At 41.0% G+C, this 286234-nt stretch overlaps 29 protein-coding genes across 29 annotated transcripts in view; 15 read left to right on the plus strand and 14 right to left on the minus strand.

Annotated features, from left to right (window-relative positions):
* Window positions 1-14440: 14440 nt before the first annotated feature.
* LOC128712570 (uncharacterized) lies at window positions 14441-15828 on the plus strand. Its single transcript, XM_053807461.1, has 3 exons — window positions 14441-14618; window positions 14716-14918; window positions 14965-15828. The coding sequence occupies exons 1-3, from the start codon at window positions 14441-14443 to the stop codon at window positions 15826-15828; spliced, it is 1245 nt and encodes a 414-aa protein (XP_053663436.1).
* Window positions 15829-20223: 4395 nt separating this feature from the next.
* On the plus strand, window positions 20224-21386 carry LOC128712571 (EP300-interacting inhibitor of differentiation 3). The gene is made up of 5 exons (XM_053807463.1): window positions 20224-20320; window positions 20381-20607; window positions 20670-20939; window positions 21005-21247; window positions 21318-21386. Exons 1-5 carry the CDS (start codon window positions 20224-20226, stop codon window positions 21384-21386), a joined length of 906 nt encoding a protein of 301 aa, XP_053663438.1.
* Window positions 21387-22309: 923 nt separating this feature from the next.
* LOC128713608 (guanine nucleotide exchange factor subunit Rich) lies at window positions 22310-28022 on the minus strand. The gene is made up of 13 exons (XM_053808468.1): window positions 27888-28022; window positions 27549-27821; window positions 27296-27476; window positions 27101-27234; window positions 26667-27032; window positions 26414-26593; window positions 26183-26339; window positions 25972-26120; window positions 25728-25896; window positions 25524-25657; window positions 24789-25448; window positions 23889-24718; window positions 22310-23810 (listed from the first exon to the last, which is right to left on the minus strand). Exons 1-13 carry the CDS (start codon window positions 28020-28022, stop codon window positions 22310-22312), a joined length of 4869 nt encoding a protein of 1622 aa, XP_053664443.1.
* A 7244-nt stretch (window positions 28023-35266) lies between these two features.
* Window positions 35267-43401, plus strand: LOC128711818 (uncharacterized). Its single transcript, XM_053806705.1, has 8 exons — window positions 35267-35523; window positions 35581-36330; window positions 36407-41930; window positions 42000-42205; window positions 42300-42584; window positions 42684-42961; window positions 43040-43142; window positions 43215-43401. Exons 1-8 carry the CDS (start codon window positions 35267-35269, stop codon window positions 43399-43401), a joined length of 7590 nt encoding a protein of 2529 aa, XP_053662680.1.
* Window positions 43402-48157: 4756 nt separating this feature from the next.
* LOC128712572 (modifier of mdg4-like) lies at window positions 48158-49585 on the minus strand. Its single transcript, XM_053807464.1, has one exon. It carries the CDS (start codon window positions 49583-49585, stop codon window positions 48158-48160), a length of 1428 nt encoding a protein of 475 aa, XP_053663439.1.
* A 362-nt stretch (window positions 49586-49947) lies between these two features.
* LOC128713654 (DNA-directed RNA polymerases I, II, and III subunit RPABC1) lies at window positions 49948-50671 on the plus strand. The gene is made up of 2 exons (XM_053808517.1): window positions 49948-50102; window positions 50185-50671. Exons 1-2 carry the CDS (start codon window positions 49957-49959, stop codon window positions 50669-50671), a joined length of 633 nt encoding a protein of 210 aa, XP_053664492.1. The 5' UTR covers window positions 49948-49956.
* A 177-nt stretch (window positions 50672-50848) lies between these two features.
* LOC128715326 (60S ribosomal protein L12) lies at window positions 50849-51871 on the minus strand. Its single transcript, XM_053810208.1, has 4 exons — window positions 51749-51871; window positions 51430-51503; window positions 51158-51338; window positions 50849-51054 (listed from the first exon to the last, which is right to left on the minus strand). The coding sequence occupies exons 1-4, from the start codon at window positions 51783-51785 to the stop codon at window positions 50849-50851; spliced, it is 498 nt and encodes a 165-aa protein (XP_053666183.1). The 5' UTR covers window positions 51786-51871.
* A 469-nt stretch (window positions 51872-52340) lies between these two features.
* LOC128711910 (mpv17-like protein) lies at window positions 52341-53142 on the minus strand. The gene is made up of 4 exons (XM_053806801.1): window positions 53025-53142; window positions 52821-52954; window positions 52575-52706; window positions 52341-52508 (listed from the first exon to the last, which is right to left on the minus strand). Exons 1-4 carry the CDS (start codon window positions 53140-53142, stop codon window positions 52341-52343), a joined length of 552 nt encoding a protein of 183 aa, XP_053662776.1.
* An 8931-nt stretch (window positions 53143-62073) lies between these two features.
* Window positions 62074-72369, minus strand: LOC128710861 (uncharacterized). The gene is made up of 13 exons (XM_053805716.1): window positions 72252-72369; window positions 71468-71539; window positions 71200-71300; window positions 70738-71130; window positions 69817-69992; window positions 65439-65509; window positions 65021-65254; window positions 64821-64917; window positions 64579-64706; window positions 64388-64467; window positions 64038-64304; window positions 63749-63934; window positions 62074-62175 (listed from the first exon to the last, which is right to left on the minus strand). Exons 1-13 carry the CDS (start codon window positions 72367-72369, stop codon window positions 62074-62076), a joined length of 2025 nt encoding a protein of 674 aa, XP_053661691.1.
* Window positions 72370-73533: 1164 nt separating this feature from the next.
* LOC128712169 (beta-alanine-activating enzyme) lies at window positions 73534-76735 on the plus strand. The gene is made up of 5 exons (XM_053807064.1): window positions 73534-73748; window positions 73808-74377; window positions 74441-75899; window positions 75967-76257; window positions 76331-76735. Exons 1-5 carry the CDS (start codon window positions 73534-73536, stop codon window positions 76733-76735), a joined length of 2940 nt encoding a protein of 979 aa, XP_053663039.1.
* Window positions 76736-77017: 282 nt separating this feature from the next.
* Window positions 77018-77510, plus strand: LOC128714539 (iron-sulfur cluster assembly 2 homolog, mitochondrial). The gene is made up of 2 exons (XM_053809414.1): window positions 77018-77040; window positions 77120-77510. The coding sequence occupies exons 1-2, from the start codon at window positions 77018-77020 to the stop codon at window positions 77508-77510; spliced, it is 414 nt and encodes a 137-aa protein (XP_053665389.1).
* Window positions 77511-77676: 166 nt separating this feature from the next.
* Window positions 77677-79099, minus strand: LOC128712056 (4'-phosphopantetheine phosphatase). Its single transcript, XM_053806951.1, has 5 exons — window positions 78834-79099; window positions 78550-78755; window positions 78326-78468; window positions 77935-78229; window positions 77677-77867 (listed from the first exon to the last, which is right to left on the minus strand). Exons 1-5 carry the CDS (start codon window positions 79097-79099, stop codon window positions 77677-77679), a joined length of 1101 nt encoding a protein of 366 aa, XP_053662926.1.
* Window positions 79100-79812: 713 nt separating this feature from the next.
* On the minus strand, window positions 79813-81026 carry LOC128712243 (peroxisomal membrane protein PEX13-like). The gene is made up of 4 exons (XM_053807138.1): window positions 80698-81026; window positions 80404-80634; window positions 80129-80337; window positions 79813-80063 (listed from the first exon to the last, which is right to left on the minus strand). The coding sequence occupies exons 1-4, from the start codon at window positions 81024-81026 to the stop codon at window positions 79813-79815; spliced, it is 1020 nt and encodes a 339-aa protein (XP_053663113.1).
* Window positions 81027-81829: 803 nt separating this feature from the next.
* LOC128713875 (U4/U6.U5 small nuclear ribonucleoprotein 27 kDa protein) lies at window positions 81830-82898 on the plus strand. The gene is made up of 3 exons (XM_053808746.1): window positions 81830-81924; window positions 82402-82503; window positions 82631-82898. Exons 1-3 carry the CDS (start codon window positions 81830-81832, stop codon window positions 82896-82898), a joined length of 465 nt encoding a protein of 154 aa, XP_053664721.1.
* A 4760-nt stretch (window positions 82899-87658) lies between these two features.
* Window positions 87659-91815, minus strand: LOC128716265 (homer protein homolog 2). The gene is made up of 8 exons (XM_053811186.1): window positions 91802-91815; window positions 89121-89277; window positions 88904-89035; window positions 88620-88811; window positions 88363-88544; window positions 88217-88295; window positions 87844-88137; window positions 87659-87769 (listed from the first exon to the last, which is right to left on the minus strand). Exons 1-8 carry the CDS (start codon window positions 91813-91815, stop codon window positions 87659-87661), a joined length of 1161 nt encoding a protein of 386 aa, XP_053667161.1.
* Window positions 91816-92312: 497 nt separating this feature from the next.
* On the plus strand, window positions 92313-95169 carry LOC128712573 (uncharacterized). Its single transcript, XM_053807465.1, has 6 exons — window positions 92313-92406; window positions 92870-92920; window positions 92988-93675; window positions 93765-94035; window positions 94929-95087; window positions 95161-95169. The coding sequence occupies exons 1-6, from the start codon at window positions 92313-92315 to the stop codon at window positions 95167-95169; spliced, it is 1272 nt and encodes a 423-aa protein (XP_053663440.1).
* A 3262-nt stretch (window positions 95170-98431) lies between these two features.
* Window positions 98432-100097, plus strand: LOC128714557 (probable cytochrome P450 303a1). The gene is made up of 3 exons (XM_053809431.1): window positions 98432-99495; window positions 99590-99707; window positions 99780-100097. Exons 1-3 carry the CDS (start codon window positions 98432-98434, stop codon window positions 100095-100097), a joined length of 1500 nt encoding a protein of 499 aa, XP_053665406.1.
* Window positions 100098-100971: 874 nt separating this feature from the next.
* Window positions 100972-102822, minus strand: LOC128712007 (polypeptide N-acetylgalactosaminyltransferase 2). Its single transcript, XM_053806901.1, has one exon. The coding sequence runs from the start codon at window positions 102820-102822 to the stop codon at window positions 100972-100974; it is 1851 nt and encodes a 616-aa protein (XP_053662876.1).
* A 7711-nt stretch (window positions 102823-110533) lies between these two features.
* Window positions 110534-112853, plus strand: LOC128714427 (ubiquitin carboxyl-terminal hydrolase 35). Its single transcript, XM_053809302.1, has 4 exons — window positions 110534-111082; window positions 111160-111300; window positions 111380-111537; window positions 111599-112853. Exons 1-4 carry the CDS (start codon window positions 110534-110536, stop codon window positions 112851-112853), a joined length of 2103 nt encoding a protein of 700 aa, XP_053665277.1.
* A 922-nt stretch (window positions 112854-113775) lies between these two features.
* Window positions 113776-115017, plus strand: LOC128714950 (sterile alpha motif domain-containing protein 1). Its single transcript, XM_053809832.1, has 3 exons — window positions 113776-113856; window positions 113959-114777; window positions 114862-115017. The coding sequence occupies exons 1-3, from the start codon at window positions 113776-113778 to the stop codon at window positions 115015-115017; spliced, it is 1056 nt and encodes a 351-aa protein (XP_053665807.1).
* Window positions 115018-116651: 1634 nt separating this feature from the next.
* On the plus strand, window positions 116652-116945 carry LOC128714656 (uncharacterized). Its single transcript, XM_053809531.1, has 2 exons — window positions 116652-116715; window positions 116797-116945. Exons 1-2 carry the CDS (start codon window positions 116652-116654, stop codon window positions 116943-116945), a joined length of 213 nt encoding a protein of 70 aa, XP_053665506.1.
* A 2282-nt stretch (window positions 116946-119227) lies between these two features.
* LOC128713513 (cytokine receptor) lies at window positions 119228-124708 on the minus strand. Its single transcript, XM_053808374.1, has 8 exons — window positions 124618-124708; window positions 124395-124543; window positions 123413-124329; window positions 121220-121968; window positions 119868-121030; window positions 119566-119793; window positions 119349-119487; window positions 119228-119277 (listed from the first exon to the last, which is right to left on the minus strand). The coding sequence occupies exons 1-8, from the start codon at window positions 124706-124708 to the stop codon at window positions 119228-119230; spliced, it is 3486 nt and encodes a 1161-aa protein (XP_053664349.1).
* Window positions 124709-127031: 2323 nt separating this feature from the next.
* Window positions 127032-127411, minus strand: LOC128714650 (uncharacterized). The gene is made up of 3 exons (XM_053809526.1): window positions 127399-127411; window positions 127245-127289; window positions 127032-127177 (listed from the first exon to the last, which is right to left on the minus strand). Exons 1-3 carry the CDS (start codon window positions 127409-127411, stop codon window positions 127032-127034), a joined length of 204 nt encoding a protein of 67 aa, XP_053665501.1.
* Window positions 127412-128152: 741 nt separating this feature from the next.
* LOC128714787 (probable arginine--tRNA ligase, cytoplasmic) lies at window positions 128153-130008 on the minus strand. Its single transcript, XM_053809667.1, has 3 exons — window positions 129973-130008; window positions 128393-129912; window positions 128153-128306 (listed from the first exon to the last, which is right to left on the minus strand). Exons 1-3 carry the CDS (start codon window positions 130006-130008, stop codon window positions 128153-128155), a joined length of 1710 nt encoding a protein of 569 aa, XP_053665642.1.
* Window positions 130009-131428: 1420 nt separating this feature from the next.
* On the plus strand, window positions 131429-137288 carry LOC128715475 (phosphatidylinositol-binding clathrin assembly protein LAP). Its single transcript, XM_053810378.1, has 14 exons — window positions 131429-131558; window positions 132438-132580; window positions 132671-132746; window positions 132949-132969; window positions 133548-133772; window positions 133900-134093; window positions 134180-134316; window positions 134412-134580; window positions 134666-134942; window positions 135021-135143; window positions 135217-135334; window positions 135415-135517; window positions 136395-136484; window positions 137061-137288. The coding sequence occupies exons 1-14, from the start codon at window positions 131429-131431 to the stop codon at window positions 137286-137288; spliced, it is 2034 nt and encodes a 677-aa protein (XP_053666353.1).
* Window positions 137289-140600: 3312 nt separating this feature from the next.
* Window positions 140601-142101, plus strand: LOC128714951 (uncharacterized). Its single transcript, XM_053809833.1, has 6 exons — window positions 140601-140627; window positions 140699-140943; window positions 141017-141089; window positions 141163-141510; window positions 141582-141665; window positions 141730-142101. Exons 1-6 carry the CDS (start codon window positions 140601-140603, stop codon window positions 142099-142101), a joined length of 1149 nt encoding a protein of 382 aa, XP_053665808.1.
* A 3487-nt stretch (window positions 142102-145588) lies between these two features.
* Window positions 145589-156316, plus strand: LOC128715623 (probable ubiquitin carboxyl-terminal hydrolase FAF). The gene is made up of 16 exons (XM_053810533.1): window positions 145589-145716; window positions 145811-145992; window positions 146087-151275; window positions 151737-152165; window positions 152258-152394; window positions 152549-152864; window positions 152953-153106; window positions 153169-153316; window positions 153376-153750; window positions 153834-153957; window positions 154053-154159; window positions 154255-154606; window positions 154684-154946; window positions 155025-155254; window positions 155329-155678; window positions 155744-156316. Exons 1-16 carry the CDS (start codon window positions 145589-145591, stop codon window positions 156314-156316), a joined length of 9057 nt encoding a protein of 3018 aa, XP_053666508.1.
* Window positions 156317-185157: 28841 nt separating this feature from the next.
* On the minus strand, window positions 185158-186462 carry LOC128710745 (opsin-3). The gene is made up of 3 exons (XM_053805600.1): window positions 186218-186462; window positions 185469-186149; window positions 185158-185392 (listed from the first exon to the last, which is right to left on the minus strand). Exons 1-3 carry the CDS (start codon window positions 186460-186462, stop codon window positions 185158-185160), a joined length of 1161 nt encoding a protein of 386 aa, XP_053661575.1.
* A 10213-nt stretch (window positions 186463-196675) lies between these two features.
* Window positions 196676-286234, minus strand: part of LOC128714697 (tyrosine-protein phosphatase Lar) — a 113092-nt gene continuing 23533 nt past the window's right edge. Inside the window, exons 2-19 of the mRNA XM_053809572.1 lie at window positions 258165-258203; window positions 257590-257721; window positions 257140-257298; window positions 245252-245434; window positions 238736-239122; window positions 238463-238596; window positions 238026-238176; window positions 234192-234215; window positions 231855-231955; window positions 230317-230506; window positions 228059-228209; window positions 225504-225640; window positions 220553-220849; window positions 200944-201083; window positions 197648-200853; window positions 197414-197546; window positions 196878-197294; window positions 196676-196744 (exon numbers count right to left, since the gene is read on the minus strand). Of these exons, the coding sequence (XP_053665547.1) occupies window positions 196676-196744; window positions 196878-197294; window positions 197414-197546; window positions 197648-200853; window positions 200944-201083; window positions 220553-220849; window positions 225504-225640; window positions 228059-228209; window positions 230317-230506; window positions 231855-231955; window positions 234192-234215; window positions 238026-238176; window positions 238463-238596; window positions 238736-239122; window positions 245252-245434; window positions 257140-257298; window positions 257590-257721; window positions 258165-258203 (6050 nt within the window). The remainder of the gene's footprint in view (window positions 196745-196877; window positions 197295-197413; window positions 197547-197647; window positions 200854-200943; window positions 201084-220552; window positions 220850-225503; window positions 225641-228058; window positions 228210-230316; window positions 230507-231854; window positions 231956-234191; window positions 234216-238025; window positions 238177-238462; window positions 238597-238735; window positions 239123-245251; window positions 245435-257139; window positions 257299-257589; window positions 257722-258164; window positions 258204-286234) is intronic.

Consider the following 286234-nt stretch of genomic DNA (forward strand, 5'->3'; position numbering starts at 1 on the left):
TGCAAAAACCCACACAACGCTTTTGATCTTAAATGCCCATACTATCAGAAAGAGACAGAACTAATTAAGATAAAAATCGACCGTAACTGTACTTTCCGTGAAGCCCGCAACATTCAGGAATCCCTCCAAAAATACAACCGGGAAACAGCAGCTAGTGTTGTACAACAAAGGCTGTCCACAGCTCAGATCCCTGACCCCAAAGACAAAATAATAGAACAACTCACCCAGACAGTAAACAAACTACAGGCACAAATAGAAAGCCTCACTCACACAATTGCACAACTAACCGCCAAAACTGATGCTTCGGTTTCTGAAGACAATTCTTCGGACATTGAATTTACTAATACAAACACAAACAAAACTACCACAGATAATACCAATACAATCACGGCTTCCAAACATCCACGCTCCCTTAGCGAAGAGTCACTCGAAGAGCCAACACTATCCAAGAAAACTAAGAAAAAAGCTAAAAAATAGTTGTGTGCACTCAATAGGTTTTATCGAATATTTCAATATGATGTTGACAATAATTATTCCTTTATTTTTCGCCGTGCCGTCCACAAGACAAAGAATCGCTAACGACAGTAATACACGTTCAAAAAGAAATTTTATCCTTAATTGGAATATTCGTAGCTTTACTAAAAATATCGACGAACTGAAACTTCTACTATATAAATACAATCCAGAAATCATAACATTACAAGAATCTCACATCTCCGACTATCTGTTGACACATTCTCCTCTCAACAACTATAATTGGATTGCAAAAAAATCTCCTATTACTCATCACAGCATTGCCATAGGAATTCAAAAAAATGTTCCATTTAAACAGGTACCCACAAACACCACTACTCCCTCACTCTGTATTCATATCAAAACTCCTGTCAATATCCACATAGTTTGCACCTACATCTCTCCCAATTCAAAAAGCGACATTAGTACCGAATTTCAAAAAATCTTTTACCAAATTCCATCGCCTATCTTAATAATAGGAGACTTTAATGCACAACATAAAGAATGGGGATGTCATACTACTACTTCACGTGGTACAGATATAGAAGATATTCTGACTATCAACCAAGCTTACGCACTTAGTCATGATTTTCCTACACGTATCGCTCCAGACTCTGGGCATAGTTCCTCAATAGACCACTGCGTTATTTCTTCTTCCATAGCTCCAAATTTCTCGCTCATTTCTACTGACGACTTACATGGTAGCGATCACTTTCCTTTAATAGTTCAAATAAATGCAGTGCCAAATATAAGTTCTCCAATTATTAATAGACCTCGATGGAAATATGAGGAAGCTAACTGGTCTGAGTTCAATAGATTTCTAGAAAATGTCCCTTGGAATGCCATGAATGTAAGTGAGGGAAGATTGATAGAAATAATACAAGAGGCAGCACAACACAGCATTCCTCAAACAAGTGGCATACCTCCAAAAAAATTTGCGCCATGGTGGAACAAGGAAGTTGCAGCAGCAGTAAAAAATAGAAGAAAATGTCTTCGTAAATTATGTAAACACCGGAAAAATGGAATTAATACAGTGTCTACAAACAATCTAGTGGAACATTTTAAGGAAGCTAACCGGATTGCAAAAAATACTATCAAACGAGCGAAGGAGCTAACATGGGAAAAATTCACCAAAGATATCAACCCTACAATCTCTTCAAAGGATCTATGGAGAAAAGTCAAACAATTAGGTGGAAAGACATCCAAACCAACCATTCCTATTTTAAATTCCCAAAATCCCGTAACTGATCCAGTTGAAATAGCCGAGGCCTTTGCCAAACATTTCAAGTCTATCTCTTCAAACAACAACTATCATCCTGATTTTTTGAAATATAAAACATCCGCTGAATCTAAAACACCGTCTTTCGATACATCCCGCACCTACGAATATAATAAACCTTTCTCCATTAGGGAACTCCAATTTGCTCTAAAAAAATGTCGGGGGAAATCCGCTGGCCCTGATGGCATCGGTTATCCATTACTACAACACTTACCAGTCTGTGCCCTAGAGTATCTCCTACAAATATATAACAAAATATGGGAGTCCGGAAAAATTCCAGAACACTGGAAAAGTTGCTTCACAATCCCAATACCAAAAACCAACAAAAATCCTCATGAAGTTGATAGTTATCGGCCTATCTCACTAATAAATTGTATAGCTAAAATCCTAGAGAGAATGGTCAACAGAAGAATTAGCCATGAATTAGAAAACAGACAACTTCTACATACTAACCAACATGCTTTTCGTAAAGGCTACGGTGCAGAAACATACTTCGCGAATCTCGAGGAAACGCTCACAAATGCCAATAAGAAGAATGCGGTTTCAGATATTGCAATTATGGACCTTGCAAAAGCGTATGACCTTACATGGCGCCATTCAATATTAAAACAACTTGACAACTGGCAATTTAGGGGTCAGTTACCGAAATTCATTGCCAACTTTTTATCCAACCGTACATTTTCCGTCATTGGGGTAGATCACGGGATAAGCCAGTTTTTTGTATGCGTTTTGACGTTTCCAGGCTTATAAGCTTACAGCTCCCCATACAAACTGCCAAGCCAGATAAGCCTGGGAATCGATGGTTAGATTGTTTTGCTTATGAAAGTGCTCGACAGCTGCTCGACAAATATCAAAACAAAGCATTTTTCTAGCAGGTTTAAAATAGGTTAGGCCATATTTCCCATAGGCTTAGGATGTTAAAAAAGGAACAAAAAATACATCAATACGCATAATTAATAAGTTTTTTTTTCATTTCTGGTGTTCTGGTGTTTAACAATAATTATTTTTATAAAAAAATCAGTTAAAAAAAATTATCAAAAAAGGTAAATTATTATTTCAATTTACTTGCAGTTTTCCAGTTCACAGTTTATAAAGTCTAAACATCACTTAAATATTGCCTTGAAAATAACACGAAACATAAATTATGCTTTAAAACTGAACTGATTTCTCTCGATTATAATAGCATACAGATGAACATACCGTTTGTTGTTGCGTTGTGATGCGCAAGCTCATTTAATTTAGCTCACCCTCGTAGCTTCTATCCTTTTAAAAAATATGGTGATGTATTACTTTCTACTTCATGGAACTGTTTCGTGCATTTATACATTTTTAGCGTTTGATGTCAAACTTCAACAACACGGAACCCAAACTAAGCGATCTAGAGTAACTAACATTTTGTAGGCCTTTACTTTAATTAAACCCGTTGCGGTTTACCGTTGTACATGGAATTTTATATAAAAGACCTTGGCATTCTGTTAGATTCGAGATTCACCGACTGCTTTAAAATTAAGCATGTGCTGTTAAGAATAAACAGAGATCTTAATTACCTGCACCATTTGAAATGTCAGTTTTGGAAAATGGGATGCTTGAGAGTGCTATGTATCAATGCTATGTTATGCTATGCTATGTAATGTATCAATTATCGAAAATTTCAAATCTATGCTTAACACGTTAGTTGCCGGGTATTTTCTTGAAAATCAGTCATTTGATTTACATATAACTTATATACTTTTGGCTATCAAACATAATAGCCATGGCTACCAACGTGTTTAACAATACATTAACAACCTAATTGCTTTTACTTACATGTTGTCGCTAGGATCACAAAAAGGATGTTTCTTTAATCACAGTATTTAAACGAATGAGAACGAAAGAGCGAATGAGATATAATCCTTTGATTTTTTTTAACATGTGGCGTGACGGGTGACGGGTTAGTTGTCAGCATCGGATTGAATTCTTGAGTTCTTCGCTCGACTCAACAATTGATAATTTTTTTAGTTGAATGTTTTTTTTAATGTTGAAATAAAGGAATTTCATCCTTTATAAATCACATAAAATTGTTTTTGACTCACGATACTTGAGGAAATTTCTTAGCTTGTATTTACGTATTCCCATAAGTATGAGTATAAAAAACGGTTTGAACATGCTTGAACCAATCTTTTGAAAGACATGTAAATACCGAGTAGGATTAATATGCTCATAAAGGTTTTTGAACCGGCTTTTCTTGTTGAGACGGCTCAATTGACTGAGATATAAATAAGGTTAATTATTATAAGTATCTATGTCTATGTACAATTTTAAACTAAAATAAAAAAATAAATATCCTGAAAATCTCGGTACAGAATACCTAATGTCATTCTTTATGTCAAAAATCTATGTCCATATGTGATTGATGCAACCCGTTACCGATTCGCCGCTCGAAATCTGCTCGATTATTTGACACATACCGGCTTAAGCTTAAGCTTTCTAACTTTTGGGATGATCTACCTCATTATTGGATCTTATTCATCACAACAATACACGTTAGAAAACGGAGTCCCGCAGGGTGCTATACTATCTCCCACCCTTTTTCTAATTTGCATCCAATCCTTATTCCTTTCAATTCCTCCTTTCATTACACCCCTGATTTATGCAGATGATATTGTTCTTATAACTTCCGCTTCCAAAGGTCTTGAATCCAGCAACCAACTACAGTTAGGGATTAATAAACTAAAACAGTGGTGTAGACGAACAGGTTTCCAGGTATCCACAGATAAATGCAAAATTCTACGCGTTAATAAAAATCATCATAAAAACAAATCGGATAAAACCAAACCTATCACTTACAACAATACAATAATACCAAAAACCAGACAAGCAAAAATCTTAGGTATCACATTTGATTCTAATCTTTCTTTTCATCCACATTTTAAAAATATCAAACGAACTGTTAAAACTAGTATAAATTTATTCAAAATACTAGGATGTGGACGATTCAGAGCTTCCAGATCTATACTCCTCCGCCTACTAAACTGTTGGCTTTTACCCAAAATCCTATATGGTACCGAAATTCTCTCACTAGAAGAAGAAAGGTTTACTAAATTTCTAGCTCCAGTATACCACACAGCCCTGAGATATTCCTCAGGAGCTTTCATTACTAGCCCCATCAACTCGCTATTATGCGAAAGTGGACAGCTTCCTTTCTCTTACCATATAACACAACACCTAGTTAACTCAGGACTTCGTTGCATCGAAAAAGATCTTCATTCAGTTCCCCTTATACAACGAGCCAATATAGCTTTTTTCAATCTAACCGGACTTCATCTCCCCAAAATTCTTAAACTTCCTAGAACAACCGACCGCCCGTGGAACCAAACTCAGCCTAAGATTGATTGGTTCATACATAAACACCCTCGGCACAATTCCCAACAAATTTTTCAAATTTTCTCAAACCATTTACACAACCAATACGCTAACCACAAAAAAATTTACACGGACGGCTCTATCCACAATCAATCTGCAGGATGCGGAATTTACTCCGAAATCTCCAACTGTGCCATAAAGCTTCCGGATAATACCTCTATTTTTTCCGCGGAAGCCATTGCCCTTGGTCTGGCCGTTGAAGAGGAAACTTACGAAAACACTCCTTATGTGATTTTTTCCGACAGCGCTAGTGTTCTAACAGCTTTAGAACATGGCTGCACGAAAGATCCCCACATACAAGCTATAGATTCATCTTCCAAACTTCACAAGATATCATTCTGCTGGATCCCAAGTCACGTTGGAATACCAGGCAATGAGATAGCTGACAAACTAGCAAACGAAGGCCGAAGATCTAACAATGGTAACCATCATCCGATATCAAAGAGAGATGCAACCAAATGGTACAAACTCCAGCTCTCAAATTCATGGCAAAAATGTTGGCAAAATGAGTTTGACAGATTTCTAAGGTCAATCAAGATGTCAACCCTTCCTTGGGAAGATCATCCTTGCCACAAAACTCAACAAATCCTTTCTAGATTGCGAATAGGTCACACAAGACTGACTCACAGTTATCGATTAGGCAAAGATCCTCCTCCGACATGTCAAACCTGTGGGGTTCAACTCACAGTGAGACATATTCTTACAGACTGCTTAGCATACAATGTTGAAAGATCGCAGTGCTTACTGGACAACAATATCGATACAATACTCTCTCCGGATCCAATTTCTCAAAAAAAACTAACTAAATTCTTACGCAAAATCAAATTAGATAAGCAATTATAAAAAAGAACTACACTGTTATTTTATATTTCAGAGAGGAAAGAAAGAAACTTGTGTTTGATTTGACTACCCCTACGATAGTCTGCCTTTCACAGGATAAGGGTTTAAGTTACCTTACAACTTAATAAGTAGACATATGCGTAGCAGTCTCCTGCTCCCCATATGTCTACTCTGTCACCCCAATATTACTTTTTTTTTTTTTTTTTAATATTATTAAATTTTTTATTTTTGTTTTTATTATATTTTTTATTTAATTTTTTTTTTTTTTTTTTTTTTTTTTCCAGAGACGAAAGAAACTCTCATGTTTCAAAGTCTCTATAATATTCTAAACAACAACAACATTCTAAACAGCAAAAAAATAAAAACAAACCTCAAGAGGAATGGACATAACTGTCCTCTCTTTCACACACTGGGAGTCAAACCTCTGAGTATGGGATGTCATATCACATAGGAGTGTTGGCTAAATCAAGTGGTGGTATCGATAGCGAGGAAGAAGGAAAACACTGAACCTACTTGGTTGACGGCCTCGCACAAACTAACTATGCTTTATTTCTATCTTGATTGTGTTAGTGACATCCGCGCTTCACCAATACTTCTAACACTCCTCCTTGCGAATTCAGCATGATGTTAATCCGATATTTAGGGCGATCGTCTTCATTTTTGTGGATGGTTTAGTCAGAATATCTGGTTTGTTAGTGGGTTAGTTAGAATATCTGCAAGCATTTCATCTGTTGGACAATATGTGATGTTGATCGCTCCAGAGAGACATATATCCTTTGCATAGTGATATCGAGTGTCAATGTGCTTTGATCTTTTCTTCTTGTAATCCAACGATATAAAGTCTATGCAACTGCTATTGTCTTCGTATATGGTGGTTGATTTATATTGTTTTTCTCCCATTTCCTCCAGGAGTGTTCTTAGCCATCTAGCTTCTTGTGCTGCCTCTGATAATACGATGTATTCCGCTACCATGGTTGACATTGCCACACAGCTTTGTTTCCATTTTGTCCAGCATATAGTAGCTCCTCCTAACCTGTATAGGTATCCACTGCAAGATTTACGGTCTGCCGTGTCTCCTGCCAAGTCGACGTCGCAGTATCCAACCAGGTCTAATTTGGTTCCGTTATTACCAAGCCTTAGTCGGTAGTCAATTGTTGAAATTAAGTATCGTACTATTCTCTTTGCTTCTTGCCAATCTGTTGCGTTCGGATCTTTAACATGTCTGCTTAGTACTCCGACAGCTGCTGATATATCGAGCCATGTGTGGGTTGCTAAGTATAGCAGGCATCCAATTAATTTATGGTATTCGACGTTGTCTTTCAGCTTTTCGCTATCATTTTGAATTTTGAAATAGTTTGTGTCCATTGGATATTTAGATCCTTTAGCTGCTTCCATTCCAAAACGTTTTATGATGTCTTTAATAAAATGACTTTGCGATAGTGTATAGAATCCGTCTTTATCTTTCCGGATTCGAATTCAAAAGAACCATTTAACATATCCCAGTGTATTGCTTATTGCGTAACGCTTCTTCGATCTCCGTTATTTCATTACGATGCTTTGATACTACGAGTCTGTCATCTACGTAGATCAGTAAAAACACTCTTTCTTGTTCTTCTGTGTCTTTTTGAAATAAACAAGTATCTGCACTCAATTGCTTGAATATTAATTCATTCAGAATGTTCTTCATAGTTTTGTGCCATACGTTTGCAGCCTGTTTAAGTCCATACATGCTCTTCCGTAATTTGCATACAAGCTCCTCCTGTCCGGATGATATAAAATCTCCGGGTTGCCGCATGTAGACTACCTCTTCTAATTTCCCGAGTAGAAACGCAGGCTTTATGTCGAAGTGCTTCACTAATAAGTTCTTATGTCCAGCTATGGCCAATAATGTGCGTAGGGTTGGTAACAACGCTACGGGTGCTGATATTTCTTCGTAGTCCCAACCGTATCTTTGATCAAAACCTTTAGCTACTAGTCTTGCTTTAAATCGATTCTTCAGCTTCAGGAGTCTTCTTTCGGCCCCTTCTCACGCCAACCGGTGTGTCGTTTTGCGATTTGGTTTGCTCCAAAAGCAAATTTTTATCAGTTTTTGTCTCTCCGACAGTAACTGCTACTAAATCGGATTGCTTTAAAATGTATTCTTTCCTTTTTTCGGATTCTGCGAGGAGTTTAGATTTAACCGATTCTAGAGTTAGTTCGTCGATCGGACCTTGTTCTATAACTGTAGCTAAGGTTTCATACGAATCCTACAAGGAACATAATAACATCGCTGTCTGCCACCTTTTTGGTATTGGTTAACCAGTACCGTTGATCCTCTGAATAAGATCTGTGTATGTGTGGAGGTGTTGTTCCATGCTTCCTCCTTCAGCTAGTTCGAGGTGTGTCAATCGTTTTAGCAAGTAGATGTTGGATGCTTTATCATGGTATTTGTGCAGTGCATCCCATGATTCTTTTGCACTTTTACAATCGCGTATGAGACCGATTTGGTCATCTTCGACGTATAGGCCAATTGTGGCACGCGCTTTTGAATCCGCCTTTGTCCATTCTTTCTTTGGGTCTGCTGGCTTGCGATCACTGATTACATTCCAAATTTCTTCCCGCTGTAGAAACATTTCCATCTTGAACTTCCATGTCTGGTAGTTTGAATTAGAAAGTTTTTGTAGTGGCAATTTAGTCGTCTCCATCGTATAGCTTCTTTCGTTCGTTCTGAACGAGTAGTCTATGTATTAAGAGATTATCTATTTGCTTTAACAAAAGATATTTCTATTTAAGCTACTGCCTGGGCCCATAACCTGTTGGCTAAATCGAGTGGAGGTATCGATAACGAGGAAGAAGGAAAACACTGAACCTACTTGGTTGACTTCGCACAAACTAACTATGCTTTATTTCTATCTTGATTGTGTTAGTGACATTCGCGCTTCACCAATACTTTTAACAAGGAGGTTGTTTACGCTTTGCACGTCACACACTGTTTATTTTGATGTGACGTTTTTTGTTGACTGTCCGCGCACCTGTTTGATGTATGAGTATTTTCACTAAGGCAGCGTTAGCTTAATTTTGGCTGCGCTAGTGCTACGGCTATTTGGGATGCGTGAATTACCACCATTGTACAACCAACCACCAAATAGAGCGACACGTACGCCGAACGGCCAACCCGGAATCGGAACAATCGTTTATACATTTCACTGGTTTTGAAAGAAACACTAAAAACACAACGTAGGGATCGATCGCTAACATTTGGTGCTGTGACCAGGAGCAAATGTTCGCGATCGATCCCTACGTTGTGTGTGAGAATTCGTTAAAGGAGCATTTGGTATCTCCAACAATTCTCAAGTACCCAGATTTCAGTTAAGAGTTTATAATAATAACAGACGTTTCAAATTTTGCATGCGGAGCAGTAATCTCCCAAATCACAAATGGTCAAGATTTAACAATAACCTTCGCCAGTAAAACTTTCACTAAAGGCGAAAAGAATCAAAGTATAATAGAAAAGGAGCACAGCAGCTATACACTGTTCAGTAAACAGTGTTCAGTTTATGGTCGAAAATTTATAATCAGAACGGACCATAGACCACTAGTTTGTCTGTTTGGAATGAAAAATCCAACGTCAAAGTTAATAAGAATAAGGTTAGATCTTTAAGAATTCAATTTTACGATACAATTTGTAGCAGGAAAAAGCAATGTTGCAGCAGATGCATTATCAAGAGTTATTTACAATTCAGATGAATTGAAGGACTTAATCCCTAAAGTTAAAGATGAGAATATTTCAGATGTAAAAAAAAATCAATTTTGGTAGTAAATATTAGATCAATGATAATGGCGCAAAACAAGTCGATCGATAAAGCCGAAAATAAAAGTAAAGAGAAGGAAAGTAAGCAAATATTGTGGAAAACGGATAGACCGTCAGAAGTTAATAAGATTTTGAAGATAAAATCAGAGGTTGGTAATCAAAGAATCGAAATCAAAGTATTGCAACTATAAAAAACAATTTGGTGACCTTTTTAAAACCTTGGTCGGCAAGCACAAAACAGATGTGTTTGTCGTCTCTGTGTCGTGGTGGTGGTGTGTTGATTGATGTCCGGAGAAATTTATCCTTTTTTGTGATACCCCTCCCCTCGCTACAAGTTATTGAATGTGTCGCAATACAGGCAAAGCTAGGCGATCTTGAAATATCTTTTGCATCTGTCTATATCCCTCCACAAGCCGGGATTGAAATAGAGAAGATCACAAAGGATCTAGAAAATATAGCAACGGCTGTAAAAACGCCCATTTTTATCCTGGGAGATTTTAACCCCCATGGACACGTCTGGGGATGCACCCAAGACGACTTATGTGCTCCAGCCATCAGGGACTTTTGCGACAAACATAGCATGATAATATTGAACTTCGGTGAAGCCATTAGGGTTTCAGGGCCTTTGGCGCATGAAAGTGCAATAGTCCTGGAATATATAAATGAAGCCCAAACAAGGGGATCCCACCAAGCAAGGTCCTTTTGCAAACCTTCTACTCCCTGGTGGGACAAAGACTGCCAAGCTGCATTTGTAGCGAAGAGGAAGGCATTTGACTAATATAGACGTCATGGTTCCAATGTCCTATAGGAACAGTATAAAGCATTGGAACGATCATGCAGAAATCTGCTTAAAGCAAAAAAAGGGCTTTTGGCGTAAATACGTCGAAAGCCTCTCACCTTCCACTTCTCTCCGTTCGTTGTGGAATATGGGTAAAAGGATGCGAAATAGCACATTCTCCAACGAGAGCGTCATTGCCGCTGCCAAAATTATCGGGGGACTGGCTCTATAAATTTGCTGAAAGAGTCTGTCCAGATTTCGTTCCTGCGCATAAATTTGAACATCATGCGCCTTGCAGTGAGACAAGCATGGACTCACTTTTCAGTATGATCGAGCTTTCACTAGCTTCACTTTCTTGCAAATGTGCTATTTCGCATCCTTTTACCCATATTCCACAACGAACGGAGAGAAGTGGAAGTCGAGAGGCAAAATTCTTCTCCAGGTCTGGACAATGTTACAAGCAAGTTGCTTCAAAACATGACTGCCATGGCGAAGAAACGATTATTGAGTATCTTCAACAAGATATTGGAACTCAATGTTGTCCCACAAGAATGTGGGACTCTCACAAGAGAAGTGAGAGTAGTCGCAATTGTGAAGCCTGACATACCGGCATCAGAGCATGGGTCATAAAGACCTATATCTTTGCTTTCGTGCTTGCGCAAACTATTCGAGAGGATGATTCTTTTTCGTTTGGACAACTGGTTGGAAGCTAACAGCCTATTGTCCCGTACTCAGTTTGGCTTTCGCAAAGGTATGGGTACAAACGATTGCTTAGCGCTTCTTGTCACAGAAATAGAGTTGACACATACTCGTAAAGACATGTAGGCCTCTGTATTTCTGGATATCAAGGGAGCTTTCGACTCAGTATCCGTAAATATACTGCGTCAAAAACTTCAAAACGCGGTGTTAAATCCAAAGTTGAACACTTACTTTTGCAACTGTCGCTGACGAAAATTATGTCCCTCAAAAGCCCGTTGTCACGCTCCAATAAGATGCTTAGGCGAGTAGTAGACGGATGAGAGATAAGTAATAAGTGCACGCGAGTAGGCCCGTTTCTAGAGAAAATGTAGGAGGTAAACGTCATCGCTCTCGCACCGCTTCTTAATGAAGCGGCAAGCGAGAGAAAGCGCCGTTGATCCTGTCCCGTCGGTTGCGTGAATACGAGCGGATGCGTGCTGCGTGAACGGAAGAATAGGAAGCATGCTTGGCGCCAACTTCCTCATAAACGAGTAAACTAAGCATAGCGCTCTCGCTCGCTTCAGAACAGGAAGCGAGAGGGACAGAAGTTAAGCGTCACTTCCTATCTCACTTGCTGCGCAAGCGAAGATAGGGATTAAGAAAGAATTTGGCGACAAGAAATAGCGAATAGGAAAATCAAAAATTAAATTAAATTAAGTAGTCGGATAAATAGGTTAGGAAATATATAGATTAATATATAAATATAAAGATTATAGATAAATATTAAAATAAATAAATTTAGGAGTAGGGTGCTAGGAAGATGTCAAACCAAATTTGTAATTCGCAGCATACTATGTATCGCTAGCGCAACACGGAACTAAAAGGGGGCTACGGGGAGATAGCCCGGAATAAAGCAAGCTTCTCACAACCGGAACGAAAAGCCTTTTTATTTCGGTTGGCTGCGGCGTGGCTAGTACCGTTGCTACCTACTCTCACCCTCGGTCGGAGTTTGATACTCCAGTCCGAGAGCTCAACACGGGTTTATCGCCGTGCTGTGCTGGGAACAGCAACCTCCTTTCCGAAAAGGAATTTTAATAATGGTCTGGTTCAAACAAGACGGATCCTGTCATCTAGGGTCCTGTTTCATTCAGCTTCATTTTGTACAATTTTTAAGTGCGCGACATAGATCCTTGCCTGGAGCCAAATTGCACCTTACGGCAATTGGCAGACGACGGTGTTGTCTCAGTCGCTAACAACAACATCGCAGGTCTCCAAAGTCCTTTGCAAACCCCACTTGACAATTTACAGGTGTGAGCAAATTACCTAGGTATCGAGTTTTCTCCAAAGAAGACTGAAATGCTTGTTTTTTCATACCAATACGACACACCGAAAAACAGACTTGCCAACGTGTACAAACCTAATTTGGACATATTTTTATATGGGAAAAAGATCACAATTACCCAAACTTTTAGATACCAAGGTGTTTGGTTTGATAGTAAAAATGTGTGGAGGTCACATGTAGAACAACTGGCAATCAAATGTGCCAAAAAAATCAACTTCCCCCGAACAGTCACAGGCTTCTGGCGGAGGACACATCCACACGGATTCTGTTCGACTTCGCCAAAGAGATCGGAATCACCCTATGATTTCTTCCCCATCTTTCCCTTTTGTATAGTGCTTGTTACAGATATTTGTCCAGAGATTTTATTTGCTTTTTTGTTATCATCTTGGTTATATGTTCTATTGCTGTTGTCGAGGTTTCACCTAGGGATGTTTCGGCGGTCGCCCCCATAGCGGTTGAGACAGATGCTGCCATGACGTAGTCTGGTATGCTCTTAGAGTCAGATATATTCTGTATCTATCGGGGATATCACCCAAAAAGAACAGTTGAACCTCGTTCCAACTCGAAAAGTTGCAACGAAATCGAAAGTTGCCCGTCCAAACGCTATTTCGCTCCTTCTTCAACTCCCGCCGAATAGAATCCCCCCTCGAAAGCTCACCCGAACGAGGAGAATATTTTCAAGCTGTTCGCTTCGTCACCCAGTCTAACTAAATAGTCGACAACGTTTTGTTCTCTTACTCGTGGCCGGATGTAATTCGACCTACATTTGGCGTACCGCTGGTCAGATAACTTCAACTTTCACGCATACATTCTCTGTAGTTGATTATGCAGTCTGCATCATCCGATAATTCACCAAATACACCGCATAGCGAATACAAAACATTATGCAAGCCGCCAACTCGAGTGATCGCTGTTTCAAAAGTTTCAAACAGTCTTGTACACCTGTAAACCACACCATCATGAGTGACTTGAACCGCGAACGTCGTACCGGTGGTTTTTACACACGGCCGGCTAAAATTCGAAAGGCGGACACGGTCGAACAAGCTGACCCCCAAGCGGGCCTTAGCCGGAATGGCAAGTTCTAGTGTTATGTGTAAAAGTGTCGTGTGAAATAACGGCTCCGATTTTTTAGTTCCCATCGAAGCGTTTGTTGAATCGCCGAGATCAGTGGATCCGGAGCAACCGCTGTCTGAGGAACCGGAAGATCTGGGCGATGCCCAAAGGATATCGTCAGCTATGAACGATACGCATAGGTTTTCGGACGACAGCGACGTGAAAGGGTTCTACGAGCGGACGGTTCACTCAATGTCGATCGACGATGACATTCGACGATGGTCGACTGGGTGCTATCTAATAACGTCACGCATCGTTCCTTCAACATGGTATGGTTTGCCCTTTTGAAGGACATTTTCTTCAGCCTAATACATCTTGCTTCATATGACAACAAGTGTTGCAGCTTTTCAAGAAGGTAGGCGTGAAAGTGCCCGGCACTGGCAAAACCTTGCTACGAACCAAACGCAACGCGTAGAGCGAAATAGCTTAACTTGGCGGTGGACAGTATTGGTATAACGTGATTCAAAAGACGTTATCCAGTTATTTTCGATAAGTACAATGATGATGAATCATGTGACGTGTGCAGGAGTCTAATCATCGGCACGTGGTTTTTTTTTTCTTATGTATTTTAGATTATAAACTCAACCACCAGTTCAGCAGTTTACCTTCACGTTATCCGTTGATGCATTGCCGCTCCACAGGAGCGGGGCGCTTCAGTTTTGGCCCGTGCTGTTTGCCATCGATGAGTTGCCGGCAGCTCAAGTAATGACTGCTGCACTTTATTGTGGGGTCACAAAGCCCACTATTGGCGAGCAATGCCTGCGCCCTGTGGTCGACGAACTGAACGGCCTGATACGGGATGGTAATCTTCTCCGCGGAAAGCATATCACCGTAAAGATTCGTGTCATTGCCGCCTACACTCCTGCCAGGGCGTTCCTCAAAGGTAAGGAAAATTGTGATGCAACATCTTACATCGGTGATGGTGGATTGCTGCATGGGTAATTAATATTAATTTCCTGTTTTTTTTTTATTTCCATCAGGCGTTTCTGGACACACCGGATACTGGAGCTGCCAAAAATGCACAGTCAAGGGCGAATATTACCAGCAAAGGAGAACGATGGTGTTTCCTTTTGGCCATGAACCGAAACGCACGGATGCCGGCTTCCGGATTAATGAGCCACCGGGACACCGCAAAAACGCAACGCCGCTAACCGAGCTCGCCGATTTCGACATCGTGGAAGACGTTCCTGTCGGAGACCGATGATATAATTTCTTCTGCCCTGCAACAGACGGCCCAGCCCTGCGAAGTGCATCGCAAGCCACGGCAAATAAAGTATGCGGGCTTCTGGAAGGGATCGGAATATGCCTTCTTCTTTCACTACAGTTCCTTCATAGTGTTGGAACGGCATATTTCCCCTGCAGAGTACCAACACTTTATGTTGCTGTTTTGTGCCACGACATTGCTCTCTGCCAAAGCGCACAGAGCAAAGTGGCCACTTGCGGAACAAATGATGGAGCAATTCGTGAAGGATTACGAAACGGTATATGGGGTTGGTTATATGACCAGTAATGTCCACAATTTGTTGCATGTGCACGATGAAGTGGTTCGTTTCGGGTCATTATCTGCCATTTCGACATACCGGTTCGAAAACGAACTCCAGCATTTGAAGCGTTTGCTTCGCAGCGGTTGGAAAAACCTGGAGCAGGCGGTCAATCGGATCTCGGAGTTTGAAAACTTCGGCATGCCAAAGCCACCGGAGCAAACCATCACCTATCCCTCGCAGGTGTCCAAGTTCAACACCAAAGTGTTTGTGCGTCCGCGACTCACTTTGCAGACAGGCTGGGGAAATGCATGGTTTCTGACTGCGGACGGCAGCATCGGCAAGCTGCAGTCTGCCGCGGACGGCACGGATGCTGATGTAGGGAAAGTGCTCGTGAGGGGACATAGACTATGCCGGAAAATGCCAGCATTTGACACGCCTATGGACTCGAATGATATGCTCATCTACAGAGGATGCATCCGTGACCTGTCGACCGGTGCTGACCTGCAGTGTTCGACGGACGAGCTCGTATGTAAGTTGGTGGTAACCGCGAGCAGGAGTAGGCAAGACTTGACGTTGGTACCACTGCTACACACGTTTCGGGACGACTGAAGGGACGTTTTCGGTCTGGCTTCCTGCACACCATTTATGTCAACCTTGCACACAAATATGTACACACTTACATTACCTCGAGACACAGAATCCAACACAGAAAATAGAGATCTAAGACGGGTAAGCCCGCTTTTGATAAAAAAATTATACAGTAGCGGGTGAAAAACTAGCCCAAATCACGAAAGTGAAAGGGGGACAGCTGTTAGTGAGAGTGAACCAGCCAAAAAAATGACAAAAATTTGATGAACTTGAAAAAAATCGGAAGTGGCCCAAATGAACACAAAGTCAAAGTGTATGAACACCAGACATTAAACACATGCAAAGGGATTACAAGGTGCTCCGACATCGAGTTAATGAGCGAAGAAGAGATAAAAGAGGGCCTAATGGTGGATAATGTTATTGAAGTTACAATATCAAAAAAACAATTGGAGGACAAAATAATAAACATGCGTACAACAGTGATAAGATTCTACTCAACAATTATGCCAAGGATGATCGATTTTGGTTTGTATCCGATTAAAGTGGAAGCATATATTCCGAAACCAATGCACTGCTGTAACTGCATTCGAATGGGACATACGTAAAAATGGTGTAGTGAGATAGCTAAGTGTAGTGAGATAGCACATGAGGAAGAGTGCAATATGTTAAAGTGTGTATTAGTGATGTGTGCACCAACGGCTCCGAAACCGGCTCCAAACCCACTGTAACATGTAGGTTTGACACTTTTGATAAATAACACATAACAATTTAAAGTAGCTAAGACACAAAGATTAGTGAAACGTCTTAGGCATTACAGCCACATGAATTTTACATCATCCTAGACACGAACGACTTGGGATCAAAGTAAATTAATGCAGTCAGGATTAGAACAAGATAGCTAATGAGATAGCATCCTCAATACATTCACACGAAGTTATTTTTCTGTTAATAAAAACTTAAATCAGAAGTTATCACAACATAAAATAGCACCAAAAGATGCGCAGGAATTTCAGACACAGCGAGGTAATATTTTTATAGCACACTCGATTATGCAAATGATGTAAAATTGAGAGAGTTCATCCAATTGCGCAGCAGGACAATAGGAATTGTTACCAACATTAAAATATGTAAAAACGCACCTGTGAAAAATCACGTACGCATAATACACTCGTTAGAAAGGGATAGTTAATTATGTTCTTGCAAAACAGAAGTAGAGGGTCGAATATGCCCATAAGGACAATGTAATTATTTCATATAAAAGGAGGCTCGCGCGGAGCCAAAAAGCAGTCGCAGTCGCCGTTGCAGTCACAGTCATAGTCACAATCCATCAGAACTAAAACGTACCGCCAAGTATGAAACAAGTGTACAGTTAATTTAGACTTTAACTGTAAAGTAATAAAGTTTAAAAGTGAAAAAGGAAGCTATCTATCCACATCCTATCGGTCTGAGATGACATCGGAAGGAAGTCCGCTACACCACGGCTCCGGAGCTGGCTCCAAACCAACTGCTCAAAAGCCTGTGGCAAACAAAAAGGGCCCCCCAATTTCCCCCGGTCAGCATTTTGGAAAATTATAACCATCACCTCCCTCCTCCTCTTCCACATCCCTCGTAAATCCATCCTTTCTCACCCTGCCCTTCACCATCACCTTCGTAGGTTCGAAGCCGTGGGCTTGGAGCCGTAGGTTCGGAGCCGTAGGTTCGGATTCGTAGGTTCGGATTCGTAGGTTCGGATTCGTTGGTTCGGAGCCGTAGGTTCGGAGCCGTAGGTTCGAAGCCGTAGGTTCGGAGCCGTAGGTTCGGAACCGTGGGTTCGGAGCCGATCGGAGCCGTCTCCGGTTCCGGAGCCGCGGATAAGAAAACAAATAACATCCACAATCAATTAGGCCATGATATTTGACACTTTAAGAATGCTAAACCATGACAGATATACAACAATCAAACAAATATCTAAACAAAAAGAAAAAATCAAGACTAAGAAAAGACAATCAAGTTAAGACTAACAAAACAAAACTCAAATATGAACCAAAATCATAGTGAAATGCAGAACTAAAAATGGCATTGAATGAGAGAAATAATGAAAGAAAAAAATACAACTCCTCCAAATGCTATAGATACCCGCTATCGAATATAAAAAAAGAGAATTTTTGTATTCCAACTGGCACAGCCAAATAGTGTTTAGTATTTAGCGAGGAATCATTATTCCGTTGAACCCGCTGTCCTATGAGTTTATCAACCAATAAGATTGTAAAAAAGATACCATTAAATATACAAACATATAAAAAAGAGCACGTAACTCGAATTTTCGCGTAACTCGGATTCCTTTCAGAATATCGTTTATAGTTAGTTTTCAGTTATCGACTCCTTCTATTCACGTTACGAAGTACATTACGAGCTAAAAAGCTCATAAAACGAAGCACGGAAGTGCGAATTCAACACTAACAAATGAGCAAACACGCACAAATTTCGTGTCCGTATAACCGTGCATCTACACCTAGCGGTCTTCTCAGCTACGCTGGCCAACGAATGTGTCATTTTGGTCTCCCACAAATCAGGGGAGCTCCCAACGAACCTGGTAGCGTACCCAGTCCCATGGAAAATGACGTTGGTACGTTGGCAATCGTACATGGGAAGACCGCTAGATGTAGATACACGGAAACAAAAATCGAAGTTAAAATTCGGGAAATGCCATTTGGGATAAACTCCCATAAATATCTGGGAACAATATTGGACAGAAAACTAAACTTCAAAAAACCACATGAAAAATTGAAAAATAAGACAAGAGACAAGAGACAGACTCAACATACATAAAATACTATGCGGAAAAAATCGAGGAATAAGCACAACAAAAGCAAGAATTTTATATAGAACCACAATCCGAAGTACAGGCAGTCCCCGGGATACGCTATTATAGCGCTATCCGCGTATCTCGAATTTCCGCGTAAGTCGAATCCGGGAGTAAAGTCGTTTATATTTCAAAGTTAGATAGTAGACTTTCTTCTCTGCACCTAATTTATTCAGCAAACTAGGCTACTTTTTGATATACTACATTCAAATAAACTAAAAATAAATGTTTTATACGACAAACCACAAATTTTATACCGTTTTGCTTAGACTTTGTGCTATAAACTAACTCAGCTGTCAAATTTTCAAAAACCGCGTATCTCCGAATCCGCGTTTCTCGGGGACTGCCTGTATATTAGAAACGGATCTTCCATCACCTGCAAAAAGACTTAAAGAAAAATGTACTATGGCCAACAATGCAGTACGGAAAATTTCCGGATGCACTAAGTCCACCCCGATCAACTAAATATATGCAATGAATGCGGAGGTTCCTTTACACATCAGATGCAAATAGCATGCAAGGAAAGGACAAAGGCTTACACTTTCTGTCCTATCATTAGAAAGCAGATAATAAATTCAACAAGAACAAACAGAAGAAAAAAACTCCGCACGCAGGACTGACTAACCAGCAACGGGTAAATAAAGTCACAGAAAGCCAGAAATGGCAGGCATAGACCTGTTGAGGTTGTTGTGCCGACAAAAAGCAGAATCACGACGGAATCAACATCGTCTTCGATCACATCGGTGTAACAAATTGATACATGCCGTTTATCTGCATGGGAGATTTTACTGCTTTCTATCTAATATTGACAACACTGTACTAACCTTCCTTCTCTTGCATCGTACAACAGAAGCGGCAACACGCGGTTTTCTTGCTACTATTTCTTACTTCATCACTTCACTTCCCTGCATGACTTTATTGCCGACCGTCTACTTTTGATTCTACTTACGGTTGAGGACGCCATATTCACTGCGGCCAATGATTTAATTTTAACATTCATCGGCTTGTGCGCAGTGGTCGCTATGATTGAAAGTCCTTTCGCTATCGTTTCGGTGTTCTGAGTACTGTTATGTCTTTATTTTGATGCCTAGTGGTTGAAATGCTCATGCTATGTGATGCGCTCCACAGGTTCATGAGGTGATGGGCATTTTACAGCGATCCTTTACACTAATTACTCTACAACTACAAGGACCTGATTAAATATATACATGGGAGCATGAATATTGAATATTCATCGTTTATTGTGGCAGTGTATACAACTTAGTTCATGGCATACACACATTAATTTATTTTGAAAGCACAGTGAAGCAGAAGTTTTTCGTGCATTCAAAAATAATACGCAGTGTAGACGCTGCTTAGCAGATTCGTTGTATTGACAGTTTTGACAAGCGAACAAGTGAGAAATCAAAAGCGCGGTATTTTCGATTGTGATTGCCAAAACAGCAACAAACTATTCATCCTCAGATTGTGTGCAGTGTTTCATTCTATGTCCAGCGTTCAATTTGCGTGTTCTTCCTTCGTATGCAAACGTATTTCCTCGCGCAGTAAAGAAAGTGTGTTTACTTCAAGTCGAAATGGAACAAACCACTGCAGACAATCTCAACAGCTCGAGCGTTGTGTTACAACGCAGAAGGCAATATAATGAGCTGCTGGATCAAGGACACGATCTCGGTACTTTTCGAAAACACCATAAAGCCAGGCATTGCCTTATCAACTAATCTATTTTTGCAGCACTCCGAACACAAACGGAAGATGCAATCAGTATATTTCAAGGCGTGTCATCGATCCTCAGACAAACTGACAGCCTGCATCAGGACTTAACTAATCAACGGTTGGAAAATGCGTCTGAAATGCGTATCAATGTACAAATTGTGAAAATGGGTCACGATTTAGTAGGAGCAGCATTGCAGAAAAGTGAAAACTCACAGTTCTGTGACGAAGAGCTAGCAGCGGCAATAGTATGGCGTAGATGGTCGCTGGGCTTAAATCATCAAACCTCTAACAGGGATTTTATTTCTAGAACTCTATTACTGGCGATTCCGGTGGACATTTGCATTGGGAAACTATAGGAAGTCATGGAATTAAGGCTTTCCGTATGTCGAAACATTCGCCCAGCATGCTAGGATATTTTGAATTTCAACCCGTGCCAGTAGAAAGGAATGTGAAGGAACGTCGTCGCCGCCAACGGCAGGAGTTGGGCAATGCGCGCAAACCGGAAACAGTTAAAACACTCCACCAAGAGGAGGCAGATGCCCGTAAGCTCCAAGGGATAATAGAGCAACTAAAACAGGTAGGTGTTTTCGTTACTAAATTGCTATTCATAGCTCATAACATTTCCTGAATTTTGATTCCCAGATATACGAGGAAAGAGGTTCACCCGTGCCTTACCTTCAACTCATTACGGATCCAAGTGATTACATGAATACCATCGATACTGCGTTTCAGTTATCCTTTCTTATTCGAGACGGAGCTGTGGCTTTGGCAAACGTTAACGATGTATTGACCGTACGTCCCACTACTGACAACGAAATGAAACAGAACAAGAGAAATGATGACAACGTGCAGGCAGTATTATCTTTGAACATTTCCAAATGGAAGGTAAGTGAATTAGAACCTGACTAAATAGTTCCATCGAATGACTATCGCATTGTATTTCGTACATCCATAGGGCGCTATACAACAATATCGTCTGAAAAAGCCGATTCTAACCATCGATCGAGAAATACCAGACGTTTAAATAGTGCAGGTATCATTTACCATTTAGTTTATAATCTGTTATACATTGTTTTTAAGTAGCTTTTTTCTTCTCAAAGGAACAATTGGAACACTTCCAACACCAATCAAGAAATGAGTATAATATTAAGAGCGCAATGATCAATATTGCAGTTGTGTGATGATGAATATTGTCAGTTGAATAATCAGAATTTGAATCAGAGAGAGAGAGAGAGAGAGAAAGCGAAAATAGTAATAAAAAAATCAACGCAAATAGATTGAAAGTGGCGAACATGACAACATTTGATGGTATTCGAGTGCAATACAATAATGCCAACCTGAAATCAATCGTTACGTACATAGTTTTGTAACCGGAAAGTATTTTATATTACTATTTCATACAATGATAGTAATAATTAAATGGTGTCTGTTTAAAAGCCGTAAAGCCATTTCAGCGCCAGGATTTCCACAAAAACCGCTTGGCGGTACCATATCTCATAGATTCTAGTCTGGAAGCAATAGTCATTAGTAAAAAAAATGAAATAACAAATTTCTTGTAATGCCAAATATTTTATTATAATTTTAAGGGAATGTAATGGCAATCAAATTTTCTTAAAAAATCAATGTCCATAATCCGTCCCAAGCCATGCTTGGGGTACGAAACCCATCACGAGAATTCGCCAAATACCTAGAGACATTTCCTTTCCGTTAGAGTTTTAATTTTATTTCCTATATTTAGTTATGAAAAAACAGTACGAGAATTGCAAATTGCACCGCCAATGGACGGAACTAGTAATGATTACCGTGGCGTTACTACGATTAGTTTAAATATGCGCATCATATATATTAAATATCTCGTTGCTTTCTTCCCTTACGCTCCTAAGGTAGATTATAATTTGCTATAGCACCTTTCCACGGTCTGCTCCTGCCATCCGACTTGCCTAAATTTTACATAACATTGCACGTTCGTTCCGGTTCTTCCGAAATTGCGGTCGATGTAACTGAGCGACTATCGGTGATTGACTTTCCTTGCGCTATTTTCCGTATGTTTGCCACTTCCAAGTCCGATACAGATCGTGCGAAAGTGTGCGGCGTGGTATACTTTGCCCCAAGCGTATCGCGTTGTACACTGCCACTGCGCAAACTTGCGGCTCCGTCGACGATGATACGACTGCTTGCAGTGACTGGACCACCGCTACCATTTGAATGAGGTACACTTCCTAACGTGCCTGTCGAGCCCATGCGTTGAGTGTTGCTATTTGCGCTAGAGTTGCCAGGTTGTCGGTTTTCGCCTTGCGTTTGATTGATGCCTTTATTGCTCCCAGAGTTGACCCCCGACACGGGTGCTTCGGAGTCACGGAAAGTATGCAGGCTGCCCATCACAAGCGGTGAAAACGCTGACACCCCAGTCACGGTGGTCGTATGCATCAGCGATGGTATGGATTCCTGTTGGATGACAAATTTATCCAACACCGCCAGCTGAGGCTGCAAGGCAATCATGAACGGCCGATATGCAAGACACTCATTAAAGCTCCAGCGAGTCATATCTTTCAGACCGTTGCGTAGTTGTCGGCAAACTACGAGCGACTTCGATCGAATTGCGGCATTTGTTATCCTTCCAACAGAGGCCACATCAAGTAGTAGCACCGAGAGGAGAAGCGCAAATTCGTAACAGTTCGCTTCGGAGAAAATCTGCAGCAGGTAACGCATGCGAATTTCAAGCTTATGCTGTTTGCGTCGGTTCGATTTGCTCTGCTTGGAAATATTTTTTTCCATGGCTTGGCTGAAGCTTTGTTCACCTAGTGTTAGGCTAACCATACCATTTGTCCCGCATAACGTCGATATTTCATCCGGCCAGTTAGGTTGAGCAGCTTCCGACAGCACACTTGCCGTATCGTTCAGTGGCATAAGGTTCGCTTCGGCCGTTGTACCCAGTAAAGGATCACCGACCGGAGACACAGGCACATTTTCCTGCCGTTGTTCCCTTTGTCCCTGAATCTGCTCAACCTGTCTTTCTTCCGCTGTTGTACCAGCAACAGTTACCGGACCATTGGTGACCATCGGACGAACAAATGACAAACTATTATAACCCGAATCGACGGTGCGTCCCGTAGTTAACTCGGAAAGAGGCGATTTGTTCGATAGGTTCGAAGAGGGCGACGGGGACGATTCACTGTGCATGTGTGGCTGAGCTTTTGGATTCGGTAGCAGTGTTAGATCCAAACATGGTTTTGGCCAATCGAGTTCATCGTGCAATGACTTTAGTGCAGTTACAAAATCCTCTATCCGTGCAGCACGATCCTTTTCGCGATTAAGCCAACCAACTAGATGGAAATCTAGTGTAGCGCTCATATATCCGAGATCTTCCAGCTTTCGCAACTGCAAAAATCTACGCGCGTGACGCTGCAGAACCACATCGATGAAGAATTCTTCGGCCGTTGATGAGTCGCTGAAATGGAAAGGAATATTAATCATGCTGCACTGTTGTTTCAAGCACTGTGTGTCATGAATCGAACAACATATTTACCATTCTTTTTGAGTATTTGGCACACTTTTCTTTCTGCGCAAGATTTGTCGCTCACCAGACGTATCATTGCCTGAGTTCAATAGTCCTCCGCCGGTCTGCTGCGCAGCGGCCGCTGCAGGGTTGTTGAACATTATATTTTTCTCTTTGTTTACCACTGTTGCGGCACCATCGTTCGACTTGGGGTATGGAATGGTGGTAGAGAAGCTGCGTCCTCTTGCCATGCTGCTTCCCAAGATAAGACTCAAGTCTTCGGCATTTGGAGCCGGCGGTCCGGCTGCAATAAGTCCACCGAACTTGTTACCGAACACGTATGATGAACGCGGAGATTCAACATCATTCGGATCGATCGCTCGCAAGAATCGCACCAAATCTTTTGCAAGCGGCCAATCCAACTGTTCCAGTGCCGTGTCCAGCAAAACCGTCGCATACTGTCGACTGACAGAGGATGGTTCGAGGTTTTGCAGTATTATTAAATAGCTTGCGGCGGTATGCAGCTGCCGTGCCGCCATACACTTCTGAAACAGTTCCTTTGGTTTGCCGGCGCTTGAGAACAGGTACGGCCACAGTGCAATTTCTGTTTTGCGAGCACACTGTACCACCGTTTGCAGATAAACGGGAAACTCCTGGATAAACTCGAGCACGCTCGGCAATAGTGCATCCGGTATGGGTTCCTTACTGGTTGCTTCCTCCTCCAAAACCTCATGTAGCAGCAGTTCGAGAGAGTGAGGAAAGTACGGAAGATTCGTGCAACATCGTGCAATTTCCCATGCATTGTAGCCCAGATTACGACGAATGAGCTGGCGCAATATTTGGTGCAAATATACTTGGCTCTAAAAAAGAAAATCCGAAATGTTAGTGTAAAGCTTAAAAAACATCTTAAGATTTGGAAAAATACAATACCGTTCGCTTCAACGCATTGTATGGTAGCGAAAAATAGACTGATGGATCGCTGGTATAGAGCAGTGTGTCATTTTCAGCCCCGAGTATGATTGCATCCTCGAACAGTATCACCAAAGGGTAAATTTTCAGCGTAAAAGACAGCATTATCCTTTTGCTCATAAACGTGTGCCGTAGACTGCGGGAGCCAGTTTCGCCCGTACGAGGGAATACCGGAAGCCACACGCGCATACCATACCCACCACAATACAACCAAAGAGATTCCTTAATGTGCGTCTTGTTCGATTCTGACACCCAGATGCACTCTACAGATGAAGCCAAACAGGTAGACGTGAGCTGGTTATTGGCACTGCCAGAGCCGTGATGATGTTGTTGGTGATCCGTCTGCACCATCAAGACCCTTCCGGACACATTCATAATCAACGTTTCCGAAAGAGAGTTTTCGTAGTTGCTTGGTTTCGTCATGCCTCCAGTGCTGGCACCTTCGTGTTTAAGACTCGTCATCAGCACCGATATAACGCACGCTGGATGAATGCACACATTTTTGATATCGTAAATGTGCATCTTTACCAGTTCCACCCGGTGATGGTCACTCCCATTATAATCTTCCTCGGTTTGTTTAAGAGCAAATACTGATACGTGACCGTCGGAAGTGAAGACAACCTAGAAAGTAATTGAATTCTCGAGATGCAGAAAATACATACAGATAACATTGTCGCATCCCATAATCCCACTTACCAGTTGGTCGCGGAAAAGATTGATCAACATTACCGGACTGGCACTTTTTGTAATCTCCGCAAATCGATTGTCCAGCTTGTTTTCCCTTGAGTAGATACGTAGCTCATCGTGGAAACCGATTAGCGAATAACAACCTGCAAAAATAACGTACATCTGGTATGAAAATGTCCTCTAGAGCACCTTGACAGAGTAATGCACAATTACCCATGATGATGAATTCCTTCCACCAGAGCAAACCACCGGTGATAACAAAATCTTTCTCCTGTGTTTCATTGCCAAACAGCTTCCATTTGCGTGTGTTAAAGGAATACAGTGCTACTCCGGTTCGGCCAGCTACTGCCACATTAATGCCCAAATGATCTATTGCACTGTACTGTAAACGATGGGAAGTGAACAATCAATGATATTAGTGTTTTTGATTTTGTTCACCTCCTAATGCTTCACTCACTCGAATCGGCCAGTTGGAAGAGATGTAAGCAGTAGGAAGATTCAATACAACCCAATGTTTGCTCTCCGATAGCACGCTGTTGAATTTAAGGTAGTTGTCACCTCCGACGTTCACTGGATCGGGTTCTCCTGATGGTATGTACGCCGAATCTGCCGAATACATGTTATGTATGAAAAGTACGTCGCTATTATTATCACTATGCATATTTAACCTCTGCCAAATTCATCCATTTTTCCGGAATAGGAAGTGTCCCCTTCATTGGTTGAATCATAGCCAGATTTATGGACAGGATAAATGTTTTGCAGTACGTCACCGTGGTTGATGTACAGCTTATCATCGCCTTGCAGTAACAGAAACGAATTATTGCTCTGTAACATTAAGAATATAGAAGATCAAGATTTATAAGTCATGCTGCCATACGTCGAACTCTGCCACTACATACCATGCAGGGATTGATCGTTAGAATGCTCTTCACAAAGTCTAATTGTACCAATACTGTGGCTGGAATGGATATTGGCCCGTTAGATGTTTCAGCAGCCTGGTTTGTTCCATTATTTAGTGTAGCAGAGTGGTCGTTTGTCTGTCGTACCATGAGCAGTTGATAACCTTCCGTCGACCAATCCTGTAACAAACCCACGTTTGGTTACCAACTTTCATCGCCACACTAACTACGCTCGGTTATTCAATATACCTACCATGCTAATTACGTTAAAGGGATCGTTCTTGGACAAATCCACGTGCAATCCATAGTCCCAGGCTAGTGAGCAGAGCAATAGTGAACCAAAGGTGCTCCACAATGATATTCCTCCGTTGCCCCAGGCCACTATGATAGCACACCCATCGGGAGTCCACTTCATGTCACGCACGTATCCTGGCGATCCCGGGAAGTCTTTAGCACTCAACGACAGTTTATGTGAGAGCTCCAGTCCACCGGTTAGATCATCGATCACGTACATGTTGGTTTGAGAGTTCTTTCGCCCGAACGCTATCAGACGATACTTGTGATTGATGACGGTACACGTCGCATCATCCACATTTTGGCACCAGATTCCTTGTACTTGCTGAATGTGAAGAAAGTAAAGAAAATTCTGCTAATTTGCACTACGAATATGCTACAGCAGTTACTTACGTTGGGATCAAACTTAGTGTTGTTTGCGGTGAGAAATGCTGCACGACCATCGTTTAACGTAATGCCGAATCCGCACAACAGAGGTGAATAATCAATCGAGGAAACATACACATTCTTCTCCAAGATTGGGACGGCTAAAAGAGAAACTTCATTGTTTAATATCATATCTCGAAACGAATGAAAGTGCTTGCTTACCATAACTAACTTGCTGATTAACGCTAAACGGGATTCGTTTAAGGTCAAGCGCATAATCACGTTCTTCAACGCCCTCCCAGTTAAGGCGGATGATCCGACCTTCTTGAGTGGCAATCACAATCTGATTTACATTAATGCACGACACGCAACAAATGGGAACGTAAAGACAAATGCGGTGTGTCTGCGAAATACAACAACAAATGGGTTAAGTTTTTAACAAATCGTTGCATAGGCAATTGCATTCTTTTCTTACCAAAGAAAGCTTCAAGCAAGGAATGGTTTCTTTCAAAAACAACTCGGCACTGTCCCTGCGCAAATTGGCGAACGGTGAATCATTTTGGTTGTAAACACCCTTTGGGGTATCGTTCACGATAAGCGTGTACATAAACAGGGTACCGCCTTGTGTCGTTCCGCCAGTAGTCACCAGCAGCATACTCGAATCTGGTTTCCATTCCACATTCGTGTTGATACCGTACTTTTCCAAACATTCCGAGCTTCTCAATTTGGACGTAATTAGAACACAGGGCTGTAACACACCAATCACAACGCGAATTAAGCTTGTGAACATCAGCTCATTGACAGAACTGCTTACCTTCGAGTACCAGATAGCGATGGCATCTTCTGCCAGGACAGCAAACAAAATTTTCACGCGATCACATACAACTTTGCAAATAGTGCGATGCGGTCCACTATTGAGCACCCGTGGCCAGCCTATTGAGAAGTACATCTTCGAAGGGCTGCTTAGTCAACAGAATAGTTCACTGAATCCACAAGTCCTTGGACAACAAACGATGGTAGCGGGTACGAAACGAAGCAAACTTTATCGATATTGGCGATACATTTTCCTGCTACGAACTACTGTTTTAGTTCGTAAAATTTGTGAATTTTTCGATCACAAAATGTACAAAAACAGGCAGAAAAGGAAGACGTCAGTAGAAAATGACAACAATGCACAACGTTAGGGCGTCTTGTTTTGGTGTGGTTCTTTCACCGACATTTCAAGCAACTAGAATTTCGTTTTCTATTTAAATAGGAAACTATAATAATTTATCTCGCTGAAAGAATGAATTTTATGTATCAATAATGGCACGTTTATACAGAAGAATTACATTTTCCTATCACATTTAATGAGAGCAAGAGCGGCACCTTTTGGTCTGCAATTTTTTTTTAATAAACATTTAATAAACATGTTAAAAATCAAGGCACATGATGACCAGCGCAATAACTTGCAAACGCAATACAAATGAATTGGCAAAATTAAAATTGTAATTTCACTTTTACATCGTAAATATTCTGAACGAAGAGCGAATCAAAATGGTCAAACACAGTATTCAACTTGGAAATGAAAACACACTGACAATAAAGGAAAATAAACATTCAAAACATCAAGGCAAACACACCCCCATACGCACGCAGTACGCACACAGCTTGCAGCAAAGTTCCAATTGGGAGAACGCAGTAGTAGTGATTCAATCGGAGAGCAAGAACGAAGAAGGACTTCTCTGCAGTCAAAATGCAGATTGGCCATAAATCAGTGGTTTGGTGAAGAAAAAATAAGCCCGTGAATCGAATCAATCAGCCTCGCTGTTATCTCATTGTGTCGTAAATATTCCGTTTCGTGTATTGTGGTGATATGTGTTTGGGAAAGAATGGTACGATGGGCCGAGAATAGTTTTCGGACCCAAGTCCATGGTACCCCGATGGTAAAGAATACGCGCACCGTACCACACGCGTATTGTGTGTATGCAAGGTGAATGCATGAGTGAGACCCCCGCGGTTGTGTGGCGTGAAATAGATAGTGCAAAAAAACGACAACAAATGGAGCTGTCGGTGCATTATTCATCTAGAAGAGATTAATCGCAGGCTATTTAAGTACCCCGACGATTAATGGGATTCGAAAGAAAATGTTATTGATTATGTCATGGTTCCGGGCCGCTCTTCGTAGTGCGGTGAACAGAATTCGTTAATTCTCTGGTGGATTTGCTGACAGAAAAAGTTACTAGAACTCGACCTCCAAGGAGCTTGTACATTTTGCAAACAATCAGGCCAAAATCACAGGTACGTACGACGTGCGAGATATATACGACTATAATTTATCCAAGTGGGCAAATGCTGCGCCTCTTTGCACACACCGATTGCTGCTGCTCCGGCAAAGGATACCAATTGCCGTAAAAACACTTGATAAATGGCCCTGTAGCCTCGTAAAACCGCCCCTCTCCGCAGCACACTCCCGCAGCCGATGGTCCTTTTCAGAATGAGGACGCAATCGTTTTTGGTACAGCCCGGAAAGTGAGGCCAAAGAAAAAAATAACAACCATCTCTCCCAAACACTAATGAATGCAGTGTGGATAAAATGGATGAAAACTTTTTCCCTTTTGGCTCTCTCTGGAGCTCAATTGATATTCTATTTCGCCGTCAACCGACGTACCAGCTCGATTGTTTCGACGGTGTTGGCGAACGTGAAGAATTTGTTAAACGCATTTTTTCTCCTCATTTTGCTTTTCTGGAAAGGAAACTCGCCTTTCCGTTCATTATTATGTTCTCCAGCTTGTGTCTTCTTCTGCTCCGTCTCTATGCATATATCCCGTTTCGAAAAATAGATCCTTTCCCGAATGTTCGGGCTACGTAGCAATGGGAAAAAATTTATGATTATTTGATCAGTGTTTTATTTTTTAATTTATGTAAATAATTCTTTATTGCTCGTTTCAAAGCACTTCGGATACGTGTGTGCGAGAGAGCGCGCCTGCCTGTGAAGTGAGGCACACGTCTCGTTCGTTCCTGCGCCAGGTAAACGTGTGCGGGTATAAAAAGGAAGGTTTTATTGGCGCACCGTACACACTGGCCTGCGTTGGGGACGGTTATAATCGTATAATACCGCTTGCACTGGTGTAGGTGACATAAACACAGGCTTCGTTTTCGGTTAGTGCGAAAAGGACGGGGACGAAAAACGTAACGTATGGTTGAGATGGCATGGTGTGTGGTATGCGTGACTTGCGATAGTAAAATAACACACCGGGCTCGGCTGTTTTCAGTCGGTTCGAACGAGAGGGCAGAAGAATGAAATTGACGTTGTTTTCTCTTTCATTCTTTCTTTTGGTTTGAAGCTTAACGAGCGGAACGAGATGGGTAGAGAGCATTAATTTTGTACCCATACCAACGCACACAGCACAATGAAATATGAGAGAATTTCCTCAGCTCAAAAACCCGATACTATTATATGCGTGTGTGGATGCATCGAATGTCACTTTTCTCAATTGTCTGTCAACCAGCGTGTTGTTTTCATTTGTTTGTTTGTCAATGATTAAGGCCAGAAACAGATGCAAACCCCCCAACCCCCCTCCCCCCCCGCCCACCTTATCAAACAGATGCAACTCCCCAAGGGGTGGTCGATCTGTAGTTGGTATGGCCACAGAAAAACCTGGATTCGTTACACCGGAGCACCGGAGCAACCTATTTTTCTATCCCAGTTTTGGCATTAACGAGCAAAAAAAAGGTCCAACCGCAGCAACCGTGTTATTATGTCCCAATAACGTACACCGGGCCGCACTGCGCATGTCCCAATAATATCCGACTTGACAGATATTAATTGCTTTGAAGTTGGCCAACAATAGAGAATAAATTGAATTCAAAATTTCAAATTCAATTATGTATGCTTTTTCCTAGGCGTGTCTGGGAGTGTTATACCCTCGTAAGCATGGCGTGTGGAGACTGATTCGTTTGCTGCTCAGGTCTGAACTCAGGTCTCAGTGAACGAACTAGAATACGAAAACGGAAAGCCTTCAATTCCTCGGACGGACTTTTGGAAAATGTTTTGTGAAACGGCCAAATGACTCTTTTTTCTTTCTGCCTGGAACACGATCCAAAGGCACATCTCTAGCAAAGACGAACGAAAGAACGAACGCACCCGAAAAAAGTGGCTGTAACCGATTTCATAAGGATTTATTTTTTAATAATACACGGTACGTTAATTTAACGATCTGAACCTTCCCCCCCCGTCAGACCAGATACACCGAAGTTTCGGTCGACCATTTTGGTTCCATTTCTCGACCAAACCCATTTCATGCAATGATTGAGATAAATTCAAGAATAACGATCGGCGCACACGGTCTGGAAAGCCACCTGCGTCCCAAAAACCGATGGGTCCACATCGCCAGTCGCAGGTGATAGCGAACGAATCTCTCGAGCGTTAGAATGAGACAGAGACAGAGAAACAGGGAGAGAGCAATGTTTGCTCTTATGCTTTTCACCAACACATCGACGCATTCGACAACTGTTTCACCGGCGGTGTACATTACCTCCAAAAGTCTGTTTGGTGCCAGCTGTGGACAGAGGAGGCTGGTTAAGAACACTTGAAGGCTGCGACGGGGAATCTATTGTCACGCAGTAGAACCCGGCTTGTATTGCATACTTTTTGGGCTATGTTATGCTATGCTATGTTGATGCTAGTGGATTGGCTTGTCCTTATCCAGTGGTCTAAGCACAGAGGTTAGCACATTCACTTATGCAGTAGTACGTATCTCTTTTATGCTGCCATTTGATGCTTCCAGAATTGCGTTTAGCTGGACGTAAAAGAAAGAAGAATTTTGGAGACGAACCACCCGAAAATTTGATCACGATTATCTATAGGATGTCGGTTGTGTCATTTAGGATTATTGAACTGTTCTCAACGCATAAATGAAACATTTTATTTGGAGTTACTTCTTTTCGAAAGGTGATGAATCGACTCAATTTCTACACTCCTCACACTATCGCAAACGGCGGAAGGTTTTGTGGTGCGATCAAATGATAGCTTTTAATCTTTGACATACACAAATGGTTTTTATTTCCCTTTCGCTATACACACACACCCTTGGTTACAGGGCGATGTTGGTTGTTTAGTTAGCAGCATGCTGCGATGAATTTTCTCGCTCGCAATATAATGCGCGGCTGTATACCTTAGCTCTCCTTCTTTCGCTCACCGACTGCTTTTTTTCAGAACAAAACTCTCGAAGGCTCTGCAACAGAGAGACGGCCTAGTGCAAACAGTCGGAAAAGTGGAACGGTACGGCAGAGGCGTTCTGGATGAGGAAGGGGATGAGAAGAACATGTGTTTACAATGCCCACGAACGAACGAACCTCCATCTCTCGGTGGCTAACAACAGCCGTTCGCATAAGGTTTGGGATCAGCAGGAAGAGCATAAAAAAGTAGTGCCCAGCATGATCCTGCGGACGATAGGGAAAAGCCCTCGTAGATGAAGATGACGATGATGATAGGTTCTTTCCTGCCATCACCTTTTTCATTCTTTCTTTCCTGGTTTCTCCAATCCGTCGGGGACCGGTCGGTATTTATGTCGATTAGCCGAATCATCGAAAACTGGCGTTCACCTTTTGCTACCTTTCTCGAGCGGAGCGATGTTGGTCGTAATATTAAAGTTAGGAACATTCTATCCTATATAGAATAACAAGCTGTGTCCTTACTTAATCAAACGATTGCGTTAAATTTTCCGTATGAAAGTAAAAAACGCTTGACAAAACCAAACATTTGGATATTATTTCTGGACAATTTGATGAAGAACTAGGGAACGCCACCGAGTCCTAAAGCAACATCCAATCGATTCTTCATCAAACAACATTTGTTGGCTTAAATGGGTTTTACGTTGCTCCGTAGTGTGCCAACTCTCTTCACACTCTGTAGCGTGGTACCGACCAAATACAAAAAAAAAGAAACAACGCGCTTGTTTTCACTAAGTTTCCCATGTAAACATCAACTGCGCCGTCGCAATGCAATTTGAACGCCGTCTATAAATGCTCTCGCGGATCCATCCGTACCGATTCTTTTCGATCCATCCTTTCCACCACACGGCGGGCTATTTCGCTTTCCTTATCCCACTTACCGTCCGTCTCGAACCATATGGCAAAAAAGGGAAAGAGAACGTGTGTGAATGCGTCTCGCAATGCTCGCGTCGCCGCCTACTCGATGTGCAAGCAGAGCCGCCTCAGGAGCCGGATTTCGGCTCAACTTCTTCTTCAACCTCATGAGAGCTCATAAAAAGTAATATGCCTCCTAGCCTACAGAGGTTCAGGGGTGTACGGCAAAACCCAAAGGCTGCTGTGGTGAGTGCCTAGAATGAATGACAGCGGAAGAAGTGTAGCTCGCACACATATATCGTCCAGGAGGGTATTCTTGCCGCGATGGTCCTGTGTGCGCCGCACACCATGCATGCCAGCATTCCAACTGGCGAAAGGATGATGATGATGATGATGATGATGACGGTTCGACGGTGTGCGCACAACTACATAGGCGCTACGGCGGTACAAGTGGAAATTGAATCGGCCGAAACGGGCATAAAAAAGAAGCCCCTTCCGAGCACGACGGCGTACAGACTCATCTGATGTGCTGGTCGGGAGGAGTAATCAAAGCACGAGTGAAAGAGAAGAGACCACCACTGGACTTGAACGATTACGATGACTACTTTAGCTGTGTGTTTCCGTAGGATGATGGGAAGAACCGAACCGACCGGGATTATTATTTTTGTGTGGAATGGCTGCTGCTCGATTATGGCTCACATGGGGGGTTTTTTCTCGAAACTGTGCATGCCTGCCTATAGTCAGTCGGTTTGACTGTCTCGTATGGAGAGAATACTTTGCTGGGGGGTACCTTCTGGTGGCAGCTTTACTAGCAGAGCAAACCCGTCCTACCTTTCGGTTCAGTTCGAACTCGTTACTACCGTGTTGCAACGCGTGTCACAGGGACACACAATCGGACAAACCGCTCAGTTTATTGCGTTATATATGTACGTGCTTTATTACAATTAAAAACCATAATAGTATTACATGTGCATGGCGACACCATTCGAATATAATGCCCATCTTCTTCGTGGCACGTGGAGAATGACATTTTTGGCTGCCCAGTTCACACGCAAACACACTTCCCAGGAGAGGAGATTGGAGTGGCACCAACAGATGGAAATTGCTTGTGCCGTACCCTGTGACCATCAATAAAATTTGAAAACTCTCTCCCACAACCAATTCCCGGCGGTTGAGTGTGGGGTAGAACCGGATGGAACGCCGCCCAAGTGCCGAAGTGTTGTTTTTCTTCATACCCGTTCTCTGCTCTGAAATGACACTCCAGATAGTGAGTGGACCTCGTCACGCGACACCACCAACACACGCCGGGGTTTGGGCGGCAGTAAAACGACGATAATCATATCTCACAGTGCTCAATTTCTTCCACTTACAGCTGGTCTCGGTTTTTAGTAGATCGATTTTAGCTTACCAATATATGTATATATATATACCCGCCCTATGGGATCAGGTCCGTATCGGTGTATTCAAGTGGATATACTTTGTATTTTTTGGGGGGCAAGACTACCCGGCAAAAAGGTATTAAACAAGTCTAACTTGTACGAACTAACTGAGAAATGATTAATCGAACGTTAAATACTGCCAAAATACTACAGCAGGAAGTTTTGTTAATTTATTCCTATTGGTCTTTTAGAAAAGTCTTGAAATGGTATCGTCTTCGCGAAGACGAAATAAGTGTTACATACAATCGGAGTACCCCAAATGGTGCTTCATCCGTATAGCCAACCCATTGAAGACTGTTTGGCTGATTATACGCATTTATTAATTATTGTATAGAAAATTTGTACTTATCAACCTTTTCTTTCTTTTATGTACAACGGACAGATCACATTACATAAGGGGGAGAGTGTGATCAATATTCCCTTGGAGTCGGTTAAACGAAGATACGTACCAACAGGATGAAGATCACCAGGTACCCGATAGACCGTCGGTCCTCGAGGTTGTATAGGTCTAGTACCTAGAAGTTGCTCTATCGCAGATATCGAAGATAGGCGTAATTTACTGTGGTTCTAGTAGCACGCATTCGGTACAGAAGCGGCATTGAAAAACCTGTGAAAATCCTGCCCGAAACCTCTGCTGTATTTCGTTCCGTGTCGTGGAGCCGCTATACAAAAAAGGAGCTAAATAATGTTTTACTGCAGCCGAGATCCTGCCAAAGCGTCCAACTGTAGTAAAAGTAGCAGCACATCGGCAAAATCTCATGGACCCTATCACCAACCCTACTCACTGCTGGACATTACTGCCCGAATCGTCGCCCAGAATGAACCATTCCAGAAGATCGAGGAACGGTACGACCGGATCCCGGAACCGGTTCAAAGGCGCATTGTGTTTTGGTCCTTTCCACGCAACGAAAAGGACATCTGCATGTACAGTTCCCTGTCAAGGTGAGTTTGTTGCAAATGAACATAGGGTGACGATCAACTAATTGCTTTCCTCTGTAGGGTTTCCTCCATTAACTCGGTGGAATCGCAAAGCCTTAGCTTCTGTACCGGATTGAAATTGGTTGAAACGGGCTGTGTGGAAAACGTCCTTCAGGTGGGCTTCCATCTAAGCGGGATCGTGTGGTCACACCCACCGAACCAAATCGAACGTCACAGCAGTGTCCACAACGTAGCCGGCTCATCTTCCGGAAGCCGCAATAATGAGCTAGGCTATCCACTGCCACCGGCAAACCAGAATCTTTACAATAATTACCATCATCATAATCATCATCAGCAGCAGCCGCACCATCATCATGCACATCAGCATCATCCTGCCCACCATCACCACCAGCAGCAACAGCACCATCCGCATCCAAACCATCATGCACCACCACTGTCACCACCACCGCCAGCACCGCCTATGGTGCATCAAGTGCAACCACAGGGTGGTGCTGCTGGGGGTGGTGGCCCGGGGCCGGGAGTCGGTATCCAGGTGGCTGCGGCGGCAGCTGTGGCTGCTGCGGCAGCCGCCGCCGCTGCTGCCGGTGTTCCGCCGCCCCCGGGTGGCGCACATATGGTGGTGGTAGCACAACAGCCAATCGGTATGGCTGCCGCTCAGCAAATGCCTCCGAATGGGCAGCAGCCTTTCAACGGTGCCAATATGGATCATCGCGATGCGTTTAATAACATCACGATCGGTGGACAGGGCGCTTCCAATGGGTCAGGAATGGAGGAAAATAAGAAATTCAAAGTATCCGTCAGTTTCGATCGGTAGGTATTATGTGCGATGTTAACGCACACAAACCATTCACCGAATTTAGGCTAATATTTGCATTATTTATTGCAGATGCAAAATAACATCTGTGACGTGCAGTTGCGACACAAAGGATATATTTTGGTGCCATCACGTGGTCGCTTTAGCCCTGTACCGAATACGGAATGCTGATTCGGTGAAACTACGAGTTCCTATATCCGAGACGCTGCTCCAGATGAACCGGCAACAGTTACAGAAATTCATCCAATACCTGATCGCCGAACATCACACGGAAGTATTGCCAACGGCACAGCGGTTGGCAGACGAGATACTGCAGCAGCGTTCGGAAATCAATTCCATCTGTGGTGCACCAGATCCAACCGCCGGTGCATCCAAGGATGATGACCATTCGTGGCATCTGGATGAAACGCAGGTTTGCGAGGCGGTCAAGACGTATCTTGGCCAGGGTAGCTACTACTACAGCAGCAAGCATTTGAATTCACTGTTCGGTAAGGTACGCGAAATGTTACGTGCGCAAGACTCGAATGGTGCCCGTATGCTGACACTGATTACGGAGCAGTTCCTAAGCGATCCGCGGCTGGTGCTGTGGAAAAACCATGGCACACCGATGACGGAAAAATGTCGCCAACTGTGGGATCAACTCGGTGCCTTGTGGGTATGCATAGTGTTGAACCCGAAATCATCGCACGGAGAACGAATGCACTGGAAATCGCTGCTAGAGAAGTGGTCCAAAAGCGAAGTGTGCCCACAGGAGGATCCGGACTTGCGGACGTCTCCCTCATCCAGCCGTGAGAGCGTACGTGATAGGTCGAATCGGGAAAGAGAGCGCGATCGAAATAGATTCTTTCGCGAGAATAATCTACGCAATATGATGTACTACAATCACCACCATCAGCCACACCAGCACCAACAGCAACACAATAATCAACCTATCGGTGGAGGTGGTCACGACAATCCGAATCGCAATCACTACAATCATCGCTACGGTGCCATGAAGCATCGCAATGGAGATAATGCGAATCGAGGTGGAAATAATCATCACAACGACCAGTACGATAGCTCCGAGACGGATTCCGATTCCGATGATGAGATGGATGATGCGAACGAGGACGAAGGTGTTGGTAACAATGGACAGGACGAAGAGGAAGACGGCAATGAGAATGGTGGGGCAATCAATGATCATGATGACGAAGATGACCACCATCATGAGGATGACGAAGCGGAAAGGCGCAGAGTAGACGACAACGGTATGGAGGAAGATGTGGTCGATCAAGTTCACAATATTTTACAGGATATTAACTTTGCCGATGGAGCGGAGCCCGGTCCGAGTAGAGAACATCGGGACGAAGATGGAGAGGTACGAGACTTCATGAACCTCAACCTGATGAACGTTCAAGAAGAAGAACATCGGTTACCAGAAATGATGCCAGAAAATGACGATAGCTCGCGAGAATCGATGGATGTTGATGGGGCTGGTATCGGTACTTCGTCGTCGAATGGCGTAGTGGGTAGAGTAAGTGGAACCGTCAGTAGTGGTGTTGCTGGTGGTAGCTCCAAATCTGGTACAGGAAATGTGGGCTTCTTCCAGAGTCCATGCATCTGTGGGGAGGATAAATGCGAGTGCAATCGACCAGTATTTTTGGACGATATAAAGCCGAAAAAGTTCTTCGATTGTGTTGCAGCAGCTGGGGGCAGTGTATCAATAGCGGCTAGTGTCAGTGCACGTAATTTCGATGTAAATGAAGATGCCAACCAAGATTGCATTGAGCTATCGAAGGATATTGATATGACGGTGACGAGTGGAACGGCTACGGTTGGTACATTGAAGATGCGGTCGAGCGATGAAGCAATTGAAACGATTGCCGGAGCTTCTTTCTCGTCCTCGTCCTCATCCTCTTCCTCCTCTAATTCTTCGATTTTAACCATGGTTGATGATCACCAGAAAGATGTAGAGCTGGACTTTGAGAAACCCGGACCGTCGGGATTAAATCATCGCCGTGTCGGTCCTATCGATGTAGAAACGAATCCCTCTTCTGGAATGTCTTCCAACTCAGCTTTAAATAATGATGCTCGCCGCATAGCACACGATGATTGCGATGAATGTGAAGAACAAGGCAAAGACAAACCCGTGTGCAAAAAGTCAACCGAAGACGATGATGAAGCGGGACCAAGCTCGATTTCTTCTTCCCATGTGGTCAAGAAAACAAAGGAATCAAAGGACGATGTCGATGAAATGGATCTGGACCCGGAAGCTGGACCTAGTTCGAGGCGCATTAGCACGGACGATGGATCAGCTGTGGCCGGTGGTTCGGGGCTGAACGGAAATGCATCCGTAGAAGCGCGCGTAAAACCGGTAAATGTTGGTGATGGAAACGGCGCTGGTAGCGGTCGTCCATGTAAGCGTCTCAAGCTGAATAATGGTTCATGGGTGAGCAGAAATGGTAACAAAACACCTCGTACCATTTTTCATAAAGCGCTCGATGCAGTGAACATGTCATGGGAAAATGAACACCTGAAACGCATCCTAGAGTCCGACAGTTATAAGCTTTCCAGTCGCAATTCAGTGCAAATTGCCGGTTCTAGTAAGGCCCCGGTAGCGAACCATCCGAGCGTAAAGTCTAACTTCAATGCAAATGGTCAGCCGTTATGGCATGAGAAGATTTCTATGACTGCGGCCAGAATCGATTCGTTGCGTTCGCATGGTCACATGGAAGCTGCACTCAGATTGTCGGTCAGCGTTGTACGAACGATGCGTGAAATTCAGCGCGAAGCACAAGCACTATGGCTTCGTCACAAACCAAAGTTACCTCCCACTCAAGCAAGCACTGCGGAACAGCCTGTTCCGGGGCCCTCTAATTCTGGTTCAGGTTCGTCAAACGCGGCAGGGCCTCGTTGTAATTGTGGGCCTCCGAAGGTTATACCGGCAGAGTCAGCATCGTGCAGGAAAGAGTCCAACGCGACTAAACATATGCACCATTCCCTGTTACCTCCGCTGCCACCACCGTTGCCATCATCATCTTCCGCTTCAATTCAGCAGCAGCAAATTATGCAGCAACAGCATCAACAGCAACATCCAAGTCAGCATCATCATCAGCATCAGCATTTGTTGCAACAGCAACACCAACCACAGGCATCTACATCCTCTGGAATAAAGGCTGGATGCCAGTGCCAGTCGCACCGTCATCAGTCACAAAGCTCAACACCCCACTTTCCGGTTCCACCGCCTGCGCCAATGATGCCGCCAGATCTGCATGCATCCCATGCGCCCCCAGTGCCGGCAATGAAGAAAGATTGTTCCAAGTGTATTCAAATTAAATGTTACTACGAATCGGTGGGTTCTGGTGGATCTTCACTAAAGCATAATGGTCCACCGATGGCTGGTCCCTCGCACGCCAGTGTCAACAATACCCATCACAGTCATCATCCACCGGCTCCTCCAGCACCGCCAATGTCTTCGGCATCGAGTGTCGTTTCCCAGCACCAACGAATTCATCGTAATTCAAGTGGGATGATATGTAGCTCGGCAAAATGTAATCATTTCATTGCCACCGGTCCTAATGGTCCTGGAATAATTCAGCCGGCTCCACATGACCTGTATCGTAAAATACCGCATTGCTCTACAAGCTCTTCGCAGCAGGCCCAACAACCTCACTGCAGTCGCGATTTTCGGTACATGAAGTTCCCAAATATTCCACCAAACCATCAACACCACCATCATAATCAGCATCATCATCATCATAATCATCACCAGCAACAACTTCAAAACCAGCACCACGCATCTTCGGGAGCAGGAATGATCGTTCCGGTAGGAATTCGTCATCCTCCTCCTCCTGCATGCCCAGTACCGGGCCCATCAACATCCCGAACGCACGGCACAGTCATGCCTTCAGAATCGTCGATGTCCGCCACCAGCACACAGTCATCGATAACAGTAACGACGGTCTCATCACACACCACCTCCGGTAGTTCCAATGCTGCTGGTTCAATTGTAACCTCTGCTTCAACCTCTGCTTCAACATCGAAGTCTTCCTCCGCTGCTTCGTCTTCATCGTTTCCAACAAAGTGTAATTGTCCAATCCATAAGGAGGAAACATTGCCACCACCACCACCGACCCAAAGCCACTCGACAGCACCACCACCATGTCATCCACCGCAGGATGCCAACGTTGGACTACCGTCTATGAGCACAACGGTGTCATGCTGCGTCAAGCCCATCTGTTGCTCTTTGGCAATGGCTCAGCATCACTCCCAACACAAAACGCAACCACCACTACCTGGACCATCCTACGTTCCGTCTACGGGGATGTCATCGACGTGTGGTGGATGTGTAATGCATGCCAGTGGACCCCAATCTGCAATGTACAACAATGGTGCAATGTACGGTATGCCCGGACCTTCCTCTTCGTCGTCTGTTTCATCGGGACACGGTCATCATGCACAACCGTTGGCTTCAAGTTCGATGTCCAAAACCTTTGATCGATCAATAATGGGATCGTTCAGTGGTACCGATTGCGATATAATGTCTGGACAGCATCATCAACATAAAGACGATTGTCCTATGGCGCTTGGAAAGCACAAAAATGCCATACCCACGGCAGGTGGAGCAGGTGGTACCGGTTCAGGAAGTCATAGTAGTTGTACCAACAGCTCTGTTAATGCTTCACCGGCTGGTCCGAGTCGATCAAGTGCTTCGAGTGGTTCCACGATAACATCATCCGCTTTACTGGAGCCGATAAAAGTCAACCGAAAGCCAAATTGCCTTTCGAAATGCATCGATTGCAGCGTGGGATGCGAGGTAGAGTTTCCACTTGACGCCATCGCTTGCATTTTCGATTGTCTGACGGAGGCATCTTTAATACCGGAGGCAGTTACTGTCCAAATGAACGAAATGAGCCGCATGGCGTATGATGCCGGCAACGGTGGTGCTGGCGGTGGTCCCGGCAATGGTGCTGGATCTGCAGCACCGGAAGATATTAACATTATCGCTCCGAAGTATCGGCACCTACCTATAGTGGATTCAACCGACAGGCATGAGACATATTTAACACTGGCATTTGAAGCGGCCATTCTGGCGTTAAGTAAGCAACGTATTATGCCACATGGGTTGTATGCGCAGCACGTAATCTGTAAGCAGCAGGATCAGTTAATACAGCGACTACGAAGCATCGATCTTGACTCGGTGCTAGTAGGCATACTGCGAAAACTTAGCGTCCAACTGCTAGATGGTGGCCCAACGAGTGGTTTAGGCGAGATGATACATCCTGAATCGGTGCCAATGCACACGTTGGCTCGCTTTCTGTTCGCCTCATTGCTGAATCAACATTCAGATTTGGCGTTCGAGATAGGACTGCGCGCAATGCGTTTCCCAATACTGGAGAATATCAACGAAGGTGCTTCGGTGAACGGTATTGAGCTACAGCACAACAACTTCATGCATTCACCCTATCCGCGTTGGTGGACCCTAGGACACTTGGAGACGCAACAGTGTTCGCTCAGTTCAACGATGCTGAGTGCGGCTAAGGGTGATACGAAACGTCTGTCTGCTGTGCTACAGAATGCCCGACGAAACATACACAGTTCGTCACATCTGTTTAAGGTAAGCAATCTTCATTTCAACATGAAAGGAGTGGCCTTTGTGAACTCTTTTTTTTTGTCTTTTATATAGCTCGCTCAAGATGCGTTCCGCTTTGCTACACCAGAAAATGGTCCACGCAGTCAAACTCTGCTCGGTGTAGCATTCGAATTGGGCCTACAGGTAATGCGCATGACACTCACGTGCTTAAATTGGCGCCGCCGTGAAATGGTTCGGTGGTTGGTAACCTGTGCGTCTCATGTCGGTATTGACGCCCTAATGTCCATTATGCAAAATTGGTAAGCAATCGCAAAAATTTGTCCCGTTTTATTTTATTTTGTATATGTTTTACAACTTCGTTTTTCCTCTTGCTCGCTTTGTTTTGCTAACTAGGTATCACCTATTTACGCCAACGGAAGCAACGGGGCCAGTTGCAACAACTATCATGTCACATTCGACGATCATGAGACTGAATCTTAACTTCCGCCAGCAGGACGAGTTGTCTAACTGTGCCCGTACGTTGGCACTACAGTGTGCCACAAAAGATCCACCAAACTGTGCCCTGAATGCGCTGACGTTATGCGAGAACGACGCAATGGCCTTCGAAACAGCATATCATATAGTAATAGATGCTGCGACTCACATCATGACATCTAGTCAACTGTTTACTATTGCACGGTATGTAACGATCAGCTACAGATCATTTTGATTTTGATCATTGTTTGTGATTATGTTTTTTATACAATTTTTTTTTCGCTTGCTCGTTTGTGGATACAGATATATGGAACATCGTGGCTATCCAGCACGTGCATACAATTTGGCTATGCTAGCGATGAAAAACGTCCAGCTGGCATACAATCAAGACACGCATCCCGCTATCAACGATATACACTGGGCGTGCGCATTATCTCATTCGCTTGGCAAGACAGAATTATCGAAGATGATACCGTTAGTGATAAAGAACGTGCAATGTGCAACAGTGCTATCGGATATACTAAGACGTTGTAGCGTTCCTACACCTGGGTTGCACAATTTTGGCGCACACGGAGCAAGAGGTAAGAACACATTCAAAGCGGGGTTTTCGGTTTGTTTAACAAGGGGAAGTTAAAATATTATCGATCTTAAATCTACAGGTAACAATTTGAGACAATGCATCAAGTTAAGCTATGATCGTGAACCGTTAAATCAGTTACTGGAAGCAGCCGTTTCGGCATATGTCAATACTACACATTCAAGGTACTTGTGGGAAACGAAATTACATAAGAGTGGTATCATTAATGCATATGTTTTTTTTTTTCTTTTCAACAGATTATCGCACATCTCTCCGCGCCATTATAGTGATTTCATTGACTTCCTCAGCAAAGCGCGTGACACATTTATGCTAGCGCGCGATGGACCGGCCCATTTTTCTCGTCTAATCGAAAACATTACAATAGCCTACAAGGGCAAGAAAAAGCTGGTTCGGCAAGTTCGACAACGTTTTCAGTTTGTCTAAAACAAAACAAACAATTGCTGAGCGTTCGTTGGCACCATGCAAACAAGTGCACCGTCAAAGTTTTGGTTCGTTTTCGGCAAACTTCAACAGTTATTACTATTGTATTAGCTAGGGTAATGAATTTCGATGCATATTTTGTTGCATCTTTCGCTTCGCTTTGCGTTAGCATTCTTTGGAAGTATCATAATTTCCATTTTGCAAAGTGAGCAATCCACCCTACCGTTGTGTTGGATATAAAGTAGATTTCGTGTGTAAACCAATCTTCCTGCCCCACATATTACCTAACTAGTTCTGATTCACGATGTTAGTAGGCGATAAGAATAGACAATGAGACAATGATTATAGCAGTATTATAATGTTAAATGATTATCTTTTTGTTTTGCTTTGCTCTTCTACAGCTCCTCGTTTATTCTTGATGTTTTGTGATCTTGTGCTTATTTTGCTTGTGTGTTGCATTAGTTTGTTATTTAAAGGTTAGTTTTTTTTCTTCTAAAATCGTTTTGTTCCATACTTTTACTTTGTCAGTTTTTCACATTATGTACGTTGTTTATTTGAATCGTAGCTTTGAGCTGTTGGCTCCATTCGCTGCGCCTATATATTTCCTGTTTGTCTCTCATTGTATGCTCTCTTTTAATTTCATCTGGGTTTCCGACTCTGTCTTCTTCTGGTGATGTCCTGCATTTTATTAGCTCACTATCCGGTTGCATAAGTCCATGCACGCCGAAACCGCAAGACGATCGTTATACATTCATGGTATAACCTATTATTTTGCCCCAGTATTTCACCACACAATGGTGAATTTTTTCACCAATTTTTACGCACAAATTGCATTCTACTCGTAACCGATCTCAATTTCTTCCCCATTGTCCGATCGTCGTCGGTAAAACCTATTCTTGATTGCCGGTTGGTTAAGATGTGTATACAAATTTTAATGCACGGGCTTTATGGCTTGTTTTATGAAGAAGCTACAATTTTCCCAAACTACTGATACAAAGAAATAGATAATTATTCTGCAACGATTCGCGAATCTTTGTGAATGAATCAATATGCCAATTCGATATGAAATAATAATAGAAAGAGCAAAACAGTTGAATAGCAACTAGTGAACCGAAACAGGATTGCCAAATACCAAATAAACAATAAGGCGCAAATATCGCCACAAGAAGCAGCCGGCGGGTTTGTGCTGTAACGGAAATACGCCGGTATAAAGACCTACATTAATCCACACTTTAAGCTAATCACATCTTTAAAAGTCCCAATAGAAAAATGTAACAAACAAGTGAAGACACACAGTTAGGCACAGACAAAAAAAATCATTAACTTACATACGTTAAGCGAACCGGTAAGAGGTACGCAAGTTGAATGATTAACCCTATATATACCGCATTTATGTTTACGTGCCACAAAGAAAACAATCCCAGTAAAAACGAAATTTTGTATAGGGCGGGTTTGAATGGCTTTGTATAAAAATAAGGAAAGAGCGAAATGATATTTGAGCACGGGAATGAATGGGAAGACAAGGAATCAGAGAGATTAAAGCAGTGAGATTTTGTTATAAAATTAGTAATGAACGTTAGTTGTATGCAGGGTGCTGTTTTTTATATTTTTCGTTGGCCCTTGTACTTGGTATTGGTTTCTAGTTTTCTATTGTTTTTTTTTTTAGTGTATGTGTTTCACTAAAGTGAAATTAATATCATGATTTTGTATCTACCTCCTAGTGATATAGAAGCATTTCTAACAAATCTTATTAAAAACTAATTCCGTTCCGTAGTCAAACAAAAAGAGAAAACAATTATAGCATATAAGCATAAGGCTCCCAGCAATGAATCACAATAACCAAAACCCTTTGCGCGAAAACATATGCAGTGCATTCGATTAGCTTAAAATTTTAATTCATTCAAAACAAGCATAGGAAAGGCTACAATATGAGGCATCGGTTTTTAAACCAGAGCTTTTGTAATGTCTATGATAAAGAAATAATTTAGACCACGACCTTTTATATTCTTTTTTCGTACAAAGTGTATTGTTTAAGCAACAACATTGTATACTAAACATGTTTTTATCAGTATTACGCAAAGACGCAACTAGTATAGATAGACAATAGAACAATTGGCTTATCAGTTAACACAAACCGCAGGCAAAGTTATTTAAACTTGTTAAAACGAAAGCAGAGAGCTGTTGTGGTTTAATAGATTACAAACATTTGCAAACTGCTGCAAACGAGAAAGACTAGAACAACATTCTACACACATACACACACACACACATCATAATACTTGCGAAAAGTTTTTCTTCAAACTCTAGTTTTAATGCATCGTATGCTACTGCTGCGTATTGCCAGAATTCGTTGTCGACCGAGTTCCGGAAAGGGTGGTGTGTGAATATCATTTCATGCTTTCCTCAACAACGTGGGCTAAACAAGTAACTAACCAACAAATAGCAATGATGGTAATAATCATGCAGAAAAATAATGATAATATGATAACGATAAATACATCCGTAAAAGCTTGAACATGGCTTAATTAAAGCTAAGAAATTTGATCCTAACATAGAACATAATGATAAGGCCGCCGTGTGTTTGTGTGGTACTGCAAAGCGCGAAAGTCAAGCCGCAACTATGTGGTCTCCTTCCCTGTTCTCAACCAGACAGACACCCAAACACACCGTCAAATACGCCAATATAGAGCAGCGATCAACAAAAAAAAAGCTAAACGATAGAAGCGGGAAGAAGTTTGTGGCTTAAATGTTGAGAGTGTAAGAAAATCTCAGGACTGGTAAAACATACTTGAATTAAAAAATTAGGAAACTGATGGAAAACTAGTAGAATATGTACCGTGGCTGCATAATAGAAAATATTCAAAAGCTTGTGTGTACTGGCGCGTGTTACGAAACACTGCACGGCGAACACCTAAACAGCCAAATAAGTCAAACAGACAGGAATAAATAAATGATTGAAATAAATGCATACAAAAATTTAACCAGTTTTTCAAGACGGCTTATTTATCACCAAATCTGTATCTGTATTTACAGATCTGAGATTTGTAAAACTTGGTAAACTGCAGTGTGGTTTATGTGTGGTTACTTACTTATTTATCAGTAGCAGGAGTCTTCCAAACCTCACACTCTCGAGCATCGTAGTCTGCCAATCCTTAATCCCGGCCTTTCTGGTGCACGCATCAACGCCATCACTTCATCTCAATTTGGACCTACCACACCTCCTCTGTCCATACGGACGACCTAACAGTACTTCACGGCCTGGTGTCATTCTCATGACGTGATGCTAATATACTGTACGACAGTGAATTCGTGATACAGTTCGTCATTGTAGCGGCTCCTCCGTTGTGGTTTATCTACTAATATGAAATCCAGCGTAAAGTTGTTCCACAGATTCCAGATATCTAAAGCAAAGAGTACTCTAATTGCTGTGCGCCTCAATAGTAACTAATTCGCTGTACGTATTTCTCTATCCAGTCACCGTCGGTTCGGAAGATTCAATAAATATGTGTTTACCGTTTCCAGCTGCGAAGGCAACTACACTCGCAAACAATATTCAAAGTTCTATAAGTTGATATTGCAGATAATCCTAGTCGGTTGGTGGAGTGTAACATCAATTGTTCCTCAGGGAATCGAAACTGAACACTACATACAGGTCGCGATACCGAACTAAATCCACAAAAACCTCAGATATTGTAAGCATCTTTAACAGGTGTCTCGAGTTTAAGGATATCTGACGAGTAATTACAATAATGCGGCGACTGGACCTCGGAAAGGAACCTACACAACCATGTAGCTATGAGATCGATCAGTCAACTTTCAGCTATTGAATACCGCTTTTGTGATGTTTCTTTGAAGGTTTAAAATCGAAGGTCAAAATCGTTCACGGCGATTTCCATAGAGCATCACCCAAATTTGGAAGCTGAACGTGTTAAAGATGTGGTGCATGTGGTTGCTGTGGACTTTGTTCAAAACTGGCTAAGCCCGCGCTAGCTGCGATCGAAAAGAAGATGTTCAGAGGGAATGTTGGTCTCGTAAGGAGTTGCTACAATGACAAGCTATATTACGAACTCAATGTTGTATAGCGGATTAGACTCGTCAGGCTCTGGTGGACTGTTCATGTCACTAGAATAGCTCTGGACAGCCTAGTCCGTAAAGTGGTTTTCGATCGTCCATATGGACAGAGGAGGTATGGTAGGTCTAAATTAAGATATATTGATGTTGATGTCGATGTGACCGCCAGAAAGGCCGGGATTATGGATTGGCTGACAATCGTCAGTGTTCGACCGTGAGCGGTTTAGAGGACTCCTGTAGCAGGCCAAACTCACGGTTGTAGTGCCTAATAAGAAAGTAAGTCTTTCTTGTAAAGTAAGAAAGTAGTAGTAAACAATCTCCAACATGAACGAAACAATTTAAATAAACAAAGTTATTAACATACATTCATCCATCACATCTAAATTCAGTTTATTATACCTCGCTCATGTAGAATATTAACGAATATTCAAACGATTTTTTGTACTTTTTTCGCATAAACAAAACTACGCCATGTAGTTAATTTCCTATGGGGCTTTCCCAATAGGATACAACATGGAGTTAGTAGTTTAAAACGAAAGTTTTATGTTTAAATGCAGATAGATTCAACTATGAGACAATCCAAGAATCTGAACTAATAACTATGGTGGCATACATGTTTCAGATAAATATCTATCAGAAAGATGACAACGTCTTATATTCTGGGGGTTTATGGATATTCGCCGTTGCTTCATGGTTCATGCTTCAGCTTCATATGCCGCTTCAGATTGGCAGTGCGCGACAGGACCGCGCCGCAGATATTACATTTAGTGCGGCCACTATGAATGTGACTGTGCATGGTGAGTGATTTCCAGGTGACGAAGCTTTTGTCACACGAGTTACATTTGTACTGTTTCTTTTGTGTGTTTTCAGTGTCGTCCGTGGCCGTATGTGTGACCGCAGCCTTCTCCTCTTCATCCAGAAAAGTGTTATCCACACCAATATCGACGATCTGCATTTCGAAACCGGTCGATTGTTCCATGGGTTCCTCAGATTCCGACCGGTGTGTAATGTTTTCACACACCATTTCGAATTCGTCTGGTTGCGTGTATGCGCTACCGTCGCCGCAGGTCGCCACTAAACTTTCGCCAACATTGATGAACTCGGATATGTCTTGACTTTGTGCCGTCGTCGCGTTGTATATTTCCGAACGGTTGGTTGGTGTCTCTGGAATAGTTGGTGATGTCGTTTTTGTCGTTTCCGTTTCCTTGCTAGTTGCAACGTTTTGCTTGAGAATGCGCGCTGTTCTTAGCTGTCGTGGCGAGGGTAATACGCTATTAACTAGCTCTTGAAGTGACTGCTTGCTTTCATCTGGCTGGGAAGTTGAACCTTGGGCAATGATTAGTTCATCCACAGGTAATATAACTGGCTTCGATTCATTTGTTTGCCGATAGTGTTGTTTCCCACGTTTCGTTGGTGTTTGCAATGCGGCTGTCGAAGGATGTAGTACATTTGCAGTCGAGTTGGTTTGTTGTTGTGGCTGCACCTGTGGGATAATCGAGTTACCAAGATCGTTCGGAACGGTGAGATCGTTGGTTGGTTTTAGCACCACTTTGCTGATAAACTGTTGCGAGATGGTAGGCTGTACTTCCGTCTTTATCTGTGGCGAGAAGGTCGACTCGGGTGTCGCTAGCGCATAATAAACTTCATCCGTTGTGATCGTGGCACTGTTCATGTTTTGCGATTGCGTTTGAAGTATTTTCTGTGCCAGCATAGACCTTGGTAGATCCTGCGCAGTTGTGGATAGGTTCTGCTCATCGAAAAATGGTTCAGAAAGACCACGAACCGACAATATATTTGCCGTTTGTAGAAAGGATGGTAACGATTCCTGCAGCACGTGCACCTCTCCCTTGTACATGAATTCTATCAATGATTGCAGATCCGAATACTTGACGTTCTTAAATATGATGATGGGATGTTGGCTTGGATTTTCTTTGAAGACGTTCTTAAAGTAGCTGCTGCAAGCCGATAGCAGCATCTTATGGGCGCGTATTTTGCGGCCCTCACAATAAAGCGTTACATCTACGAGATCCTCTTCGTACCGAAGTGATTCGAATGCACCTGCAATGTATGATGAATAATCGTTCCATCGCAGCGATAGGGACTGGGAGTTGGCCATTTTCAGAAGTATTTCCAATCCGGAAGTAGCTACACTTTTAAAGCTCACTATTCGGGAGGGGGAATATTGGGGACAACTTGCTAAACGCAAAACTTTTGTTGCTGCTTTGCGTAAACAAAATTCCACGGAAAACGAAACAATGACAGCCTGTCGTCCGAGGCGAAACAATTACCACAGTTGAAGTATTTCGTCACTCTGCTGTCAATTGGTTGGTTGCTTTTGTATAGCTGTCATTTTTCGTGAAATGGCACAGCCTCTTGTTTCCTCATGTTTCGACAAGGCATTTTGTTTAGGTGCAGGCTCAAGAGCGCGTGCATTGTTGATTAGTTGTGTTGTAGAGCAGGGAACAATTATCGAACTATCGAAAAACGATGGATGACGATGCTGAAACGTACAAGCTGTGGCGCATTCGTAAAACGGTAATGCAGCTAAGCCACGATCGAGGCTACTTGGTGACTCAGGATGAACTGGACCAAACGCTAGAGCAATTCAAGGAACAATTTGGAGACAAACCCAGGTTGGTAGCACAACGCTGCGTGGTTATATATGTTTACTTTCCCATATCATCACTTGATGACGACATCTTATGCTATTTGCAGCGAAAAACGACCTGCACGGTCCGATCTTATTGTACTGGTAGCGCATAACGATGATCCAACCGATCAAATGTTTGTGTTTTTCCCGGACGAACCCAAGATTGGCATTAAGACGATCAAAACGTATTGTACCCGCATGCAGGAGGAAAACATTCACCGTGCTATTGTCGTTGTGCAAGCTGGTATGACTCCGTCGGCAAAGCAATCGCTCGTTGATATGGCACCGAAATACATTCTCGAGCAGTTCCTCGAGTCCGAGCTGCTGATCAACATAACCGAGCACGAGCTAGTCCCGGAACACGTTGTAATGACACCAGAAGAGAAACAAGAGCTACTTGCACGTTATAAACTGAAGGAAAACATGCTGATGAGGATACAGGCGGGCGATCCGGTTGCACGATATTTCGGACTAAAGCGTGGCCAGGTTGTAAAAATTATTCGTCCGTCGGAAACGGCCGGTCGCTACATCTCCTATCGCTTGGTGTGTTGAAGCCGAGCAGTGATTGGTCTAATAAATCGGAATGGTATTTCGAGAATTTGCAACCCGCTTTGTTTGTTTGTTGTTACATATTAATGTTTTATTTAACACGTTCGCCGAAAGATAAAGCATCGTACGTCGCGACTGTAGACACGATGCGCATATTTAACGACGACGGACAGGGCAGGCTTATTCCGAAGGGACCTCGATAGCACCGCTCGTAATGTCATCGATCACGTCGTGCGGAGAACGTCCATCGATTGTGCAGCCCACGCTCTGTGCCGTTCCTAGCACTTCCTTGCACGTTCCAGACAGCTCCCGGGCCATCGATCGGGGTCGCATGACGCGAGCGATGCTGATCACTTCGTCGAAGGTGATGTTACCATTGTGTTTAACTGTTGCACAGAGGATAAATAAACAAAAAACCACATCAGCATTGATACCGATTTCTCAGTCTGTCAATGCGCCAGTGTTCGTACACTATCCCGGGATACATACTGTTCTTCACCTTCTTGCGGTCCCGTGGCGGTTCCTTCAGGGCTTTCACAATGAGAGATGCAGCCGATGGTACTACCGAAATGGCAGCCTGTCGATTTTGAATCGTCAGGCAAACGGTGATCTTCAGACCCTTCCAGTCGCCGGTTGCCTTGGCAATATCATCACCAATCTTCTTCGGAGACTGCAAGCATTTAAACACAGAGAATATCAATGTTAGTGTCATAGCAGCATGACTGCATGATATTCATACAAGAGCCTTCACATCTACTTACCAGACCCAGCGGACCAATCTTGGGGGCGAGGGACGAAGTAGCACCTACTTCTCCACCAACGCAACGGAGGTAGACTGTAAACAGATGTAGCAACAGAAAGAAACACAATTAACAGCGTGCTTGCGGACTGCAAATCGCTTCCCTTCACGAGCTCGCAACAGCTCACAACCGGGAATATACAACAATTTTCACATATAGAAGCTGCTGATACGTGGTATTGCACCGCACTAGGGTATACACACAGTGCCTCCTGAAGACTTCTTTACAATCCTGCCTTGCAGTCAATATTTCCCATTGAATAATATTTCACAACACGTACCGTGCTTAATCTCGTTCGGATCAAACTTCGGCGGCATTTTGGAAGGTGTAGAAACGCGACGAAATCAAAATTATTGAACACTCCAAAAAGTGTGTTCACGCACGGATCGTAAAGATGCCGGAAAGAGAGAGTGTAGGGGACAGAAACACTGACAGCTTGTGCATTGTCAAAACGAGCGCTGACAGCTACTGCTTCACTTCCGGTACGTTCACGTCATGATGTTAACCCTTGATAGTTCAACGGGTTGCGCTAGTTTTGCAATGTCACACATAGATGGCAGTAAATGCACACCCATCGTATGGATATGTTGTACCGGTGATTTGTAATCACTCAACAGCGCAATAATAATTAATCATAAATCTTATTTGTTCTTATCATTCTACTTGGGTTTTATTGCATCATACTATGCAAAATTGTGGTGGGAAATGTGAACGCTACGAACAAATACGAACTACGAATACTACGAACAAATTGAAAGACGCTAAAAATTAACAAATTTTTACAGGTCTTTTCGAAGATCTCTACATATAAGAAATATCTTTAGGGACGTTGCTATCGCTATGTATATCGCTATGTTTAACGTACTTAAAATTTATTTTACAAATATGCCAGCCTCTAGCTCTTTTTGTTCTTTTTGCTTCATGTAAGCTAAAAATATGGTCCACAGTAGACTGCACATGCTGACGAAGGGCACGCGATTTTTTTCCGGCACTACCGAAAAGTTGAATGTTTGTATGAATGGCCAGATACATAATGCAACCTACGAGAAAGGATAAGATATATCATTTTAAATAGTGTTTAATAGCACCTTATGCAGCTAACTAACCTTGTACGTTGGAAACAGCTTCACGCGTACTTCGTTCAGTGATTCTTCGACCGTTTTTGCCTCCAGTAGGCTCATGCTGAAGTAGAACGCCGTCATCGCCATCGGTGTGTAGCTTATTTGCTCAGTTAAAGCCTATAAGATAAGTGTGAATAGTCAGATAATAGAAATGGAATTGAATTCATGCAACGCAAGATCGCACGATGATGGTCAGTGTACGCGAGCACCACTGCGGGGAAAGCTACTGACCTTGGCAATGGCCGATTTTAGATTTTGCCTTGGCCACATGATGGAAGCCACCCGTATCCAACAGTACAGCGATGGTGCAACAATGAATCCACCGTAAAAGAAGAATCGCCAACACTTTTTCCAATCGATCTCACCTGCGGCATTTCAGGGACAAGTTCAAGAATTAGGGATCTATCGTTTTCACTATTCAATACGATCACTTACTTAACTTTTTACCAGACAGCTTTTGCTGAATAAAGCATCCCGTTGGCCATAGTAAACTGTACGTGATCATGCCCCGAGCGACAGGATAACGTTTAATCCACTGCGCAAATGCCGACATTTGAGTTCGGTTTGTTTTGTTGAAGAAATACGCGCGAAAGGGAGGGTAATATTTTCTCAAAATTATGGCGGCAGCTTATAACAAACCCGAATTCACTCTATTAAGCGTAGAGATGGGGGTATCAACTATAATTTCACCAACAAGCACTACGCACGGTTCATCGCATTCGCTCGTTTCCGCGCCAGAAAGTCGACACGACCGTTGTGTGCACTACGGTGACTGTCCAAACCGTACACCGTGAACTTAAACATTGCAAACGATCTTTTTGGCAATGGGACGATCATGCGAGATACTACCATTTCTCAATGGTGAAACCGTGCACACGACGACAACGCCAATTACCATCCCAACCGGAAAGACTCACTCGTTTTCTTTGCCAACGTTGTGCAAATTTGAAGGATACAATAGTATTCGGATATGATTGCTACGATAGCTACCAGCGTAGCAAAGGTAGTTGTGATTTGTTTTGAATGATTTTGATGACGTAGATGAATGCCCCGTGGAGATAAAAATAAACGTGATACCAGCGACGAACTCGTGTGACCGTACGCGTGGGGTTCTTTTCTATTTGCTCATGAATCGCATGCCGTCCACCAGCACTCGTCTCAGCTGTTTTTCATTTTGTAGTAAAACTGTTGCACAGAGGCGAACAAATTTAGTATCTGTGCGTGTGTTATTGACGTGACGTGTGAGATGATGTCATTCGAGTGGTGGGTTCGACAGAGTATCTGGCGGTAGACTAGACCATTGCCGATGGTTGGTTGATGATCACGTGTGCGCTCACAATGTAGCTGCGTGTGTGCTCACAAACACGTGCAATAAGATCAAAACCAATCCAAGCAGCAGGTAGCCGCTGTAAAATAAATAGTCAACAATACTTACAATATCAAAGATAGAGTTTTGTACATGCAGTCGGAACAGTACGGATTTCACGGAGCCCTGGGGCAAGTGGACGGATTCTCCTGTTTGTTATTCAACATAGCCCTGGTAGGTGTCATGCAAAGCGCGGCCCATGACATCCCAGGTATGATTTCGATCTATCCATAAAGATTGTGTAGTAGTAGCACTTCATTGGGTAATTCGTATCGTGTCCTGAGATTTCGTTCTTGTATTGAACCGGTTCAAACCAGTGGTGTTAAGATGGCAGGCAAAGCAGACATGACCTTTAAGTCTGTGAAGGTTGGGTAAGATGAGATGCGTTACTCGCATCTTCCTGAGCAGACATAATTGTGATTGTGAAGAGACTGATATGTCTCAGCTTACGATAAGTTGTATAGTTCGACGTGGTGACTAAACTTCGCGTTGAAGTTAAGCCTCATCCGGTTCGAGGGTATCTTTTGCTACAGGTGTTGGAGTATTGTATATATACGTGCTATATGATAACCACTACTAGGTTTAGTTTAGGTTCCCTCGTTTCAGTAGAATAGAATAAGAATATCTGTGGCGGAGTGTGCTATGAGGATTGGAATGAGGGTGAATGCGACAAATGTTGAGATACAATTCCCTTGACCCTTTCACTTAGGAAACCCTGTAGTTTCATATTGTCATTGTCAGTTTGGCATCCTTGTTTTTGGCGGCATAAGAAGCCATCTTATTAATAATGTAAGTCGTTATTGGCCGAAGGATGCCAATAAACATCAAGAGATACTCCTCGGAAGTCGTGTCAACTTTATTTCCTTAATTTCATTAACAGAGACAAAGTACCTGCTTACCGGAGGCTCTAGTATGGTCGTCATGTGGTTCGCGCAGAGTATTGATTAACCGCGACGATGTCGAGATAGTACAGGAGTTTTATTATCTTAGTACGATCGTAACCTCGGTTAACAACTTAAAGAACGAAATTCGGAGACACATTGTTATGAAGAATCATGCTTATTATACGCGTTGCAAACTCCTACGGCCTGAAGTCTATACCAAGTCACAAAATACACCATATACCGTACCCTGATACGCTCGATAGTCTTCTATGGCAACCAATCCTGAACAATGCTGGCTAAGAATTCCAATGTTTTCGCCATTTTCGGACTATTTCGGTAGGTATTTGTGAGCAGGACGTGTGGAAAGTGATAGTGAATCACGAGATGGCTAAGCTGTTAAGCGGAGATAACGAAGTTTAACAGGTACAATGGTTGAGGATGCCTGACTCATACCTCTCTCAAGAGGGTGCTCGTCAGCGAACAGTTCGGCACAAGGTGTTAAGGAGCATTGCGAACTCGTTGACTGGATTCAGTGAAGTCAAACTCGACGGTGAAGCCAGACTAGACAAAACAAAATCTCGTGGAAATTGGTGGAGAACCGCAGCTTTGGGCGAATTTCCTGGAGACCGGATTAGTGACTGAGAGTGGGCCAAGAAGAAGAACATTCAATATCAACACACACACACATAGTACAATCACTGATGTAAGCAGTTTTATCATTTAAGTGGGTTTTTATTATTTTCAACAAGTTTAAAGCAGTAATAGGATGTCATAATTGGTATTCTAAAACTTTTTCGTTCAACTTAGAAAACTCGGATTTAAGAAGAAACTTCCTATATCTGGAATTTATATATGCATAGGTATATATGCGATTGTATACATATACACTTTTTTGTTTTTTTTTTTGATAAATATCCTAGCTTGACTCTGGTTTACAATCGTCAGGATTCATTCGTTTCTTTATCGATACTATGGATACCGAACTTAGTCACTAGCGATCCATTTCCCTCATTCGTTCCGATCTACAGTTCGCACTACAATAGTTTAATGGCTGTGTTTTTTGTTTCATTTTTTTCTTGTTTTACTTGATCGAAGTCATGCATAAAAAGGAATATCTGTTGAAATTCAAGGGCTTAGAGAAGGCTATGGAGTGTACGTGTGTGTCACTGTGTGTGTGCGTGTGTGTTTGAGCGAATCAAGTAGTAGTTACATAACGATCCAGAGGAATGGATTACGTAACGCTCCGTAACGCTCAATTGCACGTGGTTGGTTGCCAATATTCAAACATTTGTATCGTTGGTCGGATGAAAATGTAGCATGGTTTGAAATTTCTATTTTTCCACGGCATTCTTATTTTGTACACAAACACACACGCGCGCATACACACATACATACACATAAGCACTTATTTGTCGTGCTAAGCCGCTTAGATGCAAAGGAGAAGGAAAAGCAAAAAGGAAACATATCAAAACTAGTGTGTGGAGAAGATAGGAGCAACTCCCCGGAAAAAGATGTTACAAATAGTCTGCTTTTATTCGTTGAAGTTTTGTTAGAAATCTACTAACGAGTTAGGTGTCTTTTTTTTGTTTGTTTCTTGGTTTGTATTGCTTCTCCCCGCATTTCCTTGGTTGTGTTTTGTTGTTTCTTGGTGTGCAATAATTAGTAAATGTTATATTACGATGTACAAGCAAGTTTTGTAGTGTTCTTTTTGTTTCTTTATCACAATTTTTAAGTGTTGTTTATTAGTACGCACTGTTGCGAAGATTTAAACCCTCTTATACATGAGAAGAAAAATTTGAAATGGTATGTAACTAGCGGTTCTTTGAGTGTTTTTTTTTTGCTTTGCTGGTTTTGCTTTTTATGTCGTCCAGCATTGTTCGTGTAATAAGTATGGATTTTTAAAAATTTGCATTGGCGTTAGCTAGTCAAAACATTATTCGTTATTCCACACCTGCTGGCTGCAGGATCTTGGTGGATGCAGCCTGGCCATCCTACTAATCCGTGAGACAAGCACGGGACCAATGAGAAGCTTCCCATAATTCTTTGTTGTGTTATTTTGCACATTATTTGTATAGATAATCTCGCTACCATCTATGTTAACAACCGGGTTTGGCTGTGTGAAAATATTTAATAATTTGTTTTATAAGATGTAATTTATAAGATGTAACGTGTTTTTGAAAAATCACTAATATCGACAGGCTCATAGTAGATGTGCTCAAAGCAAAACTGATAAAATATGCTATCTAAAGAAAGCTAGCTATTTAGCGACTCCGTCGTAACAATGTTGTTGTTTTTTTATTTGTTTTATGTTTAACAGAACTTTAGTAGCTAGTATATAGATGATTTCGTCGACTAACAGGCCCCTTTATGAACCCGCCCACTTTACATTATAGGAAGGCTTGCAAAATAGTAAACAATTGTCCGCCTTGTTAGCTGTCCTAGTATGCAGTAATGCTGTGGATCTGTCCCTTGTGTGCATGTTTGTTGTTGTTGTTGTTGTTGTTGTTGTTTACCTCTCTTGCTATATTGTTCCGTTTGCGTACTACACCGTGTTTTCATCTTAACCGTGTTCGAACACTTCGAATTGCTACGATTGGTGTCGTTAGTTTTGTTTTTACTTAGTTTTTGCTACTAATCGCTAATGTGTGTGTGTGTTTTTTTTAATTTGTGGTTTGGGCTTTGCTTTTGCGTTTGCTTTTGCTTGATCACGTGCCATAACTGCAAACCGCCTGGCCAAAACCCTTACAAACTACTACGCATGCGGCTGCGGATCGCGTAACGCCCCTTTTTGCTTTACAGGTGCCTGTACTTAGTTTAGGGTTTACTAAATCGGTTACTTTATCTACTTGCGTGTTGCGTTTGCCTATCGATGGTTTTACCCCCTCGTTCTATTGGTGAGTAAGTGTGCTGTGCTGCATGCTTTTGCATGTTCCATTTTCCAAATGAATTTACCAAAAGTAGTAGAATCATTTCCTAGTAGAGCAAGATTCATTTTTCTTATTGTTTGTCGTTCATATCGTGACCCCAAGCCGCCTTAGTAAGTGCCCTAAGGTGGTGCCGGGTGTGTATATGATGCAGTGTTCGTGTACTGTATTACGCCGCTTCCTGTCCTCGACGGTTTGGTGGAACTTTTGTACAGTCCCCACAAGGGAGACCCCCGTTCCGTTCACATCCATTATAGAATTCATCATGGTTCCGCTTTTGGGTTGTTGGTTTTGATTTATAATTATTCTAAAAGATGCACTTTTGGCAGAGCTGAAGATAGTAAAATTATTGTTTGTTTGCTTTAATGTATTTTTTTTCGTTTGCTTCTTCATTCTTTTGTTATAAGATGTATACACTATTTATTAAATATATTATTCTCGAGTTTTGTTCTGGCTGCCGAAATGCGTTTCGCAACGACTTTGCTGCTCCCGTCCCAGTTGTCACGGAAGTGGACAGCGGGAGTTATTAGGAGGGCGAATGTGGGGATGGTTATTCATTTAAACTTAGTTAAATCTACATTGCTATTAGAATGATATTGCAAAAAACTGTTACCCCACTCCGGTTCTCCGGGCTTCCATCAAATCCCTATAGCGCATTTCCCAGCGTATGAGATAGTACGTTTAGCTGCATTTATATGTAGTTTAATACGGTGCATCAATGCTGCGTTCATCGCTTACGAGGCGGCCAGCTTCAAATTTATGCGCATATTTCTCTACCTGTTCGATTTAGTTGTGGGTGCTTGCTTAGTACTATGTTGTTTTTTTTTGTTGGTTTTGTTTCGCTTTTGTTTAATTTATATTGTACTGAAATACTTTTCCTTCACTTCCTTTTCCGCTCCCTAAACGGTTAGGTAAACTGTTCTTGGTGCATACGCTATAAACAGTGAGGCCAACTCCTAGCTACATATTAGCGAGCATTAAGAGCTACGGCTTGATCAGGATGGAATATTCGTTCAACTTTCTGTTAGTTGCTATGCTGGCGACGGATGCATTTCCACTGTTTTGATTTCCCTTGGCGCAAGAATTGGCCGTGGTGTGTGTGTGTGTGTGTTTCACGTCATGTTTCATGTTTCACGTCACACCGAACTGCATAAAATACATTGTTTTGTAACGTTAATGTTCTTGATTTCGCCGATCGTTTCACTTATACGCTACGTGGCTCGTTTACAAAAAAAAAAAAAAAAAACGCACTTTTCACTGCAAATAGCGTTGCCGATATTGATCTGCGCTTAATGCTGCCTTTACCTGAAGCGTCGTACTCGTATGACTTTATAAGCAATAAAGCACCAATTGTTGGGCTACCGTTTGTCGTGCCGTAGAACAATCCCTCTTGTTGCCTTACAATCCCAATCATAGTTCAACAGGCTGTTGACTCGCACAGCACGATGACTCGCTGTTCCACCAGAAAGGAAGAAATAAGTAATTCTAACGCACTAGGCCTCTTCCCTCCGGCCCCCGTAACTCCATTAATCTGCCACCTCGGCCGCATCCTCTTAACACTACTTTGTATCTATCTAACTAATCGATATTACGGCTCATTTAGCTTGATGCTTGTAAAAATCACTTTAGGCTGCATTGCTCGGCTATTCTGAGATTGGCAAAAAACGGTTTCCGTTTCGTTCGCTCGCTACATTTGATTTTGCGTTTCTATCAGCTTGTATCACCACCGTCACTTAGCCGTATATAGGTATGCTTGCTTATCAGCTTATTTAACATTTCTTTGGGATTCCCTTGAATTCGGTTTCTGTAGGTATCGGTCGGATAGAAATATAAACGTTTAACTTTACATGAGCACGATTTTGTCCACCAATGCACGCTCGCACGCTTCGGTCATACCCGGGGTGAGCAATTGGTTTTTAATAGCATTTTGTTGTGTGTGTGTGTGTGTGTGGGTGTGTAAGTTTTCCCGGTCGCATTTTCCGATTTGCTCGTACATGAAGATGCTGATTGTGGTTAAACTAGTTTCTCGAAACTTATCGAAAGTGTTTGCAGAACAATCAGACCGATTAGAAACAACGAATAAACAAATCTGCCGATCCGCACCCGTGCTAACCTTAACAGAACCAACCGCAAACCATTAAAAGCCTTCACTTTACAAATTGTTTAAAACCTAACTAATGATGATATGCTGCACCTTTTTATAGATTGCTTTCGATAGTACGCTAGTGGCAAAAGACAGGGGCACAGAACAGCGGAGGCGACCTTTAAATTGTACATGGTGAGGTGTGTGTTTATGTTAACGTTCTGCTGGTATTTTTTTTGTGTGTTCACAGTGTGATTGTTGTTTTGTGTAACTATATATTTGCTTAAACTTTCGCTTTCTCCAAATTTAATTTGGTTAGCCCTTGGTAATAAAGGCTTTTACCGAGAGTTGTTGTTGAATGTTGGTAATGTTCGGTGCATGAAGTATTTTTGGGCTTTACCATCTTGTGTCCATTGTTTTTTGTATGTTGTTGTTGTTTTCCGCTTATATGTTTTGTTGTTTTTTTTATCAATCACGAGCCTTTCGTAGCAGATTGGGAAGCAACTTATTATAACGATACGAGTATAAGTATATAAGATAGTAAGTGATTTGTTGAAACATTGTTGTTTTCCCCCCTTCTACTGGTATAGGCTTTCTTAGAAATAGAATCGGTTTATATGCTATATACTCTCGCCTCATACTTTGAATTAAATAATCGCGTTTCATTTCCGTTGCTACTAGCTATTGTTATCTGCTTCGATACAAGTGTGTGCTTTCTGCGTATGTTGCCCGCACAGCAAGCTTATCATACGACTGCGATATTCTCCAAAACCTGGTGTAGTCCCGCTTGTCAGCCCCTGTAAGTCAACGCAACGAACAGCGTTCGTCCTGACGAGAGACAACGCTCGTGTGTCATTCTGTGTGAGTGAGATTATTACATTATAAGAATTTTAACATCATAAGTATAGACGTTAACAACTGTGTGTTTGTTTCAATTGCATATGTCGCCTTGTTCCCATAACTCGGACAATGTTTACCTTAGCAATAAACAAAGCGCCTCATAAACACTAGAGTTAGTCTGCAATTTCTCTGCATCGCGTTTTTGCTCCATTGCTACTACCAGTTGCCACTTTCGCGACGGAACCAAACAACTGTGCTGCTGTATACCTGTACCAGTATCTGGTTCCGCGAACTACAGTGCGAATTTCGATTGCTTTGAGTATTGAGCCAGTCATCATGCAGGAGCCCTTCAACGTAGGTTCTCTTGACGCAAATCGCAAAGCGTCCACACTTAACTGTCGGTCACATTAACGCAGGGCGCAAGGAGCACACTGTCTCTTCGTTCACTGAACAGCTTGCGGCTTAACAACATGCGAAACCCGTGCTGCTGTGGCTGATGGTGTGCCACCAGGGCATTGCAAGCGCGTGATGGTGTGGCCTCCTTACAATCTCCGGCCGACACCGTTGCCGGTTTGGCCGGTGCGATGCCGTTTGTGGTGCCCTTGCCGCGCAGAAAGTTAAACAACGATTTGCAGTTGTTGTCCAGAGATTTGAAGCTGCATGATATCTTATACCTAACCTTCTTCTCACCTAGTAACGTGTTGTCAATTGACTTTAAGCAATCTACCAATTGGTGCGGGTGCTGCTTTTCCTCCCCGTGCACGCTGGTACTGGTGCTAATGGTACTGCTTGTCGACTGCATTGTACCGGTAGCGGTGGAGGAATTGTTATTAAATTTGCTATCTACTCCAGCCTGATCATAAAACAAACTCTCCAAACTGACGCTCAGCGACTCCAGGCTGAGCAGACTTGGTTTCAACACGCTTCGGTCGTACCGTTGCTTCCAATGTTTTGGATGTCTTACAAGCTGCTTTTGCATTCGCTGCTGTTGATGATTACGCTGCTGACGCTGCTGATACTGTGGATGCTGCTGATGCTGTGACTGCTGCGACTGCAGTGCAGGATAGTGCAGTTGGTGCTGGTGACGCGTTTGCTGCTGCCATGGTGGCATGTTATGTTGATGCTGCTGTTGCTGCTGCTGCTGTGATGATGGTGTATGGCAGCAGTCTTGAAGCGTTAGTGCTGAGCTACGTTCCGTAACACTAGTGACGACGTTTACAAATTGGTTACTGGTTACTAAATTCTCGTTTTGTCACTGAATTTCGCAGAAGCTAATCTTTTGCGATTCTTTCTGCTCCTCACCCATGCTGATGTCTTCCTCTTTAGGCGATTCTGCCCCACACGGAACTCCGCTTTCGCTAGGAGGCCCCGGGGGGCAGGCTGATTGTCACCGAAGGGCAAGCGTAGATATCGGCGGTGGACGCACTGGTTTGTTTTCAAGGATGCGTTCTATTTCCAGCATCACACCGGTCGATAGCCGTGGCAGTAACTGCAAATATGACCAAAATTCTCTCGTTAGAAGTGGAATCTAGTGTTCATATTTTAATTTCTGTTAATCTGTTAATCTGTTATCTGTTAATCTGTTGTTTCTGTTAATTAATGTTAGGTTAAACTATTGAATGATTCTTTTACAGCAGGCTAACCTTTTTTTATAAACAGGCGAAACATAGAGATTTGTCATACGAGTTCCCTGTTATCTAGGAATAAACTCTGTGGTTGACATTCTGGTGATATGGTGGTGTGTACTCTATTGTGTACAAACAGGATTTTGGTATTACATAATTTATAAACCTTGAAATCAGTTAAATTGCCAACACCACACGCAAGTAAACATGTTTGATAACGTGAAGCACTTCATGTCCATTGAATCTAACGAATCTGACATTTATAATAACCACCTCAAATTAGACAAGACAAGAGCGTTTAAGCGAACTCGAATTTCAGACCCTCGATAGTAGGATGAGGATGCATAGCAAAATGCCCTCAACGTATTCATGGGAAATCGGAGCACCTGACCAAATAGTAAAGAAGAACCTTAAACTTAACTACCAGAACTAGATGGACAATGCTGTTCAAAAATGTTAGTTCACGCTGGTGCGATCCCGGCATTGTCTTACAGGTAAGAACTCAAGAGTAGTAGCGCAGGTTCTTGTAAAAATTGTATCTCCGATTAAGCGCGATGTCGTGGCCATGAGACTTACATGACACTGGAAGGCAACGTAATACAGAATGTCAGTCACCGAGAGACCATTGGAGAAAAAGGTCTGACTAAAGATTCTGTATCGAAAACTATATCTCCAAATGTACAATATCCAGGACGTCCCTTCCAATGCCTATCAGATGGCATTGATAGATCTGATGTGATGGTTACATCGATACAAATTTTTGGGCGGATCTCAATTTGCACACAGGCATTTCACGAAGAAAACACAGATGCGGGCGATCCTCAGTACATCGATACTTTAGAGTTGTAGGTTCAATGTCTTATACATCAACAATGAATCGGCTTAGATTAGTAAAAATATGTCCTCACCTTCCAAGCGCCACAGGCGTTTAGAGGGCTTCGTTAAAATGTTAAAATGCCAATTAATCAGGTGCGGAGTCATTATTACAAGTCGCATCTTCAGGGCGATTGTCTGCTGGCCGAGTGGTATGCGATTGGTATTGATAACAGTTACACAAAACAAGGGCCATCTAGTCCAGGTACTTCATAACTGTTTAGACAATTGCTTCAACATTCGGGGGACGGCGGGGATTACTTTGGCTCCAATCTTCAAATAATCTTTAGGTTCTGCTGCACTTTTATAGTGATGTATACTATCGCGACGTTCTCTGATGTGGTGGCCAGGCATTGAATGATAACGTTGTATAATTGTTGTCAACGCAACATAGTGCTGGGTTTGAGCTGGCCTCTAAATAGCAAGGTATGAAACTCGTATGAAAAATCGGTGAATTTTGTATGTTTTTTTGGAATGCATACGTTATCTGAATTACTGGTTAACTGTCTTATATGGCATCACATATTGTCCCTGAAATGTGCATCAGTCCTTACGGTAGCTTACCTGTAGCGCTTGCAGACTTTGATGAAGCTGTTCCGGAGAGGTAGCACCGAGCAGCAAACATTGGACCGGTTCATGCTTGAGCGACCACGCAATCGACAGCTGTACCGCATTGCAGCCCAACTTTTCCGCAAGATTGCTAATGTCACGCGCTTTGTCGTACAGCCGGCGCGCTTCGTCCTGCGGATCCTTACGCAAATGCAACATAACCGCCAGATGGACGGAAAAATAGAAAGAAAAGAACACAGATATGTACGCTACAGTGCGGTCTGGCCGTAGATCGAACACTTACTTCTTTGTTTACTTCATCCTCGATCCAGGAGTAGCTTTGGCTTTTGCTTTTCAGCGATCCCTTCGGTATCCAGAGCTTCTCGCCGTTCTGTGCATCGCCCAAGCACATGGACAGTGGTCCCCAGGCCATGAATCCGACACCGATTTTGTTGTACATCTCAGGCAGGTAAAGCTCCGCCTTCTCCCGGCAGAACATGTGGTATTCCGACTGTTCCACGATCGGTGTCACACAGTTGAACTGGCGACAGTTTGTGTAGGCTTCCATGATCTACGCAAACAAAATCGTAGGTATCAATGTGAGATGTTAGATGGGTTTTGTAACTTTGGCGGGAATCGATTATTAGACAATACCTCCACGGGCGACCAGCGCGCTGTTCCCCAGTACATCGACCATCCTTGCGATATGACGTAATTCATTGCTCGCACAATCTCTGGTGTGTGTGTGTGTGTGTTAGTAGATCATACGAGCAATTAGTTGTGGATACATTTTTCACCTTTACGATACCTTCCACCATCGTGATAAGCATACGTCAAATACTAACCTTCCATCGGACACATAGAGTCCGCCTTGTGCACCAGTATGACGTCGATGTATGGCAGCTGCAACCTTTGCAGGCTCGCTTGGACACTTTCGATGATGTGTTTTCTCGATAATCCTCGCTCTTCGGATCTGGGCGGAAGATTAAAACCGTGGTAAAAATATTAAAAATAGATCTCCATGCACGCACTCATCTGCGAAATGGTGCACCACCACACCACCACCCAGAACGGCTGCGGCTCTTACTTTGTGCTCCAATAAATTTTTGTTGTTATGACGAAGCTGGTCCGTTTCCATCCTGCCTTTTGAATAATCTTGCCCAGCTCTATTTCCGCACGTGTACCTGTAATATTGCGAAGGTTACGAACACGACAGGGCATATGGTTTTAGCGAGATCATTTCCTGGCACGGGGAATTTATCCACATTAAACGCACAAAACACCTACCTGAATGCGCTTCGGAAAGGTCGAACAAATTGATTCCACTATCAACGGCCAGGCGCAGGATGGCTTCCGCCTGTTCCTCGGATACGCCCGGCGAGAAAATGGGCCAGGTGCCGAGACCCACATTAGAGACGCGCAGGCCACTTTTGCCGAGATTTTTGTACCGCAAACCGGGCGTAGTGGTTGCATTGCTGCGTATCTGTATGGCCGGATTGGACCCCAAACTGGTGGAACGACCTGCGACGGTGTGTGAATAGTAGAGGATAAAATTTGCGTGAATTATGTTTATTTTTATCAATCAACCTGTTTGTATCAAATCTATTGATGGAATAACCATATGACAGGTTTTGGCTAACGGACGCAGTTATTACATGATCTTTGACGCTGGTAATAGTTCTATTTTGCATTTGCTAAAACTTACCGAAATCAAGCTGAGCAGTCGTGCCACTAAATTCCTCCATGCAATCGAGTGAAGCTATGGGAGCACGGCACCTGGTAATGAAGGCGTAATCAATTGAGGACGGATGGGGAGTTACGTAGCATCGGAACCACAGGAACAAAGGGATTTGGAGGGTCGATAAAGAGAGGTTTGAGGGTATGGGGGGGAGGGGGGACGGAAGGTAAAAGAAGTTAATTAATTACTGTTGCTCTAATAATTAAGTGCGGTACGTAACCGGCTAAGATCATATTAAGGGCGTGAAATGGATGGATATAGACCAGAGGTCAGTTTAATTACTTTCGATTTTTGTTTTCGTTTCTGGGGTAGTTTGTTCCGAACCCCGGTAGTGGCGAGAAAAACCTAACATAACGAGCAGAAATTGGTTTCGAGTATTGCAATTAAAAGTGTGAACGTGCCCTGCTAGTTTGCGCTAGTACTTTCGGAGGGGCTTCGGAAGCTGATTGCTTCCCAGCATCTTTGATTGACCCTTTTTTTTCATTGCTTGCGACCAGCGCGGTTAAGCAATAGAGCACTAAAAAAGCATACAATTTCGATCCGGCATATAGGTAAACGCGTGCTTCGGGAGAGCTACATTCGGTTCATCGCCAGCAAACCAAAATCAGCCGCTAGCAAGCAGCTAATATTAACCATACCCGATGCTACCCGTACTCTAACGGCCACGGCTTAGCATATCTAATTATAAACGGAAGGTAACGTAAATGATGAAAATTCCCTCACCCATGACCCAACATTTTTGTCAACTTTGATTTCTGTTGAGTACGAATATCACCCATTTTTTTTATTTCGCGGTTCCACCAAACCGATTGCTCAAGCAGAGGGAGCATAGGAAAATAATGTCCAATTCAACTCAAATGCAGTTAGGTATTTTCGGCTGCTCTATTAGTAGAAAATATATCCTTTTTTCCTGATACTCTGTCAACCGCTAATGCACGCACACATAGCATTAAACTGCACACGTTGTCCACAAACACGCTCCCACTGCAACCTTCACCCAACCACCTCCCCCCCCTTCCCAGGCCAAGCTATAATCACCACTGCCACCACTGGCATAACCCTTGTTTGTTGGAAGTTGTACCTGTAGATTGTGACCGGATTTGAATCCTCACTAATATTGTCATTGTTAACGTTATTGTCGTTATTAGTTTTTGAAGCAACATTACATAACACGATCGACATACCGGAAATGTCCTTTTTTTCCTACAATATTCCTTTTTTCCACCAAACTTCACTCTTATCGTCGAGGCTAGGCGATTCAAGGTACAGAGATGATTGGAACTGTGACCATCTGATGGATCGCCGACGACGGTGATGGTGGTGTTTGGTGCTGGCGGCGACAACGGCGCAGATGAAGGGCAGGTCGAGGGTAGCCGTCGGGGAAGATGATTTAGTGCGATTCTACTAGCAGCGGCAGCAATGACGACAGTTTTAACCAGTACCGTGTCTGCATCGAACACACGTCCGGACGCAAAATTCACCAAATTAACACAAACATTCACAAACGCACGCACCAGCACCTGTGCTTCGAGTATCCGCGGAGTTTTGCGGGTGGAAAAACGCGAACCCGGGCAACACGCACACACACACACACACTCCACCTGCAGATTTGTCTCGTCTCTGCGAGCTGGATCCGCATGCAAAAAGGCACACCACTGCAGGGACCAAGGAGTCACAGAAAGTGTCGCATACGAGTAAAACTGCACTACTTTTCGGAAGCGCGACGGAAGAACCTTTTCGCCCGAGAAAAGTTCCCAGATCGCATGCTTGCCGCGGCTGCTGGCGGCCTTTTGGGGCAAGAGTGACAAACTTAGTATGCTCTGCGTGTACTAAAGCACCCCGCGAAACAAGGCGACAAAAGGGTGGTGCGAGAAAGAGAGAAAGATAGAGAGATAGAGAGAAACAGAGAGAGAGAGAGAGAGAGAGAGAGAGAGAGGGCTAGAGGAAAGAGACGGCAATCAACGAGAGGATTATCAATGGACGTCTCCATTAATAATCCTCTCGTTGGTTGCCATCTCTAATGTGAAACTGAAAACATCGGTAATGTAGGACAAGGAAGAAAGTGAGAGAGAGATCGTATAGATCACGACAATCAAGAAAAGGAGACACGATTAGGAAAGGGACGGTAAATCCGATGCAAATATAGTAGCATTGCGACGAGAGCAAGATGGAACGATCGTTAACAGTACGGTAACTTTGAAAGTTACAAATGAAGAGACAACGAACGGTAATGAAACTGAGGCGAGCAAGTCAGATAGAATAAGTACGAATATATGAAAGAGGTTCACTGAGGAAGAGTGGTAGAGAGAGAGAGTACGCGAGGGAGAGAGATAAAGAAGAGAGAGAGAGATTGGGGAATGCAAAAAAACGGTTGAAATGGGAAAATCAAGGATAATGAGAGATAGCTTAAAACGTGTACTCTGGGCTTTGTAATTTTTATCTTGCGGTTCTTTTTGAGATGTGGTCATTTTGTTCGCTTTTGTTGCCCAAATGGCTTTTGTTTTTGAGCTAGCATCTGCACCTCAAAAGCACTGATCTACATCCTTTTTCCTCAGCAATGTGCTCCTGTTACTATGTTTTTCACTGTGTGTTCACGATTTCTTCCCACTCCCCAACTCCCCCTCCCCCCCCCCCCCCACACACACACACATGTTCGCATGCAGTTATTATTATTTTTCCTTTTTTGGCCAGTTCTCCCCAAACATTAGAAAAACCGCACAATCACCATCCGTTTTGAAGGACACTGTGAGTTTGAAATTGATTTTTCAACACCAACGTCACGGCTGTCCCCCAGAAACTGGCTATTTCAGGGCGCTCCTATATGGAACAGAGGCAAAACGCACGCCGTTAGTACACACCAGCACCGCATCGATTTCCGTTGCAGGTCCGCGGACGGCTATGAATAACTTAAGGATAATTATGCTTATGTAACAACAAAGGATATCCTGCCACGGTGTGCTGCGGTGCCTTTAACGCGAACGAATTGGAAATGGATCGAGCAAACAAAATCATTTGCTCCCCGCGTTGGCTACCCATTCGGCTACGTCGTCGTTGCCGTTGTCGTCGTTGTACGCCAGCACCACCACTCTACTTTTTCTATTCTGCCTCACGTTTTCTTCTATAGGAAACGTGTTACCACTTCCGACTGGTTTTTATCCTCACGTTATGCTAACGACGGATCAGTATCAATTAAGTAATTGAACATATATGCACAGTTACACGCACACATACACACACTTGTACACGGACACGTTCGAATAATTGACTCGCTAGACACCAAACCGGAACGAAATAAATAATAATTTACACTTTTACATAATACTCCATTAGTAGACGGAAGCTAAACACGACGTTGCGGCAATACGAACGGTTGCGAACGCATTGAATTTTCTTGTCCCATAATGTTTATTTCATTGCGTTCTCCACTGACACAGTGCGGTGTCTCACTGCTATAATCTCTGCATCGAGCTGGAACACGTACACCGTATCGCGAGAGAGAAAGAGAGAGAGAGAGAGAGAGAGAAAGAGGAAGAGAGAGAAAGCGAGCGAGAGTTTTCCTTTTTCCATTTCATTTCCAACGCTATCGCTGTCCTTTTCGATGCTTTTCTCTCCTGGGGTGGTAGGAAAAACAAGTCGGAGAGTAACTTCCTTTGTACACACGCACACTTCAATGAGCATTGCACAAAACTCTGGACGGAAATGCAGCTTAACTGTATGCGAGCTTTCAGCGAATTGTGGAAAACAAATCTGTCAAGTGATTTCCAAAAGTCCCCAAATTTTACCACATGCAGTCGAATTCGATTCGTTCTGTAGAAATCCAAAAACGTTGACATAAAGGAAACAGTTCCTGACATAGGAATAAACCTCCTCACAAAGCACAATCGCTCTAGTAGCAAATTTTCCGAAGCTAAAAGCCGGTAAGAATTGTATTCCAAAGCAACGTTGGAAGGGTATTGAACATTTTAAATCCAGTGTCGAGTGAAAAGAACTCAAATACCTAAAACAGCCAGACTCTATGAACCGGAGCCGTGGTTCTGAATTTATGTTGTGTAGATTCGTAAATCTTTGCCACTTCATTCATCTTTGAAGTTCCAACAAATTTATAAAGTTTCCGGAATCTTCCAATAGGTTGAAATGAAATTCAAGAATTTCTAAAGTTTCCGGAATCTCTCAAGATGATGGTAAGCACCATCTCTGAACCTCACCAATGGTTTGAGCGCAACCAATTGATCTCATTGGTTTTAACTTAAAATTAACTTCTGGATTATTCTACATTGAAACCCTTGGTTGGCCCATTGAACGTTAAACTAAATTAAACAATTGCTATAGTATAAAGGTAACATACATCATCTTATGGCAGGCATCCGATTGTGACTGAGAGTATATTGTCGAAATTTCGCTTTCCGTTGAATCCTGGCGACCTTTGGGAAAGTCTTGCAGTTGCGATGTCTCTGGAACTCCCTTTTCTGACGGTGGTTTATTCGTAGTTGCCCCGGCCAGGACCGAATTACGTTGCTCTTCCTGCAATACAGAAGCACAGAACCGAGTGGTAGAACATAATTCGTTAAATTTTTCTAACTTATGCTTATAATTGCTTGATGTAACATTCAAATTTAGTGCAACCATCAAAATGTTAAATCACGTCCATTACATGCATTACCACTATCGCACGTAGTCGTGCTCGTGTTGAGCATTTAAGGGTCGAAAAATAATTGATTTTTTTGCTTCGTTTCGCATTCCATTCGGATTGCTACTTCGGGCTGTACAGTTTCACTCGAACGCGGACAGATCAATATCGATTAGCCATACCGTGCTGACACGTATAATCGCTTTTAAAGGCCTCCCGTTCCGCTTCGACACTCGTCTCTAGAGAAAGCCAACCCGGTACAAATCGACCGTCTGCATAATTGAGAGATTTGGCATAACGCCAATAATTTTGCAAAACGATAACGGCTGGTACGAAAGGAAAGTTTTGCTTCAGAGCGAAACACAACACGAGGAGCCTCACGTGTTTGACTTTTTCAACGAAAGACAAAGAAGGCAAAAATAGTTGATTTTTCAAAGTTTTTTTGCACAACAGCGCTGGGACATTTGACATTCATCACAACGAGCTGGGAACTTTCCGTCGACGTGCCGTACAGAGCTGCACAAAGTCCCAAAATGGATGTGCATCTAGCTTGCCAACAGGTGTGTGTGTCAAACCTGTTGGTGCACTTGTACGAGCGCTGACCGGATATGCAAAAATGAGCATCGTATCATAATTTACCTCCTTCGGTGTCACTGGCGCCGTACTGTTTTGCAACGTTTCCATCAGCGTTAGGTTCGTGCTAGCGAATGGCGTGTCTTCGAGCAGCGGTGTTTTCACACCGGCTAGTATGGGGGATTTTTCCTCGGCTATAGTGGTCGGTGGCGTACGGCCCGGTGTCGTCGTAATGCTGCTCTCCGCGTAGAATGGTTCCGTTTGGCGGAAACCCCTGTCGCCCGAACTGTTCGACGATGGTGGTGGTGGCGATGTGGCACCGACGGGACCACCTGTAGTAGCAGCGGCCAATGCTGCCGCTTGTCGTTCCGAACCTAGCTGTGCCTGCCGTTCCCTTTCTTGGGCTCTACGTTGATTCAACAGTTCGTTGTCGAGCTGCCTTATTTCCCGTGCCTCTCGCTGTAGGTGAGAACGAATGGCAAATAGATGTTGAAAGCACTATGTGAGGCACCTGTTGGGTGTACGTACCTTGCAGTTGGCGGCGTCGAGCTTCTGTTGCTTGTGGTGCTGCTCCCGATCAGAGGACTCATTTTTCTGCCGTTCCTTTGCCTTTTCTTCATCGGCTTGCCCTATTTGCAGTAAAGGAAATGGAATGATACAGTCATGGTGTAGCCACACTAATTTGCCAATACTAAAGTCGTTAATTAGCCCTACCAGAATACCGGGCACAAATGTTTGTTTTAATTTAATTAAGTGTATGGATAATTTTTAAGAGCTTATTTGGGGTTAAACTTACTTGAAGAACTCCCACCAGACGCCCCTGGCGGCGGAAACGAGAACCAAAACTGATGAGCCAGTTTGATATTCACTACAACAAGAGAATACAATTGTTATGCTATCTGCCGTATTTTATGTAGAGCTAGTCGAGTCGGAATGAACATCGTTCGCATCGAATCTTCGTCACGTCACTACTTTAGAAACTACGCACTACACGAAAATTTTGGTAACAGTTCTACGCCAGTCAACCCAACTGGTATTGGCATATTTGTCTAAAGTTTTTTTTTTCTTGTTGCCACAGATGGAAGCAATGCAAAACTTTCCAAGAGTGGTTTTGTTTTTCACGCTGTATTAAAACTACTCTATTGAAAACACACGATTTGGTGACACTAGCAACTGGTGACATAGGCTAAGCAAAAAGTTTTCGTGGCAATGGATGCACTTTACTTTTGGGCAGAATTATTATCAAAGAAATTATGATGAAAGCAAAGAAATTAGGATGAAAGAAAAAGAGCGAGTAGAAAAGAGGAAGAGAGAGAGAGAGAGAGCAGGATAAAGAGAGAAGGAGAGGAGGAAATAACACATAGACCCCTATCTCAACCAACCCAAGTTAAAGATCGACGAGAAAACTTTACGACACTAAACCACGTACGGTGGGAACACTGATCAATCTGGGTTTGGCCTGTAACATGAATCGCAACAATCAGCTCAGTAACGAAACACAACCGATGTCAACTAATTTAGTTTTGATGCTCGCGCAAAGCAACAGTTTATCCTTGGGTGTGTTTTTTTTTGTTACTTACATAACTTTGTTTCTGGCCAAAATAAACGACTGAAATTTTCTAACAATCCCGAACCACCGACCGACCACCGGAATGTCTCTTGTGACCTGAGTTTACCGAGGAAATGGCTGGCGCGCATGCGCCACAAAACCGTTACTTTATAAATATAGCTATCATCAAGCTATCAATTGAATTTGGAAGTATGACCAATGTTGTGGTCATACCGGTGACATGTAATTATTGCAATTTGTGTAGACATTTTTTTATTAATGAAAAATATGAATCTGATGAAAATGGAAAACAATAAAAGTTTTGCTGCAATTATTGCAATGTAAAAAAAACAAAATTTAGGTTAGATTTCTAATATCATTGTTTTTTTCTTTAATCAAAACAGGAATGAGGTGTTATTAAAATTTGGGACATGTTAATTTATTTATTAAGTTTTTAATTTTGTTAAAATAGTTTATTTATGGTTGATGTTGCACAATGAATAACAATTTCCGGTCTTTGTGTGATCTGAAAAAAATCTTGTTAACCATTGTTCTCTGTCCTTATTTAGTGAAGTTCTTTTTTTTTCTTCCAATAGTTACTGGTCTACTGTTTAAAGAAGCGTTCGAACTCGCTAAAGCTATTACGAATGTGAAAACTGGCATTTTAATATCTTTCATAGCTCCATAGGTGCTAACAATTAAGAAATTTGATTGTTCATTTTCACGTTACGTACTAGGCGTCTCCATGGATGGAGACCGTTTTTGGAAAAAAAAACATAAAAAAAGGGAAATACAAAATATATGGAAGTTCAAACTTGACTTGTTATAATAAAAACAAAAAAACAATACAAATAGACTTGTTTACACTACAAATGTAATTTTAATGATATGCTTGTAAAACTTTCTTCAAAAGGTGATAATTTAAGAACAAGAACATGATCCTCATTCCACGGTTTGGTTACGCCACACCAACTCTGTGGTGTACACCACATCCGTACAGGTGTCAAGTGGTGGTGTAGCAAGATGAACGTTGCCAGTAGCACTATGAATGCTATTGCAAATGGAGTTTTTATTTTATTATATTTTTAGATAACGCAAAAACTTAATTCAGAAACGAAACTAACAAACAGTTAAGGAAATAAAACAAAATGGATTTTTGGAATAATCCAAATTTTCAACATTCAACCTATGATTTCAAATTTTGAACCCGGCTTGAACCGATAATGTGGTATCATAAACAGAGCCAGCTTGAAATTTACGCCATGACAGCAGTCCGATCAAAGCCGGGAAAAGTATAAACAAAGCCGGTGCGTATGGAACTTATTGATAAAGGAATTTTTAAAACGTTTAGCAAACAGATTGCGATAAGATATTACAATTCCAGTCTAACTATTTCTGAAATTAACTACGAGCAGCTATGGAGCGACATGAAAAAGGTAGCAAGAGTTTTGAAGGAGCAGAACATCGCAGGAAAAATAGTCGGTGTTCAATTGCATCACTGTCCCGCATTGATTGCCGTTATAGGAGGGTAAGGAATTGCACCAACGTAATTTGATTAATTAAATAATGTACTAACGTTTTTTGCAGTATTATCATATCCGGGAACTGTTTCTATTGCATAGATTCACAAGCGGTTGATCGAATTTTGCCCGAGTATGGGCTATGTGCTGCATTCTTTCTGGAAAACCTCGGGCCCAACCGGATGTACGATGGTCTGCAGATGTTATTGGGATTGCGCATTCTCACGCTACCGCTGATGCTGTTGCTTGATTTATCACGTGTCGAAAGTTATCCTGATTTTGCCTTTTGTGTAACAACATCCGGTTCGACTGGTCGTCCTAAAACTGTTCTCGTTCCAAAGGCGTGCATAATGCCCAATGTACTATCGCTCAGCGATCGGTTCGAGTTGTGTGAGCGTGATGTTATCTTTGTATGCTCACCTCCAACCTTTGATCCATTTGTTGTCGATATTCTTATGGGATTGCATGCCGGTGCCACACTACTACTGGTTGATAACTCAATACGTTTATCAGCAACACGTCTACTCTCCTTGCTCTTTCCGGGTGTAACAGTAATGCAAATGACACCATCCATATTTACTCGGTGGAAAGCGGATGAAATGGAGCACATCATTTTTGGTTCTCAAACAACACTCAGGTTAACGAGAGGAAGAAACTAGAACGGTTGACCGTATACTAATCGAATTTTCCCTCATTTCAGAATTCTTGTTTTGGGTGGAGAACAGTTTCCAATGCTGAAAAAACCGGCTGAATGCCTGGTGACTGTATACAACATCTACGGCATAACAGAAGTTTCATGTTGGAGCATGATTCAAAAGGTGTCGCCAGAAAATGGCGCTTTGGTTGCACTTGGCGAACCTTTAGATCGTTCGATAATGCTACAATTAAGAAGTTTGGAAGACGAAAGTTTGAAGGCAGAAACAAATATGAATGGTTCCACAATAGGCCATCTTTACATCGGAAGCTGTTCTAGGAAATGCTTTATACTTGGGAAGAATAACGAAAATGACGATACATTAGGCGACGAACGACCAATTTATCGTCCGACCGGTGATGTGGTGGAACTAACCAAAGAAGGCAATTACTATTATCGTGACCGCTGTAAAAGAACGATAAAAAGATTCGGTTGCCGGGTGAGTTTGTCAGAACTGGAAGCCGTGGTACATAGACATTCAGCAGTACAGCAGTGCGCAGCTTGTTTTATTAGTGAACATCATCGATTGCTGCTGTTCTACACAACGGATAACGATGATCGTTCAATACAGGATACAATTTGGAACGAATTGCGCGCGAAACTAAGGCCGGAAAAACTTCCAGATGAGTTACATCGGATCGAACAGATTCCTCTTTCTTCTCATGGCAAAGTTTGTGCAAAGGGGTTGGAACGTATTTACGAAAACTTAAAACTAACCCTTGCTGATGATCGAACCTCAGCAGTGGACTATTTCCGCGCAGAACTTAGCAGTATGGGTATTGCACATGAACATGCATGTGAACGACATAATGTAAAAGATAATGGAATTAAGAAATTGAAACCCAACTCATCGTTTATTGATCGTGGAGGAACATCTTTTGCCGCCCTTCGCTTGCACAACACTTTGGAAGAAAAATTTAAAGTACAATTGCCACAACTTATCACACTGCTGATAGACCCTTCAATTCCGTTGGAGATGGCATTGAAATATGTCGAATCGAAAGTTTCGGGGGCCAACACCGATCTGATGGGCGCGCATGAAAAGTCCAATATTCCCAACGACCACAAGTTAACGATCGTGAAACAATATAATTTAGAAAAATGTGTAGATTCCCGCCCGTCGATAACATTTTGTCCAAATGTTGGGTATATTTTAACCATAGGCAGTCATTCCGGGATGTTGCTAACGATTAACACCGATACGGATGCAGTCCTTTCTTGTATTGTGCTACCGGATCGAGTAGAATGCGGTGTTAGCTTTTTTACAACAGAGGAAAATGTCGTTTATGGTACTGTTGGATGTTATGATGGATTTTTATATTGCTTCAATCCGCTAGACGGGAGCATAGCATGGAAGTACGATGCCGGAGCAATGATCAAATGTACTCCTCTTGTGTTGCCACGTACGAATCTAATCATCTTTGGAAGCTACAGTAACAATTACAATTTGCATTGCATTGTAGGGGTGAGGCAGCAATCAATCCAATGCATTTTCAGAGAAGAGTAATTAATATTTTTGTTTGTTGTTGTAGGGACAATCTAGCCCGATATTGCGATGGAAGGTGCAAGTAGGAAACAAACCTATTTTTTCCCAACCGTTGTCGTTGGGTGATAATGTTGACGCAGGATTAATTTTAGCTGCCACTTTGGATGGTACGATGGCAGCTTTGAGCGTAGCTACAGGGCATTTGGCATGGAAGCAAATATCACCGGGAAACATTCCAATATTCAGCACTCCTGCTTTTTTACCCGCATACAAAAGGATTGCTTGCTGTACAGTGGATGGCTCCTTCGGAATATACGATGCCATTGAAGGAATTCAGGTAAGTTCTAGCTTATCGTATATGCTAAGTTTATGTGTAATGGATGTTAAATATAACTTTTTATCAATTACAGATAGCAAAACACAAGTTTCCTGGAAATATTTTTTCGTCATTCGAAATATTACAACAGTCTCATGATCATATACATTTCATTGTTGGATGTTACGATCGCAAAGTACACTGCATTGAATATGTTCCCTTGAACGGTGAAACTTTGCTGCCTAAATGGAATATAGAAATTCAATCTCAAATCTATGCAACTCCTTGTTTGGTTGGGCAATATCTGGTAGTGTGCAGCACGTCGGGATGGATTAACTTGATTGATTTGAATGAAGTTTGTGATGCAAACCTAGAACGCAATATTACGGCAGCTATGAAAATGAAGGGTGAGTTATTTTCCACACCCCTTTCATGTGGTACCGTTGTGTTTGTAGGATGTAGAGATAATTTTTTGTATAAAATATGCGTTAACGTGTAAGAGTAAAATAAAATTAGCGTTTGAAGTAACCTTCAATTATTTTACAAATGTGCCTACGTGAACTTTAAAAGAACGGAAAATAGTAAAGAGAATTCAGTATCGTTTTTGTCCACTTGAACGACTTTAGTGCGTAATCAGTGACAGCGATGACAGATTTTGCTTTGACCAAAACAATCGTACGTACGGGAAAAAAATATCCCCGGCAGACGCAATAAACAGTGACCTTATGCAATGTTGTGATAGAAATATGAAATTCGGCTAGTTCACAACAACTGCAAAGAAATGAACGCATTCGTGTACAGGCGGTAAGTTGTAAAATGGTTCTTCTCTTTCGTTCTATAGACATCAGTAATAAATTATCTCAACTTTTATTTGTGTGCATAGTGTGGGAATATCCATTGCGTCCTTAGTTCAACGTCGATTGTTGTCGAATGCCGCACCTGATGCAAGTTCCGTACAATTGAGCAATACCTGCATTAGTCGCTTGAAGGAGATTTGCAAAACCAACTCTTTTCTTCGAGTGACAGTCGAGGGAGGTGGATGTTCCGGATTTCAGTACAAATTTTCTGTCGAAAAACAACTCAGTGGCGATGATCTTATCGTGAGTCGCGATGGTGTGCAGGTGGCCATCGATAGTGCATCGATCGAGTATCTAAGTGGCGCCACCATTGACTATCACACGGAACTGATACGTTCCGGATTTCGTGTTATAAACAATCCAAAGGCAGATCAAGGCTGTTCCTGCGGTGCCTCATTTACTGTGAAACTGGACTAAAGGCAATGGGTGAAAATACTGCATGAAAAGAAGTACTGTGTTATAGCAATGTAAATTTAATAAACTCGCGTTCAATATTTATTTTAGTTCTCTCAGTATCGTATGGTTGAATGGCTCAGAGTGCGCCGATTCTTTCTTGAGTTGACTGCAAACCTTCCACAAATTATTACCTTTCATATTTACATACCACAGAAAATGTTTCTCCACCTAACCGGTTTGCCAGCCATTCATTCTTTACGACGGCGAGTTTAAATGTTTCGCATACGAATTTCGCGTACAGATTGGTGTGTAATGCACGTGCCATTCCAACAATTATTAATAGATCGACGCTATTTTGTTCGATGGCCACCGATAAATCTATATGGGAATATAAAAAGCATAGTTACAAAATGCCCGGCTGGTACAAACTGTATAGCAACGGTACCTTTTGATATCATTCTAAAGTCAAGACATGGTCCAATTTGATCGTTGCCGTACAGCAACAATCGATGTTCTACGCTGTAGGCGTTCTGCAGGATCTCACATTCCTTGCAGCAGTCGGCAATGGTCCCGGTTAGCTCTGAGTAAGTTATATCATTGATCGCTGGGTTAATTGTGGCGCACAGCAATACTTTCGTGTTGCGTTTCAACAATTCGCGCACTAAAGGTACAATACCCAACACAAAATCTATACCAGCATTATCCGTAAAAATCGTAGCACATCGGTGTGGTGGCTCTTGCTAAAACGTAGAATTTAAATTTCATAACATACATTACCAGCTCCCTTTACCATAGCGATGGTAGTAACAGTAATATGACGAAATAAAAACACTTACCTCCATCCTGTTGAGCCAGCTGTCCAAATCGTCTATTAACCAGGGTCTTTTTTGTATCCGATCCAGCGCCTGTTGGAGGCCGAAACCATTATTTGCTTCTAAGATTTTTGTCACAGCCTTAGCGCCCCAATCAAACATATTACCTGCAAAAGAACATTGAAAAAACGGTACATTGTAAATGTCGCACAATTTCCAAACAAATCATCATCTAGACAAGCATTTACCAGCTAATACACCACGGACAATTTCGGTCCACTTTTCCCTTTCGCTTGCTATGCTATCCAGTTGTTGTAGTCGATTCTTTAGAAGGCCAATGGATGCTTTATTTTCGAGTGTTTTCTGTTCCTTCCATGGATCATCGAAGCCAAACTTTCGCAGTCCGCTTTCAATCACCTCCAGCAGATTTCTGATGCCTAATGATTTCGTGTTACTGAAATTAAAACGAGCCACACGGTTATAGATGATAACGAAATGAAACGGTTATATGTGAATAGGTTCTTTGGCACACCGTTTATCCTTCTGCAGCTGGTTGAATACTTCCACGCAGTGTTCCCGGAAATATTGAGCACGGGGTTTCGCGCTGGGATCGCTCGATTGGCTTGCCATCGCCTGTCGCTCGAATTTGGACAACATATCGTTGAAGCAAGCGAACCAATATTGGCTCGCCTCCGGATCCTGATAAAGATCGAGCGTATCGGGCCTGTACGCATCGACGCTTGCCAACAGGGTACAGTGCGAGAAGCCTTCCGCTGTGGGGTTTCCCTCCGTGGTCATTTTCCACTTTTCGTCTTGCAACTGCTTTTCGATTGGTGAGCCTTTGCACAAGTATTTGCACTACGTACCGTTAATTGCAGAAATAGAATTAAAAGCTACCATTTAGGTTGTTAGTTTAGCAGCACAGGCAATTGTAGTTTTCGCAACAGTGTATATATAACAACAAATCGAAACCCAAATAAACTCATCTCGCTTTCACCTGTTGTTGAACTTTTTACTTGCGCTCTCTTTCCTTTCCGCACGTCAAAGCAGCAGTGCTGCCAAGCACATCAATTTGTAGAAACACTTTTTCAGTATTTTTTCACCCCAAAAAGTCTAGAAGATATGCGAAAAGCTGTTGTTATCTTGCATACACTTCACATTGGAGCACAGAATTGAACTCATTTCTTGCGCGTACAAAACAGCTTCACGTATAATGTTTAGAAAAGTAAACTAATCCGCTATGCATTAAATCATGATGTTTTGCTAAGATAACGAAACGCTGCGATAAAACCCCTTGTTGAGGCACAGCAGCTCTGCTTAGAAGTTTGTTTATCGCATCCGTTTTCATATCATTCCATCAGCACCGATTGATAAAGGCAAGGAACGCACAAATGATAGTGCAATATGTAAAAATTTAAAACAACCCCCGGGGTAGCGTATGTCCATGATGTGAATATTTAGTTTATTTGACCATCAAACAGTGGATGCTGGAAACCCAAAAATACTAATATCTATTGTCTTTCTACTGATTGTTTAAGCGCTTGCACATAGTTTAGTGGAATGATACCGCATGACTTTCGATCTGCCGAGGCCGCTAGTACCCATCCAGTGTTAAGCAAGTGTCGGTCGGTTTGAATTTCTTTCGGTGCTAGTAGCACTATCTGTCCCGTACGAATCGACATCTCTTGAGCGTTAGAAGCATCGAACTTGTGCAATACTTGTACCTCTACCGGATCGCTCCACTGGGCGGGATCGTTTAATGCTGCTGGAAAACAAAACGACACAATCAGAAATAGCTCAAGATATCCAATTCAACACCATTCTCACCAGTGTCAGCAGTCACTTTTGGTGCGAACAGTTTAATAAGCATATACGGTACGGATAGCATGAAACCCATGAATAGTGCAGCTAACAGGGAAGAAGAATGTTTCCTCGTACTATTACCGGTAACTTCGCTGTTGGCAGACCCATTGAAAGCTTCCCTGAATGCTTCAATTGTGGGATCTGTTTTCGTTATCCTAAGTTTGTACAACAGCCTGTAAATGAAGAAAACGTTGTTAATCATTTTCGACATAGTTTACCTTAAAAATTGAGGAACACACTTTTTGTACAACCACACTGCCGCACGAACTATCGCCAGGGATGACCAGAATTGTGCGAATGTTCCTTTCAAGTGTGCTAAGTTTGCGGCGACACTCAGAACTGCACGGAATGAGCTAGTAACGGCAAAGAAGGTCGAATCAAGCATCATGGCTACATTACCAACCGCACCAACGAGTGATTCAAGAATCTGAAAAGCGGGCCGCGAACTTTCTTCTGCTAGTTGAATAAACCTGATGTTCAAAGTAAAATCAAATTAACGCAATGATTTTGCTGTCCATACCATCCCTGCCAACCTGTGTTCGGGATTATTGAATCCACCGTATCCTCCGCTGCCATATCCCCCGTATCCTTGGCCCATATAGCCACCCCCATAGCTCCTGGCTCCGTAATAATCCATTGAAGAATATCCACCATACGGATTGTACCCGGGGTATCCAGGTTGGCCAGCAAATCCATAACGATTACCAAACATCATATCACCCCCACCACCCGAGAACTGGGGTCTGGGTGGTAAAGGAGGTGGATGACTGGTAGAAATCAATCCACCTGACGTGTTTAGTCCACTGGTATTGCCAAATATCCTTTCCTCGTTGAGTGTTGTGTTTCTAAAATTCGTCGCCATACCGAGAAGGGTTCAATTTCCTGGCTGAATTACGACTTCCACTAAACGGTGTTATCTATCCGTGCCTTCCGTGTTTTTCTGTTGCTGTTATTATTATGCTTCTTCTACTTAGTTTTGGACTTTGGTCTGTCCGATTTTGACAGCTTAATGGCAATCCAGGTAATCCATTTGTCTTTCCTAATATTTTTAATTTTAATTATTAACAGCAACTTTATGAAATTCTCAACCATCAAACTGGTATATTAGGTAAAGCAAGAGCATTTTGTTGCTAACTAATGGGTATTCACGTTATGGAAATATGAATGCATTCCTTCACATAGCCTACGAGCTGGTTAGCTCATAGTTTTAAATACGTTTTATTGCATTTTGGCTGAACATACGAGGAACGAGGCTTTGAACATCACTTCAATATATGTAAGTGAATAGCTAAATAATGGACTTGTTTGCCTCTAGTGATTTGGAAAAATAGATTTGAAATAAATAGGAATTAAAATGAAAATAGAATACCAAAAACATCTGCTGACACAGTGCTGAAACATCTTTCTACTGTCAAAATTGAGCAGATGGTGCAGCCTGGTTTGCTGCTGAATAGATGAAATCGTTCAAACGCTTGAAAGAAGAACAGAAGAGACGTGTGGAAGGAAGGCTTCGAGGCACGGAATACGATGCCGGCGAAGCTGCTAGGTTAAGCCAGTCCCGATGTTTTAGCGCGGTAAGTACGAACATTCAATAATTAGTACGCTAAATGTAAAATGTGAAACATTGTGTTCCAATACATCATTTGCAGCATCGTTTCCATCAAGATGCCTTCGTCGCCCAAGCGCAGGAAGGAACGCGAACGTCCCAGACGCCGAAAGCGTTCCAGGGATCGGAGCGACAGAGATCGATCCGGAGGGCGGTAAGTACCGAGTATTTGTTGTCCTGATTACATATTGGTTGTCTTGCGCTTGCGTATGTTCGTGTTCTATATGTTACAATTCCACATTTATCAGACTGGAAAAGGCGGTTATGTGCACCCTCCAAATGAGTGCACAACCCCTTTTCCATAGCGCATCGGGTAATGATAACCGTTTTCTTTGATCTCCGGAAAGAGGATTTGTTTCATCTTGCAAAGATATTTTTTGCAATTAACGGTAAAGTTAGTCTAGGGGGGAATTTACTCTACTGCAACCCCTTTTATTGGCCTTTCGCTAAGACATTCCTGTAGAAGAACATGAGCTTGGTCCTGATCATAGCGCTTGTGTCTTTCGAACGGATACGACGAAAGCTGGGTTTGTATTATGGCTACGAGTTAGTTAAAGTTATCTGTAGAAAAGTTGTAAGTACAATGTACTATTTTATACTAATTATGTTTTAATTCTTCTTATCGCTTTAGTGACCGCAAACGTTCATCTGAACGGGAAAGGGATCGAGACCGTGATCGGGACCGAGGCAGACGGAAGTCGCGATCCAGATCCAGATCGCGTTCGAGATCGAGGTGAACATTAGCAAAGTGTAGTGTATGAGTTATCCTAAAATACGTAGCGAATTATATTCGGAAGTTTAGCATTCCGTTATCTTGGCATATTATAACACATTACTAAAACGTTGTCCTTTCTCCGTAGGTCGTACGAACGCAATCTAGATAAACCGACGTCCTCGCGTCGTGCTGCCCAAATGAAGCCCATGGTACCGGAATCTGAACTTGAAGGCAAAACACCCGAAGAACAAGAAATGCTTAAAACGATGGGCTTCTGCGGGTTCGATTCTACAAAGGGCAAAAAGGTCGAAGGCAACGATGTCGGTGAAGTGCATGTCATATTGAAGCGCAAATATCGGCAGTATATGAATCGCAAAGGAGGATTTAATCGGCCGCTGGACTTCGTGGCATAACGACGTTCCAAGATTGGGGAACGATGGCGCGAACCATTTGGTGCCCTTGGGTATGGGCAGCTCGCGAATACCATCGGTATGAGCATGCTGTCAACCGTCAAACATGATGATGGTGACGCTTACCCTTCATCAGCCCTGCCAGTCCTCACAGTTGCCAAGCCAAGGACCATCCAGACAGATTCAGTTTTCGTCTTTGCAAATCCCTTTTTATTATTTCCCATTCTGCCATTCTGTTACAGGCAACCCCGTCGTGGGTGTTTTCCTTCGTACGGGTCAGACTAATCATTTCATCACTACAGTTAACGTTTTTTTTTTTCTTTGCATCATTTCTTACACATTCTATGTTTAACCATCATGATGGTATATTTAAATGATTCCCTCTCACCGCAAATAGCCTTGCGTGCCTGTGACCGTTCGCAATGGTTTTGGGCACGCGTACGCCTCCATAGCCGAACAATAGTCAACCAACTAATCACCTCACCACACTCACACACAAACAACTGCAACGGGTTCCATATTACAGCAATAGTTAATTTTCATATACACCATATACAAAATTTACCACTCAATGCAATAGCCAAAACGCTACATCGTATCACCGCGGGGAGTGAAATTCTCGATCAGTTCGCTCTCATGGGCTGGTTCCAGATATCAAAGATGTGCGACAGTAACTTGCGTCATATTGCACCTTTTGCGCTACCTTGCGGGCAGTAGTGTACGTTGCCTATTCGCGAAAAGATTCTGTTTTAAACGAACGACTTTCGATAAATCTGGAAAGAGCGCAAAGTTCTTGATAAAAAACCAAAAGAATTAATATTTTACACAGACTATAGGATAGAACATTTCTTTCCTTTCCTTTCCCGATCACGTTTGCCATGCCAAGTTTCCGTCGCACATCACAAGCACCACGACACTTCACTGTTACTGTTTTTGCTCTGCACCGGTGATCGAGAACAGATTCCCTGCGTGTGTAAACGCATGTAGCGTCCTTAATATACCTCACAAACAACAAGAAACCACACCTACACTCACATCAAACCATACAAAACAATAGATACAAATGTCAGCAAATTTAAATATACCTCATAAACGTACCATATAAGCATATTAGATAGAGTTACTGTGCTGTATTCACAATTCTCGGACGAGTTTATTCTCGTGCTGATTCTGTTTCTGTAACACTTTTGTAACATCATGTAAGAGACCATACCGTATGTAACTGGTTCAAATACAAAGAAGAAATAAAGTGAAAGTTTTGTTTTTATACATTAACGTCGTGTTGAATATTTGTCCACTAAAATTTCCTAAGTCGGTGAAAGTCAACAATCAGTTGATTAACAATAATTTTTCAAAATGTTGTTCATAAATCGATTTTGCGTAAATAGTTTTGTTATGTATATACAACACAGCTAGGCAATCATAAAAGAAAGCTAATAAAATACCTTTACTAGGTTTATGGTATAACTTACGTATTCGGCGCAACAATCGCTTCACGACACTAGTATGCTCGTGGTTCAGTGCAAACCAATATCCTGGCCATTCTGGCCAATACCCATTTCAAATTAGGTCAATCATGGCTCCTCTGTCCATGTGGACAACCTAAAAGAACTTTAAGAACTGGGTCGTACGGTGTCATTCTAATGACCAGCCTACCGGAGCCTGTGGAGATTAATATATTACTGGATATTATATTTACATATATATTAGATATATTACTGGATTGTAAAATAAAATGTGACTATGTGTTGTTCTATGGGAATGTGTTTGGCGCGCTGCAATACAATAAAAAGTGACACATTGATTTATGATGTATTCTGACGACGTACTTTTCAATGGTTTTCGGGTTAACAAATCATAAATGAGAGTCACTTAAATGCGCTTTTTCACATACTGTAGACAAACAGGTTTTCGATTTATTGTAAAAAGGAGTATTTTGCGCATTATCAATAACATATTTTTCATTTGTTTGTTTACCTTATACCAGAGTTCCCTAGTGTTTTTTTTGTTAATTTTTAATATGGGGTTTTCCTCTTCAAGCTGTGGTTCGTGTGTGTGTCGTCCCAAGGGAATATAGGTTGTGTATATATGTTTTTGTGTGTTTAGTATTTAAATATTTTTCTGGCTGTAACATGCTTTCGTAAGACCTCCTATCATTCCTCTTGAACACGCAAATTTCCATGTATGATTTTCTATCCCACCCATTTTCTTCCTATTCAACGCTAAGTAATAAGCATAAAATCAGTGTATGGGTTGAGCCGGTCACTAAGGATACTGATAACGTATCACATTGTGTAGCAGGATGTTTGAGGCTGATGTTTTATAACTAACTCGTTATATGGTTGTGCGTGTTGCAGTTTTTTTTTGTTGCTAATATGATCAAGAAATTCTTTCCATTCAGATACACATTCCACTAGGTAATACCGTATAAAGGGGGGACTCATTTGATCAACACTCAACCTTCCCGCCTGTCGAGACGGCTGTATGATCTAGACATTGCAAACATCTAATTAGCAGAATTACTTTTCCCCCACACGATCACGATCTTTCGCATGAGATTCTAAAGAGGCCGATACAGAATAGAATCCTGTGTGCAACTGCTATAGGAGAAATATCGTTAGAAAAGTAAGCATCGTAACTGAACAATAGGTTTCGGCCATAGTTGAGCTGCGCTATCGTGCGTATTTTCTCCAAGTGTCTGTATGCTGATAGCTACATAGGGATTCTTCATTCACTCATTGTGATATACAGATCCGATGCTATCATATATCCCATACGACAACCATGCTGGTTTGGTATGTGTTTCGTATCTGTGTGTGGGGACAGCAAGCATCTAAGCAATACCGGGGGCTTATCTGATCCGTGTATCATCATAAGATTAGTTAGTAATAAATGGATAAATTGTACCACAGTAATAGGCAGAATTTCTATTAGGGTTACGTACGCGAGAGTGGAGTGTATCATTTTAACAACTGCTATAGCTTTTTCCTACTCTTCTTGTACCTCTCTTCCATCGCGGGGTTCATCGTTCTTCTGTACTTATTAAATTCTATGTTCAAATACTGTTCCTTTGCTTAACGAATCTTTCATATAGCACTTTCTTCCTACGCGTCTCCATCGCTTCACGTTCATTTGCATCGTGTATCATTTACTATACTTTTTTTAGTATCACTATCATCTACATTTTGATCATCATTTCGCTATTATATACCTTTTCCCACGGGGTTTTAAAACGTACTGGCGGTTTAATGGGAGGATTTGTCTGTTTCGTCGCTGTTGCATACATGAAAGAAGTACAAAAAAAACTATCCACTAACTAAAAACCATGATTTATGTAGTTGGCAAACTTTGTCTGGATAAAAAAAAAAGACTTAACATAAACATCTTTGGCGTTTTTTTAACGGTACTATATGATTTGTTGCATTGATCTACGCAGTTTAATCCTTCTATCGTTGATTAAGGCAGCAACGGAAATTAAGCATATCATATGCGATTTTACGAGATACCGAGATTTACGTGTGAGAAGACTGGTGGTGTGTGCAGGATGCGTTGGAATGCTCAATAATAATAAATGTTAAATAATTGGCAACCACCATGGTGTTTGTGGAATGTAGTGATGGTAAGAATAATTTGTGGAAAGAAAACCTGTATTGCTATTCCATATTTCGCGTTGCGGTACGTACCGAATAGAAAAATAAAATGCTTTTCTTAATGTAAAACTTTTAAAATCATGCTTGTTAAAATTAAAATACTTTAAAATTTGCACTTGAGATGAGCGTTCTACCTTTCTTCCTAACACATATTATCGGTTACGGTTTCCAATACTTGAGGGACTATCAGTGGCATGTTTCTATAGCGAAAATTGCACCGTTTCAAACATCATCCGGACCATTTGTCTGATGATTAACAATACAAGTTATATTGCATGAATTCTGTGGATGGATGATGCTTTTGCGTTCATAATTTATATAAGTAGTAAAAAGTACTTTAAAAACATAGCTTGTCAATTAAAATCGCAAATTTGCTACAGCGCAACAATATCGAACTGATAACCGATATTCAAAATAAAAAGCACTTAAGCAATGTGAATGTTGTGAATGTTGCTTTGTGGCTAATCGTGTCCGCAGTTGAGAAACATTTTGTTACTTTTTTGATTTTTTCAAGAGTAAAGGTAGTCCGGTCTTGGTCTTGTGCTTCGAAACCAGTATGGTAGCGGTTTTACTTGTGGATTGGATTTCGGACTGTCCGTTAATCTCGTCACCAGTGATTTTGGCCGTTTCTTGACAAACCATTGACAGCTTCCGAGTATCGCTGTGATCGGAAGTCGCCGCGGTAGGGGAAGAAGAGGGAATGTTGTACAACGTTCCGGTTGTTTTTATCATTGCACCTAATGCGCCAGAACCCATCATCTTCGTCGTAGCAGACGGATTACTTATTTTTGTGCTGATTAAAACAATTGTGGACCCCGTCGTTCTTGCGCCACCAGTCAAAGCCGGGCCTCTGCTATGGGACTGCTTGTCCGGCGATTTTGCTGCCATATTTGCATCTTGCTGCTTGTCAGCGACGTTCTCTATCGCTCCTATTGGTGGTATCTTATTGTTGGTACTGTAGTTGAAAATACTATTAGTTGTAGCTACACTTTTTCCACGAAGAGATCCAACATTCATGCTAGAATTACAACCGCCGCTGACCGATGCCGAGGATTGAGATTCTACGGTTGAACTACTAATGGCCACCGATGCTGCTTTTGGCACATTCATATCTCAAGTAGATTTGTGCTGCACCTGAATCAACTTTTCCATCTCCTTGTGAATACCGCTTAGTTCTGTTATTTGTGCATTGAACTGATTGCACAGACTTGTCATCTGTTTAAGCTGTTTAATAAAAAGTAGACATTAACAACACATGCATTATGGGGCATAATTCTACTGCTACCTGCGATACGTACGGTAGGATCGTTTTGTTTATCTTTGAGCGTTTTGTTTGCTGCCTTCAGTTCCATTTCTTGATTCATAAGTTCTGCCTCCAGTCCCTCAATCCTGGATTTTAGAGACACAATCTCACGTCTTAGCTCTTCAGTTAGCTCATTTGAAGTTAAACCGGTCGCATTCGCACCACCTGCCGTGAGAATAGCTCCACCTTTACCCGCTTCCAGATCTTGGTAGCGCAATTTTAATCTTTGATTTTCTTCCTTGTACGAGTGCAATTGCCGTTTCCACTCATCGACATTTGCTGTGGATTCCTAGAACGCATATATTTGGAACATCCATAAGTTTATCAATACACAAGATGTAATATTGTAACACATAAACTATACAAACCTGCAAAGCGCTCGTTAATCGTAGATTATTACTTTTCAACGTTGCCAACTCAATCTCCCACTTTTTAGCATTAGCAGAACTGCGGAACGGAAAGGTGACATCTTTATCGAAATTCTGTTTTACAAAAACCACAAGATGTTTCTTACCTTTGCGCTAGAGCAAGCTTCAATCTTTCGTTCTCGTATTTTAGTTGTTGCTCCGACGTCGAGGTTACCGTACCATCGTTCGATGTTGAGTTGTTAATTGACAATTGCTTCAGTTCATTGTTCAGATTGTTAGCATTCGTCTCAGTGATATTGTTATGCGATGGACTGTCGGTTTTACAGCTCTGTTAAAAAAGGGACACATGGAAACACAATCTTAGCACAATGATACATCTAGGGCGGATCTAAGATGCCTTTACCGTCGAAATGCTGCTTGCCGGGGCCAGTGGTGGTTCCAAATTTCCGGATTCGAAGATATCGCCGCTATTGGCCGATGCACGGGCCGTTATAGGCGATGCGTTGGCCGATGCTGCAGCCGAGTTACCGTTTGCAGATGCTTTGTTGAGCGCATCCTTTGTGGCTTCCTTCACTTCCTGAAATTTCACTATGAACTAAAAAAAAAAAAAGAGAGTAATATAAATGAAGCTTCCATTGAATTACCCACCCAACCATTAGATTCCGATCTCCCACCTCCCACACTTACCTTACCAAGCTCGGCTTCTGATGCAAAACCAAGCCCGTAAACTGTATTGGCACGTACATCACTCCATTGGCCAAACTTTTGGGATGTTTGGGTAAATGTCATATTGGGCGTAATAGTGGAATTGATAACAGCCTGTTAACAATAATGAGGAAGCATAGTTAGTGCTGCTGTATCAAGTGGAACCAATTTTGACAGCTTCCCTGCCACGGCCCTTTACCTTACTCCCTTCAACACTGATAATTCTGTAGAGATTGCGAGAGGAATCATAGAAGAAGCTAACGGCGATGGCCTTCGAACTTGCGGTTATCCAAGTGCGTTTGGTTTTGGGATCTATGTGGAACACATGAGCGTTGCAAGTGAAAATTGGTTGCTCCCTGAAAAGTTTTTAGAAAGAAACATTGTAAACAAAGCACACTGTAGGAGGTCCAAATACTCTACATCTCGCTGCCACTTTTTTCTCTCACTACACTTTGCTCCACATTTGTGGGTGGTGTACAGAATCTTCTATCACCGGGACTATTCGCATCTATCTCCGGGACGAGAGTTCCAGACGCGCACTTTCGCGTCTTATGCGAAGGTTTTATCTGAATGGAAAACAGCACCCACTTACCCCATTGTACGCGACAACTTCCTATAGCAGTTTTAACATTAAGAGAGTTGATCTACAACACCACCCCGAAGGTAAATTTGTCGATATCGAATCGCAGCACGGGCCACCAACTATTTTTTTCTCGCTTCTACACTTCCAAATTGAGCGATGTCAAGGTATGTTTATAAAATAGTATGGCCGCCATATTAGATTTCCATTTGACAACTGCTGATGGAGCGATATACGAACGTACCGTTACCCACGTGGCTATTCGTTTAGAAATTCAAAAGCACATTGCATTTTAAAATTGATTTTAAATTATGCGTTACAGAAAGAATGCTACTGGAACCGCAAAATTGGGACCATTAGCAAAATAACGCAGCACTCGTTATTCCCGAACGGTACATGTTCAATGATGCTTCAGTCACGCAGAGCAAGACATAAATTAATAACATGTAACGATCTTACATTGTTTTTAGTGAGACCACCGAAGTTTTCTTCGAATTGATGCCATGTTCCGTGTTCATCGCTGAACTTGCCGCAATTTTTTACGCACTATTGTTAATAGAAGCGAATCCCCCGGACTCGTACTTCAGTACCTCTTATTTATAGATAGCCTTAGTGCTGTTGAAGCATTGAAAACTCCAAGGGCCGTAAGGCGCCAAGACTATTTTGTAGTTAAAATTGTTGAATTGCTCGGCTCAACGTTTAACAAGGCGTTCAGAATATCGCTAATCTGGATCCCTCCTCATTGCTGAATTCCCGGCAATGAGAAAGCAAATTCACTGGCCAAAACAGGCGTCAGAGAAGGCGTTTTTACGACCGATCCATCTCTTTCCATGAGTTCCTACGCACTCCAAAGAAAATTTTCCTATCTCGTTCCGTTTAGGAAACCGCCTTTTGGGACAGCACCAAAGCTGCAAAAGGAAGGCAGACTAGAGAGGGTGTTCTGTTTTGTCCAGTCTGTATCTATTTGTTGTCTGTTTTGATACAGTCCAAGCCTGACCAACGAGCACATCCCGATCAACGTTCGACAAAATCGCGGTCGGAATCACTTCCCCACCGGGAAGCAATAGGACTACCAAGGAAAACACAACACACAATCACAACCGACCATGTCCGTGATAAGGCAAAAGACAAGGAGGAAATCCCTTGAAACATTTGTACCTCAGCCAATATATGGTTGATAATACGGCAAAAAAGCCGTCAAAATATAATAATAATTAAATAAAAAAATAACGATCTTACTTCATGCAATTATATACTTAATTGCACGTGAATATCTCATGTCTGCATAATGCGAATAGAGTCACGATAGAAGACTTCGAGAGAGCTAAACGTGGGCTCGCTCTCGAAAAAATAGGCTGCGTACTTTGGCTGCATTCGTAAGTGTATTGTTGCACCCAAATTTTGATAGCGTTGAGTTCTGAATTAATTACAAATTTTATTCTCCAAAAGTCTATTGATGATATTTGGACATTTGGACATTAAAAATTAACCTCTCAACAATCATTGCCTAAAGTTAGATCTCTCACTACCTTTCATGTTTGACTTAATGCTTGATTAAACTATCTTGCATACATATGAGTTGGCTGGTTTAATGTGATTCAGTGCAGATATATGAGCTGCATGAATGATGCTGAATCTCTATTTCAAAGATTCATGAATCCTCTAAGATTAATGAATTAGACTAAATTTGTTAGTCAGTCATGTATCCCCAACCCATCTTCCATCATCCATAATTTTTGTCAAACCAGGCCACTACCATTCCCATGCCACTGCCCTTGGGGAATCATGAATCTTTGGAAAGTCGATTCCTGATTCGCTAAAGAGTCATATGAATGACTCTTCTCAGAAGATTGATTAAACACAACACTAATACATACTTCTCCTTAAGCTTAGCGATCTAGGGTCAATTGCAGGTCGTCGCCTCCGATATCCCTGCCTATTTGGCGGATGCGTCCGCCATCTTATTCTTATTATTTATTTATTATTATTCTTATTTCTTATTATTATTTATTATTATTAGGTGAAACGAGATAAATATTGAGTTTAATTTGAATAATCAATCCACTGCAGTTGAAGGATCTACACTGAAAACGAAATTCCGTGCATAGTTTTATTTGCAGCAGTGTACCTATTCGCAAACATGCTACTCCCAGCAGTACTTGATATGAATTAAGCAAAAAAAAAAGAAAAATTTAACAAAATCCACTGCTGGGCATGAATGAAATTAACGCACCGTATTTGACGTCGCTTGTCGACGGCCAGCGTCTGCGCAGAAATCCGAGTCACCGTGGATGGGAAACTTGTTTGAAGACATCTATCAATTGGATTCCAATGGTGTAAAGAACATACGGATCGGAAAGAACCACCTTGCTGGCAGAAACTTCCATTTTTGCAATCTTTTGTTAGCATACGGTGTGCTGCGAAATAAAAACATGCACCACTGGTCTTCCGACAGCTCCGAGTGCATCAGTTTGCTGATGTGTTTGTAAAAAGGGTGAGTTTGTGAAAAGAATGCCGTTCATGCATTGCAGTGTACCGGATTGAGCGGAACACTGATAACAAACCGTGTACCATTACCACAGCACATCGGTCGATAGGTAAGTTTTGTGGGAAAACAGGCAACAACCCAGCCCGCACAAATAGAACTTTTCGTTAACTAGACGTCGTCAGTTTTGATAAATGTGCGAGCAGTGCTGTTGTGTGGCGTATGTTTCGGCCATGTTGTGTGCGGTATAAAAAAGGGAGCCTTAAATTTCATTTCGCAGCTATTCCCATACTCATCCGGACGCACCGGAAGCAGTGGGTGCAAAAATGACCTTTCGCAGTATTCGTTTGTTCTACATCACAATATGGAACATTTTCCTGGTGCTACCGATCGTTACATCTGACAATGACTACATCTCAGGTAAGCTGGTGATAGTCGGGTAGTGTTTTCAGGTCAACTTTCATGGAGGAAGTAAAGCTTGGAAGAGAAAAAAAGTACTAAAGTGTATCATCGATCGATACAAAGCCAGCTAAACAAAGCAATATTGAGCGCACCTACAGTATGGTACATTTGTACATTCGAAATTTAAAGATTAAAACTTGTTGCTTCTCTTATCTGTATCATGTAGTTTCGTTATGCATTTATTTAAAGCATAACAAATGTGCTATGCTAGCGTTGTACGGAGCAACAACAGCAATATAACACATTTACAAAATAATAAATAATTAGTTCGACGCTTGATTCCTGCTACTTCCATTCTACGTTGCTATTTTTAGACATTATTTGCATCTAACGTTTTAATTGTTTTCTTCAGGCCGTTCTTTACGCAATAAAAAATAAGATTTACTTTTTTGTGCAAGTAATGATAATGATAATTTAACAGGTTACCATCGTCGATTACACCCGATAACCCCGGTATCGTGGACATCGAATCGTGAGTTTAAATCAAGTTTAGCACCACTGTACAATCAGGACATACAAAACCTTTTTTTTTCTCATAGACGGTCACGATAACAGGGACAATCTGGTCAAAACGATCAACATTTTCATCGAGGAACAGGCACGTCGTCGCCTTTTGGAACATCTTCAACGATTGTCGGCCGCAGGAAGCAATAGTATTCCGGCACCGTCGTACCTCGGTGCAGGAGAGATATTGGAGGAGTATCGTCCGACGTACACGTACCAGCTGCCGTTGAGTAATTTGATCGATTCGAGTGAACCGATCAAATTTGCAGTCGGACCCAGTGATCCTCGATTCTACGACCAAACCACAGGACTTGGGCGTGAATCAGAACTGGATGGGCTCGGCATTGGCGATGGTGGGGATGGATCCTTCCTTTACGATAGCTCCGAACCGATCGGCGGTGGATCAAACGATGAGCGGACCGTGTCGGCAACTAACGGTGGAACAACTTTAGAACAAAACCCTATCGAAGATTATCGCCATCCACCACCACCACCGCCGATTCGCCCAAAGATGTCAAAGGGCACACACGCAAAGAATCTATCCAATAATGGTGCGCTAGTGAACATTGCAACAGCGGCCTCCGATCGCAGCAGTTCGAACGGCGTCGTGCAGCAACCGATCGAAATCGGTACCGGGCTGGGCATGTATCTTATCGCACTGATCGCAGGTATTAGTGCCGCCATTACGGTAGCCCTGATTTCGATCGGATTCGGCTGGTACACGTAAGTGTTTATTGGTGTACATAGCATTTACTCGTGGCATTAACAGATCCTAATGGAAACATATAACTTCTATTCACGCTCTCGGTTAGGCTCCACAAAAGGACCAAAGCGGCAGCAGACGTCGAATACCCAGCATACGGTGTTACGGGACCAAACAGGGATTCGACGGCAGGCTCAGGTGCTTCCGCTGGTGATCGAAAGTTAGCGCAGAACGCGCAAATGTATCACTATCAGCATCAGAAGCAGCAAATCATCGCCATGGAAAATACGACCCGTAGTGCAACTCATTCGGAACAGCCGAGCGAGGATGAGAATGAGGAAGGTGACTACACCGTTTACGAATGTCCCGGGTTGGCACCGGTAAGTTACTGTTTGTTTTGTGGAAATCGACAGAGAACTATAGAAAACCGAGGCTGGTGAGCCTCGAAATATGAACAGATGAACCCAACATCCCAACCTCCTATATCAGGAGGATATAGCCCAATGATGCCTAAAGAATCGATCGGTTTGAAAAGATCGAACGAGCTTTATTCATAGAAAAAGAGTGGACTTTTAGGATTGGGCTGTTCTTTTTCAAACTATTTTTTATTCTATTTTTATACCCAGCTAGAAGTAGCTAGAAGTCCTGCGAACGGAAGATTGATCCGGATTGGTTTTTGGGCCGGTCCGTTCGTGTGAAAACCACACCAGTCACACCGGCAGAAGGGAATTTGTCGTTTTCCTCATCTTGCGAATGTTAAAAGATTTGATTACAAGAGTACATTAAAACACGTGATTGCTTTTTACCTTTACAGGTAACTGTAATCTAACGATTTAGGCAGTGAATGAGACGATTTTGTGACATGTGTTTAAAGTGGTGTATTGCTGGATAAAATTAATTTATTTTAATATAAAAATGAATGAAAGAATCATGGTTCTCGATTCATTCTTTTTACAAGAAACAAGAAGTTTGACCTAAAACACCACAGGAGTTAGATCGTGTGAGATGAGAAACACAAGACAACTAAAAGATAAATTATTTAGATAGCTAAAATTATTCTTAATGCCAGACATGTAACTTTTTCCATACCTGTACAACATCCGTCAACCTGTGGAGAATGATGTTTAAACCGAATACTAAGCTAGACATAGTTTTACCAAGTTAGCCATCCTCGGTTAACTTTAATGTCTTTTAACACTTGAATACATTCCGATGTTATTTTGCAATGCACATAATTAAAGAGATTTTCTTACACTCTGCTTACTACTTACAGACCGGTGAAATGGAAGTAAAGAACCCTTTGTTCTTGGAGGACGGGCCTATTAGTGGTGTTACCTTGCAGACATCGATCAGTGGCGAAGGTCCAGCTGTCGGAGTGGTTTATTTGGAAAAGGCAGTTCAACCGCAAGCTCACAACAATAACAAGAAATCGGTAAGATAGCTATATGGCACAAGCGACAGCAGAATGTGTTCTCACGGTTGCCCTCAAATTGTTTTCTTTCCAGGGAGAATAAGCCTAACACAACTTGACTAATGTGAAAATGTAACTTACTTCGAACCCTTGTTCCTTGCCATATCCGTTACCTAACTTTTCGATCGATGTTTTAACGCCTAGTTCTTTGTCGAAGCATTAGTAGCTTTGCCATGATCCCTGTCCATTTAAGGCCTAAGCTTGATGCAATCTATGATTAATCTATGCATTAATTTTCCTTATAGTATGGAACTATTACTCCCATTTAGTAAAGTGCCATAGATTTTTAACACTTACTTACCATCTACCGTACAATGATTCGTGTGAAACAAACTCACTTCCACTTCCACTCACTTTTTGATTTACTACCTATGGCATCTTACCGAACACTCCTTTTGTATGTACAATTGATACTACTACTCCTTCCGATCCTGCTGTGATCGAGCTACCGAGTTCGATTATGGTCGAACAGTACGAACAAATTGATAACTTGAGAAAGTTTGCTACAGCATACACTGCATGCAAAGGTGCAAGATGATTAATATATACATTTGGAATGATCAAATAAACTTCTATATTTATACACATACAGACAAAAACACATACACATATATTATATACATATATATATCAATGTTAATAAATTGTATCGAACCAGAGATTTTATTCTTGCCTAAGCACTGTGCAATTTTAAAACCAAGCCAACATGCAAAGATGAAAACATGCACAATCGAAGAGGATATAGTCAAATAACGAGTCGGGCGTTCATTGCATCGGACGCTGTTGCAAGTTGTCGCTAGATAAAGGATGAATAGGAGAGCAGAAACATGATGCATAGCAAATGTATGATAGCATGAAAACGAATGATGGTGTAGCACAGTATAGTAAACTTTTATTACTTTTATTACTGACACGAGCACTACGAACACATGGCAGCGATGGAATGGCAAATTTACATAAGGGATGAGAGTACGGGGTTTTTAGGATGATGATTACCCCCGGGGGGAAATGGTCTAATAATTTATCTATATTTGTAATAAACGTCTAATAACCGATCATATAATGAACGGAGCCGCTGTGCTAAAACACCTTGATCCTTCGTATAAACTGTGAACAGCTACACATTTACACACACTACATAGACACGCACACCCAATAGCAAGGACAATGAAACATACAATCAGTGTGCAGCAAAGAACATTATTCGAATATGGGGTCTTTTGGTGGTACAAACGGACCGATCAGCAAATACAGGTGCAACCCGTAGTTGAGTAAAATCGTGTACTTCACGTGAAATGTGTGGATGAAATAAATAACTAGCGTCAGATGTGCATACTAACACTACCTTGTCTTGAGTGATATTTTGTGATATAAGTGGTTTATTTTAATCTTAAACTTTTTGTTTAAATTATTTGTTTTTTTTTCGAACAAAATTTTGTTGATTATGTTCCTCTTCGATGAAAACATTTGTTGCCGATGCTTGTATGCACCATTCCGCTCATATAAAAAGAGGTTTTCTTTCAATTGCACTTTGCACCCTTCAGTCGGGGAAACACCACACGGCAAGAGCTCTGGATGTACCAAAACGTGTTGAAAGTACTATACCGAGCACCCGGGTACGGTGTGATCGTATTGGAAGCGGTTGCTACTTACAGACGACACGTTCCCGCGCTGCATTTGAAAAGGCGTTTGAAAAGTGGGGAAAATGCTATATTACCGACCAGCGTGGTCTGCCACAGAATGAGTCCAATTTTGCCTCTTCATAGGCGCGTACAGTACAGCCAAGGCGCAGCATAGCACACGTGTTTCGAGTCGATGTTGCGTATCGCGTAGAACGTTTTCCTGTTCAACAACAGGACCGCATTAGTTTGGTGTGATGTGCGCTTTTGAGTGGCTTGTGCATGCTGCACTTACCATTTGAATCAAGTGACTAGTGTGAAGGAACGGTTAAAACCATCACAAAATATCCTGTTCAGCGAAAGTTTTACATCAAGTACACTGCAATAATTTAGTTTGGCGGACACATCGTATCCATCACAAGTGTATCTTGTAAGTGTGAAGTGCCGCGATCAATCGTTTTTGGGATATATTTCTAGTGGCTTTACTAAGCCGGGAGCGTGTTTGCAAAAGTGCCATTTGGTAAAGTACAATTTGAAGGACTTTTTAAATGCCTTTAAATTAATAACAATTGATCATCTATTATGTTAACATACATCTGGAAATATATTATCGCAAAACCAATTTCGTTCAAACATTTGCAAAATAATCGAACGTTTAGAGTAACTCATCAATATTGTCTTATCCGATAAATTTTTAAGGAGCGTTTGCCTAGTTAGAAACCATTCGGGAATTAAATTAAAATAAATAACTAAATCTATTTGTCCACCGAGCGTTTCATGCTTCGATTACTTTAAAATTACACTGTTGATAGTTAGTCTCCGCGTCCAGGCACGGGTTTGCCAGCCGAGAACCCGTTTCTGCAATATCTCCGCATTACATAAAAGGTTTGCAACAGTGACGCAACAACAGGCTAAGCATTTGCTGGCTTTATGTTTGCCGCCTATTCCTTCCCAGTGTCACTTCACTGGTCGGACAGCGCTAAGATCTCTTCCCAGATCATGTCTTTAACGTTGCTTTTGTTTCATATCACCACTAATATAAGACAAAGTACTAAGATATATGTATTCTATTGAGGTGTTTTAAAGACTTTGCTTTTCACCTTTCGTCAAACTGTCTCGAGCCGGGTTCCATCGCGAACTTCCACCTTCTGCTTTGCTCAAGTCCATCAACTTGCATAATATCCAACATCAGGGTAAAAGTACTATACGTCCAAATGTGTGCAAGTGCATGATTATGTAAGGCTGCATTCGGTTTCCAACGATGCGTCCTACCATGCGTGGTGAAGCCGGCATGCCGTTGACTGCCAGCCGGCTTTAATGCACCTTTTTGCGATTCTATGAAACGCGATGAGGTGTTTTGTTGCTGCAGTTTTCATTTCATTTGCGATTGCTGAGCGGATTTTTTTATGTGCGCTATTACTTTAGTCGATCGCTTGGATCGTCCACATGGTTGCCTCATGTGTTTAATGCAGAATGCACACTGTGCACTGTTCGTCGGCCGCATTACGCCATGCCTATTTAAGTTCTAGCACTTTCTGGTTCTTGAGAAAATTGGGCGCTTGCTTTTGCGAAAATATCACTGCTAGTTTATGCATACGAAGAGTAGTACATTAGTATTTATACCCTGCTTTTTACCCCGATATCAGTATCATCACTGGACGGTGACCCCAAAACCACACCCCAGCAATGTGGTACTTCGTAGCGTGTTGCGTGGTGCTGCTGCTGTTATGGCTTCACCTAGATAATTTAAAGCCAGCCAATTTTCCTCCCGGTCCAAAATGGTACCCGATCGTGGGCAGTGCTCTCTCCATCACGAGTGCACGCAACAAAACTGGTATGCTGTGCAAGGCGGTCGAGCATATTGCCAGCGAGTATCCCGATCATCGCGGCGTAATTGGCTTCAAGATAGGCAAAGATAAAGCCGTAATGGCAATCAATGCAGAGTCACTCAAGGAAATGATGAACAACGAAGACTTTGATGGGCGACCGACCGGTTTATTCTACGAAACGCGCACGTGGGGGCTTCGGCGCGGGGTTCTACTAACGGACGAACAGTTCTGGCAGGAGCAACGTCGTTTCATCGTGCGCCACCTCAAAGAGTTTGGGTTCGCTCGCAAAGGCATGACGGAGATCATTCAGAACGAAGCGGCACAGATACGGAAGGACTTTGAACAACTGATTGCACAAGGCAACGGGAAGGCTACGGTGCAGATGCAGGGTGCCTTTTCCGTGTACGTCCTGAATACACTCTGGCTGATGATGGCTGGTATTCGGTACAGCAAGGATAACAAAGATTTAAGATACTTGCAATCGCTGCTACACGAACTGTTCACCAACATCGACATGATGGGTGCTCTGTTCAGCCACTTCCCGTACCTAAGGTTTGTCGCACCAAGACTTTCAGGCTACCGACAGTTTGTGGAAATACATGAATGCATGCACAAGTTCATCGGTGCCGAGGTGGAACGCCACCAGAAAAACTTCAATCCAGACGACGAACCTCGCGACCTAATGGACGTCTACTTGCGCACGCTCCAAAACAATAACGCACCGTCCGATAGTTTCTCCCGCGAGCAGCTGTTGGCCGTTTGTTTGGACATGTTTATTGCCGGCTCGGAAACGACCACCAAAACGTTGGACTTTTCCTTTCTGTACATTGTGCGCAATCCACACGTTATGCGTCGGATGCAGGAAGAAATAGACGACATCGTTGGCCGCAATCGGTTGCCAACATTGGAAGATCGTGCCAGGTAAGTGTCGTACTATGTAGTTGATTTTAATCACACACGGATGATATGTTAAAAACGCATTCCTGTATCCGTGTACATTTTCCTATCCTTACAGCATGCCCTATTGCGAAGCTACGACTCTTGAAGGGCTTAGGATGTTCATGTCGAATACGTTCGGTATTCCACATCGAGCACTGAAAGACACCCAACTTTGTGGGTACAACATACCCAAGGTAAGTGTCCGTACACGACTCACTACAGTCTATTATAATGCATCAAACGTTTTCTGTGCCATTTTCACTCAGGACACCATGCTCGTTGGCATGTTCCGCGGAATGATGCTGGATGAGAACTTGTGGGAAAATCCGACCGAATTCAATCCAGAACGTTTCCTGAAGGATGGAAAAATTCACATACCCGTCCAATACCATCCGTTCGGGGTCGGCAAACATCGCTGCATGGGTGAGCTAATGGCGAAAAGTAACCTCTTTCTATTTTTGACAACAACGCTGCAGTCGTTCGATCTCTTGGTGCCGGAGGGAGCACCCATTCCGTCGGATGTTCCAGTCGATGGGGCCACACCTAGTGTGCGGAAGTATCACGTGGCTATTCGTCCTCGTTAGAATTAGCGCAACGTGAATACGAAATATCGTGTCGATATTTTGGAACAGTACCACTTAGATACACTAAATGGTTCATTCCTTCTTTCCTTCATTCTTATATTTGCCCATGACATACAAGGACAAAAAGCTCCACTAAGGAAAGGCCGTATAGATTTCTTATCCAAATAATAACTTTTTTTAAAGATTCTTGTATATTCGAAAGTAGCACACAATGTTTACTTTCCTTAAACTTTGGTAAATAAAAAATGGTCTAACGTATTGGCATTACTGGTTCATGCTAAACAGAAAATTACTACTTAAAATTTACCAACTAATTAGCAGTACTTATCATTTACATCGTGTCACATTTCGCCTTCCTTTTTTCTTTCCATACCATACCATACATTGATTTACAATAAATTAACAACCAAAACGCTTCATTTAACGTGTTTCATACAGGACAAAACTATTCCTGAATGTTTTACTGATCGTTTTTTAGCTTTTATCTCTGTTTTATAACAAAAAAAAAAATTTGGAAATACAATAAAAATGTTGCATTTGCGTCGTTACAGCGAGAATTCGAAGTCGGTTTTCTTAAATTACGTTTGCCTTGGTGTACGCGTGGTTGTGTAAGGGTAGGTGTACCTTTGCAGTTGTGTGAATCTACGTTGATGCAAAATTTTAATCGATTCACGCCTTACCTTCACACTTCTTAAACTCTATAGTGTCACAATGCTACGCTTTCGTACTATCTAATATCTGCATATCAGGAATTTCTGAATAGAATGTATGTATATAACAACAAAGAACACGAGAACACATCTGCACTGACTGTCTGGTGTCGGCGGAACAATGACGAGCTATGTAAGAAATTTTGCCTCTGCACTACGATAATTTACTGCGCCTCCGTTACAACCTTCCAGTGTTGGGATTCTAGTGCAGAGTTGCATCGTTCGGCCGTGATGCCTCGTTCCTTCATGTGCCGCGAATCGAGACAAACATTGATCTTACGGTGCTGTATTAGTCCGCCGTCCTTCAGGTGCCACTGCTGATTTTCCGAATCGTCACAATATTTCATCAGCACGCTATTAAAACGTGCGCTGATTGTGAATTTAACCAGCGTCAGGCAGAGATCATGATGCTTTAGCTCTCCTTTTCTGTTGAGTATCCAGTTCTGATTACCACCATTCGCGTGGCATGTGTATAATCCGACGACCGCACCAGCCACATTGCCTAGACTATCAAGGCAGTAAACGCCCTGCCTTATGCTTCCATTGTTGCGCCGTTCCGGTATGCCCAACTGAGGATAGACATGCTCTAGATACCATCGGAATGGCTTACACTGCAGATCCCGTCTCAGCTGCAATCGATCGTCAATATCACCGAACGGAATGTTAGTAGCGAGCGGAACGGCGGTATAATAGTACTTCTTGTACTCGTCCATCCACACCTCTGCTGCGCGACGGGTATTTTTGGCGAAAATGTTTCCACTCCCTCCACCGGGGAACGTGTATGGGTGGCGCTTGCGGAATACGTGCCCTACTCGGCTACATGGGATGATCTCCAGCGATCCTCCACACTGCCACACTCGGAAGCTAATTTCTAGATTTTCTCCGCCCCAGATGTCCATTTGCGTGTCGTAGGTGCCGAGCCGCTCGAAGTACGCTTTATCAATCACGAATAGCCCCCCCGCGATCATTGGTGTTCGAATTGGCGCTGTGGGATCGCGTTGTCGCGCCTTTCGCTCGGCATTACTCAGATATTCCCACTTGAACACCAGGTTCCAATCGAACCCTCCGCGTAGATCGGCAGATGCACCTATATACTGGAACGTGTCCATGCTGATCACGTCGATCACCGGGCAAACGACGCGTGTTGGATCCTCGGCTACCCGAGCCAGCAACGGTTCGAGCCAGTTCACATTACACTCGCAGTGACTGTCAAGGAATGTAAGCACCTTAGCTGTGGCGGCTGCTGCACCTGTTACTCGCGATCGTACCAAACCCTCGCGTTTACTATTTCTTATCAAGCGTACTTTCTGGATTTTGGCCAGTTCTTGTCCATCCTCGGGAAAATCGGAATAGTCATCGACCAAAATAATCTCGTGAATCAATCGCTCGGGCGATCGGTTTAGCACGCTAACCACCGTCCGCAGCAGCGTGCTGCGGGCTTCGTTGTGAAACGTGATGATTACACTGGTCGCTGGCAAATGGGCGATTGTTGTGAGATCCGACCAGCTCGTACGACGGCACATCGCATTGCGAGTGTCCGGCAGTTCCCGATTGCTCTTTAAACCATCACTCGCTTGCTGATTGAAGCGATTTCTTAGGTACGGATCCTCTCCCCGCTGTAGACCACCCTTCTGAATGTAGCTGGCCTCATCAAAATAGTCCCATGTCATGGGTGGCGAATTATAACTAAAAATACTATTACTATTGCTATTGCTACTGTGGAGGCTATGACCGTTACTGCTACTGGTACTACTGCTACTGCTGCCGACGAACACGGCATTGCTTCCTTCTGCATGTTTCAACAGACTCTGGTGTTCATTGTCGTGATGCGTCAGAGCTTCGCGTGCTGCACCTCCCGCATTGTAGTGGTCTGAGATGGAGTGCTTCACTTTGCTGCTACGCAACCTTAGCGCACGATTTCCATCATTGTGGTAGTAGTCACCCTGGAAGTAGTAGATGACCACCACTATCCAGGTGATGGATATAATTCCAAACACTTTCACATTACGTCTCATAGCGTTAGCGTGGTTGGATTCAGCTGCTACGAATGCAGGACAATCGAATTCATCGATCGGCACAAGGATTTCATCCAACGTTGTTTCGATCCAGCTGTTTAGTGTTGTTGGTTTTTGGGTGTGGGACGAATCTCAATTACGAGAAATACCAGTCTCAATGGCATCTTTCGGTGATAATACTTATACGTTTCATTTTCTCATCATTGGCTTAGCCAGAGTTGGGAGATAACGGTGGACATTTGATGTTCCTTTGAGGAGTAAATTTCTGTTTCAATGATCACTGAAAATAGAAAATAAAATAAAGCATATTAATACAATGTTGGATAACAATCAATCTTTTCAATTGCTTATATAATAAGTTATGCTAAATTAACGTTACTATCCATTACTTCCAAGTAAGTTTCCAGAGATATAAGCTAAGAAAAACATACTAAAGCTGGATCATCTCATCACTGCTTGATATAGAAAATACTCTTCTATCCCCAATAATGGTCGCATGTTACGAAAGCAATTATTATACACGGTCCAATAAGCAATGCATCCGTCAGAAATCCGTGGTGAACGTTAGGCTGATAGCACTGCTCTACCATAAACGGGGTCGTACACTTCTGCAGCACGATTACATTAAAAAGTGGCCATCGTTTAAGTAATGCAAGAGGTTTGAGAAAAATCGATTCTACATCAATATCAAATTCGATTATTAAATGCTGCCCGGAACATCCGGTGTATCTTCTGTTCTGAACGATGTTTTTATCTTCCATTATAGTTTTAAATCCTTTTCAGAATAATACGATCAACCATCTTATAACGAAACCTTGTTTAATCCGTGTACGAAAAAACTCCCATTCGTTATTTGAAAACGTGGCTACGTGGGTGGTTCATTTCATATATTTTTTTCTTCGTTAGAACGGCAAACCCATATTATATTCCAAACAATTTATAATATAAGTGAAGCAATCCATTCCACATCGAAATTATACTTGGTCAAATCAATTTGTTTCTAAACAAATGTTTGAAAAAAACTTTGAACCTATACTGTTTATATTGTTTTTATAATTTTAACAAATTTGCTTTCATGATATACAAAATATTGCAGTACTTCTTGAGGTTTCAATAGTGACCGAAAACCGTTGACTTAAACAAGCTCTGCATCGTGAAAATCGTGTTTACCTACATACGATAGAACAACATCCCATGCTTCCAATGCCTTCAGAATGTCCATGGTTAATTGAAGGTTTGTTTCATCCTTTCATGAAACATTTTTCGTGGCATTAGCAACTCCTTAAGTTCTTTGGGGTTCTTCCATACCCTTCGATATTATTGTTTTCAGTTCCCAATCCTAAACAATTGACCTACAAGTACGCCTTTCTTTAAAAATTGGTTCTTTCATGCAATTCGCAATATTCTTCTTACAAGCTTCTGAGTATTCCATATCAGACCCAAATATCTTCCATGTTCGGACTTCGACGCCGGACAGAAAAAGAATTCCAGAATTTCTAAATACATAATGCACCGTTTTAATGCATAATGGGTCTTGTTAAGCAACGTTTTTGCTCTTTATAAGAAGGATTTTCAGAGCCTCCAAATTTATTCGTTATGTGACATGGCTGCTCCTCATTAGGGGTTGGACTGTGAACAATTCTTCATCGAATATGACCAACCATCGTGAAAATCTTCTTCAAATGCTATCATCCAGTAGGTGGCGCCACTAGTTTTATCGATAGACCCATCGGTCGATGATCAGCAGTGGTTGCGTTAGCCTAATGTTGTTCGTAAAGATAGAGGACCGTGAGGAAAGTATAACATCAAAAGATGATATTATATGACGAATCTTGCAAAATTGGATTTGGACACTCAGTGAACGGATTGATCAAAAGCATATTATCAAAAGTACACTGTTTATCATATTTTACAAAAATATTACGTATCCAAAACACTGATAACTTATTCAAAATTAAAACCACTAGTGACTTTCACCACTAGTGAAAAAACTCTTTGTAAACACAAAGCGAAAGTAAAGTAAGAAATATCTACGAACATCACACAATAACACCAGAAGACGTGAAAAGAAGAACGAACACAAGTATTATAAGAAACACACCAAAAGCCAGAAATGGCAAGCAAAAAACCTGCAAGGTTATAGAAGCACAAAGAAAAGTAAGTGGAATCGATTAAACAATTGGAACAGATTTGCAATGATTGAAGATATCATCGCAATCACGGGTGTCAAACCGAATGAATGCTTTATAACAAAAAATAAAATGGCAAAATACAGACCCGTTTGGGATTTAAAAATAAAATACATTTTCAATATTACAGGTACTCCAACAACAACTAGAATACAACCATAACCAAGAATACAACTATAACAATTATCGTTTTGTTGCCATTATTGACCGATTGTGTTCAGTATCAGCGAAAGCTCCAAGGGTGGTCTCCAGAACTTCTGAAGATTCCTGCACTGCCGCAGCTGCCATTACACTTAGGACTTTCGAGGACCTCCATACGCAACTTAATTTTAAATTTAAAAATAAAATTAAATGAAACTCTTGACGCATCGTTAGACAATTCGCCCAGAAACTGCATGTCATATATTTGTTATGCATCTAAGACGTAATTCGAAAGCTGCAGGCTTTTTTTTGTACAGTTTGATATAGGTACTTGAACACAAATATAGAGAAAACCATGCTAGGATGAGAAACATTGCACACATCTCTATTTCAGTCGCATGACCTCCACAATCACTATATTTGAAACTGATGATTTCTCTCTATGATAGATTTTTCAAGTAAAGGTTAATCGTTGAAAGTACCACAACGCGAATGCGCTTAAAGACAAATTTCTTTAAGGAGTAGCGCAAGATTCTAATGCAAATGCTTCTTTGTTTCATTAAATCTTGAGTTCGACCGTTTAAGTCGTTTTAAGCCATTCTGTACATCAGTCATATGAAACTCAAATTGTTTGACCCTTCAAATCAAACTTTCTTCCAGGTCGAATCGTATTCTATTCAGATGGTAAATAATGTGTAAAATTTTATGTGAAGTTCAGCGTTATCACCTGCATCATTGGATTAATCTATTGGCTGAGCTCAATAGCTGAACGAGTTTGAGCTATTGTTTGTTTTTCTAAATTGTTTTAGAAAAGGAAACAAATAGAAATAGAACAGTGGTTAAGCGTTACTCATTACTCGGTTTAATTTAAGTCACAGTTAGCAAGGTATTAGGCGATGCAGTAAGAATACGAATACGAATTGAATACAGTGTCTGATGACTATAGTTGTATGGCCATTTAAATACAAAAATAAGATTGCGATAAATAACGAATCCAACATTAGTAGTAAAAAATCGTGAAAGAACATCAATTCTTCTCTATCGGAACATCAACCTCAATAGATCTGGGCCAGTCATTGCTGACCTTCTTTGACTTTATTTACCCATAGCCATTCCCAAACATCGCACAAATTAATCTTCATACATTGCCTGTAGGTGAAAATTATTAATCATGTAATTTTCACCAACAGGCAATATATTAACTAGCCACATGGTACTTGAATTAACAAAAAAAAAACTAAAGATAGTTGTTCACAAAAGCATAAACTTCACAATAACGGCAAAGCCGAAGAACTGCTGAAGCATTACCATTTCAGCATGGTTGAGAAACAGATCGTTACATGCCCTTGCTGCTCAATCGGTGCACTCAACATGGTGAAGGTAAATCCACCATCATTTGTCCGGAAAGAGAGGTACAAGGTGACTTCTTAATGGAAAAAATAGTTTCAAATAGCAATTCAACCATATCTCATGCCCATTATGATGAGACATGAACAGCAAAGTGTATCTTAATCTTAATCAATCTTATGTAACCAATGTAAAATTTAACTATTATACGATAGATACGATAGTAAAATCAGTACTTCCAAAATCACTTGTTGTACATACAGGCCACACGTTTAATGGATTTCTATGATAGAAGTAAACCATCACGATACGTCACATATTCGTTAAGCTCTGTTTAATTCCAATCGTATGCATGTAAAGACATGCAGCTTGCTTCTAATGCATTCAAGTTACTAGATAAGCGAATAAAACCACTTGCAATACTACTTTCACTTCCATTCGGAACATATTTAATATACGTTCAGGTTCATGCACCGCACAAAGATTAATGTGTCTATCCCTTTCATTTTCGCCAAATGGTATGCACTTGAGGATGAAGCCAAAAAAACCGCCATCTTCTGTATTCAATTGAATTTCCAACAAAACGGCATACGAGCGCCACTAGTTGCCAAGCATCCAATTCCTCAACCTTTCACTGGGCACTGTGGAGCATCATCTTAGTACATTGTCGAAACGGTAATATAGTTACCCAACGCTGCGAGCGAACGTAGATCGTTGGATAATCGTGAGAATCCGGATACCTAACCATGGTGCTAGTTCGGCTTAATTTTCCTCAGTTTGTGTAACCAGCCATATCTGGTGGGTTCAAATGTTGTACCGTGCTGGAAATGCTACTTTTAGGGTTGTTTTTTGATGATCTACAAAATTTGCATATAATTCACTGCAGCACTGATTGAGAGAAAACACATGTTGCATAATAATTATCTGTATGCGGATGTAAGTAACTATTTGCTTAACGGCAATAGCCTTTTGTATGTTAAAAGTTACCAGCAGATCAACAATATTATTAATCGAGCACTAACCACGATCTACGTTGTTCAATAACTTGCTATTGCTCAAGATCATTAAAGCGCAATTCGATTTCTATGTTCAAAATTCCATAACAATGATCAATGACAATGAACATGAGATGCACATTATACCTTTCCAGAATACGGGAACCGCTTTGCTAATGGGATGTCAGAGAAGTAGAAAACACAGTTTTTCCACATTTAAAATCTGTTTTTCTCCTGTCTCAGTATCTGACTTTCACTAGCGCACGGAGTGAGTATTTCTTCCGTAGCGCGGTTCAACTGTACCAACGATCACGTTTACGGCAACAATTCGCACATACTTCGACGTGACACGATCAACACAAGATCAGCTGACAGCCACACCGCTGGCACAAATTGAGTGGCGCGAAAAACTAGTTTGACGAACTGTAATACGCACATCGCCTAACACGATACGGTAATGTAATTGAATCTGGCCGAAATAATCATTGCTACTACAGACCGTATTTAGTACTAGCGCCACACTATTGACGGTGCAGTAGGGATGCTGTTGTTCCTGGCCGTAACACTGTTGTCTACTGTGTACGATACTGCAACCGCTTCTTCTGGATGCGGAATTGATTCTCTCGCGTAATCCCATTCACACTTTTTCTCTTTTCATCTTTTTGTAACTCTCTCTCTCTCTTTCTCTCTCTATCTCTCTCTCTCTCTCTCCCTCTCTCTTGCTTTCGTGTACTTTCCTACTCCGTTTGTTCGGCTGTTCTCTGTTTCTCGTGCACAGGCACGGTCACAATCATTGGTTTGTGGCATGTGCCGTGTGGTAAGTATCTATTGCATTCGCGGGGGGCTACTAGCAACATCATCGATGGCTATTGTTTTACGTTCCACTTCGTAATCTTGTACGATGGGGAAGAGGAGGAGCGGATGGGAAGGTAAAGAAGAGGAAGCGAACAGACACCGCAAAATATAATGGGGAAAAATGAAACCAAAGTGAGTCACTTTTTTCTCACAGCCTGCTTCGCAGACATGGGGAAAAAACTAAATAAATATATATATATATATATATTTTCCCGTTCAAGATTCTTCGCGAATGCATCCACCAGTTAGCCACCCACCCTCTCCCCAACAGGCTTATTACCGCTCTACGTACGCAAACATCCCTTCTCTGCCTATTTGCGCCAGGGTTTGCTTACCTGTTTCTTCGCCGTTTGCCGTCTCGTCGTTACACGGGCAATACTGTGTGTAAATCTATGCACAATGATTCGCATCTCTTGGCACGAAGTCGTCCTCTGTGCATAGGTGCGGAATTGATGCACTACCACCAAACGCGCGCACTACATACGAAAGCGAAACGCGAACGTGAGTAAACCCCAAGAAAGGAGGCACATGAAGTAAGATCGGGTAAGAAAAGGAATAAACAGCAGCCGCAGGTTGGTTGGTTTTGCGAACTCGCGTGGAAAAACCAACGGAGGGTGCAATAATAATAAGTAGGTCCCTTTTTCCTTGCCCTCCGAAAGCGCACGAAACCGTAGCACTGATGCTTAATCGTTCGGGCAAGCAAATTTCGTTATTCCAACGGCGATGAATGGATAGTGCCCAGCCTATAAACGCTGCAAAACGTCGATGGGTTCCACTCCCGTTTACCTCAATGGTACACGCACATTTTCCACTCCAAATACCAGCCTGCTTACTGTTCGACTGCTCAGGAGCAACCTGTCTGTCGCGTAGCTCTTGGAAACGGGGCACTAGTTCGACATTGCGATGTGTTTGCACTAGTATACCGTCCAGCTCCGTACCCGGTTACGTTTAGAATTTTCTACAACTGAGATGCGACCATCTTGGTGCTAAATATTCCCTTCCTGATGCTTTTACAACTGGCCCACCGGTCATCCGAATTTTCGTCCTACTACGCTTGCGTCCGGAAGAATCGATATCATGAATTTCACTCTTTCTACCTCCGGCACACACTCTCTCTCACTCTCCTTATAACGCTATGATGCCATTCCCGTATGTAAAGCTGCTCCGTTGTTTGGTTCTAGCTGTTAAATGCATTTCGAATTAAAATATGTCACATTCACCCACCAAACGTGTATTTCAACGTGTATTTCCTTTCAAACCGCGCCAAACTGATGATTCAAAAACGGGGCAGTGTGCACGATAATATCAGATTCACCATTGTTGTGCGGCGCCGAACCGGACGGCCAACATCCGGGGCGGCAGCATTTACCCAGCACAGTCATGTGGTAATGAATCCGAGCCCCTTGCGGTTCCGAGCGCACTGTTTTGCGGCAGAAAATTACTTTCACTTTTTCTGGCGCTTGGGTGAGATTTTGCTCGGCGCATTGTATACAAACTTTTGTAAAAAGCAAAAACGTTTTCAACGACACCGGGTTGGTTCATATCGGTTACTGTCAAAACAGCGTCAAAATCCAAATCGTGAATGTGACAGCAATCCGATAGTTTTCCGATGCAGCGGTCGAGTTTTAGCAGGTAATATGTTTTTTTTGATGGAATATTTTAAGAATCGGGCAAATATAGAATAAATAGACCATAAATATCTGTAAGTTTGGAAAAAACACATCGAAACGATCATAACATTGGCTGACCCAAAAATGTTTCTTAACAAAGGATACAATTAGTTTTCTATGAAACTACACCAGTCGTGTATTTTCGTTTCGCAAAAAAAGGGAAACAACGGGTTCTGTTGATTGCATCAACTTTTTACATGGCCGCGGGTAATATTTTATGGACCAACCGTTTTTATACACGCATTCAAGTACCAAAGAGTTCATGTGACATTTCGGATGCATATTTCCCATTGACAAAGTAGGAAGAGTAGAAAAAACAATAAAAGTTCCTTTTCTTGCGAGTACACAACAGTGATTTTAATACCCGTACAAAGAGGAAAGTCTAGGCCAGCAAGAGCAAAATTGATTAGTTTTGTTCGGTGGCACACTGTGGCGTATTGCGTTTGCAGTTATAACACCCGCGATACGTTGAGCGTTCATTTCGTGTCCAGTCGGAAAGTAAAGCGTATTCCGGATGGCTATCAACCAAAACACAACCGAGTCGTCGTTCCGTAGCTCCGGGAATGGTGGCAGTGATTCAGCGTCGGCCTTGCGTATGCTACTCGAGCAGTTGCTGCTGCAGAGTGTCAACAATGGTGATGCAAACTGTTTTACCGATGCGGAATATCAGAAAATATGCGAATGCATCGTCGTACTGCTGGTGGCGGATCAGATCGATGCCACTACCAAACACGAAATACGGAGCCTGCGATCGCTGGCCGACATCATTACGAAACAGTTCCAACAGCTGGTTGAACGGAAAGCTTTCCGCGAGCTGGTGAAGGATTGTCTTGAAAAGATGTACACCGTCGATGCGCTGTCCGTAAAGAAACTTCCCTCGCCGTTCGCTACAATCATGCTGGCACTCATGGACCCTAAGCAAGGTGTTGCGTGGATTCTGTCGAAAAACATGATCGACGAACATATCAGAAAAATTCTCAACGTTTTCATCGACTGGCTGTGTAAGATAAATTTTGCGCCAAACTTAAACGTTTGGATCATACAAATGGTCGAAGGTTTAATGGTAAGTGATGATGATGTATTTACAAACAACGGGCTCATAGCCAACTAATCATTGCTATGGTTTTCAACCTATTGTAGGCAAAGGGCAGAACAAATTGCATTTTGAACGTTCGGAAGGATAAATTGAAACAATGCAAGGAAGTAATGCTGCTCCCGCACTACCAACAGCAAGTTGGCCCAGTGATTAGTTGTTTGGAGTCGTGTGGAGATTTGCAATCGGTAATTTTCTAATATGGTCAAAACAAAAACAAAAGACACCATTTGCCTACAAGTTATCATTTTTCATTTACTTTCGCAGGACAACGTTCGTTTAAACTATGCATGTAACGAACGGTACGAGAATACTTCTGACGTGGACAATAGTTTGATTCGTTCCAATGCCCGCGTCGGTTTGGTCAATCTGGGCAATACATGCTACATGAACAGCGTGGTACAAGCGTTGGCAATGACTAAACAGTAAGTTCCATTCCTGCGCCCTAGCAGCTCACAAATGAATCGTCCTTCTTTTCTTGCTTAGGTTTTGTACGGAAGTTTTACTGAAGCAGATCGATGCGCCGCCATTCTCAGAAATTCAACAGCTCCTCGCACTGTTGATCCATTCACGGCGACCCGAACTAACGCCACGTGCCGTACTGGCATCAACAAGACCGCCTGGTTTCGCACCCGGTTACCAGCAGGATTCATCCGAGTTTCTTAGCTATCTACTCGATCGTTTGCACGAGCAGGAGAAAAAGCTGCTGCATGGAAATCAGCCACATAACGCACCTTCACTACCACCTGCTCCAAACAGTGGTGGCGGCGGTGGGGGCAGCACTGGCAGCGAAGGTGGCAAAACACTAGTGCAGAAAACGTTCGAGGGTCTACTTTCGGTTGGGTGTTTGTGTGCAGTTTGTAACAGTGCAAACCACACGACCGAGACGTTCCGGTCGCTCGATCTTTCCTTCCCGGACGATAGTGATCTTTCGGCATCAGGCGATGGTACACATTCGGTCCAGAAGCTGCTCGATTATTTTTGCTCGTCCGAGAAACTGGTCGGCGAGAATCAATACTTCTGTGATCGGTGTCAGCAGTTGCGCGATTGTGAGCGTTCCGTGACGGTTACGGTACCACCCCAGAACCTCATCCTGACCATCAAACACTTCCGGTATGACCAGATCCGAAACTTGCGCGCGAAGCTAATGAACAAGATATTACACAACGAGGACATTTCGCTTACCGTGACGGATGCGGATGGCCACTGCCGTCAGTTGCACTATCGCAACTATGCGGTAGTAGTACATTACGGTACAAGCATGGACTCGGGACACTACTACACCTACGCACAAGATGGTACGGGATCGTGGTTTAAGTTTAACGACAACTACGTTACGGAATGCTCAACCAGTGAACTGCAGAACATACCGAGCCCTAACACACCGTACATACTTTTCTACCAACTGGTCACAAATAATGCTTCGGAAGCAACGGAAGCAGCCGCAAGCAGCCAGGGTCAAACGATCGGTTCCTCGTACGGTGACATCGGTGGTGGCATGCACGAAAACTTTCCCGCCTTGAACGAACTGCCTACCCGGCTGCAAGAGTTTGTACGTGACGACAATCTTCTGTATCACCGGGAGGTTCAGGAACAGCGAGACAAGAAAGCCTCCAAATTACCACTGCTTTCGCTCGGTGGAAGTGGAGGCAATCGGCGCCAGTCGGACGATTACGACGATCCACCGCCAAGCTCGTGCGGTAGTAAATGGTTGCAGTCGTCAAATAATTTTATCTTTTAAACTGTTCCGTTGTTGCGTTTAGGACATAAGGGGGGATGGATTCCACTATGATCCGGTTCTCTTAAAACCTTCCATTATTTCCTATTTTTGACATGATCATGGCTGGCATGAGACATGGGATGGCTCATCATCAGTTGTTAATACTATAAAGGAACTTAAAAGGTTTTAAAGTGTGTTTTTTATTCACTTTCCTTCCGAACCATTTCGAAATAGTTGGAATGCGTCTGCAGATTTGCTCTTCATTCTAATTTTCTTGGAAACAGGATCGAAACAGAATGTTTGCAATTGCACACGCCTTGCACATTTTCTTTCTTTCACCTTTGAATTCGCTATGCATTGTAAAATTAATTATTGATTTTATCTACCTGTGGTATGAAATAAGTGAGTAAGGTGTATTGTAAAAGAAAAGTATTTAAAATAAAAAGAATATACGAGCTTTATTATCCTAAAAAGCATCTAAACGCATTTGTAAATTTCGAATTCTGAATTACATACCAGGTATACGACAACGTTCACGCATCGTAGCTGTCAGTTCGCTGTGGCTCTGCAAGAAAACAGAAACAACATATTTTTACCCTTGGCGAAGCTGTCAAATTGGACTCATTTTGAAATTGGGATATTCTTGAGGGAAACATTGGCAAATAATTCTTGAGGCTTACAGGCATTTACCGAGGAGAAGTTTATGTTAGTATTCTGCACTCCGATAGACATTCGCGATAACAGGATGCAATTGATAGTTCCGTTGCAGTTGTAGTTGCAAGTGTTTCACTCTTCTTTTGTTGCTTCTGTTTCTGCCCTACATACCTGCAGCAGTCCTTTTGGTAAACGTGACGTGGGTTGCACGTTGAACGACGGTATCCAAGGAGTTGGTTTGGGTAAGCTGGAAGCGTGAAGTGAACAAAACTATCAGCAAGCAACCAGCATGGGCAAATCATCACAGGTTGCCATGGATCCTGATAGCAGCAGTGATCGCATAACAGCTCGCGTTGGATCGCGAACGAAGGTAATAATCACAACAAAAACTTTTTATCACATTTTTACCTGCAACCAGCATGTTCCATACCCATTTTTATCGTTTTATTTAATTTTATTTTGCAATGAACAGAAAGCTAAAATTGTATTTGACCCCTCCGATCATCATGTGCCGCGAAAACGCAACCGCCGCGGTGAAAACGATACAGCGGTAACAACAACGGGGCCATCGAAATCAGAAACAAGCCGGACCACAACGCCGTTATCGTCGTCGCCTACCGAAGGTGGTTCAAGCTACGATAGTCATACATCGGCGGCAACTTCAACGCTACCGATAATAACAGCTAGCCATCGCAGTGGTACTACGACGCCGGGGACATCGTGTCGCCTTTGTCAGAAATGCGGCCAGAAAGGCCCAGGACGAATACCCCGTAAACCACCCACAACACCATGGACGTGTTCAGCTTGTCTGTTACCTAAAACGGATAGCAAGACATCCGGTAACAAACAGGTAAAGTCGAAAAATCAAACGAAATCGGTCAGGCATCGAACCTCTGAAGAATCCGATAATATCAATGACGGAGAGGAGGAGAATGAGGAGCAGGGAGAAGAAGAAGAAGAAGAAGAGAAAGAAGAAGATAACAAGCAGCAGCATGATTTTGCCGGATTCAGCGAGACGGAACTCGGTGGCCATGGGAATGCAAACGATGTAACGGCAGAAGAACGGCTATATCCTCCGGTCAAACAAGACCCAAGTGCGGATAGTGACGGTGGAGACCTAGCCGATACCACCGCACCTAGTAAATCCACTAAATCGACATTTAAAGTCGATCATAACAATGATGAAGGAAGAGATGAATCGGTCAAAGACATACGGTATTGGACGTGCGATGATGTGTGTCGCTTTTTTGGTAGACATTGCCAAGCGTGGGGTGATTTATTCCACGAACAGGTAAGCCCACCTTTTAACAGTCAATTCTGACCATTAAACTGTACAGTGTGGTGTGCGTTATTAAAAAGTCACGATAATTTGCAGGAAATTGATGGCGCATCGTTGCTCTTAATGCGGAAAGGTGATGTACTGACGAGATTTGGCCTTAAGCTTGGCCCGGCAATGGAACTGTATCAGCGTATAGTTGCTCTACAGAACGGTGACAGAGATATAGTCGATGTACGATTGACTTGGATATAAACGAATGCGATAAGGTGGCGGCACCTCCTTTCAAGTATAAGCCGAATGTGAGCGTGCGCTTTACATGTAGCATGCAATGAAATTGTTGTAAGACCGCGTAAATGGTGAGTGAGATGTTTAGTATAAGCTATAGGTATAGACATTTAATATTACAACAATACAATAAACAGAAACTAACACCGGGGCGACCCGTAGGTATATTGGTAGCAGCACCCGTCTCCACACGACAGGACCGGTACAAAATCCCATCCGGACCAATTACCCGTAGTACCCAGGACTGACTATCTGGCTACGTGGTTAAATAAATCTAGTAAGCCAGAAACGGCAGGTACATAACCTAATAGGTCGTTACGCCAAGAAGAAGAGAATAAACAGAAACAGTATCGAGCCCAAAATCATTGTGTTTGTTGGATGTTATGCAGCCATTTGGATTAAAATTCAAACCTGGCTTTTTGTGGTATAGTAATTAGTTGTAATGTTTTGTTCTATGAGATATTTGTTTCTGTTAACAGTCGGGGCGAGAGATTATTTAACGCTTCCGGTGGTAAGTATATTTGAAACCAAAAACACTTTTCCGCGCATTCCATTTGCCAAACCGGTGTAATGGCTAACTTCGAAACGATATTTACGATCCCGGCAAATGAGATCATAAGTAGATTGGTTATTACTTACAAATGGTTTTCTGTTTGTAATGCTACTATTCAAATACTTAGATTTACCCGGTTGCGAAACCCTCAGTTGTCTGTAATAATCTACGCAAATAGTTATGTTCCGGCTCCCAGACAATATTGCACACTGAACTTCCCATTATGTTTTATTTTAGTTTTCTAATGTTATTTATTTTTACAAAAACCATATAAAAACAAAAGGCCGTACGTTCAAGATCAATTGCTAATTTTTAAGCAGTATCAAAAGCATTATCAAAACCACAAGATACCATACGACTGGAATGCATGATGCTCTCTGGGAACATTCTCATCTCTCCAGATCATGTTTCTCTTCCATGTTGGGGTTAATCATATCTTTACAATATACCCATAATCTCCAGGCGTAAGATTCTGCGCAGGTACCTCTCGATGTTTGCTATGTGTGGTTATGGTAAACTATTGTGATAGAAAAAAATGGACACCCAAATACATCTTGTGCGTAGCGGGTTGTAGAGAAAGATTTTCCACCATACATCTGTTTGGACAACATATTACGGGCATGTGGCTGTAATATTTTACCACAAGCAATTGTTTTTATATAGTTTCGACAAACTGCCGCAGCTGAATTTGCTAAAACAAATAAACAAAAAATGGCAAAATGTGTTCTTGTATTAAACCAACGCAATAAAAGTGCAATGAAAGCACTCAAAAACTAAGGCGTTACTACTTTGATGGTATAGTGCAGTTTGTTCGTCCTTTCGTAATTACGCGGTGTGCATGCAGTGTGAGTTTTCTTTCGCGTCATTTATTTCCTGCCCCACTTGTCACGTTTTTGTTGTTGCAGACTCGTCGGGAATTTATTTGGGCAAGCAGTTAACCATCATCTGTACTAACCAGTGCATCCAGGCATAAACGATCCTGTTACACGCTTTACAGCAGCAGAAAGCGCCAGCTTTTGAAGTCTTGCCCGAAAAGTAAACAATCAAAATGGCAGTCGGGAGAGTGGCAGGCACGGGAAATATCGGGTACTCATCGAACTACCGGACTGGGGGTGAGATCGCTTTTCAAAATGTAGAAACTGATATAGCATACATCCCGCTAACCAATGCTTACTGCCCTTTCGGTATTGCAGGACGATCCTACCATGGTGGAATAAATGAAGAAATCATATGGATTAGTATCGGGATGGCGGTCACCATCGCGATACTAATCACCTTAGCATTAATCTATCTGGCCTACGAAAAATGCCAAAAACGTCGTCAGCGCTACATACAAGCGTGAAACATCTGTGAACCCATTCAAATCCTCGACATGAACCGCATGATGTAACGAACAGGACAAACCATCAGTAAACGCAAAAAGACCACCAGCTTAGAAAGGGGGATGATGCAGGAAAACCACACAAACAAACGGAGATGAACACACACACATAGCAATTCTCTACCACCACTAATGGACCAAACTAATTAAAAGATTGCCTCTTTAGGGAAGCACATAAATAAAGACATAAGTATAAGGTGACAAATTTAAAAGCCAAAAAACAACAATGTAGCTGTAAACCCCCGGGTGGGAATGATTAAATCAAACGAAATCTAATACCAACCACTTTTTAAATGCTATATACATCATACATTTATATACTCAACAAATAGGATTTATTCGGTGAACTCATCCCCACGATGTAGTAGCAGAATACCTATATTGGTACGTGTGTGTGTGTGTGTGACAGTGGAAGCTACTGCATGACAGGGTCAATGGACATTTTTGGTTTGGCTCGGGATATGTACTCCCTGCTTATTGTTACGGACATATACATTTATACGCGTTGTAACGAAAAACCAAAGCCTAACGACACACATTCGGTATGCGAAGGGCGTATTAGCGCTACTATTTGCAGCATTATTAATGCCAAATTTACACAACTTTTACCGGTGGAATAAAATCAAAAGTTTTATTTATACCTATTTTCATCATTTCTCGGTAGCGCACGGACGTTTTGAGCCTGTAGGAAAATTAATCTACTACCCACTAACTGTTATTGCATGTTTGATCCCCGTTTTAAGAGAGTAAACAACAACCACAAAAAACGTAGTTCAAAATACACTCTATCTGTCCAGTGTACTTCACTTCACAAAAATGTTGTTAATGTGCACTCACGTTGCGATATTGCGTAAATAAAATTGATTACCAAAGTACAGTACAGATACAAAGAAAACCTGCCCCTTACCCGTTCAACAATAATTACGTTAGTCGTACACTAAAACTTAACCAAAAACTAGAAAAACTGATACTGAATTGAATAGACACAGAAAAATAGTATTTCTCTCACGAGACGATGTCCTCTGAGCCCTTAAATACTGTTCCAAGCTGTTCACTTTCCAAGAGGAACAATTTTAGATGAAATGTGCTTTCTTTTATAACAATATTAAAGAACCTGAGCAAAGGTGGCAGCCCAATGTTTCAACAATACAGGAAGGAAGGAAAAATAAAGCGATTGTAGACCATTACACACATCGGCGTGCTCTTGCAAAGTTAATTCTTTTTAGTTGTGTGGTTGTAGATAACGGCGTTGCTTGATGCGATCTTGAAGTATTGCCGTCTATGCTGCATCATGTTAATTCATGCTAATCATGTTCATCAATCAATCTTGTCCAAACCACCACTCGTTACCATGAATAAGACAAGAAATGTCGCATACAGGGTGCAGCTTGGTCGTAAGTATATTGTGTGTCCTTCGCTGTGTATTTTATTTCTCTTACACTTCAGCAGTTGTATACATTTAAAGGTTGAATAGCTAACTAAAAAGATCTGTTCATCAGCACAGCAAGGGGATGGTTGAAGAAAGATGTGGTAAAAGACGAAGGATCAGGTCATGAAACGTGTATCATGGATTAACACCGTATCTCATTTAACATGTACACATACACAAATACGTCTATACCTGACTACGATAAAATAGGCTTCCTAACACCTTGAACTGTGCAGATTGATGTTTAGTTGCGTTCTAAACTAAGCTCGACTATATCGCTGTTGTGTCGTCCAGTCCAGTAGATCATGCACACACATATACAGGTACGAATAGGATACCTTTCTTAGTTTACATACCGGTTTACATCGGTCCAAATTGAGCAAAATGCGAGTATCACCTATTCTCTGATCGATTCTTTCACACGTTTTCGCTGAGAACAATACTTGAGTCAAGAAAGAATATTACACATCGACTGTGGAGAAATAGCATATTAAGGGATACTACCAATTACAAAGGCGTGTTTACTATCTTTTTTTTGTCACGGTACAGTACTGGATTGTTCCATATATGTGCTATTTTTTCGCAGTAGTAAAGTCTCATAATGTGTTTATGTGTGTAAGACAAGATTTGTGTTTTTAGTATTACATGTATACGGGGGTGTAAAATCGTCGGGGTAACATTCTCTGTCTAGTCCAGAAATAGTAAAAACAACATTTTTTGCCGCAAAAAGTTGATCTTTCATGTCTGCGCTGTGGCATTATAACTATCCATTATCCTAAGGACCATTATTTCAGTCAATTCCTTGCAACATGATTTATTTTAAATGTTGTCCATAATCTGATAGCTGCTTATGCGTTACGTAGCCTGTGTGGGTGAAAGCAACAGAACAATATAGTTTGAACAATTTGCATACAACTATTTGAACTCCGTCGTACCTGATATAGGAGCTGTTGATATTTTAACATTCAGCGATTTCTGCATCATCGTCGTGTCCAATGGCGCCAGCATGCTACCACCATTAGTCAGTGCTCCTATTTGCAAATAACCATTTGAACTGATTGGCTGCTTGATGGCCTGGAAACGTTTTAAAATAACATTAAATTGATTTGATCTAAACCACATGCAATATAATGTCTGTCTGCTAGTACATACGCTTACTACTGGCGCTGGTACATATCCAGATGTGACGGTAATCGGTATTGCGGATGATCTGTTTTGACTGCCATTATTGCCATCCATCAAGTGCATTGGTGAGCTTGTTTTTCTTTGGCTCATTTGTCCGAATGATGAGTCTATCTCGTTCGATCTACGGCTAGTGCTGCCCAAGTGTCTATCGTGTTCCTGACTATTTCCAATTGATTCCGTTGTTTCGTCGCTATACTATAGTTTGACCAAAAAGTAATTTTAATACGTTACGTCAAGATGAACAATTATCCTAATAAAATTCCACCTACCCCATGTAGATCTTGACGTTCTGCTTCCTGATCATAAAAGCTAGTACTATCGTCCTCGCAGCATCCACTGTTACTGCAGTAATCAGCTGAGGACCGTTGATCATGGCCGCTCAAGTCCGCGATGCTACCTCCGGAGGACGAAGATGACGGTAGGAGACATTGGTTTTGTTCTTTGCTATAACTGGCCTCTTTGTTGGAACCTCCCGTTATAATGTGATCGACGCGATGGTGCTCCGTGAAAATGATGGCAGTTGGTCCAAGCACAGAGTTAAATCCTGGTTTACCTGATCCAGTAATGTCATTCAGACCGTCCGGTATTATCACCTTAACCTGCAGTACGTGCTTTACTCGGATGTACGAATAACCAAGCACGATGACAGAACACATCATGATAAATCCTATCAACATGAATGGATGTAAAGCATTTTTGTTCTCCATCGAGCACCAGTGCGCCAACGGCTCAGACCAAGGACCATAATGCAGCCTTATGTTAGGCGGTGGTGAATGAAGCCAAGTAGATTCAGCATCGTATGTTCCACAATCTGCATACGCTACATGCCGCCTCAAATCAGACCACATTTTATTCAACTCAGCCCAGCGATCGTTGCATGAAAGCCGCTCAAACGCTTCCTCATTTGGTCCGGCAATGTCTATGTTTACTGCACGCACTAGAAATTCATACTTCGAACTATCGCGATTTTGACATATTGCTTCACGCAGTTGACACTCGGTTTTGCGTTGTTGATAGGTAACTGTCTGCTTCGCTTTCACCCTCAACTCATAAAATTCCACACAACCAGAAGGTTTCATGGGCGGATTCCAACTAATAGTTAGCTTTGAACCGTTCGAACTATTGGTGCTCGGTTGTCCGATCGTTTGCGGATTCCCTACCAGCGTTCGAACACGCACAGGTTCGCTGGCATTTGAAAATCCGATGGTCAGAGCTCGCACACTAATATTGTACTCGGTAAATGCATCCAGATGTTCGAGCGTTTGGTTCTCTTCTGTTTCTAGTTCTTCAACGTTGTACTTCAACGGATGGCCATTGTAGCTGATTTCGTAGCTCATTTTGCCTCCATTGATATGTTCCGGTGGTTCCCAGTGCAGAGTTATGCTGCTATTCGTTATTTTACGAACCATCAAATTTCGTGGTGGCGATGGAGCTGAGTTAACGATAAAATAAAAATCATACAGACTTGTAAAACGATGCACAATTTACATTATCAACTGGCACAGCAAATTGTTTAAGATGTAACTTCATTTCGGTTCCATGCAATAACAAATACTATGAAATGACACTAAATGATTTCAATAATCTAGTGAATATATAAAAAAGAAAACCTTCTTCCTACCTGCCTCCCTTGTCGTATTCACCAACGGTTCGCTGCGAGGTCCCATTTGCGTTTCGGAGTACATAGCAATTTCAATCTTATAAGTGACGTACGGTTTCAGGTTTTCCAACTGGCATTCCTGCTGATTCTTGTTCGTCACGTTAACTGAAAGTTCCGGTTCCTTGCAACTGAGTGTGCGAGGATTCGAGATCGGGCAGTAGTAGATGATATATCCTGTGTGTGCCACATCACCGCACTCGGTATTCCACTTTAGGTAAATGTATGACGACATCATCTCGGTGATCCAGATAATTTTCAACTTGCCAATGTCAGTTTTGTGCGTGGCTGTGCAAGCCGCCCATACCATGCCTGATGAAAGATTTCCGGCGTTTGCTGCTACAGCAAAATTAAGTGTTGATCCGGCATCGCTAAGTATAAAGGTAGTCTGATCCGGGGCGACGCTTGTAAAATTAATTGATCCATTACAATCATTCGGAGAGTTGCTAGTTGTATTGCACCAGAATACCGTGTAGCTAGTGATCGTAGCATGAGCATGAGAAGGGGGCTTCCAAGATAGCGTAAACTTGCCCGAATCGGAGAGCAACTTGTCGATCAAGGGTTTGCCAAGACGATGCCGACGACTCGGAACAAACACTTCACTGCTACGTTTCGAAATACCCTCTGTATTAACGCTGCGTATTTTGAAAGTATAATCCATGTCAGCAACATGATGTCGGTCGATCACACCTTTTGTCGTGTTTAGGTGAGTACTGCAGGGATGTAGAAAAATCATTAGATAAATTATAATGCGGGGATAAGTTTTCAGATTTGTATAAATTTTTTACTATTAAGCTCCGTAAAATTTCATAGTCCAATTATATCACATATCTCGGAGTCTAACGTGTGCATACAAATATGGACTGATTTCGAATGGCGATGAATATAAACTAATAATGATAATTGCGTGAAATTGTAATCCTAATCAACCCACTAGAACCTTCTTTCTTCTTCCTTATCGCCACAACAACCTGAAGAGGTTTAGGTCCGCCGTTTTGGGCTTTCTGTGACTTTTTGTACCCGTGGCTGGATAGTCAGTTCTGCGTACGGAGGTTTGGTCCAGTTGGGATTTTGGTCCGGTCCTGTTATGTGAAGGTCGGCTTCGCTACCAACACACCACCGCGCAGGCCCAAACCCAATAGAATATTGGATCTAATTTCGGGTGGCCAGAAACTCTTGCTGAGACAATTCACTCCCACTGTCAAATTCACTATCACCAAAAAGGTTATCACCGTTTGGAAACGTTAGAACGCAATGAGGAGAACAACCATCGCTTGAATGCCGGTTAGTACTGTCAGAAATCATCTATTCCAAGAACTCACAAATTAAACGCTAAGCTGTGTTTCTAGGACTGTGGTCACGGTGTGGTGCTATGAATGGTGCTACTGTCAGTACTATCCATGCAGTTACTGTGGAACGCTAACAATCAGTCGGCTATAAGAGCAATGTTCACATTTTGTACTGCCGGTGCGATGGGAGAAAAGCTGCCCGATATGTGCGAACGGCAAAGTGTTAATACCGAATAAGACACATATTTTTTCCGGAATACTTGATGAGGAAACTGAGGACACTAATCGTACTGGTAAAAACGATATTCTAGATAACAACAATTCACTCATTTATATCGATATAAAATACAAGAGGTCACTTATTTCTTATTATTACTTATTTCCGGACACAGGTGTCGGAGAAATTAGTGACTGCTACTGTAGATAGATCGAATAACAATATTAGTCATTATTTTCATGCATACGTTTTCGGTATATGCATTCGATTCTTTAACATCAATTGCATCAATCGATTCTTTGACATGCATACTGAGCATATCGAGATACGCGTCATTGCCGGAGTAATGCATGCCAGAGAAATTAGCGTAATTCGATTTTTATTATTTTGTTTTACTACATAACATTTTTTTTATGAAAATTTAATTTTTTTTGCAATATTCCAATGAACTGTAAAAAATTTAATTTCGACTCTGTGAAGAAGCTGTATGACTAAAAAATATAACATGAACATTGTACGAAAGTATGTGAACGTTTGTCAAATTGTACAGCAAAGTGTGTACTGTATATAATAAGGACAGATTGAGAAAATAGTAAAGGTATAAGAAGTGAGGTACAATGAAGTAAAACAGCCGTCTTGAAGGATACTTACATAATTGTTCCATTCGGTCCAATCATGGTAATATTGTAGTAGAATCCATTGCCATTATGCTGCCAGTCGTCTAATTTCCGCCAATACACGAATAGATGATGTTCGGTAGAGTCCTCGAAGCCACCAATGGCCACATCCGGTGGTATGTCAGGTTTACGGGGCAACGTATTGAACAGGCAGGCAGTATAATTTGACCACATATCTTCACCTTCCTCAGACGAATTCGTGCGCATTCTGATACGAACATCGTAGGATGTCGCAGCATATCGAAGATTCCGCAGGGGTAGTGTATACTCCTCACCTTTAAGTAGTACGATGTCGTTGATAGCTGTGTGCCATACGTTGTTGTCAAATTTAGACAGCAGCTTGACTTCGAACTTAAACTTGCGATAAGTAAATTCTTTATACTTGTACCAATGTTTCCACTTTAGTACCGCGCTGTCGGACGTAATATTTTGAAATGCACATTCCTTGGGTTCTTGTGGAACGACCACATCGAACTGATTGATGGTGAAATCTTGATTCAACGTGCCTAACTCATTTTCTGCGGTCAGATAAAAACGGAAAAGTTCTCTGAAATTCTGGTACCCCATCCTGCCATCAATGATGCACTTTGTTTGTTTTGTCTGGTCGTCAGTTTCGAGATTACAGTCGTAATCTTGAAAGGCGGACGGATAACTTAACTTCAATTTGTACGTCGTGGGTATCGTATTTGGATCCGGCGTGAAGGTGCACACCATCTTATTAGACCAGTGCGGGTCACGGCACTTGAAGTCCTTCACCTCGCGCGGTTTGTGACCAACGTAGACGCTGCGCATCTCAACACCATTCTTATCGTTCACGGTACATGTGTACCCATAGTTCGGCTGTGGCACTGCTCGCTTTACCGTTAGCTCAATAGTAGAAGCATTGAGTATCTAGCAAAATAGTACAGATTCCGTCAAAAATTATCACAATGAACAGTGTAATGAAAAGAGCCTACCTTCACCTGTTCTCGTGGAACAGGTTTATCGCCTAGGTAGAACATAAGATTGCTGCTGTTTAATCCACGTCCGGCATGCATATTGAGCGTACATTGCAATGAGAACGAGTCATTCACCTGTATGTATAAAGGTTCACGGGGGGTGATCCCTAATTTAAAGAAAGTAACATGTTACGAACGGTCCGGTAGATGCAAATTTGTTAGAGAAAATAACTAAACTTACATCCTAGTGACAAACTTTGACTTTTAATTTTTGACGAATGGGACACACAGCACATCCAGCAGATTAATATTACAATCCCTGCACGATACATGACGGCTGAATTCTGAAACAATAGAAAGTTTGCAATGTATTAACTGTACCTTAGACCAACAGTATTAAGCTATATAGTTCACACTCGATCAATCATCAGTATCGTGTACATGCAGTAGTTTTGCTTAATTAAAATAATTATTTGCTTTTTGGCTGTAAAATGCAAGTACAGTACAGTACTTGTGCCATAAATAGAATAATTTACAACACTCAAGCAGGCTAAGTTATTATCTTTCAAACAAATAAAGTAAAGCAAAAATTTATCGCCGCATATATGGAGCAAAGACAAACTATTCTACGCATATGGTAGATAATTTGTCTCTAGGCTAGAACCAAAAACATCATCTGCTTAACATCTGTGGGCAAAATTGTGCCGTAAGGGCTCTTTTGGAAATAGGACACAGCATGAAATCAACCATCCAGATCAAAAAGAGACAGCGATGGGTGCAGTAAGAATATGAAGCAAAAGTAGCATCGCATGTTTGTTCTGCCGAGATGTGTTCCACGAAATCAAAACAAATCGTCCCGGCCAGGCCAGCGTCAGAGACTACACGCACACACACACACACTACCTTAGCATGCACTGCCCACACATTATCGAAAACTCCCTCCGCATTCTATTTTAAGGTGTATGCGTGTGCTGCTGCATTGTTGAACGTCAAGCTGTTCTCATCTACTCACCTGTAGTAGTGTTCCAACTTTTAATATTATGTTTTGTTACACGCTTCGTATTGCGTCTGTTTGCCTAAATCCAACACATCTAAAACATAGCCGACGACCTAAAGCCGAATCCGTGTGTGCGTGAGCGCCCGTGTGGTTGCTGTCAATTTCCAAGAAACAGTTTTACGTCGCTTCCAGGAACAATAGTTCAAAGTTGGAGGATTTCTTTTCCCATGAAAATAGGTACACCATTCGGATTGCTATCCACGTTACACATGTTAAATACACACTACACTGCCCAACGCAAAAGTGGCATTATGGAATTATAGCTGCATCTAGCTATGCAGCCGTTCTCCGACTCGCAATGCACACATTTTAGTACGCAACAAGTGTATGAAGAAGGGCTATCACGAATTGTATTTGCACCACAATGGACACAATATTATGCACTAAAACCAACGTCAACAAGAAGACGCACTGTCCACTTTCTGCTTGATCTAGTCGAACGGACAAACACTTTCGTTCTGGAAACGCCTTTCTGCAGTAGTCTGCCCGTTCCCAGAAATCCGAAGAGTACCCCGAAAACGCCACTGTGCTGATCTGCTTCTTTCCTCGATGAACGACACGAACCGACTGCAACGACGCTCTTTACTCTTCTGTCAAATGTACGTCACACAACCCTCGTCACGATACTCCTACCCACCTACACACTCAACCGTCTTCATCGGTTTGGTGTGGGTCATCTGTTGTGACAGTTTAGCGATTTGAACTTGAAAATACCCACAAAGCGTGGTACATTTTGCTGTAATTTTAAGCAAACAACAATACCGGTATAATTTTCTGCACCGGCGCTTTCAAAGTGGCAGAGAGTCGTTGCTCCAACATATGTATAAGTTTATTATTGTATAAGTTTACTTTAATATGTGCATCTCGGAAAATCGTCTACGAAATGCATACACGCGAAACAACATAGAACGAAGAGGTCCTGCTAGGAACCAACGCACTTGACCCGGTGTATGGAGTGTATGGAATAAGAAACTGTTGAAAGGATCGGCTGCAAAACAACCCGAAGGAGTTTGTATATAATTTGTGAACAATGAGACCCTTGGACTCATCTGCGTGTACGTCTTTCAACCAGGTAAAACACAGGCAAAATGAAGCAAAACGCAAAACTTACTTATTAAACATGATAGTTTATTAATATAGTAGTTTACTAACGTCGTACATTTATTAACCTTTTTGCAGATTTGTTTTTCGAACACAGCAACATTGCGTTTTCCAAATCCTAGCGTTTTGTTTTATTTCGTTTAGCTTGTTAGCTGTTTGTATACATTAATATCATTATAGTTTTCAAAATAGACTGCTACATTTCACGAACTGTGTATATATATAAAACGAACATATACATATTATGTACTTATTGTTTTGCAATAAACAGACTTTTCCGTTAACACGAGTTTACTTCAGACAGGAACAGGGTTCCGGACCTTGTCTTTACTTATTTGATTTGTTGTGAGCTCACCCGCAACGCTACCTGGACCTGGTGTTTACCGTGTATCGAGCATAAAAATAGCATAAATAATACCAAAATAACTAAAGAATAGTTAACTATGAACAATACATTATCCGGTCAGCTCCGCCCGGGACCCACACTCACTCACATTTTAGGCCGTAATATAATATTCTCGCTTGTTTTTACAGTTTTCCCGAGCGATATAGCATAGTGCGATGCAAATCAGTATGGCAATGATAATTCCCATTCCTATGCTTACGTACATGATTTCCTCGTTGATTCCGGCATAGGAACGTCCTAAAACATAAATTAGAACACATTATACGATGTGGTTTTGTATGTTTTTGTAGCCCAAAATAGATACCGTCAGAATATCCATTCCCGTAACCAAGACGACCCGTAACACGCCCTAAAATGTAATTGAAAGAGAGATGGAAGAGTTACTTATGCATCCCATCTTCCCATCCAAGTTCCTTATGTGTGTTTTTTTCAAAACCAACAGATAATTAAGTTCACACCTCCAACCGCCATGGTTTGGTGACTGGCTTTGATTAAATATTTGCTAGAAAGTAGGTGCTTCGGCTAATGCCAAAGAGATAACAAGTGTAGAAATGGGGACGAATGCAAACGCACTAACAAATTGCACTACATAACAAATGCACTACAGCTGCTTACGGTAATGTTGGTAAAAGAATGCTCATGTGCCCAGCCTCTTGGTCGAGAAGGATCTCCTTATCCCATAGATAGGTATTCGCGATTCTGCGCTCAAACGGTCCGGAATGGGTACAGTGATGAACGATAATACTTGTCTAGCTTATGGAGTAAACAGATAGCAGTTAAGTTCGCTGCCTGTCATCTACAGCAAGGATATACTCATTTTGTGGTACATTATATTGTAAAGTATTATATGGCATGTTTTTTTAGAAACATATATTGCTTAATGTTGGCGTAGCGATGCAAGCAGCGATGTTTGACCATGTTCGACCACGTAAAAGCATTTCTGAAAACCGAACCTTTTGTGGCGATCCATGGGGCGGCCGGTGGCATGATGGTAGCGGCGCCGGTCTTCACGCGAACGGACCGGACCAAAATCCCATCCGGGCCAATCCCACGTACGCAGAAATGCCTATCCAGCTACGGGTAAATAAAGTCACAGAAAGCCAGAAATGGTAGACCTTAGACCTCTTAAGGTTGTTGTTGACGATAAAGAAGAAGAATGTTGGTGTAATTTAAATTCTATATTGATTAATGACTTTGTTAACATTATTCATATCACATTTCTGTCAATGGCCTTAATCCTAACAACTCCATTCCGGTGTGCAGAATAAACTTTGCCTTACTGAATAGCACTATTCGTTGCTGCCGTTTCTTTTTGTCAGGTTCTTGTTTTACTGGCAATCTTTTGAGGGCCAAGTTTATAGCTTTGCTGTAATGAAATGCCAACAAAGAAGAGAATAGTATTATTTAAGCATCTACCTATTTAATAGCAATAGCCAAAGGCAATATACGAACCACAGACGGAACAAATAGGCGACGAGTATGCAAGCTTCCGCTGCTTCTTGAGCCTGGTAACAAATTGGTTTAAAATTGGCCAGCTGACATATTAGCTCTAGTGCTTCTGGTTCCTTCAAAGATGATCCATCACATTCGACATATAATAATTCCTCTGCTGATGATTGTCTCTCTAGAAGGCTCACCAAACGACAGTGAGTGTACTGCAACTTAATTCCCGAATCACCTTCCATGCGGAGAATTTTTGACCAATCAAAATCATAGTCCTTCATGCGGCGTTGTTTTAAATCATTGATAATGACGGCACTAGTGCCCAGGATATCACAAATTTCGGGATTATCGATTGTATTGGTCTTGGTGTTTGGAGACTCGTGTTGTTTCTCCTGCACCAAGAGTTGCGCCTCGTGTAGAATATCTTTCAAAAATACAACCTTTCCACGCCTAGTGCTCATTCCGTGTATTCGGCCAAATTTGATGTGTTCGATGCCGCCAGCATAAGGCAATTGCAGAAGGTGTGCTACCTCACGTAGCGATGCAAAATGATCCGTTTGACCATTTTCGACCACGTAAAAACATTTCTGGAAACCGAACCTTTTGTGGCGATCCATCAAGGCAGCAATGTCGCGCAAAAGATACATGCCGGAACCATCGCTTTTCACTACGGGAATAGTTCGATGCTGAAGTTGCACTACCTTTCGTCCATCCGTTTGATCTTTCAGTATGTCGCAATGCTTCAGTGTTTCTAGCACATTTGCTATTTTGTTTACTCCGTATTGTGATTCCCACTCGTACCCGGTGAATCGCACGCCTAGCCTTCGATAAATATCTTCCAATTCCTGCACTGTGTAAGCGCGGTAGTCCTCCCATTGATGTAGATCATCGGCGGTGCCTTGTTCCATGCGTGAAAAAATATTTATGGCCAATTCGTGCATGTTTGGATCGTTACGCACTGCTTCGTGCGCGTAGACGTATGCGTCATAGAGACACTTTAACGGGTTTTCATTTATATCCGACCGTGAAAGTTGTTTTAGTTGCACTCCCAGTGCTAAATATCCAAACTGCGTACCCCAGTCACCAAGGTAGTTAAGCCTGAGAACACGATTACCAAGGAATTCATTTACGTTGGACAGAAAATTACCTACAATAGTTGACCTTAGATGTCCAGCATGAAACGGTTTTGCAATGTTGGGTGAACTAAATTCTACTATCATGGTTTCACTCTTGGTAGTATTATATTCCTCATGCACTGATTTTCGGTCAAGTACCGTTTGTATTAGCTTCAATTTGTCAAGCGATAGTTTCAACCACTTTTTCCCAGATCGTAATTCTGTCGATATGTTGATAATATGCTCTGATTTCCCAATGCCACATATCTCACTAGAGCAGGAGAATATTCGGTCCGCAATGTTTCCTAAGCAGTGCACTGAGAGGTTTAACTCCGGCGTTTGAGACATTTTTTGGTAAGTAAAGTTTAGCGCCGTCATAGGTATTTGAACGTTCGTTCCGCATATTCGCGACACCTGAAAGAAATACGTACGGTAAACGATGAAAATAAATTTTCCATTTCTATTGAGACTCACCTTTTCAGCGAAAAGCTTACGATAAACATGAGCCATTCGTTTGTGGTTTTTCGTTGAAAAGTTGGTTAATTTTGTTCCAGATTTCGGAAACACAGTGCTTGCGGCAACCGAATTGAGTAAATGTAAACATTCCGGTGCAAAACTGTTCTACCTTCGATCTGTCATCGACAGCCCAAAACAGCTGATGGTGTAGAACGAAACAAATTGTTCCAAAGTGTACGAAACACACATAACTTGTATAACACAACAGCCTAACGTGCAAAATACCGATTTTTCCACAGTGCAAGGAACACTGGAAAGCCTACATTTAGATGTGCTTATCTTCAGGTTTGTTTAAAAAAAATGGACAAAAGAACAATGTCAATCGCAGAGTGAAATACTGATAAACCGTTAATCGTTTTATTTTTCTGCGCAAGAAGTAGTTTTATGGTTATAAACGGAATGCTTCCTGTTCTGGAATTCACGGTGGTCGTTTTTGCATAAAAATGATTATTTTTTTTTATTATAGGTTCAGATCTTAAAAGGGGTAACTTTCTCAATGGAAGATGTATTTCCATGAGATGCATCGAAAAAAGCGTAGGCAAACAAAACAAAAATGCTGAAGTAGAAATCTCTAGAACACTGTACTTTATCATCATAAAACGTTCTCACTTCGTAAACAGTATTTTTGAATATGGCTGTCACGTCGGGTGACCGCGACGCGCGCCTTTGGTGAAATTTTCATTCTGTGCTCATGAAGAATGAAGAGAACAAATTAGATTGAAAGTGTGTACACGGGGCGGTGCGCTAGAGTGAGTGCGTATGCGTGGACAAAATCTCGAATTAATTAAATTCCAGCCGCAAATCTTCGTCCATCGGGTGAAAAGTGTGATACACAGCGCCTCGATTCGTATTCTTTTGAAGCTGTAACGACGAAGCACTACTTTACAGAAAGGGTAGAAAATATATTGCACATTCATTATATCGCGCTAGCATTACGACACGAAGACAGAGTGTCGTGTGGAACCATACGGCGATACACGACCGTGGCTGCGGTGGACGAATTGGAAGAAGATTAATTACAACATTTTTCGTACTCGCTGTTTTGATAGGTGATCCGGAGCGTGGGAAGTTTCTGGCAGTAGAAATTGTCCTGCACCATTGTGCGCTTGTTCGACTGTATTCGGCTGTGTGTGTGTGTTTGTGTGCTTGACGCGTGTGTCATTTTTCGGCCCTTGTGCGTGAAAAGCAAAGCAAAGAACAGTGTACTGTGTAAGCGTAGTGCAACTTGCCTATTGCTAGTGGCGCAGATAAAGGGCAGCAAAGTGATTTTTGGTCAGTAGCTTAAGAAAGCAGCGACAGAAAACAAGGAACAAACACGAATTAAGTGTTCGCTTTGGCAGGTGGATCGCGAGAATCGTACTGTAACTAGAACGGTGACGTCAGAAAGGATCTGAAAGGATAACGCGTAGCGAACATGGCTGGCCAAACGATCAATGACAGGTTGCTGGCTGCACGACACAGCCTTGCTGGACAAGGGCTTGCCAAATCCGTGTGCAAGGCTACGACGGAAGAAATGATTGGCCCGAAGAAAAAGCATCTTGACTGTAAGTATCGATATTGTGTGGTCTCTCGATGACGTATATGCTCTCCGAACGATGGTCCGTCAAATTGTTTCGGTGTAAGATTATAAAACAGCAGGTGCAAGCGACGGTAGAAGGACGAAAGGAGAGACGAAAACGAAAGGAAGCAAGAAAAGAAATGATGAGAAGAGGCAGGGGGAGCCGTACCCTTGGCCCCGATGATTTTGGTTGTCTCTTATTGACATTTGGTGCCCTCGAACCTCGCAACACACACATCTCTTGTTTCGCACTGGTGCTGTTGAGAGCCAGCGTACAACGAACCCCCCTCCCTACTTTCGTCGCTTGCTCTAGCACACGTCCTTGTTTTGCATCGAGGACCATCCTAACACGCGGGCGCACTATCAACAGTGTGGAGATGTTAAATAATCGGTTTGAATGCATTTCTTTATATTTCATTTTTCGTTCTCAAATTATGTTCTGGCGGATGCTATGTGAAAAATTTTCTATTATGCTAAACGACTCTTCGTTCATTTACCCGAACAGCCCTCTTTGTGATATGCTCGCCATGCCAAATTACAGCAACGGGCCTGTAGTTACTGATAGGAGTTCAAAAGAAAATAGTCAGATAGCAAAACTTGTACCGCCTGCTAGAAACAAGAATGACCAGCATATGTAGCACCATCGGTTCTGGTATCCTCCCTACGAATGATAACGATAAATATGGTTCTGTTGCGAAAGTCAACGGCCCACTCCGTAACCAATGTTTTGTGATTCATTGGAGGTTATTTATCCCGGGGTCGTAAATGAGCTGTGAGAAGAATGTTATTGCTTAATAACTATGATACAAACTTTACTGTTCCTTTTGACAATGGATTACATTTACATGTTTATTCTATTCCTCAGATTTGGTACATTGCACCAACGAACCGAACGTATCGATTCCCCATTTAGCTACACTGTTGATTGAACGATCTCAGAATGCAAATTGGGTCGTAGTGTACAAGGCACTGATCACAACTCATCACATGTTGGCCTACGGAAACGAGGTAGAGTGGATCGCAGATTGATTGGATTGAAGATTGGATCGATGCAAGATTCGCAATTAATCTATTTGTTTTGTTTCATTATAATTGCAGCGATTTATCCAATATTTGGCTTCAAGCAATTCATCCTTCCAATTGAACAACTTTCTTGATAAGGGTGGAGTACAAGGTAGATATCAATTGTCAAACAAAGAAACAACATATTGCTCTACACTAAAACTACTCACCATCCAGTTCTAATTGGCATCGAATGTAGAACATCGAACACAACAACAATCTTTTTACTAATGTACTGTTACGTCTCTTTCTCCTAAAACTAACCTCGTCTACCCTTCATTATTGTTTTAATTCGTTGCTAAAAACAATCTTAGGCGCTGTTGGTGCTCGTATGGGTAAGTAGTAGCCTCTTTTTCTTTCCTTAATGTTACGTGCAACTAATTAACTGATTTCCTCATAACAAAAACAAAAATATCTATTAACCATCACCCTAGCCAGAGTGATTATAGAGCATAACGTATTTTCACTTTGATCAGCTATAAACTGAGAAAAGCTTATGCTAAATCGGTTGTGTATCGTACAGAGCCACCAGTTTTATAAATTAAGCTACACTATCAGTGGTTGACGTTACAAATCCTATTTAATTTGAGCTTTAGCATATTGACAAAGTATTTTGTTTTTAAATCAAAGAACACCAGAAATGTCAGAAATGTTCAACCTTCTTGAGGATGAATGAAGAAAAATTTAACGACTCATATTGAACCGTATTGTCATTATCTCTACTGTTATTAACGTTAGGAAAGCGTTCGTTCTACTTTCACCATAATCAGAAAGATGAGGCAGAATCATTAATTTATAAAAAAATCATTTAATAATACGTTATGGTCTACTTTGAAAATCATTAATTTTATAATTGATAGGTTATGAAGAAATAAAGAATTTTATTCGAATGTCATTACTACTTCATATTTAGGTTATGACATGTCTCCGTTTATACGGCGTTACGCAAAATATCTCAACGAGAAGGCTTTGTCGTATCGTACAGTGGCCTTCGACTTTTGCAAAATGAAACGTGGAAAGGAGGAAGGCTCTTTGCGCGTGATGCACGCCGACAAACTTCTGAAGACATTGCCAATTCTGCAGGCTCAACTTGATTCGTTACTGGAGTTTGATTGTACGGCGAACGATCTTACCAACGGTAAGCAAATAAAATGCATATTGTGTAGAATGTGCGCCTTTTGCAGAACGGTACGATAGTGGTACTAATTATAAATGTTTTTTTTTTTTCAAATAACCAATACTTTCTTTTTGAACCTGGATGATAGGAGTTATCAACATGTGCTTCATGTTGTTATTCCGTGATTTGATACGGCTGTTCGCTTGTTATAACGATGGCATCATTAATCTGCTGGAGAAGTATTTCGACATGAATAAGAAACAATGCCGCGATGCGCTTGATTTATACAAAAAGTTTCTTACTCGAATGGATCGCGTCGGCGAGTTTCTCAAAGTCGCAGAGGTAAGCCGCGCTGGTTTCCATTTTATGGTAACTGTATTGCAACCGGTCTCCATTACAGTAACTAAACTTAAGCGAAACAATTACAGAACGTTGGCATTGATAAGGGTGACCTGCCAGATCTGACCAAAGCACCGAGTTCTCTGTTAGATGCGCTAGAACAGCACTTGCTGGCCCTAGAAGGCAAGAAGGGATCGGCAGCAAACACTCCAACACAAACAGCGAGGTAAAGAATGGCGGCAAAAATTGTGATATATTTCAGTCGGAAACTAAAACCAAATTCATTCCATACCTCCATTTGCACATTTTCCGTCCATATAGCAATCAAAAGAATGTTAAAAGCGGAGTGAACGCACTTACATCGACTAGTTCATCCTTTGGGATTGTGGCGGAATCCAGCAAATTTGATAGTCCCACAAATGGCATGATCGATGAGAGTTTGAAGGCTCAAGTTCTGGCTGAAGAAGAGGCTGCAATGAATCAGTACAAGGTACAGAACAGTAGCTAATAAGCAAAAGCATGATTAAGACAATGATGTTGTGTTGCGATGACAAATTTCTTTCCTATTTTGACAGTCGAAGGTATCATCACCAACAACGGCTTCGGCTATAACAAACCCGTTCCTGTCGTCGCCCACCACTAGTCAAAACAACATTGTCGATCTGTTTGAGGCTCCGAAACCCGTACAAGATCAGCAAGCATCTGCTGCTTCGTCCAAAGCGTCGGATGATCTACTGCAACTTGGAAATCCTTTTGCAGATGTTTTCGCCACACCAGCACCAGTCGCTAGTACTGTGCCAGTAGGAAATACAAATGCGTTTGCAGCCCCGAATACATGGATGGGAAATGGAGGTATGAATGTGTATAAAAATTTTTGCAATGATTGCATGTAATTTTGTGTTATATTTTAATATTTGATCAAACTGATAGGTTTTAACGGTAGTATGACAACGGCAGCAGTCCCAGGAATGGCTGGACAAGCAGTCCAGGGCAGCGACACTTTCGTGTCCGATAACAACTTCACTTCCGTTTTCGGTGGATTGGAACAAAATGGTTAGTGGTTTGGAATAAGCAGAATGTTTGTATATTAATTTTTACTTAACATAACTTCTTCTATTGCGTGCAGGATCCAGCGCACCTCCGGCCGCTGCCTCTCAGCCAGGCAAAGTATTGACCGGTGATTTGGATAGTTCGTTGGCGTCGTTAGCCGAAAGTCTTACTATCAATAAGTCCAGTTGTGGGAAGTAAGTTTGTTGACATTCGTCTATGCCCTTTTGAGTGTAAAGTCGATTTTTGTGACTTTCTTGTCTCTTTTTTGTGAAAGGAATATGCAATGGAGTTCACCGAAGACATCAGCAAAAACTGGTTCGGCTGGATGGTCACCCCAACCACAACCGGCCACTAATCAGACAGGCTACAAACCAATGGTAAACATCAATTGCAATGAAATAACGAACAAACATAGCTCTAATCTAACATCTTGTATCATGATCTTCCACTATCATTAACTCAGACTGACAATTGAAAGTTGGTTAGTAACGTTGCTAGTCATTATTAATATACCACTATAACCTAATTCGAATACCCTTGTTCATTATTTTCTCGTTCTTGAGAGAAAATAATCGATCCCCAGTTCATATGATCTTTTACTAACACCCTTGATAGCACATGAATATCAAGTTGAAAGGGTTTTAAATGAACCTGTTTTGGATTTGATTTTATTTCAAACTAAATCATTTTCTAATGATCGTGTTTTAGATAATAAAAAAGTAAAATTATAGCTTAGTATAATTTGTCCCCGTGTAGTATAGTTAAATATAATAATGTAATTCTTAATGTTATAGAAAAAAAACGTTAATTAGATAGAAACTATCCCCCCATTTGCATTCTTGTGCAGATATCCTGCTTTTAAAACTATCGCTTGTGTAATATATTTGTATTCGGATTGTTCGGATTTGGTTTACATATGTTGAATGCAGTAGTATTTGTGCACTTAGTTTTTTTTAGTGTTAGTCTATTTTTTTCGCCTTACAAATTGTTAATTTAATTTTTATTTCTTATCTTTTTCTTCTTTTTTTCGGTGAAATTTAATGTTCTTTCTTTTGCATATTGTTCTACCTTGATTAACGTGTGCCATATGTTTCACTTCTGATGTCCGCTTGAATGTATTTTTAATGAACGGTAATGTCGATTATTGCTATGTATGTATGTTTGTTGGTTTTGTTTTTATGTGTAATGGGGATTTATGTGTTTCGTGCGATTTACCCATTCGGGGTGTATACTACGGTTTCGCTGTGACACAAGGCACAAGGTATGGCTGTTTTTCCAGTTCCTAGCACAATACATCCCAGCACACACACTCCCCTTCCCGTAGTGCCAGGATATTACCTTCAGGTAAGCTACTTTTAGTTTTATGTTTTGTTCATCTGATATTTTATCACGAAATGAAGAGTTTACTTCATTCGCATATGTTTTATCACCTGCTTTTCGTTGTCTTCTGTTAGGTGCTACATTACAGTGTGTAGCTTTTTGATGGTATTATTGTATAAGCCTAAGAAAGATACAGATGTTAGTTAATGACCTAGATGTCAAGCGTGAAATATTTGGCGAAAAAAAATCTAGTACTATAACGTTAGATATATGTTTTGATTGCGCGCAAATACGCGTGTTGCTGGTGCAAATTTGAGGTCTAGTTAAAAAAATGTCATTAAACAATGTTGTCGATAATTTCTAAAACAGAATAGCCCTTTCAGGAATGTGCATTGTGTTTTGTAATAACCTGTTTTGTTTGTTGTAATTCGTTTATATTTTACGATGAATTGTAAGATAATATTACGAATGTAGGATATTAAATTGCGGTGAATTTGTAAGGTGTTGATCCATTTACAACTAGTTTAATACCATAGATTGTAGAATATCGGTAGTACGTAATTACATGTGAAATCTCTCATTCTGTATAAATATTTGCAGCAAGGTATGACCCAAATAAGGCCAATGATGGGTGCTACCATGTCCGGAACAACACCAGCGATGGCCCCAGGAATGGCCACTACTGGCATGGCATCCCAGCAACCGGTGCTTCCTAGTCAACAACCGATGCACATGCAAACAGCTATGATGCAACAACCAGCGACAGCAATGCCTTCCGCCGCTGCTGCGACTGGCAATATACAGTTGGATCCATTCGGAGCACTCTAAAGCCACTGTAGGCGTTATCAGGCACCGGTGCAGACCGATACCATATATACATATACACTCTTATTATGTGCTGCAGAACATTAATAACGAATGATTTAAATAGCAACGCACTCAGCTAACGTCCGTACCCTGATTAATATGTTTAACTGAAATCTTGCATACCACTGGAGAATGGCGAACGAAAGCAAAAAAGGGGTATATTAAGCAGTACAGTAAAAAGGTAGAGAATTGTGGAAACAATCGTTTGCGTAATGCAGTCAAAATCCCTGGAGGAAAGGTAGGATTGTGTAGAAGGTTAGCACCTGGTGGTATATAATTACTTGAATGCAATATTTGATCTAGCTTTTTGTCATTGGCGGACACTTTGACACTTATAGTATCAAAGAATCCATTTCAATGTAAAAATCACATAGAGTAATGATGAAGATTAACGAATAAGTTAGGTTGTAAAATACGCCTAATACCAATACGAGTACTCGACTGTATTGTGAGTATGATATGGGTTATGTTGAACTATGGATGTCGTAGTTTAATGCAGATTGAAGGTAAATCAACTGGCAAGAAAGATTCATTAACGACTGGTAGGATCGATACATCATAAAACAGGCGTGTATAATTTCGATCCGGAACACATGTACTGAACCTATGCGTACACCAACTAACTTTTCCGTGTCGTTTGGACGATTCGAAATCGCAATTATGTGTTAACATCAAGCGTTAAGATACAATGAAACCATTCCAAATATCGTCAACCATCCTACATGATGCATGAGTAAGGCATGAGTATGCTACACTGTTATCGAGTTACTGATGGAATATTGTTTCACACGCAGGCGTGAATTATAAGTGTCATTGAATAGAAAAGCCTGTAGTTTCTAATCATTCCAAATCGTGATTTCGGTGTTTGCAGAGTTCAGCATGAATTCGATATTTAGCAGAACACCTGTTATATGCAGGTGTATTGTATTGTTTTGAGTTCAATTACCGACACCTATTTCAACCGGTCGGTCGGTGGATGTAAAGAATTTATTTGTTGATAGGATCTGTAATTTGTACGCCCGCTGCAGTATCATATAAGAATATCAGTAACAATAATAATAACGAATGAATTGTAAATGATGTTAAAAAAATAATTGTAAGAACCACGCGCATAAGGCTGCGCATATTTCCCCGCAGTAGACAGTGGCTTCTTCGGCAGTATATTGTTAGCTGTTGCTTCTGTTGCAGTATTATCGCTGCTTCGACATTCATATATGTATCTAACAAAAATCTAAAACTGAAATGTTGTTGTTCTCTATTGAATATAGTTGTGTTTACAAAACGGCTAGCAAAACAAGGTAAACTAGATGGTCAGATTCTAATGGCATTCTCTTCACCCCTGTTCAAACGGATTAACTATGAATGAATGCCATCGATTCTTCCCTGTGTTTCCGCAAAGAAGTGCAAATACTACGAAAGTAGACAGTAATAATAACGACATAAGTAATCTTACAATACCGACGGAACACTGCAAGTACTATCGTGAACGAAGGAATCCGTATGCATGTATTTATGAATATAAATATGTAGTAATATAATATCTCTATTGTACACATTGCTGTATTTCCTAGGCTGCACGATGTGCGCCTGCGGATTGCATGAAAATACAATAAGTAAATATATTTTATTGTACCAGAAAGATACATATATATATACAAAACACATACTTCTTGCTGTGAAGGAAGCTTAACATATAATACTTAGAACGTAATTTGTTGTGTTTATCCCCTTGAAAGCAGATAGTGCAATAGGGCCAGCTGTTTACTGTGGTGACGATGAAACTGTGACGGATAAGACAAAATGAGTGTACTTATCGCGAACGACAGTGTAGTGAAAATGCAAATGAAGGATCCAGGATCAACAGAATGATGTTCGTATTGGTTTATTCTTTTTGGAAGCTTTTCGCAAATTGAGATGAGATCCATTAGCGACTTTTGAGATTGCATGAACGCATTGGTGCATTGATTTGTTACTTGCCTACTTTTAAAGAGACGCTTCTTATTTTGTCTTATAGCCGCGCCAATACGTTTGCATGCCATAGAGCGAGCAGTAGAGAAGATGTTGCAAAACTGAGACTTGAAAGGTATAGCAACAATTTAAGTTACAATTTTATGTAAACCCTACCGTTGAGTTAATGCTGTACTCGGTTCAGCAGCGTCTGGTGCGAACTTAGAAACAGACGATTTCGACCAAGCTTTGGTTAATTTGAAATACTACATATAAACTTCCGCAATTACAAACTGAGATGGTTACACGCGTATATATATATTAATAGGACCCAATGAATAAAAGTGAAAAAAATATAGTAGGAATATATCAGAAGTGTGTTTTTTTTACCCTTAAATAGTAGCCACAATAGTTGTCAATTAATTGGGCAGATGTTATGAGTTAAATGAGCGTAGACACAAATATTCTTAACGTTAAGACACATTTACAATTTTATAATCAACAATTCATCGCATTCATAATTTTACAATCTTGCCCACGTTCTTCTGCTTTGCATCATTGAGAATTTTACATATCGTTCATCACGATATATGTTTTTTCATCGTTTAGCGGGACACCTAAAGAATACTGCAACAAAAAGTTTTGTATATATACTCAACAATTTTTTCTTGTCTGGTGTTTGTTATGCAGAGTGTCGCAGCTAACAAATATGCCGGTTGGATTGAGTGTAACAGATCTTGTCGGACATCAAATGCAGTCGTCGAATGAAATACTGCACGGCGGATTCTATAGTGTTCAAAGAAAAAAGGAAAAATGGATTGATTTTTAAACACGTTTATTTATGGCAATGTGTTAAAATGAAGCTTTGTCATAACTACAACGAATAAAAACTAGATGGAAGATTTACTATTCGTCGATTTATTTGAGTAAACATATTTGAAATTTGTTAAATATTTTTGATTACCTTGAATAGTTAATTTAAAAAGTGTGACGATATAATTTTTTCCCGCCAAAAAAATCATCGATCTTGCAGGGGTTTTCCACTACTTTTGAACATTGTTGACCAACAGTGTTGAACACGACAGTGTAAACAAATCTCTTTAGAAAATGAAACTGACATTGGAGTGAAGTCTTTAATCAAAACAAACACCACACAGGACCAGCTGAACACGAATTGTAGAATAAAAGCACAAAGATTCAGAAGTCACGATATTAATTATGTGAAACGACCCGTTGGGCCGATGCAGTGTACGACCTTGCACACTTTTGTACTTTTATAACCTTTGCACCTTTCCTGCAGTTTTTATCATTACGTGTCGGAGAAAAATGCAGTCATTGCAAATACAGAGAAACGTGAGCATCAAATGGGTTACGGTATTATGAAGCGATTAGTGAAGCAATGCTTTTGCTCTTTTTACTTGAAGCCAATACGGGATCAAAAAACAGTTCTGCTTTTTATAAACCAAATAAAGCAACATCCCTGTCTGTGGAAGCAATCAGATGATTATTACAGGAATATAAATGCAAGAAAAGTAGCTTGGTGCACAATAGCTCGAAAAATGGGGCACAGTGTTTCGGTCCTGAGGAGTAAATGGCGAAGCTTAACGGTCCATTACTTCAAGCTTAGAGACGACATAGAACTGAGAAGGAATGCTCAGAATCAAGGTGGGTGAAGGGTTCGGGAATCTAATTTTATTGTATTAAACTTGTACGAGTTTTGTTTCAGGTCAGCCTTGCCTAAGGCCAAATTGGTTTGCCTACTGCTCAATGGAGTTTTTGGGAAATTCCAAAAATGTTCGCCAAAGAAGAGGACAGGTATGCAGCGTTGCTTTCATGCACAAGCAATTGTAGCAATAATTCAAAACTATTTATGGACTTTCCCAAACAGCATAAAGAATATCTAATTTTGGGCGAAGAACAAAACATAGTTCCGGAGGAATGTGAACTGAATGAGATAGTCCACGTTGAAGAAGAATCCGAGAATTACGAAGCGACAATGGAGGATAATTTAGCGGAATCAACGACCGTATGTACCGTGTCTTATGATGTGACGAATGGCAATCTGCCCCAAGGCACTTTGCTGGAGGAAGAACAAAATAATGCTGATGATGGCATGGCAGATTCTGAAATCTCTCTCGAACAACGTTATGTGAATGAAAAACGGAAATCAATGTTGTTATATCAGTTAAACGAAAGACTCGAGAAACAGCTACAACAGCAAAGAGCGGAAGTACAGGTAGTGAACATTTTAAAAATCTAGTAGATATAAGGGAAAATAAGTAATCACCATATATTTCTTTTTTCTAGCTACAACAACAAAAAATGTTATCCTTGGAGCAAAAATTGAAATTCTCTGAAAGAAAATTAGCCAAATTGACAAAAATTCATCAGGTTGAATTATAATCCAAGAGAAGTTTCAAAAAGGGTTTGTACTATCAACTTTTTCTATTTGTAGGAGAATTTTGATACAATTGTATCAGATGACGACACAACAGAAACGTTAGTGGATGGCACAACTTTTACGATCAACGTTGCAACTGATGCAAACGGTCAATGTGATCCGTTGTATAACCCGACAGAGACAATCAATCGAGGCAGTAGCTCAGACCCTATTCAGTTAATGAGTAGTTCCATCAAAAAGATGCAAACTGTAATTGAGAGTTTTACAAATCAATCGAAGCGTCGTTATAGCGGTTTCGGAGAGTTTATGGTGCGCGAGCTTAATGATATGGATGAGACAACTAGCTTAAGATTGATTAAAGACATGATATCGATATTGCAAAGGGAAGGAAATGTTCATCGCAACACTAGAACCCATGTGGAATGATTATCTATCGAACATGTAGAATCGATTTGTATAAAATGAAAGAATTAGAAAAAGCCTAAACGAACCAGGATCAAACTTGAGCTATAATCATTACGGATTTCGATATACATCTTTCTATAGGGATTAGACGGTCAAATTATAGGTCAATTTTGAGCGGTAAAAAAAATGAAAGATTGGAAACGGGCAATTATTTTGTGTTACAAACAACGCCACCTTGCGTACACTAGCAATATTGATTATGAAATCATTATTTGAATCATTTGCTTCACAAACCAACAATCATCCACTCGAGTATTTTAACTAGTGTTGTGCTTAATGAATCTTTTGCGAAGAGTCATTCATATGAATCTTTAACGAGGAGTCATTCAAATCAGGAATCGACTCTCTAAGGATTCATGAATCCTATGAGATTAATAAATCTTCAGAGATTCATGAATCTCGCCGGAAACATAATTTTGTACTTTTTTTTATAATTTTTTCGTCCGAAATAAGAAATTTTATACAGATGAAGTTGTTATTAGCACTGCATTATTATTAGCAGCATTCTTAAAGCTAGATTGCTTAAACTAACCGAGCTGAATTTCATTGAGTGTCCGTAACTTTGCGATGCCCTAAAAACTGGCCTTGGTCTGAAATTTCAATTAGGAGTCTGGAAGTTTATACTTTCAAGAATGTATGGGGCGTCAATAAATCCACAAATAAGCTAATTTACAAAAACTCACTGCACCGTCATTCATCTATTTTGAATTCCGATAGAACAAATAACAGAAAATTAGTATGGTATGTGAGTAGAGTAGTGCCACGAGATCAAGACAGCAGATAAAAGAGCGCAAGTGTCAATTTTCTTTGCACTTGAACAAAGTTATTTTTAATTATGTTTATTCTTTAAACTATTGAAATATTAGTTTCCAAAAAAATCAAAATTATGTTTCCAGGCGGGATTCATGAATCTCTGAGGATTCATGAATCTTTCGAATAGAGATTCAGATTCATTCATTCAGTTCAAAGATTCTTTGAGATTCATGAATCTGAATCTGAATTACCCAACACTAATTTAAACGTAAAGATTAATTTACATTTCCAATCATTTTATAGATATTTTATAGATGGTTGTTTGTTGGACTTGATGCAGGGCAACGCGACTAAACTACGTATTTTGCGCAAAAATAGCACACGTGCCACACAATAGTGCCTGAGGCACTTACAAGAGCACTGATAAGAAGGAACATGGCTTTCTGAATGTGGTGAGTATTTTTCCAAGGTTCCGATGGTTCATATTAATGAATAATATGAATTTCTGGTTCCCGTACACCTCTACTCTATTCATCTGTCCTAGATCAGCTTCAGGTCAACCGCATTTCGTGGATCAAGGACTAATTACAAATCCGGATGTCGTCTGCTCGGTATTATATTTCTCGAGAACGACCGCCTCCAGTTCCAAACTCTATATGTTGCTTCTTCATTCCTAATCTTCCTCTCCGTATCTGTCCTCCTTTAATAACCCGCAGACGTCACACCATCTCTCCCATCCTACTTCGCTCTTTAACAGCTGAAGCTTGGACTGCAAGCATCTTAAACAGCTTCCAATGGGTGGTTCAGCTGTGATAACTGCAAAGCACTGAAGATACGAACAACACAAACTTTTTTGTGAAAAATAGTTATTTGTAATTGGTCTTGTTGCTACACCAGTCGAATGTTTTTGTTTTTGAGTAATATAATATTGTTTATGTTTTGTTACCAAAATAAAAGAGGATTTAATCGCAGTGTGAACAACCTAATGCCGCCAGTGCCGCTAATATCATGCCACCGGGTCGTCCCATAAAGTATGTTATTATGGTTTATTATTTTTTTCTGACTTGTACCCCTTACATTAACAACCGCCTACCTGGATAGGCCATACATTTTGTATAGGAATTTGCATTTTTCTGTATTACAAAGGATGTAACATTTTTTCCATGATTCATTTGAAATTTTTACTTAAGTTCTAAGTTACAATTATCCAACTAAATGTGGCGCTCCACTGCACTCCAACTAATCGGTGCTCCACTGTAGTAATATAACAATTTAACGCAGCTATATTTGAAATACCAAATCATTTTCATGACAAGAATTAAATATGTAAGCTTTACAACATGCAACAATACAAACTCTCATACACAATGTATGGCCTACTCAGGTAGATTGTTGAACAATCTGTATTTTGTTGGTTGTTGACACTATGGTTACACATTTCATTTGATTGACCATTGTCTACGAGACCGGGAGCCGAAATGAGATTGTTTGCTAGTTGGGTCTCTCTATTGTCATTGGCGAGTGACAGTTGGACTACAGCCCTGGAAGACAGTTGTTGTCATTTTTCTTGTGTAGTTTTCGTGAATTGGCGAAGGAAAAATCTACTTTTTGGAAGCTCCGTGGAAGAAGAGTAAGGAAGATTTTTCCAGATGAGTTTGCTCCGTGCGTTAGCTAGCTGGTTGCTGATATTAATAAACCAAAAAACTTGTCGTCATCCGTTTGCACGTTCGCGTTGATGTTGTGTTTTCCGTTCCCGTTCCAGAGACAACGAAAAAAGAGCAAAATATTAATTTTCTGTCGGCCATTTTGGCCGGTATTGGTTTTTGGTGTTGCAAATAGAGTAAAGAGCACGGCAGACAGAAAGAGAGAAATTGCGTGCGAACAAAAGTTACAAGGAGAAGAACGAATTGCGAATTTGGTTCGATCAAAAAACGCATCGCCACCACCGAGGGGAGAATGAATGAGGATATATTGTGTATCGGTTAGCATAATTGCAGCTTCCTATGGTAGATAAAAGCAGTTGATCCAATCGATGCCTTCGATTCCGGGTGTGTGTGGCGATTAAGGCGTGTTGAAGGTGGTGTCATATTTTTTGTTGTCGAATATAGCTTATGAGGTCTTATCGATTTTCCAAGCGTATTACTTATTACCTACCAATACGTGCACGGGCAGCATTTTGGAGCAATACTTTTTGTTCCGTCGCTCTGTATTTGGGAGGAATAGTGTGCAAACTGCAATATGCACTGGTTGTCCTGGCAAGTGACAAATCGCAACAGTGCAGTTTGATGAATGCTCGTTTGAGATAGCATTCGTTCGCGGTGATGAGGTTTAGTTATTGCGCAAAGTTTCAACACTATAGGGCAATAATATAAGGTGTCAACATGTTCGATAATTTCAATCGCTACATGATTATTTTTCTTGCAAGCTAAAATTCTTTGCTTAAATCAACAGTTCCGGGCATCGTTTGCTAGATTGTTGCGTTGTTATTGCCATTGGTTAATTGTTGTTCATTTTGATTTGACGAAGAAGTAATGTGAAAATGTGAGCAAAATTGCAAGTGTGTAGTAATTTTGATGGTGGTGATCTTCTTTTCGTAGAATAACATTTAAAGCTGCAACACACAGGTGAATCGTTCCGATAATAAAAACGTTAGATTTACTACAAGCAGACGACGGGGACGTGTCTCGTTGTTGCTATGACATACGATACCGTCAGCCAGTCCATGGAACGTACCAATGGGAAAGCGATGGAACAGCGGGATAATGGGATGGCGGCAACGACGGTGAATGAACATCAGATCGGCCATAACACAGTGGAAAATGCGTGAGTGTCAGCGAGAAGGTGCCTGTTGCGATTGACAGCGCAGTCTAATCGGTACTTTTTTTTCTTTGTTCTTTGAAAATCATTTTAATTGCAGTCACAACAGCACCACCGCCCCCAGCGCTGGTAACAACACATCGGCTATGCTGGGTAGTTTCCCCGTGGATAAGCTTGCCTCCTTAAATGCGAAAATTTCCAACTCGAGATGGGTGGTCCCGGTGCTACCGTCGCAGGAATTGGATTGTTTGCTGGACGCAGCGATTCAGCTCTCCACCCTGGGTAAGTGGATCGTCCGGAAAGAAAGGATGTAGCTACATGAAAGAGTCGTCCCCGTTGATTGCATCACTGTTTTGTGCGTTATACGTTTTTAAAGGTATCGATGGCGATTGCGAGCCGTGCGTGCGTTTCTATCAGAACGAATTAGCCATATCGTTCATCAACATTCTGACCGATGAGGCCGTCATGTCGTGGAAGAACAACATTCACGTGTGCATTTTCAAGTCGTGCTGCAAGTTTTTGCTGCTGGCCTCGTTACACATGGAGCGTGATAATCAACCGTTGCTGGAACTACTGGCGATTGTGTTCGATCCGGAGAACAAGTTCCATATGCACAATATCGCAAGGCAGCCGGAAAACATGAACACACCGCCCCCACCGCCTCCACCACCGGTACCGACAGCAACGTCGCTGGCCAATCCGGTTACGTCGTCCACTTCATCCTCCTCCTCATCGTCCTCGTCGTCCTTGCCCGATAGCAGCGAAAGCAGCACCACTACCAGCAGCGCTAATGCACCGACCGTATCGACAAAGCAGGCACAGGATGAGGTTGCAATAGTGTGCTATGCGAAACAACCAGTTGAAACGAAAAATCCCCGCGGATGGTTATTCAACTTTATCAACCAATTCGGCGTTTACAATGGGTTTGAAAATTTCCTGAAACGCATGACGGTCGCAATTGAGCAACATCAGCAAGTGAGTGCGAGTGATGAAAAAATGGATAAGGGACGTGACGCTAGTGGTGGTGGTGGGGAAAAGTGCAAAGGAAAAATTTCATTGCAGCTGCTGCATGCGTTGCTGCGTCCGTTTGGGCTGTGCGCCGAGTATCTTACCGTCGATACGATCGAGCGGTACCTCCTGCCCGGCTGCCGGTTTGTGTTAACTGTGCTTGAGAGTCTCTCCGATGCAGAGCTGAAGCGCGAGGTAGTGTTCGAGGGCAAGAATGATTTTATCACCGGTATTGTGAAGTTTGCTCGTGCCTTGTTAACGCGTGTGCCCGGGCAGGAGAGTCTGTTGAACGAGCTGGAGATGGCCCGGCTAAAGATCATACTACGTGTGCTGCAGATATCGAGCTTCAATGGGAAAATGAATGCACTGAACGAAATCAATCGTGTGCTGAGCTACGTTTCAATATATCCTCACCGAGGTTTGATTGCGGAAGAGGAAGGCGATTTTCTCAGTGCGAACAGGATGGCAATGTGGATTCGAACCAACCGAGTATTGGCGATAGTGTTAAGAGACTCCTTGCATCAATCGCAATACGTTGAGAAGCTGGAAAAGATACTACGCTTCCTGATCAAGGAAAAGGCGCTCACGTTTGACGATCTTGATGCAGTGTGGAATGCGCAGGAGGGCAAACATGAGGCGATTGCGAAGAACGTGCACGATTTGCTGGCCAAACTCGCCTGGGATTTCAGTGCAGATCAATTGGATTATCTTTTTCGGTGCTTTCAGACAAGCATGCAGAAATCGGCCAGCCGCAAACAACGCGAACGCTTGTTGGAACTGAACCGTCGCCTGGCAGAAGACGACAAGAACGGGATGATGGCGCAAAAGGTGTTAAACATGTTCTGGAATCTAGCCCATAGTACCGACACGCCACTGGAAGTGCTTGAGCAGGCATTGCAATCACATGTGAAGATCCTTGATTACAGCTGCTCACAGGAACGGGATGCACAGAAGGGCATTTGGCTGGTGAAGTGCGTGGAGGAGTTGAAGGGACGGGACGAGTGGGTGTTACCGGCTTTGCGATTGATCCGGGATATTTGTTCGCTGTACGACACCACCCCAAACCATACACCCCGAATACAGCACACAATGAATCGGCAGAAAATTATCGATCAATTGCAAAATGATCATAAGCTAGTAATTCTGGTAACAAACAGCTTGACTTGCTATATGAACCGTGTGCGTATACTGGTGGCGGCTGATCCAACATTAAAACCGACTAAGCTGCGTCTCGATAATCGATATCCCCATCCGCAACAGATTCAGGAGCGGTTAGATTTTTTAAAGTTTCTCCTCAAAGATGGACACCTATGGCTGTGTGCGGATCAGGCGAAGCAAATTTGGAACTCACTGGCGGTGAATGCAGCGTTCGACAGCGATCGTGAGGAATGCTTTCGCTGGTTTAGCAAATTGATGGGTGAAAATCCAGACCTCGACCCGGGCATCAATCGTGATTTCTTCGAAAACAATCTGCTGAAGTTGGATCCGGTACTACTTACAGATAACGGAATTCGATGCTTTGAGCGTTTCTTTCGGGCAGTCAACACAAAAGAAGAGCGAATTATTTCGGCAAAACATCACCATCATCGCAGTGCGTATGTGCTCTACAACAATGGTGAGGATCTGATCGGGAAGGATTATTTGTGGCGTGTGATCACGGCCGGGCAGGAACCGATTGCTAATCGAGCGATAAGCATTCTGAATGAGATGATGACGGTGGGCCCCAGACAGTTGGCCGACATGAAACCCTACCACGAAGCGTTCATTGAAGAATGTTGCGAAAAGTTAAGGGCCATGTTCCAGAGTATGGAAATGCTGTTACGCGAGTTTCCTTCTCCAAAGTCGGCGTCGAAGAAAGGGCAGGAAAAAGAGGTGAATCTCTCCGCACCGTCCGCTGGTGGAGAGCTGAGCACAGATCGGATGATTGGCGAAGATGATAGTAATGGTGGAATTAATGGAGATGTAGAGCGTAAAAAAATGCTGCTTGTCGATCAAATGTGCCGTATGATTCGAACGCTCCAAGAATACATCCGTGAGTGTGATCGGAAGTTTCCTGGAGATAGGTTTGCGCTTCCCCTGTGTCACGCCGTACGTGGGAGACACATTGAGTTGATAATCAAATTTCAAACCCCCGGCCGGCAGCTTGACGACATAGAGATGATGAGCCACAGCAACGAGACGATGCATTCGTTCAAGCGTAATCTGTTGAGGCGTATCAAGGTGCTAAAGGCAAACGAAATCCGCGTCGATCTGTACGATAATGGCACGAACGAACTTGTGATGGTACCGGATGAGCAACAAACGTTAGCCTTTTATGGGATACGGGACAAGATGTCACTCATTGCGAAACTTACCCCTGTGTCGTCCGGTTTAATGGCAGCCGGTTCACCGGACAGTTCGAGTGAGAGTAGCTCCGGATCACCGCCACGGAACTATGTAGATTCCATCAAGCAGACTTACCATCAGCAACAACACGGCCATAATTACCCCCATCAGCAACAAACGATGATGCAGCAGCATCCAAGTTATTTGCACGGCCAGCATCAAAATACAATTTCAACGCAGCCCTACCAGCAACACCATTCTCGGCATTTCCTGCAATCTGGGTCAGAATCGGAAGACACATTACCCGGGGTGTTGATTTCGCAGAAGCCTCAGTACGCAAACTTCTTCCTGCAGGTTTATCAACTGGCCAATGCACTGGAACACGATCGCTTGCGTGATAGTGTACGATCGCTGCTTCATCTGCTTCCGCTGGATCGTCTAACAGTGGGTAACTTGTATGATGTGTTCAACACTTCCCAAGCTGCAATAGAAGACGTTCGAAAGGCTGCGATGGATGCATATATGACCACTCTGGGTACTGGTACTGGTGTAGAGCAAGACACGGTCGGTTCTGGTGGTGTGGCAAGAGAGAACGAAGCGGAGATAAGGGCTGTGATGGACGCGGCAGAATCAGAGTCATTGGAAACCTTTAAATCGTTGTTTCTGACTCCACCGCCAATTCAAATCCTGTACAATCTGGAAATCCTGGAGGCAATGCTGCTTCCCGCCAGTATTAATCCTTTGCCAGTGCCAGCACACCCAAACACGGTCGCCGCAACAACCAACAGCAGTGTGAAGGATTTCGGTGGATTGGGAAACGACGTAACAATTGGAGACAATGCAACTGCATTAGGATCTGTGTTGGAGTTTCAGTATGCATGGTTTAATTGTGGAGCAGCTGATTTTATCTTAGGATTGTTGTCGGAGGAAAACTTTCTCGCCGGTGCGGATAGACATACGAAACGGGCGTGTTATCGATGTATTATGCGGCTCGTGAAGTTTTACTTTTTAACCGTAGGCTATATCGTACCGCCACCCACCCTTTACGATCAAATGTGTCAGTTTGATCTGTTTCATGCCCAGTTGAGACGGTACACGCCACTGCACAATATGCTTCGCGGTGGATTGCGTTGTGAAAACACGCTTAATGGCTTTGCGAAGCGACTTGCCTCGCACGTTTTGCAGCTGGACATGCGTCCGAGTATGGTTGATAGCCAGGATCTGGTTGCTTCATTGTACCGCGGCGAATGGACGTTTCCGGCTGTACGTACGATAAAAGCAATCATGGAGGTGGCGTTGAGAGTTTCCAAGGATTGGGAGCCGGTGTCGTGGGATTCTTTAAAGGAACGCGCTTTTACCTCACGTTATGGCTCAGTTGATGGTGGAAATACCGATCAGACAGCAAATGATATTGTTGCCGATGGTGAAAGCAAGGATGCTTCCTGTGAAAATACAGCGGAAGAAGTTAGCGTCACAAGTAAGCGTAGATATAGTACGAGCAGCATAGGCAGCAACTGCAGTAGTGGAAGCGATAGTAGCTCGAGCAGTTGCTGCAACAGTAGCAGCAGTAATTCAGTTGGTCTCGGAGTTTCAATGCAGCAACAGCAACACCCTCATCACCAACAGCAACAGCAGCATTCACATCAACAACAACGCCACCATAACCACCGAGATCATGACCTTCAGCTGGTAGGCATCGTAGACCGCAGTCATGATTACGAGGTGCTTCATGTTGCTCTGGAAGTGATGGGACTATCCCTGACGCTACATTCAGATGCAGTTAAAGCGCTTAACAAAGAGGACGGTCTGTGGGATAGCTTCCTTGGGTCATTGCTATTGTTAAATCCGTCCTCCAAAATGCGAACGTTGGCGCGGGAACAGTTGCTAGCAATGCTATCGGGCGAAGTGTCGGATGAGCTGCTACAATCCATTGTGTGTGTGCTGTACAGTATCTGGCGCAAAGTGAATCATCGGACAGAAACGTGTGCGGATTATCTACAATTGTTTGCACAGCTGTTACAGTCCAAGGAACGCAACGAAGCAACCCCTATCGATGTCGAGGAGCTGCTGCAGACGGAGATCAAATGGCTCTATTGGGTGCGGGACAATGTAGTTGAACATGGTAAAACGCTTGTGCACGAGGACATTTTGGAAGGACATTTGTGTCTAACCAGATCGCTTGTGTTTCACATGAAACCAGCGGAAAAGCGTCGTTTGAATGCATTGTTGGTGGTAAGTAACAAATTGTATTATTATTCGTTTCTCATTATCTGTTAATATGCTACATGGTAGATTTATTAACAACCTGGATTCTAAAAAAAGTCGATTTTATTTTTTTTAATTAAAAGAAAAAGTGTAAAAAAATATTCAATCAATATTACTAGGTATATTTTACCATAATTAATCATTTATTATCATTTGAATCATTTGTATATGACTCACATATAAAACAAATGAAATTTGGACTTACACATTTCAATGTAAATAATTAAATTAGACCAAAAATTAAAATGAAACGTTTTTTACATAACTTCAGTCAAGTACTGAATCTTTAAACAATCTATTGTTCTAACAAAACAATTTGCTATATAAAACCGCTTCTCTTTGTTTGCATGTCATGTTTTTAAGATAGATAAAATTAAATTTGTGAAATGTATGTTTGCTGACACGAATGATTTTTCCCATTTTTACAGGATCTAGTGAAAGAGTTTGTCTTCAATGCATCATTCCAGTATATTTATTATCGTCACCGTAAGGAGATACATTTTCAGTTACCTCCGCCGGTGTGTCGTACTCCAAGAACTATTTCCGCTGCAATGGACCTGATCGTGGCGCTTAGTCACAATTCAGTTGAGCTGACGACCACCATTTCTATGATGTTGAATGATATGTTTTTTGAAGACATAGAACCGATCCGCGAATGGGAATATTTGCCACCGGATGCGCCCCGTGCGCTTCATGGATTTTGTGGGTTAAAGAATGCAGGTGCTACGTGCTATATGAATTCAGTTTTGCAGCAACTTTATATGGTTCCGGCACTGAGAAACGGTATCGTACGGATTCATCGAGCAGCCATTGATCATAGGGAAGATTTCAACGAAGATCCAGATGGGCAATCTTTGGTACGTGTGGTACATAGACTCATAGACATGGTGTTGCGATTCGCTATTAAAAACTTGTCCTAACTATTTTTCCTCGTTCATTCACCTTTCAGCTCGGTATCCAAAAGGAAGATGATGGAGGAAAAAACTATCACATAGGGATACTGAAGTATGTGATGGTCATATTCAGCTATCTTGGTCATAGCGCTTTACAGTATTATGTACCTCGGGGATTGTGGAGACATTTCAAGTAAATAGTCCTAATTTCTTTCCTAGTCACTTAGTTAATGTTAGATTATGTAAATTTTTAGAAATATTCAATTTAATGTAGTATATACATACTCTATGGATTAGTATTTACATGCTTTTATAAAATGTGCTGTATATTTATCCTTTTCTTTTAGACTGCAAGGAGAACCAGTAAATCTGCGTGAACAGCAGGATGCCGTTGAATTTTTTATGTCCCTTTTTGAAAGCATTGACGAAGGTCTAAAAGCCCTGAACTGCGAACAATTAATGTCTGCCACCCTGGGTGGATGTTTTAGCGATCAGAAAATATGTCAAGACTGTCCGCACCGGTACAGCAAGGACGAACCATTTAGTGTACTTAGTGTTGATATTAGAAATCATAGCTCCCTAACGGATTCGCTGGAGCAGTATGTTCGTGGTGAAATACTAGAAGGTGCCGATGCGTACCACTGTGATAAATGTGATGAAAAGGTATGTATTTAAAGGAACAAAATATTATGATTTATTATTCTAATAATATTTCCTATTGCTTATCTACTTATCTGTCCATTTGTTGTAGGTCGTTACAGTGAAACGGCTGTGCGTTAGCAAACTGCCGCCCGTACTAGCAATACAGCTAAAACGTTTCGAATATGATTATGAACGCGTATGCGCCATCAAATATAACGATTATTTCGAATTTCCTCGCGTGTTGGACATGGAACCTTACACGGGTTAGTGTGATATTAGATAGTTTGCGTTTTTGTGATTTTATTTACCTTTCATGCAATTTTAGTATCTGGCTTGGCGAAACTGGAAGGCGAGGTTATTAATGTAGAGCCAAAGCAAGAGGAGCAAGGATCTACGCGTTACCAGCTGACCGGAATCGTGGTACACAGCGGTCAGGCTTCCGGTGGTCATTATTATAGCTACATTCTGCACAAGTTAGTTTCAATATTAGCCTTTAGTTGGAAATGAAAATAATGTATGGCTTACTTGACAGGAATTACGCCACTGGCCAAAAGAAGTGGTACAAATTTGATGACGGCGAGGTAACGGAATGCAAGATGGATGATGATGAAGAGATGAAAACGCAATGCTTCGGTGGTGACTATATGGGTGAGGTATATGACAACAATCTAAAACGCATGCAGTACCGCAGACAGAAACGATGGTGGAACGCATACATGCTGTTCTACACCCGCAACGATGTTTACTATGCGAAACCACCTAAGAATGCTTTCTGGTGGCGGCTGAGCTCTGTTCCGCAAACATCACATATCAGAGCCCAAAGCAAGTCTATAGTCGAGAGTCTATCGTTGGCGCAGAGCGAACACTATTATTTCCACATGGAGCCGAACGTCGAACGTTGCATACGGTTTGTACAAGTTTTTCAACGGTTTAGACCTTAACATTGATCGAACAAGCCATTTATTATGAGTATTTGTTTTATAATTTTAGGATCCAAAACATTCGATATTTGCACTCTAGAATGCTGTTTTCGACAGAGTTTTTCACATTTATGAAAAAACTGACAGAATTCCCAATTAAACCAAAGAATAAAGTACCAGTGTGGTTACTTCTGGTGAGTTGATATGTGAAGTTGAATGGAATCTAGTATGGAACGAATTCTAGTATTAGAGTACAATTGACTGGTTTTATTTCATTGTCATCTTGCAGAAAGGATTAGAGGATGTTTGTTTGCTGAAAGTCCGGTTGGCATCCAAGTTTCTGTTCCACACGGGTTTTAAAACGAAAAAAACCATTCGTGGGCAAGTAATGGATTGGTAAGTAATGTAATATTAAACCTTAAGTGATATTTACATTGATTCTAATAATTAGATTTCATTGATTAATGAGTTTTACTTGATTTTACGTAAAGGTACGAAATATTCCGCGTGCAGCTAGAAGGAGCCGTTTTCATCCGGAAATGGTTCGCCGAAAACGTACTGCTGGACTCACCTGGTCGGTTATGTGAATATTTGCTGGCAGCTCCTTTGCCAGAGATTCGTTCCTGCTTTGCGAAGCTTATTGTTTCCTTTTGCCATTATTCGGCCGAGGACGAGCCGGTGGCATGCTTTGAGGGCAGTAATCTGTGCGAGCAAGTGTTGATTGCGGTGCTTGGCCTGTTAAAAGCTGACGTTCCGGAGCACGGTAAACATTTGCCTCACTATTTCAGTCTCTTCTCTATGTACGCTGGTCTGGGATATAGGGAAGAATGTCAGCTAATTAAGGTAAGTGCTTAAACAATGTAATGGTATAGCAGTTAGGGATTGAAAAAAGTGTAATTTCTATTATTTTTTATGCTTAGCTAAACGTGCCAGTGCTGTTCATGAGAGTGGCAATGGACGATGGAACGGGACCGACGATAAAATATCAGTATCCAGATTTGAGTAAACTACACCACGTCGTATCGCACTTGGTTCGTTCGATGGATGTGTCGGCACGATGCCGAAGCGCTATTAGCGGAACAGCCGTGCTGCCAAACAAATACATAAACGACCATATAACGAGAAAAAACGCTTTGATTCCCATGTCTGAAGAGTGTATAGACTATCTTTACACTAGAAATGGGTATGTAGGACGAAGTTATGTTGTACACTTCTTTTTCGTATGAATATGATATTTATTTTATTTAATAACTGTTTGCAGATACATTAAACGTTTGCTAGAGGATGTGCATGTTGGTGAGGAGGGTTTTAAACTGCTACAGTACTGCTGCTGGGAGAATCCCCATTTTTCCGGTATAATTCTAATGGAGCTCCTGTTCCAGTGTGATTATGTGTACTGGCATGACATGAAGCACTATACGGATTTGCTTCTACACATCTTGCTGATTGAAGACTCGTGGCAGGGCCATCGTATAATGAACGCATTGTTGGGTATGTTTTGTAACTTTTTTCACCAGTGTTGTGAAATTGGGTATCATATGTTTCTTTTTTCCCTTTGTTAATAGGTGTCGGACACGATCGGGATGGTTTGCTGGAGATTATAAGACGCAGCAAATTAAACTACCAGAAACGTGCCTACCAATGCATCAAGTGTATGGTGCATCTGTTCTCAAAGAGTCCAGTGGCACTTAATAAACTGCACACGGATGCGTCACTCGCAAAACAGTGGACACTAGCTATCGAATGGTTGCAGGAGGAATTGGAAAAGCATCGTACCACTGGTAACAGCCAATACAATTACAATTCGTGGTCACCGCCTGCGCAAAGTAACGATAATACGAACGGATTTTTGTTGGAAAAGTCGCAATCCGTTCGAGATATTTTACAAATGGCTTTTGATTTGTGCCCAGAAGAGGTGAGTGCTTTGATCCATGCGTTAGTATTGTTGGTGTCATGCTATGCACTTTTTTCATTTCGCAGATTCAAGACACTGAAACAATGGAACATCAAGTAATCTGTCAAGAGGACGGTGTAATCCAACATGGAGACGATGCTGAAACAGGATCGATACAGGGAGTTGTGAAGGAAGTCGAAAAGACTCAACAAGTTTCGCCTGCAGTGTCCGTAATGGGTTTATCTACTGGCACTACTAGTGTCATGCATGCCCACCCAGTATCATCAACCTCCGGGACCGAGGTAATGGGATGCGGTGATGGTCACAATGGACCAAGCGTTGAAACAGTTGGTGATGCGGGTGATCAGAGCAGAGCGAAAATATCCCCAAGTGTGAAACAACTAGTGGGGGTGCTATCTAACATTGATATTAATTCCGATAACTTTTCGGAACAGCAAACGAAATCAGTGAAACTGGTAACGTCGGCAAACAATGAAAATCAGCCACAGTCGACGCTTACGACGACCTCGGTGTCAACGGGATCTCCTTTGACGCAATCAGCTCCACCAGCCGCGACAACGCAGCCAACCTCGCAGAGCACTGTGAACAAAAAGGATCGTCCTGGTCGTTCTGGTGACGGGCAATCCTGCAGCAGTTAGCAAAGAGAGAAATGACACATCTGAAGCATATAACCCGTAATGCGAAGAGAACCGGTGGTGTGGTTCTGCGATGTGAAATATGATAGAAGTGCAGCATACGATTGTGGAAGTGATGGCCTCAAGGGTGGAATATAAGCAAAACTATGATACGCTAAAAGAAATCGAATTATGTAGCTAGTAGTTCTCGTCATTTTGTGCTTGAACTAGTTTAAAAACGATGAAAATGGTGTTGGAGCACCAGGTGTGAAGAGATCATTTGTATCTGTTATTAATAATAGTGAAGAACCCGCTGCTGCGGCAAAAAAAAAACACGAAAAAAGAGTAAAATCGGCAAACCACAGAACTAAGTATGAAGAAGAACACCGCATGCGAAAACGAAACGCCTCACTCACACAAATAACAAATAAACACTTTAGCCTATACAATTGATGAAAACACATTTCCTTTAATGCCATTGAAGTAGACAAGCGATTGAAATGAAGGGAGAAAAACACTGAAATCATGATAACCCGACGAGTGTGGTACTAGGTGGAACTGGGGGTAGTGTTTGCTTACTGCCGTTACTAGTCATAATGAATGGAAAAAGGGGGAGGATATAAGATGCAGAGCACACACACACACACACACATTAGAAAAAGAAAAAAAAAACTATGGAAAGGTCTGCGAAAAGCAAAGTAATGTTCTATTACATACACAACAGAATCGCCCCGACATGAAAACACACATAATGCATGCTACAATAAATTGTGAACAAATATAAATATGTTTAAATTATTGGACTATACAAAGATAAATATAGCGATTTTGTTTACTTTTTTCGTTGAGAAACTGATGTATTAAGTTGTTTCGTAATAAAACATTGCAAATACAATGTTTTCAAAGAGTCGCGTTATGCCCTGTAAATTTCCCCTGAGTTTTTCGGGTTGCCCATCTTTTTTATCATTGTATCCTATAGTTGCATGTAAAAGTTATAATTATAGTATCTCGTAGCACAGTGTTATGTGCAGAACTGAACTGTAAACTGGACGGAGGTCAGATGGCTTTTCCATTTTTTAAATGTATCTTTATATTTTTTCGTATTATGAGCAGGTCGTTCAAATGGTAACATGCCGTTACCCCGAATGTTGTCAGTGCGTAAAAAACGACAAAAGGGACATGATACAAGAGTTTGAATCTCTTTGTCAGCATGGGCAACATGCTTGCCAACTTAGAGAGTAAACTATTAAGCTTTACTTGCATCCCTGCACCGATTTTATAACATTTTCGTGCGCCAGTAGAGACTCAGTGTCGACATGAGAATGATGAGGTGCCGCCACCATCCTAAGATGAAATTAACAGGGCCATCAAACAGTCATACCTCCAAAATACAAAAAGGGTGACAGACTGGACTGTGCCAACTTTAGGGCCAACACAGTTCTAAATGATCCTCTGGATTCTAGATCCTATCTAGAATTCTCTACTGTAGAATGGCGCACCTGGCCACAGATTTTGTCGGAAGCTACCAAATTGGGTTTGTTAGAGGAAAATCTACCATCGACCAAATTCACGCTGCGGTAGACCCTTCAGAAACGCCGGGAGCACCAGATTCCCAGGCATCAGCAATTCAATGACTTCAATGATGATCTACGATACCATAGACCAGACAGAGTTATGGAACACCATGCAGCTGTATGGATTTCATGAGAACCCAGTGCGTCCACAGTGGATGGAGTGCAATGTAGTTTGAGCGTCTCGAACATGTTGCCGGAACCGTTCAAATCACACCGATGACTGTGGCAGGGGACGGACTCCACCTTGTGGACGCACGGACTCCACCTCCACCTGTGGCAGGGGACGGAACCGGGGGATTTAATATAGCTCTGGAAAGTGTCATGCGAAGCGCGGGCTTCGGCATTCGGGGCACGATTTTCATCCCATCTTCCCAATTCCTAGGCTTTGCGGATGACAGCTGCATCTTGGGACGGACATCTGCGGTGGGGTGCGAGGCGTACACCCGACTAAAACGTGAGGTCGGTAGGATTGAATTGAGGATTAATGAAGACAAAGTACCTGGTTGGCAGGGGCACTTGTACTGTTAAGGTTGCAGGATGCACGGGCTGCAGGCACTCAATTGCGAGAGCTATGATGAAGGTTCCTGGTGGAATGGTAGACTGAAACGTCTGGTCAAACGCCCATCTTTGGCCATTTTCGAACGACTTGCGCTACGAATGATCTTTAGCGGTATTTGTGAGCCGGGTGTTTGGAGAAGGAGGATGAATCACGAGCTAGTGGAGCTGTTTAGCGGAGCAGTCGTCCTGACGGTGGTCAAGGACGATGGTTAGGACACGTCATGAGAATGCCGGATGCATGATCTACCAGGAAGGTGTTCGTCAGCCATCCGTTTGTTTAAACCATTGGCCAGTTTTGGTTGAACCAGTGACCAGTTGAAACAAGACCAGTGACTGATGATAACTGGGATCGTTCCTCAATCTTGGTATTTGCGCTAAAAAGCTGTAAAGTTCATTTATCTGATAGAACTCATTGCTCTTGCTCCCAGACAGCTCATGACTGTTGTTGCCCAGGTGTAGCTCGTAAACTGTACGTTTGGGATATTTTGGTTCGTATACGGTTGGAACGTCTGGCCCTCACCAAAGCAAGCCTGATGGTTATGGTTATGATTTTGGTAGCCGTATAAGTTTCATTCTGTCCTTCGATCTGTCATGTTTGTCAGAAATGTTTGTCTAGACGCGGACCGAAGTACTTTAGTGTGCTTGGTAAAGCGCTGTTGAAAGCTAATATGTTTAATAAAACGTATTGTAATATGCTTGGTATCACTTCAAATCCATTAAGTTTTGGCAAAAGCAGACACATTGACGGTACTTTGGCAGTGTGCATAGTTCGAAGTAATTGAATACTAATCCAACCTAACAGCTTGCGCGGAAACTCGATCCCCAACAAAACTGCTCGGCTTTAAGAGATGAAAGCACATACAAGCGACACACATTTATTAATCGAAACATTTCCCATCTGTTTCCTTCCAATAACTGCAAACGGCACTGAAAAGTACAGTACCTTACTGTTGTAAATTTGTTTGCGGTGTGCCGGCAGATGTGTCGTTGAACAACGATTTTCCGTTTCAAGTGTCCCCAAATGTATGGTTGATCACTAACGAATCAATAGTTGCGATAGGCGACGGCGTGGAAGGTTGCCCTTTTTCCTAGGAAAACATTCGCACAGTACCAAGGCGTCGAGCGGTGGTTGAACGACATTAGCTAAATGGTGCAGCCGGTATCGAACTGTACCTTTAACCACTTAATTTGTACCGAAGACCCGGGGTATAAAGTTGGGCACCAATTTAAATACACACTCTATAACGATTCGGTACGATTCAATCTCGTGCATGTATGTGGTCAATGTGGGGGTTTGGATGGGAGCTTCGGCCTAGCCTTGATGATAAACAAACATACCTGCTGATGCTTGGTGGCGACTCATTCGAAAGAGGAGTTTTTGTGTACTGCCGTTTTGTGTTGATTGGACGGAGTATACTCGTGTCAGTGAACCGTGTTCCGGGACACTTGGAAATGAAGCAATTCGAAAGCGCGACTGTGCATATAATTTACCGCCCTGCAAATCATGTCTCGAAACCTTCCCTCCGGGACACATGAGCTGAAAGGTGGACAGCCGATCATGGTGATAATTAAATCGAACAAGCACAAACATCCGGGGCGTTCTAGTGCGATGTGTAATACGTGATCTATAGCCACAAATGATCGCTGTTTTGCATAAACACCGACCCAACATCACCCGACCCGACAGTTTAGCGCCCCATTGTTTAGGGAACGCCCCGCGCCGGAATAATCGACAAGAATATTCCAACTATTGATTGATTGTTTGACGCTTTCCGGGAGTGGCGGGGGGGGGGGGGGGGGGGGGGGGGGGAAGGATTACAAAACTTTGGGAGTTGTTGGGCATGGTCCCACAAATATCGGGGAACGGGAACGAAACGCCCGATCGGACTGTAACTGTTTGTTGAGCATTAGAGCATGCCGTATTTAGTTGGCTGAAGATGGGACACCGAAAGATTGCTGACGTACGAAAGTAATCGCAAGTGTTTAATTGAACACTAATCCGGCAAAACCAACCAGAACCAGCTCCATTGGACAAACAGTTGCTACATCGAATGGTGCTCGATACATTTATTAACGGTCACGTTCTCGGTGGCGGTTTGTGTACCGTGGAGGAAAAGGAATGGGCGGGCAAGGACCGAGCAAAAGTTTTAAGCAAGGACTTTTAGAACTGGATTAGCAGGATTTGGCCATCGGGTTCGGCACCGTTATGTGTTCGAGGTGGATTAGTTGAAGGGGAAGGAGGGATTTTGATGTTTCTTTTCCATCCCTGTACATGCACACACTAGGCTAGCTAGGCTGCTTATGGAGCACCATGTTTTGCTGCTGTCGGATGAATATTAATACACTTATGAGGTTTATTTTTGCCCCGAAAAGGGCGTCTGCCTTCTCGGTGGTATCTTCGTATCTGGTGGGAGAACAGGGCAGGTGGGGAAGGGAAAATCCTCGAAATGGTTGTTTATTCACGTAGGCGGTAACATCAGTGCTTTATGCGCTTTATCGAACAGTTTTCGCACGCCTGATGAAACCGGAAAAGAAATTAAGACACTGCACAGCCCGAGCACGTGTGTGATGTTTATAGAAATGACTGTATTACGGTACATTAGCGTTGATAGCGTTGAAATGTTGCAACGAGATGCACATTTTTCTCACCACTCATTTTAATGAAGATTAATTGCTAGTTCCGGCGCTCCCGGCACAACAACCGTGATGTGAGGCAACGTGTGCAATTTGGCGTCGCGGGAATTAAGTTCCAATGTTCTAATCGCGCTCGGAAGTTGCCGGAAAGCATGTTTCTATGTGCAGGTTAAGGGGAACGCCAAATCTCGACTGCTTCCATTGCCTTCGCCTCCATAGCCAGGTTCTTCCCGTTCCCGCACTGTGGTGTGGTGCGGAGATTCCGTAGCAACGTTATCGGAAAATCAACACAATGAAGGCAAGGAAGGAAACGGCTTCGCAAGCGGAAGAGAATGAGACGGCAAAGCCAATATGCATACGAGTAGGATTTGCAGTACGGCGGATTCAATTTAGCCCGCAGGTTGGAGGACTAGGAAGCAGGAGGAAAAGCGATGGCCAAACAGGATGCGGATTCCATTGTGCCGCATGTGATGTAAATTAATGGTAAGGATTTGTGTTACGTCTGGCATTGGTTTTGAGGTAATGGCACGGAGTGGAGGGTTGCAATGTTGAACACTGAGGATGTGAGGTGTTGTGAGGCATTCATGAGCGGCACAGTTGATAGGGTTGATTGTTTTCACCTAAGATAATATTAACAGATCATGTTTTTTTTAGAATTAATCATTGCGAATGCAATGTCTTTCTTACTGGACTGAAAATACATGATTACCGTGAGAGATGGTTAAAGTGTACGCCATGATTCATCGATTAATAGTTAAAAATGCTCAAAAATCTACCAGAAATCAATCAATCTTTCTTCACAAAACACGTGGGAGCGTCTGTCTTTATCTTACTATCTACGCTGTAGCAATTATCTTGGGTATTGCGTCTATCCTTGTTGATATTTTAAAAATATTAGGCGTCTTATCTCCAATCTATTATGGAGGCTGGGCATCATCCACCCAGTCTACAAAAAGGGCGACAGGCTGGACTGTGAGAACTTCCGTGCCATTACAGTCCTGAATGCTGCCTACAAGATCCTGTCCCGAATTCTCTTCTGCAGACTTGCCCCACTTGCCTCAGATTTCGTCGGGAGCTATCGAGCCGGTTTTGTTGGAGGAAAATCGACGACCGACCAAATCTTTACTCTCAGGCAGATCCTCCAAAAATGCCGAGAGCACCAAATCCCCACGCACCACCTGTTCATCGACTTTAAGGCGCCCTACGACACCATAGATCGGATGCAGCTATGGAACACCATGCAGCGGTACGGCTTTCCGGGAAAGCTGGTGCGGCTGTTGAGGGCCACCATGGACAGGGTGCAGTGCAAGGTGAGAGTATCGAGCATGCTGTCGGATGCGTTCGAGTCTCACCGGGGATTGAGGCAAGGTGACGGACTCTCCTGTCTGCTCTTCAACATCGCTCTGGAAGGTGTCATGAGAAGCGCGGGCTTCGATATACGGGGCACCCATTTTCACCCGTTCCATCCAATCTCTTTACTTCGCGGATGACATCGACATCATTGGAAGGACATCTGCGGCGGTGTGCGAGGCGTACACCCGACTGAAGCGCGAAGCCTCAAGGATTCGATTGCTGATCAATGCGACGAAGACAAAGTACCTGCTTGCCGGAGGCTCTGACCGTAATAGGGCCATGCTGGGAAGCAGCGTATCGGTCGACGGGAATGATCTCGAGGTAGTAGAGGAGTTCTCCTACCTCGGAACGATCATAATTTCGGACAACAACGTAAGCAGCGAAATCCGAAGGCGCATTGTTCAGGGGAATCGTGCCTACTACGGGCTCCACAAACTCCTACGATCCAGAAACCTTCTCCTGCGCACGAAATGCACGTTATACCGTACATTGATTCGGCCGGCTGTCCTCTATGGTCATGAGTCTTGGACCATGCTCACACAGGATACCAATGCACTCGGTGTTTTCGAACGTCGTGTGCTAAGGACGATCTTTGGCGGTATCTTGGAGCACGACGGGTGGAGGAGGAGAATGAACCACGAGCTTGCTGAGCTGTTTGGGGGACCTGACATCCTCACGGTGGTGAAGGCCGGAAGGATACGCTGGTTGGGGCACGTCATGAGGATGCCGGACTCGTGCCCCACCAAAAAGGTCCTCGTCGGCGAGCCGTTCGGCACGAGACGCAGAGGAGCGCAGCGAGCCCGTTGGCTGGATCAGATGGAGCAGAACCTGTCGGAGATCGGGTGGAGCAGAGGATGGAGAGCGGCATCCTTGGATCGAGTTTCCTGGAGACGTATTGGGGACCAGGCCATGTCAGCACGACGTGCTCAACACTAAGAGCGGGCCAAAGAAGAAGAAGAAGAATCTCCAATCTATTCAGGTCACTCCACACGATTACTTATAAGCTTTACAGATCAACATTCGATGCATGGAATGCGCTCACTTCACTCCTATTCCTCGTATGCTGAGTAGATCGTTGTTCAGCACTTTTCTTTTGGTGCATGGTCCGTCAATCAGCTGCATTAGTCCTGCTCACACACACACAATCAAACACAGTTTGTAACATTCATCATAAAAAATGAAAGTAGCGTCTGCAAATTTTATTCAGCCTCTTTCAACATTTTTCCAATAAATAGATTCGTCCAATATAGTCCTGCATAGCACCAGCACATCTATGTTTCAAAGGAGGAGGCCAAATTTTGGTGGTCCGGTTTTGTATTTAGCAGGTGTCGATAAAAAACGACACACTATTCTTCCGTAGCATGCTCTAACTATCTAGATATGTGGTGGAAAAAAGTTTATTGGGTACTGGCCGTCCCGAAATAAAAAAAATAAAATAAATTAATACTTAATCTAAATTGTATGTTTTATAGATATTTCGGATGGAAATTGTGAGAAATGAGAACATTTTGTCGATTTCATTCATACAAAAAATCACAAAAGGCATCGACTTGCTGGAGAAATCCTGTACAAACTCCCAGACGACTACTTCAATTACCAAAATTGCCGAGGCCACTCTTTGGACAATGAGAGATTATTGGATTATTAGAGATTATTTGAAAGCTTTTGAAGCAATGAGCCTCATAAAACAAATAAATTTATTTTTTTTTCCGAACGAACGATCCAACAAGTTTGGTAGCCATTATTGGCTACATTTTACAATCATCAAGAATTGTTTCGCGTGGTGAAGTCGAACAACTACATGGTTTTAAGGTGCTGAATGATCATTATCATTACCTCGGACTCCAGCAATAATTTGTAACGTATGGCTTTACTTTGTGGATTTCAAATCATGAATCATTTTATCTATTCAATTATACGTTTCACCGAGTGCCCACTTGCAAATTCTCAATGTCGTCCGTGTTCTGTTTACTTATTGGTCAAAGTCAATTATTTGCTCGAGTGTCCAGAATAGCAGCGTGTGTGTGGGGTGACGTAATAGTTTTACCTTTTACTACCAAGGAGATATTTTATGGCCATTTCTGATCACCTTGAAGTTATTTACGATGAACTGAATAATACGTACCTAAAAGTTCATAAACCCGCTTTAAGGGATTGACCTCTTTAGACATTGGAATGTTGCATAGTTTAAGCTGTTAAAGAAATTGAACATTTAATTTATGTTCATTGAGCAAAATGTGTGTTCAACGCGTAGAAATGGTTGTCATTAGTCACAATGACGCAACACAACAAGAAAAACTAATAAATGCAATATCTATAGATTTGTTTTTCGGATTCCATGACACGTGTCACGTGTGTGTGTGGTCGATAGCTTCCGAAAATCTCTGTACACACCAGCGACACACAAACTGCAAGAGTTGTACTCCGGCGACAATGCTGTCCATTAAATTGTGAAAACATTAATCTTGACATGGATTCCGTGCGCCGGCATCTGCACCGTGTGCTGGGAGGTGGATGCATCGATACCGCGATAAGATAGGATATGGTAGCAGGAAAAACGCCATCGATCGTCTAATCCCAAGTGCAAACTATCCGTGCAACCCGATTCGAACCAACCCGGTGGCAAACCGGACGCGGGGAAAAGGGGGGAAGAGGTAATGTGGGCAGGCATAGCGTACATCCGGTATGCAATTCCGGTAATTGCTAGGGTTCGGTCCAAGCGGTCGTCAATGAAAGGACAATTCATCTGATCAAAATTGCACCCGTGCAATTGCAAATTGCAACCGGACCGGCCCAGGTCGGACCGGGCTGCGATGTGTCACCCGATGGAGCATATTGCCGTTGCTTGAGCAATTAACACCGGGTGCCGTTTTGCCGGATGGGCCCCAGTCTTTCGCTCTGCGTGCGAATGTGGCTGGGCGTACGAGCGTGAGGCGGTGGAGGCGCGGCACATAAGCGATGCACGGACTGTTGTTGTTAATTGGTGTTGCGGAATCAAAATTTGGCACACTTCCTCCGCTCTTGATGGACTCACACGGTGCGAGTTACCATGTGTTGACGGAATGGGGCGTGTTGGGAAGGGATGGAAAACAGAATAAATAATCAAATTGTGTTATCTCTTTCATTATTGCGCACCTGCCCTGCAAGCGACACCACGTGGCGGTGACCTTCGCATAGCATAAATCATGCCAACCCATCGCGGGGCACACGGAAACGGACGGCGAAAGCAAAAGGGAATTGTTCGGAAGTCCCGCAGGGACCGTCCCTGTGCGCGCAGTATCCGTTGTAGGTACACGCGGCACGGAAATGTAGCAATATACTATTGATTTTGTCTTTGGGGCGGATTTTTGATTTGCAATTGATGCTGATACGGTTGGCCCAAAACGCGATGGATTACCGAAGGGTTGTTTAATTGGTGGGGAAGGCTTTTGACGGTTGGCATGAAGGTGGGGCGCGAAACGGTGTAATCTACGGGTAGGGCTGAACCTGCAAAGCCGTGTAATGAATTAATAACATCGAAATGAACACACCATCACGGTACACATTTTGCGGTTAGTTTGAGATGCTGCAACTGTACGACCAACTTTCGTATTGTAAAATTTGTGTGTTTTTGATGTGTGCATCGATGTCGTAATGCTATGAAGAAACATAATTAAATGTCTTTATTTGCACTTCAATTAATTTATCTGTTATGATGGAGAGAAAAGTCTTATGAAATTAGAACCTCAATTACCCTATTAAGTAATGTCCATGAAGTAGTGCCGCTTTCAAGGAATTCTATCATTGTTTCAATTAGTTTACTTTGAATGCGTTTTTGCGATAGGTTCCTGTGCCGATGGAGAGCTAGTCCATACAAAATATGAAGTGCAGGTAATCTGTGTAAATAGCCTTTCGGTTAAATAAAATATTTTCACATCAGCCATACATTGCATCAAAGGATTTTTGTTGTTGAATTTATCCAGATCAGGTGTTGTTGTCCTTACTTTAGAAATATAAATAAACTTTTGATAAACCCTAATTTCTAAAATAATGCATTCTTCATTAATAAAAGAATAGTTTAAATTAGAGTGACTTATTTGTGGAAGCAAACGAGGGATATTTTCATTAAAAATGTACAATAAATTACATCAAATTACTTCGCTTAACATAGTTGAAGATCACAAGATTTCAACTTAACTATTGTTGGATAATGAGTGGTATCAATGTGAGTGATTACGCTTTTCTCTCTTTGATGGACGACATACCTGTCTCAAGCATTGTATTAACGTTTGACGAGAATAGTGAAAAACAAGTAATTTAATTTCAATTTACCTCGAGGATTGGTGATAGACTTTCCGTTCACACTGCTTGTAGCCACTTCACTTGGTTACAGTCGGTCACTTGTAATCTGCACAGACGATTGGTTGCTATGTGAGCGAGCGGGCCGCATAGCTAGTGATTGCTTGCTGTGATGTGAACAAAATCATAAATTTAGCTAGGACCTAATACAGAGATTAATACTCAAAATAAGGGAACTCCTGAGATGCTTAAAAATAAGGAAACCACAATAGAGACCCATCTAAAAGATGCAGCTCATGAAACGGTTCTTTTAAAGCTTTCTAATTACAGTTTTTATGTTGGAGGCGCTTAATGGAGGCGCCTGGTACTGGATGATTGGATCAAATGTGCATTTTTGCAAAACATCTAAATATGACGCAATGACCTAAGAGTCCTTTCAATGACCTGTTTCGGCGTGAATTGTCGTGACTAGTCTACCGTAGATACTTATGTTTATCTTATCTCCTAACTAAATTTTCAATTGTAGCTCCAATGCATAACCCTAGCTATAACATAATGTACGACCTTCGACCTTCGATGTTTAAAATGTAAAGTGACAATGTGAAAATGAATTTTGAAATATTTACATAAATTCTTTTGTTTGAACTGATATTAAAATATTTCATCATTGTTATGCTTGCCACTTATAGGTAATGTTAGTTTATTCACAGTTAATTGCGGAAACATTTAAATACCCTCGCGAGAACGTTCGTGGCCATCACTTGAGGTGCCAAACAGATTGTTTATGGTTTGCCTCGCGGCATATCGATCAAGGCGCGATTATAGAGTTTAAAGCTACCGGCTTTATTGTGGCTAGTAAACACAATCTCGCCGCGTGTATTAAAGTGTTGCAATGGTTTCCTTCTTTTCCAAAACAATTTTTATTGTTACTCGTTAGAGGAACGGCAGACACTTCTTCATCGGCAAAGTTAAAGTTTTATCCACAGAACCACAGCCCGTTGCCGATACACGTTGTGATACGCACCATTTAGCACGTTGATGATGGTGAAGCTAAATGAATGTTAAATCATTTAAGGTGCTCCTTCCGGTTGAAGTTGATCGAAGGGTAACCAATTTCAATTCCAATATTTTTAGTATCATCACGATACGGAGGCTTCCGCAAATTGGATCACTGTCAATGAAGTGTACGGAATTAGGACAAGTGCTAAGATGGTCCGAAGAGCGAACGCCAAACCTTGTGGTCGTATTTTGAATGGGTGAATTAGGAAGGCCAAAGGTTCAAGCAAATGTCCGTTTAGAAAAAAGTGTGCCAACAGTGGATAAAAAATCGACTTTCGAACAGATGGGAAAAGCGCCAGAGCCGCCCCATCGGGAAGGCAATACGGGAGATGTGTATTTCACTACCGTGCGCTAGTAAATCAATTCCAATTTCATCTTCTACGATTACATTCCAATCAACAGCACATCTCAACCATCCTGGATACGCTCTCAGCAGCTTGTCCCTTCCATCATTTGTGCTGGCGTGTTGGTAGTGTAAAATGCAAAGAATGGATCCAAAATCTTACCATCAGCATCGCATCTGCAGGTTATTTGCAGCCCGGACTGAGCCGGATTTGGTTTCAGAAGCTGCTTCCATACTCGGTATCGTGTCAATTTGGCGCATTACGATCGACGATGGGTCGGCTGGAGCAGAATAGCAGGAAGGTGGCAACGGGTGGAAGGGCAACACCGACTCTTAGCAAAGCCGCTCACAGTGGGAAGCAGTATTTGTAAATTGCATTAGCCTTTCCCTAGGTTGTAATTTGTATCGGCTGCAACTGTGGCAGTGCATTGCCGGGCTGCATTTGGTCGAGTTGCTATTTCACATGCCGCAAGAAGCGCCATTCGTTGATTCGTACTGATTGAATGCATGGAACGGTAATCAGTACATAACAAAAGCTATCGAAGTGAAGCACTCCTCAGGTAGTCGATTGCATCTTCACGTGAATTGTAGATATCCTGAAGTAGTACTGCGGGAAATAAGTCATTTGATTGGATAAGGAATTGCTTAGGTCACCGTCCGGGATAAAAAAGGACTGCATTTAAATGTAGTATTTTGTGTAATATTAAACAATTAGAGATGTACTAGGTAATAGGTGAATTAACGTTTCTATAATGAACATTTCTTTTTTATATTTTCTTTATAATGTCATTGCAGTAGTAGTAGTAGTAGTAGCTTTATTAGGATATTTCGTATCTTGCGCACAACGCGTGTTTCGATCGTGATAATCCGCTTTGGTCCGTCCGCTTTGACTTTCATCATTGTTCAATTTAGTTAGAATTACATTGTTGATGTTTGTATGGTGATGATATTGATGATGATACTTAGTAAATGGGAAAAGTTGCATAAAACCCACTGATCAGTTTTATGTGTTCTAACCTAATCTAACCTAACCTGTATTAAACCTATATCTGTACAAGCTAAAGAACATATCTATATCAACTAACGAATTCTAAATCATTATTATTGCCTAGCAATTTTAATTTCATGTAACTAGCTGTTGTATCAACGGGTTTGTACTGTTTCGACACGCGTTTGTGTGATTGGTGCATAGCGTGTCTATGTGGTCACTTATGTATTTTGTCTTTGTCCTGTTGTGAAGCGTGGATGTACGGTACCAAGGGTATCTTATATTATCTTAAGTATCTTATTTTGCATTACTTGCAGTCTCTTTTTGTGGAAATTAGCGCAATGTTGCCAAATTGGGGAGGCGTAGGTTATTGAAAAACGAAAGTAGCTGTAGTACATAAGTTTTTCCGATTTAGTTTTGATTTGCGATGAAAGAATGTGTACAAAGTATTTATCAATTTTTCGGTTTTTAGTCTTGTTTCCTCTATGTGTTCTTTGAATGTCAGTCATTTGTCAAGTATTATTCCTAGATAGTTGACCTGGTTTTTCCAGGGGACAATTGTATTATTTACTTTGAGTCTCTCTTTGGGGAGTTTTCGTATGCTTGTGTTGCAGGAGAAGTAATTAGCTTCAGTTTTAGAGTCATTAATCTTTAGTTTCTAGTATCGGCAGTATTTGGAATAACTGATTAAGGCATATAATGTCATTTACTATGGTGCATTGGGTGGGTTTTTGGTTCGGTCCGTTCGTGTGAAGCCTGGCGCCGCTACCATCACCGAACCGCCCAACGCATCCTTTAGAACCCAGGAAAGATGCAGTGTTATAATTGGATTATAATTATGTAGCTTTGTAATGAAAACAACTTTGAACAAATAAATTCTATAGTCATTATGATTCTTCGTAACAAAATCAAGTTGGAGGCATGCCTTAAACAGAACTCTATCTTCCAATGCTGGCATTACAATCGTCGCCCGCACGGCACTATAAGGTTTTCATCCGCCTTGGGAAAGTTGCCAGACTCGATCCCTCAGGGCCGGAAAAGTGTAAAACGGATGTAAAGGAAAAATCGTACTTTGCAGCCCATATTAAACTGAGAAATGTGACAGGGTCGTTGGGTTGCCCGGAAGTCGCGATCCATAGATATGTATGTGCGATGAGCGGAAAACAGTAGGCAATTATCCAATTAAATTAATAGTTGGCCCTTCTTGCCACTTTAAAGTTCCATACAAAACGGCAGTAATGGGGTTTTATTGCTCTATTTCAGACGGCAGGCGTCGTGGAAGTGGGTTCGATTGAGAATACGGACGTGCTTAATTAGATTTAGAAGTATTTGAATGATTTTATCACTGGCCCGAAGGTAAGTATCGCACAATCGCTTAATTCAAGAACAAAGAGCATATTGTATTTCTACACTAAGTATGTAAAAGTTATTACATTCAATGTTATAAAATCATTCGTCTATTATTCGCTACATGCACTAATATTGAACAGGATACATTCCTCTTTCATTTGCAATGCTTCAACGGTTCTGGGTTTGATCGTTGATGTGCTGAAATTGGATTCGTGATAGATAATGCTATTTTACAGATGGCGGATAATGTAGCACTGCTCGTCTAGTTAAGCGTCTTGTTAGGTCTTGATTGAGTTAACAAGATATGAATCGAACGGATTAATTTGAGTTTTCTGGTAATTTAGAAACGATGAATAGCCAGCGAGTAAAAGAGCTCTCTTTGGACCATGACGCGGATACATTATAGCAGTAGTCCTCAAATAAAGTGTTTAATTTAGTACAATAAAGCAAAATCGTAAACGTAATCGGAAGCTATTCTATTAAACCTGCGTTGGGTTGACTCCAGTAACATGGTCTGTTCTTAAAGTTAGTGAAGGCATAACACTGAGTAAAACAAGATGGCTAACTTTCAAATACAGTACTACCTTGAGACACGAATACCTTGAGATATAAATGATTTAAATTACGAACTCCGCTGCAACCCCTCTGCAGAACTTTAGATTTAAACGTTTTTTTTTTCCTTTTTTCGATTTATAGGTGGAGCATATGTATTCATAAATTTTAGCAAATATGGGGCGTCACTCCTTGCGCATTACCAGCAATCAATAGGATCAGCAAGAATACACGTAATAACAGTAACAATAACAGTAGTTCAAATTCACAAAGAAGAATAACCGAATTGGTCGAATCACATGAAACAATAGGACATATAGAACATCAACATAATATGGGGACAAGTCAAGTGACGTTTGAAAGTTTACTATAATCCTAACAGTGCAAAGCGAAGAGAGACACATTGTGGGATTGTTGGAGAATGTTGTTAAGTTCCATAATACATATAATCTCGAAAATACTGGTAACACAATAGAGTTGTCCAACGAAACTTGCCTAACTCATTGTCGCATTATCTTTAACGGGAGGGAACTTTAAAATCTCAATTGACATCTTATCGTAACAATCAATTCGTGAAAATGCTACGGCTCAGTGTGCATGATGAATATTAACATTTCATTGGTCATGACAATACTTACTTACTTATCCGGTGCTACAACCGCTTGGTGGTCTTGGCCTGCTGCATAAATCATCTAAACCGCTCATGGCCTTCGTCTGTCAATCCATTATCCCGGCCTTTCTGGCGTACTCATCCATCTCCAACTCCATTCACTCCATCTAAATTTGGGCCTACCACGCCTCCTCTTTCTATGCGGACGATCTAAAAGGACTTTACTGGGCTGGGTCTGGGTTGTCCGGTGTCATTTTCATGACGTGACCAGCCCACCGAAGCCTGGCGAGTCTAATCCGCAGTACGACAGTAAGTTCGCCGTATAGTTCATAAAGCTCGTCATTTTAACGGCTCCGCCATTGTCCTTCCACACATACGGGGCAGACAATCCTTCTGAGCATGTTCCTCTCGAACGCGGCTAAGAGGGTTTCGTCAGTTTTGGACAAAGTCCATGTCTCAGAGGCGTATGTGAAGACTGGTCATACCAATACCTGCTAAATATTTATTTAATTTTCAGCATGAAGGCTTTTGCTGTATTTTCAACAAATGTATGTGGTTAATAATGTGTGTAAATGTGTAATACAAATGGTACAAGAAATTTCCTCCTTACTTTTCTCGGGTATGCTTCGATTACCTGGCAAATAATGATAATTGAAATTTTTCGAGGGTATTAAAAAGTATTCAACTTAAAGAGCATAAACACGATTGATAATATTGCGTTCTAGCTGGGGTTTGTTAGAACTATATTAAAACTGCACGGGATTGTTATTCCATGGTAGCTTATAGTAAAATTTTACATCTACATTAATTTTTCAATGTATTTGTACTTACCCATAATGCCTCGAGTAAAACGACTACCAACCAAACATCGATGTTCACAGTGTCTGTGAAACAACTAACGTATAACGTATAAAGCTGCAATTTAAGCACTTCAAAGGCAACAGATTTGAAACCTGAGCGGGTTGATGCATTTAACATAATGGCTTAGATGATCATGTCTGCCATATATTGTCATATATATTTCAATCATCTTGTCTCAGCTCAGCAGAATGTATTCTTATAGCAGTTTTGCTTAAAATTAATGCATTTTTTGGTATTCCTCATTAAAAATTAATCCGACAAAATTGTTTTCGATAGCCTGCTCAAACGCAGTGATTGACATATCAGTTATTACAGGCAACATCACTTCCATCGCCGTACGAGATTCGACTAGCAGCCAGAAGTCAAACTTACCCCGTACCCATCACGCAGAAGGATGCACGTTAATTTGCATTCTTACCGGTGGAGGTTCAAAGTTTCCGGCGCGAAGATTGGCATCTCGCCGGTGACCGATCGATGTTGCCGCAACTATTGCAACGGCGCTGCAGCTGTTTCAAGATGTTGCGTTTAACCGAACCCATGTACGGACAACAAGTCTTCGGCACGGTGGATGCTGCGATGCGGAGCTGAAGAACGGTACTGAGCGGTCGGATTGCTTACGACTAACTTAATGTTGGGGAAAGGTGTACCCGTGTGCCCGAAAGCCAAATAGTTTTCCAATTAGTGAAGTTTTCGGTGTGCCTTGGTTGTTGGCTTAGAGGAACCTACCAAACTCAAACGAAGTCACACAGGTACAAGCAAGTGTATGCCTAAGCGTCGATGCACAAATGAGTATGGTGGCGGTATTGGGTAGTCAACTTGTGTGGAAGGTTCTTATTACCTACTCTCATATCAGTTGGTTCCGTACTACCAGCTACGGAGAGCGACCGTTTCCTTGGTACTGTAAACATGCGGAAGTTGATATGTAAATAGGTTACGGGATTTGTTGCAGTGAAATGGAGCACCGGAGCTACCGGAGCACGGCCTGTCCTGCTTTGGAATTCTAAAACAAGGTGAGCATGGCAGCAATGTCTGAAACTGCACTGCAACAGTTCACTAATGATTCCTGCGAGAAGTCAAAGGTTGGTGAACAGAAAAAGTGTGCAATACGAATAGTTTGTCTTTAGCTACAGTGTTTACCAACATCTAATGAGCGATCGGAAGTATTTGGTTGCAAAGAATACCCGTTCATTATATAATTAAAGTGGAAACTTAAAAAATATCTGCTCCCTTCAATGCGTCGATTACTCTGTCGGTTCAATTAATTTGTTGGTTATCAGAGCACTCAGAGCAGCAAAAGTTTCATTCTTTAATCCATCGCAAAAACATCGTTGACAACGTCCGGCCCAGTGGCAGTCAGATATCGATTCATGGTTATTCAAGCTTTTACTTTTAGCGCTTAGATTGGTGACAGTTGAAATCTTCGGACTGTGGATTGCTATCGGTTAAATCCGTCGCTTGACAGAACCCATTCACGCGGGCATAGTTGAGAACGAATCGGTCGACGAAGCATTTCGGTATAGCGATAATGTCGAAGGATTTTCCCACACTCCGAACATCAATTGTTGAACGTAGGGACGAACTGTTGAAGATCAAATCCCGATCCTTTCAATGTGTGGATGGCTGTGTATGGAACGGGTGATTCGACGAGTGTGAGCCGTCTGAAATGGACGGTTCTGACGTAGAGAGATATGTCAAATGGTTACGTATGTGGATTTCAAAGGTTTCTGTAGAACTTTCCACGGAACTACTCCGATATCGAAGTGAAAGGAATAACATGGATGTCGTGTTGAAGATAGGGGCATGGTAGTAGTCAAATAGTTTAACGAAGATATGGTTCGTTTTAAAAAGCATTTAATTACGATTCAGAGGAATGTTGTAAAAGGATAAATGATTCAAATGACTTGACCGCATTTTGAATTGGAGAATAGTTGAATAGTAGTAGTCACCTTTGTTAAACAAATATTTGGCTTTGGGTTATTGGGGGTATATAATATTTGGGTTTGAAAAGATAACAAAAAGGTATGAAAAGATGTAGGTATTATTGAATATTTGATAAATAATTTATTAGTTTCACATCTTGACGAGCTCTACATTTAGTCACCTTTTGCTGCTAACTTTCACTTCATCAGACAGATTGCTATATTGCTTTGAGTATGTATATTAAGGCTGCTTTATATCATTGTACAGCATCATGAAAATATGCTTTCACACAAATTGCTAACAAATTCAGTGAAATGATGTGCGGCAAAGGCGTACTTTATTTCGTTGGAAAGCCTTTCCAAAAGGCAACACATTTTTGAACGCCGTAGGTCGCACTTTGGTAGAACAACAAGCGATATGATTCGTTGGAAGAAGCCTCCCAGCTGTTCCATATTTCATTACAGAGCAAAAATTTTGCGGGAACACTGGGGCATTCTTGTTACCGACAGGAAATTAAATTTATTTACCATCGCTGACCAGAAGCTGATAACATAATGGTTTTGTGAAACTAGAGATAAAAACATGTACATGCACTGCCGGTACCGATGGGTGCGCGTTATGGGAGCTATTTTTTTGGCACGGTATAATATTCTAGGTTGGAGATGATTGTAGCTCACGAAAGGTATTATTTTAAGCATTCTAGCAGAACCATCGATGTAGGTATTATGTAGATGTTTTTTTTTTTAAATAACATTATCTTATGTTTTGTCACTGTCAGCACCAATATATTTACATGCACAAGAAAAAATGACTTTGTTCAATCAACTCACTGTGGATCGGTCCAGAACAGAGTACGGTGAAAATTGTTGTTGCTCGCTATATGTATGTGTGAAAATATGTGTTATGTACATTATTTATATTAAGCAGTTATAATTATGTTTTGAACATGGCGTCACCGTTTATTATGTTGTATTATTAAAATATTTTCTTATGCTGTCGCCGACATGTTGACCTCTTAACAAAAATAAATAAATAATTCAATGAAATAATAACTTTGTCCGGTAAGACAGCCGGTAGAAGAGCTATTATTTATATCTATATAAGCCACGTTTGACAAACAAAGAAATCTATCAAGCATATGAAGTATGAGTTACAATGAAAAATTTAAATCTAATTAGATATTGTAATTTGTTATGTCTTCACATTTTGAGCTAGCACAAACAAAAATTCATTTTTTTAAATTTAATACATTTCAACCACATTCCATCCATTGGTAGTCTCCGGGATTCGCGGTTCCTCTTATACACGGATTATGAGATACATGGTTTTCTAAATTTGACAGCAGAGTGAATTTATACCACAAAATCTAAGCAAAAAGATGAAAAATAGGTCGAGAATATCTTCCCTTGTAATATAAAACATTTGTTTCAAATTTATGTTAATGTATTCTTTCAAAAAGTCACCTGATTTGCTGAATGCAGAGAAAGAAATCAACTATATATCTTTGAAGCATAAACGGTTTTGTTTCAGTTTTCGACATAAACGGAAATTTGAGATACGCGAATTGTTCATAGCGGTCCGCTATAATAGTGTATCTCTACTGCTCGAGGGAACTGGCTCTATATTGTTCTATGTCGTTCTGCAATGTTGTTATAGCGAGAATGATAAATAAGACGATCCTTCTTGCTATTGCTATATTAAAGATCTATAATAAACAGCTAGAAATGTTACACACAAAAACGAAACTAAACGAAATAGGATTTTGTGATGAGTCAGTGAATGGACTGAGTCTATGAAAATGTAGTGGTAACACTTGCTCAAAGGCTTGAGGCCTGACATGGTTTTTAAATATGGTAAATGGAACATGGCACACGGAACATTGCAATGCCAACAGCATATCTCAGATGAAACCGTTAAGTGCCGAGGTCTTCACATGTGTCGTGGCAACTTTTGGATATAAACCGAATCTGAATCCGGAAATTCATCCGTTTGATATAAAAAAATGTTCAAAAATGTTAATAGATCCGGACTCAAGACTTAACATTTATACATATTGTAATATTTTAACTCAGTCTGTTGCTTGCTTTACCCTAATGGAGTACTGGGCGTCTCCATTAGTATTCACATCTGTAAAATGCTTATTTTACACTTTACAACTAATGCGACTGGAAATCAAAGGGTGATTAATTGTTAAATAGGAAAACTGTGCCTGAGATTTAAAAATACTTGAGTCATGGGTAGGTACGTAACATTATTCACCTTTGGTGGTTCACAGGGTTTTAAAGTCGCATTTTTCATACTTTATTACACCTTAAATATTTTAATCCATAGTTATTTAAAAATTTCAATCAATAGACGAAATGAAAAATGCTGATGACTTTTAAGAATCGGTTGTAAACCCTATATATAGACAAAATTGAATGAACCTAGCAAGTATTTTTTTTTACTAGTTATGTATCTGGTTTAAAAATAGCTCAAACTTTCGTAGAATTCGGTTGAGTCTATTTTTAAAAACTTTTTATCACTAGCACAGTTTGCGTCAACATGTGATAAACCTGTTGATGACGTTTGGCAGCAAAGTAAAATAAAAAGGAAAAATATTTAGAAGTAGGATAGTAAAACAAAAAACAAACAATATTAATCGATGTTATTGAAAATGCTGCCCTAAATGGCAATCGGCTGTAAATGATTCATTTTGATTGTTTTGTGGTGCCGATTGCGGCGAAAAAGCTTGATCGAGAAAAACGGGTCATAGTCTGCCATACAACAACACAAAACTCAGGAATGGATAGGAATAAATAAATGCCAACCACAGTGAAAAACGACCAAAGAAGATTATGAAAACCTATTGTAAAGCGGAATGAAACGTTGAATGGAACGGGTTTCTTTGAATTGCAGATACCGAGGGCAATTAATTACATCACCAACCATGTACCATGCAAATCGTTCCATAGAACCGTCCAAACACCGTGCACTGTAGCAGCATTCGGGGCGATAATTAACAGCTTCACAGGACCGATTTGAGTACATTCACAACGCGTCCAGTGGACCGGGTCTGGTCTTCAAAACAAAGATTATGTTTGTTTCAAGCTATGCTGTGAACGAAAAAAAAAACATTTGTAAATATGACCAACGTCGTTGGGACATGGTCCAGCTAACATAGCTAACCGGTTAAAGGAATATTTCCGGTGTTAATTAATCTGGCTCCGTTTTGTAAACGTAACCATGGGATAGGAACAATCAAATCCTCTCTCTCTCACTCTGCAGGACGACAATGCTAAGGTTATTTGGAGAGTTTTGGGTACAAACACAACGGAAAAATATGTGTTGTTTGGCAATATTCAAACTTTCATCCTATTTTGTCCCATCCTTTTCCTCTGACTGTTCTTCGACTTTCGTAGTGAATGCGAAAATTGCTGCATTTTCCGAACTGACCAGGTTCAAGGATTAAAGGATTAATTTCGAACGATGTTGAACGTTTACAGGGATCGATATAAGCCGGTTTACTTGTTATTGTTTTCGATTGTGTTGTTCTGCTTCCGGTAAGTAAAATGAAACTGTTTTCAGTCTATGGTATTGTGAAACGTTATGACCTAATGCAACATTCCTGATGTAACAATATTTAAGTATTATGTAAGTAATTTAAGTAAAATTAAATAACGTTGCTGTGTTTATATGATTGAAGGAGGTAGCTAATTTTAGGACATATTTCGCTTGATGTAAAAGCTTCGCAACAAATTTATCTATATAAGTGGAATAAAATTATTTAATTAATGCTGGGAATCCTTTAAAAATCGGGATTTAAATTAGGTCGTAGAAGAAGAAATTTATTTATTATTTTTTCGGCATATGATTGTTGTGAGCGATATCATGTAAAAATTACAAATTTTAAATTTTCTGTTCGCTGACAAGGTAACATTTCATAGTTAAAAAACGTACTTTTAGCTATTTGGTTAAATGGACCAAATGGTAATGGACCAATTGTTGTAAGTTACAGGACATTAAAAATAGAAGTCAACAAAGCGAACATTCGGTAAATTTTACAGCTTTTTTTGGCAAATTTTTAGCTATTTCAGCGATGTCCAAAGCAATACTAACAGTCAGGAAGGTTCTACTGTGTATTTGATGGGACTGCAAGAAAATAATTTGTAATGAGTTGCTTCCGTATGACCAAACTCAAAAACCAGATCTCCAGCGATTGCGATTGACCAAAAAAAAAATGCATTTTTGAACCAAAAACGGACCAGCCAAAATATGTTATATAATGTTGTATAATTCACTATAAAATAAAGCATTTATTTTTTACCCTAATTCATTTATGCAATGGTTCTGATCTTATTTGCGATGAAAATTGAACATGAAACGTTAATTATATAGCACTACATTTCAAACTCTTAAAATATAAGCGATTGAATAAGACATTGCTGATGTAAAGACAACAAGAGATAAAAGGAACAAATGAATCTAATTTGGGATGCACGTAGGAAGGAGCAATTTTTCGCAGCAATTTGGATCGATTTTATGCTTCTGCTCGAACATCGAAAAATCAACCTTGAACATATGCGGTGTATTATTTTTACAACCTTTGGCGATCGTGCGGTAAATGGGTTGAAATGTAATGGATGCAATTTCAATTCGATGGTCCAATGGAAGCATTTGTTGCAAAAGTGGTACTCCAAACAAGAAGACGGACCCAAGGGAAGCTTCCACTAAAAAGACAATCTAATTTCATCGCCAGCTGGCACTCGCGCTTCAAATTGAATGTTTAACGGATAATTGCCTCCAAGCGAACGTTTGTATCGTACGCACCGTGTTTGCGGACCTAGTTCTTAACGGCAAAGAAATGGTCAATCATGGCCGTGGCCATTATTACGATACCGGTTTAGAAACGATTTCTCCCCTCAGCTTGGTTTCGGCTTGGACCGGGAGCTGAATGGGAAGGAATAGAATGCGTGGTGGACATTAAAATGGCCATTGATTGCGAGAATCCACTTGGCCGACGGAAAACGGTGTCGACAAAGATGGCGCATGACGACGATGGTCACGGCAAGGATGGTGATGATGATGATGATCCCACCCGGTTTTACGATCATGTCGTTGAAATCAATGAAGTTTGTCTATAAAATCTCGTCCAGCCCGGACTCGGGTCCGTGTGACCGGCGCTATGATTATTCTTGCAAGATTTGCCACCGACCGCTACCGGTCGATTTGCGTGTAGCGGAAATTGGTCGATTTTGATTGGCCAAACGGTGGCTTGACGGTGGGACCACTATTTCCGCCCGCTGCGGGTAAGTTTGATTTCATTAGGTAGGAAATTTAATTTGCGAAACAACTCGTATTTGAATGCGACGAACGGCCGAAAGACGCAGCCGTGAAGACGATGAAATATGAAATTCGTGATTGAACAACAAATCGAACAAAACGGAAACCGCAATGCTACGGACATTTATTGTTGGCCGGTGGTCCCGTCGAGTGTTCTGCGCAATCGATGCAGCTTTTTGAATAGATTTAATTAAAAATTCTCATAAAGCCAATTGGGTGGGCCCAGAAGGTGAAAGTAGCCGCGTTAGGGACGTTTATGATTTTGTAGGAGAAAAAAAAATGGCGCATTGCTAGCACACTCTAGTTCGCTAGATGTACATTCTATTTCAATTGTTAGCGGTATTCTGAGATCGATGAGACGCAGTAGTTAACTGGTTTTGTTGAAATGGAATTGTTGAAGTTGTTCAAGTGGGGGGTGTGGTGTTTGACTTTGTTGTTTGAATGAAGGACGAAGGTTCTTTGAATGTCTTAAAATCGGGTGAGTTTCTAATAAAACTATGATATTTGATCGTGTCACCGACAGCATTCATTTGACACTTCGATGAGCCGAAACATGGTTGTGATTTAAAATTTTGTACAAACTCTAAAAAGACTATAAGGTAAATTGCCGACTTTACCTGATCTTTTTCTATATATTCTAAAGTACGAGCTCCTTTGACATTTTTTTACAATGAAATTCGCTTAAACATTCGCTTAAACGATCCATCCATCTAGTGTTTTCTCACTGAACTGTTATCTTCCTCATTACGCGTACTCCTTCAACGAGATTTTCACACAACGTGTGTATAAAAAAGTATCGAAAATGCGACGTTGACTTACGCTAAAGTATTAGGAATTGAAAATAATAGCTTCGTAGAGTTTCCAACAACCCGAATAAACCTAATTCAGGGGTTTTCCATAAGTAAGACCTTACTGAGTTAAGAATGTCAAGTAAATTGTTTCCGCAGCAGAAGATAAAACATTTTCTTCTTGGCCAGCTCACAGTTGCGCACGTGACGCTGTAATGACCAGGTCACCAACTCCTTTCCAAGATCCTCGGTCCAAAGCTGCTGGTAGGAGAATATGCATGGTATAGAATATAGAAGGTTAAAACAGGTTAAAAAATACCCGTATAATGGTAATCTGGTGCGATCTGCTATGTGATGTTTATTAGGAACTCTTGCTTTCCACGGAGTTCATCCTAAGAGCTATAAAATCACACGTAAATGCATTTGAACGGTTTGGTACAAAGGGTGGTTCTAGTATGAGTAAAGTTGTGCTAGTATGAGATCAAAAGTAATTCACAAAAATGTTCACTCTAGCAAGCACTGAATTGTAGTTTTTCCGTAGTTTGCAATTATTATACTATTATTATTCTAGTATTTTTCGTAAATTTTAGAATTTGCAGAATAAACGTTCTATTTCATTTCAACTTCAATGACATTCAATGTTCTCGATAACGAAATGGTTATGCAGAGGTTTGATAATGGCTTTTACTGTGGAATTGTTTATTAAAATTAAATTATTCGTGACGGAACTACCGAATCTTTGTGCAATTCCAATTTCTGAAGCAATTTTTTCCTAACACTAATTTTTGTGTACCTCTTGCGTAAATAGAAAGCTATTCCTGTTTTTAAGTTGAAATGTACTTATTTGCCAAAGCCACTCTCATCTTTGCTGTGATCACAGTAGGCCTAATGCTATTGTTCCACAAAGCTTTAGCCCCATTTTAACACGACAATAAAATGGTAACATTAAGCGAAGTGTCTCGGAAATACGCTTTACTCAAAACGCGCAATGCAGCCGTGTCGATCGTAAAGTGACACCGGACAAATCCACTAATAGCTTGGTGTTCAGGCTGTTTGAAAAACGGGGACTATTAAACTCGATTCACCGAACTACAGGGATGAGGTGGGTGATTCTGTAGAATTCGAATGGAGCGATGAGGGTGTTTAAATCTTTTACCTCCAATGTTATTGTGACACATGTAGGCTTAAACTAATTATGCAACTTAAAAGGATAACTCAGAGCCGATTATTGATTTCACGGTTTCGCTCGATGTGGTGTGTAGTAACTGGTGCTTTTTGCTGCTTACGTGTGAAAACAGTGTGAACATATCAGCAAAAATCCTAAAACTCATATAAAAAAAAAAAGGATGATAATTAACAGCATAATAAACCAGCTTGCATGCAATTATGCTAGCCTTACAGTGCATTGAAACCCTTTCGTGATTGACGTGTATTGATAAACGCCTAAAGTGGCGGAATGGCGAAAGTTAAACAATGTATGAAATATTCACATGCTGCTTACAACAAGACAATAAAATACAGCCTCATTGTTTTTCGCCAACATAAAGTATTTAACCAACAGTCACAAAAGTATTGTTACTGTCTGGTCAAAATTGTCACATTATAATATGTAAAATAAAAGCACTGTAGCAAAACAGCGTTGAAATCGAAAGAAAATGCAAGTACCCTTACGGGGAACGGAATTTTTACGGGCGCTCAGTAAATAGCTAATGAATGAATAAATAATGAGTTTTAATCAATCTAAATAAATAGAACCCAATCTAACAATCGAGCAGTAGCGCTACTTTCTTTCGCGATACGCCTAAAGAAACTTGAGCTTAAAATATGGCTACAATCTGCTGGTAGCACAAGACCTGCTACATCAGCCGTTCATTAGCGTTTGTTCATTTGCAGATTCAACACTCGGCACTCAGCAGTGCAGGCGGACGGAGGATCAAGGTGGCCAAGTGGCCGGGGGAGGTACAAGCTGAGCAACCTGGCTGGTGTTGAGCAGGGCTTTGAATCGACACTAATTAATACGCACTCAACGTTTCAATTGCCTGCCGGAGGCTGTGTATGAGGAATGTTAACATACAACAGGACCGGGCTAGTCAATCGTTTGAGGCTTTCTCTTTGTGCTACGCGGGCGTATTGATGGTTTGCCTTTTTGAAGATGAATCGGTTCGGTTGATGCAAAGCTGCCGGTGAGGCATGTTGTGAAGAAATTAGCACGACGAAGAAAATAGTAGAAATAAGAAGAAAAACAACAGTACGTACGCTGCGAGTTTAGGAGCGCATTTAAAAAGTAATTCTTGGCTCTTTTAATTGATCTTGAGCTTAATTACAGAGAAAGAGATGGATTTCATTACAATATTTTAAAATTGACAAGTGCAAATTGGTTTCTAGAATCCTTTGTATTATTATCTGAAGATATACCAATTGAAGACATCATTCTTGTACGGTTTCCTGTAAGGAGTTTTTTTTTATGATTGTGCGATCAAATTTTCCAATATCCACAGCCGGCAGATGGAAGCATTATGATTTTTTGTTGGTTTGCAAAGCTGGGATCTAGTTCTTTTACACATTTTCTCTGCCAATGCCATACACAAACAAATAAAGAAACAAAACAAAACAAGATCGGTCTGTACAAATCAGAAGATTCGATCGTATGCCACTCAAATTGGAACCCAAAAAGCTAAACCAACATGTTTTCTCGCTCTGTCTAACCGTGGAAATAGACCTTATGCGATTTACCTCCATGAAATTTTACGCAATGGTATTCGATGAAAAGTCTATGTATAAAAAACGGCTTTTCGTTGCTATCGCCACGTTTTTTTATAAATGGACGTTTCATCGAATACACATTTAGAAAAATCTCACTGAGATAAATCGCACCAGGTCTAATTGCACGGTACAAAACAAACAAATCTGTCATAGCGCTAGAGCAATTTGGTTGGGTCTATTCCCAACAGAATCCCTATAGAATCCCAATCGGATCAAGTCCCTTTAGAATCCCAATCGGATCCAAGTCTTATAGAATCCCAATCGGATCCACTCCCTATGCCAATGCCAATCGGATCGAACCCTTTTGGAATCCCAATTGTATCGATTCCTTTTGGAATCCACCAAATGAGAGAATGAGAAATGAGGATTCTTCAAGGGTTCGGATCTTCGAATCTTGCGAATCTCAATCTTCCCAACACTAATTGCTAGTCCTAGTAACGGGTAGTGGATAATAGATATCTGGTAGCGCTGTTCGGTGTGTTAAATATCTAGGCTGATATTTAAGGACCTTTCGCAAATTCGCTTCTCGAATTCTCAGTTAAATCAGTGTTGAGCGCAATCTTACATAGTACATGAACCTTGAATCAAAAACTCGTAACCTTCATACCAGAGATTCAGAGCCATTCATTTGGTTTACAGATTCTTTCAGGTTCATAAGCCAGAATCAGATTCATCCAACACTAGTTGTGGTGGTACGCTTTAACGGTGCAGAAAACTGGATTATCTGCGAAGTCGTGGGAATATCGTTATAGCGTCTATAATATTGAACGGCCACAGTGAGCGACCTTGGGCGATCCAACAGTTTTATACAGTTGTGACGACTTAAACTCAAGCTAGTATCACGAGAAATGAAACATAGTTGAGAAACGATCGAAGGGGTAATTACACATAAAGGGGGTCATTAACACATAAACACATAAAGGGGGTCATTAAGTCTTATATTTATTGTCAATTAACCAAATACCAGACAGACATTGACGATCGTCTCACTCAGTAGTTACGCTCATTAGTAAAAAAACACGCAAACTCCTGTTAACCGTCTGATTTTAAACTCTTATTTGTTTCCAGTAACAGGTTCTCTGCTTTCTAATGTTCTGTATTGTAATAATGCCTCTGTGATCTCTGGCTTGTTGTAGCTGATCTTATGACTGGGACTATCAGGGATCTCCCATTCTCGCTCTCAAAGTGTTCTTCGTTAGAACCAGGGGAGTTCTAATACAGGAATTCGCCCTTGAGAAAAAATGCTTCACGATCCACTGCATATTGAAAAGCACTAAAGATATTAAGTTATGCATAAGAGGGAGATTATCGCATTTAGCAATCTACAGGGAGCCTCAGGAAGAGCATGCCAAAAGTAGTATCACATGAGGTATGCAAATACAGACTACAACAAAGGTTTTCTGAGATGTTCTCTTTTCGGAGATGTGTTCGTTGCAAAATCATAACTCCAGTACTGATCCACGTAAAGAACATTTTGTGGCACGGTAAAAAGGCCACGATGTGACTTTTGCTAATTCCAATGGGTATGTAAAGATTATCTTTTAAGCCGTGGTGATTGATACCGGACTATTCAGTATGGTGTGCGGGACACATCATCGTTGGAAAATTAAACTGAACTTATAAAGAATATATTTTTTGTCATTTGAAAGACGTAGTAATTCACAAACGGTACCGATATTCACTTTTAAATTAAATGCATTTTATTTTTTTTTCGTCATCCATCCGTCATTCAGTGTATTGCACGAACTCCAAGAGAGTGACATTTTTCAGTTTGCCTTGCTTAAGACGTGCTCTGATAGTTGTAGGTTTTAGGTAATTGGGAAATTACATATCTATCGTATACCATTATGCAGAAGCCTTTCGAACGAGCGGTCGATCATCAAATAGTCGTATTTCCGCCTTGCGAAACAGTTTAGTTGGCCCCGTTTTCTCCACCGTTACCTGAGGCCTGTTCAACGACGACAGTTGCTTTGCTTTCGGTCGTGCTGACATTGTCATCCGCCTCCTTGATGCCCATCCATGGCAGACGGCGCTCCAGTTCCTGGCGGTACTTGGGATGGCTGATCGCATACACCCACGGATCGAGACAAGATACGATCTTGCAGCAAACCGCTGGTACCATCGTGACGAGCGGTGTTAGCATCGTCCTGAGGGCAGTGCGTTCACAACATGATCAATTCACTCTCGTTGTGTATGTATGTCACCATGAGATTATTTCCTTACCTGTCTCCAAACGCACCGATCATCGTAACGATGGCGTACGGTGTCCAGGCGCACACGAACAGGAAGAAGATGGTAAAGGCGGCCTTGGCAATGCGCATCTCAACAGCCTGTGCCTTCTCGTTGCGGTTTGCCGTGAGCGACTCGACGTTCATCTTGCGGGCCTGGTTCTTCAGCATCAGCTCGTGTTGACGTACGTGGCCAAAGAGCCGGGCGTAGAAGTAGCAAATGAACACCATCGGTATCGCGTACGCCCAGGTAAAGATGCAGCCAACGAAAACGCGCGTGTCCTGGTCATCGGTGAGATAGTCGAACGAGCAGGTTGTGAGATAGCCCTCCGGGATGTACCGACCCCAGATCTCGAACAGTGGCAACAGCGTGAAGGGCATCGTCCACAGCCAGGTGAGACAGATCAATAGGGCTGCTTGTACACGGCTGAGTCGTCCGTCAAGTGGATTGGAAATTGTACGATAGCGATCGAATGCGATCACGGCATTCGAAATGGCACCACCGATACCGGACATACTACCGAGGGCGGCATATATCGAGCAGCCTAACCCATACCCGATCAATCGCTCCGAGAACGAGTTCACCAGGAACATGGGCATTTCGCACATCATCAGCAGATCGAAGATGGCCAGATTGATGATGAACATGTTCGAGCCATTGCGAAGGGTTTTCGAGCTGTATGGTGTATTGGGAAAGAGTTACTTAATGATCTCGAACACTTTGCACTCCACTACGTCACTTACGTGCCGAAGATCCACAACACGATACCATTACCAATGAGTGAAGTATTCATCAGTACGAAGTAGATCATGGCCAGCATCAGATGCATGTAGTAGGGTGGTGCCGGAAAACCCTTCCAGTGATCGTGCACTAGATACTGCTCCTCGGGTGGCAGGTTCCATCCCAACAGCTTCGGCATTTCGCCAGCTGTCCGAGCCATGGGCAACAGCATGGCGCCCTCCGATATGGTTTCGTTTACCAGAAACATGGCGTACAGACAAACTGTAGATCACGGTGTATCGCTGCAACAGGACGCAGTAATCGGACACTTGCTGAGCCGCAATTTGGATAATTACCCCACGACTGTTGGTAGAAAGTGATGCTCGGTAGTAGACGATCCAGCAGCATATAATGGCACAACTGACACAATGACAGTACAGGCTTCGGCTCTAGCACATACAGGTTCACGTTCTGGGCGGGGAACAATTTGGACCGGTTCCGAACAGAAACGCTTCACAAATGTTCAGCTTCTTCCGGTGTGTGAATTGTTTTTATACCAAACGCGGCAAATGAGGCGAACTAGAATAGCTGATTGGTTCAATTGGATTACGAATGCGGGTGCATTCAGGTAACTACTGAATCAAAGGATTGCATGATTTGGAAGAGCATCAAATGCATGTGACTACCTTCTAATTTGATTATCAGCTGGTTAGCTCATTTATTGATAGAATGGTTTCCAGCCCCGTTTCGGTAACGCCAAGGCGCGGTAAAAGGCGTTGGATTTGGACATGGATTTAGTTCATTCACTTCAATGATATTTCTCAACACGCTTATGCTTACGACTTTATCGGTAGCTTTAAGATTTGATCAAGGTCACTTCAGCAGATGATGCAGTTTAGATTTTTGAAATCCCGTAAGATTATTATAATTTTAACAAAAATGAAACGATTTATTTAGAAAATTTTGTTCGATTACTTTTATTAATCATTTATTTGGTTAAAACTGTTATACTACTACCCTAACCTAATATTAAACTATACGATAACAAGACAAAAATAAAGGTGGATTGAGTTTGCTACATCAACTAATATAGTTTACACAGTTAAACTAAAATTTAGCTAATTAACGTGGATTAATAAGCTAAAACTAATTAAGTGAAAGTCAAAAACGCTACTCAGAGACTTAAGATTTAAGACTTTCAAATTACATTATAATGTAAAATAATTAGATTTTATAAATGAACAAAACCGGAATCTTAATTTTTGTCAATTACAAACAAATGATGAATTCACAGTGTAAATCTCATCCAGCAATATTTAGCCGAGAAGCAGTTGTAGTCATTTTGCAATTAACACATGAGATAGTTTTCCGATGGTGTTGCAATTGTGTCCCGTAGTGAAGATAATAATTTATCATAATTTCAGTTTTGGAAAGATCACAAAATTGTAACACAAATTAGTGTATGTAACAGATTTTCGAAAGAAAATTTTTCTCAGGTTTTGTATTTCCCCTGCACTTTGGAGAGAACAAAAAAAGGTATCCCCACACACACACCACAAATATTTTCTGCAAGAGCGAAGGTAGAGTAGAGAAAGATAGCTCTACTCTACTCTACCTTCCCCCTATGTATCACCTACACTGCTCTACCTTTTGGTGATATGGTTAATCTGCGTGCTATTTACGAAACCTCTTTCGTACTGTACTGTTGTCTGGTAGGAGAAGATCGTGTGCTTTACTCTATTCTATATGTTAATAATGTGATGGATTGCTGGTGCACAGAAGTGGAGCAGAGTGAAGAGGAGTGTGACAGATATTTTTGCATTCGCATGATTGCAGCTGTAGAAAAGAACGAGAACAGAACTTTTACATTATACCATTTTTACCTCGACGACGAATCGATGTTGTCACGGAGTCCCAGTCTAAGGGTAAGCAAACGCATCAGGTTTTGTTCTATGGTCAACGAGTCGATCGATGCATCGATATGCAACATTGGTTTGAATGCATTTGAATGAAACGTTCTGTACCATCAGTATTGTGGTTAACAAGCTAAGGAATTGGAATGGTTTTATCCATTCATGTTGCAGTTCACATAAACGCACAGCTGCTGAAGCATGCACAAAATCGAAGTTTGGGAAGGCAATATCAAAAGTAGTAAAGCACTTAACTTCCATCGGTTGAAGCTCTTTAGAAATAGACTTGCCCGATTGTGACACGGTGTTGAGCGTGTTTATTTACAATTGATTAAGTGCTTGAAATGTGTCATTTACTTTGTTTTGGTATTGTTCAAGTATTGTATCAACGAAAAACAATACAGTTTTTTATTCTTTATTCTTTATACAGGGTTTTTTTTAGATGGCAGAATAACGCAAGCGCCTATCGGAATAAGCCCAGCGCATGACATTTCAACGGCCTTGCTAGACACCACAACCACAGCAGGCATAGTTCAATGCAAACACATGATAACACAATGGCAGCAGACCTTGCCACAACATCAGTAGGACGGTAGATCCGAAGGTAGATCCGGGGAATATAAACGTGTCCTAGGATAGATTTTCACAGCCAGTCGATGATTGTTGGTAACCTTTTATTGTATTTTTCATAAAATAAAGCATATTTAATTTGATAAATTCAGTAAATATTTCTTCACATCAAAACAAACATCGTTTGTTTGTTAAAATCCTTCTCAGAGCGCGTTTATACTGGGTGAATCGTACTTTGTTGATACCGTCGTTTGAGTTTTGTGCGCTGCGATTATGATATCATGTGCTTGCAATGGCGCAGTTTGTGGTGTCTAGCAATGCCGTTGAAATTTCATGTGCTGCGCTTGTGGTGATTGGGGCTTGCGTTGTCCTGTGATCTCAAAAACCCTATGAAATATCGACAAAGGATCATTTATGGCCTTATTACACGATGGCTTTTCGGCTGGTTATTTTCTGTCAAATCGGTCCGTACGATGGAACTTTGCATCAAAGTGCGGATTGTGACAAAATTTTTTTTTTCCAGCCAGGCCAAAAAGACCTCGTGTAATACGGGTTTTATGGTAGCAGAATTAGATGGTCGGCATGCAGTTAGTTATGCATTATGTAGCTTTTATGTAGAGACTTGTGTAGCTTTTGCTCGTTCTTGCAATTTTGCTCCAAATGATACTCGACCACCGAACAGGTTAGCTATAATAGCTATAATATAGCTGAACTTCTTTCCTTTCGGTTTTGGAAAAATCTGATCTGTTTTGTAATTTGATCTGTTTTGTACAAAACAAGATTCAAAACTGAATAGTGCTCCTTTCAATCAGCCAATTGATATTAACTTAACGGTTGGTGGAGTAGGCAACCACCTACGGCCTCGAAGAAAGTTGCTATGCTGGAGAGAGTTTGTGAATTGTCATAGCAAAGGGTTCTCAAAGTAATGCATAGAGGGCCCAAATTTTGAACAGAGGAACCTCCAAAAGAACCCCTACTCCCATGTTGCAACTAACATCAACGCACAACTTCGAAGGAATCCCCCTCCCCGCTAATCCCACAACACGGGTTTCAAAGTCACTGTTCCCAATTGACCAAGAACGTAGGCAAATTGTGAATATGAACAATGTGATAGCATCAAAGGATAAAACAATGCTGAATCAAAAATACGTGGTCAACCTGTATGCAAAATTGCAATAATCGACTCTACTCAACTTCAACTTACACGTAGCGCACATCGATCTTGTTTAATGATCCGGCGCGCAGAGGACGGAAATTCGCTCGAAAACAGGAGAGGAAGATGGCCCTAACTCCATACAAGAAATTGGTCCGACGGAAGCGAAAAGCACATAGTTAGGGCCATCGCTCGTGTTGTAGCACAGGGCAAAATTGAGTTAGGACTATCAGTACCGCCTATTCCCCGCAGTGCGTTCGGCACTTTCCTTTCATTGTGTGGAGTGAAACAGGCAAAGTAAAATCGTACTGCCGGTATTTTTCTATATCGGCAACAACAACGTGAAGAGGTCTCGGCTTGTCATTTATCGCTTTCTGTGACTTTATTTCCCCGTAACTGGATAGTCAGTCCTGCATAAGTGGGATAAATAAAGGCAAATAACGAGGATAAAAAACTTCGCGAAATAGGCACCACGGTTCACGCCAATGCTAACCCGCTTACGGCAAGTGCACTGCGCAGCAAAGGACGCACGTTAATCTTTTCACTATTTAGCACGAAAAGCATTACACGCACCGATATTCTGCATATAAAAAGAATGGTGGCTGTTCCGCTCAAGATGTACCGTATGAGTTTTTTTACAAACTCCAAAACAATGCGCTTGTCGAGGCTAACAACGAGTGTAGGAAAAACGCACAACACAACACCACAAGGCAGCCGCATCAACTGATACACTACATGAAAACACTGGTATTAGTATTCGTAAAGTATTCGTAAAACGCCATAGAGCATAAAACACAACGTCAAACAACATGCCCATTATTTTGTATGCTCATCGATCACGCTCCAACAGATAGACAAATTTCTAATCCCGCGACACGTACGCTCAGGTTGATGCGTCCAGCCAAATGAGCCGGTCTAGACGCTAACGAAAACGCTAGATCACGCATACATTCGAAGTCGATCGATTTTGTACACGCATTCATTCTCAAGTTGATTCAGTTTTGGAGAGGAACGCCGTCGCAATCATGTTTCTCGGTGTTTCTACTGCCCCCTCGTCTAAAAGGAGGGTGAGCTTTCGTTATCTTTGCGCACCAGTTGGCCACTAGTCTTGGGCGATCTTTTAGACCTTTAACGCTAGGATGCCAAGATCTGGGAGAATGTTGGAAGCTAGTCTATGATGCATAATTAACATTTCGCAAGTGTTTTAGATGTAATAAAGTTATTAACTAAAACCGATGCAATAATTTTGGCAATAATGAAAGTTTGGTGAATGCCAGGTTCAATGGTTACTTAATTAAATATCATCTCTTGAATCTCTATAGTTAGTAACAAAATTATTGTTCTGACCATCAAATTTCTCATCGGGGAGTTTTAAACGAAGATGCGGTGAAAATTTTTGTATATCTTATACATGGACTATTAAAGACTATTAAAGTCTTCAAGTCTACATACAATATCGACGGTGCAGTGAAAGTACATCTTAAGAAACCCTATAGGAAATACAGAAGTAAAGCGGATTTCTGCTCCAGCAGATTCTCGGTACGATTCATCACTGATTTTAATTTTAAGAGAACAATGAAGACACAATGGGATTTATGTTGTTCCAGATTTACTGACAAGACCGGCAGGACACGAGAACAATAATCGTACCGAACGAAGGAGTTGGTAACGTGTCTTAAGGTTCTTAGAAAAACATAAATGGGAAAATGTGTCTTTCTCGAAATTTACATAATAAACGTGGAGAAATAAAATCCGGATCGAAAATGATCTTTGAAGTACTTAAATTTTATATCATCGGAAATGTACGAAACCCTATAAATTTGATAAGGGGATTATATAGAATATAAGTATAGAATTAGCAACGAAGCGTTATATGAAACAATTTCGTGTCATCATGTTACTTCCAATAGAACGGTAAGCTTTTAGTCCTTTTTCATAATTTTATTACATAACCTATATAATTTCGGACATTATCTATCTTTTTTAGTTTATTTCATATAGCTTTTCTTTTCTTCCTTTGCTTCTACTTCTGCATTGTTTCTGTTTCTGCTTAACGTTTCTTTGCCCGTTTTGTCCACCATCTTTCTAACATGTTATATGCGATTTGCACGGTACATTGCAATAGTGTTTTGTTTTCCATCTTAAACATATTGTTTTGCTTCCACTTGCCTTAACATTTCTTCCGACCGCCATTAATACATAACTCCCCCAGTTATATCCTTGCAAAGCCCTATCCCTGCGAGTTATCAATAGTGAATCTAAACATAACCGGCCCTTTCTCCTTCAATGTGCCTGCCCTGTTTTACCAGTTCTGCGTGGAAAGGAAGTGCAGAAACTGTTTCAACAAGGGGCGCGTAAGCCGTTTCGTCTGCCTGTCATGCCAGAAGGTTTAATATTTTGTTTGTATGTCAACACTTGCCCACTTTTGCTTACAATGAATTCCGTAGCTCGGAATGCTTGATTACAATTGTAACACAAACTACACAACGCAGAAACAAAACACGTGTTTAAACGTTTTGCCTACAGTGAAAACTATGATACACGCCAATAGGACTGTAATAAGCGTTGGCAAATGCTTGCGTGGTGGTGAGTGTTGTTGATCAAGTATCATTTCGGTGCGGTGGTTTTTGTATGACGTGGAGTATGATATGCTCAAAAAATAAAAATAAATGAAGTTGAAAAATGAAACGATACTGTGTTTGGTTCTGTTGGAGTATGGGGTTGCTTATGAAAAACTGTACATTATTACATTTGCATCAAACTGCTGCTGCTGCTACTGCTGTTCGTGCATCCGAAATTGATGTGTTGATGGTGGTTGATGTCAACGTAACATACATAACAATTAATCGAAATATGTGTTGCCTGTTTTGTCTATCTGTTGCTTAAAGTTTTGTTCCATCTGCAATTTTCCTCCTATCCTTTGTACAAAATTCTACATCCGTTCTATTATTTGAAATATGGTTGTGTGTTTGTTTGCTATTGTTAGTGTTGCAGTCTAGTTCACTTGGTTTGCTGGTATCCACTGATTTTAAAGAATCTTACTTGCGAGATAAATTTGCTTGCTCTCAAGGCATCGGAAAACGGATATTATAACTAAAACACTAGCTCGAGCTCTTTCGCAAGTCTATTCCAAGCCAGCTCATGCCCTTCCATCTAGCCTCACACGACAGTTGTAAATGGAATGCACGTATGTACGTAAAAATATACTGACGGGTATATGTGTGTGGAATCAAACGTTGTTACTAAATACTATCCGCTCCGTTTGCTATTGATTGGCTCATTCTTGACGGTTGTGCTTTCGGTGCCATTTTGTTTTAATGGTAGCGCAGATATAACACGCATTTTTAAGTAGCAATATTATAGGGTAATGTGCAACAATGCAATGAAGATGATTTTTTTTGTTAAAACAAATATTCGAGAACCGTTCAATGTTCAAACCGTTGAACTATTTTGGTTTTGGTTGGCAATAGGCATTAGGAAACAATTAAATTCATAAATGACGATCACATCCTAACATATATGCTGCTGATTTATTGTATGTGTGTGTTTGTTGTGTAAGGACTTTATGACAACAGATAGTAATTTTTGACTTACTACTTATAATATCTTAGTTACTCAGACAGGGCAGTGTGGAATTACGTTTTGAGAAGAATAAAAATGGATTTATATCAATACACTTATAACTTAGTTCAAATGCATAATCTGGATGATGAGTTTTGATGGATAAAAAAGGAACAGTATTTTGTTCGTTAATCTAGATCGTTGTGATCGAATGTTGGCAAGATAAAAAAAAAGAAATAGAAGGGCACCAATCGCCTTCGCAGTAGTATTAAACTGCATAAGTTAGATCTTGAGTGACTGGAAGGAAACGTAGTCCCAAGTTCAGACCAAGGTTCTCTGCAATTCATGTGAAATGGAAATACGAACGTGTATGACGAGGCACACGATGTGCTGTACGAACAGGCAATGAATGTTTTGTTTCAGTCGCTAATCATTCCGATATGATATGGTACAATACAAACTAATGCTCGTATAATAGCTACTAAATATATGTACTTGTATGTATGTAAAATAAACGCCCAATATTCAGGTGCAGTAGTTCTAATGGACCATACGTGCACGTATTTATCCCTTCTCTTTTTCGCTGGTGAAGTTTGTTAAATGTATGTGGATATTAATTCTACGCAAAAATGTGCCATATTACACCCAACAACACCGCTAAAGTACGCACATATCACATCAAAATACTACCTTAAATTAACACAACATAACCCGTGCGTTGAAGAACGCTACACAAAATTAAGATGAACCACGCACAATGTCCAGTACATATCGAGTATCGAGTGCAGAGAGAGAAACGGAACGTATTTTTCTAAACGACCCCGTGTATGCGATCGTACAAAAATCAAATCGTCAAACTATTCGATCTAAATGTAAGTAGAAGAGTGCAATTGTACACGCGCGGCTGTACCGTATAAACGATCGGCAAATCCATTATGCGAAGCAGTCGGAAGCTACTGCAGTATGCCGTACATAACTACGCTGGCTAGCTTGTTTAGGTAAAGTAACACTCCTATAGGTATCTATTTATATAGGACCTCAACAAGGGTAGCGTGTGGTTCTACCTGGCGAATGTATGCCATTTTTTACGATTTCGCCGATTTTACGTTTTACAGTTTTTGTTGATATTTTTATTTTTTTGCGCGATGCTTTCCTCTAATGCTACATCTAGCAGATAGTGGTATATTTGCAAGGTATCTTTCGCAAACTCATCATTCAATCATCATCTCACATACGTTCGCTGATAAAAAAAAATCACCCATTCATGCTGCTTCCATTCGACGAATCGATCTTACGCGTGTTTTGTTTTTGCACAATCGATAGCTATTTTACACCTTCTGTTATCGTCGCTACTGTATTTGCTAGGGTCGTTTCGCGCTATTTTTAAACATTTAATTTTGTTGTATCATTCTACTGTGTGTTATCTAATGAGTATGCGTGTATGTTTAAAAGTCAAATCAATTAGCCAAGTCTCTTTGCATTAACGTTCATGATATATCAACACTCTGGCCATCCAGAGATGAGCCGTTTTGGTGACAGTATATGAATAAAGTCCTTGTTCTTATATTCGATTATGTTTTTTCTCCGTTTCGCTCACTTTTTCTTGTTCCGTTTAATTTCATTCTTCAGCCGAAGCCTGTTTCATCCGCCAAGTTCAGCAATGAGTAACACCTGACTGACTGTTTCCCGGGGGTGTCGGGACAACCAATCACTCTCGGCTTTCTTGCATCGTGTGTAATATATATGTCTTTGTATGTGTGAGTGTGTGTGTTTTTTTAGAATGTTATGTTATAGAATAGTTTCGAGTAGCTATACTCCACGCGTTTCCACCACCTGAACTTGTGTGTTCGCGACTTTCCTTGCCTACGATACTTCCATGCCCTCTAGTGATACGCTAATAATATCAGTCTGACCGTTTGATGTTTTATTTTGATCGCTAGCAAAGTAGCAGCTTACACTAATAGCATCCTTTTTTTAGCCGAGTCTCAGTATAGCCTATTTGCTTTAGAAAATTCTTGCCAACATACCGAACATTTCGGCTCAGTTGGGCGGCCTAGTGGTGTAGGTGGTAGCGATGCCAGTCGCAGACATGAGAGAACCGGTACCAAATCCCATTTGGACCGCTTTTCCCACATGCAGGATAGACTATTCGGCTACGTAGTGAAATTAGATAAGCAAAAAAGGCAACACCTAGAAGGTCGTTTCGCCAAGTAGAAGCAGATACCAAACATCATGCGCCAATCTCTTAGGTCTGTGGTTGTGGTTGATAAAGAAACTACCCTCAATTAATAAACATAATTTCAATAATATTGGCTGTAGTGCAATGTAACAGTAACAGTACACAATGCAACTGTAACAGTACACAATAAGTCAGTGACATTTTTAGTAAATTGTAATACGTCGAGTATGTTAGATATGAAGGGAAATGTGTCGTTCTGTCAAATTGTTCGCATCAGTTTCAACTGGAACAAAGGAACATGAAAACTGCATGTGAAATCCTGACGGATTTGATGACATTTGGTTTACTAGTCGTCTTCTAAAACTTTCTTCACACCTTCTCAGCAGTACACAAAATGGCAGTAATGATTGTGATGTTAGTGTATGAGTGTGTAGTACTTTTACCGAAAAGGGTGCTTCGGTTCGCTAGTTAAAAGTTAGCTTTATATAGGTTAATTTTAGTGTGAAATTTTGTTTGTTGTTGAAAAATGTTCTATTTTTAATTGCACACTTGCGAAAGTGATATTTCGTCTCGCTGCTAATCGCGTCTCGATTAATCGACACATTATTAATGTGAGTCCATTTCGAACAATTTCTTAGATAATAATGTTTGGTTTTTGAAAAATTTGCCTAGGTAGCTTTCAAACTGCTTATTTCAGGAACTCGATGTATCCTTGTCCGTGTTTACTATGGATTTACCTAGAGTAGTTGAGTATAATCAAATTTTGAAAATCTTTCTAAATCTTACTGAGTTACAATTTCTCCGAAAGGATATACACATTCTATGCGTTTATGCTGGGTCATTATCGATTGAAAAATGGCGATTTGTGGCGGGGGCTAAATAAAATCAGTAAAACGGCTAGATAAAAGGATGTTGATGCTTGTACTGCCGCCCTATTGTTCGTAAACCGTGGTTGGTTGATTGCTAGTTACGCGTCAATGTATGATAAAATATGGCGATGGAACAATAAAACACCAACCTCGCTCGTTATCGGGGCCTGGTGTGTGATCGGCGCCAAAAGGTGCTGACAATGTCAGACGCAGTGATAAGGAGATGGCTTTTTAGGTCTTTAGGTCGCATAATGATCAAACGAACCTAGATACTCCAGCGCAGCACGATAGCAAAACTGATATTGATCCTGTGGGAGAAGACGGATGGGAAAGTAACAGTTGTCATTACCTTATTTAATAGCGCACACAAAGCAAATGGTTTCAGAAATGGGCTAACGATGGGACATTAGATAACTTCAAATGATTTTCCAGTTAACTTACCTCAGTCTGAACCATGGCTGGCCGCTGGGAGCGAAGTATTCGCACCGTTTGAAATACGTCCAGCACACCTTCGTACTGCATCCGCTCGAGTACGATGCTGAGTGTGATAAAGACGCCGGTACGGCCAACGCCCGCACTGCAATGCACCGTAATTGGTCCGTCCTGGCCGAACTGTTCTTTTGTTTTGTGCACCTGGCCGATGAAGTCGATAAAGCCTTCACCCGACTTTGGCACACCCTGTTCCGGCCAGTCTATGAACTGGAACTGACGTACCGTACGTGAGGAACCGTCCCGAGCATCCGTGACCTTGAATTCCCTCAGTTTGTACTGCGGCATGTTGTATTCGGCGATCGGATCCACCACGTAGCACTGGTAGCGCACCGAACGCTCGTGAGGCCAGTATTGGAAGCATTTTTCCTAAAGGAAACACACAGACGGGATCATCGATTATCGTATGGCCATTGCAGATTTTGAACATGTAATGGATGAAGCTTTGCAACAGTACGAAATAAAATTTAGCTATTTTTCTAACTTACTCGTCCCATTTCCTTTAATTTTGTTAGCATGACCACAATGGTTGAGTTGTGTTCCCAGAGCATTCGCCAAAAGTCTTCTGCCGTCTCTTGAAGAGGTCCTTGGGCGGCAATGTAGGCGTTTCTATATCGGTAGCTGTGTACGATGAAATAAATAGCAGACGCAAATATATTAATGTAACTATCCGCCCATGAAGAAGATTTGTTCCATCAGATTTACAGCGATCTTGTACTTACCCATCGACCAAACTTGCGTTAATGTAGTCGCTTCCTTCGACTCCACGTATCGGTGTCAAACAGACGCGTGAAGATTCGTACGGTAGAATGTGAACTAGACGGTTTTTGTGCTTATTGCAAGGAAGGTTAGCCGTGACAAACCGTGTCGAATCAGCTTTAACGTTGGACAATTTCTTGAATTCCATTTCCATTCCGGTAATGTTCTCGCCTAATTCCGTTTGCATCAGCTTTTGAATGTGATTGTGTAAGCTACGCGCCGGTACCTCCGTATTACCACAGATGACAGCTTCCAGCAACGCATCGTGAATGAAAATGTACTGATCTTCGGTCTGCACCATATAGTTGCGTTGCGCTCTGAGACACGTCACGTGCCCATAGATGTCGATCGTTTTCTCGTACTTCATGCGCTCTAGCATGGAATCGATCACGATGTAGCAACCGGTGCGGCCAACACCCGCGGAACAGTGCACAATAATCGGTCCCGATTCGGAAGGTGTGAGCGACTTAGTGCGGCGCAAGAACTGTAAGAATGGTGCCGGATGGTCAGGTACGCCGTGATCCGGCCAGGCCGTAAACTGCAGTTGCTTGATCTCGCGCCGTTCGTTGCTACCGTTGCGGTAGATCTGGAACGTTCGGATGGAGTATGTGGCTAGTTCCTGAGTTTCTGTGATTGTCACCGTCATGGCACCGTACACCTCGGTGCCCCTAGCAGGCCAGTACATATCGCATTTGATGCGCGATCGTTCTTCCAACCGCGTCATCATGACGATCGTCGAAGATTTGAGCTCCCAACACATGCGCCAGAAATCACTGAACGTTTCCTGCAAAGGCCCTTGCGTGGCAACGTATGCGTTATGCTTTCGATACCCATCACAGTAGTTCGCATTGATGTAATCCGATCCAGGCACTCCCTCGATCGGGGGCAAAATCACTCGCGAATGATCGTACGAAGTGACGTTTGCGTAGCGGTTTTTCGGTTTGTTAACTTCCATGTTCGAGTGATCCCAGGTGAACTGTTGGCCTGGTTCAATACTTTCATATTCCTGCGAGAATTTCAGATTATCGTTAGCTTTCAGTCGCTCGACATGATTGGTTAGCTCGGAGATGGGTATCGGTGGGTGGCTTATCATGCCAGGTGTTTGGAAGTTTATACGACGCATATCCACAGGGTCGGTTGGTGCGGGTCCAGCACCCAAATCGGCCGCCATTAGAGGTCGTGTAACAGCCGCCTGATCGGGTGCCTTGCAGGGTTGTCGACGACGGCGCACGAAATATACCACAAGGAAACATACAGAAAGTACCAAAGCGGCAATTATCGGTCCAACGACCCAGAGCATGCCGGGTTCCTCATTTTTACCACGTATTAAAATTTCTGGATCTTGAGGAACGTTCGGATTGGGTCGATGTGGCGGTTCACCGGTCGGTGCTTCTTTCATGTCCAGTGCCAGGAATTCCGAAAAGGGACTCGATGTGTATAAATGCTTCTGCGGTGTATCAACTACGGCACGCACGAAAATTCGATAACGCTTTCCCCGTTCGAGCTTTTTGTTTGTGAAGTTATGATTTGTTTCTCCCGAGCCCAAATGGAACGTGTATGGAATGTTCCGTTGCAAAAACATGGCCGCGATGTAAGGTGCGTTAAGTCGATCGAGCTTGGGGCGAGATGGAAGCAGCTCTTCAGTGAGAAACTGATCTGGTATTTTGTGCAGATTGGCCTTATCCTCCGGCACCACAATCAGGTAGTAGTGAGAAATAGGTCCATATTCTTCCGAAGCTTGTGGTAATATAACCTGAATTTCTTCACCATTGACCACACCGTAAAAATCTGGCTGTACCATCGGTTGCGGAGCTGCCATTTGAGTCGTTACAGTTATCTTTGCTGGTGGTTTGTAGGTATAGTCGGTAGGAATGGCACTGACGTTCACAAAGTAGGTTGTGAAGGGTGACAGTTCGCTAATAGTGTGGGACTTTACGTGGCTTTTAAGCACTATTTCCTTCCTCGGTAAGATTTGCTTCTGAGAAATGCCTTGCGAATCGACGAATTCTTTCACAGCATCGAACGATATCTTGTAATTGATGGGATTCAGTCGGATCGGTGGAGCCCAGCTCAACGTCATCGAATGAGTGCTAACATCATGCGCGCGTAGATTCAACGGAACATCTTCAGGTTTCACCTTCACAGTCGCTTTCTCACTCAATTTTCCGAGCCCATTTTTGTACATCGCTGCTATAGCTACCGCGTACTGGGCAAACTTTTCCAGATTGATTAGATCAGCTGATTCGGTAACACCGACCACCTTCGTTTGCCATTCGTCTAAATCTTCCACGGCGGTCATGGTATAGAAAATTTTGTATCCAACCAATTTCCCCCTCGATGGAACGGGTTCCCACCAAACTTCTACCGTCTGTTCGGATGTAGCAACCGCTTGTACCGAGAGCGGAGCACGGCCCATGTCACGTTCAGTGGCAATGACGAGCTTTTCGCTGAACGGTCCGGCACCTTGCTTGGTGTACGCTCGTACTCGTACTATATATTCGGTGCTTTCGTCCAGATTTGTGAATACTGCCTTGCGCACGGTGGTGTTTCGTTCGGTGCCAAGACCGTGGTCAATTTTCTTGTGGAACTGAACGTCATAACGTGTGATTTGTCCATTTCGATGTTCTCTGGTCGGAGGTTCCCAGGTAATACACACCACGTCTGGTGTCTGGAATCGGACGGCAATGTTTGTTGGTGGACCAGTCGGAGAACCTTCGGGGGTTTGCAGATGTTTTACCGCTTCCTGACCGATACCGATGTGATTCATTCCAGCAACACGGAACTCATACTCCACTCCTCGCTCCAGATCGTTGATTCGTTTCACATTCAGTTGCGTTCCCTGCAGAATCTCTTCGTTGAGGGCCTGCTCACGAACGCCCCAGCGAACACGATATCCTCGCAATTCTCCATAGGTCTGTCGCGGGCGCTCCCACTCAAGCTCGATCGAAACAGTCGGATCGCGCTCAAGAATCTTCAGCGTAACAGTCGGCCTGATTGGGACACCACCCGGTGTTTTAACCGATATTGGGGCACTGCGATCACCGTCACCCTTGCGTGTAAGAGCAGCAACTTGAACCGAGTATTTGGTGTCCGGTTGGAGTCCCGTCACATTATACTCTAATCCATCTACAACGTCAAACTTCATAGGTTCATTCAAAAGTCCCTTACCCTAATAGCACGGAGATAAACGGAGTTTTTTTTTAATGTTTGACATTAAAGTGATTAATTATTTATAACCCAATTTTGGGCACGTGCTTACCTCATCTTTCATTTCTTGTACATGTATGTGATAGCCACGGATGATGCCGTTTCGGTTTTTCTCTTTCGGAGGTTTCCACGTCACGTAGATAGTGGTTGAATTGACCGGACTTGCTTTGACGTCTTGGGGATCTCCAGGCACTATATGTTTAGAAGCATACAGTATTGTTCGTCATCAACAAGAGCGACGAAGAATGGAAAGATGTAGGAAGTCATATTTTAGAAAAAGGAATACAGAAACTTTTCTTCAAGCAAATACAATGAAACGGAAGTTTTAAATTAAGACATCTACAATATATATTTGAGCAATAATTGGATAGTTAAGAAAGCAACAGGATGGAATAAATTGGGTAAAACAAATTCATGTTTAATTAACAGGAAAATCAGAGACGTTTACCCATGTAAACGATTACCCAGCAAAATGTTGTACAGGTGACGGTTGTAATTTGTAGTAACACATTGTTTAGAAATCACATTGCTTGAAATAATAAAGCCATTAAAAGTATGAGAGAGCCGTACCCAAACCGTACGGTGAAAGACTGCGGGATAAGGTTTCGATTTCTTCAAAACTTTACTATAGATAAGCAGATTCTCTTTCCATTGTACCATTCCTTGGGAAAAAGGATCGCTGGATGATGGTATCCCTTTAATTAAAGTGCTTTCCAGCTAAAAGGTAAATATTCAAAAGGGTTTCGGGTTTAATACCACAGCAAAGAACAAAAGCTCTTAGTCGAACTTACAATCCCATTACTTGAATTGTGTCGCTTGTAAATAATACTGCTTTTCGTTAGTAGAAAAATTTGGCTAAAGAAATATTCGCGTAATTTTATCGTTCAATACCCAGGCAGTAAGTTCTAACCTGTTTTAGCTCATAGCCGACCGGCAAACATTAAAAATTTCACATGAACGCAAAAGCATCATACCGATATGGTAGAACTGAATCAGCAAAACCCTTTTTTTGAGTTGTGAACTGAGCTTTTCAATATGGACACGGGTTTTGTGAAAAACGGGTTCAATGTGGATGATAGTTTTGCATGCACCACAATGGGACAGAAACTTCCGCATAAGCCATATAACGGACTGCAACTACGATGAAGCATGTCGTTTTTATACAGATGATGATAGTGTTGGAAAAGTACTGTGTCTGGTTTGATGCAACTTGGGGTTTTTCAAAATAAAGAGTGAAAAGAAGTCCACAAAGTTTGTATCTCTTTGGCAAACAAAACTGACTGAGCAGCGTCCCAGCTTTGGGTAAAATCTTAATTCAATCCCGCAGAGACTAGACCCAGCACCAGTTGAGCTGAATGCAAGAGAAATCGGACTGGACTGGGTAAGTTTTCACCTTCGGTAAGTGAGCGAATGATGAAAGTTTGAACGGAAAAGCAACGTCAAACTGCTGGCAATCGACCAGTGGTGAAGGTTAGTTTGCAACTAGTTTACGGGTGGAAAGCGAAAAGAAAGCACAGTGCGATCGAGAGAAGACGTCCTGGGAATGGAGAGTTTTGTACAGAAAGCATGTTGATCGAGTCGGTACACAATGAGTACAGGAAATTGTGGCGGTTGAACCCACTGTTAGGGTACCGGGACCGAGCCACGGCCAACCCCAATTGACCATGCCCCGCACTGGCGAGTGGAAGAACAGTGGAAATGGGAAACGAGAAAATTGACTCGACTGAAGCATCGTAACGAGTTTAGAATGAACTGAATAATGATGTTGCTTTGGGGACCGACCATCTTTCAAGCGCTCCGGGAACGCTTCACCGAACAGGACCGGGACAGTGTGACAGCAGCTCGTAGGAAGAAAGTATATACATACAGTACAGGCCAGTGTCAGCCAGCCAGTTTCCGATAAAAGGCAAAAGGACAGTTTCCCTGACAATGGCAAAGAAAAAGCACTATTGTACCCTGTCGTTACTGAATGGGAGATGACACAGCATTCGAGCAACCAACATGCACGCGCCAGTGCAACTAGTGGGCAACTAGTGCAAGTGCGGCAAAGTTGCGAAAGCGAGTTTTGATGTGAGTTTAAATGTGGATATAATGTAACTTTTTCAAACACGTCCACGATTCTTAATGTGTCAAATCAAATGGGATGGAATGGATCGTCGAAACGAAGGGCAATCATAGACACATAGCACCGGAAGTTCAGAAAAACTTATCGTTGGCGCTTATTATAATTGACACGATGTTCAACATGTGGATTATTTCCTAATTAGCGCAGTGTTTGGTTACAGAAACATAATTAGAAAACAATATTTTTGTCTTTTACTTATTTTTAATTAGACTGCTGGATTAAACTTTGTGCCTTTTGATTGTCTACAATATCATGCGAAAATTTTACTTAAAGTTTTGCTATTATTCCCTTCATGAGATAAGCATCCATTATCGATTGGTGGGCATCATTTTCCTTACTATAGTACCATTAATACACTGATCTAGCAAAAGGTGTCGTTTTTAAGCCAAAAGGCGTCGTTGTAAAATGATCATGATATACAACACCGACACAGAAAAACGAAAACATTACAGATTAAATACCAACGCAAATGCCCCTTTTTGGTACTAAATGGACACTAAAAGTTACTAGAACAGAATATAAATAGTTAGCTTTATCGCGTACGTCGGATACAAATTAGGCATTATTGAGCTATCGAGTAGCGGCAAGCACGATTTCTACGAAATCCTCAATAAAACCTGTGACCATTAAAATCTCCATCGTCTTTACTTTCATCCCACCGTACCGTAGCACCTTCGTGGTCAAGCGAATGTTAAGACGTGGTAAGTTAGACAATTCTAGCAGAGGCAAAAAAATCTTGCATGGGCTGTCCTTCTCGCGATAAGACGATAATGGTACCTCATGAGCCAGCAGTCAATGCTGCTGCTGCTGGTGGTGGTTGTGGCAATGTTTTGTTAGTGTAAATGGTTTCTCCATTGCATCGGTAGAGCAGCACTATTCTCGGGCCTTAACTACGACACAAAACTACGAAATCGAAAGAAGATTCCGATAAGATTCTATTCGCAGTTATGTAAGGCGAATACCTATTCTTTCTGCTCGTTCGAGCAAACATCGATCGAACGGCACATTTAACTTCAAACTAAGCTGTTCCACCACATCCACATCAGCTAAAGCCAAAACCGTACGTGGACGGGTGTGTTCGCTAGGAGACGGACCGTAGAAGAGCGAGATATTTTCTGTCGTTGACGTTGCAGATTTTTTGTCCTTCCCAACGGCTGTAGACTACAAAAACCCATTTAGCGAATAGCTCTCGCAGAATTCCCACGGCAAATATGGAATTACTGCGGTTTTCGGTTATTGGATGGACGAATCCGCTCGACTAGTGACTTGCCACAGTGGGGTCTGTGCAGCTTCAGCTTGTGGCGAGAGCGGAAAGAAGCAGCATATTAAAACGAATGGGTAACAAGGAAGAGCGAAAAAAACGACATTGCCATCGTGACTAAATGTGACTCACGTTGCATTTAATGCGCTTCGTTTCTCACGACGGCTTAGCTCGTGTTTCGATTTCCAAATGCAAGTCGTTTCAATAGATGGCAAAGGTTTCTTGCTCTCACCAATGCTGGTTGATCCATTTCAACAGCTTAGCGTCGATGCAATCGTATGAAATTGTTTTTTTGTTTTATAGGAAAGAGGACAGTGCAGAAAATGCAACGAGGCTGCAAACCCATCGGAATTCGGTACCGCGATGTTGGCAAACGTAACTTTATCACTATCGCATATCATCGCACTGTTGCAAGTGTAGCATTCCATACACGCACTAGTTTCCTTTCCATCTACAGTTTTTTTACGTAAGCTTCATATACAGTGGTAAAACACATCACTGACATTGATCGATTGTGCTTATCTTACTCGTGTTTAACAGATCATTAGGAGCTTAAAACACATGTTCCATTTTCACCTTTAACACGAACATATCATTAAGCAAAAGTTGTAAAGGGCCGACCGGTGCCACATGGAGGATTCGCGACACTTTTGCATCATTTCAGCACGGTACGGTTTCCAGTATGGTTGGTTCCGATTCCTTCATATCACGATGGCTTCCAGGCACCGCGTGGTATGCACTCGCCACATGGAGGAAGCGACTCACGCTAGATAGCAATCTAGCAGAATGGTTTTATGCTGCAACATCTTCCGGAAGCTGCAGCGCACAGACAACCAAACTGAGCGCTATTTGGAGCAGCGACGGGCGAAAAAAGAAACACCGGAATCTTTTTACACCCCCAGGAGAATGACACACGGGGTTGGCTAGTATCTGTATTCGTCGCTAGCTAGTGAATATGTTGTTAACGTGCACGATAATATGTGAAACGATCGGTTAGTTCAAAGGTTTGCACCAGCCACTGGATGCTAAAGCGAATGGACTTGACAAAATACGCCCTTGCAAAAGGAAAAGCAGCAAGAAAAAAGTACCGCCCGTAGCGGAAGAACACGATCAGCAGCTGAAAGCACATTCTGGGTGGAAGTTTGCGCTGCCGTAGCAAAATTTCGGGTGATTTTTGTCTCCTGGGCAGAATTTAAACTTTAATTCTGTTTTCCGCCTTCGTTCATACGGGTTTTTTTGTTTCTTTGAGAACGCCACAGGACAGAAAAGTCCTTTCGCGGAAGACAGTATTCTTTTTAGAGCTGAATCGAGAATATTTTGAGTCTCACGGGAAAAATCGTGAAACGTGCCGTTACATTGCGAAGCAAGTTAAAATGGTTAATGTTTTATGTTTCAGTAAAATAGTTGCAAGAAGGAATGTTTCGTTCGTTTTTTTAAGACTTTGATACACTGTATCGGACATATTTTCAACAAAAAAATATAATCGAATGTTCTATAATGAACTCTATATACTCCTGTTCTGTCGGTAAAATATTGGGGACTGTAGTTCAATTTTAAAAGATTAACATTAGCGTCAAGAAAAATGTCACGAAATATCGCTGAAAAGACAAAATGAAAGAGAAAGAGAGAGAGAGAGAGAAAGAAAGGTCCAAAAAATCCCACGGCAGCTTGTTTAGTTAGGAGAGGATCCAATTTCATAAAAGATTGAAGATTTGAACAAAACAAAAAAAAAAAACAAATCCTCAGGCTAGCTTAGGTTTTGGGGGGAAAAAGGGTTATTTTAAAATTAAGATCACAAAAACGTCAAACATATTTTCGCTCTTTGTAACGCAATTATGTTATATTCTAAACTACGAGAAGCACAAAATGCAAAGGATGGGAAAACGACTACAACTATTTATCACCAGGTAATTCGATATGATATGCTGGTCCTCGTAACCGAAACATAATACGTCGATGAAAAGGAAAAATATCATTTCCGAATATTTGCTAGATAGCAGCGTGTTTCGAAACGAAGTGATTGATGTTTTATATTTAGTGTCAATTACTTGTGTGCTATAAATAATAACACATAATCCATCTTCAAACGAAAGATACATTTGTGAGGTAAAAGCTTGTTAGTAAGGGAAAAATTGTGATTATTCAATGTAATACGATACTGTTGGTCTTGGTGAGAAAACAAAACTCAAAGTTACGGTTGGTGCCGGGTGCGAGAAAGAATTTGCAACAGAAGAAAAACCCACAGTTCTGAGCAAAGATATATCAAAGTATTGCTGTTTTTGTTTTTTATTTGTTTGTAACTTGAAACATAACTTTTAAATGTCAACGTCTTTCGTGTGACAAGTACAGAAATTCAACATCCTACGCATCATTATTGCTACTGTGCGAAAACGTAAATGTTTAACTTCTGTTTAATATTTCATTTGAAGAATGTATGCTCTTTAAAAAGATTTGGTGTCGCTAATGAAACACTGTTTTAGAACGTAAATTACGTATACATCAGGAAAATGGACTAATTTAAGTGATTGTCAGCGTTATCAGTTAATTTGTAACAGTTACTATGAAAACCGTCAGATATCTCCTTGGAAACAGCTTGCTTGGTGCGAGCAGCTGCTTGCTACAGCAAGATCAAAGGCAAAGTGATCTCTGCGTGCTCATTGGATGGAGGTGGATTATACCCAAGACAATAAGATGAGACAGATGATCATCAGGGCCACCATAAAGTTAAACCAAACGCTAAAATTTTTGTTTTCGTTGGCGTTAACAAAGATTCTGACCATTCGTCAGCTGGCCGTTATCAATGGCATTCAAGGTACAAATAATTTTTCCTGAATGGATTCAAGTGAACATTATTCCATTCAATTTCTAGTATACTTATGTATTTTCTTATCTCCATTCTAAATTTGTACATGATTTAATGCATACATTATGTAGTAATTATAAATATATTTCTCACATATTACATCACATATCGAATGGATAGATGTGAACAGTTTGCAACAAGCCGTATTATATCTATCAACGCCTACGTTTGGTATCAGATTCTATTTCGCAATAAATCTCCTAAAACATCGATTTCTACCAGCTAGTGATCCGAGTTTTAATCTGTAAACGAAAGGTTAAGACACGTAGAACCACAGTCGTACCCTTCTTCTCCTCTGGCACGTCCAACATAACAGTGCACAAACGAGCGGCACCACATACACACATACATCGAGTGCCTGACATTTGCAGGAGGATGTAATCAATGACACAATACATGCTTACTGCAGCTCCGGAGTGCGCTTAATGAAGCAACTGTTTGCTGTTAAAATTGAAAGGATGTAAGACGAGCCTAAACTTTACTCAACGTACGTATCTTACCGATCGAATTTAGCTGCCAAGTGTAACGGAATAATCAACACTTCCTAGAGCTTCCGGCTTGCTGAGCGTGTGTCTGTTGGATAAGGGTAAGGATTATGGCTTTGTTGGTGGAGAATTTCGTTTCGCCACCGGACCATCGGACATGTTCTTTCAAGTCCCAGATCACGCAAGGGTTGTGTTAAAAGATTAAAATAGCTAGAATGTGAACAATTCAAATTAAATGAAACCATCTGCCTCAAAGGACCATCCACACGAATGTGTCCGGCAGGGGTTTGTGGGTATGTTGGGCTGGGAAGAATGGATCGAATTTAAACAGCGTTCAAATGGCGTTCGACAGAGTTTTGGGCCCGGTTTGCCGGTCGTTCCGATAGTCTCAAACGTTTCCCTCATGGGAGTGCAAGGATGTAAGAAACAAGAGTCGACAATGCATATTCTAGGTCTTGCTATGGCAGTTATCGAAGGCTCTGGAAGTCAGTAACTGATACCAGGCAGTCGCAGTCGATTGTCGTGCGGAAATTATGTATTTCTTGCCGTACGAATCGGTTTGCTCGCTTCCTTCCTGCACCGACATAGTGCCTAAGTGCATAAGATCGATCCGCACCACTTCTTTTCCGACAGGCACATGGAACTGCTGGCGGCACGGTGGTATGCATCGGTATTATAATATCACCGCAATAAAATCCAACCCAAGATCACGTTCCGGTTGGGCTTTCCGGTACGGTCGGGATTCATAATCGGTAGCCGGAAATAGGCTGCTGGGGAATTGATCAGCCCCGACTGGCGTCTCAGAAGATATTATGCAACCGTCATCCGGTATGCACGTACGTGCTCGCACGAAACGTCCATGACATGGTTAGTTGTAAGTAATTATATGATTTTATTATCAGTTTAACACATTGCACCGTACGCTCAGGCACTCTCGGGAAGGAATCTCTTCCCTGCAGCCTCATCCAACAACAACGCCATAATGAAATCATGGTGCAACGTTCTGCATAACAAAAACAACAGTAACAAAAGAGAATGATACAGCACGAGATCACCTGCCAGGGCCTTTTAAACTAACAAACCTATTCTCGATGAAGGGACTGTATCTAATGAAGCTATTTAGATGCCTGTTATTGTTTTTCATCCGGCTGTAACGTCGAGAAGTTGCAAAGAGTGAAAATGGAATCTTCCTGCCATTGTTGCCGTTGTTCATCATTACGAAATGATTTTAAAGCAACAATCTCATGAGCCTGTACGTGGTTATCCACGCATGCACCATGAAAGATTCCACAAGGGAATGAAGTAATCCACTCTGGAATGCTCGTTGGTTTGGTTGTGTTGCTGGCCGGTTAGTGGTAATTAAAAAAAGAGCAAACATAGGTATGATTTATTGTTGCTTGTGCCATTTGCATATTTCAAGTGTTTAAGTAATTGATTAGAGATGCAAATGCCAAATCGATATACTCACACACACACACACACACACACATACAAACACACGCACACTGATTTAATCTATTTTGAATGCTATTCCATGGGTAGGATAATTAAATTTACTGTACGCAAGATGAGCACAAAACATGCCAAAAGGCTTTAATCAGTTTGCACCATTATATCTTTAAGAGCATTTACATCAGAATTTTACATTGATTGCATGCGAGAATGTACGAAATTTGGAAACATTCTTTTCGAAGTTGGATGCTCATTTCCTGCGAGGTTCAGGTGCAAAACTTTGCCAACGGAACAATAGTCGATCAGATTACATGTTACACGTTGGTCTGGTAGGCAAAACTAATTTGTTGCGTCCTCAGGGACAGGGTATTTTCATAGAAATCAACCTATGGTGTGTACGGGGTTCGTAAGATGAGACTAGGGGACGCAATCTTTGTGTGTTGTACAAGGCGTGACCTGATTTTCAGAGTAAACAATCGTCCACTCGTAGCGAAACCGGACGTCCCGAGTGAGCGAACGAGTAGCGGAAAGCATTGCTCTATCCCTAATGGCAAATGGAAAACTGCACAACTCTACCGTCATCTTCAATTCTGCGCGAGTGTGACGTTACGGTGTGGAGAAGATGAAATGGGGTTGATTATGCGGAGCGCGGAGGAAGCGGATTAAGTTTAACGCTTTTCTCCGCAATCGCGCTTCATTGCGGATAATCTTTTGTGCTTGTGGCTCGACTTCTTGGACCATGGTTCTGGGTATGGTGCTTCCAACTATTCTTAGACAAGGCCTCATTATTGAAATGTTTTTGCTGCAACGTACTGCTGCAAGAATGCAAAACGTGAAGCTTGGGAGGAAGCTTTGCTACTTTTGTATGCGGTCTTTGTCTAAATCTGCAGCAGATGTACATGGTAAATCTGGTACCGTTTGTGCGTGTGGTATCATGTTGCCGGTATGATTTTTGGTATTTTGAGAAGATTCGTTTACAACAAAGAGACCGTTGTTGCTAAACCTGAATTCAAAAATGTAAGCAAGTTGAAAATGTGTCTCCGTCCTAGTAAAAAATTGCAGTAGATGTGCATGCGATCACCACATGATCGTATGAATGGGCAGAAAGTAGATATTCGTGATTGATAAAGTGTATTTTTTATTACTAAATTTAATAGATCACTTAGTCCAGCAAGGGGTTTTTAAATGGATATGAGTGTTTCATTAGCGATAGCAAAAACGAATGATTTACTGCGTAACGCTTAGCATGACGCTCGCTGCAGTTTAAGCAGTATCTAGTTTTACAAACGAAAAAAAGGCGAAAAGAGTAAATTTCAGAAAGCTAAAGATTACCAACAGATTCTTTCTTACATGTATCACTTTCATCAGAAAAACAAAAGAATAAATAATGACCGTGGCACCTGTGTAATGCGTGAAAAAACAAAATCGAAAAAGGTTTATATCATGCGGTTTGTTGCTGTTTGTGGGTTTTGTTTTTTTTTCCTTTTCAACGAACAACGGTACGAACCAAACGCTTAAAAGAGGCCAAAAGTGAAAATCACATAAATTTAGGCGTCACCAACCAGATGGTACTCACTCTTAACTGCTGCTTTTGATACGATTTGGCCCGCCGTTTAAATTGATATCGTGATTTATGGTTGGTACACGTAAATATACCCGTAAATATCGCAGCCGCGCCGCCCGGTGCAATTGCAGTGCCGTGTGGTGCATTTTGCCCGTGTACACGCACGTGTCCATCCACGTCCACGGGGCCCAACCCGGACGGTCATTTTTTGCAGAATAATGTATTTTTTTTACAGTTGTTGTACGGTATTGGCAATGTGGAAAAAAGCAATATTTTTGTACCGTGCATAAGCAGCGACATAATATTGTTTTCATTATTTTAAAAATTGTTATTTGTTATTTTTTTATTGTGTTTTTTAATATTTCATTTTGTCGAGTATCGGTATCGTTCGCAAAAAACAAAGAAAAATCGTAATTTAATCGATGACAAAAGCCAACCACAACAGTAGTGGCAGTACCAGTGAAGCAGATTTAAATTGAGTTACGTGATTTTTATTCAAATATCCAACCCCCATGACCCACAGCGCCGGATGCGTTTATCAGTAGATTTACCAAATTTTGCATAATCGATTCGATGATGGCAGCAGGCAAATGTGTGATATCCATGGAGGACATACAACAAGCAGTGGCGAACGTTAACCACACCAAGGTATGCGATCAAGATGCAAACATTAAAGTGTAAAAATGGAATGTTGGTAAATTCGTAGCGTCGTGGTTCGTGGATGGACAACATTTTCGTGTTGTAACCAATGTTTTTTTGTATCAATGTTATCATCACGATGAAACAGTTTTCAGAGGACATAAACATGTACGAAAGATATTTGCCGTGATTGGTCGGTGACCAGTTTGGACGACACGATCGATCGATCGGGTTGGTTTTTCCGGGGTTTTCCACCACGATTTGTCGGGTCGCAATGCAACGGGCGTCGATGGATGGATGGTTGCCATCATCCGTACGGAAGGCAACGGATGAAAAATGTAATTATCGGCCAAGTATTTGTTTTGTTATCGGTGCAGCAGTGAGCGGACGGGTGTTTGTTAGTTTTCAATCAGGTGTATCAACGATGTAAGCGAATATTCGTTTGTTCATACGTTCGTTCGTTGGTAACAGCAGTTCCGGTTTATCGGCGTTCAATGAAATGAACATGAAATGTAAAGAAAGCACAGACAGGAGGAATACCTGGAGGTTAATGCTGTTTTAAGCTCGTTTAAGTGAAGGAATACGGTATGCGGGTAATACGTAGCATTTCATATTGAGAATCACGAAAATATCGTTTATTTGTCTGTGTGTGCAGTTTGAGTTACATTTAGCAATATGGTAGCCCATTATGCAAGTGCCATTCTAGCAACACAGCAATGCGGGTACAATATGGAATAATATTATATCTGTAAACAAGTATAATTTAATACATAATGCTTTTGGAGCTTATAAAACCCAACGGAATGGGAAATGTCTGCACCTATTATTTGCGGAAATCACAGATTGATGACAAATAATGGTACAAGAAAAGCGACTTTGTTTTAATCTGATTGAATTTTTGTGTAAAAATATGATTTTGTGTATTTTAAAATCATCTATAATGATTGCTATCTAAACAGAATCAACCATTCGTGGAGTTTCATAATCTCTTTGGCGTAAGCAGGTAATTTAATTTTGACACACAAAAACAAGGTATATATTGGGCAAAACTCATAAAAAATAAAGTTGAAAAAAAAGTAGTTATCAAAAATTTTACAAAACCTGAACCTAGACCATTTCAATTGTTATGCACACCTGATTTGATCAAAACATCTTTTGAATAAATGCACTTATCAATTCATGTTGCATTTCAATAATACATAGTTAACAAATTTTTCATAACTGAATGTAATCTGCACTCAATGTATTTGGTATATTGGCGAGATGCCATAGTGCGAACACCACGAACACCACAGAACAATTTACAATTTCTGTGATTGAGACTGATTTGACTTTGAGTGTGACCTCAGTGAGAAATATCTCAAATCACCGTTTAATTGTAGTAGCATGACAAAAAGTACTAATATTGTAGTGTTGTAGACAAATATGTAGAGATAAACGCGAACAACTTAAAATGTATGTTCTTGTAGAAAGTATAGCAAAGAGTAAAAAAAAATTATAAAACCGGTTATCATTTTGTAATTAATTTGTGTACCTTTTAATGTTAAATTACTACCAAATAACTGATTGCCTCTCCTCAGTAGCCCATTTCGGAAGGCATCGTAGTATTTGTAAAAACTTGTTGCTTAATTGTGTGTGTATATCATAATGAATACGAAAAGAAAACAAGATACAATGTTTTTCTCCATTTTCTCTTCATCCATATGATGATACGACAAAAAATGGCCACATTCGGCTTTAGGTAAATAAGCGACCGTTATAATTTGGATGGAAACCTGACAGTCATGGGTTTTTTTGGTGTACCTTTTTCAGAAGTCCGCAACAATCCCTGTAAATCTCTGAATATGCCGGACAAACGAAAGCAACGCTTAATAGCGATTTTATATTCCCGATTTAACATTTGTTTCCTTATCGACAAAGTTTTCCATTAGCTTATGCTTATGCACTGTTTGCTGGGAAGGTGCAAGATAAAAGGAGAATATCCAGTACATGGGAACGTTTTAATTTTACCAGTGATTTTTACTTTTTTTTAATTTACCAGTTTTGTGGGAAAGGCGCTAGATTTTCATTACAGTTTGTCGTTGCCTATCCTTGTTTCCGTGACCTCGTCATCAGGATTTTTTTGTTTATAATAATTCACATTGTTTTGGGGCGGCCCGGTGGCATGATGGTAGCAGCGCCGGTCTTCACACGAACGGACTGGACCAAAATCCCATCCGGGCCAATCCCCCGTAGCAAGGACTGACTATCCGGCTACGTGGTAAAATAAGTCGATACGGCCAGGCCGTTCTAACGGAAAAAAAAAAAAAAAAAAAAAATTCACATTGTTTTCGACAGTTAAACGTGGTCAATCGATTGAGATACATAATATTTTTATATATTTCATGTCCCTTATAAACGTGTGTTGTGCTTATAAATGTGCCTTGCCTTAACACGTTTTAAAAAGTTCACAAAATATCAAATATTTCAATGTTAATGTTATGAGCATTTCGATGTAGATTAAAACCTACGTGAAAAATATGAACAACTATGAAGTGATTATTTAAACTTGAAACATGAAAGTTGATCATCTTTGCAGCATCATTTAGCCAAGATGTACATTATGCCAAAGTAAGCCACGTTAAACATTATTCTAAGTACTCAAAATATGTCATTAACCAATTTGTCTGCGAATATATCAACCATACTTTTCTGATTTTTTTTATCTTCCAGAACAAATAACATGATGTCTACAAAGACGCATAGCCACAATAATGACATTTTCCCTTGAATAATAAATCTTTCGCAAAGTTCTTTCTTTACAGGGCGGCTATCGCAAGAAACGTAAGATTGCCTACTGCAACTAAGTGATGGTAGAACTGGTAGAACTAGAAGATGGTAGACTTCTGGTAGAATTACGACGTAAGCAGACGAAAATCTATTCGAATTTGATGGGGCATCGACGGAAATTACGATACATCCATATCACTCCGTTAAAGGATAACAGTAATCGCACACACGGGGACTGGGTTGACCGGCTGTTGGCCGATAGCTTTCAAGTGTATAAAGTGTGCAACTACTGCTGCCCAATTTATTATCGTCCTTATGTAGTATCCTGCACCCGGCATTTGGTCAGATGCTGGCGGGAAGGGTCACACACTCTCAACTTCATTAACTAAATGGGTATGATTCCATCTTCCGTAATCCACTTAATTTATACGGACAGCGAATCCAGGATCAGGTACAGACACCTCTGCCAGTTTCTTCCGGTAATTTTGAGCGACCGGAGCCACTAAAGGCTGACCGACATGTACGCAATCGTACTCCAATATCAACATCATTGCCGCCTCGATAGCCATGCCCGGATTGTGGAGCTGTAGATTTTGGGGATTTTAGAATAAACGGTTACAGCCAGGTGTATGGGACGATAAATATCTTCGTCTTTGGCCTACCCACGCAATGGCTTTCGGTTCGGATAGGTAGGCAATAAAGTGTCCGGTACCCGGGATGCGAGATTAAGGCGCTAGAACAGCTTCGGTTTCCTGACCGATGTGTGCTCGTCGAGATAATATCTTTCACCGAAGAGCTACAACGGATTGGCGGCAAAATGAACGACGTGAGTGCGTTGAGTGTGTATTAATCACTTTTGATTAATTACATTTTATGGCTTTCGGGTTTCATGTTTTTGTGTCTACGACCGGTAGATATGAACGGGGCGATAGTTTCCAGGGCGTCGGTTTTGTTGTGGACACTTTCAAGCTGAATGAGCTTCTTGCGTCGCTAAGGTTGCACCGTCTTCATAACATACCCGGAACACCTTGTAATGGACACTGACAGATATCTTGATCCGTAGCAGAGACAATTTTATCACATGAATTAAATCGAACCGTCCCAAGAGCTTAATAAATCGTTAATAAATCGTTGACAATAATCTAGATTAAAGTAATGTTTTATGGCTCAGACTTTTACAACCCACGTTCGTATGGTTGGTATACCAATTTCATGAAAATTTCAAATGAAACATGAGTATTAAAAGTAGGTTCTCATACAATTTCAAATAATGATTTTCTTAACATAAAATTAATACTTTAGCATCCCTTGATGCGCAAGTGTAGGAAAGTAATCAATAATCTAAAATTGTTTGCTGGATGGTTGTGTTTTACCTGTGACTTTGTTAATGAAAAACATCAAAAAACAAGAATGGACAAACACTCGAAAAAATGCGTCATGGGTAAAGCAAAGATGTGCTGAGAAACGGCATCAAGGATTGAACGGCAAACAAAATTGTTAACAAAACTTTACTAATGAAGTATAAAAATTATGATGAACATTTCTATTCAACGAAAGAACCTTGTGCATGAAAAATGCAATTGCACGGCAAAATTCAAAAAGCTATAAATGAATATTACGTAAACCATCTAGAACAAATGAATCGCTAAGAGGTGTACATTCATGTAGACAGCACATAATGGTGATACGTCTATTGGTCGAAAACTAGAAAATGCATAGCACACGAAATGTAAAGAAAAGGTTTTTAAAAACAGACAACCATTATGAATGTTGTGTTCGAATCTTTTCGGCAATCCAAAATTATCGACTGTAGACGTATGATAATCAACTAAAGTTTTGTAGCGTTACTGAGATAAGGACTATACGGGTTTATAAAAGAAAAATGCTTAACTTAATCTAACTATCCTTATTACGCATTTTTTGTTTAAGTTTTTGTTTAGTTTGACATTTTCCCCCATGGATTTAGAGTATTTCATCAAAGAAAGGGCCAACTCGTCAATTGAAAATGACTACGCCCTTGTTTTCACGAAAAGATGGTTGAATTCAACAATAGACATCTTTTACAGTGTTTAGTGTTGTTTTACTTTCATGAACTATATCATACAGAATAATCATAAAATGAAAAGAGTTGAAAGAGTTGTGTGGTATATATATATATATGCAATTTAAAATAAAAGTGTTGCACAAATAAAATAATATATAGTGTGCTTGTATGAGTGAGTGGAAAGTGAGCGTGAATGTGCCAGTGTTTTTATTGCTATTTTCGTGACAAAAATAATAGTAGAATGGTGCAGAACATACAACGACAAAAATTGAGTGAAAAGTGCGTTCATACAAAAATTGGTGCGCTTTCACGTGTGCATAGTGAATACCAGATATTTTGAGTGCAGTTCAGTGCAATAAGTGATCTTTATATAGGTGGCAACAAACGTTTTATTCATTTTTTGTTGGTTTTGTTATCGCTTTACAGTAGAACAAAAATCAAAATTCTCTATCAAATTTTGCTTGAGGTAACACATTTCGTAGCAAAAAGAGCAGAAAAAATATAGCTTAAAACTAATACCGAACTAAAAAACAACCAAACTTCGCCTTAAACTGCACGGCAAAAATCAATCAATTAAAAAGTGTAACACAAAATTTTTGGTGCGGTTAAACTTTCAGTGCAAAACGCAACCCAAAACTATCCGTTAAAAACTTGGCATGCAGTTAGTTGGTGGTTGGGAGGAAAAAAACGTGATCGTAGTTTGGTTCAATTATTGTTACGGTGTGCTGCTTAAAATACATTGAAATTCGAGTTGAGTTATTGGCGGTTGGCTTTTAGGTGACCGGGCGGCATCTAATTGGCGGTGGACACGCGGTGAATACGCAGATAACGAAGAATATACGCAACAATACACACATTTACTCCATCACTATTGATCGTGATTGACATGGTATCGAAAAACGTAAATGTAACAGAACGAGTGCGCTGAAGAAAATTATGGTGCGTGGTACGGACATTTATCTAACGCATAAAGAGCATACAATTTGTTAGTTAGGTGGCTTGCAGATGTCAAACGTTACAATGAGCAAGTAAATCTAAAATACGGTGCGAACAAGAGTGCTTTGTTATAGAATGAAACGTGAAATTGGTTGGTGCAGAATAAAACGTGTGCACAATTACCGAAAGAGCCAAGATATTTGAAAAACACAAACAGTAAAAGTAACACATATGTACACAAACACATACACATACAGCAAGTAGGTGCAGGTTTTGTTTTGTTTTTGTAAATAACGATAATAAATTTCACTTCTGCACACAGCCTTTATGCAAACGTACCAGTAGCCGTAATGGAGGAAGGAGAAAAATTACCGTTTCTTTGATGTTTGTGTAAAGCAAAAAGTTGGACGTTTGACATGAGCGCAACATTCGCATTCAATTAAAAAGGTTATCGGGTAAAAAATAGATAATTGTTATCAATTAGTGTTATGATTTGTTTCCTGTACGCTTACTGTAATAATAGTAGATTTTGGCAGCATATATAAATGTTAAATGGCAACGATGTTATGTTTTAACGACAACCATATCAAACGACGTATTCAATACTGGACGCCATATTCCTCTTTCGCGGGTTGGTTTTGTGCTTAATACTAAGGAAAATAGTATATAGATTTTGAATACATGTAACAATTTGTGCAGCCGTAAGCATACTCATACGTACCGTCGTGGAAAAAATTATTTAATTAAACTAATGAATCAGTAATTTTGAGTGGTATACTTCATTTCATTCCCATTGGTTGATGTGGGATAAACTGTTTTAGGTTAGTTCATGTAATTTTTAGTAAAGGTTTATTTAGCAACTGTACTGTAAAACTAACTGTAAATAAACTGTAAAAAAATATTGTACTTAAGATAATTCAGCTGGTCGAAATTGTGTATAAAGTAATTAGTAATATAAAGCAATTACTAATATTAGAGCTATCATAGATCTGGTTTTGCTAACACTACTAATTGTAATTTAGTTTCAATCCAGCTATTAAACTGTTTTTAATCTTAATTTACAGTGTTACTTGATAAAGTGCCATTGAGTGAGACAAATTTGGCGTTTAATCTTTCTTTAATTTAATCTGTCTTAAAACAAATCCTTTATTTATTGAATATTTTTTTAGCTTGCACTTGTACCGAAGGAAAAAGAGAGACACGATGATCGATTGACAGCAAATGTATCATAAATAGTGAAGTAAAAAAAAAACCTTCAAGACCGATTACTCAACGGAACCATACGCCTGGGAATGAAGTTTATGACAGGTTTAGGAGGCACTTTAGCCCCCCCCGCAAAAAAAAGAATGAATTTACCCCTCACATTTGGTATGCGAAAGGTAAATGTTTATTAATGTGATTAATTTTTATTAATTTCACTGTTTGAACTTTCGGCGAGCTGGTGCAGCGGTTCTGCCTTTTATTTTCGGATGATATTTTCTGCTTTACCCATCCATTTCGGGAAAATTCTAACGGCACCACCGGCGAACCGGAGCCGTATGCAAAAGGATCCCACTCTCGGTAACGCAAAACCCAACGTCACCGGTGCGAAAACGGGCGCGCACCGAAAATGAAACGGTTGAACGGAGACGGGTTTTTAATGTATTCATTGAAACGGTTACAGAAACAAATTAATTTTCTCGCCAGGGACCTATTTGAAGTCAAAACGGCGTTCAACAGGCATCAGCAGGTTTTTGGGGAAAAATTGTTCAGCCAAAGAATTGTCCACGCATATACCGGTGTGCACAGCACAGGCGGAACAGTTGGTTTGACGGTTTCGCGCGTTATACCGTTCACTTCCGCACGGAAACATCGATGTGAGGAAAAGGACACGAAAAAAGAGAAAACAAAAACAGACAGAGATTGTCGTTGGGGCGCGTTTATTTGTACATGATTATTTCTTCTCGCTTCCGTCGGTCGTATGTTTACAGCCGAGTTTTGCAACTTTTCCAAACGACCAAAATTGGGCATCTGGATATCGCGCGCGAGCAGGTGTCATGAACAAGTCTTTGAAGGACGCGGAAGGAAAAAAAAGCACGACAAATATTTCACTTCAACCTGGGCAGTGAATCAAACGTCAGTTCTCGTCAAACGAAGCGTGCAGGTAAGAGTGTCATGGAATTACTCCAGCATTTTTAACGGCTCCCGCAGGAGTCATTAAACTTTAAAACAAATTTTGAAACAGAAACTCCTCTGCTAATTCAGCAGCCACCAGTCGGTCTGACCGTCCGCTTGGAAGCATCAGATATCCTTCAGCGGCCAACCAACATTACCAACGTCCAGCGGATGAGATGAGTGGTAGCAAACGGGAGGGAAATTGAAAAGTTAAGCCATACGAAAATTAGGTTTCTTAAATTAACCTACTGTGCTAGGATATTGCTGGAACGGGGAAGGCACTCAAATGTGTGAGAGGGACAAAGTTATAGAGCGAGATTTGTGGTGTTGCCCCAAAAAAGCGACCGGTAAACCTTTTCTGAACGATTAAAAGGGATTTCTGTTGCATTCAACCCCGCATCAAACCTTGCCGTGGGGTTAACGTTAAAGATATCATAATTTTCATCTGCCTGCCAGCTGCCCCACTTTCTATACCTGAATCTTCGGACTTTTAGGGAGCTCTTGTCTCAATAACGTTTCTTCGTACATGTATGAATATGCTTATCAACGCGCGTTTTTGTATTCAAAAACTATGCTCAGTATATTTACAGAGAATTAAAATTTAAATATTTCTTTGAAAAATACAACCAAATTATTTTTGATTCTCTGTACGTACCGTTCAAAGTGTGGAAGCAAAAACAGGATTGCATAATCGTATGAACCAGGCGAACGATAGCTTTACACAATAGTCGTTGTATTCTACTCCGTTGAATTTAAATAACTTTTTGTTACATACAAGCACGCATCATGATTTTGCTTCCATCCAAAATCGTCATGCCTTAATCTAAAAAAATCAATTGTTCTTAGCATTGCACCACAGAATACTGTTTCAAAATCCGAGCTGCTACAAAAATATGTTTTCATTTTTATACTATTTTAAAATGTGTACAATAACACCGTTAAATCGTCATTAAAAATTTGGACAGCATCATTCCTGACATGGCAGCTTACAAAAATTTTATAATAATTTTACAAAATACACAAAAATTTAGTAAAAATCCTCGCTGCGGTTATAAAAAAATATTATACGTTATGCGTCAAGCAAATGTTATCAAAAAGAGTTAATATTTTACCTTCAAAATACAAAAATGAGTTTGTATTTAACTAAAAGATAATTTTAGCTGTTGTTAGTTTGATATTTTCAGTGTTTTATGTTGTTTAAATATTGTTACGTGTCTCATTGTTTGTTAGTTTAATAAAAATGTATATCTGACATGTTTTGTTATGAGCTGTGTGTATCACAAATTTGTAACCGTGGTTGGATGTTCTTAAATCATAAATCAGGTGTCTGAGATGAACGAAAGAATCTAGCATATGGTGCAATACATACCGTCTTCATGAGTGCGTACTGTGTACGGGTACGATCGGGGCCCGTCACCAACGGAAGTACCGGCGAGGACCCAAATCTTGTACTCTGTCCAACGCTTTAGCTCGTCCAGGACGATGCTAGTCGAGTTGAGGGTGGTTACCGTGGCCTCGCTATCCGATCGTCCCGTTTCGACGAAGAACACCTTATAATAAACAATGGCCCCATTCGATCGTTCGACCGGTGGTGGCAGCCAGGACACGTTGATAGTGGTCGGACTTGTCGCTTCGACAGTTACATTACGGGGCGGTGCACCGGGTACTACGAGTTGGTCAATGGTCAGGCATTATTGGTGGTGCAGTGTAACGCAAATCATAGCGATAATTGGGGAACCGATAATATATTATAAAAGAAAAAGAATAAAAAAATGAATCAACTTATGAACAATTATACTCTACTTAACATAATGATACTAATTGTTGTCTAGGAAGACACATAGATGTTCATTTTTCTATAATTAAAATTTTGAGAACATTATTCGTTTGTTCGAACAATCAATACTTTTATGAACATTTCATAGATTCTTCCAAGGTAGAAAACAATACAATTTAATACAACAAAATAATACAACACATTGTAACTTACAAAACAAGTAGTATTTTACAGAAATAATCAACAAATCGATCAAAACAATTTAAAACAGAAGCTTGTAAACATAGTCATTACGAAGGGTGCATCGTTTTCGTGGATTTTCTTTTCATATCAATCATATATGGTTGTCCCTTTTGCTGAACAGTACAGAGTGCTTAAAGCCGCTAGTGCACTAGTTTGATTGGGTATGCGTGTCATATTCGGACAGTTAGTGGTAGAAAATGTGCAGTTAAAAGTAAAGAGGAAATTTTGTATCATACACATTTAAATGGTGCTCTTGAAACAGAAAAGAATTCGAAACAAAGTGCTCATTTGGTGCAGAACAATTATATAGAATAAAAACGACAGGAAAGACTCAAACAAAACAAATATGCAGAAACTAATCGAGATGAAACATTCTGTGAAAACTCATACAAAATGTTTTAGTGTCGAATGTAATGTTTCTTCGTGATGCAAAGCAAGCGTATGAAAACTGTTGTAATACGGTAAACGGTTGAAATACGGGACACTAACTGTGTGTGTTTGCTATGTGCATACTACTTTATGAACATTCGAACTTCTAGGGTAAACTTTCTACGTGCATGAACGGAAGCAAATAAAACAACATAAACATACTTGCAAGAAAACTAAATGTTCATTCTAAAGATGAACGATATTCTTTACACTTTGCCTAATGCCCAACATTTAGTATGTAAATGGATGGTGCAAATGAGATAAAAAACAAACCACCACGTTTTACGTTGTACGGGATGTAACAGAGAGCGACAGACTATAAATGCAATTTTTATTGATAATGGAACTATGAATAATAGAAGGAGTTGTAATACAACGAAATTGAAACAGAAAGAGCAAACAATAAACAAACAGAAACTAATTAAAATCATTCACTGAACGATGAAATATTAATCGCATGAATGCTATATGTAAAAGTTGAAAGACAAAACCATACGCTGAGAAAGCGTATTCGAATACGTAAGCTTCGAATTGGACGTGGAATGCAAAAAGAGATAAAAAACAGAATACAAGCGAAAGAAAAATATATAAACGTTAAAAACAATACCACTCGAAAATAAAAACAACAAAAGGCTATAAACAGCATTCATCATAAGGCAGATGTGTCCTCAGCATATGCGCATACCAAACTACAATGAAAAGATAAACGTTATGCCAAGCGTATCCACATCGAAGTATTCCATGCGGTGGACTGCAATGTGGTACATGAAATGGCTCTTTTATCAATGTCATTTGTTGCCTATAAGAACAAAAACAGGAAATACTCTAACGAATGTGTGATTTTAGCAAAAAAGCGCATTGAATTGCTTGCATATGTATATTGCTTCCGAGCGGCCATGTTTTCGATTTATGCTTTTAAATTCCGCTCATGCGTGGACTTTGATGTGTGATACATGCTTTAAAGTAAAATTACTAGAACTGGGTGATGAAAACAGTAAACCTTGTAGCTGCAAATTAAGATGTTCCAATGACCAATTAACATAAATTTGAGGGATAAATAAGAAAAAAACTTCAATGTTCAACTTAAAATTTAGCTATAAAGTAAAACCTATACTGACAATATCAACAAATAGTATGATTTTCATGAGCTATTTTAAAGTAAGATAAGTAAGTAGTAGAAGAGATCTGATAAGAAAATTGCGTTTCACGTGTTATGATGAATAACAGAGAAATACGGGAACCGCTTGTACTTTAAGATATGACAAACATAAATAAATACTAAAGATACGTAAACAACAGAGCCAACAGGCAACTTAGTGAGGGAAAACATAATTTTAAATAAAACATGAATCAATTTCAATAAAAAATAACAAACGCAACTGATAAAAAATGGTCAAATGATTCATAAAATTTGATTGCCTGTATTTAATTAAATCCATCGCCGGAGGGATGGGTTGCTGAATCAAATTAAGACAAAAAAAACTGTGCTGAAACACGAAGGGAGCAACGATTGAATGGATATTTTAACTCGTTCTTTACAAAGGCCAAGCGAAGTACGCAAAAGAGTGCATAAAGAATGGCAGAGAAACCAAACAAAAAAAAATCAACAAACCTTACTACTCGTGGCTTGAGGCAAAGAGTTATGCAAAACGGGAGAAAAATGGAACTGAATGGTGCTACTGTTAAGGTATATGTGTATGTATATATATATATATATATATATATATATATATATATATATATATATATATATATATATATATATATATATATATATATATATATGTATATATATTTTTATATGTACGGATTAAGAACACGAACACTATCGATGTGCAGTAAGGCAGAGCGCTCAACGAAGAGGTATTGTGTGGGTGGTAAATATGTAATAATAAAATCCAGAATTCAAAGAGATGAAATGAATGAAGTGGAAAATAAAAGATGGTCGAAAGAAGTAGAATGAAACAAAAAAAAAAACAAACGGCAAAAAAGAAATGCATGAGAAATACGAGCAAAGGGACGCGACCGCAAGCAACGGACGCAACTGAGCAAGAAAGTGAAACAGAGCAAACATTTTCCATGGAATGAGAAAACTGTTAATCCTTTTTTGTTGCACGGCGGTTAATTAACGATTGCCTTTCGACCCTTTTTGCTTCCGGTCGACCGTTTTCGCTTAATGGCAACACATAACTAACGACTGGCGTTCGCCAAACTGTCGTTCCGTCGGCTATCGTGGGATTTCATTTTACTTCCGACCGTTTCCGTTTCGCAAGGACGCACCTGTCGGGCGATCCTTACCTGAATATGATCTTTGCTGGTCGGAGCGCGGGTCGATTTCACTGCTGCTGGATGTACTTGATTTCTTGCGACATTGTGTTATGGACCTAGCGGATGCGTGTGGGTGTTTGGCTGTGTTATTTTTCCCAGCGGTGGAATTTTTCAGTTCACAAAATATTTTTCAAAGTGGATAAAAAAAACTTTGGGGATTTTCTTTCAACAAAATGATCAGCTAAGCAGGAAAAGAAATTTCCATTCATAGCATAATTACGATCGTGGTAATGCAAAATAGGTGGACATAACCTGGTGCTGAATCGAAAGCATATTTATGACGAGCATCACGCCACGCTTCGTTCACTTCTCCGTACAACGATCGTTCTTTACTTCACCGGGCCGGGAAAACTGGGCACGCAAAAAGGGTTCGGTGGTAGTTTATGAAAATATCTTCCCCTTTTTTAATTAAATTTCCAAAAGTACGATAGTACACGTAGAGCATCGAATTGCGTAAATAAAGAAGGAAAAAAGAAACAGAAGGGATAAGGTTCTGCCATCCATTCTTTGTTTCAAAGAAGCACATTAAAAACAACAAAAACCAAATGAAATCAATATAAAGCTTCTAAGCAAAGCAGGCATCGTGTACTGAACCCCAAAAATCAAGAACATGGAATGCTCAGTACGAGTTATTTGCCCAAGATCTTTGTGCCGCAAAAAGTAAAACAAAAAACAACAACAAGAGAATCGAAGTACAGTCGAGCACGCACAGACACGCAACGTCCCCGAGAAGAGTCCACATAGAGAGATTTCTGCATCGTTAGGGCAGAAAATTAAAATAAAATAAAATCAAGCATCCGAAAGAAAAGCTTGCATCAACAGGCATCAGGCTAAGAAACATGGTCCAGCAGGCAGCAAGGAAGATTTTTTTTCTTCTCGGAGCACATACTATCCCCTACTGGCGAGAGATGTAGAATAGCACTCGGAAAGGAAGCGGTTCTTCCTTTGTCAGAAACATTGTTCATGTTTCCTTTGGTAGCCTTCCAACGCTCCCTTCCTCTTCTCCTTCTCCTCTTCCCAATGGATTGAAATGGAACCCTTCTCGGTAATCCGTACAATCGGTATGGGCGAATCCTGAAAATCGACCACCCCTGGCTAAGAATATTGATTCCCGCATGTTCTAGTGCCAGGCACATTAAACAGTAGATCAAGAAAGCTCATTCCTGCCCGCTAACCAACCTTCTACCCCGTAGTGGAGCATTTCCTTCTTTCCTTCGCTTGAATATTGCACACGCACTTTCCACGCCGATCCGGGACTGTCGTTTAGTCTACAGCACATAAAAAACACATAAAAAACTTTTTGATCGGAACACCGGGACGTATTGGATCGAATAGGGAAGGGGTGCATAGCAAACAACTCTCCATCTTAAACGCAGTAAAGTCTACTTCCATTTGAAACCCCAATTAGGCGCTGAGATCAAATTAGATCTCAGCCCCAGCGTCGTTAGATGTACAGTAGATTCGATCGAGAGGGAACATCGATCCAGGGTTTTAATAGAGAAAGATACAGGGAGGAGAGTAAGAAAAAAGGGTTTTTACTTACCGTACTGCTTAGTTCGCACTGGAATCGGAGGCGTGGTGGCACCTTCACCACGTTGGGATCGTGCCGACAACCAGAAGTAATACAGTGTGTCCGGGTACAAGCTGCTCAGCGTGTAGGTCTCCGTGTTTGGAATTCGTCTGTACCCAACGCCAGGCAGTAGTGTGTGGTGTACGGGCGGATGAACGCAGGGGAAGAATTTTAATTTGTGATTAATATTAATAAATTTTGTTTCACCTGCCGGCTTTTGCGTATCGGAGGAATTATTTGGCGGATAAAGCGCCACGGTAAAACACGGACAAAGGGATGGTATAAAAATCGAGGGCCCAGGACGCCCCAAGTACCCCGCGAGGTCTGGTGCTGATGGAAAATGGACGGTGAGTCGTGAGTGGGATAAAAATCATTTTCATAAAACACAGCCCTTTTTTCGACCTGGTGTTGTGTTCCCCGGTGGAACGGGAGTTTACGCACTTGAGAATGTCGCGCCCAGTCCAGTTACCGTAACCCATACACAAAAAAAAACGTACAAAAGGAAAATGACCAAGCTAACTCTATCATGCAGTTCGTGTTTTTGAGGGGGTTGGATTGCGATCCCAGCTCGATGATGTGAAGGTATTTGTTGGGCACGGGGGGCACGGATGAAGTAGGACACCATGAAAGATTGGATGTTGGGAATTTATCAAAGGTTTTGCCGGTTACACGAACCAGGTATGCTTGCACGAAACAGCTTACGGTTGAGAACGAGAAACTTTTCGGCCACGATTGGTTTTATGAACTCTTCAATTTGGTGGTGGTGTTCGCCGCAACATGCCTACAGACTTGCCGCACCAATCGGGCAATGTTGCCTCTTAGAAAGGCTAAAATTGTGGGTGACGCGCCGGAATTTTGATGAAAACCACGAACACGGTAGTAAATTTCGTATGTTATGACATTTTCAACAGAAACTTTTTCTGCGTTCGCTCCTGCCTGATTTTAGCGGAACGCTTGTTCGGTTGTATGGTTTCGAGCAACATGGCTTGGTTACATTATCATAAACATCATAATTTGGCGATAATGGATGGACTCGGTAATTGTTTCGGCGCGCCGGAAACGGAACGTGTTCATTACAATTAATAAATAATATATCCTAGCAAGCGTGACAATATTTCGTTCACCCTTCGAGCATAGTACACAATGTTGCAATGTGTTAACTATTACGAATCGATAAAGGTTTTGTTTATTCAGATGTGTAGCACACAATTGTGTTATTGCTTTTGTTAGAATTTACATTCTGCCTCTAGCTCATTAATTTTATGCGAATATTGTTGTAATATAAAACATAGTTTGGAAAGCAACATCATTCAAACATGTATGCGACAAAGAATGCAAAGACTGTTAATGAAAATAAATATAGCAATAAAACAGCAAATAACAATAACAGCTGCGTAATAACAAATGCGACAAAACTTTTTCTCCCATTTCGATCCCGATATGAGCAGAGGGGTTGACGAACTGCAAGGAAAAGAACAACAAACGCTGTAACAAAACATGAAACATCGTTAAAAACAATAGCAAAACCGCTGTATGTTTCTTTTACTAGCAAAAATGAAAACATTTGCAGCTTTAAAAACAAAAATCAATACCATGCAGGCAAAAGCTGCGCTACGCCCGGTGGTTAAATGAAAGTAGCCAAAAGGTTCACTAATTTTTACGGCTTCAAAGTACCCGTGGCCGAGTGCGCGGTGTCAATATTATTCAATAATTTAAATTTCAAATTACCCCACGACTAATGTCCCCCCGGCAACGTTGGTGTGATGAGCGTTGACGGGAACCAAAAGCCTGAGTGTAGAACACTAGTCTCATAGCCTGGGAAAAAGTGGATGAACGGTTGAAGTGTGCGCTGCCTGGGAAATCTGGGAAAATATGAGATAGACGAGGGAGGGCAAGGCACGAACGGAAAGGACATGTCGAGTTGACATTAGTTTGGCATCCCATAGAGAACTGACAGATGATGGACTATTCTTCCTGGCCGTGATACATGCAAGTCGTGCACGATCGCAGTGAGTTTGATACCGATGGGAACGTCACTAGGCACCATGTTCGGTGCAGGAAATATTCGGCAGCAGTGTATTGGGGTCCAAACAGCCGTGCATTGTTATTGTTAGCATTTTTTTATAACTAAAGCTATATGAAAGCGCAACTGAACCGCTGAAGGAGGAGAAGGGGTATGTGCCAGAGGTGCGGACTGGCACAAACAATAATAACAAACAAAACAAGTGCCTCCACTAAACAGTTATCAAGTGCGCTATTGTTATGAATGCCATTCGTTCCGATTTGCGACCAGAGAGTGAGCCAGAGGATGGACTTCAACCACCAGAACTCCATGATGCGGCGAGATAATGAAGGAAATAGAGTTTACGCTGGAAGCAGGACATCCCATCTCGGCTGAACCATGGACATACCAGTTCAGTAAATCGCGAAACAGTATTCACTGGGATAGGATTTCGCATTCGCGTTGGAGGGAGTGCTTTCTGATGGGGGCATGGGTTGGGCGTTTGGGTTTGGGAACATATACATACTGATGATGCTGCTCGTTTGCATAAGTGTCATTCCAGTACAGCTCGTAGTGTACGATGTTCTCGCCCGAGTGAGTCGGCCGAGACCATTGCAGGGTGACAGCTGTTTCGCCGACATCGGTAGCCCGAAAGTTGCTTGGTTGCGAGGGAACGCCTGAAAATAGCAGCAATGAGAGCGACAGAGATGGTAAGTGAATGTTGTTAAACGTTGCTAAAAAACAAGTTTTTTTTGCAATTTCATTGTGGCCTCGCTAGTCGTGTGTGACGGGAATGCAGGGAAAAACTCGCAAATGCAAACACGCCAAACAACAAACGCAGTAAGTGCTGTGGGTGTCATCCTAGTGTCATTGAGTGTGGCGCCACCCTCTGTACGCGCTAGCGGTACGATTGTGCGCCGATGTTGGCGTGTACCGGCGGGAACGGTATACGCGGACATGAGCAGCGTGCCCGTCTCCGAAAGAATGTTGGTGTGAATGAAGAGTGAAAACATTTGGATGTAATTTGCATATGCATAAACATGTTGTATGAATAGGAAACAATTTAATTACATTGAGATTATCGCTGGTTTCGACGACAAACCAAAATCCGTTTTATCCTAGCTTCTTTTTGGGGAGTTTCCTATGTTAATGTACGCATTTAGATGCATCAAGTTAGAGTACCCTTTAGATCTAGTGCGTATGTAGTGCTATTTGACCCTTTGTTGAACGGTGGCGATAACCAATTCTCGTATAAACAAATCATGTAGAAATGTAGTTTATGCTACAGCAAACCAGTCAAATGTGTTGCCCGCGGACAAGCAACAAAGAAAAAAAAGTGATAAACAAGAAAATGATTTAAATGTTGTTTTAATATTTTTGAGTTAAAAGGAAGAAGAGTAGCCGAGTAGCGAGTAAAAAACATTTTAATCTATCTAAAAGTTATTCCAATTTAAGTCGCGATTCTTACAAATACCCTAGTCTGTACTAAGCACAGGATCTTTTGAATTCAGCTGAATGTATTTTCAGAAATAAATTAGAATGTGCCAAGATTTCAAGATGCATATTCATATTTTCTGCTTCCAAACGATGGACTATTAAGTAGGAGCTCCCATCTGATAAGGCCATTATTCTTGCCCTTTTGTCTCATTAGTTGGCAATGTGCAATGAACAGCGCAGCATGAAATGGACATTTGCGATGTCAAAGTGACAGTGCTGCTGATTCTGCATTTCAGCCGGACTTGTCCGTTAAGTTTATTAGTCAATCTCAGACAGTGCTCTTTATGCCGCGATGATAGCATACTTGTCACACTTTCCCTAACCTAGATACAGACCTAGAGATCCTCGCAAGCAGGGAACGGAAAACGGAAAGAGATAGTGTTGGATTGATTTGAGGGAAAAGTTAAATTGAAATAACTTTTGTACCGCCCCGGGACGAAAACAATGGCAAACGTTCATTCCACTACATGGATCGGGGGCTTTGTGGGATTGTCATTATGCTTTCCGAACCGGAGGACACTTGCAGATCTTCTCGTCGTTCCAACGCAAGGAAATCTCGTCGAGGCGCAAAAAGTTGCCTCTTCGTGTCAAAGGGCGCTGCAAAATGAGGATTCTTGAATATTGTTGCAGCGCTATGTCTAATTTGACCGAATCTGTAAAGAAACTTGATGGCTTTTCTTGCCGTCACAATGACAGTTATGCTTGAAACGGCGTATTGTTTCACGAAAACATGCAATGGGTGCTGAGAAGATGAATGGCTTCATGTTACTGGTGACATCTGGTGGGATTGAAAACGGAAATGCACAAGTCTGGGAACAGAGACCACGTCAAAGTGGCGTATAATTTCAAGAAAATAGTTAAGCTTCGCTGGACGGAAATCAAATTAGCTTCTCAAACGGTTTTTTTTTTTCACTGGACAACATGACAAATTCGTTGTTACCGACAGAGTAGTTGAAAGAAAGAGTACGGATTTGGTACATTATGTTAAATTGAGCGTAAAGTTGATTCTATCTAACCGTTTTGTCACTAACTATGTCAAAGGTCTTCAGCTATTTCTGATGTCTGTGTCTTGTTACTACGTGTTGCTTTCGGTGGATTCTTAGACTTGGTAGTTCATTTAAGTTTTATTTGTCTTATTTTACCATTTTAGCTTAGTAAAAAAAATGAATGGAATACCAAGCATTAATATAGTAGAAAGATAATATGTGACATGTTTACCTTATGAATATTTGTTCTTGGTAACATGCTGTCCAGTGCATAAAACGTTGCATTAGTAAACTGACTTACCTTGCTGAGCTTTGACCTGTACCGGATTAGACAAGGGACCGGCACCCATAGAGGTAAATGCTTGCACCCGTATGGTGTAGATAGCATGCGGAGTCAATTCCGAAATGGTCGTCATGTCGTTGGTTTCCATCTGGGAGTCCCAAGATGCTTCGGGTTGATTTGGATTTGTGGTATAATACACTTTATATCCCTATTAAAATAAAAGCAGTATGCAGAAAATTTTATTACCATATGAAATTAATTCCAGTTTTTAAAAGCATAAATATAACCTAAGGTAATGTAACTATGCATTGTACAGAACATGTAATATTATTCAATCTCCACGCTTTTACATTTACATAACAATGGACTTGAGCAAGCAAACATAATTAATTTCGTCATACTCGTAAGCTAGCTTGTTAAAGTCCCTAACCTTAATGATCATATTAATCAACAAATCCATAAAACGTTCATTACAACCAAGTCACCAGACATTACCACAACGATGGCGGTGACCATTATCGGACACACGCATCACAAAACGCATCTGAGCCTAGGTGGTCTTATGGTTGACCTGCGATGTTCTCCGATGGTCATGTAAAATTACACCAAATTGCATTAATAATTCACTGTTAATTACGCTGAAACATCTCATAAATTATTTGCCACGTAAACGTGAGCTTCTGTTCTGTGCCTTTCGACCGGTACAATTATTGATAGTTCGTTATCTATTGTTGGGCATGTGACGGACATACTGAACGAATCTTTCATGATAGAAGAAAATGCTTACACATTATCTGTTTGACGACCGGCCGTTGTGGAACGAAAAACATACTTATTTTATTATATCCCATTTAATTTCCCAGCTTGAATTGGCAAGGCCTTACGAAAAAATTAAACCAATTCCACACACAGGCCTCACAGGCCAATTGGATAGAAATGTCAAGAAGCTATAGTATTTCCAATATAATTTAATTCTATTTCCCGTGCAATAAAAAGGGTAAAATTGAAATAAGTATTTAGGGAAAAAAACAATGAGCATAGTACCATTAGCTAACCCGTTTATTACTAAATGAAAACAAAATAAAAAAAACTGACTCATTAAGTGAATGATGAACACGTATGATATATCAATTAGCCGATTGTTCATTACGGATGCGTGCGTGTTTAGAATGAAAGCTAATCGAGTGTACAAATGATAGCCCTTTATTGATCGATTAGTTACGCGGATTTGAGTGTGTGTTGTATCGGTTCACATTTTACGGAATGGTCTATTTATGGTCTAACTAAAGATGCCTTTACTTTGACAAAATGTGGCGAAATGAATATGCCAAAGTCTCCCTCCTCTTTACTGTTCTTTTACCCAACACGCAGAAAATGATATAAATACATATAGAATCCATTTTATCCTACGCCACGCTTTACCCTTGCTGCACAAAAAAAAATGTTATTAAATTTGTCTTGCACGATTGGAAGTAATGGATTTCTTTGTCGGTCGTGCAGCCAATACTCGACTACTTTCAGTACTTTTACGTCTACCCTACGTTGTTGATACTCACGGTTACTTGTCCATTAGGAGTCTCAGGTGGTTCCCACGTAATAAGCATTGTCGACGAGCTTAACGGCTTCACTTCGATGTTTCTTGGAGCACTTTCCATTTCTGTAAGTAGTTATCGTCGGATGAAGAAAAGAAGATAAGGCACCATTCCTACCATTTTTAACTCGCTTAACTTGGAAAGTCCAACTTGCCACTTGAAAACTACGTAGAACAGTAATAATAACAGGGATACGAACTAACTATATAGATGTAATGAAGCATGCTTTAGTTTGATTAAATGTACAATAATGTACAAAGCGAATGGAACAAATAAAGTTACATTCAAGTACAGGGCAATGTGAAGTAGCTTGTATAGCTATGAGTGAAGTATTGAATAATAGAAGAATGAAGATTGAAGTAGAAAAACATCTGAAAACATTTTTTTTGTTGTGTATACAGCCTTTTTCCGAGTAATAATCCGTTCCAGAGAAATTTGCGTAACTTGGATTGCCTTTATATTATAGTTTATAGTTAGTATTCAGTGATCGATTTTGAGAGGCGAATGCACAAGAGTAGTAAAAAATCGTAAATCGAGAGTCGTAAAAAAAACAAACAACAACAACAGTGATCGATTTCTTCTTTTCACGTTACGAAGTCCATTAATAAATGATATTTTTACGTTTATTTCGACAATTGGAGTATAACGTAAAAATATAATAACGACCAAAATATAATTGTAATGTAAAATGTAATGTAACTCGAGTGTCGCGTAACTCGGGAAAAGACTATACTCATATTTTTGGATAAGAATTTGAAAGAACAACTAAACAAGAGTACTAATGAAAATATATGTACAACAGCTCAGGTTATTGAAACATGCATTGGAAAAGTTGTTGACAAGCGATTAAAGTGAGTAAGAATATATTTTTTATAGTGAACTATGCATACATCAGCGAAGGCAACATGTTTATGGTATTCAATAAATCGAATATGCAACTTGCATCGAAATGCACGCGTAGAAAGATTTGTACCATATGAAGTGAAATAAAAGATTCATAGACGGCAAGACGGTGAAGCAAGATTGCAGAGAGTGTGTAAGAGGAGCTAAAAGCTATGCTGGTAGTCCAGGAAACTTCGAGGGAAACTAACATAAAAGTTGCTATCCATTGTTAAATTGAATATTTGCTGCAGAAAATATCTGCCCTGCGGCTCCTATCAACCAGTTGAACCGGACTCGGACAGGTGGATAATGCAAAGTTTGCGAGAAACATAGAGGTTACCATGCAGTAAGAAACAAAAGCACACAACAACAGACAAAAAACTGTCCATTTTTCTGCCCATGGCGATGTAGAGCGTTAGAGATGTTGTGCCGGTGCAATAAGAACATCTAGCAAAAGTACATTTTCCCACTGCTGCATTATGAAAATGCTGTAGAACGTAAAACGATGCATGCGCCAGTATGCAATCGGTGAAAGGCGTTTGTGAGAAAATGGAACATATTCTACAAACAGTCGACAATACGATACGGCAGAACACTAAAGTATTGACGATGAAATCAATAGAACAGCAACGTTCTGCGAACGGCAAGAGCGGGAAAACCCGTACACTGGAGCGCGGTATGACATAAGCTAAGGCAATGTAGGTAACAATGTTGTGCTGATGTGCAGGCGGTGGATGTTTCACTGGAAAAGTTCAGTGCATAGCTGGCAGCTTATCTTTTGGACAGTTGCGGAGTGAAAACTTTTCCATCTGGCAAAGAACCTGGTGTGCCAAAGGAAACGCGGGTGTACACAGTGACGAGCGCTTTCGAGATACTCTGGACTATCGAAAGCAATCGCTATTGGATATGGAGTGTGCGACTTGACTGAAATTACCCTGGATGGCACACTTCGCGTACCAGTGTAAGAAACAGGATCTATTGTAAATACGTAAGGGGAATGGTGGAGTAAACGCTTAAGGCAGCGTAAAAATAGGGAAAGAAAAAATGCTGTTCTGAAAACTGGCGAAAATTTAAAACTGATTGAAACACACCATACAAACAAGTGAAAAAGTGTAAACATCTTATTGCTCAAAAACTGATCGCAAACTCTACGGGAACAAAACTTTTCTAGATGCAAACACTACAGAACAAAACAGAACAAAACAAAAAACCGTGCTACAGTTTGACAAATAGGTGAAGAAAATCGAAAATTTTTGAAATTGAGGATGAACTTGTTTCAAAGCACAATCTACCGTGTAGCAGGACGGTCACAAAAGGCAAAACGAAACAAAACAGAACACCGACGTGAATGGTGAATCAGATAGCTATGTGAAAAAACAGAGAACTACGGGTAACTGTCGCTATAAAGTTGTTACTTACTGGAACCTCCATATACGGAATCGCCTATCATTGTAGGTTAGACACAAATCGCAATGATGAGCACGTAACGAGGGCAAAAATTGGGAATGAAAACAGTGAATATGTAATGAATTTTGATTTTTGCATCAAGTATTGTGCGGTTACAAAATAAAAAAATTGCAAACAATTGGTGCAATAGAAAACCGAACATATACAAAATATTTACGTGGAGTGGAATTTTTCTACGGTTCTAGCATTAAAATTGTGCATGTTTTTTTTGCGTTGATCTTGCAAAACCAACGCATTTCAAAAATTCTAATGTCGTTGAACGTAAGAAGCACAATTGTTGTAAATACGAAAACTAATGTAGTAAAAAAAACACAAGAATGTGTTTCTGTTTCACTGTACACTGCAGCTTCTACCTGGTACTGAATAAGTAAAAATTCAAAAAAAAAAAGATGTAGTAACGCAAAACTGGTGCATGTTTTCACTACGGGAAAGAAAGTTGGTTTGTTGGGAAATATCATGTTTCGAGGTTATCACATCACATTCACCGCTCAACGACTGAAAACCAGGAAAGCTTATAATCCGCCGTTGCCACAAAACTCTCCCTGTGTCGTTGTTAAATGCAGTAGAAACAATATACTAATTTTTCATTCGTTAGCGTACGAAAAAAAAACGCAACCATTTAAAATTACTTTTCAGCTTTTCGTGCTTAATGGCCTATGGTTGAGTAGGTGAATGTATGCTCGTTGTAAGGAGAATGTTTCGTAGGAGGTTTGCGAGAGAAGTGTTTTAAATCCAATACAAAAACCAAAAATGCACTTGGCACGAGCAAAATTGTTTCACTTACATTCCGGTACGGTCGCACGGGTGTTTTTGTGTGTTGGATGAAGCAGGCACGTTTCGGTTGTGCGAAGACGATCGAGATTTTAGATAAATTTTGTTCAAGTTCAAAATCCAAACCAAAATTATTATTGTGGCCGTTGTATGCATTCGAAAGGTTTAAATGGATCGCACAGATGGAAGTATTGCATTTGTTTTCGATTATCAATAGTAAACGAATTTTTGACGCGTACATCATGAGTTTGGGGAGATTGCATGAAAAATAGTTGATAAAAACGAAGTCTAAGTATACAGAATAAATATATCGAGATCGTATTGTGAATAGTGTGCGTATTATGAATAGTGTTTTGTTCTCTTTTCGGGGTATTCTAGGATTTCGAAGAAGTTAAATTGATATTAAGATCTTATAAATGTGTAAAATTATCTGGAACCTATTCGAATTTCATATTAATTCAGTGTTTATATGCCAACCATACCTCTCTCGGGTATTTCGGTTCAAAAACTGTGGTTCGCATTGTTTTATTCTCCGCAGGGAATTCTTACGATCTTCATTGGTCGACGAAAATCTCTGAGCAACAAAACAAATTACGTTCCATCAATTCAACTAAGGCTGACCCTTAAACGTCAACCGACGAAAAAGAGTGAATTCATTTATTTTCCAGCACAGACATGTGTTTGGTTGTGCAAAGCCATGCTGCTTAGCATCCTGTAGCGTTTGACCAAGTCTTACGCTTCGCAAAATAAACATTCCCGAGAGGCAACCGTGTATAAGTTGTTTCGTGCCATCCACGCACCACCCATGATTTATGGAGTTAGAAATGCGAAGACGTTACGAAACGCAGCGGGACCGGGACCAATCTGACGGTAAAGAACGATTGTGATTCCGCGCCGTGTGACTTCAGTGATCGTTTAGTCGGACGGAGACGTGGAATGAGAGCATGAGCGCCACAAAAAGGGCACAGCGGTCCGTTTTCTCTGCTAACCAAAAGAAAACCTGGCCAGTAAAAAAGAAAAGCAAATCGTGAAATTGCGGTATAGACGAAATACTCATCGAACCTGCAGCAGCAGCTAGCTCTGCGTGTTATTTCGATCCAAAATGAAAGATAAACTTCATGAATTATATGGTCCTCGGTGAAGCTTTTTCCACACCATGAATTTGTAGCTAACCGCTTCCTGCTTACACACGCACACGAGCGAAAACACGCAAACACGTGGTAAATATTATGATATTCTTCGAATAATAGTAATAACATTATGCTCGAACGGACCCGAACTGAAAGGGCCACACCGTAGCCTGGAAGGATGAAAAAAGAAACTAAAACCGACCAAAATCGCTGTTTATTCACGGTTAAGTCTCCATCCTTTTCGTCTTTCCCTTTCGCACTGCTCGCCGTAGCTGGCAGTGAGATCTTGCGGAATGGTCGCCCTCTAGGTGCGGGGTACGCGTATCTTCGTTCAATTTTTCCCAAGCTACAGCTCAGTACCGTGTGCGACCGTCAGGATACATTCACACAAATCAAAACATTCCCTATTTGGATCAATCAGTCATCATGTGGTGTGTGAGGTCTGCGGTAGGGGATCAAGGGAAGTGAAAAAGGCCCCAAATATTTGTTTGTACGATTGATTGCGGTTTTCCGGAGAAAACATGCTTTTCATAATAAACGGGAAAGTTAAGACCTTTCGGTTTGAGGCCAGCCAAGAAGAAAAGATCAGCCAATGCCGTCGTACCGATGGACCACGGATGTTACGCATGTTATTTTATACGTTTCAATGATTGTTTGATTTCGACAGTTGTCTTTCAGGTAGTTTAAGTGAGAAAATGAGTACGGAGAACATTACTTAGTGGCAATACGTGAAAAATGGATGAAAATAATATCCGCATGTTTTATTTATATAAACAATCAATGTTCTGTAAAAGCTAAATTTACGCTACTGTATCTATTCAAAAGTTGTGATAAATATCTGTGAACGTATTTGCAGTACACAGACCACAGCTTAAAAAATATATCGCTTTCCAGCCACTGGTAATCAATAAAGTTTAATCGACGAGCAAATTCCCACACGTTTCGCAAACTATGCTGAGCTGAACCAGGACCATGTACTGGAAGCATGAAGCGGAAAAAGTCTAGCTGATGCTGATTGAAAATGATTCACGGCTTGCCACTCGATGCTATTACATTCACTTTTAATGAAGATAAATTGCAAAAATAATGAATAATTGGCTGCAAAGTGATTGATATTTAATGAAAATAGAGTCCCTCGGACGAGTCTGATAGGCTTCTAGCTGTCTGTTGCCAGCATTGAATACTAGCAAAGTATGTCTTCGTGGTGCGTTAACGCGTAACTGGCAAGAAGAAAATAATAAATTTAGAGGTATTGTGGCATTAGGCTGTCGACGACTGGCCGAACATGGTAAAACAGTTTCGGAGTCGAAAAATACCTTTTTCAATGCGCCTATATGTTCAATGCGCCTTGCTACGCATAATCCTAAATTGAGCATTAATAGATGTAAAAGAGAAAGCAAATACCCATTGTGTTGTTCTATTTGTTGTTGTGAGAATCAATAAAGGAAAATAAGGAAACTAATATCATATTATGTGGTGTTTTACACCCATCATAAACCACGATTGTTGAACATCGTAATTTTAGTATTTTGAAATCTACTGTGAGCTTATAGAACGATATTATTTATGATGTGCATAGTTGTTTTTTTATATATTAAGTTATATTGAAAGGCAAACTGTTATATAACAAGCAAACCGACAATTGTTTTGTTATATTTTAAATTGAAACCCCTTACACATATCAGTACATAAAAAAACCTTTTATAGTAAATGTAAATAAACTACTTGTAACGGTCAGACGCGCTATGTAACTTGCATGTTTGTAGATTTATTAATTGTGTTCATGGTTAAGCTTGTATGATGAGGTTGTTGATTAAAATTTGGTTTCATTTAAACTACAATAGTTATTGTATTGCGCTGTTGTTGTATTTTAGCACTTGTATACCTGTCTCTCCGGTAGTCGTTGTGGCCGGTAGTGACGGTGGTCCTCGGCCGATATTATTCACTGCAATAACATAGAACTCATACTCGGTGTACGGGCTCAGCGTTCGTACTACATAGAACATCGTAATAATACCACTAATCTCACTGAAAGCCTGCAAATTTTACCGCAGTGTAATCGTTGATTCGTTGTCCGTTGATATTGTGTCCGCGACGTAGTATGTTACACAATACAGACCATTAAGAGCACGCGTCAAGAGTACAATTTCATGAAAGTAAAGAAATAACATTCAAAACCATTAATAAAAATGTCAATTATTCTGTGGCGTTGTTGTCGTCTCATGATTCCATGAGTTTCCGGTGAGCAATTGGATCTGAGAAAAATGATCCACTCTCCCTACTGTAGAGATGGAGGTATATTCGTTACAGCATGGTACTTGCCTGATTTGCGTTCTTTGGCTTATACTGTATAACGTAGTACTGCAAATCTTCTGGGCCCTTGTAAGACCACTCGAGCCGTACCTGTGTAGCCGTTACTTCCGATATTGTTACATCCGTGGGCGCAGCTGGTAATGCTACAATTAAAAAGAAAGACGGTCAAGAATGAAAAAAAAACACGTTTATTCAGTTCACCAATCCATCAAGATCAAAATTGCTGAACCAGGGGCTTGAAAGGTCGTTTCTCTATCCGACATGGGTTTACTTGTCACTTACATTGAACTTTGACCAGTGAGGTAGCTTCGATGACACCGAGGTTCGATCGAGCGATGCAGGTGTAATTAGTACTGACTCGTATGTCAGTTAGCTCCAGAACGTTCCGACCAACGGGGACATCATTTTCTGGCGTTAAATCCTGATCAACGCCCTTGCGCCACTTGACGGTCGGCATCGGCGAACCGACAGCTACGCAAGTGAGAGTCAGATTGGCCCCTAGCATGACTTCGTACACGGGCTCTGGTGGGCGCGAGAATGTTGGTGGAACACGTCGTACTTTCACGTACAGTGGCGTCGGTTTTGTGTGTTCCGTTCCGACCGAGTTTTCAGCAACACACTCATACTTTCCCATGTCACTTTCTTCGCTGTTGTCAATTTGTAGACTCCCTGTGAATAGCATGAGAGAAATAACAAGGGGAAAACGAACAAATCAGCAATCAGTTGATCGACTAAACCTTTCGTTGTGGTACTAGGACTTGAATGTCGGGGATGCATTAATAAATTTTCTTCACGATTATGGTACACGAATGTATCGTCAAATTTAAGTTGCGTCTAGCGGAGAACTTGCTTGAACAAAAGTAGTATGAAATAAGACGTAACAATTCGGAACGATTGGTCTGTGAGATTTATTTCTATCACCACATCAATGTCAATAAGACTCGAGTAAATGGTTACATCACAATCTGTAGTTGTAGAGCGATCGAATAATATATTTTATAGGAACGTACGCATGTAAAGAATATGACGAGTGTAATGTTTTTTTTTATTTAATGACGAGTGTAATGTATTAAGATGTGAATAAAAACGCGATAGTTAAAAACTCAAATATAGTTCATTTCACACACAAATAAATTAACACCTACATTACAGAAAACCAAAAAGTCAAGCCCATGTTCGGTTTTATTAGTTTTCATTCCATGCGAATCATGTGCTATCACAAAATACTTCCCGCATTACCATTAACTTTTACGCATGCCATACGTAAAAGTTTTTGCGAAAATCGTAGCTGAAACTCTATCCATTAGAGATTGTTCTTCCATGTGCTTTGCTTTCGGTAGTGTTTTATGTCAGTTTCGATCGTAAATTTGTAAATAAACTAACCAAAAAGACTCATGGGTTTGAAATTTAATGCGTCGGTTTATTGTATGAATCAAAGAGATCCAAGGGAGTATGGGTCTACTATGGGTTTTATTAAACGTTTTGAAAAAAAAGCATTTTATGAAGGTCAAAAGTAGATAATAATAAAAAAAAATCAGGATCAGCGATGGAGTGACACATTAATGGGCAATGTGTGTCCAACTGTTACGATCCTTATTATTCGTTCCTAATTCATTGTGGATCGGATTAGCTTCGGTGACTGTAGTTAAAAATGTTGAACGAGCGTACTAAACATTCATCCCCAGTAATCGGAAGCCATTTCACTGTCGAAGTGAAATATTTTCTAGCCTTAGTTCAATCTCCAGGGTCGCAGAACGATCATTAATTCAGAGTGTCATCCTTTTCACACGGGGGTGGTGGTCAAGGCGATGAAGACAACAGCACATATTCTACAAACACAAGCGTCACTTTTTAAATGCGTATTCGTTACATAAACCTAAAGACCCATTCAGTTCATTTACTTTTTGCGACCTTACGATCCGCCGCACATGCTTGCACTTGGTACTTACTACTACCGAGACCACCCGAGTCGAGCCGCAGTTACAAATAAGCTGCACATAGTCTGCTGGTCTGCTGGCATAGTCTGCTGGTGGGAGCCATTTTTATCATAAAAATGCATAATTTATGTGTGCTGAAAATTTATCCATTATTTATGCATGGGATTTTCTCGATGTGCTAAATGGGCTTGAGACATACGCGAAACGGGAGAACCAACCGAAAAGTTTCACCGTCACTACCTATTGCGTCCATATACAGGAAGGAAGATATATTTGCACAGTAAATGTTTGCTCGTTGCGTCCTGCAACTGCACTCGCATTACGTGCTAGTATGAGGGTTTTTTTTAAATACTTTTTTGCCAAATCTTGAATGTGTTTTGCTTTCCATTACATCCAGAAATAGAGAGAGAAAATGTGCACGTGGAAATTTTTTGTTTCTTACGAACTGAATCGTGATATTGAAAATAATTGTTTGGCTTGTTTCAAGACCTAGAAACAAATCAATGGTTAAAACGAGAAACGTGACCTATGTCAAGGCTATGACTCATGAAAGATAGTACAGGGGATTGTGCAATAAAACTAGGAAACAGGAAAAACCACACCATCCTCGAGTAATCGTTCAGCGAAATTGAAAAAAGGAAATCAAACTTAACAATGCTGTGAGTATCGTGTTACTTGTAGTTCCAAATGAAGGTAGTTTTTGCATATACTTGTTGGCAGTAATAGACAAGTTTAGTGCACTGAGTAGCAGTACAAGGTTCAAAGCAATGGGATAAAGTATAGTGAGATGCATTGACTGACCCAAATTGCCGCCTTTTTTACCAAATGCCAGTTTTTCTTTTTGCTTGATTTATGCTCTTCGAGGTGTCGCCTTGTTTCTTTTTGCAAATCGAATGCTTGCCGCTACTGCGGTTCACACGAACACCAAAATGGAAAGCTTTGTTAAACCGTAAAAAGATTCCAGGCTTATGAGCTACGGTCGTACGCTGCAACATCTCGGGGTTGGTACGGTCCTTCATTGGATTCACTGATTTCACTAAGGCGATTGCCAACGATACCATTGACCACACGCTACTGCTATGGGATTGGATGTGGTTGACCGCGGACGCAAGCAACGGGAATGGGAATGCGGAACAGAGAATGCTAGGGATAGATATAAAAAAATAAAGCCTCCGAGCATCAGTCTCCTCCACCCGTGGAATGGTGAATGTTTAGGGTGGGAAAAACGATTTAAGAAAAGTGGATAGGCAGTTCGTTTAATTGGGCACTAATGTTAGAAGAGCGTGAGGAAGCGTGGAAGCATTCGGGCGTTGTTCAACTGGCCGGAGCGATAAAGTTGATCGGGAGAAGTGAAAAAATCATACAAATTCCAGTACCTCTCGTACTTCCCATCCTTATTTGTTCGCGTTCTGGCTTGGGATTGGGCGCTTTTAGCCCAGCAGTACCGATGTAGGAAAAGGTGGAAATCAAATTTATATGAAATTGCTTCCCATCCATCTATCCTGCCAGCCTGACCTGTTCCTGTGACGAGGGGGGAAGGAATGTACGATCCACACACCGCGTTTTCCGGCCGTTGGAAAAAATAACGAACCAATCTGTGGTCCAAGATGAAGTCCACCCGGAACCCGGTCGAGTGGACCATTTTTTGGTGCAGGGGAAATGAATTGATGGCTGATGGGAGTGCCGCTACCGGGAGGATTTTAGAACGAAAGTTACCAAAGGGAAAAGCAATTTAACGATGATGATATGTGAACTTTTATGGAAATTGGTTCGTTCCGGTTGCCGGCAGGGTTTTAGAGTGCTTTCCCGCATCCCGGGACTGGTGAAGCTAAATTGGAGAAGTGAAAGTAGGGGAAAAACAGAGGGAAAACATAAAAACCTACACCTCGGAGGATGAAGTGTACAGTGTACGGTAGCCGAGATTCTTCGTCACTGCCACCATTGAGCTAGATTCCTTTGCCACACCGAATGCATCCGAATGTATATTGGAGGGGTCAAAGACCATGCTTACTGTGAGAAGAATGATTTTTGGCACGGGGCATGAAAATGGTAGAATGTGGCCGCTTGTTATCTTGCCGTGAAATTGCTGTCTATGATTTGTTGCTGTCAGATACTGCTATGCCCTTCCGGGGGTGTTGTATGTTTCGAAACCAGAAACATTACCACTGTCTGTTTAGCAAAAAAAAACTCCAAGTTAAAAAAAAACTGAAACACAAAGAGCGAAAAAATACAGAGGGTCTCTCATAGAGCTTTTAACTTTTGGCGGTAGAATTGTTGGAATTGCTATGAAGAAATATTTACCGATTACAAGTACTAAGAAATAGCATGTGTACGTTAATAGAAATATAATTCGGATTTAAATGTTTAGGCTCCTTCTTTCAAATATAGCATAGAGTCCCTAGCATGTTTTAAAATAAAAAAAAGTTTCAAAAAATGCTGTGAATAGTTTTTTGAAGTCTTGAAGTCTTGTAAATTAGTTTCTAGTGATTCCATTTTAAATTAATCACATGCAAGGGTAGGTAATATTTTTTTACTCAAACATGGATGTTTTACAGATAAAAATATCGAAAACCTGGCGATTTGTAAGAAAAAAACACCAGAATCTTCAATATGAAAAATATTTAGAACAAAGGCTCTTTTATCTAGTACTTGACTAATAATTCTAGATCTGGATCAATTGATGACAAAATGCAGCAACCGCACTAGTGTTCCTACACTCTGGTGCGATTGCGTCATTGTACTTCAAATGGAAGTTTAATCGTGTAGCAACAACTTTGTACATTATAAAGCGAAAACGATCAATTTTGTTATACCGTGTGGTGACTGCCGATGTTGTGACCGAGTTGCCCACTTTTCCGAACCATAGGGACCAATTTATTGACATAAATTTGGCAACATTTATAAACAATACAGCAAATGCCTACAAATAACCAACACAACTAAAAGCACCGAACACCCAACATCCGCACAACCATACGCAGAACCATTGTACCACATTTGTTTTATTTCTGTCTCTACGCGGCCGGAGTCCCGCCTAAATCTGGACCTTGCCGAGCGAATCATAAATAATTTCAATATAAAAAGTGGTAAAAAATATGGCTCCCTACGGAATACACCGTATCGTTCGTTCGCGTCAATCGAACCGTACCAATCGGTCTCCCCCGTTAAAAAGGGTGGAATCGATGAGAAATTCAGACACAAAAAAAAAAATAAACGAAAACGATCCAACCGAAGGATTGAGAGGCCGCAATCCCTTCCAATCAGAATTTTGCGATAGGAGTAAAGAGAGCGGGAGGATTCGGGCTAGGTGATGGAGAGGTTGGGTTCGTATTACTCATTAATTAGCATGGGAACATTTCGCCCATGATTAATGCATCATGATACCGAAAAATTCGGACCGTATATTGGTTAGTGGAAAATTCATAAAGGTTGCTGTAAACAGCCAAACGTGAACATGTGTGGACGTGCAAGATGCTGTCGGCAACGTAATGTATGCAAGCGTGGGCTCTTCAAATATAAAACGGCTTTTTGCGTAAAGGCAGTTGTGGTTCATCAGACCCCAAAGGATCTTGTTCACATGACTGGCCACTGCCAAAATGCTAGAATAATCGTTGTGCCGTACAGTAATTATCGACAGTACTTTAAACTACGACAAGCATTTGAGGCTACACTGTAAAAGTAAATATATTCTAAGGTAATCTCTGTATCGATTAAAAGTAAACCGTATTTTTTACGGAGTAATTATAGTATTTCCGACCAGTTACCACGTTGCAAACAAAGACTGTATATATTATTTCATTATCATCGAGTGCTCAAACGATGCACAATATGTTACAACATTTGGAAGAGGAAATTTTTGATTAATATCGCATCGATAAATACTTGTAAAATTTTGGTTGAAAAAACAGCATTCCAACCGTGCGTACTGCACTTACATAATGTTTCATTACCAAACGGTTCGTGTTTCATTGAGGTTTGGAAACAACCAAAAACGATGGTCAAAACGATAGCATTTCCTGACCAACTGCCATACAACTTTCTTGTGTGGCAGTAGCATTAACAGACAAGACACTGAACATTTCAGAGCGTAAATTTGTGTTTCAGCTGCTAACCACAGCTTGGACAGTGAACTTTGCACATGTTTGCACCGTGGTTTGTGTAAAGATGCGATGAGCTTGCAAACGGCAGATGTGTTGGGTGAGGTTGGACCAGTATAAAGATGTACAGTTTGCGTTGGCACAAACAGCTTTGTAAGTAACATCAATTATTTACTAGTTCACCCTGCAGCCATACTCCGGTCGGATTCGATATTAAGTGATGCATCGACTCTGGTTTGGCAGCACGATTCGTTGCTCGGTTGTTTGGACTCCGTTGAGTGTGATACTCAAGAACTTTTGTGAGAGGCTGCGTATATGTGACCGTTGCATAAAATAATGCAGAAGTTGTTGTAGTTGCGCGAGGACAATCTTTGGTTCAATCGCTGAGTAAACCGCTCGGGGAACCGCAACGAATCCATAATAAATGTAATGAACAAGCATCTCATTTACGTTTGCATGGTCAGAGTATATAATCATGTACGGTACGGACACAACGGTAAAATAAGCAGCTGGAGAGTAACTTTGTACGAACGATCCGTACGCCTCCAACGACTCCTTCACAACTGTTGCACGTGTTTGTGTGTGCGTGTATGTGACGAGGAAACGGGAACGCATAATTGGTTTCTCCGAACCCAAATGAACCATTAGATTAGACGGTATTACTTGCGTCAGAGTATTTGTCTTCTTTCTACGGTTATCGATGCGAAAGTACAAATACTGCAACAAAGGATCTAGGAGGTAATGAGTGTGGAACGATTGCTTACCTTCACTGTTGATGCTGTAGCGTGGATTAGTCATATCGACTCGCTTCATGTCTTTTATCCAGTAGATCTTTGGCGGTGGTGAACCAGTTGCCTTGCACTGCATCACGGCCGTATGACCCGTTTCAATTACACGAATTGTGGGAATTTGTTTGATGACGGGGAATCCAGCAGGTGTTTTGTCTCCTGAAAATCACACAGAAAGAATGAAAAAGAAACCTGCTCAATACATGTGTGTCGTTACAGCATACGCAGTGGCATTAGGGAGGAAACGTAGAAGAATACAGTACGAGGAATATTTATCGACAATTATAATGCATCATTGATGAGTGGTCCTTTTACGCGCTAAGCTAGACCATTTCGGATGTTCAAGTGGTGGTGGATAAAACATGTAGCTTAATATGTTTTGATGGCAAGTAGCAAATGGCAAAACAAATGTTTAATTATAAAGTAAGAATAAAAAATTCAAAAGATGTAACCAAACCAAACCAAAGCGATCGACGAAACCTTAAACTGAATATTGTTAAAAACTACTAGGAACTCTCTCTCCATATCTTTTTCTGTACCATTAAGATATCATTACGACGTCCCATTTTCGTTCTAATTATGTTATACAACACTATACTTCAAACTAATTGCAGCATAATAGTCATGAATATTTGATTGACTGAATAATTATACATATCTGTTACATATTGGATCGACGACTTGTCAAAATTGTGTCAATATTTTTATGAGACATTTTGAACTTAACTACCAATTTCTTTAACCAATGACTTAGTTTTGCGACAATACAAAAGTTACTGTACAATCCGGCTTTGTAGAGCAACGTGCAACTTGCATTTCGCATCCATTAAACAAAGTATTATAAAAGAGGAAATCAAACGTTTGATTTCCATTAAAAAAGAGAATATTCTATTCGGATGTAATTATTGTGCATCATTCACTGTCATCACAATCTTTTTTATACGAGAGGTCAAATATTGAAAACCAACTGACATGGGACATAGTGTTGTTGTAGTTTTAGGTTGTTACTGAATTAAATGAGAATTTTGCTATCGCAGGGCACTCGGTTTTCTCCGAGGTTCTGAGGAAAAGTGCGAACCAGCCTTAGGTATCATAATGTCACATTTCATTCGGCCTGCTACAATGACATGGTCGACAGAGTGTAGAAATAACTGGACTGCTCTAAATGTGGTACCGAAATAGTAGGTACGCAGCATCCGTTTCCGTGTTTGGCTCGACAACAGGCAGACTTGCGTCAAACACTCGGTGTGACATATTTCGCCATCTCTAGGTAGGGTACTGATAGGGGGAAAAAGACACGTCATCGGGCACAGTGTACGGGTGTTATTGCGCGAAAAGACACGGGTCCGATGTTTTTAACGCTTCATTGGAGTAAACCGTCGCTGAGCTTGAAAATAAATCATTTCGATGCCACGTCAAAAAGATTCTTCAGGCCTAGGTACCGTAGCTATGCTGGCAATACTGTCATGAAAAAGGTGGACGTACGGTGGACATTTCATTTAATCTATCTGTCCGAAAAAATGAAGAACGACGCGTAAATGGATAAAGCGAGAGATGTACAGCTAGATGATGCTTATTACATTTCCGTGCGCTACGCAACTTTGATTGTAGTGTAAAGGTGTGGAAGTAATTTATGTTGCAGATCTGAAGAAAACGGCACCATGCTCAAAAGGATGTGGACTCGACGCAAAAGATAAGATACTGTTGATACTGATCAAAAAATTTAGTTGTCAACTGTTGTTTGACATAAATGGACTTAGATGCATACTAATGGGATTTTGTTGATTTATTTACGAAATTATATGTAAAATATTGTTTACACTACGATAGTGATTGAGTCTTTACATTTGTTAAAAAAGATGATGAAAAGATGTTTAGAAGAAAATCTTCTTATTGTATGAGTACCATACCATCAACCATATGCAAAAGTACATGCTTTAAGCACACAGGATGATGGTTTTACAAGGCTAATATCAGAGCGATGTAAAAATGATGAGTGTGGAGTACCCACCGGTATTTTGCTATTGGAGACCAAACATATAAAAAAGAAAGCAGATTCTTAGTTTTTGTAAATATAAATGGCGCGCAATTATTATTGAAAAAAAATGAAATTCTAAACAAGACAAAAACGATTTTTTTCAACAAATTAATCACAGTGATTTGTATAAATGTAACCACATCAGGTTTCCCCATTTATTGCAGTTACACATATGTATGTTTGTAATCTTGAAACAACGAAAACAGCTGGATACATTTCATAATAATCTGTTAGTTGGCACCAGCAAATCTATTCAGTTCAGCCGTAGAAACAGCACAGTTTCGATTTGACCATCCAAATAATCGGTTACTCGCGTTTCATACACATTAACAGACACCAGATAAACAGAACAAATTGAATACTCTGGCATCACAAAACACACCATTGTGGTCTTGACGGTAATGCACTTTCTTAGTTGACTATTTTGGCTGCGTTTTTGCTCACAGATCTATTGTTGGCTGGATGTAGCATAATGTTTATTTTACGGTGAGCATAAAAGGACCAGAAGAGAAGAACGAATTAAGTTACGATGTTTTGCTGGAAAAAGCTACGATCCGAAAAGGTTGCACTGCACCATGAAAACTTCTGCCATTTTCATACCGGTAGCTTCACCAAACATCATGCACCAAACACAGTAGCAAACCCATTCCTGGCGGCACTTAACGTTGCCCAGACGTCAGACTAACGGCCCGATGTGAAACAGGCAAAAAGTGAAAAATGTTCACATTGCTTCTGGGTCTCCGCACCGCTGCTCACTAGAGCAGTAATATTTTCGTTCTACATTACAACGCATCTTGCCAAGTCTTCCACTACCTTGAGCCAAAGGCAGCAACCGTGCTGGCTGGTCCACAGTGTGTGCAAGATTTGCCCCAAAATCTCCCTCTGTGGCTGACAGCTGTTGACAATATTTTTGGACATTTTAAACTACAGCACAACCCGTTTCTGCGGATTGCAGAAAATGTTTTAAAGCATTACGGTTCGGCGGGTTCAAACAGAAAGATGCAGTTTTGCTATGATAATGAAGCCACCACAAAGTTCTCGGCAACAAAAACACACAGTTGCTGATATTATCTAGATAAAACACATGATAGTGGTATACAACGCAATGCATGATACATATAACGTGATGTTATATGATATAAATGATGTTAAAAGCTGGATTTCATCATATTTCAAGGTCATTATTATATTGACATTGCTCAATGAGATGTTACGAAAAAGTAGTAACATCTGGAAATAAATATAATTAAGCATATTGATGAGTGCAAAAATTCTTCACATTTAATTTAAATATAATATCTTTCGTATAAAGCAATCGTTTGTTTTTGAGCCATAAAAAAAACCGACATCAGTTAAGTGTTCGTAAAGCTTGCTCAAAATTGTGTTAAGCATTACTCTGGTAAGTTCTAACGAGCACAACACAAACGAAAACAGTACTATCGACTTCGTCCGTTTAATTTTCGGAATGTATAATAAAACTTTTTCCACAACCAAAGAGCTACGTTTCGGAATGATAATCGTCGGACCCGGAACTGCCCAGCCCATGACACAGTGTCCTAGGGCAACAAATAACCAAAATCCTAACAAAAATCATAACAAAGAACCGTTCGAGAGTCTATCTGCTTACGCTCGAGCTGCTGTGTTATGATGGGAGAGGTTTTGGTACAGGATGGTAAAAAACGGGATAAATAAAAACCCCGAGCAAGGGGATAGGGAAACAATACATTTTTGTTTGAGTTTCCACTTAGCAGTCCCTCAGCGGGCTGTTTATGAAGTTAATTTCTGAATAATGTTTTTATAATAGACCTACTTTCTCTCGGTGCCCAAAATTGTTCCATGAGCAGCAGACAACGCAGTTGTGTGAATTTATTTATTTTTTTTATACCGTTTGTTACGCTAACAACAAATCCCGGCGGCATTTGTGTGCGAGATCCGTTTATGGCGATTATATCAAAGCGAATGGTGCTGATTTTATTTAATATATCTTAAAATTATTTAAAAAAGATCTTAGACTGTAGCAAAAAGATGTGCATGCGATGATACGAGTCATCAATATTATCGGGACAAGTATATGCTTTAGTCGCTATATTATCTGTACTAAAACATGTTGATGAAAAAGTATTTAAGCTAATGAGCAAGTCCCTGTAACCGGACTCTTGTATTTGATTTGTTACAAAAAAATAATACAGGGTGACACTCGGGATAAGGTAAGTTTGGAGAAGGAAATGTCTTCAAACGAATGTGTATTGTATCTTAGATTAAGCAACCTTTAGTTATAAGCAATATGGCCTGGCCGTTCTTGTTGATTAAAAAAATAACAATAATACGAAAAAAGGCTTAAAAGAAGAAGACAAATGAAACATTAGATCTACGGTTTTAAACAACTTGTGTTCACTTTCAACAGTACAAACAGGAGTGAAGAAATAATGTGGAAGTTATAAATTGAGCAGCCCGGTTTACACGTCTTGGAATTCATCAATCCTTGAGCTGGTTTAATTAATAGCTCTGCTTTAAAAGATACACGCCTAGATAAATCTGAGTCTAACCACTACAGTTTGTTTATCATGTGATTTATAGCTTAAATAATCCATAACAAAATGGCTCAGGAAACCAAACAGCGATAAGATTAGAACAATACCTCTACGAGTTGGTTTATCAAGTAACTTAGTAAGCGCCTATTTATTGTATTGCAGCATGTTTCGTTGATTATCTAATTATTCGCATTATTTTACGGTTTCGTTGAAATGTGTTGCCTTAAGATTATGCTCTTTAACACTTGAATAGGAAAGACAGATACTTATAATGGGTCAAAATATGCAAACGAAATGCGTTCGCATTTTAAATTTGAAGAGCCCTAATTTTAAAGTAGCGGTAATGAGATATTACCAATTTGCGCCGGGAAATTTTGCATTGTTATGAAATGCTTTACGAAAGCTAACATTTTTGAGAATTTAAATTCTGGTGCCATACACATAAATGTTGTTCCTTTCCCTTTAGTGTGAGGACAAGGATGTTCGTTCCAGACGTAGTGCGACAGTGGGGCAAATGATGCTGTAAACATATTCGCAAAGCAAGCAAAGTGTAAAATCTTGTTTGGCAGCCCTTGTTAATGAAGCAGTTTGTGAGGGAATTCCATTAATCTAATTGTCAGCCCGTATGTTTGCAAATAACGATCTTGACGGTTATGAGTTTTACAGTTTTCTCTCGATTTCAAAATTTACCAACAATAGAGAGCACAGTGTAGGCTGTTCGAAAGATTTATCACAAAAATTACAATTATCAGAATTGAAGATATAATGCATATAAACTTAATGAAATGTATTTAAATATTTGTTTTCGTGTTATTTGTTAAATTATAGAAAATAAACTATAAATCTTAATAAAAAAAATACAATAAATACATGAATAGTAATTAATCTAGAATAAAACATGTTTAATAGAATGAAGGTCAATTTGCAGAAACATATTTTATTTGAAATACGCATATTCCACAAGAAAACTATGAGTAACGTGAAACATTAAAACAATCTGAAGTAATTCAGAAAAATATCCATATAAAACATACACGTAGTAACTAAGATTAGGATGGAACTGATAAGCATTTTTCATCGTAGAGGTTCACATAAAAAGAAAAGCACGATAAAACGTGAATAAGATTCGCAATGGTACATGGACCTATGCATTTGTTCGTTCTGGGATAAGAATGTATAAGAACCTAGCAAATGTATTAAACTTTGCAAACTTACAGTAGCATTTCACATATAATTGAAACAAAATAATACGTGAACAACGTTAACGTCGAGCATAATTGAAATTAATTGTAATGGCAGCATTCATTTGCTGGGAAATTTTCCCTTTTCCTAACATGTCCTCACTCTCACCATGTGAACACACATCTAACAGTGCAATAAACAAAGGTACCGATATTTTGTATCCTACCTCTGACCGCTCAACCATGAGGGAAAACGGACCTTTCCTAGTTCGCACGTCGGAAGGTCCAGTGGTTGTTCTATTTACTTTACAAGTTTTACTTTGTCTTCATTGAGCAAGCTCATTTACGTGGGTTGTACTTCCACCATTCCTTTAACATTGAAACGCTGAAAAAACTCTGAACCAAAAGATAGCACCATAGCTGTACCTAGATTCAACAGTCTTACAAACGGACGCATGAGATGGAGAATTAAAAGAAACAGCAAAACCTCGCGGTTTCATGAGTCAATAACATATCTCTTCATCTACGATGACCATCCACATACTAACCGTATCTGTTGGTAGTAGCTTCGTTCCACCACTCTCTTCGTCAGGTAATGTATACCGATTGTTTCCAGAAATATCGTTGCCAAATGAGAAATCAACCCACAGTGTGGGTACCGAGCTAGTTCTCGCCTTCTTCGTTCTTCGCCTGAAGTTCTCAACACTATCGCAACAAACGATCGCATTTTCGTATACTCCTTCCCCATTTAGCGCTGCGACAAGCGTAATGGTCGGACTTATCAGGACGTTGATGGGACGGGTAGGGCAATAGCTTTTCTTTGGGAAGCTCCTAGCCAGAAACTTTACGGTATTTCACATAACCCGTTCGTTAAACGATGTAACGGTCTCTAGGTACAGTTCTAAAATGATATAGTGAAACTTGTTTTTGAACGCACATACTCATACGTTAAATTTTTGCTTCTCAAGGAAGAAATGTTGCGGTTGTTTACAACATTTAAATATTGAATATTTCGGGAAGAAAAACGATTGTAAATTGTCAAACATTTAACCATTCTGTAAAAGAAGACAACTACACAAGAAAATAACCTCAAATAAAGTTGAAAATTTTATGTGTTGTGTATCAGTCGATTTTAGGTAAGTACAAGATTTAAAAACATTTTATGCATGTTTATACAACAAAAATAATATACTTTTTCTAAAGGCGCTTCCACTGGCAGTAATCTTCTTTCCTATGCACATAAATGATAAACGGTTAATTGATGATAATAGAATTTTATAGCAGAACACCGATTGTAGATGATGAAATTGAAAGTTCGCGAACTATTCGTAAGAGCTTTGTATATATTTCATTATTTGTTGCGCGAACAACTTTCCAACACAAAAGTGACAAAAAAATAACATAACCTTTTATCGCTTTTATTCACAAAACAATGCCGTATTATGTTGTTTACCATGGGTTTCCATAACAGGGTAGACGATTCATGAGACTGAAATGCAGCTACATCTGAATTCCGGGCGAGAGAGAAATACATGAGCACTGTCTTTTTGTCCTGTGTATGCAATTCGGTGTATTCGACGGCAAGAAAAATGGGTCGTATAAAGTGTTATTCTTTTGTTCTGCTCCTACACCTTCCACCGGACCGTACAATTTCTTGAAGAAGTACTCCGTCCAGCGTCAACTAGGCGGAACCGTGCAACTTCCGTTTTGCGACAACCAAACTTTTCTTTCATGGTAGAACAATGCAAATTTCTTCATTTAAGCAACAATGAACATTGTAACTACAGGTCCATTTGTAGCAAGCCTTGCATCGTTTTAGAACGCCTCTGACTTAACACGTGCACTAGCGGTGTAGCTGTTGGTAGCTTTGCGACCAGGCGCCTCCATTGCTGATACTTGCCCTTGCAGTGCTATATGGTCAGCCTGTGAATTTCGAGTGATGTTCATTTGGTGCCGGACTCAATACCGCCCCGTTCTTCAAGAACTAAGCACTGAGCTAAAAAGGAACAGTTATTTGGCCGTCGTTTGATGCATATTCAAATGTTCGCTCCTGCTTGGTACTGTCGTTCAAAGGCGTCAACTGCGGATTGTAATTTTCATTTGAAAAAAAAGAAAACTTTTACAATGCGCGGTTTCGCATTGCCAGCAATACTATGTTTGTAGTGTTATTTTTTGCATTCACTTTTTTCAGTAACTTGTGTACCAACCCGAAATGGGACAATGGTTCTCAGCAGCAGCAAAACCAAGCGCCGTGAATAGTGCTTAAGGAGTCATCTTCAAGCCGTTTCTTTGCACCGGTGCTGCTTCAAAATCTTACGTACTTCTGTAGAGTCTGCTGCAATGCTGAAAGTATTTCGGCGACTAATATTCAAAAACCTTACGAACCAGAATTATAGTGAAACACTTGCGCGGTGGTGCACATAAATATAAATGCAAATTTATACAACATTAGCATAAAAAGAAGTTTCGCTGGGAAGTGAATATTTCGAAACAGGAATAAGGAAGACTTGGATCCGTCTTGGATTAGTGTCTCGCTTTTCGTTGTTCGCACTGCATCTTTCATTCGCACGATTGTCCAGTTGTGCAATTCTGTGTGAATTGTTTCGTTTTGTGCCATGGCAGTGAGATTTCACTGTGGTCGTCGTAGGTAGGTGTGGCATAAGAAAGGAAAGGCATGCCAACCGTTGATGTATTTGCAGATCGAACGTCTTTTGTGCAAATGTTCAATTTATGCATGTACAAACACTTTTCCGATTATCTTGGATACCTCGCTGTGAGATACATTAAATCTGATGGCATGTTATACAAAGAAACAAACAAATACACAAAATTAACTGGTTTAGTAAAACGGTAACGTGTTTTTGGAACAGATGTTAAAAAAATTCATTGACATATTCAAATGAAGCTTGATCTGCATCTAGTTGCTTCTAATGGAAACTTTCAAATGCATAGGAACATTTACAACGAATTAAATATTGAAAATGCTTTTCAATGACTGCACAAATTCGAGTTCTCTCTTGTGGAAAGTTCAGTACTACTCTTGTCTTTAACGTTTGTTTACCGCACCTGTTCGTCACGGCGTCTCGCAGCTAAATTTGGATGTGAAAAAAAGAAAACTTAACCATCCAACAATTTTTGCTTTGCACCCGACAGCACACAATAAACGAGGATGCCACACAATGCTATGGCAAATTAAAAATTAAAATAGAAATGGATGCAGTGCAAAACAATTTACAATTCGGGAACGGTGCTAAACGAATGCTGCACGAACCGGGGAATGATGTTGACGTCTTTTCGAGGATCGTTTTGTGCAATGGCAAAAAAATCGCTCATTGTGAAGCACAGTGGGATCGTAGAGCGTAGGAAGGGTTTGCTGTGAGGGAGTCGTGAAAGTAGGCTGTATAAAAAGCATCCTTTTTTTTACAAATCCATCATTGAAAGACCAAAAGCGCATGGCATTAGCGAGTTGCTTTTAGATACTGTTTCGAGTCACTGATGCAAGCAGATCTATTAGTGCGTTATGAATAAATAATTGGCAAAAAAGCCGGGCATGATTTACTAATAGCCAGCCAAGGATAATGGTTTATGGTTTGGTTTTGGGCTACACAGCGTTCGAAGAAAGGGCCAGATTCACTTTTTAAAGTAATATTGCACTGAAAGGAGACTAGAATTATACTAAAAATGGTACATTTTATAACCATTGTAGATTTATTAACTATATAAAAGCCACTTGACCTTACTTGCAGTCTAAAGTCGTTGAGCATTAAGCAAAAGTCGTCAAATTGTAGGGAACGTGTTTGTTCATCGAACACATTTCTCATAAGATTTGACAGTTCTGGCTCAGTGTCCAATGTCTGTAGACCGCCGGGTTACTGTCGATCCTATGATATATTGGAAGAAACGTTCTAATTCTGGCAGTTTGCATGTTGAACCATGGTTAAACTTATAATAACATTTTTTTTCTTAAATGTATTTCTTCTTAGTAATGTTTATAAAGAAACTATATTGATATGGTCTCTTCTAGGTGCTATGAGATCAAGGTCATTGATTGAAATTTTGAGAATAATGCAAAAAAAAACAAAAACACAGAAAATAATGAATGTCTCAATAATCTAAGTGAATAACAAATCAGCATATAATCATCCATAATGAGGTAATTCCGCAGGAGAGTCTATTAAAAAAGTTTAACCCTCTGTCAGTTGCCAAGACCAGATAAGTTGTATAAAAATCCACATTGTAGTGGGTGAGTGGTGTGTTCAATTTTGCATTTTATTAAATACACAATACTTCTGAGCAAAAAAAAAGGGAACTGTTATAAAAAACGTAAAATTATTGCCTCACTTTTCGTTACTCGGTTCTTTGTTCTCCTTCCAGAGTCTCGTAACTTTTTGAAAGAAAATGAGAAATGCTCACTAAGCAGAGAACATATTTTAGGTAGTCCTCGACGGAGTGCAGTGCCAGTAACTCTACAAGTAAAGAACCAAACGAAACAGAAAAAAAATCGGCCAGATAAGGAGGGAAAAAATATTAAACGATTGAAAGGCACTGTGAGCAGCCGGGGAAAAGTTGGTCGCGTTTTTTTGTTGTTGTTTGTAATATCCCTACTGATGGTTTATTGTTTTTGTTCCCAAAGCGCACTATTACGCTTCCTCCTCCGCTATACTTTATTTGGTTGTTGCTATTTCACTTGACCTAACGAAACGCACAGCATGAGCTTGTCATCTTGAATAAATGGATAATACTGGTTGAACGTTATTGGTGGTACGTTTCGCTTAAATTACGCGAAGAAAGTTGTGCCCCGCGAACAAACATCGCTCACTTTCACGGACACAAGTTTTTGAACCTCGGGGCATAATTTATGCGTCATATTGTTAAAATACCACCAAGGTTGTAGAAATAGTTTCATACAAATGTTCGTAATAGTCTCAACAGAGGAACAAACACGCAGTATTTAAAAACTACATGTTACAATATGTAGATTGTAGCCAGCGATTCATATATTTTTAAATGGGGCATTATTTCGTGAGACTATGATTGTTGTTATATGCTGCGACATTTTATATTTTATTTTATTTTTTACAAACCGACCTAAACATCCTTTGAGGAGTACGAGAACAAAATTATTTTTTTTTAAACAAATAAATTCCAACTAAACAGCTATAATTAACTTTCAAATAATTTAAAATTGCTTATATTAAAATACATCTAAGCACTTTGAAAAATTAATGATTGCGGTTGAGTTGTTGCGTTCTACGACCCATATCATATTTAATGATGCTCATTGTTTGTTACCTGCCCTAAAGGTAATCAGGTTCAAGCTTCGTCGGGTGTATGAACTAAACATGAAACAAACATCATCAGAGGAACTGTAAATGACGTAAGGTTTTTCCTGTTTTCATAATCAAAACAAACAGTTTGATTTGTGAGCAGTAACAACATCACAATGTTCCGAAAAGTATAGGAATTAAATGATAACAATACCATGATATGATATGTATGATATATCATATATATCATTTAAACTTAGAAAAGATTATTTTTATATATGCATACCATAGAATATACTAAAAGTTATCTAAACAACTATAACTAAAGCAAATAAAGCGAAATTGTAGTCAATCAATTAAAGTACAAATCTAACGAATTGATAATTTGAACGGATAAAATTGAATTGTTTTTATGCATTTTGCAAAAATGCATTTATTTCTATCATCATTGGCTGCTCAAGGAGAAACACACCATTCAGGATTATTAGCATAATATGAGGAAATACTCTTAATTAATCATGCAAATCACTTCCCACGTCGACAGCATAATCAACGTTGGCAAATTTTCTGCATAATTTGGACAGCGCAAACTGCGCGCAAACGTTCCAGAATCGTTTATCTTGAAAATTGTATCCAAATTGGCCCTGAATTTAGTAGGAGGATGGTGTGAAAAGTTTAACCACAAGTTGCCCTGATTCTATGCGTTCTTCACCGTGAACGATCCGATGCGACTCCCGTCTAAGAACAGAGGACCCGTAAAGTTTTGTAAGTCCTGCAAACTCTTGGTGTTCGCGTTTTCACGGAGGGGGACCCAATTTGTGCACATTATACATAACTTGTCACTTACCTTCATAAACGGTCAGCGTCGCCTCGGCCGAAACTGCATCACCGACGCCATTTTCTGCCACACATTCGTACGGTGCATCGTCACGTCCAGCACGCACCGGTTCAATTCGTAACATTGAAACTCCATTAGCGTCGTACACTGTGTATCGTGACTGGGTCACTGTAAGTATAGGTTGCAAGCGTGTGAAAGGTGGATAAAATATTGCATCTCATGCAATTCGCATCACTGATTTTTACGGATATAATCTGAACAGATGTGACGGAATGCATTATTCTTGACACATAATGATTAATGGATATTGAAAGGCATGTTTCAATCGCTATGTCGCTGTTGTTTGTTAGTTCAACACAGACAATGTGAGGGGGAATTGTAATATTAGCTTAGCTTATTTATAGCTTACATCCGAAGAATCAACATGCAGAGGTGAAAAAAAGTAATACGAGTACTTACTCATAATCTTTTTGCTATTTTTGCGCCATATAACCGTTGGTTGAGGATCTCCACGAGCTGCACAGAAAAATGTCGCCACTCCACCTACTCGCACTCCCTGGTTCACTGGCTTCTTGATAATCTCCGGGGGATCTGTAGAGTAAATAAGAAACAATAGGAAATATTAAAAATGGTTGAATAGCTGTAAGTTTGAGTACATTAGACTCAAACAAACCATTTTACAATGGTTTATTTTACAATTTTACAAAAGTATGAAATTTTTAACGTTTAAAATAGACAAAAACAAACGAATGAACACCATAATACAAAACGAAACTCACAATTAATTTTTGAATAAAAAAAAATTAGCAGGAAAAAGTCATATCTATTCGAACGGTATTTTAATTGAAATTTATGTTAATTCTTAAAAACAGATATCGTTTGGACTTATTAAGAAATGTGAAACAAAATATAAAACTGTTCTTGATTTAAATTATTCATTACAATTGAAAACAAATACAGTGTTTCAGTTTGTGATTAGATTTCCATTTAGTTTGACTGAAGCATCACACTTTGGCATCACACCAGTAACTTACGTGTCAGATAAATGAATGGAAAATCCGAAAAATTTCCATCTGCAATAGTCGGACGAACGGTAACAGAATTGAGTTTCACATTACGGACAAACGGTGATGAGATATATTGCACAAGTAACTCGAAGATAATTTCACAATCGTGGTTACGCATTGTTCTTTTGCACTACAAACAACACCGTTTACGCCATTTTTCTTATTGGAGAAATTGAATCTTTGCCTATCATTAGCGCATTAGGTGGAACATTTTTCTCGCAAAATAAATGGCAACTCTCGTTACAGGTGTAATAGATCGTTTTATCATGCACTAAGATTTATGACGCGACATATATTATTTACGTTTCGGCAACTGTTAGAACTTATGTTTTTCTTATGCTAAACAAAAGCATTATTGCATTATGGAGGGTAGGAAAGGGAATTGATGCCTCAGAAAGCGGGACGGGTGGATTGATTGAAGCGGAATTCTAACATTCGAATCGGAATAGAAATTGATGACACATGTCGTGTCAGTATCCTGTCTTACGCCGCTTTAAATAGATTCTAGGAAATATTGGTAAACAATGAGCAAAGGCTTTCATATTTATTTATCCTTTCGTTAGCAGCGAGTGAAAAGCCAAGGTAGGCACGCATGATTGTTCCAAAATGATACATCCCGACACCTCTAAAACACAATGCTCTATTTCCTATGCCGGTACTTTACAGACGTATTCTATAGCTTCCAGCAGCTTTTTACTGACACCCGCGTGAACTCTTCGCTCTGCGAACCAACGCAAGATTGATGACTTTTATACGAGATTTGTATACTAATCGATTTCAGCTTTCTCTCATGGAAATAACGGAAACTTCAGCGTTCGACGCTTCAGACTGGCACATTCTTCATGCCGCTCAACCGAAGCGAAAGTGATTTTAATCGTTTTCGGTTTATGTTTGTTTCTCAACACTTCTCCGCAAAAGCTGCACACTTGAGTGGAACGTGTTTTGTTCGCTTCGGTCGAGACAATAAATTTTCCGAGCACATAAATTTGCATACGGAGGCAGGATTAAAGGCAGATTAACACCAATTTCATCTTTTGAGACAATGGATTTATTTTTAATATTAAACTTTGTCTGTGCCTGAGGTGTACCGCTGGTAGACTTTGCATTGGATACATAATGTCTGAGCGACTTTCGGTAACCGATACCGAGGTAAACGATACACAAAAAAAAAAATAAAAGTACACTTTATGGCATAATTAGCATACTCCATGGTTAAATGAATCAGAAATTTCTAGTAGGCGGGAATCATTTTGATTATATGTAACTTCTGAGATAAATCAATCTGAATAGCCAAGCAGAATATTACTACACATTTCCAACATTACTACTCAATAACCTGAATGATTATATAAAAGAATGAATAATTCATTTGATAACAGCGCCATATAGCATAGCAGCTGACAGACAATTTAATACCAAAGTTCTGCTGACTTAAAAATTATTCTAGATTAGCGGCAAATTTGTAATTATAAAAAAAAAAAATCAAATTTACTAGCTACGTCATCATATACCCTGTAAATAAAAAATAAAATGGAGCATATCCGCAGAAGGTAGCATAAGGTTTCCCGATGCGACCATTTATCGACTACTTGTTTAACATGGATAGTAAACCATATATTCAAGTTTGAATATTTTGCAGATTATTTCGTTTTTCTCAAAACAGTGTAAGGGTATGACGTAGGAATTATCATCATCATCATCATCTATGCAAAACTATTAACTTATATTTCACACTCATTATTTTCCAGCAGAAGCAGAAATACTATTAAAAAAAAGGTTTTATTAGCGTCATGGCTGAACAAAATTTGTTTATGATTATTTGTTTGCTCTTTTCGAAGGGTAAATTTGGTATTTGATATTTTTCCGAATCTACAGAGATCATCTTCTACAAGCAAAAGCCTAGTTTCGCCTAATGATGAACAAAGAACCAGCAGAAAATATTATGGAATCTAACAAACGTACGCACACAAGTGAATGCAAATAACGAGACTAACCCACATACTCACTGACACTGGTATCTGAGACTAAATTCCCGAAGAAGATGCTGCATTGATACGGTGCTGGAACAGAGAAATTTTTACTTCGTGCACCGGTCGAAAACATGACCAGATATTGACGGAGCCTGGCCACAATTACGAGCGGCGAAAGAAAACAGATTGTGTCAGTCGTTGAATAAGAAAAAAGTACAGAAAATCAACCTGAATAAAACTAAGCGGACAGAGTAATACAGGAGGTGCGTTGGGTATTCATGGCTGTTTGGTAAAATGAAAAGATAATGTCGACCTAATTACGTTTTCATCTTGTTGTTTCATTTGGTACAAAGAAAAACTCTGAAGAAAGCTCACCCGGATGAATATAATTCGAATTTCGGGGCATGCCAGATTCGAAGGTGGAAGATAGGAACAAACACCGAAACAAAAGGGAAAAAAGGCTCACTTCACCCTGCATATTCGCTCGCGTTCAGGAGAGCAGACCACGAGCAATGATCGAGACAAAGGAAGAAACCCGGATTTATATGTTCCATTGCTATACAGATTTGTGCCCATTGCTCTTTCAACAGCTTTTCGGGACCGCTGATAAGAAGATCATCTCGCTTTGCTTTGCAATCAAATGAATGTTCAGTATAATTGCCACCACCATCTTTCCATTTGCATTCCTGTACACAATGATGGCGGGTTTTCTCTGAATTCTCTTTCGTCTTCTTTTCGTCTCCGCTTGATTTTGCCAGGCAAGCTGAGCATCTTGGCGAATAAAAATATGCGGGCTTGGCAGGTCCGTAGGCGACGACGTTGACGCCGTTGTAGAGCGTTCCATGAGCCATTTTTATTCAAATTAGATTTTCAAAGACTCTTCCTTGCTGAACATCGTTACGGTGGAAAGAAAGGGGATTGTGAGGGTGTTTGTAGAAGAATGGTCGCACCACACATAGCACTGAAGCGGAACCATCCGTACCGAGAGATGTACCGATAGCAATAACTAGCCCGAAGGTCAAAGGTAAACAGCGCGCACCCAGCGGAACGAGTTCGTCGCTAAAGCTACTAGTACCGAGTACCGAGACAAGGTAGGATCAAACAGAATTGCTGATCAACCGCAATTAGTTCGGGCAAGTTTTGATTAGGACCCTCTGTTTTTGCATTTTCTTTTCTAACCGGCCAGGCGCTGTGTAACTACTCCGTACGTAGCATCACCGGGGCAGTTGTTGTGGTTACCCAATGAACAATCGAAAATTTAGAAAGGCTAACTCCGGCGACAACAGGCGAAATTGTCGACCATTAAATGAGGATTATTTCCAAACAAACCGCAATTACCCGCGCAACAAATGCGGCGGCAAGCGCGCCAAATTCATCGGTTCGTTCGGTGTGCCGAGCGAATTGACTTCCGGCAGAAGGTTTGCTTCCCTGCCCACTGACACGCAGGAAAAACACAGGTGGCACGATAAACTGCGTGAAGGATGCTCGAAATGGGATACGGAATTAATTTGAAACAAATTGCTGCGAAAAGGATACGTGACAGCCAGGGTAAGCAATCATGGCGTGGGATCAAAACCTATCACGTTTTTGATGAGGTTCTGAGGAGGTATTCAGAAGAAGAGAAATGAGAGATGAGTCGTACGTTGCCTGGGATGAAATAAACCTGAGGCTATCCAAACTTATATTAGCTAATGCGTCCAATTAAATGTACGGCACATTGAACGTTTGGTTTTCAAGCATGTTAAGCAAACTATATTGAATTAAAACTGGATTAAGGGGAAAACTAGAAGGGATTCGCAAAGGATAGAGAGTATTTACACATTACGCAACATACACTAATCAACTTTTGTAGAGAGAAACGTAAAACACGTAACAAATACAGGCAGTCGTCAAAGCGGTCACGTATGTGATTTAAAATAGGGTAGACTGCCTAAAACCTGCCCAATACTATTAACAGATAAATGATATAGTGTAGCCGAAAACAGTTGTCGTTTGTAGCTCATTGGTATATTTCATCACGAACCACCGATCTGAATTATGTCGGTGATGATATGCTTATTTCATTAACACGCATCCTCATAATGCTCTCGGTACTTTGAATTTAAATATGTCGTTAGTTTTACTATTCCCCTTATCACCAAATAGGCGCAGTGTTTGCCGATCTGTCTCCTTCCTTGGGACGGTTTAAACAACGGCTAGTAAAGTTCGTAAATCTTTCGGCGCCACAGCACAGCTGCACACGTTTCGTATACGAGCCATTTGGGAAGGGTTCCAAACGGGCAGCAATCCTTTTACTGTACCATAAAAGCGTTTCGGGACCCGCTGGGTATTGGCAGGCTCTAGAAACGCTTTAATGAACGATGGTCGAAAGTGGTTCGAAAGCACTAAGCTGCACGGACCGTACTGGTAACGAAACCACAATTTATAACTACTTCAAATTTCGAGCTTTTGTCGGGCAGAAGTGTTAAGGCCGTTTATAATTAGAACTGTTTAGTTTGAGAAAACTGCTGTACATGGAACGAAAGATTTTCCACTAAAGTTCCGCCTACAATCTGATGTTGGCAGAGACCTCTTTCCAATTCGATGGGTTAGCCATCCAATCACCTGGGGTGTTTTCTTTATTTTGCGCAGCACCTGACTTTCCGAAAAATGCTTTTTCAGCTCGTGCGGAAGTGTTGTCGCATTTGCTAAAGTAGAAGCGCAGAGTACGCGGCAAACAATATAAGATGACGTAATCAAAGCGTCACGCGATTGAGGCATAAAATTAAGTAGCCATGCAATGACGCCCGTTGTGTGTGAGAAACGCGAAGAAAACATGGGTAATCGTATAGAACTTCGTGTAAGTTAGCCTTCCAACGATGACGGTCAGTTGATGTGGCTGCTTGTTAAGAAATTTGTGTAAACCTGGGACAGTGAAAAGCAAGCGAGAAACACTACACAGGCATTCCATTTATTTCTATGTTGAATCTGATAATAAAACTTGCTAGTGTCGTCCAATACCATTGTGGTGCCAGCAGTTAACAAGGGATCGTCTTGAGTAAATGGGTCAAAATTATGGCCTGTCTTAGAAAGTTCATTTCGCTTCTTGAATACGATACTTACTTGAGTAGGAAGGAAATTCTATCGTATCGTTGCGAAGTACTAATAAACCGCCAAAGCCAATATACGTCAAATATATTTTTTACTTTAAAATATGATATTTTATAACATAAATAAATAGTACTAAATATGATATAAAATATGATAAACAATTACATAAATATGTTATTTAAAATTAACAATCAGCTATCAGCTCAATGCAGGTCAATTTGATATAATATTCGGACACCTCGGATAATACTCGGAGAATAATGTGAGGTAAGGTGCAGTTAACGACTCAGCAACGTCTATGTCTAAAATTCAATGCTCTCCGCGTATTTATCAATAACAGGCACAATCTGTCGTATTTATTGGAATATGGTTTTTACTCGAATGCGAAATATAAGAACGACTAAAACAAGTTATTGCGCTTTACCACACATGCCAAACATCATTCAAACCTGCGTAGGTTCACGGTTTGCTAGTGATAGAAACAGTGCTTGACGGTCACATGCGAGATATATTTTTCCATCCTCATCGCAATAATGATGTGTAGCAGCGGTGGTGATGGTGATGTACCTCAACAGACGAAGTTCCAGACCTCGAGAGCAAAAGGCCATACGATATGCTCTGTGGCAAGACAAACTAGACGACTGTCTTCCAAACCATACACAGGCACGACATAACAATCAGCAAACGAAGCATTATCACAACCCCAAGATGAGAAATGACACGGCGTTTTCCCTGGAGGTGTGATCCAAGATGTTAACGCCAGCATAGATGGATAGTGGGGCGCGCGCTTTGTGACAAGTGGTGACGAGTAACGGACGAGAGGATTTTTCGAGATATTGCTTAAAAAAAAGTCACGAACCCAAGAACGGCTTGCTAACAATCCTTGAGCATCTCCGGTTTTCCTTGCTTCGGTGGGCAGAAGAAATGAATTCCTTTTCAATTTTTATTTCCTTTCATACAAGTGACGCCAACGCTTGTCATTTCGTGTCCGTTATCCGAGGATTGGATCTGTGCAATGTGTTCGAGCACATCTTGATCATATTTTATACTCGCTTCAATTAGCCGGTGTGTCGAAACGGTCCCTATGAATCACAATATTAATAATCAATCTCATCAATCCCATCCCATATCACAGCTTCGTAATGTTCTTCACATAGTGTCTTATCTCCTAAATCCGTAAATCGATTACATTTTTCGACAAAGTTGGCATAATATTATCGATATCGAAATATCGGATAGATAGTTCCTCAGTAATGTACATCATACCTTTATACTGTTAACTATTCGCCCTAAAAATTGATAAAACTGTTCAACCCCAGCTTACTTGAAAAATATCATGCTACCGGCAAGTGAAATGTTAAACGGTGAAACAATTTTCAACAATACTTCAAAATTTGCCACGTATGCAAATATTCTATGAAACCAGTGCACGGACGATATCGTCGTAGCACGTGTCAAGGACGAGATCTTCCGGTACATGCAGCCTCCGGGAGCGAGTAGTTTCCAATAAACGGCTCCTGCCATGGCAGAACTGCTGGGTGAACGTATCTTACCTCTATGAACATCCAAACCCTGGCCTGGTGTGCAAGAATTTGCCTTCCACTTTTTTCGACACACAGTCTAACCGGGACTTAGCTCCCTTCTGCCACAGTGTCGTTTTCGTGGTGGCGCGTTCGTCAAGAGTGTGTATGGGTGCACGTTCTGGTAAAAGTAAATATCGAAAAGCGGCAACAAACAACACGACACCACTAAATGCAGCACAGCTAGCGAATGAATTTTATCCGCAGCCTTCGCACCGACAAGTTACGATCGTCGCGCGTTTCCTTGTGACACCGTTCGCACGTGAAGCTAGTGGTGCAGTCTTTATGGGAAACAAACCATCCTCCTGCCCGGTGGTTTTGGGGTTTCGCAGATTTCTCGATAGCAGCAGCAACAGCAGGTGCCGCATTTGATGCGATGAAGAAGGAATAAATTTAAAAGCTAAACAATTTTCATAATGAAAACCATTCCAAGGTCCACTCATTGCGCAATGATGCAATGAACGTTTGACACAAAATGAGGTACAATCACCGACGACGATGACGATGAAGACCGAGAAGGATAAAAATTGAGGTTGATCTGATGTCTTGCGCACCATTCATTCGGTAATTGTTTGCTGAAGCATTTCAATCTCGGTAGTTGCTGTAATATTGGCGCATCGTTCCACTGCGATCACGTGCTTTCCCTCGGTATATGAGATTTGGGTCCTCAAACAAATGCTTCTAGAACGCGTACAGCCTCGAACTGAAGCATTCTGCGAAACGGTATCCACTCTAGCAACACACTCAGTCAAACGCAGATGGAAAGACAAGGGGTTTTGCCAACAAAACAGACGGTGAATCAAACAGGAAATGTTAGATGATATGTTTATGTGCATATACATGAGTGATGCACAAGTGCCAGGAATAGCTGTTCCCTATCTTGATGGAATCGGTGAGAACCTGTTGGAAAATGTCGAGTGAATTCACCGGCTTGGTATAAAAACGTTTGACTAAAGGAATCATGCTAGTGTGTGCATGTTTCAAATTTGCAATGACGGAATATGGAACGAATGCAATGAGGAATATATTTTGCTCACATATGAGATGCTTGGGTGATAATATTAAAGCAGCTGAATCTTCTTGTCAAGAACATTGCACAAAGGAACTAAGCGGCGTTTGTACGAATGGGGAAACGAAATCGATGTAAACATTGTTACATATGGTATTGAGACGTATAAGATTCGACATTCTTTGAAACAAGGATTTCTGCTAGAACATATTTAAGTACGTAAACCATTTACAGCATGCTAGCAATGGCGAATACGAGAAATTTAAATACAATACAAATACAATAATACAATAAATACAATGAATGAATCAATAATGTAGTACGTTAAATGAAAGTAAAAATGTCATCATTCCGCTATTTACTTCCGTCTCGTTATCGAATTCGTTATAACAGAAAGCAACTGAGAAATATTCCGGTCCTATCCGTATCTACCCCCAACAACACTTTGTACCATTCAACGGATCTGTACGAGACGCTATGAAGCAGAACTACTTGTACTTGGCTCGTTTGCAACTCTATCTAGCTGTTTTTTCCGTACGGTGGTGTATGTTTGCGGATCAGCAATAGCAAAATGACACAACACACCACTGCAATGCGACGGACGAGCATCTCATAGCCAATCGTACGGCAGTATGCAAACTCATTGCACTACCAGTGGCATGGAAAATATCTTTTCGACTTAGAGATATTCGTTACCAATAGAGAGAAAAAAATCTCACTGCTTAACAGATGTGTACGATGGAGCTAATGCTTTGCTTCATTGCACAACAAAAATTTTCGGCTGAGGAGTAGAAAAGCAACATTACACGACCACTGAGAGCGCTTTTGATCGTGTGTGTTGCGTGATAGTCGCAGGTAGCATGTATCTTCAAAGGAACTGAAAATTATGGTGAAAAGCTCTATAGTAACGGATGCCGAGGCTAATGACAGAGACTCGACAGTCGAAACACGCGTTGATCTTCTGCTGCCCGGTTCACACCTTTCAATTGAGTATTCTTTTCTTTACTTGGTGACTAATTAGAGGCGTATGAGTATTCTCCAACTAGGAATCGTGGAACTATCCTTATTATTAACCGAATGTGCTGGATGGAGCTACACCAAAGGATAGCTCTTCCGGTGGGCATTATTGTGGGAAATGCTATTCCGATGACATTCGCTTGACTCTTTTTCCTTTTGTTTAACAGAGATCCATCGCAAACCTGCAGTGCTCCATTCGGGGCAAATTGTTGGTCTCACCGTAGAGATGTAATTTTCCTTCACGAAAAGGGCACTCTCTTTATTCTTTTCAACTTCAAACGAAGCGGACTTCCCAGGCAAACAGCAGCAATAATCTAGCTGCCTGTGCTAGTCTCTTCGTGACAGTCATCAACAGCATCGCACGTGCCCTCTTGCCTCAAAAAGTCAACTCACCCTTTTGACATTTGTGGACATTTTTCCCGGTTGCTGCTAACATACGCATCATCTGATGTGCGCATCATCTGCCTTTTGTTATATGTGCTGTGGTCCTATTAAGGATTTCAGTGAGTTTTGCATTGCGCTTAATGAGGAATGTGTAAAGGAGCGTTGTAACGGAAAGAAATCCTACAAATAAACATCCGAAACCAGCGAGCTTCAACAATGAATAGCGAAATATTCAAAATATATCTAGGAGTACTGGGATATCGCGCACAGCTGAGGCTATTGGTATATGGGTGAGGTATATTATGACAAAAACCACAATACAGGTTTTCCAATAAAAAGAGATGATAACGCTTTAGTACTATGCGAATTTACCAGCCTGTTCCATTTTCTTGGGAACAGAATATCTGTTCAGATGACAACCAACCAACCAACAATGGTGCTTTTTGTTTTTAAGAGGAACCCAAACCCAAATGAGATTTCTACTGTTGTAGGTTTATGTTAGTGCACGCAATTTGCACGCTACGGAATGCACGCATTTCTTCTGCCGTTTATTATTATTTTTTTAATGTAATGAGGCATTCGAGCAGAGTTGGCAAAAGATTCGCTATGACAGTTGATAGATCAGTTATGACTATTTATTAACGATCAATTGTGTTTAAAGATAGAGCTATATATTTCAGAACAACTGGATGATTAAGGCTATGACTGATCTAGCTAACAGAGTTACAAAACCAAAACACCGTGGTTAATCGCATAAAAATCGATTAAAAACTGTAAAAGCTGTCAGTTAAAAAAAAATCCTTCCTACATATTTCGTACCAGGTTCATCATTATTTCTATGGATACTGATTCTTACTGCCTGCGAAAAACGATCTCTGGGTTCGGTAACCGACACGAGTAAAATTTTAATGAAACAATTCCAATCATTGCCCGATGAAAAGTTTATTGTTATCGTTTGTTCAATGACGACGATAATTAAGCGAAGAGAATGAAGAAGGCGCAAAAATAATCCTAATAACAATAAAACGAACCTCGCGTCTAGTATAGATGACAGCAGCGGATCTAGCGGAAACGTTATTGCCGTGCCGCTCAAGCACTCCAAATGACATGTTAAACCGCGCTTGCTAACTAAATAGCCAAATGGCAAACGACAGAAACCAAACGATGAGTACCGGGGTCTTGGCCTTCCGCAAAATGTCCGGAAATTAGAACCATTTCAGAAAGGTTGGTCGTGGCATTTTCGACACGATCGCTCAACTTTACGAATGGGGTCTCCAGTGGGGACAACCAGGAACAACCAAGAAGAGAACGCAATCATAATAATGTTCCACAGCGTGTTCTCCTCCGTTCATCGAACGTTCTTTCTACCAATGTTCAAACTCTACGGCGGTCACTGGCCAGATGCCATTGCTTTTCGCATTCGATAGCAGGCAACACAAGAAGGAACTGTTGATAAAATGTTTATGTGCTTCTGATAGGTCATTAAAAGTGATTGCATTTCAGTGGCAATTTCCCAATGAAACAATGGACCTCCTGCAGATTTCCAGTTGCGGGTATCGTGGAAAGAAGACAAACATTCAACGTACAGCAGCAGAAAAGAAACTAATACTGTTTTATTTGTTATTGGATGGTTCAGCTTGGCCATGAGTTTGAAGCCATTAAATGGGAAAGAGGGTTTTTTTTAGTTTCACTTTGTCCCTAAATCTTCGTTAATGTGACCGATTTTACATAAATTTCAATCAACAAACACGTATTTTCAGCTGTATTAAACGAATCATGTATTTGCAAATAATTATTGTGCAACACTGCTCGACGAAGTATTACAAACCGTAACTTTGGATCTTCCTTCATTGTCTACAGCACTTAAATAAAACTGTTGGCTCATATCGCATGTTTTCGCGAACCATCTTGATGTATCAAAAATCATGTGAGAAAAACTAACGAAACCAAGAAACTTTCGATAAATGACCAAATCAAAAACCAAATTAAACATACTTTTATTAGCTTTCCGAGTGGTCATCCAATCCACCATGCGTGGTTTGTTATAAACCCTTTTTGTTCGTGACTTATACTCTCATTAAGATCAGCCTTCACACACTACAAAAGCTAGCAGCAATGACGTAGAACGAAGATCAATAAATAAATGGCCTCCCGTGTGTCTAACTACAGTACTGACGAGATGTTTCGTCTCCTTTCTAACATCCCTTCCAACTCAAGGAATGAGTACCATGGAGGTTCTCAGCAGATGCTTCATGCCGTTACCTCAATGGTTGACTCATGAATTTGTGATCTAGAGAAGCAGTTGGGCGATTCCAGAATCCTGATACCAGCTTCGCCCAGGGACTCTATATAATGCATCCGTTCGTCGTAAATTGCATGTGACGGTCAAGCGTGCAAAAGGATAAATGTTCTCGAACTTTGCACTCCAAGTGCAGAAATGGGATATATTGGACGAGACCTTGATGCGTTCGACGGGTTTTGTGGGGTTAGTTTGGTACGTACAAACATTTTTTAGCGACTTCTCGGCCACCCGAGCGCAGCATCCAAAAGCAGATAGCAACCAGGTGTACTCAATGTTGGGTGAGATTACGAACAGCAGCACTCGGAGTGACGGTTTTCACTAGCCACAAACTGGTGCTTCCTTGACTAGTCTTCAGGTTCACTCCCAGTGCGCCAGTTTTTGTCTATTGGCCGGAAATAGCAAACTTATCCGCCAACATACGTTCCTCTTTGCACTTGGCATCCCTATTCACAGGAACAGCCAGCTTCTGATCCCCTCTGGGTAGCCGGGGAGTTACGACCAACCATACTGGAGCTACCGTCGGGATTCGTTCCGTCCAAGGACCGGATGCTTTTAATGTGTTCACTTTTTCCGTGTCATCCGATAGCTGGACGGTAGATGGATTCAGCTAGAGCATTAGATATCAAGCACAAGACACAAAGCTAGCTACGCTTGGAAAACTTTTGCTGCAAGGAACTCGCAGGAAACGTTCATCCTTCTCCTGCAACAGCTGATGCTGGTGCAGAATAAAACACACCGGACATCGTTCGAGAGCGTCAGATAGTCAAGCGCTCTGATTTCTCAAGTGCAGCAGCAAATGGCGCCAGTTTCCATCGAGTCTGGTCAGTGATGGATTTTACCGGAATCTCTAGCGATGACTCTGCTGCTGCAAGCAATCGAATGTCTGCGAAGGCTTCGTGCAGTCGCATGTCCTCTGGAAACCCGAGGGATGGACTATTCCTGTAGCAAGTCTTTGGAGATTTTCTTCACATGCTAAAACGCTCTCTTCCTCCCAGTGCATTTCATCGGTTTAAAAGTATGGGGTGTGTTTTACCTCCCTGTGAACTAACCTGCATGGACGTTTCTTTTTCAAAGCATTTCGTTTCTTTGCATTTTCCAATGTTTCATTCCATTTTCGCATCGGCGACGTTCGAGAGTGCTGAAGTTGGGAAAGTGACAGCGAATGGTAGACGTTGGAGCCGTCCTTGAAGATCGCCTTAGACCAATGCATTCGATGCACGGACAACTGAGGAGTAAGAGTGGCCACCCTAACAGTGGCGCTTCATTTCAGTTCTGTTTGCCTTTTTTTACATCGAATACTAGCTAACACATTTTGCAGCACTCTGAGCGGAAGCGTTCGAATCGTTGCTGATGAACCGAAACATCCATTAACAAAATTTATGTTTTATTCTATTTTATGGGCTACATCTTTTGTGTAAGTGCATACCAAAAGATAAATCTCATCCCTAGCACCGCTGTGTACGTACTATGGATTCTGCATAGCTACACTAATGCCACTTGCGAGGTCAGTAAAGTTACTTTTGGCTTTACTGACTGCTGCTGAAAGATACTAGTTGTAGCAAAATGAACTTCAAGTTTCTCCACTGGTATCGTAACAGTTTTGTGCAACTACAGGAAGCCTGCACTTTGCTGTTACAAATTTGTTTGTGGAACATATAGTTCTGAAAATGCAATCTTGCCGATCATCTCTTTGATCAACAATTTCATAACATCCAACCAACAAATAAACACAACACTCGTCGCCAATTCATTACGGTTAAAAATTTGTAGGAGGTATGTGCATAAGTACTGAAGAAGTGCGTAGGTATTAATTCAAAATGAGTTAATTTTGATCTTTCTACTTCACTATTTACAAAGGAAGAATTGCAAGTAGGCCTTTGGAAACATAATTAGGCGTGTGACAGTTTGAGTGTCATAGACACTCATCAGTATATCAGTGGCTGACAACAACTCAAAACCCAAATCACTCCACCTTCCAATCCGTTTGTGCTTTAGCAAGCCTGGAGCCAAGGACCCATTTGATAAATCTTGAACCGAATTCATTTCCTAGGTTATGTTACAACTCGGGGCGTAACTAACATCACTCTCCTGAAAAGGTATTGTACACTTTCTCTAATCACCGTGTTGCGTGTTTCGTAAAGTGGACCTGACCCACTAGTGTGCCCGAGTATAGCAGTAAGTGCCTCCGCAGCTAGTCACGGATAATGTTTGACTTTTTAATTGCCCTGCACGCAAAGTGCTGTTGACCAACGGTCACCTTACTGAAGAACGGCGACGAGAAGGTCGACTCAACATCGATCGGCAGAGGGACAACGCGATGTTTGGTCTCTAATGGCCTGACGAGTTGTTTGAGTGACATAGCACGGCGCAGTTGAAATGTGAGACGTTACGGGTAAGTGGGTTTCCGATTGTAATGAAACTGCTCACTTGTTATAACCAGAGAAATCGCTCTGCAACCAAGCAATAAACCGAAAATTCCCATAAAGCAGCTGTTAGTGTACTGACCTCGTTACTGGGAGAACGTACCAGGAATTCGATGTATGTGGCAATTGAATCCAATAGATGAAACAGATTGATTAATGAACAAATGGCGAATAAACAGTATAACACATTATAGAAAAAACACTTCATGATTCTCCTATTTTATTGCTACGCAGTGCGATGATACTTGTTAATAGATTGTAGAACATAAAGTACCGAGGTGCACCAGTTTAGCGTTAGAAAAGCGAGTAAATATTTCAAAAATTAGTTACAGCAATCATTCATTCGCAAGTCCACGTAAAAGGGTAGCGAGTTATTTACACACCATCCAATTAGCAGTAACGTTCATTGCGTTGGATTATCGATTTAATTTCGCTGGAAATGAATTAATGCAAACAAATTATCCAATTGAAATGTAGATTTCCTTTCCGGTCGATCGGATCCGTACAACATTATGCTGGACCGAACCGAATGGCCGAGCCGAGCGTTGCGTGGAGTATTTTCCCAGCATTTACTTTCCCCGGCACCAGGGATGATGCATCAAAAGTAGAACACCGATTGGGCAAACAAATGAAAATGAAAAAAAGGAACTTCTATCGATTCGAACAGCGTTAATTGTTTTACTTTCGTGTTTTACGACCCAAATCGTCACTTCGATCTAACAACCGAACCCATTCACCGGCCAAAGTGGTGGTTTTTGTGATGAAATCAACTTTGGCAGTTCGATGTAACCTTGTGCACTATGGTCATGCGATTTCAATGAAACAGAACGCTGAAAGTCGCGATTAGTGGATAAAACCACACAAAAAATACATGCAATGAGGTAGCACAGAATCTTATGACTGAGGCTTTTACATTTTTTTCCAAACAAAGACGAAAAAACGGAATCTTTTCTCTACAAATGAACCCGGACTATCTGTGTTTCGTTGCAATGTCGTTGATTTTGAGAAGGGATATATTTTTTATCTGTTTAAAAACGGTCCAACAGGCAACCAGCAACATTTTTAGTCAAACACAAAATAAAAGGAAACTTGATTGCGGCCAACGGATATCGACAGGATAATGATATTCAAACAGATGAACCGATTTCAATCTCACCACAAATTTGCCAGCTTACTTACTTACTCCACTGGGAATACAGAGCAGTTGTAGATAGAAGAAAAATCGATTGAAAAACCTTCGTCAAGTGGTTTCTCGCTGGTTCTCTCGCTGTCAATTCGCACGATGATAGAAATCGAATTCATTCAATGGTGGTTGACTTTCTAACAGAAAGGAAAAAAAAGCATAATCCTCTCCTCATGTAAATTCCGAAATCTGCTGTGATAAGAAACAGCGTACCATTGCTCCGGTCGAGTGTCACGTCGTGGTGTACGTACTATTGGTGTTTTTTTGTATATTTCCATCTCAGTTATAGTAACGCGAAAAGATAAATTATTTGAATGTAATCAGAACCTCTTGCATTTAGAAGACTGTTTAGATGTAGGATTTGGTACAATGTACAATAAAATAATGAATCGGATAACTCCGAAATGTACAAATTGAAATAAGAATACGTCGATTGCAAGATATTTTAAATATTAAAGTAATCTTTGCAAACATTGTTATTTTTCATGGTTGTATTTAAATTAGACGAAAATCGAAAATTTTATTTATACAAATAAAATCAACGATAATGATTCGACAAACTGCCTTGATAATAAAAACACGATCTAAATAGACAGATAGCAGGATGGTAAAGGCCCATAACAAACGAGTGCCCCCGAGGAACCTTTTGTGTGAATCCCGTATGCATCGCTATCAACCAGCCATTCGTTAGTCGATGGCCGGCACCCTGCTTCCTGGTCGTGAGCAAAAAACACATTCCCATGAAAATAATTTGAGCGTTATGTTTCTATTCCCGCTAAGTGCGATGTGCTGGGCCCATGCGCTTCCGTCAGAGAAGGCAAGTGGAAATCCCGGTACTACCGTGTTAACGCAAAAGACAACCTCATCACCATCAGCTAGAACGAGGCCGATTATTGCAACAATTTCGATTCCGTGGCCTTGTTTGGTGGTGGTTGATTTGAATATGAATGGATTCGCATCTCTTCCCCCGGGGTAATCATCTTTCTTGCTACATTTAGCCATTTTCAACTCGCCTGGGACGTACGGTAGTTGGATTACGCCGTGGGAATCCTCCATAATCATTATCCATTGTTTACCGATGTGTATTGAAGTATCGAAGGTGTCATTTCCAGAACCGATCGGTCGATTGGGTTAGGAAAACAAACTGCTGTGCTCGGCTGCTTTCTCCATTGTACCCTAAGGGGTTGTTAAAAGTGGAGACCAACGAGGGTATCGGGATCCTTGAGAACATCGTTGACAGGCGACCGAAAGCCGATCGGTGACCCGAATGGTGGAAGCCGTGAAAGCCGAAATTACGCTCAGTTCCATCAAAAGCATAAAGGACGAGGGAAAATCTGACGCGATGCCTTTTTTCCCTGCAAATACGCCTAATTGCGAACCCAAGTTAACGAGCAGAAGAGTTATGTCAACAAATGAAATGGAAGATCGGTTGATTATAGAATCTAAGTCTAACGTTTGTAAAAAAATACATCATACTTCGGTTAGTAATACTGAACTGCAATATCAATTCAAATGGTTATTATCGTGTGAGAGTTTCTATAGTAAGGTGCAAGAATCCGTCACAGCATCTCACCTATTGTCTCTTGCAAGTTCTTCTTAGCGTGTAATAAAATACACTTGCATTTATTTGTACTATAGAATCTTTGGAACATGGAACGGCAGACCTGGCCGACAAAATGTTGTTTTAAAATGATTTTTTTTATTTTACGATTGTTGTGATTGCGATTTTCTTTTTGACAATTCAATGTGCGACTCTGTCATTTTGGTTTTTCTTCTATTTATACTTTTCACACAATACAGCGTACGGTGGGAACAGCCAAGTAAAACTAACATAATATGCCTGCAAGTACCAAGCATTCTTTAATAAACTTATATAAATAGAATTCACGTTAGCCTAACAGTTCCATGTCCCCCGGTTTTAGAAGCAATATCTTTTCTTTCCAAATACATAGTACAAACTTATTGAATAAAACCAACTACACGATTCAAATATTGCTTGGCCAATGCTATTTTGCGTTCGTCTCTGCCCAGATACGGTGGCTTGTCTCCGGAAACTGTATAGGTAATAAATAATAAAAAGAGCATAATGAAGATTGGCAACCATCCGGGCAGGGAACGTAAATATCTTATACCTTTCTATCTGGACGGGGCATACCGATCACTGTGGTTGCAAATTCTTTTCACGGGGGTTAGAATCGTCAGTCGATTTATCTTGTACCATGTGACTTCGGGATGAGTTTGACGTGCCAGTCATCCATGATTCGAACGTTGGGTGGCTAGCAATGTTGCTTTAACAAAAATAAAAGGTATTCTTATCTGCATAACACCGGATAGCATTTGTTCGATGAAAATGTTTCGATAGAAGCAATATCTGGTCATGTTGTCGGAAGTTTAAAGGATATATTATCATTGCAAAATGATCGTCTAAGTGATAAATGTGCAATGCAAATTCGGTTTGCAACAATATTTTTTATTGATCGATTTTGGAAATCGTCGCTACGTTTTAACACACCGATGACCATGTTTAATCGTACCGAAAAAGTTGAGTGAACAGTTTATTTTTTCAATTCGATTCACCATATTTATGAGTGGCTAGTGAAAGTATTGATAGTTTCCAAATTCCACAAAAACAACATCATAATTTAAAAAAAATCCATAGACAGTCCCGGTGGTTTATTGGTAGCGGCGTCGGTCTTCACCCGACAGCACAGGTTCAAAATTTCATTTCATGTTCGCAGGACTGACTATTTAGCTACGAGTAAACAAATCTCAAGTATATCATCCAGAAATTGCAGGACTTAGACCTCTTGAGGTTGTTGCAACGATAGAAAATAAGAAATTCCACAAAGAGTTTAATTAACTATACTGGCGGGATTCACTTAATCTATTACAAATAAATTATATGTAATGTTATTTATGATTATCAAGATGCATTGTTTATTATCTCCCTTTTTTACACGTCAGCAAATACTAATCAGATCGCAATATACCGCCAGACACCTTGGAAAGGTAAATCTAATGCTGTCCCAAAGGAACAGGATTTTCTACGATAAACGTTTTCTGACCTTCGGCTCTGCCCTGTCCTGTGTTAAGTCTCTCCTTTACTCCTTCTGTTACATTTCATAGTGGACAATCGGTGTCTACATCCATTCCTCCGTTGCTCGATGATGATATGCTGGTTTCTGGTGAAAAGTGTAATGGATTCCTTTCCGTTCGACCTCGTTTTATCAATCTTTTAAAGTTTTTACTCTTCGTCAACGTTTGGCCCTTCCACACCAGGGTTTAGCTGTTTTCCTGCATTTACACTAGTATCTTTGCGTCGCGTCCTCTTTCTAACTGGGCCTTGGCGATTGTAGACCCTTCTCACGGGAACCTATTCTCTTATCTTTATTCACTCAAGAAATGCCATCACCATGCCCCAAGCGCCTCGTGAACCGCAACTGGCGCTGGCTACCCTTTTACTTTTTCCTGGCGTGCAGTATCCGTGTGTATCCTAAATTGTGCCAGGCTTCGTGATTCCTTCCGGAAGAATCGTTTGTGTGCACAGGATTTTGCTCATTGAAACCTTTCATTGTGTCTCTTTCTCGTTTACTCGCATCGCTATTGCGCTTTCCGTCTTTTCCGTTTGGTGATGGTTTATGCTGGGAAGTGTTTCTTTTTCTTTGCTACCGTTAGTCACACCGTCAACCGTTTGACCAGAAATGCAAACTAAAAGCATTGCACGGCACAGAGGAACACGAAGCAGCGTCCTGCTGCACACGAGCGACAGCCAAACTGGGAACATTATGTATTATGCCACCACCTGCACGACTACCGACATCGTGACAGCAGTGGGTTGGGTGCGCTTTTCTTTTCTCACCGCTTTCTAGGCATAACTCTTGCCCATTGCTCATGCTGCTCATGCTGAAAAATGGCTTCTTCCGCTCTGAAAGATAAATCTTTTCCAAAGGGAAAACGGGCAACGGAAAAGAATTACGAACAAAAAAAAAAAAATCGAGCCCGACTTGACTTTTTCATGCGGCTCAAAGCTGTGCACTATGCTCCATCGAGATTCGCTAGCCGTAGTTAAAGCGTCCGTCCATTTGTACAGGATGCAACTGAAAACAGGATTCTTCGACCGGGGACAACTTCATACTTTCGCGTACGGATCGGATAGATCTGGTTTCAAAGCTTCTTTTGGACGGGGTTTTGTTATGCTTGTGTTATTTTTTCTGTTGCTCTTTCCGTTCTTTTTTTTTATTTACTACTTTCCACCCGCACACAAAGGTCTCCAACTCAATCTCAACTCCCAGCATTCCAAAAAATGTTGCTACTCAGGGAAGCCTAAGTGAAAACTACCTTCTAAAGATTTCTCTTTATTAAAAGCTTACTAAACTGAAAAGTTAAAAAGTATAGACACCACAAACAGGAGAAACGAAAACAAGGTAAAGCTAAGATAGGCAATCAAAATTAACAAAACAGGCTTCAGTGACTTTGCCATAGCAGCTACCTACAGTAACTTGTCCGAGAAGATGTGGCCTTTTGACGTCTATTATTTAGCATCAACCTTTCCCACCGCCTACCGGATCTGCCAAATGAGGGATGAACTCGAAAAATGTGTATAAAAACATGGCACAAAACCTAACGTAGAGCCATATTAAGCCGGTGGGAGTAGTTGAAAAGAATGTTAATCACCCCTCGCCCTTGTCTCTTTGTTGCGCGGGCGACAGTTCCGCCCAATGGTTCTTGTTGTTAGCTGATGGCGACGTTGGTTGCTCATAATTAACCAAGAGACATGTCAACGCTCTTCCACGTTCATATTCGTGCCATTAACAACGTACTCGTAAACTGAACGGTGGCTGCATGAATTTGGTCTTTTGAAAAGAGAAGCGGTGTAAAAAACCTTTATCGAAACTCTTATCAAAATAGTAATCCGTTTGTGTGCACTATCTAGATGCAGATGAAGCTTTTCTTTTGGGGATATTATCGTTCAATGTGAAGTAGTAGAAAGTTTCATTATAATTATAAAGATGCTCTTAACACATTTAACATATATGAATCTCTTGTTGTTTATATAACTGTTTCTATAGAAACTGTTAATATAGAAATAGTATAACACTTTGACTGCCCTAAAAAAATCGATTATGTTTTGCAAACATTTTTGTATGCCACTAAATACTGCAGTAAAATCGTTAACGCGTTAACAATATGACAAAAACATCAAATAAAACATAAATGTTTCACACCTGGCCAAGTGTGCTTAACGGCGAAAAAAAAATCCGGAACCAACATGTTTTCATATCCTATTTCCACCAGCGACTCATTGTTTGTCCAGTGACGGTAGCCATATTTTTTGCATTAAATCGTCCTTTACGTTTATTTCTTTTATTCCGTGGTTCCTAGAGCCACGTACCCACGTCTATTCAATCCCAATTTTACGAGTATTTTTGCACTGATCCTGGATGGTTCTATTTCGGTTGGGTGAGTGACTATAAAAACCAAAGACATGGCAATGAAAGAACTTCGAACCGCATCTGAAAGAAAACGCAAAAGCTCAAGCTTATGAGCTGGGGCAGGGAAACAACAGCCAAAAAATATCGCACCACCATGAAACCGACCGCACAGATGGTCAACAAATATGGAAGCCTATAAACGTAAAACGCACATGATCTGAAAAGTAGAAGAAAAGAAAGTACATCACCGAAATTTGGTCGACCTTCGGCAGGGGCTTTGCGACCGTGTGCGTGGGCAAGCGGCTAAGCGGAACAGTCGTAAAAATGACCATTTTCCACAACAGACTGCCTATGCGAATCTTCGCATTGGGGACCGTGTGCAGGCATAACGTACAGACGAAGGCACTGAATCTACTAGCCGAAACTGCTATCAGTTCAACATCATCGACAAAGCATAGTTGTCGTCACCATCTCGTACCGTAATTTCCAGTGACATTAACTCACCTCGGCATATCTTGCACGAGGGCTGCCAAATGTGTTTCGGAGTAAGGGATGAAGTCACGGATACAGATAATATTTATAAATCACAGCCAATCAAGGTTTCCATTTGTAATAACTTTTTTATCGTTTGGAAGTGTAGTGGCATACATGCTAAAGGCATCTCGTACTAATTCGATAGAGTGTTTGGCTCAATCTAGGTATAATAAATTTATGCGCATCTTTGCAGCACAAAAGAAGCATTTAAGATTTTTTGGTGTTGTTTTAGATTATATCTAAAGCGTAATTCAAGGTAACATTGTACACAACATGTTTTGCTTGTCCTGTTTTACAACACGAGAGCAAAGATATTCATGAATGATGTGTAAAATGGGTAAGAACACTCATTTTTAGCACTTTTTTGGTGCGGTTGCAAACAATGGTCAACGGTGGGAAATAGGGATTGTGTGATGAATTCTTTTCTGGATTAGCACTCTACTAACTCCTTAAGCCCATGGGTTTTAGTGCCCAAAATGCCAGAACTCAATAGCCTAATAATGGTGAGGTGTATGGCCTCTCCTTGCGAAAGGGTGGCATTCGTATGGGTCAGGATGGGTAAACTGAAGCATAACGTAAGCAACGAAAGGCGAAACGAAATGCCAAAGGACAGGAAAACTTTTCGATAATGTAGTTAAGGATTCGATGGACGGATAAACTTTTTCACCAGCGCCACCTCTCCATTAACAGAGCCAGTATTGCGGTGAGCTGGGCAAAGGGTATACAGCCGATAGCAATACTTTGGTCCGACCAAACCTCAAGCAAGTGCAATGAGTTGCCAGCTTTTGTTATCTTTTGTTTCGCCATTGCTTATTGATTGAATCCGATAGATTTGGCAGATTTTGATAATGACCAAAGTGTTGAAGATAGAATCTTTTTTATTGTTATTAGAATTGATCTAGAAATGACGTGACCGAAATAAGCAACGAAAAGGAAATAATGTTTTCATAAATTGGTTATTAAGTACTGAGGATGTTAAAAATAACCAAAATGTATCTTATGTATGTAAAATGTGGATGTATCTTAATTCAACACAACGGAACCAGTATGCATCGGCCAAACAATACGCTAGATTATGTTAAAGTAAAAACCTTCAACACAACAACCTTAAAAGAGAATTTGGGATGTTACTCGGACGAACCTGCTTGGCGTACTTTCATCTGTTTCTGCAGGATACGCTAGCGGATGGCTGGACGACATTTATTGAATAAAACCATCGAAACCCATCGACATTGCTACGTTGATACTATCCGGCACCGTTCGCGTGCTTACGAGTACCTCACTGTGCGGAAGACCCCAACGAAAGGCCGCCTCGAAGCTCATGAATGAATATTTTAAATATTAAAAGCATCCCCGAGCGTTGGAACCGGTAGCAGACCGTACACACTTACTTTGCCAAAGTTACACACCATTGGTAGCGTTCGATAGTAGAAGCAAACGTGTTGGCGAACTTTTGGAAGCACGAGTCAAACGCCCATCCGAAATGGGTGGAACGAAATCAAAAATGAAATTTAATTTTCGGTCGCTCTTTTGCGAAACGAACGCACGACACCAGTCACACAGACGTAACGACAGATTTCCGAAACGAAGAAACCTGCCCAAATACTGCCTCCCACATCCAGTGTGCACCGCTCCATCTTTCACTGCACACGAGAGTCCCCTTCTCTGTCGTTCTACCTTCTACCTGCACACATTTACAGAAACCATGATACGGTGGTGAAAATACTTTAGTTCTTCTTCTTAAATTTCTTGGTTATTATAAATTCTGGTTGTGGTTGTGAAAACACGAGCACTCATCTAAAGACGCTGCGAGTCATGTGGAAAAGCGGCGCGAGCCCTGAAACTATGACGAAACGTAAAATGCATGCCACCAAAGCAGACAAAGCGTCGCAAAGCGTACTTGCGGCCCCGGCAAAGATTTCCGGCATTTTGGTTTCCAGATTTTTTGTTTTGTTTTGCACTGTACGTATTATTTCTACCCTTGGTTAACCAATTTTCCAGCAGATCTTCGGCAAGCGACTAGAAGTGTTAAAGGTGCGGTTAGTCTCTGGTCGCGGCCAAACGAACTTCGTACGGGGAAAGCGCTACTAAAATCCGCAAAATCACAAATCCCCACTAACGGACGACGGAACGTGGCAAACGACGGTTCCGTGGTTGCGTTTTATGAAATTTAGAGATGCTTAAGATATTGTTCCCTCTCTCGCTTTCTCGTCCGAGTGTAATGGTTCGGGTTTGTGGTTTTCAGCTTGTCTTATGTGTTCTGTTCTTTTCATTTCTTCTGTTCAATCCTGCCGTGGTAATTACACATCCTCATCCCCCTTCACCTTTCGCCGCACGGTCTAATGTTAAAGTAATTAAAATTTAAATTTGCACCGTACAAAGAGCAGAAGTAGCAGAGCAGCAGAACCAGTAGCAAAAACTCGAAAGTCTTCGCCGTTCCACACAGTGGAACCAACCGCATACTAGATTCACTTTACTAACTACCGGCCGTCTCCATTGCACCGAGAACCAACGCAGGGCTCTCTCGCCCATAACTCATTGCATGCCGGAGCAGTAGCAGGAGCAGTAAAATATATCAACTATAACGCTTAAAAACGGCACGGATATGCTGAGGAATGGCCCATAGAGCTTTTACTTGCCTTTTGCACCGGAGTCACCCGGAGTGAGCCGAACGGATGAAGCTTTCAAAGGGGAATGTTAATTCCTTTCCGCTTTTTGCCGAAGGATGTTTTTATTTTTTGTCTTCTCGGCACCCTGCACACCGCTAAACTCTCCATAAAAGCAAAATCGCAACTGGCAACTGATAGCAATGGCGGAATGGCGGTGTGAAAGTTCGTTTTTATTTCTACCCCATTTGTCGCTGCACTTCGCGCACATCCTTTCCTTTGGTGCAGCACTGTCTACTCTAAAGCCACCGTGGGCGAGAAGATGTTTCGGACACTAATGGAAATATTTTAAACATTACAACTTTTAATTGTGTACCGATCCGACGACACTGAGACGCAAAGTGGAACTATTTTATTATTACGGATCATTTACTACTCCAAGTCCAGCTGCTCCACGGAGCGTGCTCGAGTTTGATTTCATTATCTTCCAACTCATTAATTTTACAAGATTTTTCGATGTGATTTCTTGCTTTAGCAATTTATCCTCAAACTGCTACTGAGCGGATATGTTGTTATTAACAGTCCTGGTTGAATCAATAATGAAAATGTAATTTTTCAGATAAAATTTAAAAGAATGATACTTGTGATAGAATGATAACTGTGAAATATACCAGAAAAGAAATTGTTGAACTACGTATGCACCAATAATAAAAACGAGTTTTTAACACTCGATTGACAATTAAAAGGGTTTTAACGAATCGTGTTAAAGGTTACAACAAGCTGTGTCGTACTACGAAGATGGAAAATCGGGACGCAGCAAACAAGCACCTCTAAGAGCTTTACATGTCCCGATACGTTCAAAACATTGAAAGAAAATTGAAAAGTAATTAGAAAACTTACAATACCTACGTGGCCGTTTATTAGGTGTTTCTCTGCTTGTATATCTGCTTCATGCTTCTTTCGGAACGACACGTGTGCAGCCAGATGGGTCTATCGCTTACTATTGCCACCGGTACAGAGGCATCTCAGAAACAAGAGGAAAATACGCTGCGTTCAAACCGACACGAGTTCAGGAGTTTTATTGGTATGAAACGAAATCAATTACAAAAGTTTTTGCTGTTGCCGTTCTTTACGAGAAGCCAACCAACCGATGCCATCGTCATTGCCGTTTGTCAACGTGAAATGCATCGCTGGTTTTGTTGCAATCGCTAATGCATCTATGTATATATTGTTTTTTTTTCTAAATGTCATTCGCAAGCTGTTGCTATATTTGTGCCAACAAAACGGTAAAATCAGTAGAAGAAGTAATATTATTTTTGCGTTCACAAAGCTTCCACCAAGTGTAAATTAATAAAACAAAACATTGCGAAAACATTCTATTATTTAGCGGGAACGAAAACAATCGTTTGTCAAAACTGTAACTTTTGGACGAACTCTACATATCGCTAACTACTTCGAAATATTATATTTCCATTTGATTGTTTGTTTTCTGGTTAGCCATGATTGGAGGTACGATTACGTTTTGTGTACCTTACTGCAAATTACTATTACAAATTCTAATGCGTTTCTATTTAATTTCTTTTCATCCACGATAAAGTCAATTACTAACAGATAAATCAACTTTAATTTCCAAAGCATACCAAATAACAAAACGTTGAAAAAGTGTAAGAATGCAATCGTACATAATATTTACGTCGTGTTGCCCATCTGTTGCCTACTGGTACAATTGTGTTCAACAAACCCTACCAAAGGAATTCGGAAAGCATGTTCACTCAATCCGAAATGAGAAAAGAATAGTTCTTGGCCAAACCATTCGCCATAATCGATAAGTATCGTTCGTTCGTACCAATGTTCCATTTCCAGCTGTTGAACATTAGTGAAAGCGATAATTAAACCAGTAATTTTCCATGTTCCCTTGCTCGAACCGATGCTCTTTTCTTAAGATAAGTAAGAGTTTCATGGACTTTTGCAAGAATTAGATATGTTCCTGCCTCATCAGCGTAAAAAGTACAGTAAACTAAAGAGCAGTGTAGGTATGCTGGTAATCGCGTCAGATACATCATCGTCAGAAATTTCAGGCTTCGGATTTACAAATAATGCGTCGCGATGGATAAACAATCTCTAGTATTTGAGTTATAGTTAAGCATTGTACAGTAATTGTACAATCGGTTAATGTAGGTAGAAGCTGTATCACATTTTAACACGGCAGGACCAGTACCAAAAACCGTAGATAACAAAAAGAGCAAGAAACCAAAGACATTAGAATATTGAGGACATTTGTCAACTTTGTGACTGGTTAATGGGTTTCCCACATAGCTCAAAACATTACCTTATTTATGTTCATGCTAAAGATTACTAAATAGTTAAAAATCAACTTTGCGACATGGTTAATGGGTTTCCCACATAGCTCAAAACATTACCTTATTTATGTTCATGCTAAAGGTTACTAAATAGTTAAAAATTCCACATATATCCTCGTTTCTTGTGTTGTGTGATGTGTTCACACAAACATACAACCGATAAATCCTCACGGGAAAACGAAAAGGAATGGATCTAAAAGCTGAACCAATGCCACTTGACAAATGTTACACATTCCCCATGCTAGATGTTTTGAACCTTCAGATACAAGAGCATATGTGTAATAGACCCTTTATCCAAAACTAACAATGTGCGTTTTCCTGAGTGAGCTTTCATTTGATTTCAATTTCACTGGTTCTGGCTAGGACTTGTTCACCGTCGGACATTAAGCATGAACCAAGGTAAACACTCATGCCTTATTCTCTGGTGTATCTTCCTGTAGGCCATGTTTGTCGTTGAATTATAATGATTGGAAGGGCTGCACAAACAGAGTAGGTTTTATTTAAATAACCATCCAAACCAGTGCCAGACACCTAAATACCTAAAAACAATTCGCAAATCCTTTCCTAACCATCACGGCTATGCGCTTCAGGGAAGTATGCAAAAACCCAGGTCATGTACCTTGTGAGAGAATTACCATTACGGAGGCTACGAAAGAATGGCCGCAATGTGTGAGTCCACGATTGCTTCTGGAGACCAGAGTTCCGAGCGTAATGAAAAAAGGGCCCGCTATAATAGGAACAAGCCGATGGGAATAATATTGCAAATGTATCATTATTTTTTGGCACTTTCGAGGTGCTACCAAACCGAAGATGCCTGTGTGAATAACGGTCTCTTCTGTTCTGTACCCTACATCAAACGCGACTCACTCTTCCGTACATGATCGTCTATTCTGTTTCGAACTGGTTGCGTCTAGGATATTCCAGCAACATTCGTCCGTCTGGTGGCTACAGGTATTGCGGTGGAGAGTTCATGGATTGTACATGAAATTCAAAATTATGCATAGTACACGAGTGCATCATGTGCTATCGTACGAGCTACGTTCTACATCGCCGACAGTCACTCAGTCCAGCATGATAGCACGAAACGATGGAAAGTGTGCAGAATCGTATCGTTTCTTCTGCGTTGTACCAACGCACACGCAATCGTTGGCAGGCTTTGTATCACGAACGCAGGATCATTAGATGGTAGTTGGAGGTTTTACGGATGTGCATTTGTATGGGGTAGGAGGACAGGGGCATTAGCGACGCTGTAGTTTTTCCAGTAGCAATCTGCCTAAATCGCATCTGCATTCCAACTGAGCACTTTTGCCACCTGTCCCGTCACAGTTGGCTTTTATTCGTTATTTCATTTAGAATTTTCCCTGAGGTAACATAGTCGGTTCGTGCAATGGCATTCAACAAAGCGAGCTATTGCTGTTGAAAACTCTAGAACATCGGGATTACAATGCATTGGATCATAGGGTTTTGTTACGTTGAATGGTTTTGCTCATATTCCTAATGTTTTAATCTATTAGAAATATTAATGTAAAAATGTTAATTAAGTTTACGTGTTGTGCGACATAAAAATAATGTTCAAAATATTAATTAACGCTTATTCGACAAATTTCTTCAGTTGATACTTTACAATAAGAAAACATAAACAGATACGATGATGATGTTTTCTAAAAACCATGAATATAACAAAGAATAATTTTAATTGCTGATCGTTCTTCAAGAATAAGATTCAATGAACAAAAGAATCAATTTAGAACTTCATTTTTGCATTGAATCATAATAGAAATTGCTTCATTTTCGTTTGTGAACTAGTAATATAAGGGTGGAAGGATATTTGACACAAACGTTTTTATTCGTCTAGTTGTCGAATATGAACAATAACTATGTGATAAACTGAGCTACAACATAGACTAGATTCTTAGAATTCAGCGCATTGGAGTTTCTTTGATTCTGTGCATTTGAGTAAGCAATCGGGGAAAAGCTACCTATCGAATGGGTAAAAACAAACCGTATAGTGTATGGGTAAAGCACTCTACTCGATTAATAAACAGACATGTGTATTCTTACACCGGCAACGATGGGCTAAGTTCTGCCAAAATACATACATACCGTACAATAACGGGAGTAACCGTTTCCAGAATGAAGCTTGCAAG

Source organism: Anopheles marshallii, chromosome 3, assembly GCF_943734725.1.
Source record: "Anopheles marshallii chromosome 3, idAnoMarsDA_429_01, whole genome shotgun sequence".
NCBI lineage: Eukaryota > Metazoa > Arthropoda > Insecta > Diptera > Culicidae > Anopheles > Anopheles marshallii.

Coding starts and splice junctions, on each gene's coding strand:
- LOC128712572 (XM_053807464.1), bottom strand. CDS start 49,585: ATGGCCAACTCCCAGTCCCTATCGCTGCGATGGAACGATTATTCATCA.
- LOC128710745 (XM_053805600.1), bottom strand. CDS start 186,462: ATGTTTCTGGTAAACGAAACCATATCGGAGGGCGCCATGCTGTTGCCC. Junction 186,150..186,217: donor GTGTTGTGGATCTTCGGCAC/GTAAGTGACGTA, acceptor TACACCATACAG/CTCGAAAACCCTTCGCAATG. Junction 185,393..185,468: donor ATCGGTGCGTTTGGAGACAG/GTAAGGAAATAA, acceptor CACTGCCCTCAG/GACGATGCTAACACCGCTCG.
- LOC128714951 (XM_053809833.1), top strand. CDS start 140,601: ATGCAGTCATTGCAAATACAGAGAAAC. Junction 140,628..140,698: donor CATTGCAAATACAGAGAAAC/GTGAGCATCAAA, acceptor TTTTACTTGAAG/CCAATACGGGATCAAAAAAC. Junction 141,090..141,162: donor TTCGCCAAAGAAGAGGACAG/GTATGCAGCGTT, acceptor TTTCCCAAACAG/CATAAAGAATATCTAATTTT.
- LOC128716265 (XM_053811186.1), bottom strand. Junction 89,036..89,120: donor TCAGTGTTGAAGGGAGTAAG/GTAAAGGGCCGT, acceptor TATTGTTAACAG/GCTGTTATCAATTCCACTAT. Junction 88,296..88,362: donor AAGCTTGCTCTAGCGCAAAG/GTAAGAAACATC, acceptor TCCGTTCCGCAG/TTCTGCTAATGCTAAAAAGT.
- LOC128714650 (XM_053809526.1), bottom strand. Junction 127,178..127,244: donor CGGGAATGGATATTCTGACG/GTATCTATTTTG, acceptor TTTATGTTTTAG/GACGTTCCTATGCCGGAATC.
- LOC128712570 (XM_053807461.1), top strand. CDS start 14,441: ATGACTGCTGCACTTTATTGTGGGGTCACAAAGCCCACTATTGGCGAG. Junction 14,619..14,715: donor TGCCAGGGCGTTCCTCAAAG/GTAAGGAAAATT, acceptor TATTTCCATCAG/GCGTTTCTGGACACACCGGA. Junction 14,919..14,964: donor ATTTCGACATCGTGGAAGAC/GTTCCTGTCGGA, acceptor GCCCTGCAACAG/ACGGCCCAGCCCTGCGAAGT.
- LOC128714950 (XM_053809832.1), top strand. CDS start 113,776: ATGGGCAAATCATCACAGGTTGCCATGGATCCTGATAGCAGCAGTGAT. Junction 113,857..113,958: donor GCGTTGGATCGCGAACGAAG/GTAATAATCACA, acceptor TGCAATGAACAG/AAAGCTAAAATTGTATTTGA. Junction 114,778..114,861: donor GTGATTTATTCCACGAACAG/GTAAGCCCACCT, acceptor GATAATTTGCAG/GAAATTGATGGCGCATCGTT.
- LOC128712169 (XM_053807064.1), top strand. CDS start 73,534: ATGGAACTTATTGATAAAGGAATTTTTAAAACGTTTAGCAAACAGATT. Junction 73,749..73,807: donor TTGATTGCCGTTATAGGAGG/GTAAGGAATTGC, acceptor CGTTTTTTGCAG/TATTATCATATCCGGGAACT. Junction 76,258..76,330: donor ATGCCATTGAAGGAATTCAG/GTAAGTTCTAGC, acceptor TATCAATTACAG/ATAGCAAAACACAAGTTTCC.
- LOC128713513 (XM_053808374.1), bottom strand. CDS start 124,708: ATGTATCGTGCAGGGATTGTAATATTAATCTGCTGGATGTGCTGTGTG. Junction 124,544..124,617: donor TCAAAGTTTGTCACTAGGAT/GTAAGTTTAGTT, acceptor TCTTTAAATTAG/GGATCACCCCCCGTGAACCT. Junction 119,278..119,348: donor ATCAACAGCTCCTATATCAG/GTACGACGGAGT, acceptor TCACCCACACAG/GCTACGTAACGCATAAGCAG.
- LOC128714787 (XM_053809667.1), bottom strand. CDS start 130,008: ATGGCTCATGTTTATCGTAAGCTTTTCGCTGAAAAG. Junction 129,913..129,972: donor GTAAGCTTTTCGCTGAAAAG/GTGAGTCTCAAT, acceptor TATTTCTTTCAG/GTGTCGCGAATATGCGGAAC. Junction 128,307..128,392: donor GCCTATTTGTTCCGTCTGTG/GTTCGTATATTG, acceptor ATTTCATTACAG/CAAAGCTATAAACTTGGCCC.
- LOC128712007 (XM_053806901.1), bottom strand. CDS start 102,822: ATGAGACGTAATGTGAAAGTGTTTGGAATTATATCCATCACCTGGATA.
- LOC128715623 (XM_053810533.1), top strand. CDS start 145,589: ATGACATACGATACCGTCAGCCAGTCCATGGAACGTACCAATGGGAAA. Junction 152,865..152,952: donor GTGATAAATGTGATGAAAAG/GTATGTATTTAA, acceptor CATTTGTTGTAG/GTCGTTACAGTGAAACGGCT. Junction 154,607..154,683: donor AAGAATGTCAGCTAATTAAG/GTAAGTGCTTAA, acceptor TTTTATGCTTAG/CTAAACGTGCCAGTGCTGTT.
- LOC128712571 (XM_053807463.1), top strand. CDS start 20,224: ATGGAACAAACCACTGCAGACAATCTCAACAGCTCGAGCGTTGTGTTA. Junction 20,940..21,004: donor TAATAGAGCAACTAAAACAG/GTAGGTGTTTTC, acceptor TTTGATTCCCAG/ATATACGAGGAAAGAGGTTC. Junction 21,248..21,317: donor TGAACATTTCCAAATGGAAG/GTAAGTGAATTA, acceptor GTACATCCATAG/GGCGCTATACAACAATATCG.
- LOC128710861 (XM_053805716.1), bottom strand. CDS start 72,369: ATGCGCGCCAGCCATTTCCTCGGTAAACTCAGGTCACAAGAGACATTC. Junction 69,993..70,737: donor CGCCAGTGACACCGAAGGAG/GTAAATTATGAT, acceptor TCTGTATTGCAG/GAAGAGCAACGTAATTCGGT. Junction 64,305..64,387: donor CGCGCTGGTCGCCCGTGGAG/GTATTGTCTAAT, acceptor TTGTTTGCGTAG/ATCATGGAAGCCTACACAAA.
- LOC128712056 (XM_053806951.1), bottom strand. CDS start 79,099: ATGACCACGGAGGGAAACCCCACAGCGGAAGGCTTCTCGCACTGTACC. Junction 78,469..78,549: donor TGTCCGTGGTGTATTAGCTG/GTAAATGCTTGT, acceptor GTTCTTTTGCAG/GTAATATGTTTGATTGGGGC. Junction 78,230..78,325: donor GCTGGCTCAACAGGATGGAG/GTAAGTGTTTTT, acceptor TCTACGTTTTAG/CAAGAGCCACCACACCGATG.
- LOC128711818 (XM_053806705.1), top strand. CDS start 35,267: ATGTTTTACTGCAGCCGAGATCCTGCCAAAGCGTCCAACTGTAGTAAA. Junction 35,524..35,580: donor ATGTACAGTTCCCTGTCAAG/GTGAGTTTGTTG, acceptor TTTCCTCTGTAG/GGTTTCCTCCATTAACTCGG. Junction 42,206..42,299: donor ATGTCCATTATGCAAAATTG/GTAAGCAATCGC, acceptor TTTGCTAACTAG/GTATCACCTATTTACGCCAA.
- LOC128713654 (XM_053808517.1), top strand. CDS start 49,957: ATGGATGACGATGCTGAAACGTACAAGCTGTGGCGCATTCGTAAAACG. Junction 50,103..50,184: donor CAATTTGGAGACAAACCCAG/GTTGGTAGCACA, acceptor TGCTATTTGCAG/CGAAAAACGACCTGCACGGT.
- LOC128714656 (XM_053809531.1), top strand. CDS start 116,652: ATGGCAGTCGGGAGAGTGGCAGGCACGGGAAATATCGGGTACTCATCG. Junction 116,716..116,796: donor ATCGAACTACCGGACTGGGG/GTGAGATCGCTT, acceptor TCGGTATTGCAG/GACGATCCTACCATGGTGGA.
- LOC128711910 (XM_053806801.1), bottom strand. CDS start 53,142: ATGTCGGCATTTGCGCAGTGGATTAAACGTTATCCTGTCGCTCGGGGC. Junction 52,707..52,820: donor TAAAATCGGCCATTGCCAAG/GTCAGTAGCTTT, acceptor CTTATCTTATAG/GCTTTAACTGAGCAAATAAG. Junction 52,509..52,574: donor AGCTGTTTCCAACGTACAAG/GTTAGTTAGCTG, acceptor CCTTTCTCGTAG/GTTGCATTATGTATCTGGCC.
- LOC128714427 (XM_053809302.1), top strand. CDS start 110,534: ATGGCTATCAACCAAAACACAACCGAGTCGTCGTTCCGTAGCTCCGGG. Junction 111,301..111,379: donor CGTGTGGAGATTTGCAATCG/GTAATTTTCTAA, acceptor TTACTTTCGCAG/GACAACGTTCGTTTAAACTA. Junction 111,538..111,598: donor GCGTTGGCAATGACTAAACA/GTAAGTTCCATT, acceptor TTTCTTGCTTAG/GTTTTGTACGGAAGTTTTAC.
- LOC128715475 (XM_053810378.1), top strand. CDS start 131,429: ATGGCTGGCCAAACGATCAATGACAGGTTGCTGGCTGCACGACACAGC. Junction 132,747..132,948: donor TGATAAGGGTGGAGTACAAG/GTAGATATCAAT, acceptor AAACAATCTTAG/GCGCTGTTGGTGCTCGTATG. Junction 134,317..134,411: donor ACTCCAACACAAACAGCGAG/GTAAAGAATGGC, acceptor CCGTCCATATAG/CAATCAAAAGAATGTTAAAA.
- LOC128715326 (XM_053810208.1), bottom strand. CDS start 51,785: ATGCCGCCGAAGTTTGATCCGAACGAGATTAAGCACG. Junction 51,504..51,748: donor TCCGAACGAGATTAAGCACG/GTACGTGTTGTG, acceptor ATCTGTTTACAG/TCTACCTCCGTTGCGTTGGT. Junction 51,339..51,429: donor AGATTGGTCCGCTGGGTCTG/GTAAGTAGATGT, acceptor AAATGCTTGCAG/TCTCCGAAGAAGATTGGTGA.
- LOC128713875 (XM_053808746.1), top strand. CDS start 81,830: ATGCCTTCGTCGCCCAAGCGCAGGAAGGAACGCGAACGTCCCAGACGC. Junction 81,925..82,401: donor AGAGATCGATCCGGAGGGCG/GTAAGTACCGAG, acceptor TTATCGCTTTAG/TGACCGCAAACGTTCATCTG. Junction 82,504..82,630: donor AGATCGCGTTCGAGATCGAG/GTGAACATTAGC, acceptor CTTTCTCCGTAG/GTCGTACGAACGCAATCTAG.
- LOC128712243 (XM_053807138.1), bottom strand. CDS start 81,026: ATGGCGACGAATTTTAGAAACACAACACTCAACGAGGAAAGGATATTT. Junction 80,338..80,403: donor GCAGTGTGGTTGTACAAAAA/GTGTGTTCCTCA, acceptor CTTCATTTACAG/GCTGTTGTACAAACTTAGGA. Junction 80,064..80,128: donor AAAAGTGACTGCTGACACTG/GTGAGAATGGTG, acceptor GTTTTCCAGCAG/CATTAAACGATCCCGCCCAG.
- LOC128714539 (XM_053809414.1), top strand. CDS start 77,018: ATGAACGCATTCGTGTACAGGCG. Junction 77,041..77,119: donor AACGCATTCGTGTACAGGCG/GTAAGTTGTAAA, acceptor TTGTGTGCATAG/TGTGGGAATATCCATTGCGT.
- LOC128712573 (XM_053807465.1), top strand. CDS start 92,313: ATGACCTTTCGCAGTATTCGTTTGTTCTACATCACAATATGGAACATT. Junction 92,921..92,987: donor GGTATCGTGGACATCGAATC/GTGAGTTTAAAT, acceptor TTTTTCTCATAG/ACGGTCACGATAACAGGGAC. Junction 94,036..94,928: donor AATGTCCCGGGTTGGCACCG/GTAAGTTACTGT, acceptor TACTACTTACAG/ACCGGTGAAATGGAAGTAAA.
- LOC128714557 (XM_053809431.1), top strand. CDS start 98,432: ATGTGGTACTTCGTAGCGTGTTGCGTGGTGCTGCTGCTGTTATGGCTT. Junction 99,496..99,589: donor ACATTGGAAGATCGTGCCAG/GTAAGTGTCGTA, acceptor CTATCCTTACAG/CATGCCCTATTGCGAAGCTA. Junction 99,708..99,779: donor GTGGGTACAACATACCCAAG/GTAAGTGTCCGT, acceptor ATTTTCACTCAG/GACACCATGCTCGTTGGCAT.
- LOC128713608 (XM_053808468.1), bottom strand. CDS start 28,022: ATGTACTTCTCAATAGGCTGGCCACGGGTGCTCAATAGTGGACCGCAT. Junction 27,477..27,548: donor CTTGCTTGAAGCTTTCTTTG/GTAAGAAAAGAA, acceptor TGTATTTCGCAG/ACACACCGCATTTGTCTTTA. Junction 24,719..24,788: donor ACAATGCGTTGAAGCGAACG/GTATTGTATTTT, acceptor TTTCTTTTTTAG/AGCCAAGTATATTTGCACCA.